The sequence below is a fragment of the Antedon bifida genome, chromosome 10, assembly GCF_963402885.1.
Source record: "Antedon bifida chromosome 10, ecAntBifi1.1, whole genome shotgun sequence".
NCBI lineage: Eukaryota > Metazoa > Echinodermata > Crinoidea > Comatulida > Antedonidae > Antedon > Antedon bifida.
The window spans coordinates 4,226,259-4,432,246 of NC_136235.1; the positions used below are offsets into that span (position 1 = coordinate 4,226,259).

General features: G+C 33.3%; 16 protein-coding genes and 3 non-coding genes across 32 annotated transcripts; 9 read left to right on the plus strand and 10 right to left on the minus strand.

Annotated features, from left to right (window-relative positions):
• Positions 1-541: 541 nt before the first annotated feature.
• LOC144853949 (uncharacterized) lies at positions 542-43,105 on the minus strand. Of its 4 annotated transcripts, none has more exons than XM_078711820.1 (25): positions 42,957-43,105; positions 41,982-42,177; positions 18,854-23,400; positions 18,438-18,650; positions 16,544-16,623; positions 15,295-15,414; positions 13,926-14,031; positions 12,170-12,275; positions 11,424-11,671; positions 10,919-11,027; positions 10,610-10,768; positions 9,442-9,646; positions 8,885-9,092; positions 8,505-8,637; positions 8,166-8,307; positions 7,656-7,759; positions 6,799-6,979; positions 6,227-6,347; positions 5,961-6,045; positions 5,729-5,816; positions 5,096-5,262; positions 4,942-4,985; positions 4,391-4,465; positions 3,955-4,058; positions 542-3,404 (listed from the first exon to the last, which is right to left on the minus strand). In XM_078711820.1, exons 2-25 carry the CDS (start codon positions 42,138-42,140, stop codon positions 3,328-3,330), a joined length of 7,581 nt encoding a protein of 2,526 aa, XP_078567946.1. In that variant the 5' UTR covers positions 42,141-42,177; positions 42,957-43,105; the 3' UTR covers positions 542-3,327. The 4 variants fall into 4 exon arrangements, with proteins under 4 accessions (XP_078567946.1, XP_078567947.1, XP_078567948.1 ...); XM_078711821.1 differs by having other exon boundaries at positions 3,909-4,058; XM_078711822.1 differs by lacking the exons at positions 41,982-42,177; positions 42,957-43,105 and adding an exon at positions 37,165-37,324.
• Positions 43,106-46,796: 3,691 nt separating this feature from the next.
• On the plus strand, positions 46,797-85,265 carry LOC144854586 (uncharacterized). The gene is made up of 10 exons (XM_078712525.1): positions 46,797-46,875; positions 47,769-47,930; positions 48,601-48,683; positions 49,545-49,601; positions 49,840-49,912; positions 50,379-50,423; positions 50,736-50,929; positions 52,625-52,702; positions 83,193-83,286; positions 84,780-85,265. The coding sequence occupies exons 1-10, from the start codon at positions 46,797-46,799 to the stop codon at positions 84,866-84,868; spliced, it is 954 nt and encodes a 317-aa protein (XP_078568651.1). The 3' UTR covers positions 84,869-85,265.
• Positions 53,376-61,201, plus strand: LOC144854482 (tyrosine-protein kinase SRK3-like). The gene is made up of 8 exons (XM_078712439.1): positions 53,376-53,469; positions 56,187-56,369; positions 56,831-57,004; positions 57,291-57,469; positions 58,270-58,353; positions 58,662-58,876; positions 59,170-59,307; positions 59,978-61,201. The coding sequence occupies exons 1-8, from the start codon at positions 53,376-53,378 to the stop codon at positions 60,153-60,155; spliced, it is 1,245 nt and encodes a 414-aa protein (XP_078568565.1). The 3' UTR covers positions 60,156-61,201.
• A 1,215-nt stretch (positions 85,266-86,480) lies between the features above and the next one.
• Positions 86,481-93,750, plus strand: LOC144854587 (fibroblast growth factor receptor 1-like). Its single transcript, XM_078712526.1, has 8 exons — positions 86,481-86,675; positions 87,654-87,827; positions 88,693-88,871; positions 91,615-91,698; positions 91,971-92,185; positions 92,600-92,737; positions 92,891-93,059; positions 93,604-93,750. Exons 1-8 carry the CDS (start codon positions 86,540-86,542, stop codon positions 93,748-93,750), a joined length of 1,242 nt encoding a protein of 413 aa, XP_078568652.1. The 5' UTR covers positions 86,481-86,539.
• Positions 93,751-94,565: 815 nt separating this feature from the next.
• LOC144853952 (follistatin-A-like) lies at positions 94,566-113,674 on the minus strand. Of its 3 annotated transcripts, none has more exons than XM_078711827.1 (7): positions 113,596-113,674; positions 111,559-111,665; positions 99,033-99,230; positions 97,573-97,797; positions 96,707-96,922; positions 96,369-96,593; positions 94,566-96,183 (listed from the first exon to the last, which is right to left on the minus strand). In XM_078711827.1, exons 2-7 carry the CDS (start codon positions 111,650-111,652, stop codon positions 95,906-95,908), a joined length of 1,236 nt encoding a protein of 411 aa, XP_078567953.1. In that variant the 5' UTR covers positions 111,653-111,665; positions 113,596-113,674; the 3' UTR covers positions 94,566-95,905. The 3 variants fall into 3 exon arrangements, with proteins under 3 accessions (XP_078567953.1, XP_078567952.1, XP_078567954.1); XM_078711826.1 differs by having other exon boundaries at positions 99,033-99,236; XM_078711828.1 differs by lacking the exons at positions 111,559-111,665; positions 113,596-113,674 and adding an exon at positions 100,690-101,076 and having other exon boundaries at positions 99,033-99,236.
• A 25-nt stretch (positions 113,675-113,699) lies between these two features.
• LOC144853957 (HAUS augmin-like complex subunit 1) lies at positions 113,700-131,407 on the minus strand. 2 transcript variants are annotated; one of them, XM_078711835.1, is made up of 8 exons: positions 131,300-131,407; positions 129,802-129,976; positions 129,434-129,566; positions 128,851-128,985; positions 127,851-127,974; positions 127,347-127,412; positions 126,761-126,880; positions 113,700-113,826 (listed from the first exon to the last, which is right to left on the minus strand). In XM_078711835.1, exons 1-8 carry the CDS (start codon positions 131,318-131,320, stop codon positions 113,806-113,808), a joined length of 795 nt encoding a protein of 264 aa, XP_078567961.1. In that variant the 5' UTR covers positions 131,321-131,407; the 3' UTR covers positions 113,700-113,805. The 2 variants fall into 2 exon arrangements, with proteins under 2 accessions (XP_078567961.1, XP_078567960.1); XM_078711834.1 differs by lacking the exon at positions 113,700-113,826 and adding an exon at positions 125,698-126,166.
• Positions 125,175-125,247, minus strand: Trnae-uuc (transfer RNA glutamic acid (anticodon UUC)). Its single transcript has one exon. It is a non-coding gene; the product is annotated as a tRNA-Glu (tRNA).
• Positions 131,408-131,481: 74 nt separating the features above from the next.
• LOC144853958 (large ribosomal subunit protein uL24m-like) lies at positions 131,482-134,973 on the plus strand. 3 transcript variants are annotated; one of them, XM_078711836.1, is made up of 6 exons: positions 131,482-131,563; positions 132,716-132,937; positions 133,249-133,344; positions 133,490-133,593; positions 133,861-133,997; positions 134,428-134,973. In XM_078711836.1, the coding sequence occupies exons 2-6, from the start codon at positions 132,746-132,748 to the stop codon at positions 134,562-134,564; spliced, it is 666 nt and encodes a 221-aa protein (XP_078567962.1). In that variant the 5' UTR covers positions 131,482-131,563; positions 132,716-132,745; the 3' UTR covers positions 134,565-134,973. The 3 variants fall into 3 exon arrangements, with proteins under 3 accessions (XP_078567962.1, XP_078567964.1, XP_078567963.1); XM_078711838.1 differs by having other exon boundaries at positions 131,504-131,582; XM_078711837.1 differs by having other exon boundaries at positions 131,520-131,635.
• Positions 134,974-137,276: 2,303 nt separating this feature from the next.
• LOC144854403 (uncharacterized) lies at positions 137,277-140,979 on the minus strand. Its single transcript, XM_078712349.1, has 3 exons — positions 140,798-140,979; positions 140,118-140,215; positions 137,277-139,484 (listed from the first exon to the last, which is right to left on the minus strand). The coding sequence occupies exons 1-3, from the start codon at positions 140,832-140,834 to the stop codon at positions 139,029-139,031; spliced, it is 591 nt and encodes a 196-aa protein (XP_078568475.1). The 5' UTR covers positions 140,835-140,979; the 3' UTR covers positions 137,277-139,028.
• Positions 140,980-147,388: 6,409 nt separating this feature from the next.
• On the plus strand, positions 147,389-148,611 carry LOC144853959 (death domain-containing protein 1-like). The gene is made up of 2 exons (XM_078711839.1): positions 147,389-147,584; positions 147,969-148,611. Exons 1-2 carry the CDS (start codon positions 147,463-147,465, stop codon positions 148,498-148,500), a joined length of 654 nt encoding a protein of 217 aa, XP_078567965.1. The 5' UTR covers positions 147,389-147,462; the 3' UTR covers positions 148,501-148,611.
• Positions 148,612-148,767: 156 nt separating this feature from the next.
• LOC144854588 (uncharacterized) lies at positions 148,768-149,421 on the plus strand. Its single transcript, XM_078712527.1, has 2 exons — positions 148,768-148,816; positions 149,111-149,421. Exons 1-2 carry the CDS (start codon positions 148,768-148,770, stop codon positions 149,419-149,421), a joined length of 360 nt encoding a protein of 119 aa, XP_078568653.1.
• Positions 149,422-149,570: 149 nt separating this feature from the next.
• On the minus strand, positions 149,571-159,014 carry LOC144853956 (aquaporin-9-like). Its single transcript, XM_078711833.1, has 8 exons — positions 158,815-159,014; positions 156,311-156,416; positions 155,417-155,554; positions 155,149-155,243; positions 153,354-153,577; positions 152,674-152,789; positions 151,884-151,937; positions 149,571-151,532 (listed from the first exon to the last, which is right to left on the minus strand). Exons 1-8 carry the CDS (start codon positions 158,920-158,922, stop codon positions 151,444-151,446), a joined length of 930 nt encoding a protein of 309 aa, XP_078567959.1. The 5' UTR covers positions 158,923-159,014; the 3' UTR covers positions 149,571-151,443.
• On the minus strand, positions 154,675-154,746 carry Trnad-auc (transfer RNA aspartic acid (anticodon AUC)). The gene has a single exon. It is a non-coding gene; the product is annotated as a tRNA-Asp (tRNA).
• A 1,439-nt stretch (positions 159,015-160,453) lies between the features above and the next one.
• Positions 160,454-170,462, plus strand: LOC144854697 (ATP-dependent clpX-like chaperone, mitochondrial). The gene is made up of 11 exons (XM_078712641.1): positions 160,454-160,516; positions 161,265-161,451; positions 161,934-162,179; positions 163,593-163,729; positions 164,716-164,890; positions 165,815-166,003; positions 166,351-166,515; positions 166,673-166,926; positions 167,029-167,328; positions 168,081-168,173; positions 168,651-170,462. The coding sequence occupies exons 2-11, from the start codon at positions 161,379-161,381 to the stop codon at positions 168,813-168,815; spliced, it is 1,797 nt and encodes a 598-aa protein (XP_078568767.1). The 5' UTR covers positions 160,454-160,516; positions 161,265-161,378; the 3' UTR covers positions 168,816-170,462.
• Positions 170,463-170,933: 471 nt separating this feature from the next.
• LOC144854698 (perilipin-2-like) lies at positions 170,934-181,548 on the minus strand. 4 transcript variants are annotated; one of them, XM_078712645.1, is made up of 9 exons: positions 181,421-181,548; positions 177,489-177,712; positions 176,759-176,841; positions 176,281-176,488; positions 175,645-175,835; positions 174,998-175,177; positions 174,489-174,653; positions 174,232-174,357; positions 170,934-171,415 (listed from the first exon to the last, which is right to left on the minus strand). In XM_078712645.1, the coding sequence occupies exons 2-9, from the start codon at positions 177,703-177,705 to the stop codon at positions 171,320-171,322; spliced, it is 1,266 nt and encodes a 421-aa protein (XP_078568771.1). In that variant the 5' UTR covers positions 177,706-177,712; positions 181,421-181,548; the 3' UTR covers positions 170,934-171,319. The 4 variants fall into 4 exon arrangements, with proteins under 4 accessions (XP_078568771.1, XP_078568768.1, XP_078568770.1 ...); XM_078712642.1 differs by lacking the exon at positions 170,934-171,415 and adding an exon at positions 172,750-173,699; XM_078712644.1 differs by lacking the exons at positions 170,934-171,415; positions 181,421-181,548 and adding exons at positions 172,750-173,699; positions 178,226-178,358 and having other exon boundaries at positions 177,489-177,709.
• A 1,992-nt stretch (positions 181,549-183,540) lies between these two features.
• Trnav-uac (transfer RNA valine (anticodon UAC)) lies at positions 183,541-183,613 on the plus strand. Its single transcript has one exon. It is a non-coding gene; the product is annotated as a tRNA-Val (tRNA).
• A 2,671-nt stretch (positions 183,614-186,284) lies between these two features.
• Positions 186,285-192,358, minus strand: LOC144854235 (nuclear receptor 2C2-associated protein-like). Its single transcript, XM_078712166.1, has 5 exons — positions 192,102-192,358; positions 191,720-191,810; positions 191,017-191,193; positions 187,830-188,833; positions 186,285-187,040 (listed from the first exon to the last, which is right to left on the minus strand). Exons 1-4 carry the CDS (start codon positions 192,137-192,139, stop codon positions 188,708-188,710), a joined length of 432 nt encoding a protein of 143 aa, XP_078568292.1. The 5' UTR covers positions 192,140-192,358; the 3' UTR covers positions 186,285-187,040; positions 187,830-188,707.
• A 735-nt stretch (positions 192,359-193,093) lies between these two features.
• LOC144854219 (epoxide hydrolase 4-like) lies at positions 193,094-199,590 on the minus strand. The gene is made up of 7 exons (XM_078712138.1): positions 199,124-199,590; positions 197,147-198,677; positions 195,220-195,344; positions 194,975-195,057; positions 194,619-194,817; positions 194,087-194,247; positions 193,094-193,586 (listed from the first exon to the last, which is right to left on the minus strand). Exons 2-7 carry the CDS (start codon positions 197,348-197,350, stop codon positions 193,327-193,329), a joined length of 1,032 nt encoding a protein of 343 aa, XP_078568264.1. The 5' UTR covers positions 197,351-198,677; positions 199,124-199,590; the 3' UTR covers positions 193,094-193,326.
• A 16-nt stretch (positions 199,591-199,606) lies between these two features.
• On the plus strand, positions 199,607-205,028 carry LOC144854203 (enhancer of mRNA-decapping protein 3-like). Of its 3 annotated transcripts, none has more exons than XM_078712118.1 (7): positions 199,607-199,772; positions 201,451-201,636; positions 202,270-202,766; positions 202,989-203,321; positions 203,423-203,576; positions 203,898-204,115; positions 204,259-205,028. In XM_078712118.1, the coding sequence occupies exons 2-7, from the start codon at positions 201,464-201,466 to the stop codon at positions 204,579-204,581; spliced, it is 1,698 nt and encodes a 565-aa protein (XP_078568244.1). In that variant the 5' UTR covers positions 199,607-199,772; positions 201,451-201,463; the 3' UTR covers positions 204,582-205,028. The 3 variants fall into 3 exon arrangements, with proteins under 3 accessions (XP_078568244.1, XP_078568243.1, XP_078568245.1); XM_078712117.1 differs by lacking the exon at positions 199,607-199,772 and adding an exon at positions 200,390-200,492; XM_078712119.1 differs by lacking the exon at positions 199,607-199,772 and adding an exon at positions 200,390-200,492 and having other exon boundaries at positions 201,454-201,636.
• Positions 205,029-205,988: the final 960 nt, after the last annotated feature.

The following is a 205,988-nucleotide window of genomic DNA, read 5'->3' on the forward strand; positions in this document are numbered from 1 at the left end:
ATGACCCGTCCTAGTTTACAAATTACCAAAAACGTCGGCCTCTAGAAATATAACTGTTGCTTACTTTAGCTTCTGAATGAGTAGTCCTCTTGGGACGTAGCTGGCTAAAGCAGCAGCGTGGAAAATGCATGCATGCATGTCAATTATGATATAGTAACCAGTAATTAGGGAAATTTTTGAAAAATTTCCAAATTTCGACGATTTTATTTGTTGACATAACTGGTTACTGTATCATAAATTACACGCGCAGAATCATATGTGTTCTGCGCATTTCAATTATGATATAATAACTAGCTAACTAACTTGAAAAATAGAAATGTCGAAATTTGACCATTTAAAAAAAAAAATCCCTGAACAGGGAAATTTTCGAAAAATGGCAAGATTTCGACCCTTTTATTTTTTTATATAACTGGTTACTATGTGTATGTATGTGTCTTCTGCGCATTATCAAATCAAATATACGTGGTGCATAGTACCGGTAATTGAATTTAGAAAATTTTGTTTAAAATGGAAATCTGAAAAAAAAAAAGAACAATTATGATAAAGCTCACACTTGATTTTATTTAGAATCAAAGAGCACACACTGCACGTATACAATAACCAGAATAAAATGGTATCTGTAATTTAAATTTCACCATGAATCATGTACAATAAAATAGGTTTTGTATTTTATTCTATAATACCAAATTCCCAAACAAGAAAATATATATATACCTTTATCTAAAAAAAAAAAAATAAATTATATTATTAGGCTAATGTAAATTGTTTAAAAATTCCACCAAATTTATCTAATAATTTAATGTACAATGGGCAAGGATTGCCTCTTCTCTTTACATTATTTCTATACAATTTTATTATTACATACAAAATCAAGATTTGGCCATTTCAGGGACATTTAGTACTACTTAAGTAGATAAATTAATTACACCACCCCATAGAAATACAGTAATGATAAAATACTACTACAAACTGTATCCTCTCTTAAAATTATCACTAAAACAAGTATGTCTATATTCATTCATCTGTTGCATTCTAAAGGTATTTTACGAGCCGATTCTCGGTAATGCATCAATCATTTTTCCAGTATCATAAGCAAATTCTGAAATAGGATTAGGGTTACCAGGTCAGATTTACGGGCAGGCTTTCCTTCTGAAAGCTAAAATGAAATCATGAACTACTATTAATTCTGTTGTCTATTTTTGAAAGATAATTAGTATATGTTGGTCTTGACCCGTTTGATGATCCTGGATCTGCTCCTACGTGTGACGGCTGTATCATAGCTAACACACCAAACCCTAACATAACACATGTACCACATGAGATACATTATATTACAGAATTCCATATGTGGAGATTGAGTACAGAGAATCAGGTGATGGAACCCAAAATTCAAATAGAATGCCAACAGCCAAATTTGGAATAGCATACATACATTTACCTAATCACTTTCAAGGGTTGAAATGCAAATATTTGGCAGAAGCAAAACATATAATTAATAAATCAATAAATTAAAATATAAAGTCAGTATTAGCATTATTAAAATTCATACTTTGATAGTTCTATTTATATTGAAAGTTCAAAATTGTAGATTTGCTGCAAGGCAGGTACTGTATTTTATTGATTGCTCAGTGTTCTACCTATAACATTCATTCTAATTTTGATTTGAAATTAAATTTTAACAAGATAAGGAGTTATTTCACCCACTATATTATCGCTTAAGAATATTACACTATGCAATTGGCATTTTCCAACATGGTGGTAATTTTTTTTTTTAATATCATTGAGAAACATCTTTAATGTTTGCTCATAGACTAACAGAAAAGCAATTGTTAATTGTTTTTAAAAGTACTTATACAATATTATGACAATTTAAAACAATTACAAAATATAAGGCTTAGAATATATACCTATTTTGTAGTAGTAAACAAACAGTGAAGAAAATAAAACACCCCTTCAACAAAACCCTGTGTAATAATTGTGCATAGTTACAAAATAACATTATACACCAGGTCATAAATTTGCTTATTTAATATAGCTACAATTTTGTTTATAACCCTGGAATGCTTACAATTTAACATCATTTTGTTTACACGTGTATCACAAAAGCACCTTTTAGATCATGGAGGTATTAACCGTAAAAAAATTATCGGTGGATAAAGTTTGCATCATTTTGAAACAGTTATATATTATTGATTGAAACATTTATAGAATGCATATTGACATTTGGCATATTCAATTGAAAAAAAAATCTATTGTCTGGTAAATGTAAAATAATGCAAGAATATGTTTGAGTACTAACTTGAGGCTCGAATACTCAATGCAAAAAGCAATACTCAAGACCCCAGTAGGATATGCCAATTTACAACACATTATTTTACTGTTGAACAAAGGACATTAGTTAGCGGACACTGTTAATGAACAATCTGAAATCATCATGGCTTTAAGGAGCATTACAAGATTATAAGAATACTATGTTTCATACAAAAAATCCAATGAGCTGGTAAAATCCTCAAAATCGTTTTAAATGTATTTAATAACATTACTGCAAGATAAACAAAGAGTTTTAAGTGGTTTAAGATAAACAAGTCTTTAAGAAATAAAATAACACATATTCTAATTTAGGTATATAGAAATATTTTATGCAAGAAAAAGTTTAATTTCATAAAATTACCATAAAATAATGCTCAGATAGATTAAATGGGTTATTGCCATGAAATAATAAACATTACCTTACGATATTGATCTTAAAATCAAGGCATAAATATTTAGAATAAAAATTTCACAAACATGACATCTGCCCAATTTAAAATTGGTATATCTATTTATTTTAATAAAGTTTATATTCTTTTAAAAAACATTTGATAAAATCTAGAAAAAGTCGTCATCAACACACTTTTTTTCAACCTCTTAAATTTCAACCTCTATTTTGTTGCATTTATTCACAAACGGCAAGATATTTGTTGTATATCTTTTGGAAACATTATCTATTGGTAAGGTTCATAATATGCCCTGTATAAATACAATTACTGTACATTAATTAAAACATTCTGCACCATCAGTAATATTAAACAGCAAATAACTACAAAATTTCCCCACTGGAAAATATCTACATGATATTTTATACTTTAAATTTGAATGAATTTTTACAAATAATTACACGCAAGACAATAGGTCTTGCTGAATTCAATATTAATTTCAGAATATCCTTTATTTATACTAGTATAAAAATAATTACAATCATGGATAATGCTTAAATACAAAGCTGAAGTGTACACATAGGCAAGAAAAAAACAAAGCTTTTCCAAAATTGGTCACACACATTTTCTTCTAAACAAAGCTCTCTGATGGCAATCGTTTACGTTGTCTCTTACCAGTGGCCTCAAGCAAATATGTCAGGTCTACCGCTATAAAAACAATATAAAATTAATTAAAAAAGATTAAAATAATTATACAAAATAAAAACTGCAAACAGTATATTTGTTAGAACTACATATTAAATTGTTTGTGTACTACCATGCATAGTAATTTTCAGACTTGCCAAGTAGTGGAGGCATGGTGCATGGTCACAGAGCCGAAATTTCTTTATTTTAGTTAATGTAAAATTTGTCTCTTAATAGATAGATGCACTATCACCCACTCCTTGTGAAAATTCTGACAAATTTGGATATTTAAAATGAAAAATCAAATAATTTATCGGCAATCATTTCACACAAACTTGGCATGTCTAAATATTAGTAATAACAATCTAGCTATGTCTTGTCATTAGTGGTAAGAGTAGATTGGTGGCATTAGTAATATCATGCACAAAGAGCAGTCTAGGCCAGTATGTACTACAGCCCAGGCTAGCATGGAGAATACTACACCCTGCCAGTACACACACTGTAGCCTGGGTCAGCCAGCCAACCAACCTGTCTAGCCACCATTGACACGCCTGCCTGCACGCCCGCTACCTACGTTGCATTCCAGGTAGCTTGTCAAGTAGGCCTAGTGAGATGGCGTTGACACGTTTCTGCTTCTGTTGCCGATTCTCATTGTTTTTCTTCCCCAACTTTCGCATCCTTTAGTAAAAATAACAAGCATGCATTTAGTTTATCTACTTTTCTTCCAGAATTTCCTTTTTTGTTCAACTTAATGTTTTAATCATGAATCCTCACGTCAACCACAAATCTTAAATCAATGCTAATTCCCCATACATTCAAGAAAGCATAACTGTTTTGTACTGGTTTTTTTTGTGAATCATGTGAATATAAGACGTAATTTTCACCAATATGCAGTGTATGTACGTATTTTGGAATCGCTTTTTGAAAATTCTATTTTGCCATGCCATTTGTTAATCAGTACAATAGATGTATACCATTCTCATTACAACTAAAGCTGTAATTTACTGTACCTTTTCATGGCAATGTCTTGTTTGTTTAGGTCAGGCTGTTCATCTGATTTGTCTTTATTGCATTTCCATGTAGGTCTAAAAGGAACCAAATGCACTGTAATTATAGTTTTCAAATGACTGACTAGAGGTTTACTATGGGCTTAGACCACTATAGTGTGTACTACTGTCAAACCAGGCTATTATTGAGAATACCTGAAGCAAGCCTAGGTCAGATGTACAGCCTAGACAAGCGATTACAAGCATGCACAATTTTGCAGCCTAGCTAGCCAAGCACACACAGCACTGTAGCCTGGCTCAGCCAACCAACCTGTCTAAATGTCACTGACTGACTGTCACTATCAGTGTGCGTAATTCTGGGAATAGTCTTGTTCTAGCTGTCATATTTGTTTGGTAACATAGCAAGGATTGCAATATTAAATCATGATTTTGATCACCACTACAGTAGGTGGTAGGTATAAGATAAAAAAATCTTTCAGATTCAGACAGAAATGGGACAGTCCTTACTGTATACATATTGAGTAACATTTCAATAATTTGTTTTGTAAACTTACCTTCCCCCATAACCTCTTTTGTAATGCTCCGGTACATAATGAGGCTACAAAATGAAATAAAAAGATTTAAAATTAAATCCTTGATCATTTATAAAAACAGACATAACCTATTAAACAGACCTAATCATGAAATAACAATAAAATGTTCACTTACCGAATAATCTCTTTTTGGAATAATTTTCTTTTCAAATTTATTGAATGCATATGACTTTGTGCAAATTGGAAACTTATTTTTACTAATAGGATGGAACAAATGAGCTGTTTTATCCAATCGATATTCACAAATATAAATGTCTTCTTCTTTGAAGTTTTTCGGCCGTCCTAAAGCAAAATAAATTATCGGCCAATCAAATAAAATGTATGTTGAAAACAATGACACAATATAGATTAGAAGTGTATTACCATAATAGTGCTAGTGATGAAGTGATTCAATATCATATGTATATATTAACCATTATTATATAACACCTAAATAAATTCCTGTCATTTGAATGGACGAATGTGGGTCACATGGCGTGCAATAATACGCACTATTAAACGATCGTTTAATAGCACTTTTTGGATTTTTTCGTGTAGGAAAAAAAAATATTTTCGCATTTGGAAAATATTTTGTCTTATACTATTGCTTTTGAAATACAACAGCGCCACCTATTTTGTATTTTCATTGCGATTTGAATGTTATGATGACTGGTTTTTCGCGATGGAGTACATTTCTAGAGAGATATACTGTATGTACTAATTTAGATTAAAAAATGTACAGTGGATGTCAAGAGGAAGAGTTCCTTACCTTTGCAATATGTATAGAGATCCATTACACAGCAGAATCCATTTATAAGATCAATACGAATAATTTCATAGAAGGGACCTCGGAAAAGCTGAAAAGAGATATAACATTTTTACACATATAATGCATAATTTCCTTTATACATTTATAATAGGTTTATTTGTTCAAATAACATATGAGTGTGGCCATGAATCTCTTGGGTGGTAAAATTGGATTGGAGTACAAGTTATCTTACCTCGTTCTTGAAGAATTTTCTTGATGGAGTATGATGGGTTTCATGTGGACGAAGAAAGTGATGTCCAAACGCACACCTTTCACCTCTAAAATATACAATAACCATATATATATTTACCTATTTTTTAAAATTTTTTATGGGATAAAAGAATGTTTTAACATAATATAATAAGGTGCAGATTCAGAAGAGAAACTTATGTTAGCATACTGTACGTAAGAGTTTGTGTGACACAGTGGGCATATAAATAAACATCAAATAATTCTCACTTGTCATTCTTCCACAGCTGCTCAACCCTAAATATGATGTGATTGGAATGGTTATTTGTGTTTGATGATATAATGACTGGGGCATTGTCCTCTTGAGTTCTTGGCAAGTAAACACAGTCACCTGTATGTAAATCACAAATATAATAATATTTACATCTTAATTTAGCATGTTGTCCCAATATACAATATGGCTAAAGTGCAGTAATAGAGTTTTCAACTCTCAACACGCCAATGACAAGCATAGTAATACCGTCTGTCAGTAACACTCACACAGAAAGTGATAACCTACTCTTGTGTGCTTTAGAACACAGTGCTGTCTCAGTCTTAAATGTGGTACAGTATTATGGAAAGGGGAGGAGTGGCACTATGACTTGGTAGTTAACATGTTTGTCAGGCTCCTTGGTTCAAATCATGTTGCACTCAAAGTTCCGGGATCTATTTGACAGCCACTACCAATGCCTCATATGAGACTTGGTTTACAAATCTTAGGTTTCTCATGCTGCAAATGATGCCCGGGTCATGTATTTACTGTTGGATGACAATTGTTTTTAAACCCAATATGTACAACTAACCCATTTTGACTTGAGTACCATCTTCTCTTGTTAGACATAAGTAGTAAGTCTGGCCTGGTTGGGCATACTTAGGCTGTGGCTTCATCTTAATTTCATCTGCTACTTCTCTGGGCTTACACAGTTCACAGACGTAGTTCTCTGGTTCGTAAGACAAACCTATACAGTCATAATGTTGCCATACCTGTAACAAAAAATGCGAGAATACTTGACTTTAACAACTGTAAAAACAATATTTTTTTTTTAAAATAAAAAGAGGGTTTACAAATTGGACTGTATAATAGTGATTTAAAGGCCAGGTGCGGGCAAAAAAATTCTATTGATCATACATTCCAATAATTATCGATTTATAGTTTCCCCTATGTTTCATAATTTTTGGGATTTTATTTGTGTTACACGAGCTTGTTGAAAATAAGCACTTTCTTATCAGTGGGGGGATAGTTCAAATTACACAGTAAAATCTCTATTCTTTTGTACACAAATTTTGTAACTAGAGAGGCATTTTAAAAAGCTATGAAAAATAAACGGTATGGTAAAAATTGGTATCAGATGACTAAATTGATTAAGGAAATTCATGTTTTTTCGTCTTGATTTCAGTTACAAATATTTGATTTATGTACAATTAACCAGATATTATATTTAAAATTCATGCCTGTATCTGAGCTTTAATGTATTTATTTCTTTAGTGTACATTTGTGTTCTTAAATGTATGCTCTTTGCATACAGCAAAACATAGTTCTGTTGTTTTATTGGATTACAGGATTACAATGGCTATACATATTACTTGAACAAAGCTTGTCAGAATAGTGAAGTTTTTGGTAAGTTATTGCAAACACTCGCTGGTGTTTCACTCTACTTACCATACATTTATCACACTGTATCATCAAACCTTCGTCATTAAGTAAACCACACAAACAACGAATTACTTCCTCCTCTTCTTCTTCTTTTGAATTTTTCTTTCCATCTAAAAAAATTAAAATAAACAATGAGCAATTGGTAATAAATGTGTTTATTCAAAATGTAAAATAAACAGAATACTGGGGCAGTGCTTTTTGAAAGTCAACTATCTAATCTTTTCTCCTGGTTTTCATGTGATTATGGTTTAAGTGTTCATTGACTAATTGTAGTGATGGACTAGTGATGTGGTAAGGTAAGGTAAGGAGGTCCATGTTTCTACGTACAGTAATAAGATAGCACAATTCAATATATCATCACTTCTACTACCAGTTCCATGGACGGGTGTGTTCGTAGGGTCAAATATACCAGTAGTGGAGCCCATTACTCTCCAGGCTATGTGGCAGTGGCTTATGAATTATTACACCGAGGTAACCCCTTACTCGTCTCAAAACATGTACTAAGTACAAACTTACCTTCTTTGCTTGTTGATTCAGCGACTGATTTCAATCCTTCAATATTCCTAAATTGTTTACTACTTGTTGTCATGGCGCTTGAGTATACCTTGTATAGGTGTACTGCGTCCCTACCAAGAACAGATTTCTTACCATGGTACTTCTGGTAATAACAAATTCAATTATTAGAAATCGAGTATTACATTTTTAAAAATTGAGGGTCAACTCAAAAAGCAAGATGCTATGGAGATGCTATGGAGATGCAACCACTGCAACCTCATTAGGCTAATCGGATAAACCAGATCACAATCACACCTTCTACTTAGTCATGCACTACTAATATAGTAACTATGAATTTACCTCTGCATTTCTAAAAAGTTTCTTAAAATCCTCATCAAATGAGTTGACAGTCTTGTAATGTCCAGTTACTATTTTACGTTCAATTGTGCTTAAGTCAATTGGATCAGATATTCTGTTGTAGTAATCACGATTACTGTAAATGAAAAGTAGAAACAACACAAAATGAAATGGTTCTTTTAACAAAAAATACCATGGCCTTGAGAAATCCAAACACAAAAAAAATGTAGTCAATGTTACACATTCTTCCTTTCAGCCTAATGTAATTTTAAAGCTTTCTTTCTATAATAACCCCCGCACTAAGAAGAAGTCTAGCATTAAAAATGTTTTATGTACCATTTTTTTGTAGCTACAACTTTCCAAACACAAAATAAAATACTTACCGTTTCTTTGATGGTAGATTCATAAATGGAATGGCAAGACATTGGCCGCTCGTGTCTCTGTACGTACACACGGCCGTGTAAATATCTTTGAACACCTGAGCTAGTTTGGCCGCAGTTGTTACCTCTGTATTCTCCTCTGCTGCTGCAAGATGGCGTGTCTTGACTGACCGCGAAGAGTTTAGAGCTCGGAATTGTGCCATAAATACATCTAAAATATTATGGATATTGTGTTAATAATAATTGAGAACTTGCATCATTATTACTATAAAACAAACATTGGTTTTGTGTTATCTCGACATAAGTAATATGGCACAGTTGAATTGAAAATTGAAAATATGGCAATGTCAAATGCATATTGTTAGGTTAATTAGGATAAGTTTGTTTGGGTACAAAGAAAATTGCCAAATTTAGGATAGACACTGAATTGTAAAAATACCAATTTTGATTCTCTGACCGAAGAACAAGTGTAATTTCAAGAGATATTCTGCATGATTTTAGATGGTAAGAAAAAAAGAAAAAAAATGCATGATACAACATTACAAAGAAAACTGACGTACCTCTGTCATCTTCTTTTGGAGTATGGGCTTCAGACGTGACCATGTGAACTCTACGTAAGGCTTCTCTCACCCTCTTTACTTTCTCTATATTCCTTATTAACAATATTTGTCTCTCTGCTATTATCTTCATTTCCCTCAAAGACATTGGCTTTGGTAGTTGAAGTCTTAACTTGGCTATTGAGTCACTTTCTAATGAATTGTTATGCTGGGAAAATAGATGAAACAAGTAGAGGAGATATCAGAGATATTAGTGTAATATTTATATGATTAAGGGAACACCTTCAGGACCTGAACATATATATTGTCACTTGATTGCTTCACAAAAAAGTGTCCCCTTAAGGTGTCCCAAAGGAGGGTTCTACTGTATCTACTGTAATAATCAATACTCGGTATTGAAAGGTAACGATGATGGTGACAAGAGGAAGGTCAAAGTTTAAATTGTCAAGCACGTTATTAGTGATCTGATGGAAAATTTCCTAAAAAACCTAAAATAACATTTTTATTCAAATGTAGTGGTGTTTTTGTCAATAAACATTTCTTATTTATCTTAAAACTTTGTCACTACTTTACTTTAAAACATTAAAAATAAAATACTGCATACAAATGGACAGGCTAAGCATCAATTGTGTAATAGCAAATTTAAGAATATTAAAATGATTTAGATAAGGTTTCTCTTAATCTTTATTGAAATGTAGTGGTGTTTTTGTCAATAAATATTTTGTATTCTTATATATGCTTATAACGATTGCTTGAAGCTTTGCATGCAAAGATATGCATTAAACAGATGCTAAAGATAATAAAACCACATTAGCTCATCTTTCTTGACAAGAAGAAAGTTGATTAAATAGAAAGAAAAAAGAAGTTAAATAACAAAACATAAAGGTAAGGTTCTATATGTGATTTAGTAGTATTTACAATATTTAAAGTCAATAATATTAAGACTAGAATTTACATAAAATACAAATTATTTGCACAAAGCTGTTGGATTATGTAGGATAAATACTACATCTAAACAACTTCAATTTCCATTAATTTAAATCCGTTTCCTATAATCTTCATTGCTTCAATCATCCATGCTGTCAAACATGACTTTATTGATCACGAAACACTAAAGATTTTCACATTATTTAGTCAAACCACGCAAATGGAAAGCTATCCACATTCTTACCAGTTTTTTCAGAGTCTTTTTGGATTTGCGTTTGTCTTTTGGAGGTCGTCCAACTCGTTTATTGCTTATCAGTTTCTTGAGGGTGGTGTTACTGTTTGGTTTCTGCGTACGTCCGCCGATATATCCACGGCATGACTGGCTTTTACACTTACAAATTTGCTGTAACAAAATAATAATGATAAATAACTTTATTTTTAGTAATTACTTGACATTATTTCCACAATAATATACATTGCCGGTACAATTCTATTACAGCTGGATAATATGTTTTAATACATTTTTGTTTGAAATACTGAAAGATTTTCCTACCTGTCCTTCTGAACTGAATGCGTGGAAGTTATAATCATACGTTAGTTCTTCATCAGCTGGAATACCTCGAAGTGAAAATAATGCGATTCGATAAACGCCTTGTACGCACCTGTGAAAAAATAGTTGTATTATTATCATTATTATTTTGTTTGGAATATAAAGTAAACTAAACTATGACTTAGGACATAGATACTAGTTATGCAATGTTAATTCATTTTGCACATGGACATTGTGCATGGCAACATTAGGATGCTTCCTCCTGTGATTCCTTGATCAAGTTTTGCCATACCCTAAGTCCAGGTGACGGCCAATGACAAAATGTAGGTCTTAGATCATGGCAAATTGATAGCTCCTTATTGTTTGAGTTGAACACAAACTGTTAATCTTTATATCATTATATAACACTACTAAGTAAAATATTGAAGCAATATGATTTAACCTTTGACATAGAACCAAAGGATGAGAGAATGAGTAGTATATTGTAGATAATCCATTTTAAACACACCATTTTTGCATCTCACAGTTTGGTTCACAACTGTGATTAACAAAGCGACCTTCGTTGCCAGCACGGTGACCATCGATGACCTGGTTGCTATCAAGATTCAAACAGTAGTGATGTTTTCTGTGTTGGTAATCTGTTGTTGCTCTCTTCATAAACTCTTTCACCGAGATGACCTCTCCGACATACTCCAGAATAAATTGGTGTGCCTTGATTGGTGTTTTAGTCACAATGCCCCAGCCTCGGTCAATTGTCTACAAATAGAAAATAATTTGTGAAATGTTTTAAATTAAGAACTATGATGAGTTTTTCACTTCTACACATACAGTTGTCAGATTTATCAAATTGAATTTAATAAGTACTTTTAGTACTTAGTATAGAACCCCTGTTAAAGAAACATCTCAGTGTCCCATTAATAGGTGTCCCCATAATAGAGGTGTTCCCTTAATAGAGGTGTCCCAAACAGGTTCTACTGTAAATTATTTTGTCAGTTTTTTTAAATAAACTAAACAAACATTTGTGCATATTTTGTTTCTAAATCTTAGATGAAAAAGTCCTTTCATTTAAGATAAAAAGAACTGGTTTGATAAATAAACCTTCAGTTGTTCACTTAAGCATTCAAAAAATGACTTAAGCAAATACGTTTATAAATGCCAGCCAGCTACAGTAAACTGAAATACATATAAATAGCTGTTCATTTACAATACAATATGTTAATACTATTCTGATGATTACAAATGTCATTTTCATACCATAAACCTTTCTAGGTCTGGTGACCACTGATGCCTTTGAATCTGCTGATTACTACATCTTTCACCACATGGACATGTGTCAATGTTACACTCTGTGAACGTCATTCTGTGAGGAAAACAAAATGGTTAATGAATACTATTTTAAAATAAAAATTAAATATACCATGTTTTCTTTATAATCATTATGGGTTGGTATCATCATTGAAAAGAGAAATATATTTGTTTTCATTTTATTTTATAAACCTATTTAATACTTTTTATAAATTTTCTCGAACTCGACCCAACAACCTGCTGATCACTAGGCTGGAGTTCATACCAAGCTGACCATTTGTTTTCTCAAAATTACAGAGTATTTGGTTCAATTTATGTCAAAATATGTTAACAGATCCTTCTACTTTATTGCAGTAATAACAATTATCATCAAAATCAATACACTTCTATGAAAGTGACTACTGCAATTCTACTCTACCTACATACTTAGGTTACAAATCTGCTGTTACTCAGTGATAAAATCAATTAATACATTTACAATATAGATTGAATCCAACTATTGCAGTCCTAGTTTATCCACATAATTACAAATTTGCAGTCACTCAGTGATAAAATCAATTCAAATTTACATGTAACTAACTGTAGAACAAGATTGATTTTAATTATAATATCCACTTAAGTTACTAATATTTTAAATCAACCAGTGCTAGTATGATAGGTAGCTTTCGTTCTATATTCTATTCTATTCTGTAGAAGAACGTTCTATACTTTTAATGTATGCGCAGATTGATATTTTGTATAACATTACCGTCTTCTTCACCCCTGTGTGGGATGATTAAAGAATTTTGAATTGAATTGAATTGAATTACTTTCCTGAAGCAAAAGCTTGCTACTGTTACCCATTATTAATCGAGTTGATTAAGATATATTGTTAAACATGTATAATTTAAATAACAAAATTATATATTATGAGAATATCACACATGCATCTTATAGGGCCTGTTTCTGCCCTTTTTTTAAACATATAGTTTTTATCTACTAATTTTCAATGTCAGCACAAAATAAAACAAATTAATACACTTTCATCTTAAGCATACCTTTATAAAGATAGATTACTATATAAATTAAATAATTGCATAATTTGAGAATATATAGATCTAAAACTGTACTACTGTTGATAACTTAATGCAATTTACTTTAATTGCTTTAGTTCACAGTATATACTTTAACTAGATACAGTTTAAATTTATCAGGCAATTTAGATAATTCATTTCAACTCAGTCTACTTTTAAAACTACTTAGAGAATATAGGTAAAATGTATTTAATCAATTGCGTTTCTCTATAGTAGACAAATTTATTATTACTGTATTATTATTTAGTTTTATACTAAGTAGAAGTACATTTGTTTAAAACTCGATTAGCTAACACACAGCAAATTAAATTTTAAATTATGAATTATTTTTGTACTCTAAAATATTATGCTATATATTTTGGAATTAATATATTTCTTTTCACATGCTAATTATGGACAGTTTCAGCTTAAATTTTTCCTACACGTTGCTTATTCAATTCAAAATTCTTTAATCATCCCACACGGGGCAATGTCATATTTTAATGAGTATAATTTATAATTGCAAAATAAAAATGTTTTTGTCTGAATGAGATATAATTACATTATTATGATTTCATCTGTGAGAGTGGGCATTAAATTGATGTACTCCTACTTGTGACATATTAAATTTAGTATTGAAAATGAGTACTAACCTATTAATGCACTCTTCACCACACCCAAGCCCATCTGGGATTGGTGGTGCACAACTACAACGGACATGTTCCATGCCAGCCGTTGGTTTAACATCAATGTGCAAGTCTATAAAATTACAAAATAGCAGGCAAAAGTTATGTTTTTATAGTGTGTAGTTTTGGACCAATACAAATACATAACCTACACATACAATGTGCAGTAGTTTTTCACCAATGGGACAACCATCAAGTTAGAGGTTTCTACACAAATCTTAACATTACAATTTTGTGATATAAAGTCTGCAGCAGTGGCGGATCCAGAGAGGAGACGCACTCTCCGCACGCCCCCTTATAAATCTGGAGAACAAAAATTATCCTACCATAAGGAAAAAATTGATTAAAACACATTGTTTCAGCGCCTTGCTAATTTACTTTTCTTTTTATTAGAGGTCACCATTGACGTTGTTGTCTGTAAATTACTAAGAGTAGCGAAATGAATTGCCTATTTTCACCTGAAAAATAAACACATTTTGGTCCCTGGATGTAATATGATATTGACGTGTGTATCGTACCCATACTTTCTACAGTTGTGCTCCCCACCCCCACCCCCCCTTTTCACAAAATCCTGGATCCGCCCTTGCTGCAGTACACCACGTATAGTTCTAAAATGAACTGTTGAGTTTCTCAACGTTTTTATAAATATGTTACGATCCTAGGTATAGAGATCATGTAATGTGTGTATAGTATTAGCTATACAAAATATGTAATGTTATAAGTATAAATCCAAAGGCAAATTACTGAAGAAATAACAGTGCTGTGGGTATCAGTGGCTGGATCTCAATGGAGAAAAAAAAAAGCGAAAAGCTAAATCAAAACGATAAGTAAAACAGCCAGAAAAGTTAGCAGAGCTTTCGGGCAACACTAGCCCTTCATCAGTGCAAGTGAAGGAATTTGGATAACGTCATAGTATAAGAGCTGGCAAGTGCTGCCTAGGTGGACAGGAATAAAAGAAATACAACAAAAGGAGGCAGGGTGGAGTCTGAATAAGAAGGTAGCTTCTAATGTTATAAGTATAGTTATATAGAGACTATGTACTGTAGTATAGTTTAAACGCATCATAAATTTAATTTTTAATCTCTCTTTTCAGTCTCTACCCGAACCATTAAACATCATAACAAATTAATGTAAAGAATCCCAGGAGAATATTTGAAAAGAATAATAATAAGTATAATATATGTATACTATGAAAATCAGTCAAGTATGAAACAGTTATTAACATGTAATGGCTGACAACATTGCAACTGACCAATGAGATTCAAGCATTCTGACTTTACTTGACCTGATTAGTCTACTGATAAAGCCTACATAATTAAATGCCATATCAACTTACTTGTTCGTATCTTCTTAAATGAAATATTATCTTGTCTTGACATCAACTTTTTACGCATGGATAACCACCAGAGATCATAGGGCAATGTAAAATCGCGCCGTTTTTCTCGCAAATACCGTCCTAGATTTTACATAAGGAAGAATAATTGTATTGTTTATGTGATCGATCAAACAAATTGTCTTTGTATAAAAATGATATACAACTGTTAATAGTAGCAGTCTAAATCTGAAATCTGTTTAATAAAGCTCTTATTATCAGTACTAATTCAACAGTCAATATAAGGGGTGATAGAGTCTGGTAAGGGGAAGGTGGATGGTTGGTAATTGGTCAGTGGTAATTGACCATGAACCCAACCTACCAGTACTTTCCAAGTACTGCAAGGTTGTATGCATGGTAAAATTAAAGGATAACGGCCGAATACTTAGCTTCGTTGGCAGATAAGGTTAACGTGAGTAGCGTTGCTTTAACTTCTAGCAGTAGCTGCTCACACAACAAAACAGATATTTCGCGTATAATCCAATCCAACGGCAAAGCTCTAGGCTCAGTATAGCACAATACTATAGGCAGTCCAAACACAATAGGTTCTATTGTTCTTCTCTCTTGTCGGAATGTGTAACGTTTCAACATCTCGAAAAGAAATGGTGAGGTATGCATGGGCGTTGCCGCCCACCTGAGGGCGTGGCGCATGGGCGATACCACTGTCTTGGAGGGGAGTTCATGAATAAAATTTTACTTTTCGGTTATGTTCTCCCCTTGAAGGGGAAAAGGCCTATGTCGGTTCATCCAGGTAAGCTAGTCACGTAATAGACTAAAGGAGCACAAATGGTTTAGATTGAGTAAAAAGATCTAGGCTGTCTATTGATATGGTACATTGACTGACATCACTTAAAAAAGGTTTAGGTTGTGTGGTCATACTTAAAATTATGTAGGGACCTAGGAGCTAGAAATTAGATACTTGTCTTGCTGGATTTCTCAACATTGCTATGGTGGATTCTAGGTGATGACCAACAACACAAGGATAGATCATAGGTCATTGCAAATCTTTAATGAGGCCTGCCATCACAAAAGCGGCGCAGAGTCGCTACCCGAACTTTTGAGATATTTAGCCTTGAAGTTCAGAATGTGAAAAAAAGGCCTAACCTATCCATATTAAAATTTCAATAATAAACGATACTATAAACACTTATCTTTAACGACTACGCCGATTTTGTGATGCCATGCCTCATATATATTGATATTCAATACTTACCAATATGAATGGGTCTTGGGAGGTATCCACAAGGTGGTCTTTCAATTACTTCATCAGTTGATTTCACACTTTTCTTTTGCCTTAAAAGAAAATCAAAATATGGAAATATACAGGACTATATTCCAATCAGACACTCGTCATCTTTTTTTAAATGCAAAATGGGTTTAAAATGCTAATTATTCCAGGTCCAAAGATGTTCATCATCCTTTTTTTTTAAACCGGAGGGAGGGAGTTTTTTTAGGGATTGTACCGATCAAAAACTTTTCTCTTTTCTCCTCTCAGTTATTAAAAGGTGAAACAGAAAAATCCGAAAAATGTATATGTATCAAAACTACTGTATGTTAATTAGTTGCATTCAACTACTCAGTCAGGGGTAAAATGGCAAAAGGCTTGCTACTTTCTAAGAGTTTTATGAGCTTAAGTTATCATATAGTCTATATTGTTTTGACAACTCACTTTGTAACATGACCATCGCCATTTCCGCCTAACTGTACTAGATGTTTACAGGTTCTAAAACTGTGTTTAAATTTCTCTTATTTTATAAATAAATTAAATAATACTTCAAAGGAAATTACTGTATACTGTACACTGTTTTTAATATATTGAGAATGTTGTGACGTTTCGGTTGTTATACCAAGGAAGAGTGAAATTTCGTTTGGAAGCTTACTTACTAATGTTTATTCACCAGGCAAACCTTTAAACAATATTGTACAGAAGGATAGAATTTATAGGTTTATTATAATGAGCGAGAGATAAAAATAGTTGTATGCCTTGTATAACAAAGGAAAGGTGATTACACTGTGACATTTTGTAATGTACTAGGTTAAGAATGCATAGAGTCAGACAGTAACTACTAATGTCAAAGTATTACAAATACTTTACTTATTATATTTAGCCCACCCTGGGGAATTTGCTTACAATATATTAAATATAGTGGAACACTTTCTTTAATGCATCCCTATTCAGGGGACATTCTAATTTAAGACAATTTCATACGAAACTAAAAGAAGTTTAACAATACAGCCAACCCCTATACAGGGACACCCATATTAAGAGTCCCAAAAAATTCTACTATATTCATTATGAAATTTAAAATATGGTCATGGATACTGGCTTACGTTTAAATCTTTGAATATAAGGCCAGTTTCCAAAACTTTACTTTAAAAAGTGTGTTTACGAAAGGCAATTATAAATTAGGAAGAAAACGGGTATTTTGGGGTAAATAATAAACTGTATGACAGAAGTACACAATGCATGTGGTCTCTTTTGAACTAAAAACCATAACATTTACATTTCAATACCTACACATTCTTCTTATTACTCAGTTTGGTCATGACCGCATTATAAATATTTACATATCATTGTGACACCACAACCAAACAGCATATCAAAATAAATGTTTTAGTTGAAGATTATTTTTAATACAGTAGAAATCCTCCTTCGGGACACTTCCATATGAAACTAACAATTTTCAGTGAAATTTAAAGGAGCACATGGATAGAGACAAAAGCTGCCATTGACAATTATCACCAGATGATGTGTTACAACACTACGGCTACAGAGGACATCCTATCAAGAGGGCACTTTGTTTAATGCCACATTTGTCCTCTTAATGTTCTACTGTATTCATTATACATTACTTTTTTGTACCTATTTTTTTACAAAAGAAAACTCAGGCCTTGTCTTTTAAGGCGAGTGAGTGCGATCACTCACCTAACACACTCCTAAACTGCCCTTGAGGAGTGCGATTTACAACACGCCTTAATTTGGTAAACTTCTACACACGAAAACACAAACAGCACACCTACAGCACTCCTGAATGTATTGAGGAGTGCAATTTGTAGCACACCTATAATTTTCAAAAGACAAGGCCTGAAAACTATTATACACTTACACCACTTCCTCTTTGAATGAACTAGAATACATTCCCGCCTTCCAGTACTTTTTCTTTGGTGGTTTGTCTTCTCGTCTTCTTTGTTGCGCTCTTCGTTTTCGACTTTTGCTACCTTCTTCAAATCCTTTAAGAGTTTGTTTTCCAGGTAACGCACTTGTTTCCTTCAGTTCCGCTTCATCCACAGTCACACTTACAATTTTGATACTGGTGTCGCTGAAAAATTATTTGGGATAAAATATGCAAATGAATCTATCATTGCCTATGGCCCCTTTCTTGTAATGAGTGAGATGACAGATATGTTGGCAAAAGATTGGTTTTTAAGTACTGAAAATGATATCCTCATATCATTTATTTTGCAAAACAAAAACATGAGGCAGTATTACCTAAATATAATTCCAGTCTTTAATAACTCTTACCTTGAAGCTGTTCCATCATCTTTGACAGTCAATGTTAGTTTTCTCTTTTTAAGCGGTAATTTACATTCAACACTTTCCTTCCTTTTATCTCCCTTTGCACCTTTTAAAATCTTCTTTTGTTTCAAAACTGAGGATGTTGAAGGATCCTCAGGATCTGATAATGTCTGTGGAAGCTCAGTGTCATCACTGCCACTGATCAACGATGTTGAAACAATTGGAACTGGTTCATTTTCTTCACATTCCTCTTCCACACTTGTTGCATCATCATCATCTTCTTCTTCTTCCAAACTACTGTCATCAGATATTGTTGTCACTTCACTACCCTGTTTACTACTCGGACTTTGTATTGCACTTGTAACTAATTTGTGAAACTTCTTTCTCTTAATTTTAGATAAATGTTTTTTGGTTTGATACTGTGAAAGAAGTTCTGCTTTTAATCTAGGTTTATTCATATTTATTTCATCTGAAGTCAAGGTTGCTTCCATGATATTTGGTTTAAGTTTTGGGCCTAGGAATCCACCCTTTCTCTTAGTACCTGTTTTTACAATATATTTACTTTGTGAACCATCAAGTAATGGCCTGTCATTGCGTTTGGTATTTTTAATCTTATCAACACAAGCTTTAATCGCTGCATCTATTTTTCTTTTCACGCTGTCAAATTCATGATTAGTCGATTCATACATTTTCTCTACTGGAACATGCTCATTAGGAGATATATTTATATTTGGAGATCTTCTTAAAAATAACGTCTCCTGTTCAATAATGACTGGACTTTCAGAGTTTTTATTTATATTGCTTTCTGTAAAAGAATCAACAGCTTGGCATAAAGATTCATTGCTTTTTCCTTCATTCAATTTCTTAACTTTAGATTTATTCTTTTTTTTCTTCAAACGGCTATTGCCGGCCGTGGAAATGCTAACTTCAGGGAGTGGATTTTTTCTTGGCCGTCCCGGTTTCCTTCCTTTTAGCTTTGGTCTTCCACGCTTTCTCTTGATTTGTAATGGCTCATTCACCTGGTTGCACTTTTGAATAATTGCTTCACATTGTTTCTCTAAAGATTGTGTGTTGTCATTGTCAACATTTTCAAGTGATAAACCATTGCTTTCACGGTTAGAAACTTTGTTTATATTTTCAATAGCATCTTCAAAATTAAGTTTATCAGATTCATCATTTTCAGAGCCTCCTTCTTCATCATCGATATCTTCCAATATTGCATCTTCATTGTCTTCACTCATCAAGACCTGAAGCTTCTTACTTTGGTATGTTCCTCTAATTTTCCTTCTTGTAAATCCTCTTCCTTTACCCCTTCTTCTCCTTGTTCTTTGGATTCTATGAAATATACGCTTTGTTTTTGTAGGTTGCGGTGTATCAGATATTGTAGATGCCCGATTAGATTCTTGAAATGGTTGAGCATTGCTTACTTGATCTGTGGCATCTTTTATCTGTTCCTCTTCTGTTATAACTCCTGGTTGTTCTTTAGGAGTATCTTGATCAGATTTGGCTTGTTCAACTTCTGTTACAGAGCTGCCTAAATTTTCAAAACTTGCAGATTCTAATGTTGTTTCTGTTGGTTCTTCTTCAACGATTTTTGGCATACTTTTCTGTGGTTCATTTGTTTTTACAACATCCATTGTTTCCTCTACATTTTTCTGCAAATTTTTATCATATGGTAAGTCAGTTTTGTGATCCTCCACAACCTTTAAGGGAGATGTGTCACCAGCTTCACTTGGTTCGCCAGAATGATGAGATAAAGGTGAAGTCAATTTCCCATCACCATTTTCCCTTAGTTCTCTCCTTCTATGTTTAGATTTTTTCTTTTTCTTTTGCTTTAATTTATCACAGTGAATATTCATTGCAGCTCCCAAATAAGATGGTCTAAGCATCGTACTGAATCCAGGAGTTAATTTTACTAAAGATGACAAATGGTTTTTCTTCCCAGAGGCTGACATAAAATTGTTTTCTAATTCTTCTGGATACTCTAATTTAAGTGCTCTCAATTGTAAAACCAATGCATCCAATTCAAATATAAACTCGGGTGTAACTCTTGTTGCTGGGCGTATTAAACGATGCTTCTTCTTTTTTCGTCTGCCCAATGTTACTGGCCAATTCAGTTGTTTCTTATTTTTCTCTTTTTTGCCATAACCATAAAGTCCATGAGCTGACGTAGCAAGAGGATGTGATGACATCACACCTGGTGCAATTTCAACATCATGGTTTTTTCTAGATTTTTCATTGGCTTGATGATCAGCATTACTGTTATTGTCAGTTCCAATACCACTGTCACTAAATAATGCTTCCTCACTCATACATGTTGTGGCACTTTGGGGTGAAGGAGTCTGCTCTTTATTTTTATTGTCCCTTTCAATACTATCGGATGGTTTCTTTTTAAGAGCTATTGAAGGATCAGAATGATCAGCTTCTTTATTATTTTTTTCAATATCATGCACCTGTTTCTCAGATAGATCTTCCATTACTCCTTGTTTTGCGGTTGTCTGACTTTCATCTACAGGTAATTCTTCAACTTTTTTTGGCTTTGGTGTTACTTTCTTAACAGCTAATATCCTTGATGTTCCATACTTCCTTCTGCCTCTACCACGACCTCTACCAACACCTTTTGTGTATTGGACAGGTCTATCTTCTGGAATATCAATATGTAAAGGTGTTGAAATATTCAGTTTGAGTTCTTCAACTAATTTACCTTTCCTATTATTGCCCTTTAAATTTGTTTTTCGGCTTCCGGCGACATTTGAATTTTTTGTAAAGCTTTGTTTCGGTTTTGTTTTACACACTGCTTTGGGTTTCTTTAAAGTTTGTTTTTGTGGGGTTTTTTTGCAAGTTGATTTCAACTTAGGTGTAAGTGAAGCAACATCAATATCATAAAGCTTTTCCAAAGGTCTCTTCTTTTTCGGACTCTTTTGTGAACTAGAATGTTTTGTTTTTGAGTCAAGCTTTTCTGAATTTATTGATGACTCTAGTTTTGATAATGTATCTGACAACTTTTTGATTTTGTCTTCATTCAATTTACTATTATCAATGGAATCACTTTCAGACTTTTTGCGGTGTTTTCCTTTATCTTTTCGTGTCTTTTTTTTTGGTTTGTGGTGATGATGATGGCGGTGGTGGTGTGTGGTTTCACCCGATTCCAAAGATTCACTTTTATCAGGACTTTCACTTTTGTCTTTCTTTGCTTTCTTCTTTTTCTTTTTACTGCCATTTAAGTCATGTTTTTCTTTGGAACTTTTATGCTTTCTTTTCCTTTTTTTATCTTTTCTTTCTTTATCTTTTGATCGAGATTTTTTCTTTTTCTTTGTTTTATCTTTGGTAGGGGATAGATTGGTTTCTAATAGTTCTGTTGCGTTTTCAATGCTGCTAGTTGGAGAATTGTTCAATGCAGCCATAACTTTGTTTATTCTGTCAATTTTATTTTTCCTGTTCTTTGACACTTTCTTGTTTAATTCCTTTTGAGGCGTTTTAGAGTCTTCCTTAGGACTATTGACTGAATCACATTTTACTTTTTTAGGCGATGTTTTTGAATCAGATTTTGATGTAGATTTTAGTGTAGTACCAGTCTTTTTTTGTACTTTTGTTGATACGACATTCTTTACTTTTGAAGAAACGTTTTTGGCTTTTGTAGAAGTGTTTTTTACACTTTTACCTTGTGCAGAAACCACATTTTTTACTTTTGCCTTAGCTTTAGAAGTGTTGGCCTTGGTTTTGCTCGATGTTAATACGGTTTCCTTTTTTTCTTCTGATGGTTTTTTCGATTTCTTTATGGCTGATTCAGTTGCCTCTGTGTGAGACATTTTTGTGGTGGTATTTTTTGGGATATGAGATTGTGATTTTGGGCTGTACCCTGACTGTACTCTATACTGCGGTTGTAATCCTTCTTTGGACTTATCTTTTTCTTGTTCATCACCTGTTAAATTAGCAATAACATCACTCTCTTTATTGTCTGTTTCCGCATCAACTCCAAAATTATGCGCATAAGACATGTAACCATACCCAGGTCCCTTCTCAGGTGTGTTCACAGGTATTGATGCACTTTCAATACCATCTTCATTTTCAAACACTTCAACAACCATTCCCGTATCAATAGGGATCAACACGTCTTCCTCAACAATTTCCTCATCTTTCTTTTGCTGGCTATTATTAGTAACTTTCTTTTTTATCTTGACACTTTTTGCAGTAATACTAGCATCCGACTGATTACTCTCAACAGACGTTTCCTCAACCGTGTTTGATAACTCAAAAGTTTCACCTTGAATAATTGTGTTCTCTAAAGCTTGTTGTAGAGTTTCCGAAGCGCAATCCACAATTGCTTGCAAGATGATGCTCCCACCATGTGATTCCTCGCCCTGGATTCCAGATGTCTCATTACCAGTGTCGCTAAGAACAGTTTGAATATAAATATCCATTTTCGGGTCTTTCTTCTTGCTTTCCAAAACTTTGCTTTTGCCGCCGCCAGAAGATAATGTCTGGCCTTTCTTCTTACGTTGCTTTGGTAAGCCTGCAAGTTGTTGTTCTTCACATTTTTTCTCTTTTATATCCTGAGGGGAAAGAAAAAACAATATATAATTGATAATATATCCATAATAGTCTGAACTATTTTTACTCTCTTTAACCTAGTTTACTGCAGGTATCTATGTGATATATGACAAACATTGTACAGTACATAAAATTGATGACTTGCTATTAAAAAAAAAATCTATAATTTGTAATTCGAACGAAGCTGAAAATAAAATATGGAAAAATTACTATATTTGGTTAAGAGCATAGTGAGACCATAATCATGATAAAGTGATTTAAATTTTTAAATTTCATTAAACATGAATTAATTGCACTACAGTATCTAAATAAATCTATAAATTATTACAGATAATACTGGGCTGGGAAATTGTCTTTAGTCTCAATAACATTTTATTTTATTCTTTGTGAACTGTTGTAAAACAAGTGATCACACCACTGGTATTTTTCAATAATGATGTTTAAAGCAATAAATTATAGTGTCCCAGTAAACAATGCCAATGACTCATAATCACGAACATTAATTTTACACATAATAGTAATAGTGAACATCAGTATGGTGAAAAGGGATATTTGATACAACCAGCTAAACCGTCAGGTTAATACATTGCATTTTCTATGTTGATAAGACGAAAATGTGTAAAAATATGGCTCAAAGTAATTTTATCCATTATGAACTAGAGTTTAGATGATCATAAAACTACTTCCATTAAACTTATTCCATGTGAATATTACAGACAATATTTCTCTGATTTTATTCTGTTCAGATACTGTATACAATTTGATTACACAGGCTTTCTCAATTATATAGGAAATCTTTTAATATTGTTTAGTTACCAAAAACAATACAATAATTGAGCATGACACCAAAAAAGAAAACCTGATGAGAAACAAAGTAGAACAGGTACTCTAGGTCAGCTCAATTTCACAGCTCCACAATGAACAAATAAATTCCGAATCACCTTAGGGGCCCCTTTGTGTGATGTATCAAGTTCTACTAGTATATCCTGGTACAGTACTCTCAGTAAAGCTAACATCATAGTAAAGCAAATTTGTTGTAAACACAAACTGCTGTATCGGTTTTAAGAAAACGCAACTAATGCAAATTGTTTGCAATGTAAAACTCTTAAGTGAGGGCTGCTCATGCTCTGGGGCCCTTAAGCTCCGGGTCCCCTGAGTTTGGCCAGTAAGAGCTCATAGCCACTCCAAAGGAGGAGCTTACATTAAAACTGTGAAGGTGTCACTATATCTTGCTCAAAACAATTTTTAGATTGTGTTCATCTTAAATTGAATACACATTACATTTCTCAAGTTGTAGACTGATTTAAAGTACACGTCAAAGCAAATTAATAAATTATACTACAATATTTTTAAATAATTTATATTCGCCACTGCAAGCCATATTGCTGTGTAATTACTGTATAATTAGATTTTACAGATATGAAATAGTAATTGAATCATCCAAATGTTGCTATCATATCATGGGTTCTATTCAATTATTCAAGGTATAATAAAATATAACATTAAAAACATGTACATGTACGATTTTACAAATATGAATATCAATGTCAGTAGTAAAATTTAATCATATTTATAATTTTATTCGGTTTTGTACAGTACTACAGACGTGAATGACTCATGATTTTTAACTCACCACATCCCAAACCGGACAATTTCCTTGTTGAATTAATTTTTCGCTGGGAGAATTTCACAACAAACGTTCTTGATGTAGCGCTAAACAGATGTTAATCCCAGCACATTCTCAAAATGTCATCGCAAAGTATTATTCAAAGTCATGCGTCATAATAAAATGTCACCAAATATTTTGAAACAGATCAGAAAAACACTGCATAATCAATAATAATCTTTTATAAAGGTAATTTAATTTATAAATTCAGACAAGTTAATTTGAAATTACATTGTGGTTGGCTTGTAAAGACTGAATTTCCTTTTGGCGATCTTCAGATGTTATGGGCACCAGGCCAAACATTGCTACATAGACTAGTACTGCATGTTAATGTTATAATATTTATATGATATAAACTAAACGATTACCATTCCTCCTTATATGTTTGTGCTAGGTAGTAAATTAAACAGCCTATTTAAAGCCTCTCTCCCATCCATAATGTAGCTTATTAACTTGTAAAATAATACTATTTAGCCATATTGTTTTCTATAAATGTTGATGTTTCAATAACATAGATCTTATTTCAAAAACAATTTAGCATCATAACGATAATTACATGCAGATTATTAAATTATGCATGTGATAGTCTTTGCCACTTACGTATATCTCTAGGGAATTGTTAAAGTGCTTACCTAAAGATAAAAACTGAACAATTTGCGTCTATAATTTCTAATGCTGTCAATAGCTTGAAATTTAGAGGTTTAAATATGTTTTATAGTCAACATCAATTTATTATGTAAACTGTAGTTATCCTACGAAGCTATAATTTATTTAAAATCTTTTTTTACTCGATGATGATGCTATTCCCTTCTTGGTTTTTTCCCCCATTCATTTACTAATCTATAGGTCAATTGTTTGATCCGGATACTGTGGGCATGGTCATGTCTTTTTAAAATATATAGAGAGAATAGAACTTCTGAGAACCAACACTACAGGCAACGTGACAAACTTTACTGTAGGGCTATGTCTGAAAATTATATGTACAATAAATAATAACAAAACATCGACATTAAAGAATTTCAAAGACCGAAAAGTTAAAAGTTTGAAGCAGTGGGCATGTTTACAGTTTTAAATGATTATCACCATGGTTACTAGTTTAGGATAATTTTTTATGTCTGCATGTCTGTCATCGTTCAACAAATGGAAGGCGTAGAGGTCATATGATGGCGCCTTTATAACATTATACTGCCAAATAAACCAACATTTTTTGAAATAAGAGATTCATTCAAAACTCTCATACTGTACCTTGCGACTTTTTACAGTAATTGTCGTAAGATTTAAGTGTCTTAAACATACAGTAATAACCATGTCATACTATATAATTACCTGCTTTAGAGGTATACAATAATCCATAACATTTGATGAGAAGTAGTTTAATTAACAATTTTGATAAACCCTAGGCCACATTCACTCTGGAGGAATGCGGGTGTAATTGATCATGATCGCCAAAGGGCCTGTTTCTATTGAAAAATAAAAAAGAATGGTTTTCTTGGAAACCGGTTTCGGCAGTTGTTTATAAATAAAGATGACGTTGCTGTTCAATTTTTACTCCAATAAAAAATCGATTCCATCCATGTGCATTCTTTATAAATAATAAATGATGTTATTATATACCACAATGCAGTTCGTTAGGCGGAAGTGCGATTGGATTGAGGTTATGTTTTCTACTTCGAGTTGACTCGTCAAAACAGTTTCTTATGCATCTATTATTTATATAAATAAATCATTCATAAGTTATTGAAGAAATGTATGTGTAGCCAATCGTAAATAACATGGTTAATCAGAGTGAGTTACAGTAACAACACAAATTCAAATGGAATGTAACAGTCAGTAATGATAACAAGATATTTTTACACACATGACTGCACATAAATACTACTGTCAATGGAGGGTACTATCCTCTGGCCTTGTATCTTGTATTGTAAAACTGAATCAAATAGGGTTTAATTTTATTTAGAGTGGGAGATCTTTAGATAGGGAAATTATACTGTAGGTGGAGGTGTATGCCATCTAGTTGTTCAGTTTATTGATTTCATATGGTTTTATTCATATCATCAGTACAGGATATTTTGCTATAATGCATGTTGAAGTGTGTTTTTACTCATACCAATATTTATGCTAAATTTAAACTCTGATGGGGAGCAAATCTGTTTCCAGCAAATATGGCTAGAGGAGAACACTGCAGAGAGTATTAATATCAATTTCAATGTATCAATATTGACCTTATTGTCTACACACAATGTAATCCAATAAATTGCCAGTCAGTTTTGATTGAATGGGTGTAACTGTGCCTTAAGCCTGGTTTCCATAAAATCGCTACACCGTGTCGCCGACTGCTGTCGGCGACAGAGCGTAGCGATTCTATGGAAACGCTAGAATTTATCGGGGATCTAGTACACGAGCGCTAAATATTCTTTGGTACACGCGTATACGATTCATCGCCGACAAAATCGGCAAAGTTGAACATGGTTGAACTTTGCCGATCTGTCTGCGACATCTGCGCGTGTAGCGATTTCAATGGAAACGGTGTAGCGATTTTATGGGAACCAGGCTTTAAAGATGTATTGTCCCCCAAAAACATGAAAAATGAAGATTAATTAAATCAGACTTTGAATACCTTATTTTGTAGTTAATATAAAGTTAATCACTTCTGTAGAAAAAAAAAGGAAAAAAAATAATGTTTTCACTTAAATTCAACCAAAAATCCATTGGCTGGCAGCCAATTTGACCATTTTTTGCTTTAAATTACATTTGTTTCAGGTAAATACATTTTTTTTAGATCCAATTTTTGGTGGATAACTATTACGTTACATTAAAATGGAATATTCAACAAAATTTCTTTTAAGAAATATTTTTTCAGGGGGACAATACATCTTTAAGGCACAAGATTCTGGCAAAATACCATCTGTATAAAACACTGAAGTCTTTAATTTAATTACATAATATTTCATAATTAAATTAAACACCTCCAAATTGAATAATATAAAAATAAATCTTTTAAATGTATTGTTATTAATTAAAGGCCTATAAAATGAGGCCTTTAATGAGTACATGCGAGTTTCATGCAACGTACTGTATGTTGAATAGTGGTAACATCCTTGTTGCTTGTATTTGCAAACATATGCTCCATAACTCCAAAATGTATTGTAGATGGAGAAGTTTTATGGTTTATAAGTTTATTAATATGGATGATATTTCCGAAATAAAATGAAATTGAATTGAATTGAAAAATAATTTTTTTTCATCCATGAAAGAACTAACAATGGGTAATCTGCCATACAAATCACAATATTATTAAACAACACAAGTCATGATGGATGTAGTGAAATGAATATCTACAAATAAACCACAATGTAAACAAACCAAAAACAGCAGGGGATTTATAGACAGATGCTTGCCAGTAATTAGCCAATCAATTTGTGGTTGTATAATGTCAATAGTGTGCTTTAATTAATTACTAAGCATGTTGTTGACATACATGCACTTAAATGAATAAATAAAGTTGTCATCATTATATTATTCACTTCCTACATGAATGTTATCTATCTAATTTATTATTAAATATTACTGGTAGGATTCTCATGAACTGTGTTTACACGCACAAAAGTTAAAGGACAAAGTTATACCTCTGTGTTGTTAACTACAATATCATCCATTGAGTTTTGCTTTCGTATCGCAAGCAATGTCATATTATAATTAGTGATTGTAACAGCAAAGTGTTCAGACTTGCTTAACTAATGCTTTCGTTAGAAGTGTTACAGATTTGGGCAAACATCTGGTATGCAATAGTAATTTGATTGGCTGGGGGTAAACAGTCATTGATGCATGACTTTCGTATCGTACAAGCGTCATTCAATAATTTTGTACTTTGAGCTGTCCTAAGAGGTGGTGGCTTACACTAATCTTTTCCTATGGAGTTGTACACTGCGTAGGATACGAAATCATAACTATGCTAGTGTGGACATACCTAAAGAGCAACCTGAATCATCTTTTGTTATTACTGTATTACATAATGAATGCACCTGTAAAAATATATAAATAAATTCACTAAGTGCACAGTTATTAAAGTAAAATACATGAATCAAACTTATAAAATCTCACTGAATTAAACAGATAATCAAAAGGCGTAAACAGTGGCACTGCTGTAGTTGTATAAATAAGATCTCTAGTTCATGTCTTTTCATGCTCAATTTAACAAGCCTATATCACTGAATAAGTAGATATTTACCACCTAGCCTTTATCACACTGGGTGTTTAATTCTCTTACATGACTGACTCATGCGTAATATAAGCCTATGATGTACATTATGAAGAGAAGTCAATGAGTTGCCACATTGAATTGATTAAAATCTTAGCTAACATCTGTTCTCAAGTTCAACAGAAATAATCAATTGATTATCTAATAACAATAACAACAGTGCCTTTTGAAAATCATACCTTGCCAACTTCCACACGATGAGAAGTAATATCAATTTATATAAATTCCATAAAGTGTGATGAGAAAGTTGTTGTAGCGTTGAATGTGATAACATGCAGTATTATAAGAGTTGAGCTTTCTTTAATTTATGTTGCTGCTGCTGTAGGACAGCAGACGTGACAGGTCAAATCAAGAACTGCCTGCTAGCAATGAAACGTGACCTTCATATAGAAAAGGTCACCTACATAACAACAATATCTCTGTGTTTGAGATGAAAATATCCATGTCTTTAGATGAAAACAGACATAGGATTTATAAATAAACACAATTTGGAAAAAAAATTTACTGTGAAAGATGACAAAGTATGCACAGATTACTTGTAAATGCTCATGATCGAAAAAAAACACATTATTTTTTGTTTGTGGGGAAAACCAGTAATGTAATTGTAAATGTACTGTAGTGAAAATGAAAAACTAAAAATTGAAAATGTTTTTTTTTTATGCATTTATATCACGGGCAAACTAAATATAAAAAGGCTGTTAAAATTAGGAACAATAACAAGAGAACAACTACATTTGAAAATAAACTTTTATAAATTTTACTTTTAAAAACAAAACAACAAGTGTAACAAATATACACAAATTATTTTTAAAATAAGGAAAAAAAGGACCAGATCATTAAATATTTTCATGTTCCAACTTCCATTTGATTAAGTTTAAAATTTAGAATAATACGTTAATAACATGTTCAGTAACATATTAAAAATGCCAAGCCATACAATAAGTAGAAATAGTAATTAATTTTAAATTAAAGAACTGCTCGTAGGAATAGGATTAATATGAATTAAATTACGAATCTATAGAAACGACGGCACAACATACTGAATACTAAATGTTTGCTACTATTGATTCTTGAATCAATTTGCACAATTTGTTAACTAAATATGATACCCTGTTGAGAATATACTTCTGCAAAGGATGTTACAAACATTATGTAAACAAAATATTCCAATGATATTTGAAATAGTCTGATATATATATTTATTATGTATTTCTGCCAAAAAAGACCCACAATTACGCTAATGATTTTTGCTACCATTTGGACGAACCTGGAACGGCCCAAATGGGTTGAGTCGGTTGGTCAATTCACAGGGGACTGTAAACAATGTTTTAGGAAATTAATTCAATGAATGATGCACAACTGCCAAACTAAATAAATATAATTGCAATTGAAAATGTTTTAATTTATAAAACCCAAAAGGTTTTCTATAAATTAATTTGATAGGATCTCATATTAGCGCTCCAGCAAGCAGGAAGTATTGTCATTTTATAAATTTAAAAAAAGAAATTTAAAAGGCATTGAGAAATAGGAAAAGAATAAAGAGTAGATGACCTTCACTCTATCTAAAATCAGTTCAAGATCAAATCAAGAACAATTATATTGAGGGTCTTCCTTTTAACTACACTACTGTAGGGAAACTGTCTGCTTTAATATAATTTTCATTTTCAAGTTTCTTTTAAATCATTATTAGCATGTCCAAATTTAGGTATAAAAGATATTTGGCAAATGTTGCAATTAAATATAAATATGATTTAGAAAATATGGATCAAGAAGATATGTAATTTCTATTTTTAAAATCATCATTTTCAATTTATTAAAAAAACTATATTTTGTGAACATCCAAAAAAAAAAATCAGATGAGGGAGGGAATCCATAGAAAATATTGATAAACTTCATATAATTCCTGGAATGCTATCAAATATCATGTTTTTACTTGTAGATGTTTTGATAAGTTAAAGAATTTCAACATAAAATCTAGGGCAGGATTAAAATCATAATTCCAAAGAAAAAAATATTAAATGACACGTTCCAATTGAATGCATACAATAAACTTACTGTCTGTATCTGGTCACAAAAAGGAACACAAAATATTATGTCAACAATTTATTAAAAAAACAAATGAATTTTATTATGTTACACTACAGTACAGGTATTCAAAACAGTAGGTTTAGTATGTTTGAAGGTGAACAAATATCACATATTAACACATAAAGCTCTATCTACACTATCAAACTAGTTTGACAAAAAAAATGTGATGTTCCCAAATATGGTAGTGATATGCCCAAATATGGTAGTGATATAACATCATGTCCATATACAGTATGGGCACATCACATTTTTTGTCACATACAGTTTGATAGTGTAGAGTTTTTAAGGCAGTACCAGTTCCATATTAAATCCACAAATGATTGAGAGTTCACCATAACAAATTATATTTTGATTATGGTGTATTTTTTATGAACACAATTTCTGTTGAAAAAAAAAAATGTTTAAAGTAATACTGTATTACAGTAGTTTTTGTCTTGGCAGTAAAAACAGGCACCCTACTGTATCACAAGAAACTTTATGTAACAGTTAACATATATTTATATTTTATCAAGCTTTTCTTATTTGGAAGGTACAGATGAAGGACGAACGTTAAATCAACCAAATAACGTCCCGGAATGTGTACAGTACACTGGGCTTATACGCATGCGTACTGTACAGTATTGTAGACTACTTTGTTTTATAAAATTGAAGTCTCCTTCTGTCTACCATCCTCGCTAGTGCCAGCCATCAATAAATGTATGTGATCCAATGTTACCATTAGTACTGATAACACAGTACATATATGGACTTCAACCGCTTTATTCAAGCTATATACAACCTTAAATTTTATTGCCAATTGAGATAACAAGCAAACAGAGGCAGTAATAAACAAAGCATGTTGTGTGTGTCGCATCCATAACACGTACATATAATTTGTGTAATTGTCATTCTGGTGAGAAAGCATCATTCAGACCAAACCACATCACACATGCTTAGATAATTGTAGCTCAGCTCTAGACTAGTAGCTTACTCAACTTGAGTTTGACACTGGACGACCTCGCTGAGTGTGTCATTTATTAGATGGACTAATGAGCTTATGGTCTGGGTAGAATTTCTAAACATTGTGATACAATATACAATACAAGGTTGGGAAGTTAATAAATATGTACTGTATTATATAAAGTTGTGATACGAATGTTTTAACATCTCAATTAAAAGTTATTAATTTTGAAAGTGAAAGAAGTCTTTTTAATTTGCAAGGAATAAATAATCAAATGTATTATGATACAAACAACCAAATCACAATATAGTAATTAATAATCAAAAAATTAATTGCTGCTGTTAACCTATCAAAAACTTGAGAAAAAAATTTGAGAGGTCACCCATGATAAGAAAATAAATAAAATTCATATAATTTTTTTCAAGATGTAGCAGCAAAAAGTGGGCTAATAACTCACTAGCCCTGAAAAAAAAACAAATTAACCATCGTCATTCTATATTAATAACTGCACACTTGCATCTGCCAAATATCAAAAATTTATTTATAACAACGTTTCAGAAGGAAAAATAAATGATCTGCTAAATATCATTGCTAAATTCAGTTGATCATCACTGACAGAAAATACAATCTATCTTTAGGTCACCACGCATCATTGAACACTGTTCCAAGCAGACAAACAGTTTTACACTGATGACTACGCTACAAACAGACATTAAGATAACCGAGTGTGTTTTAGTATATCATGTCCTGTATTGAAAGTATTTTCATCTTTGTGGCACAGTGCAAATTAGCTTCTGACGTAGACATTGCCATGACAAATTGTTAATTTTAATGTGAAATTATTAGTAGATGACTGTAACATATCATGTGAACAGCATATTGTATTGAATGCTAATTAATTCAATGCAAAATAACACTAGACAATTGTATTATAAGTTTAGTATTTTGATCAATTTGAAAATTATGAGAAAATGTATTATATATTTTTTAAAAGGATGGAAGAATTACCAATTTACAGTAAATTTACAAGTTTTGTCATGATATTAAAAATAATAAGACCTGTTACTTGTTTTATGAATTAGAATGGTACCTGTATATTTGATTTCAGAATCATGCTTAAAATTTGAAAAGTGTACCATATCTTGTAATCGTAAATAAAATAGTAGTAGTAGTGTACATCACTGATTTTCAATGACAATTGATGAGCAATTTTAAAGAAAATTTGTGCCAATTTTATTTACTTACTAATTGTAAAATGTAATCTGCAATATTATTGTATTTTATATATCTGATCATCGTATGTATGTTTACACAGGATCAAACTGGAGTGGAGTTGTGGCTTGGTGGTTATGATGCTTGGCTACCACTCTAAGGGTCCTGGGTTCAAGTCCCGTCACATGTCAGGATTTTTTCTAAGGACCAAATTACTCCACTCCCAAAGACTTGTAATAAGACTTTGTTTATGTAGAGCATCTTGTGTATATGTTTGTCTTGTGAACCTCTGAGGGTCCCTAATGATCAGCAATAGCTGGATGGATCACCCTCATTAAATATGGTTTAAAAAAAAAAAAAAAAAAAAAAAAAAAACTCTCATAAATGGCCTATTTCAACCTACGCAAATGTTATTCCTTGAGCTGAATGAATACAGTAAAAAAACGAAAAATTAAGATATGAAATTGTGGCGAAAGTCACCACCAAGCCACATTCTCCTCTACTGTAGGTTGGAACAGTAACACTTTATAAACAAAAATGTGTTTGTAAAGCTAACATTCATTGATCAAATTGTGTGAACACTTACGATATTAATTATGATGTGACCTCGATTTAAATACTATACAACACCACATCACCATAGGCATAACAATACCCTAATTTCAGCGCTACTGTAGGTAAATAAAGACGTCGCTAAATGACACAGATTAGTTTAATCGATTCTAACTAAGTAGGACTTAAAAATTTAGGATGCACCGGCAGTAATTGACCAATTACAAGCCATCATTTGTCCAAGCTCATCTGAGATGTCACTTGTCATTGGTCAACACATATAATTGAGCTTACTTGTTGCATTATGTCCTAGTGGGAACAAAGCTTTAATAAAATCTAAATACAGTATACCTATTACTTGCTAATTTGTCACATTTTAAATATCAAAAGTACTTGACCTTTTTATAGTAAATAAAATTCTTACAAGAAGGTTGTGCGAAATATAAGGAAACGCCAAGGTAAAACACAGGAGGTCCCAATTACATAGTTAATCATGGCAAATAAATTACTTAATAAATATCTTAGTTTCACATAACTTGTTAAGGCTGTAGACCTACAGTAAACTTTAAACAAATCATTAATTGCCAATTTTGAAATGATTACTCATATTCCATTCAAGTTATTTTAACAAATCCTTATAAATGAGTAACATAACTCAGGTACAGTTTCTTTAGAAAGAACCAGTGATTTTTGCTCATATTTCATTTCAGATTATTTTATTTTTATAATCTATATATAGCAGAAATGAAGTATATAACCCACATTTGAGAGCCCTCTATTCAGGGGAAACCCCATTAAGGGGCACATTTTTATGTTTTTAAATACTGTCAACTCTATTAATGAATGGCTCTTTAGGTGTCTCCTTAATTTATTTTATTCAATCAAAACCAACAACTTGATACAAACAAAGCCAGGACTGTTTAAAGCACCTTGATTGGTTCTAACATTGATCAAGGGCTTCTCTCGTCCAGTGCCCACCTTGACCAGAGGAAAGGCATTGGCCAATACGTCTGAGGCAGATACTAGATGCAGGGGCTGCCATAAGAGTCAGCAGTGCTGATTTCAAATTCAAACCAGGCCCTACGTTGCTTAACTTCGGTGATCTGACGAGTGTTTCAACGTGGTAAAGTATTAATGGGGGTTCTACTGAATTTATTCGTCATGTTGTTTATAATATTCAATTTGGGTTTTTTCTTTCATTCAGTTTTTTAGTTTCATAAGCTCTGTCTACAATATCAAACTAGTTTGACAAGAAAGTGTGATGATGTTCCCAAATATGGTAGTGATACTGTATATGTTTAAATATGGTAGTGACATGTGGCCACATCACATTTTTTTGTCACATAAAGTTTGATAGTGTAAACAGAACTTTACAGTATAACCTAAAAATAGAATTTTAAAAGATTTTAATAATCTCAGTTACTGCAGTGCTTTCATTTATATTCTATCTATTAATTAAAAGACCAAGTTTACAGTTATATTACCACCATTTCAAAATTTGTCTGTAAGTTATAACACTATAAATCATGAATGTCATAAGAAAGGTCAAAGGGCAAAAGCAAGTTAGAAACTTTAGGCATTCTCTGTAGACATAAATGTTTCCGGATATAACATTTTTATTCCACTGCGCTGCTTCAGTAATTTTAATTTTTTACAATTGTTTGCTTGTGTACAGGAATCTACAGTACTAGTCTATGTTTACAAGAACACATTCCATTTTAGGGGAGCTCCTTAACAAACCATTTAAAAAATAAAATATGACATTTGAACTTTAACCTCCTGGGAGTATCCTCCAATGTTTTTGTGAATCTGTATTTTATATGGAACACCGTTTATGCAACATTTCGATGATATAAATTTGATGACCGATATGTGAATGAAATGTTTTGAATGAAATGTTTTGAATGAAATGTTTTGAATGAAATGTTTTGAATGAAATGTTTTGAATGAAATGCTTTGAATGAAATGTTTTAAATGAAATTTTTTGAATGAAATGTTTTGAATTGAATGCTTTGAAAAGTCAAACTATTATTAGCATAGTCATTCTCACTCACATTTTTTTTTCTCAACCTTAAGCCTCATTGGTACACTCTTCTCCTCTCTCTCCCCGCTTTCATCAATATGGATCCTGTACAATTAAAGATTAATATTAAAATGTCCCATTTTAGTTCTAAATGCATTCTGAACACACACAAAAATGTTTTCATGTTTGTAGATTTACCCATTTAAACCTCAATTACGGCATTTTAATATAAATTTCTTACATCTCAACGGAAATGTAACATGACTCATTAGTACATCCTGAATTGTGTCGAAATAGGAAAAGGTAGGAATGAAAGACACATTTAAACTTTTTACGCACTCACTTTCATTGGTTAATAGAAAACGATCTATTTGATTATATCACCTTTAGGTTTAAGCTGTTAACACAGTTTATACATATCATTTTATTTTCCAACAAACACTCTCACTACTTCCTTCTAAAATAATTTCCCTGTATATTAATGGCGTACTACACATTTTCAATAAGAACCAGAAAAAAATCCATAAAGCTGAAATTATAAACCAGAAGTGTTATTGGTAGCCTATGAATGACAGCTCCAGAATACATTTATTTTTGTTTTTTTCATTTTTAATTTATTTATTAATTTTCGGTATATATAAAAATATTCAAAAGCAGCAAAAGCTGAAATAATTACATTAACAAAGATAATGATAAAACTTAACTATCAAAACAATTGCAAATTGTTCTCAGGTAGGATGCGAACCAACAACCTTCAAATCACTACATTGTTTGGTGCTAATACAGTAGACCATCAGGATTGTGCATGATGGCCGTGTTGATGCAGTATTTATTGGGCTTATTAACTTTAACTTTTAAAACAATTACAGTATTATTTTGATAATTTGTAAAAACATATTTTCTCCATAACAGCAAAATACAATATAGCCCAATTGTTTATATTTTTAAACATCCTAGACTGGCGATCTAAATCCAATCTACTGGATCCATTTAATAAACAAGCACAACAAATCATTAAAGATGTTACCTTAAATCTGAGCCACAATTAATCATGTAACGTGTAGTAATTCCCACTTGTTCTTAATTCCCTTCAGCACTTCAATCATGCATTGCTAACTAAACATCTATTTATTAAGTGTCGCCATAGATAAGCTTTTAAATTCAACTGTAGAGGGTGCACTGACAGTGGTACTTACTAATCATGTGCAATGACATGGTCTGAAGTCGATAATGCAGAAATGACAAATATAATTAACATAATGGCATCATATACAACGAAAGCATTAATAGAGGGTGCACTCCAATTAAATTAAAAAAACAACAAAAATAGGAAGATAACAGGAAAGAAATCTTTTTTTCTTCTCTCTTCATTAATTTCGATTCAGCTTTTTAGTAAAGTAACTAAACTAGTCTGTTTTGCTACAACAGTTATTATGAAAATGTTACAATTTTGAATTATATCATTCTTCAGGTGGGTTTATTGTTTTGTTAACTGCACACAATTTAAGATCAAATTTGACATTGGAAAAAAAACATGAAGCAATGTTATTACTAAAGTTACATCATAGTTTAATAAAAGCATCTTTTTTTCTGCCACTACAGCAAGTTTGTGCAGCTTACGAGGTTATTGGTCCTCCTGTTTTCATTAGAAGTCATCTCTCTGTAGCCTTCCTTCACTTCTTGTTTTCTAAAATTTACCTGGTATTTTCACTGAAAAGTTACGGTTCTTCTATTTGTTTACCTTTCACGTGATCGATCGAAGTGGGTGCATCACATTACAATATGAAAATATAAATCCGCGCGCAATGCATGTTGGGATCTATAGCAGGCTGCTACAAATATTAGAATCGCCTTATTTTTCACATTTTTAACCGTTTAAAGACGGAAAAAATTATCGCAATATGTCCATATGGTATTTATTTTTACATAAAACGTAGTGTGTGACCTTAAATTAGGTCGAAAGGCACATAGGTCTAGTGTCTTTAAATAAACAACCAACTAGATTTAATTTTCGATTTGTGTATGACCCTGTCATTAAACAGAATTGGCCCTCTAGAGGTCAATCTGTTTGATGATAGATTGTCATTACTTCTGAAGAAGAGAAACTGTAAAGGTTAGTTTATACTAATTGTTGGTTTGGAAAAAAGAATGTCTAACAACTAGATTTAAATTTGACTACATGTTTCAGTATGTAATTGTATATGAGATAAAGTATCTAAACTATAAAGATCCATCCAGCCTTTAATTAGTATTCCAGGCCTAGCATAACTCTATTTTTATAGCTTTTATGGCTATTGTAGCTATAGCCATTGGTTACAATTTAATTAATATTATCCCATCAGGTCATACTTACAAGGTAGGATAGCAATCATTGGCTAGCTTTAATTAATTTGATCCTGTCTAGCCAATTAAAGTTGACCTTGTATGACACTACCAGCCACCAGTTTACTACTGAGAAATTATTTACAAAGGATTCATGTTCTCACTCATCCTAGGTTTTTTATGCAATGTCACAAAACAAATGAAATTTATAATTATCAAGATGTTGATGATGAAATTCATTATTATCAAGATGTTGATGATGAAATTCATTATTATCAAGATGTTGATGATGAAATTTATAATTATCAAGATGTTGATGATGAAATTCATTATTAATTATCAAGATGTTGATGATGAAATTCATTATTATCAAGATGTTGATGATGAAATTTATAATTATCAAGATGTTGATGATGAAATTCATTATTATCAAGATGTTGATGATTTAAATGATCCAGATAATGATGAAATTGATAATAACGATGATCAAGTTACAGTATTATATACAGTATGATGATTTCACGATAGTGGTAGAAAGACATTTAAGATGATACTGTAAAAAAAGACAATAAACAAAGGATTTTATAAATAATCTTTTTAACTATTTCATTGAAAAAATGTTAATTGTTATGTACTGTAATGGAGTCCAGTTTTCATATATAGAGAACAGCTGAATAGATTTGAGTTCCAGATACTCAAAACATTTCATAAGAACACCAAAGAATCAATTGAGGCTGGACAAATTATGAAAAAAACATTTTAAAACAATATCATTTTGAAATGGGCAAATACTTTTGGCGGAATGGTGAATCTTTCTGTCATATTCAACCAAAGATTTTATATAGCCGAAGGCTAGATAGCAAACTCAAATGTTATTGCAGTTCAAAAAGTGATTCTACATGGAGAGGGAACCAACAAAATGGCGTCTAAAATCAAACAATCAGATATACGCAGTACGCACTACTATACGCCTGTGTTGAGCCTACTGTATCTGCGTGAGAACGATATGCAATGCAGCGTGTTAAGAATATAAACGCATTCGATATGATCCTCGTATACAAGAAATACTAGATTACCAGGAAAGAAATTATTCATTCCATTGCGAATAAACAATATGTTTAATTTTATAAAAACTTCACTGTGCTTTTAACAAGAATATGTGTTGTAATTTATGTGGTCTTAATGTATTATATTAGAATATTATTTGTTATATTAAATAATGTTTTTTGAACACATTTACGGCCACCATCTTTTTGGTTCTATCTCCTGTTGGAATCACTTTTCAGTCTGGAGTACGCCCTCTGGCCTTAGGCTTATTACACCTCTCTGTGTTTAACAGAGGTAAGTACAGTGTAGTAGTAGTAGTACACAGTAATATCAGAGGCCTGCTCTTTGTGGAAAATAATTTATTTATAACCTCTTTACTGTAGAATTCAAAATAACAATGTGGTGGAATGATTACAAATATTATGACAGCAGTAGTACCCAGTCTGCTAGGTACTGTACCTTTAACGTGGTCAACTTGTAGGTCAATGGTCATTTTATAAACCTAGTTGCAGGATACAAATGATATATTGTCATTATTTGAAGTGGAAGGAGGGGTACGTTTATTCGAGGGGGTGTGTTGGTTTTTTTTTTTAATTATTAAATACAGTATTTGAAAAAATGGTATACAAAAATCAATAGGAACAAATAAATGAAGAAAAGTTGGACTTTTTGTGTAAAAATGTGTACAGAAATTTGACTTAAAAAAACCATAACCAAACTCCAAATACTATACAGTAATACAAGAATATATTATATTATTCAACAGAGCGTTTAGTGTACATGACTAACAAAAACCTTAGATAATTAATATTTAATATAAAGGACCGGAAAAATGTAGAATGAAAAGAACTGAATCTAGAAGGCAAGTTGCCAAGTTATATAGAGGACCTTTTCAATAACGCACATGGGCTAATTGCCAAAACACTTCTACAAACAACATTTTACCTGGAAATACTGTATGCTAATCTAATTAAGAAATGTGTTTCTTTATATACTAATGATAAATTCTTAAGGAATTGATTGATTTTTACTAACAAAGGCTATAAATATTCATGATTGATGTTAATTGTAATGTAGGCTTAGTCTCATCTGAAGACCTTTCTCACTACTGCTGTATTAAGTCTGTATAAAATGATGTACTATAGTACATAATCTCCATTCGACAATATCATTTTTGTGAACTCATGGTGAAGGTATCAATAATTTGATGTCTGCTCTGCATGCTACTGAAGAAATAGCTCAGTATCAGTGACTGTATTAAACATGTTGAGGAGAAAATAGACATGAGGCTACATTTTAACTATTATGTTTTTAATAGTTATTTTAACATTTCATTCAGTTCCAAAAGCAGAATTGTGACACTGACACTTATTTATAATACCACACATGGTAAATGTTTAATTGCATTCAGTAACAAAACACTGCACAATAAGAGGCCTTAAAAAATCATGTTATTAAAATCACACTAAAGAATAAAAAGCCACCTTGCTGTAGTCACTGAAAACAAGGCTAGCATTTAGTTAATATCATTCAACACAATCAAGAAGGTCAGTATTATTAATACAAAATTAGTATTCACTAAAACTTGTGGTTGTACTGTGTGTGAAGTAAGCGGTAATAATTTCCATGCACCACATAGTTCCTTTTTAAAGCTCTTTCCTGGTAGTACCCTGGTGATGGCCTGTTCCTACCAGTGCCACTGCCGGTACTTTTGTAAATTTTAAACCAAGATGGCATTGCAACTTTGTATTATTGAAATAAAAGTTTCTAATCATTTTAGAATGATTTCGTTATTACCCACCAAACAATCACTAGGTATAGTGTAGGCTGTAGGAATATTAATACTGTCAAATTTGTTGAGTTGATATTATCTGGGTCAAAATGATTCCGCTGATGCATTACAGTTAAGAATTACTCTATACAACCTCTCAATTATAATGCGTATCTTGCTAACAGTATTGTATGAACTCACTATGTTTGCCTGAATATGTTAGTTACCAGTGAGAATAGACAGTCGAGTTTCTGAATTAAATTAAATTAAACTATAACTGTAAATTGAGGATAATAAACATTCAGTATACATAAGTAAATACCTATTCAATAACAGTGCGGTTTTAGTTTAACAAACAATCCAGCCTTTTATGCAGACCCGACAGTTGAATAAAGGAAGACAATTCATTGTGTAACGCAGAAGGTAATGCCTTTGTTGTGGGCTTGTAACAATATTTCCCTTTTAAGATCACTGGGGCCTGCAGGATTAAGGCTCAACAACACAAAAGTAAGCCAACCTTATAAGGTGGTGTGACCTTGAGAAAATCCCAGTGCTTATGGAACAACCTATGCAGCTTGGTTCTCACCAGATAAAAATTCAACATTAAACGTAGTGTCTCTCGCAAAATGGTGATTATATATTCTTTGTGAATATTGAATTTAATTAAGGATAACAGTCATTTGAAAAAATGAATTGTGTTTTACCTTTACTTTGTTCTCCTTTGTGGATACCGAGGTAGAGGGTTTATCATCAACATCTGCAACTTCCTGAACAACGGAATCCTCATCTAAAGAACTCTTCTCCAACTCCATACTGCTGCTGCCTGTGCTTGAAGCTAACTCCTTATCCTTTGACTTTGTCATGTTTATACATTTTCATATGGCAAAATTACCTGCAAAACTAAAAATAAGGGAATTCAATTGGTAAAACCATTCTAATATCATTCAGATGATACACTGTAAAAATATTGCTATCACAACAGTGACAAATCACACTGCAGACGGTGGCAGCCTATCAGAGAGTGCACCCTCTAGTTTGTGTAACCTAGTTACTAGCTAGGCCTAAATAAAAGGTTTATCGCAAATAGCATACGCGGATATGCGATGCATGGTGGGAAGGGTTTGGAAGCAAACGACGAATGTCACAATTGCGTATGTACATGATTTGTTGTTTTTACGTACAGGTCGTTTTCTCCCTTCCCATCATGCATTGTGCAATTAGGCTATATTCCTCATGAAATTTATTTATTATTTCAGAAATGTTTTTATGGGATTCCCCACCAGAAAAAAAGCTATTCCTAGCCTACCCAGCCAGAGGCCTACATGATCCAATCTAAGTAAGGGCCTAGCCTACTACAAAGCACTTGATGACTAAATATCACAGTATTGCAAACTTACGGTAAAAAAACACATTCGATCTATCTAGGCCTAGGCCCTAGGTACGCCGTTAGAGCTAGTCTAGGCCTAGCCTAGCTAGGCGTACACAACACACAACAGCAGCGGGCAAAATCAAGACACCACAGCACAGAGAGAGCAGGACGAGTGGGGTCAGCAACTTCACTCCCTCTGTTCTGGTCAAAATTGTATAAACACAATCGTTATTCCTTGTACTCGTGGCAGTATACGTGTAGTTATTTATCAAATGTTGCTGTTAATAATATAACGTCACATATTACTTACTGTGAAATGGTTTTTCATAGCAAAACTAAAGCAATATGCTGTATTAAGCTGGTAATAACACCGTCCAGCCATCCATAATGGCGGGAAGCCTAGGCCTAGCTATTAATCCTATTCCTCCGATCCTATCCTAGATGAATCGTCTCTACGCGAAAAAAGTGAAATGAATGATTGGTGGTGTGGCGATTTGTTTATTGTGAGCCCTCTATCGTTAGGATAATTTGTGTCGAAAGTTAGTAGGAGGAGATAATTCTCATATCTACTAGTTAATATGAGGTGCTACTATAAGTAGGAGGAGGGAGCTAATTTTAGTTATCTAAGTTACTGTAATTAATAGGAGGAGCTAATTAGCATTTTCTATACCCAGGAGGAGCTAATTTTAGTTATCTAAGTTACTGTAAATAGGATGAGCTAATTAGCATTATCTGTACGTAGGAGGAGCTAATTTAGTTAATTAAGGACTTTGTTTATGTAAAGCATGTTTTTGTCTTGTGAACGGGATTGCCATCTTTAGGATAGTGTAGAATTCGCTTATGGTTATTCTTCCTTGGCAATTTCCCTAAATATAAAAGAATAAAACAAAACAATAGGAGGAGCTAATTGGCATCATCATACGTATGAGGAGCTAATTATCGTTAAGAGTAGGAGGAGCTAATTGTCATTATGTATATGTAGGAGGGACTAGGCCAGCGTTCAGCAACCTTTTTTGACCGCGACCCCATGATCCTATTTTGGGAATTTTCGCGACCCAACATTGCGTATTTGAGGTTACAGAAACAGAAGCATGACGTAACGATGAATTACGTATTATCAGTACGTATAAGTAGACTATTGTCAGCTGCTCAGTCATGTACTTTGTGGCGCAACGGGTAAAGCTTGGTTCCCACTAGAACGTAACGCAAGGACGTAAACGCAACGCAAGCGTTTTAACCAATGACAAACGAAGTTATAGACAGTTAGCAATCACAAGTGAATAAGCCATCGCTTGTGATTGGTCAATTCACTTGCGTTGCGTTACGTCCTTGCGTTGCGTCGCTAGTGGGAACCACGCTTTATGCTCTGTTCGAATACTCTAAGCGCTAGCTTGGGTTCGAAACATAGGGACAAACTGTAGATGTAAAATGTAATCAGTGTTGTAGATTCTACAAAACTGAGAACATTTCACATATAGATCAGTGATAAATCCATCCATCCCATCAATTTTTTTTACACAAGTTGTTGACCGACGGAGTTAATCACTAATAGCGCCACCACTGCTTGATCTACTGAAGAATTATACCACGGAAGAGTGTGTGTAATGTCACTCTTCCCTGATTTTTACTAATCAAACTTCGAATAATTGTTAAGCGTGCGCTCGTGACGTTAAATCCAAATCGTTGATTAACGCTTGTGTTGATTGGTCATTTCCTGTTCGAGGATGTTATCAAGTTTGTTCCTGGTGATGAAATGCGGTGGTTGATTGTGTTCGATGGCCAATACGATGACCAAAACCAGAGATAGCAGACTATCAAACAGGTGTCATACTCCCAACGTAGTCTGCGTCACTACTTCTTTCATGTCCACATTACTAGGCCTATAAATCGCAGCTTACCTGACGAATAGATTGTAAGTAGATTTAACATTTCAAATTTTGTTTTAATACATTATTTAGGGGTTTGTTAATTTGATAGATTTTCATTAACAAGAAAATAAGTGATGCTTTAACACCATCATAATGCCCTGTATTTGTTGGCCTATTTCATTTTATAGGCCTACATCATTGCATTTTTCTTTGATTACTAATTTCTAAGAATAATAACTATCTTTAGTGAGTCTATTAATATTCAGACCTTTCCAATAGTATTTTCCAAATTTTTTTTATAAACGTCACTTTTTAATTGTTTTTGGTTTTTACTGCTGGTGGTATGTAAAGATTTTTCGAATATTCTTAGTTATGTCCCACATTTTGTTGTCAAATATGTATAGGCCTGTTGTTAGTACTGGGTAAAGCATGGAATAATATTAATCCATGGGTACATGAAGCTCAGTTTAAATGTATCTCTAGATAAGGCAAGGTGTACATGTAGTTTAGTGTTTCATTCCATGTCTCACGTTCATCTTACTCGACGGTTGTATGTCATGGAAGAATTGTGTGAGAATTTCATATTGCTATACCTAATTTTCAATGGAAATTATTAATCGTAACTATGATACGTATAGGCCTAATGATTCTAGACTAATCAACAGTCTTGTTGGACCTAACAAGTGAAGTTTGGTACATGCAGAAAAGTGTAACGACTTTTGAAGTATCATTTTAGGGGATTAAAGGATTATTTTCGCCACTCCTGTGCCCTTCGCGGATTTAGTATAGCCTGCGTGTGATGTTTCTTTTCCTTCTAATCTGAAATTAAAGAATGAATAAATTAATGAATGAATAATTTACAATACTTACAGTACCGTATTTACATGACATTAACTTTTGCAATCGGTATTTTGCTTTTCGCTAATGAGGTACATCCCTTCTAGTGTTAATTATTCTGTAAAATGCATATGCTAGAATGCCTTCTAATACCGAAATTAAGATGAGTGCATCTTACTTACATTAAGTACCGCGTCTCAAGAGACCAGTTCATTATTATGACTCATTGAAGAAAATTATTATTGGAAGTATAATATTACAAAATCAATGAGTACGATAATATTAATGACGTGTAATAATTGTAATTTTTAAACCAAAGGTAATCATATCATACCATCATCATAAACTTTTATGAGGTTTATGACATATAAAATTCATGTTATAGGCCTAATGATCATGAAAGCCGCTGCAGCATTCCCATGATCATCGCATTACTTAATTTCCACACACCCAGATTCTCCCCCACCCCCTAACATTATCAAAAATATTTAGGTGCAACTGTAATTCATGCATAGAAAAGTGGATACAAACTTATGTGTATACTATGAATTAAACATTATTGTATATATTTAATACATTTAAATTAATTAATTTATATAATTTATTATTGTATTTAGGCCTATGTATTATGTCTGAATTGTGGTTCTATAATATTTGGCTCTACCTTCCTATATCAAAATTATATTACGGAATTGCAACAACAGTAGGTCTATAGTGGCTATATTTACATTATAATACGCAATGAATAATTAAAGAATTAAATCAAAACTAAATATCAAGAGAGAAATGCTAATTAGCTTTCATAATAATGTGGGTAGGCCTACGTGCTGATGTATTTTTAAGTTTTTAAGTGCAGTTACTTTCATTTCTTAGGAGTAACAGGAATTGCATAGCAACGGCAACATTAACATTCTGTTATAATTTAATAATAACGAAGAGGATGGAGAGAAAAAAGGTTCTTACCACAATCACAAAGTGCCAAAAACAGTGATGCCTAGTGACACTTTTATACACATTTATACTTTTACTCAAACAGAATAGAAAAACGAATGCAAGTTGTTTAGAAAACGTTCTTAACTCTATATAAAGTACCAACAAATGTCGTTCACGGCGTTACAGAAATAATATTGCATTCGTTCGTAAGTGATACCGATTTTGAATCTCCAATACATTGACTAGATATGCCTAGTATCAGAGCTAAATAAAAGGGAATTTTACTAAAACTATTTTATAATTCACATTGTTGTATTGCTCTATGACACTAAGGTAAATGCGCCGGTACGTCAATGCCTGTGCGCTGGACATGCGTTGACGTAAATTATTATTTTATTATACGCGCTCGATTTCTCTTTGATGTGTCACCAATTCTAATTATATCACTGTTTTTAATTTTTTTTTTTTTTTAAGCCTAAATACTTTTATATTGTTTATAGCAGTCAAATACGATGGACTCTGCAAGGCCATTTGTGTGGATCATATTAACATGCACCGTAGTGTCTCCTAATTGCGATACTGACTGGTCAGGTAAGCATTTTTTCAATTAATATTACATTTCAACTAGTATTACAGACATATTGTAATGTGGTACATCTCTGCACAGTAAACTTCCCTAAACGTTTCTTTCGCAAACTCCGGAATCTGTGGTGCTACTTGGACATTAGTCCTCTCCTATGCTGCTGTTCCTCTTAGGTACATGACTACAAGCAATGCCATTGACTGTTACAATTTTAGTCAAAGTTTGTCCAAACGATGCACTGCCCAGTGTAGCAAGAACTTTAGTTTGCAAACTAGAGAAAGATTGATTTCCCAACCTTTTGTAAGATGATGAATACTTTTCATAAGTAGGCTAAGCCATGCACCTTCTTGACAAACTGAGGTTTGCAAACTTAGAAATCAAGAAACAGTAGTCATTTATCCTGTACACTGACTAAAGACTGCTATTTAATTTGTTGAGTTAAAAAACCTCAGAAAACTAATTTGTCAAGAACTTGCCAACTAGATTTATTTGTGAACGGCTGGAAAATCTTGACAAATTTGGAACTTGCAAACTAAAGTTTCCTATATAGTTAGTCTTAAGCACTTCTACTAGTTAGTACTAAACTAGCAATTAGTTTGCAAACACGAGCAAATTTGCAGTTTGCAAACAAAAGTTTGATAAAGTTTACTAAGCCATAGTCTACACTAAGAAACTTAATCAAGCTTTCTGTCGCACAACGAATTGAGAAGAATTGAGAACTGCGAGTTTAATTGTGTTTGCAAACTAAAGTTTGATAAAGTTTACTAAGCCATAGTCTATACTAGGAAACTTAATCAAGCTTTCTGTCGCACAACGAATTGAGAAGAATTGAGAACTGCGAGTTTAATTATGTTTGCAAACTAAAGTTTGATAAAGTTTACTAAGCCATAGTCTACACTAGGAAACTTAATCAAGCTTTCTGTCGCAGTATTTGAACTAGGGCCTAACAAAACAACAGTCAACTTGGATTATATTGTTGAAGTTAGAAATGATGGAATCAATGGAAGTATTAGCTATACACTCGGAGCTTTTCTCTCATGGCAAAAACCGGATTTTGACATTGGTAAGTTAAATTTAATTATTTTAGAATGTTCCTTTCGTCCACAGTAAACCTTGTTTAAGAGTTTAAGAGCCTTGGTCAGACACCCTTACTGGATGGCTTCCTTGGAGTTTAACCTTTTTTTTACCCGACAAAAACCATAGACAAGATATCAAAAACGGGGATCGGAAGCAAAGGGATAGTATGACATCGATAAGTGTTCGAATCTATATGGACATCCGTGTATCGACCATGATCGAATTTTTGTCTGAGATACAAAACCCGATTTGGCTGCAATTATTTGGCTTAATGCTGTCCAGTTTTTACACACATGTTTTAGGCCTTATGAAACCTGAAAACATCAAAATACGAATTCAATATATTGACACATATATTATTTGCAGTAACTAAAATTCATTTAATTTTATTGTTTTTATAAAATGATTATTTGATATGATCGGCTGGATGGACCACCCTCGTAAAATATTGTTAAAATAAATAAAAATAAATAGAGTTAATGTCTGTAATTACAGAATTGAAAAAAAAGAGTCAGCGCCGTAACACACTATCGTTAAAGATGTTTTCTTGTTGACACAAATCTCTTGCAAATACACAAAAAAGGTTTCCTTTTGGATAGCAGCATATTATATAATATATAAACATACCACTTTATTTTTATTAATTTTTTTTATAGACTTTGACGGATACGTTGTGGATTACAATATCGAAGCTCCTAAGGAACTCAATTGTGAATTAGCTGAATCTGATCTCTATGTTGTAATTAAACGTTTTAAATTTCTTTCAATGATTACCGTATATGTCCAAGCCTGGTTCATTCATTTAGTCAAGTTAGTTAAGAAACTGAGGCTGTTTATCAAACCAGATTCCAAACGTCTACATTCTTGCTGCTCGTTTTCATTTGTTTTCAAAAGTTTGGTAGCCTAGTTAATGACTTCACTCTGCGTCTGACAATAGTCCAGTTCCCTATGTACCTTAAAGGTACCTTAGTGTGCAGATCATGGGGAAAGTGTAAACATTGTGTTTTATGAATATTTGAAGCATGCTGGTTATAAAAACCCATGTTGTCAAATTTGTAGTGGTATGTAAGGTTACTGTGAACAATCTTTAAACAAAAGTTATAATCAGCTCAGTTTATGAAACAACATAAAAATGTGGTATTTTTTGGAAAAAAAATGAAGATTGGGCGCTTGAGATTCTTTTATATTTTTATAAAATTTTGTTATTATACAACATATAAATATACCGTATATAAACTTTGACTGGAAGTCAAATTATTTTTTGAACCAAAAAACGTCTGTATTTCAGTTAAATTATTTTTTTTCGACTAATAATAACTATTATGATACTTCAAAATGACCCACTTTTTTCAATTTTTTTTTATTTTTTTGGAATTAGTCAAAGGGACAATACATCTTTAATGTGTCGTGATGGTGCGTGATTATATTTCTTCGGGGTAAGACCCTCACAATGACGTGTCATATACACGTATCCATTTCTAGAACATGCACTTAATTTATCATAGTGCCCGTCCATTGGACGGATAACTGCTAGTATATGTAAATTCATATAAATTGATCAAAAGTGTATTCATTCTAACTAGTTCCTTATTCATTTCAGGGGAATGAAAGTATAATATTAACTCCATTAGAATATAATTATCATTACGAATTTCAGGTAAGTTTTTTATGAATTAGAAGTTGTACATTTGTGTAGGCTAATACACTCTACAGATGTATTCTACCAAAACAGTTGTTTTATATTTGTAAATGTCTATATCATCAATCATTGCAAAAAGAAACATATACATAATATCAGTGTTTATACACGCGCGCGACAACTGATAAAAGCGCTTTAATAACTGTTTCTGTTGGATGAATATAATTACATAACATATACAATATTTTATTTTTAGATTAAGCTTGCTAACAAAGAAAAAAATGTTAAGATGTTTAAAGATGGTACTCAATTATACTCTATAGGCGTAGGTAGGTAAACCTCGTGTTGTGTTGTAGCATGGAGGTATAAAACCATCCATGACTACAACACTAAGTCTTTAGCTAAGTTTACTGTTATATATAGTTTAATAAATACTCGAAAGTACGGAAACAGAAATGTTATTTCGCCGGTATTTAGGTAAGTTGGTGATGGGAGTTGACATTACAGTGATTGATCAATTAATATTAGTTACTATGGATCGATTGTTTCCCGATGGTTAAGTATAACATATCACAGTGCGTTTGACAATGTACATGCGTTGAAGTTGGAACCAAACTCATTTTTTGAAGGTGATATACTGCATTCTTTAACGTACATAAATTGCTTGTTACACAAGGACCAACGTAAAAAAGTCTCATCTAAATGGCATACTCTATATTATTGTATGCAGGCAATTCAACTTCGTTTATGTAATAATCAAATGTTAACAAACTTTATTAATTCATTTATTTTTAGATTGCTACCGTGAGACAAATGACTACGAATATTGTTCCACGTTAGGTAAATTAAATGAGTAGTAGTTTGTTTTAGCGATTGGTCTATCACCACTCCATCGAAATGCTGTTTGATCATCTCTAAAACTGTCTTTACATAACGAAAGGGTATTGATATTAGCTGGTTCTACTCTACAATTCGATCAAGAAGTTGCCGGGGTGAAGCATTTCAATTGTTAAAATCAAGATGGCGACAGTCACCTACATTAATTAAACTAATAATAATTTGTACTGTTCTGTAAACGTTTAACATGCAATCTTCAAGCAATTTGCATCAATTATTATTTAAAAAATAAAAAATAAACATCTATATTTCTAGATCCACAATATCCAAGCGCCCCAGCAGATGTCGAAGTTTCTAGCGTGATCACAGATAAGGAAAGCGAGATATTCATATCGTGGTTAAGGCCACTGGGAACAGAAACTATCTCCATACGAACCGCACCACGTGGATATCTGAACGATGATAATGAATCGAAAGTGGATCGGAAACCGATTAATGACACAAAAGAAGTAAAACAACACAGAACAATATTATATTAAATTAGAATGTAGCATTATTGGCTCAAATACTGTGGGTTAGGCCCGGGTTGAGATCATTGGCCGCCTCACGCAATATCCCGTCTGTTTTGTCTTTAATGTCAAAGGCATTGTGTATACTCTGATGATATTGGAACATAAAAATCACCAGCTTTGATATTTTTTTAAGAATTCTAAGATTTAAAGCTCAGGTACAGGCATGAATTTTAAATATAATATTTTGTTAATTGTACATAAACCAAATATTTGTCACAGAAATCAAGACGAAAAAACATGAATTTCCCTTAATATGGTCAAATACAAAATTTGGCAAAATTCTTCCATAAAAACCAGAAAGACTTTTTTTCAGTAGTTAGGTAGTTAACCTAATGTAATAACATGTCTGGTGACTCCCTAGACGGTGAAAAAAGATGGTGGATATACGGTGGATAATTTTTGCTATAGCATGAAAATAAAAATCTGAAGTTGAATAAAAATATCAGAAATGTAATATTCAAGTTATATTACCTATATTTAGTCATCTGATAAAATGTTTTACCACACCGTTTATATTTCTTTTTAAAATGCCTCTCTATTCACAAAATGTGTGTACAAACGAATAGAGATTTTACTGTGTAATTTGAACTATCCCCCCCCCCCCCCCACTGATAAGAAAGTGCTTATTTTCAACAAGCTTGTGTAACACAAATAAAATCCCAAAAATTATGAAACATAGGGGAAACTATAGATCGATAATTATTGGAATGTATGATCAATAGAAATTTTTTGCTCGCACCTGGCCTTTAATGTTTCCCCTCTCTTAGAATTTCAAAGTATCTCTCTTTAATTAAGCATATATTATTATTTTTTAGTAAATATATTATTGTAACTGTTGCTTAAATAATCATGGGCATGGGTCGTTATGGTTAGCTTGGTCGTAACAAACAGACTTAACATGTATAAACAAACGGGAGTTGCTTTCATTTGGTACACAACACGACTCGATATATTTTCCACCATTAAAGGCCAGGTGCGGGCAAAAAATTTCTATTGATCATACATTCCAATAATTATCGATCTATAGTTTCCCCTATGTTTCATAATTTTTGGGATTTTATTTGTGTTACATAAGCTTGTTGAAAATAAGCACTTTCTTATCAGTGGGGGGATAGTTCAAATTACACAGTAAAATCTCTATTCTTTTGTACACAAATTTTGTAAATAGAGAGGCATTTTAAAAAGCTATTAAAAATAAACGGTGTGGTAAAAAATGTTATCAGATGAATAAATATAGGTAATATAACTTGAATATTACATTTCTGGTATTTTTATTCAACTTCAGATTTTTATTTTCATGCTATAGCAAAAATTATCCACCGTATATCCACCATCTTTTTTCACTTTCTAGGGAGTCACCAGATATGTTATTACATTAGGTTAACTACCTAACTACTGAAAAAAATGTCTTCCTGGTTTTTATGGCAGAATTTTGCCAAATTTTGTATTTGACCATTTTAATGGAAATTCATGTTTTTTCGTCTTGATTTCTATTACAAATATTTGATTTATGTACTATTAACCAAATATTATATTTAAAATTCATGCCTGTACCTGAGCTTTAATACTACGAATCGTAAATTTAATTTACGAAAAAACCGTGTTCTTAACAATATCCTGTTCCATTTACAGATTAAAATAGAAAGCGGTGAACGCGTTTCAACCATAATTATACGGCAACTAGAACAAAACACAATGTATGACTTAGAGGTAAAAAGATTAACTTAAAGATTAATTTACGGAAAAGTGTTTAAACCCTGAAGGGAACCCGTTATCTTTATTAAAGATGATGGTGGATATCATTTACTTAATGATTTTTATAATTATTCTGTCAATTACGCCATTATTATACTATTATTGCAACTGTTGTTATGTTTTTGATTTCTGTGTATTATTATTATTATTCTTTAGCATTAACTCATTCTTATTATCATTTATTTGATTACTTTCATTTATTTACCCTAGGAGTTGAAATATTATTTTCATTGGAGCCTGGAATTATTTATTTTAGTTTAAACATCACACTTATGTATTAGGCCTATCATTTCTCTTTCTCTTTTCTTTACGGCATTGTAATAAGACAGCAACACAATTTCCCAAGTTGGGATGAATAAAGTTTCCTTGTATCCTTGTATCCCTTGTAACATTGGATGTTAATGTTTAATGTTTAAGGCAGGTTGTTTTAGAGCATAGGCTCAAAAGTAGTCCATTTCAAAGACAATTATATATTATTTCAGATGTATATTAATATTTAAAATACTGATTTTAAAATCATAGATGCAATACAAGATATACAATTAACGTCCTAAACAAAGAATGCCATCCCATTTCCATTTGTGATTCAGGTTTGTGTTTTATCGGAAATTATGGTGTGTATTTTCAGATGGTTGGAATAAATAGCGAAGGAAGGGCAGGAATAACAACAGTAGTACAATTCTACACTTCAGAACATGAATCACCTACAGAAGAAATACCAGGTAATAAAAAAATGTCCCGAATTTCATTCGCAGGTTTCTCAAAATTCCATATTTTCACAATAATTTCTATAACCCGCTAACCATTGGTCAGATTATCATGAAACAGAAATGGTATTCACAGCAACTGCTTCAATTTAATTTCCTTCTTTTAGCAAAAACATTGCTATGTTTTTGGGCGCTTCAATTTAATTTCCTTCTTTTAGCAAAAACATTGCTATGTTTTTGGATGATCTTTAAATTTAGTTCATGATAGCCTATGTAAATACGTGAACGTGATTGGTTGAAACTGCATCACATGACTACTGTAAATCGTATATTTCCTCGAGTATGATATTGACTGCGTGATTATCGTGTCCCTGTCATTAAACATATAAAATGCATTAAATTCTCGAGGAGTTTCATATTAATTGTGTAATTTGCGTGTGGCAACACTCGCGTTTGGCAATAAATAACAAAAGTCATCTAGTGGGACTTGAACTCGCGAAGATTATCAGGAGACTACGTTTTACACGCCGCGCCACGTAACTTGCTTGAAGAAATAATTCAACTAAACTATTTAAACTATGCATAGCGCCCTTATTTGTTATTCGCCCTCTATAGACGCGACGAAAGAATGTTTTGTGATTGGTCAATGCTCACGGTAGTAACCTGGTACGCACGGCGCGCTGAAAATCCGGAGAAGACGAATTATTATTTAATCGGCCTACCTGATAATAATATTATTATTAATGTAGGCTTATTGATGGAAATTCTTTTGTTAATTTAAACGATTGTTTATTGTTTTCGCAAAAGGTAAGTTGAATGCAACGCCTAAATAGGCAGGCTTATTACATAAAGGAGGCTTAGCTACCCGACCCAGTAGTTATTCTACTTGTTGTTGGCTATATAATATAACAGATATCGCCTTTTACATCGGTAAAATATAAGATGTGATATCACCTCGCGGAATGATATTTTGCTCTCGGGAATATATTTCACTCAGCGCTACGCTTTGGGAAATATATTCCCTCGAGCAAAATATAAAATCTTATATTTCACCTCTAAGCAGGCAATATTTGTATAATAGCATATAATCCAACTACAGCTTGGTAAATGAACATTACTCTTACTGTATAAATTGGAATAATTCGAGTCTCGGGGTGATGCTTTTACAGAAATGAATGATAAAAATGCAACAATTATAAGATTATCAAAATTACATTGACATTAGGGATGTAAGAAAGCATTAATATTTATGAGGGATATTATTCAGCATTAGATAAAGAACGTTCGGTTCTATCATAAAAGGAAAACGTAATTTTAGATTCATAACAAGGACAAAGATGCGATCATTTATATTTGAATACTTGGTTAAAGGGTGACCGTGGTGAAGCAGAACGAGCGTCGTGACATAAGCACCTTTCCCCGTCGTCTAAATAAGGGGTTATCAATGTTATTGCGAATGTTTCTTATACTAGAACAACACTCCGAGAGTGCATACTGTAAAATTCTCCTACATAAGACTTCTTATTATACATATTTTGTGTCTTAATGCTGTGTGTGATTAGGTTAATTTCACTACAAGCATGTGTATGCGCATTTGGTGTAATGGTTATGTAACAAGCCTTTCAAATATAGTTTCAGTGGACTAGCAATAGAGCAGCAACGGCAAAAACAAACGGGTGAATTTGAAAAGAATTTTTTTTTTAAACTACTGCTTTTGGCTGTTTTCGCTCATTTTCTTTATTTTATTTTGTTGTAGAAACCTTTCCTCCAAGCAGCGTAAGAAAGGCATAGAAAGAGGCAAAGGAAAAGAAGAGATGAAAAGAGAAGAAATTAAAGCAAAATTATACAATGCAAAATTCTAAAATTCTCAGAAAACGAAATTATTTCCTTTTTAACAAAATAAATTCTTGACTTCCAAATATTATTTTTTTCTATTAACTAACTTTAAACTAAAAACCTCTGTGCGTTTATTATAATGTTTTTACTAGCAAAGAAAATAATATATTATATTAGGCCTACTTGATTTTTCTTATCTATTTAATCTATTTAACATTTCATTAATAGCAAATCTTATCGTTAAGTTTTATAGTACAACTGTAAAATGATTATAAAACTTCATTAGTGAGTGATATAATATTTATTATAAAGCATACTGGTACATTCCAGAATCCAGTTATAATAGGTATTCACCAATATAGCATGGTAAAAGTCTATAACAACACGCTTTAATATATCCACCCAATTCTGCAGCTGTCCTCAGATAGATTCTAACCGACTATCGACAGTCAGTAGTATATCTAGCTGCCGAATGGGATGTAATTGTTCTATTGCACAGTAAAGTTCAATTTAATAGTTCAATATACGGCAGCTTTTTGTGGTGACTATAGGCCTAAATCTGTGCGTTTGCAAACCAACTTCTAGTGCTAGCCTTCAAGTGGATTAAGTGAATAAAAGTTACTTTAGAACATATAGGTGTGTCAGAAAACAAATATCATGAGTTGAATGTGGAGGGGAATACTCTCTTCTCAACACATAAATATTCATTATTACAGTACAGTACTTATAATTCTTTAATAATAATATACTTGCATGTTATCGTTGTATTCAGAGCACTATTTATTTCTAAACGTATTTTTTATAAATGCGGCAGCTTATTGGCACGTTATGTCTAAATTGATCAGGCCTACTTAAAATGTACTAAACCATCATAATATTTTTTTCTTGTTTTTAAGCTAAGACAACTCAAGGGTCTTCAAGCACCTACATCATAGTGATTGCGATGGTTGTCGCCGTATCAATTGCGTGTACATTCATTTCATGCGGTTATTACGTCCGTCGAAAACGTTTACGTTCAATACCACATTTCAAGCGTGATCCCGACACGGTAAGCGTGTCCAAGGGAATGGACGAGAAGGGTAAGTTTGAAGTTAATACGTCAACAATTTTATTTTTAAAGTAAGTATTGTAGTGGGATGCCCATATTGACAAAACAACATAAACTTATCTGTTTACAATCTATTAACGTCATTGTCGTGATGTTTACGAAAACATTATACTGTACTTGGATAATAATTGATGTCTTGCTAATCACATGCTATACCTCACTTTTGTCTATAACTGCAATTTCTTAATGAATGATTATTTGTCTAATAAAAATAACTTAGTCGACAAAATGTTTGATTAGCTTTGAAAGCTATCATTAGTTAGTTAATCCATTTATTCTGGTTACAGACAGTTTTAAAATAGGATGCCATAATACAGTATGCAACAAACGTCTCCTGTATGTTGGTATTGTTCATTATGGCAGCGGCGAGATAATGATATATGATATTACCTTACACACCATAATGTAAAATGTTTTTTTAAACAAACTCAGATATTGAAGAATGCTTAAAAGAAAGTGAATACGGAGATTTAGAGTTTGGTCGACATCTCCTAAAACTCGAAGAGGTTCTCGGCAGCGGCCAGTTTGGTGTTGTTTACAAAGGTTACGCTCTAGGAATTGATGGAGGAGTTGATTATGTCCAAGTTGCTGTAAAGTGCTTAAAATGTAAGACACATACTATACTGTGTATTGGTCCTAGAACTTGGATCTCACTAGGACGCAAGGACCACCGAGTCGACCAGATAATTCAAAAAATCCATTGCTTGTGGTTGGTTAAATAACTTGCGTCTATGGTTTAAACATGTTAGGCCTACTATTCACATTAACAGAGATATCAAGCTGTGATTACAATCTCTAAATTGATTAAACTTACTGCTTACTGCATTTTAAATACTCGTGCCTCCATATAAGTATAGAAATTAATTTGTTTATTTTGCAATTCATTTCTCAGCAAATGCATCGCAAGCAATGAAAGAGGATTTCCTTGACGAAATAAGATTGATCGATGACATAGGGAATCATGCAAATATACTAAGTGTATTGGGGTGTTGTACACTGAAGGAACCATACTATTTGATTACAGAGTATATGAGATACGGTGACCTGCTTCACTTTTTGCAGAGATGCCAGGTAACAAACAATGTAAAATGAAAGCACTCAGAAACTGAGTACTTGGCAAAACATTGCCACAGAGGGCGCATGTTGATATTTCGGCTAAAGTTAAAAGAATACAAATTTTTCTTTTTTGCTATTGTGAAGTTAATGATGAACCGATTTTCTTAAATTTCAATAAGCATGTTCTGTAAGTATTAAGTAAGTAAATTGAGAATGATAACTTGAAAAGTGTAGGTGCTGTCGTGCTAACAAACAAACATACAAAGCAAAACAAAAACATTTTGCCAAGTAATAAGACTAAATCATTGATGCATTACTTTTGAGGCAACTTTAAAGCGAATCAGCTCGTGATATACTGTAAATTAGGATACATTTCACTCTACATACATACACATCACACTACTCTAACATATTATTCATATAATAAATAATATCCATATATTAAATAGTACTATGTTAAAATGGAAGACTTGCGTGACCATTCTCGACGAAACTGCCTTAGTAGGCTATTTAACTCTATTTTAAGAACATGTTTGCTAATTGAATTCCTTTCATTATCATGCTAATCAAATACCAATGGGACATTTAATGAGATACAATGGTTTCACAGCAACGTTGTTATAATGTTCGATGTGTGGCGCTATTTTAGTGAATTTTAGAGTATTCTAATTTATATGTGAACATGTTCAATATATTCCCATCCCTCAGGTAGATCATGTCAGATTCCGAGGATGATTAAAATGGGAAACTATACAAGTATTATGAAAATACTATAATATAGACATACTTCATATATTTTAACTTGGTTTTCACAGCCAAAATTTGCAATAGAAGATCCAATTTACGATCTTACGGAGGAAAATAGAATACAAATTGCAAGACAAATCGCAAGAGGCATGGTAAATATAAATAATTAACATTTTCATTTCATTTTTTTCATTTCATTTCCATTTATTTGAAATTTGGAGTATTTGTTGTTGGATGACGCCTACAGACATGACCACGGGTTTCCTGTTTTGTAAGAAATGTATTATAAATCGGAAAATCACTGAAAACAATTTGGATTGGTTTGGGTGTGATATATGCCTACTGTATTCCAATCGAGCAATAGAGGATGAGGAGTAAACTTGTTTGAATTATCTAGTAATACTGTAATTACATTCAAAACCGCAATTTACTTTTATATATTATATTAAATTGATTCAAGGATTATTTATCAAAAACGAGATATTACCATGGTGATTTGGCAGCCCGCAATGTTTTAGTAGGAACAGGAATGATAGTAAAGATATCCGACTTTGGATTGGCTGATGATATTTATCAGAGCGGATACAAACGTCTTGCTCCGGAGAAGAAGCGTCCAATCAAATGGGTCAGTTTGGAGACAAACGTAGAGGGTAAATGCACAATTAAGAGCGATGTGTAAGTTTTAAAAAGGTTTTTATAAAAAAGACTTTTCACCGATTAAGAATTTTACGACAAATTTCAGAAATTTATCTCAAACTCTGTTACCGACTCACCAAATCCTTTTTCAAATTTATATCAAAATTGGTGCTTATTAAAATTCAATCAAATTTGGTACTTATTCAAATTCAATAAAATTTGTTACTTATTCAATTAAAATTGGTACTTAGGCTATATTCAATCAATTAAATCGTACTGTTGATTTTGTTTAAATCAGAAAAAGAATATTATGTTGTTTTGTAATCTTTCAGATGGTCGTTTGGAATTGTATTATATGAGATTTACACCAATGGAGGAATGCCTTATCCTGAAATGGACGCATCTTCTGTCATTCAAAAACTTTCAACTGGGTACAGAATGGAGAGGCCTGACGAATGTCCAGTACACATGTAATTTTTTTATTTAAATCACTCGTTATTTATATCTAAAACCAGATTTTAAAAAGTAGATTTAAACATTGTTTCTAGTCTGTCGAGTTTTTTAATACTTGCTTTCCTTTTTCATTGAACTTAAAATAATGATAACATGATAAGTTCAAATGTTGTTATCATGTTTTATTTCTATGAAATATAAGCTACACTTTATCCAAACCTTATTTTATTCGACTTAATTCGGTTAATAATCAGTATCGTTAGTGCTGTATTTTCCTACCCAGGTTTTCTGTCGAAAATACATACTAAGGAAATCTTAATATAACTCAAAATAATAAGTTTACTTACCTAATTGTGTGAAAAAATATTTTAGAAAGGATTAGGCTACCTAATCTATAAAATAACATTTTATTGTTCTTATAATAATATATATAATAAAAATAAAAATAACAAAAATGGCCCAATAGTCCTTGGGAACACCTGATTTTACATGTTTCTCCTCTATAAATAACTCGTTGCTTTCTTCCTGAATATCCATAATCCACTTATTTTACAGACATATTTATACTAATAGTAGTTTTTTTTTTATCCAACGCATATGTGGTACTTTCAAAGTCATTACCAGAATTTAGGATAAAAACTGAATGACACGGGATATATAACAGAATACTGTGTTTTATTCCATCAGATATGAAATTATGCTAGAATGTTGGAAAGCTATTCCTAATCAGCGACCAACATTTAACGACTTATTTTTGACGTTTGATAAACTGCTTGAAATGGATTCAGATTATTTAGAAACTGACATATCTGCAATGACGAGTTTGATCCAGAAAGGTACAATCAGTTCGCTGGATAATGTCTAAGAACTCAGCCACCAAAGTAATGTTCAAGATTATTCTGCTATGCTGCATAAAATGTGCTTTAGTTACTAGTAGAAAAACAAAATCTTTTTCTAGATGTAAAACAAAGACCTCGATAGGCATATCTGACTTTTCTAGATGTAAAACACAGACCTCGATAGGCATATCTGACTTTTCTAGATGTAAAACACAGACCTCGATAGGCATATCTGACTTTTCTAGATGTAAAACACAGACCTCGATATGCATATCTGACTTTTCTAGATGTAAACCACAGATCTTTATTCTGTATATGCCTACCTCTCTGACTTTTTTTTCGATCTAAAGCACATTTTGATTTCACCTTTCTAAAAATTGTTCATGTCAGATCTTTTCTGAGCTAAAACACTGATCTAAATAAAATAAAATATTTCAGATAAGAATTCTAAATACAAACACTTAGTTTTGTATTAGTGTAAGTGACATTGAAAAATCACAATTGCTACTGTACATTATTCGAACATAATATAGTACATGAACCTATAGGTATACAGTGAGACCATACTGCTGTTATAGTTGATGTTAGCATATTGCATGAAGCTCAAGTAGGATGGATATTAAAAGTAGAAAATCCAAGGGACAAAAATATTTCTAGCCGATTTTCGGTATCACCATATAGGATAGGCCTACATTAAGTAATACAGTATTACAGTATTTGCCTGGATATTATAATTTCGGAGATACAGTATACAGAGAATCTTGTGTCATTACTGCAACGTTTTTCGTTTGAGAGTAAACGATTATTTATTAATAATCCTAAATCTAGTACTAATAACTGAGGTCATTGAATCAATATTTGTTACCTTTTAATTGTCATTTTATATTTCTGCTGGCTTCTATTTCCTCTACAAACAGTGAGCTTACCGCTCCTTTGGAACTGCAACACAAGAAATTTAGTTTAATTTAGTTTAGAAACAACAATTTCTTCTTTCCACCTCATTAATACTTTTAATTAAAATGTGCATGCACTCTTATTGTTCAACATTTAGAGATAGGTACAGTTGGTTAATGTTAAGGTAATATTTTGTACATTTAGTATTTATCAATATTAAATATGAATATGATTATATTTTGTCTTTTTGTCCATAATATCACCATTTTCCGACTAAACATTTGTTTTATAGACCGCTATTTTAAGGTACTGGTGTACTATTCAAACATCTAACATTCATAATTGAATAAAATGTGAAGTTGATATAATTGTGATAATATTATAACAAGGCAATCCGAGATAAAAAAAAAATCTAGAAAGATAATAATCCTCCACTGATTTCATGTACGTTGCCTTTATGTTGCGTCCCGGGACGATGTGTCACACTAAATTGTCTGAATGCATTTACGAGTCATGACTAAGGTTTGAACATGGAATTCATGTTTTTATCTCAAACAAAATTGTTCAATTGCACAAGTTGTTGACAGACAAAGTGAATCACTTAATAGCGCCACCACTGCTTGATCTACTGAAGAATTATACCAGGGAAAAGTGTAATGTCACTCTTCCCTGATTTTTACTAATCAAACTTCGAATAATTGTTAAGCGTGCGCTCGTGACGTGGATCAACGTTTGTGTTGATTGGTCCTTTCCTGTTCGATGATGTAATCAAGTTTGTTCCTGGTAAATGTGGTGGTTGATTGTGTTCGATGGCCAATAACGATGACCAAAACCAGAGATAAGCTGACTACTCTCAAACAGGTGTCATACGTCCAAAGTCTGCATCACTACTTCTTTCATGTTCATAGTACTACTAGGCCTATAAATCGAAGTTTACCTGACGAATCATAGATTGTAAGTAGATTTAACATTTCAAATTTTGTTTTAATACATAATTATTTAGGTATTTGTTAATGTTAATTTGATAGATTTTAATTAACAAGAAAGTAAGTGATGCTTTAACAATAACAATATTTATTGGCCTATTTCATTTTATTGGCCTACATCATTGCATTTCTTTCATTTTTGATTACTAATTTCTAAGAATTATAATTATCTTTAGTGAGTCTATTAATATTCTTTTTCAGACATTTCCAATACTGTAGTATTTTCCAAACTTTTTATAAACGTCACATTTTAATTGTTTTTGGTTTTTAGTCGCGTGCGTGCAACGCGACTCTACAGCTCACTATATCGGTCGGTTGGTCGGATGGTCGGTCGGTCGGTAAACACTAACTCAAATTTGAGCACGCGACTCAGCCATATGGCATTGTTACTGCTGGGGTACTCCTAAAGTTGTAACGATTTTTCGCATATTCTTAGTTAAGTAATATGCCCTAATTTTGTTTGTCAAATATGTATAATATATAACACTAACAGGTTTTATTCAACTTACTGCCATTTACGGAATTGCTATCACTTTATATAATTAAAAAGAAAAATTACATTACATTGGGTATATAATATTAACGTAATGGATTTATACCAGGTTTTCATCTAAATTCAGCAATGGCCTAATAATATTGTAGCACCAGTTTCCATCAGCATCGACGTTTGTTTTCATTCACCTGCCAACTGGGCATTTTATTAAGTAATAAATAGTTGACCTCTAGCAATTTAATATTACGACAGAATCGGGATAGAGGGTGTGGATTGAAAATTTTTACCGACGGTTCAACACTTAAGTACGGTAGTAGTAATCTTAAGGATATAATCAAATTAAGCATGGAATAATATTAATCCATGGGTAAATCAAGCTCAGTTTAAATGTATAATAATAATAATTCAACATTTATTAGTTTCTATCAATGGTAAAACAATATAATAAAAAAGAATGATAATTTATAATGAGACAATACAAAAATACCATTAATAGAGGATCTTGCAAGAAGAGATTACTTGTCACGCAAGACCCATAAACAAAAGAAAAAAATACATTTGTATATAATTATTAAGTAAAATAAAAAAGTCATGACAAAAACAGTTTGAAGGTCTAGTTTGAGTACAATGATAATAAATGACTTTTAAGTTTTTTACGAAAAGTTGGAAGAGAGGAAGAGTTAACAATACTAGTATTTAATTGATTCCAAATTAAAGGGCCTAGGTAGGTATCTAGGCCCTTATCTCTAGATAAGGCAAGGTGTATATGTAGTTTAGTGTTTCATTCTATGTCTCACGTTCATCTTATAAGTTGTATGTCATGGAAGAATTGTGTTGAACGGCATATCCCCTCCTCTCCCACCCCCCCCCCCCCTCTCCCCACTCCCCAACATGTCAGTTGCAATTATTGATGAGAATTTCATATTGCTATACTTTCTAATTTTCTATGTAAATTATTAATCGTAACTATGATACGTATAGGCCTAATGATTCTAGACTAATCAACAGTCTTGTTGGACCTAACAAGTGAAGTTTGGTACATGCAGAAAAGTGTAACGACTTTTAAGGTATCATTTTAGGGGATTAAAGGATTATTTCCGCCACTCCTGTGCCCTTCGCGGATTTAGTATAGCCTGCGTGTGATGTTTCTTTTTCTTCTAATATAATCTGAAATTAAAGAATAAAACAATTAATGAATAAATAATTTACAATACTTATTACCGTACAGTATTTACATGACATTAAATTTTGCAATCGGTATTTTGCTTTTCGCTAATGAGGTACATCCCTTCTAGTGTTAATTATTCTGTAAAATGCATATGCTAGAATGCCTTTCTAATACCGAGATTAGAATAGTGCATCTTACTTACATTAATACCGCGGCGTCGCAAGAGACCAATGACCCATTGCAGAAAATTATTATTGGAGTATAATATTGCAAAAGCAATGATTACGATACTATTAATGACGTGGATCTTAGATAATAATTGTAATTTTTAAACCAAAAGTAATCATGTCATACCATCATCATAAACTTTTATGAGTCTTTATGACATGTAAAATTCATGTTATAATGATCACTATAGAATTCCCATGATCATCGCATTACCTAATCTCCACCTCTTCCCTCCTTCCTCACACCCAAATTCTTTCCCACCTCCAACATTATCAAAAATATTTGTTACTCCGGGTAAAACTGTAATTTATGCATAGACAAGTGGATATAAAATTCTGAAGTGTATACTGTGAATTAAACATTATTGTATATATTTATATAATAATTTAATACATTTAAATTAATTAATTTATATTGCATCACTACATTGTCTGAATGTTGGTTCTAAAATATTTGGCTCTACCTTCCTATATCAAAATTATATTACGGAATTGCAACAACAGTAGGTCTATAGTGGCTATATTTACATTATAATACACAATGAATAATTAAAGAATTAAATCAAAACTAATTAGCTATTAAATCAATGCTAATTAGCTTTCACAATAATGTGGGTAGTCTTTATGACATGTAAAATTCATGTTATAATGATCACTATAGAATTCCCATGATCATCGCATTACCTAATCTCCACCTCTTCCCTCCTTCCTCACACCCAAATTCTTTCCCACCTCCAACATTATCAAAAATATTTGTTACTCCGGGTAAAACTGTAATTTATGCATAGACAAGTGGATATAAAATTCTGAAGTGTATACTGTGAATTAAACATTATTGTATATATTTATATAATAATTTAATACATTTAAATTAATTAATTTATATTGCATCACTACATTGTCTGAATGTTGGTTCTAAAATATTTGGCTCTACCTTCCTATATCAAAATTATATTACGGAATTGCAACAACAGTAGGTCTATAGTGGCTATATTTACATTATAATACACAATGAATAATTAAAGAATTAAATCAAAACTAATTAGCTATTAAATCAATGCTAATTAGCTTTCACAATAATGTGGGTAGGCCTACGTGTTGTTTTTAAGTTGCAGTTAGCCTAATTTCTTAGGAGTAACAAGAAATGCATAGCAACGGCCTACATTATAGCTGTGAATGAAAAGGAGGATTGGTGGTTAAAATAGGCTTACTCGCCTACCAAGCCTAGGTCCAGAAAAATCCTGTCAGAAAAATATGTATCCTATTAGAGTAACATTAACATTCTGTAATAATTAAGGTTTATTAACAGTCTGTTATATTTCTTATAACAGTAAATACAATTGGTTATGGATGTGCTCATTTTGTTTATTGAGTCTCTTAATTATTACAAAATGCTAATGTTACTCTTAGGCCTATTTATAGGTAACCTTTTAATAACAACTTACCGCGAGTCCCTTACGATTGTGAAGAGACTGAAAATGAAAGCAAACAAATCTGCTGTATTCCAACGATAATCTGTTTAATAATTTATAATGAAGAGGATGGAGAGAGAAAAGGTTCTTACCACAATCACAAAGTGCCAAAAACAGCGATGCCTAGTGACACTTAAGTGATATTCAATTGATTTATACTTTTACTCAAACAGAATAGAAAAACGAATGCAAGTTGTGTAGAAAACGTTCTTAACTCTATATAAAGTACCAACAAATGTCGTTCATGGCGTTACAGAAATAATAACGCATTCGTGATACGTGAAGTGATACCGATTTTGAATCTCCAATACATTGACTAGATAGGCCTAGTATCAGAGCTAAATAAAAGGGAATTTTACTAAAACTATTTTACAATTCACATTGTTGTATTGCATACTCTATGACACTAAGGTAAATGCGCCCGTACGTCAATGCTTGTGCGCTGGACATGAGTTTTTTTTTTGTCTTGTGTGAGTTCATCTCACGTTTATTTAAATTCTCATTGGTGAATATATTATATACATATAAGTACATTTGTGACAATTAAAAGTAAGTGTTTAAAGTAGTTAAAATACAGGTATATTTACATAATAAGATGCTTGAATTCAGTAATAACCATATTTGTTTTCATTAAAATTTTAGATACGATGTTAATTAAAATGTAAAAATGAAAAATGGCGGTAAAATACATGATTAAAATGTTCTTGTTAAACTATCTTATTTGTGCTCTTATTTGTGTTCGAGTAGAGAGGCTATAAACTCAGGGGAGGAAAATGTAGTATCCTCCCTTTTCACCAAGATAAAAAGGATGAAATGAAAAAAGAGGAATGCAAAAGTTTGAAAGTTAGATATTTAGAATGATAGCATGCAACGATATATTTAATGAAAACCGTAAGGTTAGAGTCCATACACTGTGCAAGTCCAAGATGCGATTTTGGCTCTGTGCGTATGTGAGACGCTTCATACCCGATGTCACCTTGGTACAACTACTACTTACAATTTGTATTTATATATGCAAATATAGAAAAATATATATATTGGACAAATACAAATACATGCAGATGACATTGACATGTATACAATATGAATATTGCAAATACAGAAAAATATATTTATATTGGACAAATACAAATACATGCAGATGACATTGACATGTATACAATATGAATAATGCAAATATAGAAAAATATATATAAATTAAAAAATAAATACCAATAATTACAGATTTCATATAAGTTATTAAAATTGTCTAAAAACATAATCAAGGGTTACATTTAAAATCACTTGAAATAAAAAAGGGCTACACATTTATATTTAAACTTATACAGCATGTCACACTAATATAAAATACAATTGTAAAACGTAGGGATAGAGATCTCCAGCACATATATATTTTAATTATTCAATAGGTCAAATATCTTGTCTTTACTATTTTTCCATTTCTGATCAGCAGTATAAAAGTTATACGAATACTCATTATTTATGAGGTTTATAATTTCATTTTTAAATAGCCTCCAAATATTTGCAGATTCTTTTTTTTCTGTCGTTTCTAGTTCTTTATATATTATGGAGGATTTATATATACAAAAAGGAAAAACTGAAAAAATTCGTTTACAAGTTTGTTTGTTGTTCCCAAAATTACATTAACTCACTTTGGGAAGTCTTGCTGTACTGTAACCTCATTTGGAAGACACTGAACCAGCATATCTTTAAACTTTTTCCAGACTGGTTGAATAGTTTTACATGTAATTAATAAGTGTTTTTCATTTTCTATATGATTCGTACACTTATTACACCATCTTTTTAGTCTTTTTTTACATATAAGAATTCGATGTAACAACTTAAAATTAAATTGAGCTACTTTTACCATGTGTTTCATTCTACATACTTTTCTATTCCATATTTCATTCCAGTCAATAATTGCATCTCTAAATTCTATTTCCCATTTCATTTGAGGATTTGGAATAATACATATATCATTTATAAACTGCTTATAATAGTAAGACGATCTTATCCTATTATGAAATATATTATGTTCTCTAAATTGTATATCTATGCGTGCATTTTCCAACCTTATTTGTTCTTTCCATATATCAGGTATTGCATTTATTGTTGCAAAGTATTCAATTAATCCATTCTGTTTATTCGACAGAGTTGGAATAATTTCTGCTGCAGTCAGTAACCTGTTATTAACGACTATATCATTTACTCTTTTGTATTCAGAGTTTAACCAGGTGTTGAAATATACAGATTTTTCCTCAATTGATGTTATAAATTTGTTTTCCCATAAGTTTAAATGTAAATTTTGAGACTCTAAACAATATACAATATTGTTTAATTCAACAGCTGCTTTCAACATATTCATATAAAATACTGGCATATTTTTAGTCGCGTGGACGCGACTCTATAGTTCACTATGTCGGTCGGTCGGTCTGTCTGTCGGTCCGGTATCACTATGCATTGTAGCACGCGACTTAATGGCTGTTGGCCTTGTTTAATTTAGTATGCGCTTCAGTATTTAATTTACTACAATTCGCAGTATAATCAACTGGATGCATATAGTAGTTTGGAATACATTTCCAAATACCTGGGTTAGGATTTAACAGTCTCTTAACCCAACTCAACTTCAGAGAGTCCACTAAGATATTAAAATTCAGCATATTTACACCACCTTTATCTACTGTGTTTATAAGAGTTTTTCTTTTAATTTTTCCCTTTTTGCTCCCCACAAAAATCTATATAACAATGTATCAACTTTTGGAAAGATATAAGATGGTACATCTATTATACAAGCATTGTATATTAATTTCGAAATGGCAAGAGATTTTATTACTGTTACCTTGCCAAAAAACGTAAGGTTTCGTTTTTCCCATAGTTTTAGTGTATTCTCTAATTTTAAAACTGTATCATCCCAATTTCGTTTAACACAAGTATGTTTATCATACCCTACGTAGATTCCAAGGAATTTCACTGGTTCTTTGGTCCATTTGATATTAAATGGCGATGTTTGTTTGTTTTTATTTGCTCCAACCCAAATTCCTTTCCTAAATGCTATTTTCTCCTTAGGTACTTACTGTCAATTCTTCGAAACACAAATTTGAGATTTTGATCTTGATTTGTATAAAAAATCAAAATTCAAACGTTGGTTTTTTCAAATGTACGTGTACAATGAAACGCCACCAACATCCCTGGACATGAGTTGACGTACATTATTATTTTATTATACGCGCTCGATTTCTCTTTGATGTGTCACCAATTCTTATATAATAAAACACTGTTTTTATTTTTTTTTTTAAAGCCCAAATAGGCCTACTTTTATATTGTTTATAGCAGTCAAATACGATGGACTCTGCAAGGCCATTTGTGTGGATCATATTAACATGCACCGTAGTGTCTCCTAATTGCTATACTGACTGGTTAGGTAAGCATTTTTTCAATTAATATTACATTTCAACTAGTATTACAGAAATATTGAAATGTGGTACATCTCTGCACAGCAAACTTCAGTAGTATCCAAGAGCTTTGGGGCTAACAAAGGAAATCTATTGTATGAGAGGAAAACAAAGGGTTGCTAATTAAGGTATTAAGAAAACAATAGAGGGGTAATTGTTAACAAAGAAGGGACACTAAGAGAACAATAGAATGTGTGAAAGGGTAACAATAGAGGGGTGATTGTTAACAAAGAAGGGACGCTAAGAGAACACTAGAATGTGTGAAAGGGTAACAATAGAGGGGTGATTGTTATGAAGACGCTAAGTAAACAAAGAAGGGACGCTAAGAGAACAATAGAATGTGTGAAATGTAAGAGGGTGAGATTGGTGTGATTGTTAACTAGGAGGACGCTATAAGTAAACAAAGAAGGGACGCTAAGAGAACAATATAAGGTGCGATAATTAACAATAGAGGGGTGATTGTTAACAATGCGGACGCTATAAGTAAACAAAGAAGGGACGCTAAGAGAACAATTGAAGGTGTGAATGTTAATAAAGAGGGACGCATACAAAAACAAAGGTAAGGTGTGAAATTTAAACAACAGAGGATATCGTGGTCTTTATTCAAAGATAAGTAGCGTCATCTCGTTATAAGTCACCATTGGTCAACAGAGAAACAGCAGTGACCATTGTTTTAACTTAGTGTGTTCCTATTGGTCGAAAGATAATGATGACGCTACCATAGCTTGTTCTTATTGGTCAATAGAGTAAGTACCTCTATAGAAATTATTAATGGGTACTTATGTGAACTAGCATATAAGATGGTGCATGGTACCTTGAGGGTATATCAGCAACTGATCTTTACCAAGCTTACTCACAAGAACCAGCAAAACTACGTTTTAAATTTTACTTAAAAGTTAGTTTACTTTACAAGTCAAAATGTGTAGCAACAAGGTAATAGAATTAATTGACTTAACTACTGAAGAAGACGAAGAGGTACCAACCATAGAAGTCATAGATTTGACGAAGGACGAAGATCATGTCTTGGATGTTAACAAACCGTTAACCATATTTGTAACGGACGAAACCGATACACCAATACCCGTAATTAAACTAAATCATGAAGACGAAAACCCAGATGATGTCGAAGAAGACGGAAACACAGATGATGATGATGAAGATATTGGGTCTTTTTTAATTCTGAGGCACAACTAACATCAGAAGTGGATATAACAGAATGGCGGATTTATATAGAAGGCGTGTCAGACATTTTCTGTGAGGAGTTCGCTAATGAAATAGCAAAGGATGGATGTGTGTTTGATAGACCAGGGCAGAATGACCACGACCTTTGTTGTAGATAGATTTTTAGAAGAAATCTTGTACTCTAATAACCTGGATGTTTGGTCCATGTATTGTAAAGCAGCTAGCCGGTATTCTGGTAAACTATCAATTATTATTATGGACATCTATATATGTAACATCTGTGATCGTATTATATCTTGTTAATTATCATTTCATATTTATTAGTTTTAGTATTTCTGCTTTTAGTGAAATTATTATTTTTTTCTGATGTTTTATATAATTCGTTTTGTCGATTGATAAAACATCAGAAAAAATAATAATTTCACTAAAAGCAGAAATACTAAAACTAATAAATATGAAATGATAATTAACAAGATACAATACGATCACAGATATTACATATATCGTACAATTTTGTTTCTGAGATCTCTATCAGAGATAATGATGTTTAAAATTGTATAAAATGAATGTCTATCGAACAGCATCCAGGTTATTAGAGTACAAGATTTCTTCTAAAAATCGATTATCAGCCTTGGTAATATGCCTAATATTTAAAAGGAATGAATATAAGCTATATTTTTGTTTTGTCACAAAGTTCATATGTCAATGCTTGATCCATTAGAGGTAATCTGTGATAGTTTTCATTGCTTGTTATATATATATTTTCAGTAAAATTATCAATGGTTTATTCAAAGTCAACACTGTAACTAACCCCTCACTATTCAATCAAAATGTTATTATTATACTACTATATTGTTGTAAAATGGATTGCGTGATCAAAATGGATTGATGTAAAACGTAACAAAGATCGATCTTGTCTGGTATTCATGCAGTGATGAAGCGGAGGATTGTTTTTGTAGCGTTCCATTTAAAATAATTTTTGTTACAAAGAAATATTTTGATTGTGAAGGTCGCTAAATTCGTTGGCGCTAGCATTACTTCTTTTACCAATTTTAACAATAAGCTAACAACAAAACATTGAACAATGATAAAATGCCGTAAAACTCTGTAACTACTTTACGACTAAGTCTATCAAGAATGGCGCTGTGAACCGATTACTAAGGTGAATGGTTCACAATATCGCTTCTTAAAATTCATAATTTTTACGATTTAAACCGAGAATAAGAGTTATCTAGTAAGTATTACTTAGATAAATAGTATTAAAGAAGACATCTATATAATCTGAGTAAGGATAGAGCCTGAGATAAACGACGTTTTATAGACGAATACTCGAACGATGAACGCATACAATCCGAAGCGTCCCGTCGCTACCGATACAAGGGTTGCCATGGGTGACGAAACAAACAAACCTGATAACAACAGCAGTACGGATAGTCGGCCTAGGCCCAAAGAAAGCTGTTCGGTGAAACCCGTTTTCGTTAAGGCGGATGAAATTCCCTCAGAGAATAACAAATCATACATGAGAGATGAGGAGTTATGTATTGCGTTAACACAACTTGTTGATGCAGAAAGTATAATCGGGGTGCAAAAGATAAGAAATTTGTGGCGCATTTATGTGAATAATCGAAAAGACCGAGTAAATCTAATAACAGGTGGTGTTAATCTAAGGAGTTGTAATGTAACTGTATATGACAGAAATCCCTACATTACATTCAATTCATTAGAAACAACCAGAATACTCGTCAAAGACATACCTTTATCAGTAGCAGACTCTGAAATTGTTAATAAGCTTAAACTGCTGGGATGTAAACCAGTAGGTGAAATTATGAAGCTTAAAATAAGAGTTGGTGGAAAATTAACCAGTTGGCTCAATGGAGATAGATCCATTTTTGTTGAAAAAATGAAAACCTCGATTCCAAGGCAAGTCACGATAAATGGTTTTAAAGCCCGCATATTTCATGAAGGGCAAGAATTAAGATGCACAAAATGTCTCAAAGTAGGTCATCTGTCATACAATTGCAGAGCAGATGCTGTCTGTCTCAAATGCAACCAGGAAGGGCATATGAAAAATAAATGTCCAAATTCAAACAAATCAAATTTAAACTCATCTGTCGGATCGCCAGGATCTTACATCAATCAAATGTGGGAATCATTTGTTGGCAATAAAGCTGACGAGGTATCTAGACCTGAAGAACAGAGAGAAGACAGTGCAAACTTACGCGAGATAGAAGAAGGAAAAATCAATAAAAGTGTATTTAGCGTGAGCGATTCAAGCAGTGTGGAGAAAAGTGACGAGGAAACATTTGATTGTGTGCAGAATGGAAATAAAAGTCTGCCAAATGAAAAGGAAGATAGTACCATTAATGATGGTTTGATCACAAAAAATACCAAAGAAAGTAATGAAGAGCAGGAACAAAAAAAAGTAACCGACTACTTTGATGCTTCTACCAGTAAAAGTGATAAAAATACCAAGGTTAAAAAAAGCGGGAAAGGTACACAAGAACAGCCTTCTTCCTCTACATCTTCTACTTCTACAAGTGCCAAGAATGTTGAACAAGACCAAAATCAAAACATGACATCGGAAGGAAATCAAGCAACACCTAAAAGAAATCTTAGAAAGAAGAAAAAATAGCGGGTTGTTTTATGCAAGAGTTATCTTGTTGGATCCTTTTTTAGTATTGGAAGTTTTTTTTCTTCCGTTTTTTTTATATCATCTATACCAGTATACATAGCGTTATCTTAACAGCAAATAACTTTTAAATAATATGGCAAGCAATACTTTGCATTGTGTTTCGCTAAATGTCAGAGGTCTACGTAACCAAACCAAGCAAAGACAAATCTTCAAATGGTGCAATGATCAAAATACAGATATACTGCTTATCCAAGAAACACATTTTACGCCAGAGTTGTTAACCAAGGTTAATGTTCTCTGGAATGGCACCTGTTTTCATAGCACAGGAAGTTCTAGTAGCGCTGGAGTATCTATTCTTTTTAAAAAAGAGTTTGATTTTAGATTAATTAACACGTGCATTGATAAAAATGGAAGGTATATTATTGTTAAAATAGAAATGTTTAAAAAAAGCTATGTTTTTGTTAATATATATGCGCCAAATAATTGTAAAATAAGAAGTGTGTTTTTTAGAGAGATTCAGAAAGACATAGCCAACATGGTTGATATCGAAAAAGATAAAATTGTGATTGGAGGAGATATAAATTGTGTTTTGAATAGAAAATATGACCAAAAAAATAGCGCTGAGCGAAAAGATAAATCAGTTTTTACTGTTAAAAATTTTATGAGTAAACTAAACCTAGTTGATGTTTGGAGAAAATGCAACCCTGAAAAAACACACTTTACATGGCGTAGAAAATGTGGTCAAATCTATAGACGACTAGATTATTGGCTGGTCTCGAAAGGATTGTTAGATTGTAATGAGGTCATATCATGTGACATAAGACCTGCAATACTTACTGACCATCAAGCAATATCTTTAAAGATTGGGTCTAATGAATCAAAAAGAGGTCGGGGCTATTGGAAATTAAATAATAGCCTTCTAAATAATGTTGAATATCAGAATACTATAAAAAAGATTATCAGAGAGACGCAAACAAATTATAATGAACTTAATATCAGTGTAGTGTGGGAACTTATAAAAATAAAAGTCAAGGAAGTTTCCAGTTATTATGGTAAAAAATTAAACAGAGAAAAGATTAAAGATAAAGAAATATTACAAAATTGTATTAAAACACTAAATGAGAAATTAATTAACAATTCGAGTATTGATAATGAAGAAATTGAGACAGAAATAGATCTAAAAACAAAGGAATTAGAAAATATTTACAGTAAAGAAACGAAAGGTGCATATATACGATCAAGGGTTAAATGGATAGAGGAGGGTGAGCGTAGCACAAAATACTTCTTGGGTTTAGAGAAAAGTAATGGATCAAAAAAACATATAAAATGTATTAAAAAAAATAATGGTAAATTATTGAAAAAACCAAAGGAAATCATATGTGAAGAAATAAGATTCTTTAAGAAATTATATGCTAATAAGGGAATTTCCCAAGCAAAAATATGTGACTATCTAGATCATTCAAATGTAAATAGTTTAACAAATGAAGAAAAAACAAGTTGTGAAGGTTTAATCACAGTACAAGAATGCAGTGAAGCATTAAAACTTATGAAATTGAATAAAGCCCCAGGGTATGATGGTTTAACTGTTGAGTTTTACAAGTATTTTTGGGAAGAGCTCAAGTATTTAATATGTGATGTTTTTAATGAATGCTATTTAAATAGCGAAATGAGCAATACGCAAAGACGTGGTGTTATTAATCTGTTATACAAGAAAGGGGATAAAAATCTACTAGAAAATTGGCGTCCTATTACTTTGCTAACTACAGATTATAAAATATTAACACACATCCTAAGTAATAGGTTACATAAGGTAATTAAATCAGTTGTAAATAGTGACCAGAAAGGTTATATCAAAGGTCGTTTTGCTGGAGAAAACATCAGGCTCATTGATGATCTCCTATACTATACTGTTGAAGAAGATGTTGAAGGTGCTTTTTTGTCACTTGATTTTAGAAAAGCATTTGACTCTGTGAGTAGAGAGTTCATGTTTAAGGTGTTGGAAAAATTTAATTTTGGACAGTCCTTTTGTAAATGGGTAAAAACAATTTATAACAACACAGAATGTGTCATTATTAACAATGGATGGGTATCTGAAAATTTTGAAATGAAATGTGGTATACGACAAGGATGTCCCTTGTCAGCATTACTATTTCTGTTGGTTGTAGAAACAATGGCAAGTAATCTAAGAAATGATCAACATTATAATGGAATTTTGCTACCTGGTCCTACAAAAGAGGAAGTACGTATAGCACAACTTGCAGATGATACAGTATTGTTTGCAAGAAACGAAAAAAGTATAAAAAGAGGTCTATTCATTGTTAATAATTTCTGTGAAGTATCTGGTTTAAGCTTAAACAAAAACAAAACTAGTGCCATGTGGATTGGTAAAAATAGATTTAAAAAAGATAAACCTTTTAATTTAAATTGGGTCACTGATCCTATAAAAATCTTAGGAATATACTTAGGATATGATGCTGAATTGTGTAAAGAATTAAACTGGGCTAAAAAATTAACAAACCTTGAAAAAGTATTAAACTCTTGGAAAGCAAGGAATCTTACAATTTTTGGAAAAGTCACAGTTTTAAAAAGTTTAGCTTTAGCCCCATTAATATACAACGCATCCATAATTAATGTGCCTGAAAGTGTCGTTAAAAGGATAACACAATTGTCTTATGAATTTCTTTGGGATGGAAAAAATGAAAAGATAAAAAGAAAAACATTAATTGGTAATATAATTGAGGGTGGCATTAATATGCCAGATTTTTCTACTCAAGTTAAAACACTTAAAATCACATGGGTAAAGAGAATTCTTTGTAGAAAACATGTAAAATGGAAAGTACTTCCACTGTATTACATAAACAAGATTGGAAGTGAATATATGGTGTTGAATATGTCAAACTTGAATATAAGAAAGGGCAGTTTTTTGTTAGCTAAGATGCCCTTATTTTATTCAAATGTAATAAAAAGTTGTGCAGAATTTAATACAAATATAAACAGTAAGGCAAAATCTTATAATAATGTTATACAAGAAAACCTATGGGGTAATAAGGAAATTGTTTGTAAAAACACTACTTTGTTTTATAAAACATGGAGTAATGTAGGTTTCAATCAGATCAATGATTTAGTAAGAATCAATAGACTAATGAACCCACATGAAATTTTATCAAAATTAAATGTCAAAAGAAACTGGCTTAGTGAATATGCTACACTTATGCAAGCTATTCCTAAAGGTTGGCTGGATTTAATAAAAAATTATAATGGAGATAGTGTTAAATTAAATTCAGATGATTATAAAATAAATAAGATATTTCAGATGAAAACAAAACAGATATATTCAAGTTTTATAGAAGGTATGTTTGTTGCTCCTATTACTATTCCCAAATGGGAAAAAGAAATTGATATTGAAATTACAAACTGGTTTGATATTTGGTCAAGAAAAGTAAAAAATGAGAAAAACAAAAAATATGCACAACTTAATTATAAATTGCTTCTTAAAATTTTACCAACAAATTTACAATTATATAAATGGAATATTAAGAACACAAAAAAATGTGAGTTATGTGATGTAACTGAGGATGAAAAGCACATGTTTTTCAAATGTAAAAGCAATGTCTTATTATGGAAAAAAATCAATGAAATATTTAAAAAGTTAGATAATAGTAACTGATCTTTTGAAGAACTTGTTTTTGGGTCTGAATGCAACATAAAAAATAAGTTATACTCAATTGCTCTATATTCTATATATAAAATAAAAATATTGTCAGAATTAAATAAGTCAGTCTGTAAAAACTCATGGATAATGTTTAAAAATATACTTACACAAGAGTATACCATGAATGTATTTTATTAATTTTTTATTTTGAAGGTTACTGTAAATAAAGTAATTTGTACAAAAATGTAAATAATGCAAATAAAACAGAAAAAAGAGAGAAAAAAAAGGGAAAAACAATAAAAAGAAGTGTAAAAAAAAAAGAGCATGGGAAATGCTATACTCTACAAGCAACTGGTTATTGAGTTGCTTTTGATTTTCCATATTTATTGATACTGTTTTCAGTTTATATGTAATGTAAATGTATAAATGATATCTTGCAGAGTTTTTTTAAGATGTAAGGGGAAACTTTATGTCTATGAATGAAAATAGTATATATTTAAAAAGATAATATACAAACATAATAAAATTGTTTATTTATGTTTTGAAATGAAATAAAGGTGAGTGAACCTCACAAAAGAGAAAAAAAAAAAAAAAGTCTATCAAGTTCCGAGTTTGCTCAGCTACCGACGCGGTATAATTCTCTGTTAATTCTGAAATTCGGCCTAATATTACGGACGTGTACGGAAATGAAGATAAACAAAAAAAAATAAAAAACAAAAATAAAACTATACGCAAAACTATGATTTGGCCTTAAATTATGGGAAAACGCAATAATTATGAACAAATCGACGACCCATATGACGGGTTTTTCCCGAACACAGTGTGTGTTGGCCTCCTTTCGTACCTCTCATGGAGAGAGAGATACATCTCCCTGCTCTCTGACGCGCGCACCACAAGAAACTAGTCAATCAGAAATTTGTTCTGCGTATGCTCAGAAACTTATCTACTCTTATCTGTGCGAGGTATAGTAGGCCTATTGGTGACTGCTGTGCCAATTTACAAATATTCTCTTCCAGACTGGACTTCTATAACGTATAAATATGGATATTGTATACGAAGAAATGGGACTCAATTTTAATTTAGTGGCAGAAACAACATTTAGTATGAAATTAAGGGTGTTGCCCGGGCCACTAAGGCAACACACTTGGGTCCGCCCCTGCGCTAGATGCTTGGAAATTAGTGTTATTGAAAATATCAGGATGTTTGGTAGAAAATATGCCTGATACTGTACACCGCGGCACCATACAAAACTGTTGCTGTCCGACATGACTGTGCCCTACACACAAGCTGGCATGTTTCAGTCCATTACGTCTCCTTGTGTTTTCGGGGAAATAATGACCCCCAACCCCCCACTCGGGGATGGGGGCTGCAGGATACAGTCCAACAGTCGTACAAAACGTACTACAGTCGTACAAAACAAGAAATAAGGCCATGGCCTAACTTGGCTAGAAGTCATTCGACAACTAGGTCTACTTGACCTGGCTGGGCTAGCCTACTATTTTGGGCCTAGGCTTAACCTTACTAGCTAAAGTAGGTAAGGGAAAAAAATCGGACAGAAAATGTGGAGTTATTTACATGTATTTGACTAATACAGTACAAATATAACACAATAGCACAATAGTCAACAAACTATTGATAATAAAATACAATCATTTTAAAGTTAATATTGTGCCTTAAAAAGGGTTATTTGATTGTCAATTGGCTTTGTGTTTATAAAGGGCTGCCACACACGCTATGGCTATACCATATTCTTTGGCTATACTAGAAGAGCAGCAGCTGGAAAGATGACAGCACATGTTTTTCCACTGTATTTTAGTAACCAAAATGGTTGACATTTTTCGGGGAAAAGAATCATCAAAGACAGAAGTGAAGAATCTTTCTCCAATTATTACACATTATTTAGGCCTACTATTAAATATTGTTTTTTTAATAACTATATTTTTTACATAAAAATTGCTTTGTTTAATAAAAGAAACCATTTGGTTGGTACTTGTCTGCTTGCTCTAGAGGTGTTTCTGTGACACCGCATTGGACACACTGGTTGGTACTTGTTCTGCTTGCTCTAGAGGTGTTTCCGTGACACCGCATTGGACACACTGGTTGGTACTTGTTCTGCTTGCTCTAGAGGTGTTTCCGTGACACCGCATTGGACACACTGGTTGGTACTTGTTCTGCTTGCTCTAGAGGTGTTTCCGTGACACCGCATTGGACACACTGGTTGGTACTTGTTCTGCTTGCTCTAGAGGTGTTTCTGTGACACCGCATTGGATACACTGGTTGGTACTTGTTCTGCTTGCTCTAGAGGTGTTTCCGTGACACCGCATTGGACACACTGGTTGGTACTTGTTCTGCTTGCTCTAGAGGTGTTTCCGTGACACCGCATTGGATACACTGTAAGGTAATGAAAGTAAATAGGCACTTGAAAGAGGCCTGCTCTAGAGGTGTTTCTGTGACACCGCATTGGACACACTGTAAGGTAATGAAAGTAAATAGGCACTTGAAAGAGGCCTGCTCTAGAGGTGTTTCCGTGACACCGCATTGGATACACTGTAAAGTAATGGAAGTAAATTGGCACTTGAAAGAGGCGGCAGGGGAATGGGGAATTCCCTTTAGCGACGTTAATTGCTGGTTTGAGGAAGCGCAGGCGCTCCTTAAAAATGATGGACTGATCGCTTTCGGAAATTCCCTTTTATTGTGTAAAAAGAGTGATGGTCACAAAGAGGAGACCTACGCAAGAAGGATCAAGTGATTAAGCAAGGAGTTCTTAATTAGAACTCTCTATGTAAGCAGGCCTAGAATAACCATACCACACACCACAAGTGGCGAACGTCCCCTACGAAAAGCAACACATGCGCAGTGTAACTAAAATGAACTAACTTTTTTTGCGTGGCTATAACCAAAGATACTATAGCGCCACTATCTTTGGCTATAACTAAGTCAGAGATGGCAAATGATGTAAAATCACGAATTTTCTTTGTAAAATAAATTTGAAAATTGAAAATACGCTGGAAACGGCGAGATTACTAGCCTAGCTATTTTATGATACGATCTTGCTATTTATGCCTAGCCTAGTAATAAAAGTAACATTTGCCTGCTGGCTATACTACAGAAAAGGCAAAAAATCATCATATGGGCTAGGCCTATGCCTAGGCTAGTCTGGTTTGAAAGGGCACTTCAGGAAAAAGGGGGTTCGTTCGAACCCTACGAACCCCCTGGCTACGGGCTTGAATTTAATTACTGGAATTGGTGTATCGGTTTCGTCAGTTATAAATATGGTTAACGGTTTGTTAACATCCAAGACATGATCTTCGTCCTTCGTCAAATCTATGACTTCTATATCTCAAGAGTAGAAATTTTGGCCTGAGGTAAGGTAGGTTACAAGTGTGGCAACTTTAAAACCATATTTAAGAAACAAAATATTAATAATCATTTTTATTTGTATCAAATTAGTAATATATTTAATATAATAAAGTACTTTAGAAAGTAAAAAAAAATTATATTTAGTAGGTTAATTTAATGCGTTTAATCAAGGCAAATTCTGACAGCGCTTGCCTAGGGCGATATTGCCTAGCAACTAAGATTTTGGAGAATTGCAAAATTACTTATTGGAATAAGAAGATGGCTATGCCTTTATAATACTGTTAATACATTTATCAGGCGGACTTGGGCCTAACAAAACAACAGTCAACTTGGATTATATTGTTGAAGTTAGAAATGATGGAATCAATGGAAGTATTAGCTATACACTCGGAGCTTTTCTCTCATGGCAAAAAACAGATTTTGACATTGGTAAGTTAAATTTGATTATTTTAGAATGTTCCTTTCGTCCACAGTAAACTTTGTTTAAGAGTTTAAGAGCCGTGGTCAGAAACCCTAACTGGATGGCTTCCCGGGAGTTTGACCTCTTTTTAGAGTTGCCAGCGCTGTAAACATCGTTAAAGAAGTTTTCTTGTTGACACAAATCTGTTTGGTTTCTTTTTTGGTATAATATTTATATATTAGGCCTAATACCAATTTAATCATTTTCTGTTGGTAGATTTTGACGGATACATTGTGGATTACAAAATCCCAGATCCTAACGGAAGTCCATGTGAAATAGCTGAATCTGATATCTATATTGTAAGTAAGCCTTTTGAATTTCTTTCAATTATGGCAAAATTCTTGCATTCTCTCAAGTGTTTAAAGTGTTATGTCGTGATTATATATTATAACTAGTTCCTTATTCATTTCAGGGGAATGAAAGTATAATATTAACTCCATTAGAATATAATTATCATTATGAATTTCGGGTAAGTTTTTTATGGATTAAAAGTTTTTAATTTGTGTAAAGTAATGCACTCTACAGATTCTTCATTGCAAGGACAAAGAAAAGAGATTCGAGATAAATGTACGTTATATCAGTGTTTATACACGTGCGCGAAAATGTTGATAAACGCGCTGTAATAACTTTTTCTGTTGGATGAATATAATTACATGATATAAACATGATATATACAGTATTTTTTTTAATTTTTATTTTTAGATTAAGCTTGCTAACAAAGAACAAAATGTTAAGATGCTTGGTGATGGTACTAAATTATACTCTATAGGCGTAGGTAGGTAAAACTCGTTTGATTTATAGTTAGGCCCTACAAGAAATACTCGAAAGTAAGGAAACAAAAAATGTAATGGTATAGCCCAAGGGGTAACAGATAATTAGGCATGGTTTTATATGATTAAGAGCTTAAAGAATGGAGAGTATTTCGCTGGTATTTAGGTAAGTTGATGATGGGAGTTGACATTACAGTGATTGATCAATTAATATTAGTTACTATGGATCGATTGTTTCCCGATGGTTAAGTATAACATATCACAATGCGTTTGACAATGTACATGCGTTGAAGTTGGAACCAAACTCATTTTTTGAAGGTGATATACTGCATTCTTTAACGTACATAAATTGCTTGTTACACACGGACCAACGCAAAAAAGTCTCATCCAAATGGCATGCTCTATATTATTGTATGCAGGCAATTCAACTTCGTTTATATAATAATTACATTTTAACCAGCTTTATTAATTCATTTATTTGTAGATTGCTATCGAGAGACAAACGATTACGAATATTGTTCCACGTTAGGTAAATTAAATGAGTAGTTTGTTTTAGTGATTGGTCTCTATCCAAATGATGGTAATTTCTAAAATTGTCTTACACACCAAAAAGGTATTGATATTAGTTGTTTCTACTCTACAATTCGAGCAAAACAATGCTGTGGTGACGCATTTCAACTGTTACTACATGTAGGCCTAATCAATTAAACTAATAATAATGCATCTTGTACTGTTCTGTAAACGTTTGACATGTATCCTTCAGACAATCCTTTTCAGTAGTAATACAATCTAAAGGTTTTCATATCAAATTATTACAAATATACAAATTCAATATATTTCTAGATCCACAGTATCCAAGCGCCCCAGCAGATGTCCAAGTTTCTAGCGTGATCACAGATAAGGAAAGCGAGATATTCATATCGTGGTTAAGGCCACTTGGAACAGAAACTATCTCCATACGAACCGCACCACGTGGATATCTGAACGATGCTAATGAATCGAAAGTGGATTTGAAAAAGATAAATGAAGTAAAAAAACACAGACAAATATTATACTAAATTAGAATGTAGCATTATTGTGGGTTAGGCCACAGTAGAAAAAATGAAAAAAATAATAATTCGAAAAAAAGTAGGTCATTTTGAAGTATCATAATAGTTATTAACTTTCACTAAAAATTAGTCGAAAAAAAAATCATTTAACAGAAATACAGACATTTTGTTGTTCAAAAAATAACTTTGACTTCCAGTCAAAGTTTTCGATCAAAACATATCTCATAATGCAACGCGCTTGTTTGGCTACTACTCTGTATGCATAATCATAAAACTTCCTCGCGATCTGTGTGAAAATACCTTCTCAACTGTGACGAGTTGTAAACAATCCTAATTAGCATCATGCATAATGCCTACTCATGGTTTGAAATATTTGTTTACTTTCGCTCGCGACGATTTTCCAGCAAAATGTAATCAAATTATTTACCTGTTAATTACGTAAACTTGTTGTTTTTGGCTCGAATTTTCGACTTAAAGTGAATAACTTTAATACTACTTTGATATGGCCAATTTAAATTTAGAATATTTTGACCTTAATTTTTTGTGTTTCAAGGGACAATACATCTTTAAATAAATAAAAGTTATAGTTAGCTTGGTCGTAACAAACAGACTTAACATGTATGAACAAACGGGAGTTGCTTTCATTTGTCACACAATTTTTTACTCGATATATTTTCCACCATTGATACTACCGTTAAAAAAACCTTGTTCTTAACAATATCCTGTTCTATTTACATTTTCAGATTAAAACAGAAAGCGATGAACGGGTTTCAACCAAAATTATACGACAACTAGAACAAAACACAACGTATGACTTAGAGGTAAAAAGATTAACTTAAAGATTAATTTACGGAAAAGTGTACTAAGTGTTTAAACCCTGAAGGGAACCCGTTATCTTTATTAAAGATGAGGGTGGATATCATTTACATAAATGATTTTTATAATTATTCTGTCAATGACGCCATTATTGTACTATTATTTCAACTGTTGTGGATTTCTGTGTATTATTATCATTCTTAGCATTAACTCATTCTTAATATCATTTATTTGATTACTTTCATTTATTTACCCAGTTTACCCAGAGTTGAAATATTATTTTTATTGGAGCCTGGAATTATTTGATTTTTTTTAAACATTAAACGCTATATACAGCTCGAAACTTGACATTCAATAATGACGTACGAGTGTAATGATTGTTACAGAGCCTAGGCTCAACAGTACTCCATTTCAAAGACAATTATGTATTATTTTGGTGTGAATTTTCAGATGGTTGGGTTAACTAGCGAAGGAAAGGCAGGAATAACAACAGTAGTACAATTCAACACGTCAGAACTTGAATCGCCTACAGAAGAAACACCAGGTAGGCTAAAACAATGTCCCATTGACAATGTTTGCAGTTTTCTCAAAATTCCATATTTACACGATATAATTTCTATAACCTACTAACAGAAATGGTCTTCACAGCAACTGCTTCGATTAAATTATTTAAAACTGCTGTGTGGTGTACTTTTCTTTTTATCAGAAAAACCATTGTAGTATAGTATAATATTGTTATAATCCGGCTATTGCTTGGTAAGTGACCATTACTCGTACTGCATAAATTGAACTTCTGTTCAATGCAAAAGCACGTACAACATATTTGTATTCTAACTTGTGCTTGTACAGAAATGAATTACAAGATATAATGCAAAAAATAGAACAATTGTAGGATGTAGAATGCATTAATATTTATGAGGGATATTATTAAGCATTAGATAAAGATAGTTCTGTTCTATCATAAAAGGTGAATGTTATATTAGACTTATAACAAGGACGAAAGATGCGGTCATTTGTTATTAGGCTAATATAACTGCACAAACAAGTTTCTTGCAAATGCGGAATTTAATTGTTCTCCGACTTGATCCGATTTACTATAACAAATAAATAATGATTACAAAATAATATATACGGTATCTATCATACAGTACAACATAAATAATTCTATACAATAACAATAATAGACCTTACATAAGTATCTAAATAAGTCATAGATAAAACAATACAATATAAATAATTCTTGGTTTAAAATAATTACAACTACAATAATAATAAGATAAGTCTCAATTGCCTACCAAAGATATGCCTGGATAATGTGCAGCTATAGCTATACACTATATCAATTACTACTGTACTAAAGCTTTAGGCTTCTAAGTAAGCCTTGGTACATCTACCACTTCTATATGCTAGGCCAGCTTAGGCTTCTAAATAAGCCTTTTGTGCTTGCTAACTATCCAACTGCCAGCCACAGCCCAAGCAAGCTATGCCCTCATTAGCATAACCCATATGGTTGGTCACCTGTCCACTTGACACCCTTCAGTGAACACAAGCACAGTATACCTAGCTTGGATTTGGCACTTACAGCTAATGTTATTGAAAATGTTTATATAAACAATATAAATGGTTAAACCCGCCGAGCTATTACACTATCAAACTTTATGTAACAAAAAATGTGATGTGCCCATACCACTAACATATTTGGGTACATCACTGCCATATATGGGCACATCACACTTTTTTTGTCAAACTAGTTTGATAGTGTAGACAGAGCTTAACGGTACTGACTTCAAATTCCATGAGTGATAATAGTCTACAGTGATATACATTATGTTAATATTCTTTAGGACTGAAAAGTCATTTTGAAACTTCGGTTTTCTCTTAAAATCAAAATACTGAAAGTTAAATCAAAATGAACGTGATTAAATCTAAAATGTTAGTACTGTAGTTGTATAAATATTAAAAACAAATATTCCAAATAATTTCAGTTCTTTGCTTTTGTCCGTTTCCTTGCTTATTTATTTATTTTATTTTTTGTAGAAACCTTTCCTCCAAGCAGCGTAAAACCTACACGACAAAGGCGTAGAAAGGGGCAAAGGAAAAGAAGAGATGAAAAGAGAAGAAATTAAAGCAAAATTATACAATGCAAAATACTAAAATTCTCAGAAAAAAACAAATTATTTCATTTTTAACAAAATAAATTCTTGAATTCCGAATATTATTTTTGCTATTGACTAACTTTAAACTAAAAACTTATGTGCGTTTATTATAATGTTTACTAGCAAAGAACTTCTTATCTTTTACATTTATTTAACATTTCATTAATAGCAAATCTTATCGTTTTAGTTTGATAAGCCTACTGTAAAATTATAACACTTCATTAGTGAGAGATATAATATTTATTATAAAGCATACTGGTACATTCCAGACTAATCCACTTTGGAAGTTATAAAAGGTAAAGAACCATGTTGATATCGTTCTTCCAGAATATAGCATGGTAAAAGTCGCCTTGTATCAACCCCATTCTGCAGCTGTCATCAGATAGATTCTAACCGACTATCGACAGTAAGTAGGAATCTATCATGACAAGCTGTCGAATCGGGTGTATTCTATTGCACAGTAATGTTCAATTTAATAGTTTTATACGGCAGCTTTTTTGGAGAAAAAAAAAACATAATTCTGTGGTGATATATCTGTGCGTTTGCAAACCAACTTGTGCGTCGTCATTACTATAGCCTTTTACTTTTTTACTTACTTTTAAGCAGTGGATTAATTGAAAGTTACTTTAGAACATATAGGTGTGTCAGAAAACAAATATCATGAGTTGAATGTGGAGGGGAATACTCTCGTCTTAACACATAAATATTCATTATTACAGTACAGTACTTATACTTCTTTAATAATAATAATATACTTGCATGTTATCGTTGTATTCATGGCACTATTTATTTCTAAACGTATTTTTTAATAAATGCCACAATGCTTTTGCACTAAACTGTTATTAATGTACGTTTATGACAGTCACATTTTCATTTTGGTAGCCTAAAGTAGTCGAGAACGAAACAAACTGTCTCCTCTGCTTCCAAATTCACATTTAGATTTAAAACAATATGCTTTCGCTTATAGTAACTTGAAACTGATTTTCTATTAATAGGCCTATTAAGCACTTCATGTTTTGCAAATTTCTGCTGGAATCGCACTAATGTGGTCACAAAAATGAGGAATATGACAGGAGATTAATAAAATAAAAATGATTTCAGAAAATAATTGTGCAAACAACATGAAAGAATGCCTACGAATACTGATATTAAATGAGATGATTAGGGGGTGGTTGTATGCCTACGAATACTGATAATGAGATGATTAGGGGGTGGTTGTATGCCTACGAATGCTGATAATGAGATGATTAGGGGGTGGTTGTATGCCTACGAATGCTGATAATGAGATGATTAGGGGTGGTTGTACCGCAGTTGTATATGGTAATTATTGTGGTGGTGGTGGTTGTATCATCGCGGCCGTTGTGGTGATGAATATGGTGGTGGCGATAATAGTGATGACGATGGTGATATGATAATGATGACGGTATAATAAAAGATAATCAATGTTGACTATATTTTTTATAATAATAAACTTGTAAATCAATCAATTTTGTAAGCGCCTGTGCGCATATTCGCACGTTAAAGTATGTCTAAATTAATCTAGGCCTACTTAAAATGTACTAAACCATCATAATATTTTTTTCTTGTTTTTAAGCTAAGACAACTCAATGGTCTTCAAGCACCTATATCATAGTGATTGTGATGGTTGTCGCCGTATCAATTGCGTGTACATTCATTTCATGCGGTTATTACGTCCGTCGAAAACGTTTACGTTCAATGCCACATTTCAAGCGTGATCCCGACACGGTAAGCGTGTCCAAGGGAATTGACGAGAAGGGTAAGTTTGAAGTTAATACGTCAACAATTCTATGTTTTAAGTAAAAAGTGTAGTGGGGTGTTCATATTGCCAACTTGCGTCCGGTTCAACATACTATCACCACTTAGGCCTATCTGTTTACGATCTATTTACGTCATTATACTCGGATAATGATTTGCTAATCACACTCTATACTCCACTCTCGTGTATAACTGCTATTTCTTAATGAATGATTATTTGTCTAATAAATAATCTTAATCGACAAAATGTTTGTTTAGCTTTGTAAGCTATCATTAGTCTCATATGCCATTTGTGAGCATACTTTATTGATTAATAAATGCAAATTGAATCTTGTTGTTGAGTAATCCATTTATTCTGGTTACAGACAGTTTTAAAATAGAATGTTATAATAAAGTATGCAACAAACGTCTCCTGTATGTTTGTATTGTTCAGTATGGCAGCGGCAAGATAATGATATATGATATTACCTAACACACCATAATGTAACATGTTTTTTTAAACAAACTCATTCGAACATTAAACTGTCTTTTTTTCTACAGCTGATATAAAATTACGACTGAACTTACTGCAGTACAGTATTATTTTCAACTATCAATGGATAATTTTAGTGCGTAAAATATAGTAAATACGTTTTGTAAACTTTACCACATTGACATGTAAACGCATTGAAAGGTAAACGTGTTGACTGTAAACGCATTGACATGTAAACGCATTGAAAGGTAAACGTGTTGACTGTAAACGCATTGACATGTAAACGCATTGAAAGGTAAACGTGTTGACTGTAAACGCATTGACATGTAAACGCATTGAAAGGTAAACGTGTTGACTGTAAACGCATTGAAAGGTAGAGAATTTGAAAAAAAAAATCTTTAAAAGATGAAATAATACTGTACGGTACCACTTTGATATTTAATAACACAAAATAATTATATTTATACAAAAAAAACACACAAATAAATTTTTTTTTTTTTTACTCAGATATTGAAGAATGCTTAAAAGAAAGTGAATACGGAGATTTAGAGTTTGGTCGACATCTCCTAAAACTCGAAGAGGTTCTCGGCAGCGGCCAGTTTGGTATTGTTTACAAAGGTTACGCTCTAGGAATTGATGGAGGAGTTGATTATGTCCAAGTTGCGGTAAAGTGCTTAAAATGTAAGACACATACTAATTAATAAAAAATGTAAATTTGATAAACCACTTCAGATATAATAAGGAATGACAAACGTTGGCTGATCGTGGTCAATATAATGAGCTGATAAACCACACGTATTTCAGCTTGATTCCAATTTTAAAACAAGAAATATTTCTATGACGTAACAGTTTTAATTATTGTTCTTTCTTCAGAAATAATGATTTATTATATTATCAATTCAGAGTTTACAAATTCTCATTTCTCAGACGTGCTTTGGGTCCTCGAGCATGGACCTATAAATAAGTCGAGTTTACAAATTCTCATTTCTGTCAGCCGTAGCAAGTAAAAGCTTCGCGTGTGATAACTGTTTCTGAATGCTTATGCCCTCTTGGAATATAGCTGGCTTTACTATTATACTATTTAGTGATTTTCATTCATTCTCTAATAATAGAATTAATTCAATACTATTTTATGTATTATTTAATAACTTGGGATGAAGTAAGTAAGACTGCCTATCATTAATATTGTGTGTATTTGTCCTAGTTCCCAGTAGTACGTATCGCAAGGACGTAAACGCAATGCAAGCGAGTTGGTCAGTGACAATCGGTATTCGAATAGTCGCTTGTTATTGGTACATGACTTGCGTTGTACTTACGTCCATGCGTCCTGTGAAAACCAAGTGTTAAGCATACAGCAATAATTAAACACCGTTTCGTTCGTTGCTCTATGATTTAAACATGTTAGGCCTACTATTCTATATGCTCTATGATTAAAATCTTTAAATTGATTACACTGCTAGGCAACTTAACATAGTACACACTTGTGTCTCCCTATAAGTATAGACATTAAATGTTTAATTTGTTTATTTTGCAATTAATTTCTCAGCAAATGCATCGCAAGCAATGAAAGAGGATTTCCTTGACGAAATAAGATTGATCGATGACATAGGGAATCATGCAAATATACTAAGTGTATTGGGGTGTTGTACACTGAAGGAACCATACTATTTGATTACAGAGTATATGAGATACGGAGACCTGCTTCACTTTTTGGAGAGATGCCAGGTAACAAACAATGTAAAATGAAAGCACTCAGAAACTGAGTGAAGTACTTGACACAATATTGCCACAGAGGGCGCATGTTGACATTTCGGTCCATGTTAAAAGAATACAATTCAACTTCAACTTCAACTTTATTTTCCAAATAATATTTTGTTTTACAATGATAAATAATATTAAATTTTAAAACATAAGGAAGGAGCTAGAAAATAGTGTAAACACTAATCAAGTCCAGCCCCTTTTACATAATTATACTTAACTAAATTTTACAACTATGGGCAATAATTTCTTTAACACAGGCCTAAAAATAAAAACTTAATAAGTTAAAACAATCCCATTTATATATTTTAAAATTTAAATATTACTACACTTTTTCATAAATAAGATATATAAAATAAATAATTATACAACTAAAGTAAGAATTGCTTTAATTTCCGTTTAAATATAATTTTAGAGTCATGTTTAATATTTTCTGGTATCTCGTTCCATGAATTAGCACCAGAATATCGGACAGAAAATTTGTTTTTGTTATTTGTGAAGTTAATAATGAACCGATTTTCTTGAATTTTAATAAGCATAAGCAAGTATTAAGTAAGTAAATAAATTCACCAAAACTAGAAACACCCAAATTAACAAACATTACAGAAGCACTACAGAATTTACTCAAATTCAGTAGCATACGCAAATAAGTATTGTAACAAACAAAACAACAAAAGAAGCCTTATAAAAGTCCAATGTGAGTTAAGTGAATTTTAGAGCAACCTTTTTTGGCCACGACCCCGTGATCCTATTTTGGCATCATCTTTACAATGTTCTACATTTGTCCCTAATTTGATGACATGTATTTGTGTTCTTAAAATTGATGGCGCTAAGCATAACATTTACGAGATCGAATCCACAGAAAAAAAACACTGACTGAACAAAAACTTAAGTGACCCAGTAGGCTACTATTGCCATAGTATCCTCTCCCTACATCTGGTAATGTCGTGGAAAGGGGGACGTATGATTCTGATTCCGCCGGTAAACACATTTGGGTTCAATGCTAACGAAATATTTTTTTCATGTTTTATAGGCCTATAAATAATATACCTCTAAATACAGTAAAACATTTGCGATTTAATACTTTGTTAAAACTGTCACTGTCATAGTCGATTGAAATAGTAAAGTACATGTAACGATACACCACTACGACGTTTATATTATTGGTAATTATTAATTAATACAAACGTTGAGAAGGAACTGTCAGTATAAAGTTTATTTGTATATAATAATGTGTTTATATATCTAACAGTAGAGCCTATCCACAATCTCAGTAATAAAGTTTATTTGTATATATTCTTATATTACATCTAACAGTACGAACATTCACAGTAAGAAATGTTCGATTAGTCAAATGAGGACCAAAAATAGTTAATAGGTATTTACAGTATTGTCAAAGTATTGCAAGTTTATTCTCAAAGGGCCCATATATTTGCCTACCGTATGTGTTAAACCAAGGGCTCGTAAATTTACTTACTTGTGTTAAACCAAACTCTGGCAGACTGAGAGATTGGGATGTTCCATTCATCGCAAATCAATACATTTGTACAATCGTATATTAAATCTATCAAAATAGTATTTTTTTAAGAAAATCGGCCTGTCTTCAACATTATGATGGTGTACTCTAGCTGTTCAACCGGTTTTCAGCTATTAAAAACAATTATCGTAGGAGGAGATAGGAAAATGCGAAGCCTCCTCGCATTTTTGTGGCGGGTATTTTTCAAGATGGACATCCATTAGACAGTGTATACCACGATCGGAAAACACCCTATTTGAGGCAAATCGTTGAACCTAAATTTGTTTTAATCGTCAATAACTAATTATCTAACTTAATTTAATTAGTAAACAGGGTTACATCAGGTGGTTAAAATCAGTACCGAAAGTACGAACCAACTTTATATACCATCGAGTAAAAATTCTAGAAGTAAGGCGCGATTTACCGAATTTTGCCCTTACGTAAATTTATATATAGATACTGTATGTGTCATGTGAATGTTATTCCCATCCCCCAGGTAGATCATGTTCAAATTGACGGGGTAAAGTGGTTGAAGGGGTAAACTAATGTATTATGAAAATACTATAATACTGTATAGGCCTTATAACTGCACAAACAATTTTCTTGCAAATGCGGAATTTAATTGTTTTTCGACTTGATCCGATTTACTATAACAAATAAATAATGATTACAAAATAATATATACGGTATTTATCATACAGTACAACATAAATGATTCTATACAATAATAATAATAGACCTTACATAAGTATCTAAATAAGTCATAGATAAAACAATACAATATAAATAATTCTTGGTTTAAAATAATTACAACTATAATAATAATAAGATAAGTCTCAATTGCTTACCAAAGATATGCCTGGATAACATGTGCAGCTATAGCTATACACTATATCAATTACTACTGTACTAAAGCTTTAGGCTTCTAAGTAAGCCTTGGTACATCTACCACTTCTATATGCTAGGCCAGCTTAGGCTTCTAAATAAGCCTTTTGTGCTTGCTAGGTCCTTACCCAACAAGCCTAACTATCCAACTGCCCAAGCAAGCTATGCCCTCATTAGCATAACCCATATGGTTGGTCACCTGTCCACTTGACACCCTTCAGTGAACACAAGCACAGTATACCTAGCTTGGATTTGGCACTTACAGGCCTACTTCATATAATTTTAACTTTTTCACTAACGTTTTCACAGCCAAAATTTGCAATAGAAGATCCAATTTACGACCTGAAGGAGGAAAATAGAATACAAATTGCAAGACAAATCGCAAGAGGCATGGTAAATATAAATCATTAACATTTTCATTTCATTCACATTTTTTGGAAAATTGAATAGAGGATTTGAGAATTGGATGGCGCCTACAGACAAGACCAAGGGTTTATATTATAAATCGGAAAAACACTGAAAACCATTTGGACTGGTTTGGGTGTGATATATTTAGGCCTAATGTATTCCTATCGAGCAATAGAGGCTGAGGGTAAACTTGTTTGAATACCTAAATACTGTAAATACATTCAAAATCACTTTTAAATATATAAAATTGATTCTAGGATTACTTATCAAAAACGAGATATTACCATGGTGATTTGGCAGCCCGCAATGTTTTAGTAGGAACAGGAATGATAGTAAAGATATCCGACTTTGGATTGGCTGATGATATTTATCAGAGCGGATACAAACGTCTTGCTCCGGAGAAGAAGCGTCCAATCAAATGGGTCAGTTTGGAGACAAACGTAGAGGGTAAATGCACAATAAAGAGCGATGTGTAAGTTTTAAAATGTATACATGTAATTTTGTTTTAATGTATTACGTACACGTTTCAGAATTGTATAAATCATAACCCCGGGAACCAACGAAACATGCCGTCTAAGTTTGTTTCCCACTAGGACGCAAGCAACGGTGCAGAACATAACCTTGCGCGTCATAAGTACGAACATCGTTTATGCTTTTTATTTTCGTATGTCATAACCAGGGAAGAGTTAAATTACTCTTCCCTGGTCAGAACAGTGATTATTTTACTTGCCGTAGGAGGAAGATGCGAAATTGATAGAAAAATATTTTTTACGTTACGTTACGTTGCGGCATATTTTTAGAAGCGTATCAAAATACAATTATACACTTTAAAGCTTATACGAACAAGAGCGTTATAGTAGACTAACAGTGTTTTGTAATCTTTCAGATGGTCGTTTGGAATTGTATTATATGAGATTTACACCAATGGAGGAATGCCTTATCCTGAAATGGACGCATCTTCTGTCATTCAAAAACTTTCAACTGGGTACAGAATGGGGAGGCCTGACGAATGTCCAGTACACATGTAATATTTCTATTATAATATACCAAATCACCCCTTTATATCTTAAAACAAATTGTTAATTGCTCATATACGAAAATACCATATTATCTAGCAGGTGATGACCAACGAAATGCATATAATGTTCTTACTCACATTCTTTTTTTATTTCTTCAGATATGAAATTATGATGGAATGTTGGAAAGCTATTCCTAATCAGCGACCAACATTTAACGACTTATTTTTGACGTTTGATAAACTGCTTGAAATGGATTCAGATTATTTAGAAACTGACACATGCGCAATAACGAATGTGATCCAGGAAAGTATAGTTTGCTTGATAAATGTAAACAACCTAAGTAAGCATAAAATACTGCCCTCACTGAATAATGTGCAGTTGTTCGAGTTTGCGAGATGAGGAGCTTCTCGGTTCTTTAGATTGTGATAGACCTACTACTGTGCCTTCCTAGATACAACTTCGAAAAGAAGCCCATCTTAAAAAGAAGCCCACCCAAGTCTTTAAAAAGAAGCATGGACTTCTTTTCGAGGTTTTACGGTATCTGAATGTGTTTAGATCTAAAACACAGATTTCGATAAGTCTATCTTTTCTAGAATCCTATAAAATAAACACACGTTTTTAATATCTGACTTGTTTATCTAACACGAATATGTTAGCTAAAGAGATTTTTATGCAAGATCTTGGTTTCTGACTTTTCGAGTCATTTTTATAAATAATTCTTCTGTTAAAACTTAGGTTAAAATCCTAATATGAATGAAGTATGAATTCTCTTCAAACACTTCCTTTTGATTAAGTAAAATCGACACTGTAAATTGGCACAGGTAACGAGGAATTAATGTACATGATTTAAATAAAATATGTTTTGTTTTAGGATGTGGATGGAAACTCAACCGATAGATACGACCATTCACATGAAGAGAAATACATAGCATTTGTCTTAGCCAACGACTGCACAGCTTCAGATGAAGTGGTTGAATTTATACCAAAAATGGACGATTCCGCAGAAGATGAAGTATGAAAAACGATTTCATTGAAGTATTAATATACATAAAATTACTTTAATCGGAACAGAAAATGTTTAGTATTAATTTGAACTTGGGTATAGAACTCGTGTAGCATGGAGGGAAAGACTAACCAATTTGTTTATTGGCCTCAGACATATTATATACTGTACAGGTGAGAGAGACTGTTGTTAACTCAGGTAATACTCAGGTATGGATATCAAAAAGGAGAAACAACCCGACGTCCTTACAAAATGTGATGTGACAGCCCCAACTGTTAAATGTAAATGGTCTTATAGATAATTAGTAATTTTAAAATACATTTAGACTCTTTAGTACTAATACTCAACACGGATACAGATTATATAGATTTAAAGGGTAGTTTTTTGTTTAGGCCTATGTAAAGATAAAACATAAACATTTTTACTTTCCGATAGCGGTGAAGCATAAGTCAAATAAGCGGTGCTACAGGATTGTTTAAGATAGGAAATTCACCAAAATTGACTCATTCATTTGTTTCAAAGAACAATCAGTCTTCTACAGAAATATGTTTTATACAAATAGTCACACCTGTAAGATATTGAAAATGATTAATTCCTATTTTCATAACAATAAAAAGTAGAAATCCGGAGCTACACTAATAGTACCGCTTCTAGGCAGATTTCGCCTATTCTCATTTCTGGTTAATCTGCTATAACTGATATTAAAACAGGAAATGTTCTACCTTCGGGAAAAAAATAGTATTCGGTAAAAAATGAAACAATTTCCATCATTATAACCTTGTAAAATCATTTTATTTATTGATAACTGTACATTGATTTTTAAAGGAATAACACATATTTTATATTCTATTTCTACCTCATAAATATTATAAATATAAATAAAAATGGGCATTCGAATCATTCTTATATTTTGTTGTTAAAGTAATTGACATAAGTGAATCATTTAAAAAAAGATCATATACTCTTTGTCATTATCGCTATGATAAAGATTATGATTATTAAGGCCAAAATATTGTTTTAAAAATTAGAGCGACATTCTAACACAGATAAATAAGATATGTAATTTGATAAATAATACCGTATTTTATGTCATTTTGATTTGGAGGAATTTGATTTATATTTATATTGATGCATATTTTGAATAACATTATTTTGTTCAATGAATCGTGAAAGGTAATGACAAAAGTATTAAGTTGTATACTTGGATTGTGTGGTAGTATACTTTCATACTTTAATTTGATGTCCAGTTTTTATTATGTGGCTTGCGATATATTGGTGGCACCACAAAAGCTTGTTAAAAAACTCGAGTTACTTCTTCAATATGAACCGAAATATTAAATAGCACGCCCTCTGTCGCTCTATGCATTTTGTCAAGTTTTTCGTTCAGGTTGTGAGCCCTTAAATTACCACTTTTTTGTTACCGGTATTAGACGTCATTACCTTTTTAGCATTTCAATTTAAGAAATGGGCTGCTAATAATTACTCACAAAATAGATATGAACTCTATAATTTACCTGCAATATACAAAACCTAAATACACTTAATTTAAGCAAAATCTTAATCAAAAATAATCTTTACAAACTATTTCAAAATTCGGAACTGAATATTTAACGCTCTCCTTTGTTCCTCGATGTTTCTTGCGTAGACCATTTTGATTACTTTCAGCAAACTGCAGAAAGCAAAATAAAAGTCTACACTGGGAAACTTTTGTTAGCAAACTCCAAGTTGCTAGTTATTGTTGACTATGCTTTAAAAGCATCGTGCGACTTGAATCGGGATGCTAAATCCTAATGGAATGGTATCGAGTCACATTACGCTGGTACACGAGGGCTATCACAACACTGACTGGTTTGTAGGCATGCGCGCATGTACGCTCATACTAATATTTGGCACTATGAGGAGGTAAGTGCACCCATTCTCGGAAAAAGATACAATTCGAGATTATAATATATACTGTACAAATAAAATAATGCTGTGGATAGCTCAAGATAGAAAGGGGAGGAGGAATCTCTCGAGTAAACCGTGAGAATGCATCGTATCTAAAAACAACGTCTTGATAACTAACAATTTATCAGTGACGTAAATGTGGGATAAATGGAACTTGTTCCAAATATGTACCTTTGTGTTTATAGCCTTACTTGATATAAGTTTAATATATAGTGTTTTTTTCCTACTGAAAAAACGGATGACGATTACCGTTAGCGGATTTTGCTGATTGGTTGTGTTTTTTAGTTTGGTTTATCCGCCTCCTGTTACCATTGCGATTGCTTCGAGATAAAGCTTGCCGTATAAACTGGTTAAACGTATTGTCTTCGTAACTTGTGGTAATTTGTTGTTCTCTCTCGTCTTCTTCTTCGACTTCGTATTCAACATTACTTTGGTAAGTGGTTGCTTCATTGCTGCTGAACGGCAACAGGAACGGTGGGATAGAGTCGCCACGTCCACCATCTACAATAAATAATAATTATAAATAAATTATTGATAGATTTATAACAATTGTGTTTAAATAATAATACGAACAACGCAGAGTTTATGAAAACAACGTTATATGGATAGTTACCCGGATAGTAACATTCGGTAACATTAGTAACATTTTGAAAGAAGGATGCCAACCTTAAATAACATGGACTTACCGCAAGAGGTATTTAATGCCAGCTCTAAATCTGGGTTGTAACGGCAGCTTTCTGTCATTAACGCACACCTATCGACGTATGTTACGTTGTCTGACCCGCACACTTTGCCTTTATAGTCGGAATTATTACAACTGAAACCACACGTGACGCATTCAGCCCCGTCAGGCGTGTCTACGCATTTCTTTCCGTCCATACAGCTGGTGAACTCACAAGTATTAAGAGTATCTAAAATAAAATACGTATGCATAATGTTTGATATTTAATCTCAGGAACATGCCAAAAATAAACATAAAAAAACGATGTACACAGATGATAAAAAAAAAATATTTTGCACCTACCATTGCACCTATCGTCTGCTGTTTTAGTAACTTGTTTAAAGCGACAACTATGTAGCTGTAGATGGCATTTAGATTCATACGAGATGTTGTCGCTGCCGCATACAAAACCATCAGCCGCATTCTTACAAGTTGCACGGCATTCTACGCAGTGGGGTCGACGGTTACGGTCCTGGATGCAGTATCGTCCATTTGGACAGGTTACGTGTTCGCATGAATCTGAAAATGAACAATTTCTTGTTTCATGTTCTGTATTGTATATAAATACTGTTCCTTCAAATAGAAGGCTTTTTTTAGCCGTGTACTATAACAACATCCCTCGTATTCACACTTCCATTTATTTAAGTTGGGCTATCGCCATCTCATTCTAACTAGAGAAGAGTGACTCTTTCCTGTGTGACTCTGGTATAGGAAGTAGGGTAAGTATCCTAAGTTAGCAATGACTAAACTGTGTGATTGCTTATGTCTTTGAAGGAAGACAAACAACAATAAATTAAAACATCATTAGGATACAAGTAAAGTAGACATGGAAGACAGGTTGAAAGTAATAACAGTTAATCGATGACGTCTATGTGTACAGGTGGCAGACTTCCGTAATAATACTAATTATTATTACGATATTACATAATTAAGTCTAGCGTGGCATTAACGTGACATATTAACCCCACGTCGTTAAATCAATGCATTATAACATAAAATAAACATGGCATTGGCATTTGGAAGGAAATCTTTGGTGTTTGGATAATCATGGTTGTGACATTTAATTAAAATTTTAATTTTAATTGGATAGATGAAATTAATTTTCATTAATACATTTGTGAATATTTAGCACTTTGACACCGCAGGAATACAAGTTCGTTGACACTTACTTGTACTACAGACGCCATAGTATGCAATTTCAATGGACTGCCTGAGACGACAACGGCTGCGATACAAATTGCACGGGCGTTCGTATGTGTTATCGTCGGTACCACACACTGGACCATCATATTCGGCATCAAATTTACTGCAGTTTAAGTTACAGACGCATCGAGGACGGCCGTTCTTCATCTTACACTTCTTGTCAGGACCACAATCAACATCGTCACAATTCACTACAAATTAGAAACAAAAATGTTATTATCGGCATTAACAACAATCGTCCTCTCCAACAACAACTAAATCCCGTTTCGATATAGTAAACAGAGAGGTTTATACCCATAATGCAAAGCAAACTTCAGAACAGACGATCATAGTTATACAAAATAACCTGCGCATCCGTAAAGGGCCTTTCACACCTGCTCCGGAACGGTTCCGGTCCGGCGACGGCAAATCCAATCGAACGTTAATGTTTCGTTTTTACGCGGCTACGTACGTGCATATCGATTGGCGCATACCCGCGTGTAGCGTCGTGAAAACGAAACATTGGCGTTCCATTCGCCGTATCGGAACCGTGCCGGAACAGGTGTGAAAGACCCTTTAGCCCAGTATACACTGGTCGATTTTACTTTCTTTGTTTACCGTCCGAAAATGAGAGGTCGCTATTGCTTTTTCGCTAAGAAGGAAATTGAACGAGTGGTTTGAGGGAAATAATGCTAAATGGCAATTGCAGTTCGTGATCAGAATGTCTTCTAATTAAATCTAAAAGTTTTTCTGTAGTTTTTATCAATCCACATATAGGCCTTCGGGCCTATAAACATAATACCTACAAAATCACTTTAGTATGACCATAATAAATTCTTGGAATGAAATTCATAATTAAATAATCCATAAGTTCTCTAAGGTTTGCTTCAAAATGTATGTTCTACTAAAAACTAGTTGACTTTAGTTACAGTTTGGTAATAAAAGAAATAAAATTCGGACACTTTCATTGTAGAAATGTTAGTAATTCCGTTGAGATGTAGAACTTATATAACTAAGATTATTACTATAAAAAAAATAATGTTCCAAATGTTTTGAGAGTCCCTCGTTGGTAATACATCAATCGAATATGTAATAACGAGGGTAGTTGGCCTAGGATGACCTATAGACCTTTTTATGAAAATGTCATGAACTGTACATACTTTTCGGCGGGTTTTTAAGTATAATATAATAGACCTATCTCAAATAGATTCAGCAACCAATTATAGGGAACATTCTATTATTAGCTTCGAATAAAAAAAATTACATCGCATATTCCAAGAAGCGTTGATTCTTTAGGGAAAGCACAACGATCCCTCCCAACTTTCGGGAAAGTTCTAACGAAAATGATAGCATACTAAATGTAGTTAAGGGCAATTAAGAGTTCATTTGTTAAATTGTCATAATGTGAACCATTTTGAAGAGCTCCTACCGACTGAGATTAACTTACCTTTACATGGCTTACAGTCCGGAGTTCCACTGACATCAAACCAAAGTCGAAATATATGAGCAGTAGTTGCGTCTGTCTCTGTCCACCCAAAACTAGTTCCGCCTTCCCCTTCTAATGCACAGCAATCTTTCTTGGTGATGTTAGTTAAAATTCGATCATAACATCCTTTAGTGTCTGGTTTGTATAATTCATAACAATCTCCCCCTGTTGGAGACCAAACAAATTAAACAAAATTTATTTTTACTGCTAAGGCCTACTAAAAAAATGACCAACAAGAATATTTAAAATGATTTTGTAAAATCGCGTATAAAAAGTAAGAAAATCTGCGTGAGTGGTAACCGAGATTCGAACTCTGGTCGATGCTTTTATAAATACAGGCGCTATGCGGTTAGACCAGCAGGCCAAATCCATGACAACGGTTGTTGGGTTAATGCATTTTGGAGACGAGAACCGGCTGTTTGCAGAGATATTTATATAACGGTAGAAACGGAGAAATATGAATAAGACGTAAGTACGTTTCAGATTTATAGGCATTGTACACCGTAATTAAATCACCTAACGTACCCTTTACAGATTAATCCTTAATCCAATTCTAATTCATCGTGTGGCGCAGTGTGTTGGACGTTGGACTACTGATCGTGAGCTCCAGGTTCGAATCCAACTCCCGCCCCATTGCTTTTATCCGTAGGCAAGATACTTTACTAAAGCGTGGTTTCCACTACAGACGCAACACAATGACGTAACGGAACGTAAAGCGTGATTCCCACTAGAACGCAGCGACGTGTCGACGCAAAGTGCTGTATTGCGTAATCACAAGTAGGAACCGACGACCCAACAATGCTGCAAACATAGCAGGTTTGATTTCACGCAGGCGGGGGCAAACACAATTATAGGAAGGGCATTTCCTTACGTTGCGTTACGTTGCGTCGCTAGTGGGAACCACGCTTTACCTTGCGTCTACGTCTTTGCGTTGCGTCTTACGTTCTAGTGGGAACCAAGCTTGTAAGACGCAACGCAAAGACGTAGACGCAAGGTAAAGCGTGGTTCCCACTAGAACGTAACGCAAGGACGTAAACGCAACGCAAGTGAATTGACCAATCACAAGCGATGGCTTATTCGATTGTGATTGCTAACTGTCTATAACTTCGCTTGTCATTGGTTAAAACGCTTGCGTTGCGTTTACGTCCTTGCGTTACGTTCTAGTGAGAACCAAGCTTTACGTCGCGTCTACGTCTTTGCGTTGCGTCTTTAGTGGGAACCAAGCTTTACGTTTGCCTCTCTCCACCCAGCCCAGGTGTATAAATGGGAACCCGGTTAGATCAAGACACAACTTTGCGCTGATTACTAGCTGCATTATGTGAGTATGTTTCCATACGTGTTTGATCCAAAAAAACATTAGGTGCTATATAAATTCAGGATATTATTATTATTATTATTTAATCACTTTCGTTGAGCTTACGTCCTTGAGTTTCGTCCTAGTGTGGGAACTAAATGGTACTGTTTGTACGCCGTATTAACACTATTCAGAAATGGCGCCCTCGTTAAATTGTGAATACTAAGCCCTAATGGAAATACATACAATTTAATTGTAATGTTGTATAGCAAACAAAACCATGCAAGAGGAATGGAAAAAATGGCATTAATGTTGAAACCTTACCTGATGAAGTCGTGATCATGTTGTATAAAAACATTGCTAATATAATCGAATGCTTCGGCAAATTCATCTTTGAAAATAGCTAATAAGTATTTAACTCGACTAGAATGTACAACTGAGTATGAAAATAGATGAAAATCCTCTAAACGTGAAAAAAATATAAATATCTGGCGGGTATCACACCAAGCTTGTCTAGGTTTGGTTCAGTTGTGTTTCTACTGTTTACAATTTCGAGGCTGTAGTACAAACGTGTATTTATTGTGAATAGATAGTTACTGTTCAACCAATCAGGTGTTAAAGGGCGGAGTATCTGTAACATTGGTCTTTACTCATTGGTTAGAACCACAAACACCACGAAATTGTTTCATTCATAATTATTGTTACTCGTTCCCCTTTTATTGATTTTTTACGATTTATGAATTAAACGCCGGAGATCACCGACGAAAATTCTCAGTAAACATTAGTTATAATCTTATATCGATTTTTTCTTAGAATTTCTAACTTTTTACAACAAAAAAACGACCCACGCTCTTAATTAAAACAATTTACTACGAAATAAAAAGTGTATATTGACATGATTTTTCAATTTTTACCAGAAAGTGTTATTTTCCTTTTTTTCTCGCTTATTAGTCTTAAATGCGTATAGGTTTGATTTGGTTCATGCAATGCAGTTACTGTGCATGCACGCTTTATAGATTGGTCATTTTTGTTCGCGACTTTTTTTTTTTTATATTTATTTCTTCATTAGTTCTTACAAAGAACTTTGGAGGGCCATGGTGGTTCGAGGACTCCACTCGCCATAAGTAAGTAAGTAAGTTCTTACAATTTTAGTTTGAATTTTTTAAATAAAGAATATAAATCTATATACAGTAGAAACGCTATTCAGATGAAACTTTTAAAACCCAGCGAAAGATCCCCATGTCGAAAGTAAAGCTTCTCTAACGGCCGTAGTGCCCATCTCCATTTACTTGGCGTTTGGGCTAGACTCGATCCACTGCATGGTACGACCACTTCTCCCACACAAACGAGTCTGAATACCAGTACCCATTTCTGTCCCCTGGGTGGGGAGGATTTTTTGAGAATCGTTCTCTCAAGGTCAGTGCAGTGACATAAAACATAACATTGTCTCTCGATCGCTTCACGGGAAATGATCTCCTTTGGTTACCCCCTGAATAGGGGTATCTCATGTATAGGGGTGTCCCAAAGGAGGGGTTCTATATTTTCATTTCAAGCCATTTTACTTTGTCATGATGAGTATGTACCGATGCATGATTGTGCGTAACCCTACGATTTGAACTATGTTGAAAGATCGGCTACACTTACAACGGTAAGTCACCAACAAAAAAGTTTCTATATCTTTGAAATAGAAATAAACAATAATGACAGACTGTTTAATTGGGCGGGATAATTTAGTAGCCGACTCATCCACACCGATTCAGTCAATAAAGGTCATTGAACTATCTGTGTACAATGTTTAACCCCCCATGATCCGGTAAATAAATACTATAGGCCTAGTAGTAGACTATTATATAATTAATGGTATATAATAGAAGATTATTTTAATCATGGATTGTTGTCTAGACTGCATTTACCGCAACGTCGTTCTGTTTTTATTCTATTTAAATAATTTAGTCTTTTTAAATAACATGATAAATTTTGAACATAGGAACCATGATCACATTGTGTATTTTTTACAGTGTGAATAAAATAACATTTTAAATCACGGTCCGTACGCAATAGCCTTTCAAACTCATTGTAATGAAACCACACAGTTTGCTACAAATGAAAACGAAATTATTATTAAAGAGAAACGAATTAATAGTTTGGACATATCTTTTTCTAGGACGTGCGCGACTAACATTAAAGTTTGGTTCTCACTAGCGACGCAACGTAACGCAATCTACGCAACGTAAGAAAATGCCCTTTCAATCATTGTGTTTGCCCCCGCCTGCGTGAAATCAAACCTGCGATTTTTACAGCAATGTTGCGTCGTCGGTTCCCACTTGCGATTACGTAATACATCACTTTGCGTCGATACGTCGCTGCGTTACGTTGCGTTGCGTTCTAGTGGGAACCACGCTTTAGATTTCAAATATACAATGTTTACGATATTCACGGTCATATTTGAAGTTGTATTGAATTCAAACAAATAATACAGTACATTTGTGACAAAATATCTGTTGCCATTGTATGTTAAAACCATAATAATTACCTTTTGGTCAGTGTTGTAGTTGATCTCTGACGGTCCGAGACAACTTCAACTGGTCAATGAACGGACATTTTGGCTCGTCGCCAGAGATGCTACACAGCGAGATGCGCTGATTAAACTGGGATTTTTGCCAATTCTGGATTCCCGATAAGAGGGTTTCAAGAGGGCCCACCTGACCTTGAACTCCATCCTCAATGGATAGTGAAACATTCCAAAGATATAGACAAGAGTAAAAGAAAATATACCGTAAAATTGGCCAAAGTCCCTTGGTACTAAAATATATCAACTTCTATTAAGAGAATTAAGCCCAAAGACACCACCGGGTCATTGGAATGGTCACACACTTAAAACATCGCCGGAAACGAACAGACCACCAAAACATTATAAATTGTTGATAAGAAATCACAATTCAATCTGTGGGTTGCGTTAATTGTACTAGGGACGACCACGTAAATATAAATTATTACTTATAATATAGCGAAGTCTCATGAAAGGAAAACTAAATTAGTCAATAAATCAACACATACCTACATTTTTACACAATCAATACAATTTAACAGATAATCTCTCCTAAGAGACAGCATATTCAAGTGATTTCCAACGAGGGAAAAGTTTTCCAGGACTCGGGCAATTTCAGATCATTTATAACGCCAATAGTCGAAAATCTATAACACACCTTGGATAAGTTGAACTAATTATTTTACAAACATTATTATAGCCGATTATTACATGCTTATATAAATTGAGTTATAATGCGGTATATTTTAGAATCTCCTTTCAAGTTCTGAGATTACCGAAGTTATAGTTCTGTTTTGACTATAAAACTTGAATCAAAATATTGTAAACGGACCAAAAAATGAAGATATTAATGATTTATCTATTTACAATTTGATTTGACAACCATCGCCATTGCTATAAATTATAACAGCGAAACAACTTTTTTTTAAGATCATCATTTGAACAAGTAACCCTAGTACTATATGGTTTTCATTTCGTTATGATTATTCAGAACTTTCTTTTTTTATGACAAAGTATAGTTACAGTTTTTTTTAAAAGAAGATTACTTCTGGAACCATTTCGTCTTTTGTTTACCATGATTACATATACATTTAAAAACAAGTGATTGTACAACAACAATTCCAGATACCTGCAGACGATCCATCGAATAGAACACCATTGTAACTCCAAATAAAGAGACAGAACCGAGAGAAATCTATTTCATCATTTTCAGAATTTGATTAGAAGACATTTGATTAGCAGACTCATCAGTTGTATATAGGCCTACAATTCTAGAATATCGAGACAAAATTCATTAATATTTTCCATTTTTACTGTCTCAAGAGTTTGCATTACTTTCAGTCATTAACCACGATCGCCCGCTTGTTTGTCTTGTATCAATATGTTTTATTATTCAACGCCGCTACCAGACAGGTAAATACATGTTTAGATTTAGATAACCGAAAACAAACACAAAAATTAAGATAATTTTACAACAACACTTTCTAGCAAGGACCAGCAAACTGTAGACTCAACTTAATTTGTGTTTACTTATTTTTAAATTTTTCTAAAATTATTTTTCGAAAAATAAATAATGATATATAATAATTTTTATTTATATGGGTTTTTATTTAGTGAACGTCCTCAGAAAAATTTCGATAGTAATGGTTATGTAAATTCTGGTGATTTTTAGCTAAGATCATATTGTACTGTATAATGTCGAATGAACCTACTACTACTACTATCAACTTTTATCATTTCATCTCATGTCAAGAGGTTACTATCAGGCCCAGTATTCTAGTGCAATAATAAATGATAGGTTTAAAATATTGAATAGTTGGAAGGATGACAAAAATCTCAATCACAGTTCCTATGTATAAAGTCTATATACTATTATTAATGGGGAACGTTGAAGGAATTCACACTAAAATAAGCAATTTCCAAAATAGTTACTTCTATAATTGGTTGGTATCATAGGGGTCGAAAACTACAGTATTGGTCAAATTGACCACTTTCCACACCAATGGTCAATAACCACGGGTCAACAGACGCCTATTTTCAAAGAATGTTTCTTGGAAATATAACAGCCTCAGGGGAACATTATTGGTAAACTTCAAAAAGAAAGAATGTTGTCATTTATTCGTGATATGATTTATTTAAATAGTGACAATTGATTTTGCCAAAGGGGAATTTTTCATTAATGGGGTTATAAAGCATTACCGTCAAATACTCATAGGTCTGTGTATTCAGTATAGTAGTACAGTATTTTCTTGATACTTTGTAAAAATATAAGTTGCAGAAACAGACTTTTAGTAACACACGTATTTCTGGAATTGAGGAATAGAAACAAACTGAGTAAAGTTGCTAAATTCTTAATTCCAAAACCTACAGCAGCAACTGCGTCCACTCTAACAACAAGTTGAAAATGATGACTGAAATCTGGTTGGCATAATTTGGCAACATTTAGCATAGTTTTATCCCAATTTTCAAAACAATTTCTTCTTCAAATTCTCAAACCAGATGTAAAAATCAATAATTAACCAACTATTAAGCGAAGTATCATCTTTTGATAAAATTCTTAAACACATATGAATTCATATTAATACAACCTGTGATTATGAACCACGGTTATAACACGGTATTACGATTTAAATGTATAACTGCACGATAATATTTTCTTTATAAATCTTATTTATTTTAATAACTTATTTAATTTAATAACTGCTACTTATTTTCTTTGTACTAAACACCAATCTTTCTACTGAAGTCTGGGAGCGTTAAAACATTTCAATTAAAGGCTGACGTTTATCTAAATCCAACTTATGTCTGATACCGTAGCCTACTTTGGGCAAAACCAACAAACTTGTTTCTACTTACTGACGATGGCATAGTCAGGAAGTGATTAGGCATCGAGAAACAACATTGAATTTTGCCCTGTAATCAAAGACCCGAGGCTAACAAATTAAAATAAAATTTAATAAAAGTTGATTTTAAATAGTTTATGGTTTAATATGGTATAGGCAATTTGAGATCAAATCTTTGTTCGTTTTTCTTTCTAATTCTGCCAAACGCCTAATTTGTTTTTAGTTAAATGGTCATGACATTTTAAATGCTTTTTAAATGGCGTGTGACCTTTTCTCATTTTCGAGCTTATAATCCACCATTATTTTATTCTGTAAAGTTCCACATAGGCTTAATATACATTATGCGTTTTTATGGCGTAGTTCTATCTTGATTTATTTTTAGCTGATCACAAAGATTTAATAAATGAATGTTCCCTTAGCCACTTATATATCATTGTGAAGACAAGCACCGATTCGTTATCTAATGATGAACAGAGTGGTCATGGTGGCACTATCCAATATCTATTTTTTTTTAAATTATTTTTTAGGGGTTTTTTTTGCTGTCCTACTGAACGGAAATGATGTATTAAGGGTTAGAAATTCAGAGTGTCCACATTCCACTCTCTAATTCGCAGACAGACATAGTCTGGGTAAATATTTTGACACAACCGGGGGTGTAGATAACGCCGTGTTTCGTCAGCACACGTTGCCGAACACATTAACTTACAACTAATACTATAATATGTTGTACTGTATAATTAACTATGTTACAATAATATTTATGTTTTACTGTTAGCCAAGGAAATCGTTGATAATAGATTAAGTTTTGTAATTAAAATCACAGTTGGATGGTGACAAAATATGACAACTATATAAATATTACAGAACAGTGCGTTTAGGCCTATAGGTGTTATAATTATTGCCGCAGCTTTGGCCTATTAGTATTTGTCCCCTGGATAGCTTGTAAATCTACAAGGGAGATAACCTTGCTACTGACGTACTAAGTACAGCTACTCCCGAGCTTTGATCCTACTACAAAATGATGTATACATCAGCTTTACCTCCCGTTATTATGAGGATGCCTCGCTTGTATACAACCACACCGATAGCTTAACGACGATCTATGAGGATGATGCGTTAAACACGTAATCCCCTTCCCAACGCAGATGGATCATCAGCGCTTGTGATTGGTCAAATTACTTCTTAGCGAGAACTTGGCCTTGTTACGGTTTAGATACGTTCGTAAAAACGTTTGTAATGGTAAAACTTAAATAAAAAAATGCGACAACGTTAAGGTTATTATAAAATAGTGCGACTATAATTACTTACAAAGTGCGGCGCGTAGCAGGCGACGACAAGAGCTATCGCTTGTAACGAGTCATGTTGACTAGCAGAAGTTTGCCGATAGTATGTTAAACATTGTTACCGTCCGTTAAGCTACGTTCACACATAAAACTCCTGGCTCCATTTAGAAGAAAACGTGTTAATAAAAGTTCCCGTGGGTTAACATTATTCCAGAATAATATTACATTTATCTCAATAAATCGTTTAAAAGCACCGATTCGTTATCTAATGATGAACAGAGTGGTCATGGTGGCACTATCCAATATCTAGTTTTTATTAAATTATTTTTTAGGGGTGTTTTTTGCTGTCCTACTGAACGGAAATGATGTATTAAGGGTTAGAAATTCAGAGTGTCCACATTCCTCTCTCTAATTCGCAGACAGACATAGTCTGGGTAAATATTTTGACACAACCGGGGGTGTAGATAACGCCGTGTTTCGTCAGCACACGTTAATAAAAGTTCCCGTGGTTAACATTATTCCAGAATAATATTACATTTATCTCAATAAATCGTTTAAAAATGTTTAATTGGTTCTCATTAAAAAATATAAACGCAACGTAACCGACGCAACGTAAGACATCTTTCTTTTCGCATTGAATCATTATTTCTGCGACGGTGTTTGTTTTCCAATTGTATGACACGCAAGGTTATGTTCATACGGCACTTTGCGTCTTTTCGTTGTGTCCTATATAGTGGGAACCACGCTTTAAAGGACAACTTGACCGAGGACCATATTTACAACGTATTAGGGATGCACATATGATTTCAAAACCATCGCGAGATTAAAGCGTGGTTCCCACTAGCGACGCAACGCAAGGACGTAACGCAACGCAAGTGAATTGACCAATCACAAGCGATTGCTTATTCGCTTGTGATTGCTAACTGTCTATAACTTCGCTTGTCATTGGTTAAAACGCTTGCGTTGCGTTGCGTTTACGTCCTTGCGTTACGTTCTAGTGGGAACCACGCTTTAGGATATCGCCGTACAGCCGTCGCCGTAAATTGCTGTGACGTCACAGGTGCATCGCAAAATTTACGTCATGAGTTTCTGGCAAAGTCTGGCAAATCGCGACAATTTCTATTAAACACACTTTGTAAATAAATCGTAAAAAATATAAATGTTGATTTTTTTTTTTTTTTTTTGCTTATAGTAGATTTTGCGATGTACATCCCTAAAATATATGGTCCTCGGTGAAGTTGTCCTTTAAAACTATTACTCATTTTAAGACGTATAACCAGACATTGCCTTTTTAGTTAATGTGTTATAATATCCCAAAGTAGGGAAGTGTCCCTGTTTTTCCCTCTTGACAAAATTCTAATTGTCTGATTGAGTTAGCCCATTTATCAAGTTAAGCTGTTTAAGCTGTCGTCATGATGGAAATGTTATATAACTATGGCGTCATTACTATATTTAATGGGGCTGGAGTGTGATAGTATTATTAGTCCCCTGAACAATAATACAAATTGTATTCACATTACACAACATCACATTGTGCTTTTTGAATCTTTAAATCCAAGTCAATACAAGATTTGATAACAAATTCATAGATTGAGGTTTCTTTTTTTTTTATTCCGAAGGCGCCCTCATTAGAAAGTGTGGTTATGACTTGCTCAATCCTAACACTTCAAAAACTTACCCAATCGCATCACGTCAACCAATCACGTTAATAATCGATACTAACGATGGGCCTGACAAACGAATAACTTTTAGACTATCATTCTCACAGTGTTATGTTATGTATTTATATTATTATGTGTAACCAGATGAAACTCTAAAGTTGAAAATGCTGTCTTCAAATGTTTTCGATATTACGAGATCGTGGAACATTTAATTCACGAGTGTGGGGGCGTAAACGCACTTTAGCGTCTCCAGTGCCTATTTCCATAATATCCCAAATAAATAATAATGTCATTACCTAAGCGTCAGTATTATATCATTTACGGAGGCAGTGAGTTGAAGGAGACCAATCCAGTCGACGTGGGCCTAATCGATCTACATGTATTTTGTTTAGTTCATTTTTAATTTAATTGTTTTAGGAGTGGAGCCTTATATCACGGAGGAATTAGTTTGCGTACATCAATAACATTCTTCTCAAGGCTTATGGTGGCTAGGCATATGGTGGCATACAATATTGTAATTGATAAGGCGATTTAAATATTGTGGCCTAACATGTCCTACACAAGATATCATGTGATGTTGATGGTCGTAATAACCTTTTAAATTATATATTATAATTTTAGGCCCATATCAACATTTTTTTGCCCTATTGATGTTATCAATATTCAGTTATCGGAGGCCGACGACCCCTCTGTATTCGATTAAGCGAATCACCAAGACCCTTGATTTGTTCAACGCATCCCGTCAGCACCGCATTCTGTCGGTACCGGTGCGGTTTAAGACACTGCAATTTAGGAATTATTCTTATTCAGGCCTACTATTTTATCCATGAAAGGACAACTAAGAATGAGATTGGAGAAAACGAAATTGGTGGTGAGTGGAGGGCTGAACTGATTTCTGCGCATTGTACAGAATATGCACGCTCGAGGGAAGATAGGCCAAAGTGTCAATAAAAATTGATTACTCATGCTTTAAATTAAAATCAATCGTTGCCGATTGATGTATCGTTAATACATTACCTTTTATATTCGGAAATAGATGATTTCAATCGGAATTAGCCTTATAGCATGCAATGAAAGACAGGGTCATCGTTTGTTACAGGCATAGCCTACAAAGGCTAAATATTATAAAAGTAATATTGTAGGGTTTTTATAAATCACAACTCCAATAAAACACTTTTTGTTTTAATTGATAATAATAATTGAATGAATATAAATTATAAAAGTTATCAACCAAAATTGCATTCAGAGGGTGCTATCCATTAATTTGTCTAACGTCATAGGCCAGGTAATAACATTCCGGCACGTCACATGTTTTCCCCAAGTCTATTAGATTGTGTATTTTTATGTTGCGAGTGAGTCCACCAGTTGTCGATTTGTGTCTGAAAACTAAAGTATTATACGTATTAAACGCATTGTGTAATAAATATTACCGCAGTCTAGAACTTAGACTAATCAGAAGTAGCCTGTTGTAGCCGTATTAGAGTCGGTGTGTAACTAGCTGGGTCTTGATGCGACTAATAATCGCACTATCCACGCATGAAACATCAGGGTACAATATCTACAAATGTATGATCACAACAAATGTTCACAACTCAGAAGAAAACATGTGCACTTGGGGCTGGGCGTCTTCTGTGGCTAAACGAGATACCAACAGACTTGGTACGTGTTCATAAATATTCTAAAACTAAACATATCTCTCGGTTGGGACGGTTTTTTGTCATTCTTACAGTATTCATCCTCACCGTTTAATAATTAATTAGAGGGTAATAGTTTGGCACCAGGCGGTTGAGAGAGCGTCTCATGCCTGTAAATGTATATACAATAGTGTTTCAAAATGTTGTCCGGCGCACGCTGGCAAATAAACCAAATACAACCATAAAGAAAGGGCATGTGACTTGTTTGACATATATTATATAAATTATTTTCTATCCAGGGTTACATAATGATATTCGTATCGTAAAACAAACCTCTCTCACCTGAAATGACCTTTTCTCGACCGGACTGACGTAAATGCCATACTTCATTTTATATGTCAACTCAAACTTTGAAAACGAATTTTATAGAATTCTAAACAGTGTGTTATAACCTATCGATCGCTCTGTGTGGCAATCATGAACTGAGTTATAGTTTTTGGACCGTTGGATAAACAAAACATTCATATTTTATTACATTGTGTTAATAGTTTATATTGGTTTCATGTGTACTTTTGTTTTTTTGGCGCCCCCTTAAAAAAAGTTAGAAACATCAACGCGAACAATGAAAAGTCTACTACAAATAAAAACATGTTATAATACAGTATTTTGTGTAATGGACTGTATAATATTATGAATATGGCGGGGCCACTTATTCTATGGGAAATTGGCAGGGCGTTTATTCGACGGAGGCGGTTATTCAAACGGCATCTGTCTTTTCTAGATCTGGGACAGTCAGATATACGACATTTCTAGATCTGAAAAAACTCACTTTTAGATGCGGAACTCAGATATTTGAATTTCAGATCGGGAAAACTCGGATATCTGACTTCTAGATCAGGAAAACTTGCAGATATCCGAATTTTCTGGATCTGGTCAAGTGAGATATCGGACCCTGCTGGAAAACTTAAATATGAGTTTCTAATTCTTCGATTAGAAAAATTTGTAAAAAATGAATACAGTATATACGATTCAAAAATTAATCAGACGAAGGCGTTTTTTAATTATATTTATGTGAATCATAACACTATTAGTATTAGTTAGTGCATACATTTTGTAATCACGGATAGTTCAATGGTCAAATTAATGTGTTTTGTCACGAGTACGTATTACGTCAATGTAGACAGATTTGATATAGTGATGAATAGTAGTAAATGCAGGCCTTACCTTTTCTTTGCTGCAAATGCAATGTGGTGTTGCCTCGAGTTGTGGTAAGCTGTACTGCAGACAAAACCAATATAACATATGCTAAGCACATCATACTCTCAATATACCTTTATAAAAAGAGAAAAATACGTTTACGAATATCCTAGATTTATAGACCATTCTATTTATCCTTTCGATTACAGTTGCTAGGGAAATATGTGAGATTATGAGTTCTTTTATGTTATTATTTAATTTACCGGTCCATCTTTTGTATGTCCCAGTTTGACTACTTAAGTTGTTGTTGCAGGCGCGACTATGATGGAATGCACACTGTTTAACAGCAAACGAGTAAAATTATCAGTGAGTGTTTAATAATTGGTTCCAAAGTTCTGTCCCTACAAATGGACGGCTGATTGTCGGTAAAATCAAAGGCAATCACTCCGATGTGTAGACCTACCGCATGTACCATGGCCTACCGCATGTACCATGGCCTACCGCATGTACCATGGCCTACCGCATGTACCATGGCCTATCGCATGTACCATGGCCTATCGCATGTACCATGGCCTATCGCATGTACCATGGCCTATCGCATGTACCATGGCCTATCGCATGTACCATGGCCTATCGCATGTACCATGGCCTATCGCATGTACCATGGCCTATCGCATGTACCATGGCCTATCGCATGTACCATGGCCTACAATCACGCAGATTGGACTGTCGTTAACTTAAAAGCTTTCGTAGAAAGAATAAGAACAGAAAATAATTAAATTATAGATGCGCTGCTTATTTATCTTCTGGGTCGTTACGACGGACTCGAACACCTTTAAACACAATTAGCTTTGGTGCTAAGGGACTATTATATTCGGCTTTCGTTTGTCGATGTCGATCGTCAAGATATATTCATTCCAGAACCATCCTCAGCACTCGCCTCCCAGTTGCCTCATACACGCCCCTGGGAAGGAGCTCATGAGGAAAGTGTTTAAATTCGTTGAACCTGAACTTTACTTCCCTATGGCGGTGCTCAAGCGTTTGATTGAATACCCTTGTCTTTAAACATGAATCATGTAATGTAAGAAAACTTTTCATTAATATTGGGTTCTGTGATGAAGAGTAAATGTCTACCCTTAATGAGAAATTCTAACCCACCAAGAGCACAAGCTTATATCATGTATGAACATATGTAAGCTAATTTATGACAGGCTCGGTGACGAATTTATTACCAAATATCTTTGTATGCGAGTATCATAGAAATACATTTTTAACTAAAATAAATGTTAGAAGAGATAGCTTGTGTATTGATTGGTCCATCTTCGATTACAATTTCCCACCCACCCCTCCTCTTACAGATAGGATATACTGCATAACTTCTGCTACAGATGTATAAAGGAATCAACTTTTCCAAAAGAAGGGCGTGACCTCAGACAATCGTGGGTGGTGTAGTGGGTGAGGTAGGCGTGAACGTGCGCTTCGGAACGAAATAGGCGCAACGCAATCACAAGCGATAGTTCGCACTATCCAATCATTCCCGATTGGTCATGTGTTCCAATGACAAGCGGAGTTATAGACAGTTAGCAATCACAAGCGAATAAGCCATCGCTTGTGATTGGTCAATTCACTTGCGTTGCGTTACGTCCTTGCGTTGCGTCGCTAGTGGGAACCAAGCTTAAGTGGGAACCAAGACTTAACAACGCCATAATGCCAGCTGTTTACAAGTTGTACGCTACGTTATGTGTGAAAATACTCGCAATTGACAATGCTACGCCATAACTAATATAATTTGTCTGAACTGTGAGAAACACTGTTTTTGACTCACAAGAGCATGAACAAACTTGATTAATTATCAAAATACATATCGGTTGAAAAACAATTAAAACATGTTTTGGTCTGTCACGGATTGTAGAAAAAATGGTATACATAAAGTCGTGCATGTATCTAAGGTATCCATAAAACATCCTAAGAAAAATAGTACATACAATTTGATAGACTTCAAACACGAAGTTAAGTGTGCGTTAAGACGCAAACAAATATCTTTCAAAGCTTAACTTAACTTACCTGTAAATACTCGTGTAGGTTTTATGTTCTTCAGTCTAAGCTGAAATGTCAATTCTGGGTTGCAACATGCATGTCTTCATTTTATATAGGCAAGAAGTTGGCCGGTCCCCGTCTGGGTCATTGCAGTCGTACATAAACGACGTATGTTGACACTACGGGGAGTTGAATTTCATCAGCATAAATCGGACGATTTGGCTATGTATAAGTATGTCAATTGTGTTGTGTACTTTCCTGAAAAGAAAAAAATATCAAGCTATTTTAAACACAGTAATGAAATATGTATATATATTTAGAATGCTAACATTTTATTTAGGACTACGAAATAGAGTGTTTACTGCACACATTTTCCACTTTAGGCTGTAACTAACAAAACACGTTGTTTATATTAAGTTTCATATACCACATACGCAAGTAAACTTTCAAATTGAATTGGTTCGTTGTCAGGGCGGTTTGGATTAATTTGAACACGCCTGAAATTGGTGTTTAGCCAATTTAAAAAGTTATTTCCATTAAGATTTGCTCTTATTATTACTCAATACTTTACTTTAGTTTCAATACGTTCGTTATTTAAATTATGAACAAAACCATTGAGATTTTATTAATTTAGGTAATTCTTTCCTTTTTTTGAGCATGTTAAATAATGGTAAATGGCCTACTTACTAGCCACTACTTTAATTAAAATTATGTGATGTATTTACAAAGTTAATCAGAAAGAAAATGAGAAAGAATTGTATATCACTTATTAAGTAAACATTTCAGCTAATATTGATATAACCTTTATCTTTGTTAAATTTATGTCTACTCATTGACATTTGAAGAGAAATTAAACGCCATGATAATAATCATTTTTCAGCAAGTTACTTCTCGTCGTTCCTTTAAATTAGTCTCTAATTCATAGAACATTGTACCACGAGACGTTACCTAATCTTAGAATCTCTCGCACTGATCATTTTAGCTATATAGTTTTAGCTATACCAACAGACTGCATATCAAATTCCATATTATTGGTCACAAAACTTTTTAAAATCTCGAGCTATCTGTATCTGTCGCATGGGACGAAATATTAAATAACGCGCCCTCTGTCGCTTTTTGCAATTTTCAATATTATTTCAATCAGTTTCTGAGATATTGATTTATTATTTTGATTTCACCAAGCAGTAATATACACATAAAACCAATTTAAAAATGGAACAATAGACCAAAAATGAATGTATGTTGTTGGTTCACCTGATCTTCCTACAAATATTGAAGTTGCATTCGATAGATTTTTTAAAGGTTTCACCAAACGGGCATGGTAAGGAGAGAGAGAAGGGAAATCAATGAAAAATAGTTCTTTGCTTTATAAATCCTGTATTACTTTTAATCTTGTACATAATTTATCTCAAGTTTCCTTGTACTGTAAATAGGCCTATTGTTAAATCATTTTTTCTCTAACTTTTATTTTACTTACTCTGGACGCACCTTCATTCAAGAAGTGTGCCACTGTTTCAAGTGTAGCTTCCAAATAAATTATTATTATAAAAACATTTCACAAATTAGCTTTCGCATTCTCAGACATTTTATAGGATTAAGGAAAACGTTCTTCCACGAAACGCAGACATTTTAATGACGGTTAATTTGTTTAATAGCACATCTAAAGAAATTAACAGACATAAATTGTGTCTAACACAATAAACGTGTATAAATTTGTAAAAAGAAGATTAATATATAAACTATGCAAAGCAGGTCAGGTGACCTGTTGGTATAATTTAAGTATTGCGACAGTGATGAAGAGTCCGACGGTCCTAGTTGATCTATACTAGTACTAGGTTGGAGAAAAGGTTAGGCGTATTTAGTCTAGGCAAACTTATTTATCGTTCGTACCCTGTAAGTCCACAGACAAAATGAAAACATTAGTTTAGTCTTTATTGTATGTAATATACTAAGAAAATGTTATTTCAATGTGAAGTCATTGAAATTGAACTCTAAACCTTACAATAACCGTGCCTTCTTCATAAAGATGATATAAAATGATGAAAATCTTACTAATTGACGTCGTCCGATTTGTAATATTTAAATACATCATTCAATCAATAAATCTTTGATTTCGGATGTTTTATTCTATCCATAATTGATAAAAAAGAAACAGAAAAAACAGCAGCCCTGTACAATACTGTACAAACACATTTTCACTATAGAAATACTCTATGCATAGCTTTTGCATATAACATATTATTTCTCCATCTATTCTTTACCTAGGAACAAATAACATTACTGTATACTACTGAACGTAGAAACCGGTCCGGGTTACATGCAGTAGTAGGGTCACACACTCGACCGTCCTAGATTTAAAGATAAAAATATTTACAATTCAGGTGGCAATATGGAAATTGATTGTTTATAAGTCACGTTACAGGGGTCAGGTAATTGACAAAAAGATGTTGTGACGGGGCAATACTGTTTGATCTGCGATTTATGGAAATTCTTCAAAAACTCGGTTTATGGGTCCTGAAAACGTCCCAGATTCTTTTCACTTTTCTCGGCTACGAGAATATTATTACAGAAAAGGTATGTTGAGAAAAAGTGGGAAAAGCACACAGATCGTGCTTTAATGTGTATCTGGGCAATACACCGCATGGTATTTTAAACATAACAGTACAACATTCCGATTTCGAAATTAACGTGTTGCCAGAAAAATGCCATGGAAATGCCAGATTTGCATTCATGTTATCTCACTATCAATATGCGTTTTTTAAATAGTACCGGTATATGTAGCCTACAGTAATGCTGAATAAATGAATATAATGTTGAATGCAGTATTATTAACACGTCTATATTGAAAGCAATCGCCACCAAAATAACATTACTGAGTCAGAAACTCTCACCGCATACCATACACAAGCATTGATATTATTAGCATTATTATTATAACTTTTTATCTAATTATTTATTATTTTTTGTTTTATTTTCATATTTTTACTGAAAAACTACAGTAGCTTTCGACATAAAATGACAAAAATGATGATTAGCTATACAATGTACATTTTATTTCTGTAAACAAAATGAGGGTCTTTTATTTGATTTTAAAAACTGGTGATGGCAGAACCGTGGCATTACCTAGAGCAAGGTCAGCAATAATATAGGTTAGTTAAAAAGGTCGACAGACAAAAACAGTAAATCTAAAGCATTTATGAGCTGTTTGTACACACGAGGTAAATTTGTCGACAACTCTGTATACACACTTGTCTATCATTAGTTTTAATTGGTCGTTTTTCAATAAAATAGAAACAAGGTCTCTACGGACAGTCGTCGACGGGTTACTGATGTCCATCCGACGAGGAGCCGAGACGGTTCACCTTTGGAGGTATGCTTCAGGTCACGGTCTGTCTGTCTGTCTGAAAAGCTAGTCTTTACTTGACATATTTTTGTCTGGGACCCTGTGCGTCTTCTCGTGCGGTTTGACCAGTGCATTCATGACTGCGCAATAATCGTTTAGTAATCGATAAAATACATCTTACTCAAGATATTTTTGTATTGGATGGATTAACAGCATCTATTTTTAACAGAAAGGGTGTTTAAAAAAGATCAATGTCTTCACCCGGCTTACCATGCTCACATAAAACCAGAAGAGAAAAGTATGTCAGATAAAAAGTTCAAAGCCCATATAATAAATACACTTTTTTTTAAATCAATTATTTCCGATTTCAGAAATCTTTAAACATCTTGGGTATGTATGCATCAAAACTAAATAGAAGAAAAACTATACCTCTCCCGGAAACCCAAATATGTATTTTTATTTACAATACGCAACATACGGTAACTTTCAGAAGGTAGATAAAGAACATGATAGGTGGCTTTACGTTATCAGGGGTGCTCCCTGCAGGTTATTACCAATGTTTAAATATATTTGTTCGTTTGACAGTTTGACCAAATTTAAAAGTATATGAACCATATGCTGGTAAAAGAGTTGGGGTCTAATCTTTATTGCCATAAATATTATTTGATTACGACTATACAGTGATTTTAAACCATTGATGAATACGGTAACTGAACTGAATAAAAAATGAACATTGAATAAGGCCTAGTTTCTTGTAACTTCACGGAATGTAAAGGCTTTGTAGAAAATAATGATCCACATAAAAAAAACATTTAACGACCTAATAAGACCTATGCAGACACACTGGGTAAAACAAAGAAGATACGCTTAAAATGATTTATAGAGGTTTAGGTCTTAGATTAAATATGGAAAAAAGAAGAAAAAATATTTCGTTGAAACATCAATTAAGGATTAAAGAATTAACTTTTAATGTTTACCGCCTTCGAACACATACTTCAAACATTTCAGTGTACTGGTTTTCTGCATCTGCATCTTGGTACGGTTGCAATCCGAGATAGAGCGCCTCATTTTAGGGAGAACTTTATTAGGGAACACATAGCTAGTCTATATTTAGGAAATATCAGCTATTTACAATCTCTCGGATTTCCAGAGAAAGTGGGGTGGTTATTTCGTCACATGTATTAAACGGCCGTTTGAATTGTAGTTTATCCAGGGAGCAAAGGCATCTGAATTTTTTCTCTTGCTCATTTTACCCTTTTTCACTCTGACCCAACTCCTCAGTTTTATTATTGTACACATTGATATGCTTTTATCGAATTTATTTATATAGGCCTTACGTGAAATAAATTTAATTGAAATTGACAAAGCGTCTCATACTTGTTTTATAGCAGTTACTCATTCGAAAGTTTGCTTTATATCCCATTACAAACATATTCTGAGAATGTCATTTTCCAATACGGAGAATTCATTTGTATTTGTAGGCCTAAATGGTTGACTTTCTTTCAACGAATATAACTGAACCGATATGAAAAAAAAAAACACAAAACACTTACATCAATTTCAGAACTGTAAAAGAGTACTTACATAACTGAGCAAATGTGTTTTCTGTCGCACCATTGTTAAAAACACTTGCTTTTCTAGGAATATACAGGCAGTTATTAATGTGGGTCATTTGGGAATGAGGAAAGTTCACAAATTAATTCTAGTTGTTAAAAACAAAGCTATAATCAAACAATTTGTTTATTCTCGGTAGTGGATTGTACTTGGCAGTGACACCGTACTTGTTCGTGGAAACAACGGCATATCTCCAAGGGTGAGATGAAGTGAATTATATAACAAGGCATGCATCAGTCAAAAGTCACATATACAATCAACTAGAGAACATAAATCAAAATAATAGTTCCATTAGACATTGTTGTCCATATATTATATTGTAAACACAATCTTCTTCTATTTTCTCACTATTATCATCATTATCAAACGTAAAATCATATTCTGTATCGTCATAATCAGTATAGTTGTTCTTATCACGTCGTCACCAGATGATCAATGTAAAACTTGACAGCAAACCTTTTTCTAGGTAGCAACAGACCCCAAAACGATCAACTTCATCTTCGCCATTTTCATCGTCAACCTCATCGTCATATTTATATTTACCTCATCCTCACCGTCGTCACAGTCAACCTCATCTTCGTCGTCACATTCATCGTCAACCTCATCCTCTTCAAGTCAACCTCATCCTTGTCGTCACCTTCATCCTCACCTTCTTCACAGTGAACCTCATCCTCGTCGTCACCTTCATCCTCACCTTCTTCACAGTGAACCTCATCCTCGTCGTCACCTTCATTATCAACTTCATCCTCACCGTCGTCACAGTCAACCTCATCGTCACCTTCATTGCCAACTTCATCCTCACCGTCGTCAGTCAACCTCATACTCGTCGCCCACCTCATCCTCGTCGTCACTTTCATCGTCAACCTCATCCTCACCCTCTTCAAGTCAACCTCATCCTCGTCGTCACCTTCATCCTCACCGTCGTCACAGTCATCCTCATCGTCACCTTCATTGTCAATTTTATCCTCACCGTCGATCGTCAGTCAACCTCATACTCGTCGCCAACTTCATCCTCGTCGTCACCTTCATCGTCAACCTCATCCTCACCGTCGTCACAGTCAACCTCATCCTCGTTGTCATGTTCATTGTCAACTTCATCCTCACCGTCGTCAAGTCAAACTCATCCTCACAACATTGGCAACCTCATCCTCGCTGTCACCTTCATTGTCAACTTCATCCTCGCCGTCGTCACAGTCAACCTCATCCTCGTCGTCAACCTTTCCCTCACCCTTTTCACAGTAAACTTCATCCTCCTCACCGTCGTCACAATCAACATCATCCTCATCGTCAACAATCCTATCATAGCATTTCACCAATAATGATATCTGAGATGCTTTATTTTGTATTCGAAGAGATAGATTGTCGTTTGTCAAAAGATTAGCACAGTGTTAATTTTCTCGTAAACGTATAAATAACATTTCGATGGAAACTCGGTCATTGCAGTGATAGTCGATTCTGGAAACAATACACATGGAGGAAAGCTCTCACGTACACGTCTCTTTAGTAGAAATATTACACGCGGAAGCAAAAAGGCAGAGTACAACAACTAATACATACGCACTAACCATTTTATTACAAAAACCGCACTACTTTTTCTTATAACGCGCACGCAATTCAATAAGTTTACGATACGATATTATTTATTTCCATTTCAACGAGGTACAAATGAAATTTGGTTGGTTGGTTTACATTTGATTTACATACAATATACAGTTAGGCGAAAACTGTTTGGTTTCAGTCGATATATATTTGGGTTAGTAGTTTTAATATTATTAATCTAGAAGAGCACAAGAAACATGTCACACTGATCTGTGTGGTTATTCTTCCATTTCCGTTCGCACACAGTTTAGTGACTTTCATATTTTAAGAAAGCCATTAAATAGGCCTATCATGTTTTGAAAGATAGGGGAATTAAAGAATGTTAGATCCCATGTTAATTCATGGCCGCTACACGAACCAGAAAGCAGTTAGCCTACCTATAAATAGTTTTTTAAAAGAAATATACTCGGAAGTGAGACCACGAAGAAAAGAAACTTAACGCACGGGAATTCAATAAACACGGATGTTCATGCTTATGGGCGCGTAACATTTTAGTACGTGATGTCACGAATTATAGAGACATTGTGAGACCATTAGTCTATTAGTAGACTAGGGCTAGGAGATTCGTAGGCCTACAGAGGTAAAGAAATAACTCTTGATCTAAGAGGCCAATAACTAGAGGAGGGAGGGGACCACACTAATATACATTTAGCATTTATAACCATAGATCTAAACATGTTAGGTCCATGCTCTAACCATAACAAACTACTTAAATAATAATAACTAGACATGTAACTCGTCACTTTGACGAGTTTGGTTTTCCGCCGCGCAAGTGGTGCAACATTAACATTAAGGGGATAGGTTGAGGACAAAAGGAAGTGTTCACGTTGGCATTATGACCTGAACTGAAGAATATGATATGTTGTTATTGCTGAATTTTATTATTTAAATTCATATATAGTATACACAGTATAATCTGTATCCATATCACATACAGTGTAGAATAGGTGAAATTACGGGACCCGATATTTATTGCAATTTTTAACATGTTGACGGTTTTAAAATGAAACGCGAAGGTAGCATTTCCGAAAGGAAATTATCTCAGCAACAACGTATTAGCGTGTAGAAGAAATTTGAATACGTGAAATATTGATGCGCGCTCTTTTAAATGTAATGAATTATGACGCAAAAGATGAAAATACGACCTTTTTTATTTAACTGGCCATATGATGACGTCACAACATCCGATTGGCAACATTTTTACATAGTTTCGTATCTACAATCCAATAGCTTCCAGAAAAAGTTTTAATCGTGATTATCACATTTTATTCTTACGAGCTATAACAGATTAAAATTTACTGTAAAGATGAAATTAATGCCACACGTGATTTAAATTTTTATGCATGATGACGTCAAAAAAATTAAAATATTTTTAACTCCTGCGAAAGATAGTTGATTGACCTAGACAATATCAAAATCGGGGTGAAAATGGAAAACGGATAAGTGGAGATGCGCTCTATTCAATGTGGTAAGCTATGACGAAAGATACAAAAATCCTAAATTTTATATTCGCGTGGCCATACGATGTCGTCACAATGTCCGGTTAGCCATATTAATACCTGATACGATATCTACAACTCATCTACTTCCAGAATATGCCATCCACAAAAAGTTGACCGTCTAGTTTAGAAATTACGACTGTTTAAAAAAAGGCATATTTTAAACGAATTTTTTAACCTTTTCATAAAAAACGCGCGCAAATTGTCCAATTCGACGTGCTCGTATGACGTATCTTTAAGTCGAAATTGTTTAAAATTTGGTAAAATTACTAGAAAAGGCTGGAAAAACATAAATCACGCGAAAAAAATACGTTTTCAATGCTACGTGCGCACCGCACACGTAAAAATGTGCGCACGCGTGGGAATTTTTGACATGCTTAAAACGACATGAAACGCGTAGAAAGTTGATTATAAATTAATTTTGCGCATTTTGAAATTTTAAATGCGCGTGCGCGCGTAACTTTGTGTAAAACACGCAATTTTTTTCCCACAGAAAGTTAGCGCATAATATAAATTAAACTTTTGCAAAGTTTCAAGTTGAAATGTTATTTGGTTGTCGAGCTATGTTAAATACGAGAAAATCGTTAAATCGCGCGTACGTCACGTTGCGCAATTGTAAGCATCATGAAAAGCTTCGCTTGACGACGTTACATAAATGTCAAAATGTCAACATAGTTAAAAAAATGTTATGTTTGCAAGTTTTAGAGAAAAGCGTTACACAAAAATCATACAGAAAGAAAGAAGATGAAAAAAAAAAAGATGATGATGATGATGATGATGATTTCGTACAATCACAAGAGGTTTTCCTGCAACTTCGTTGCGGAAAACCAATAATACTAATACTGTACTTCGAACATACACCGGTATAGTATAACATGGAGGATCGTCCATTCCGTAAATTGATTAAGTAATGCACATTGGGGAGATATTTTAAACATAAATCTGTAAATGATTCTACTGGGAAAGATATTTATGTATTTGTCGTTTTAGTTCAGCCATTTTCAGCATTAAATTTCGTTCGGAGATAACATTCCCGGATTTTAGATGGTGAATAAAGAATCTTACAGAATTGTGATTTTCAAATTAGATTGATGCTAATAGTGTGTTTGTTATTATTATTAATTTAATCATTATAATGGCAATGTAGAAACATTTATAAAATTGAGAAAAATTAATTAAAACTCCCAAAGGTGTGAAAAACGCGAGTGCAAATTGGTAATTTTGTAGAAAAAAAATTGATATGAAGAATTGGGCAGCTTCGACAAGATGACAAATAAAATGGAAAAATGTTTTTGAAATCACAAATTATTAATTTTACAGCCATTGAAACAACCCAGTGATTTATACAAGAAATGAGAAAAAAGGCCGACCATTCGAACAAAATCATACGCACAAAATATTGCTTTTGTTAGTTAGTGCTCAAGATCGATGCAGATATTCTTAGATTTTTCTGCGTAGGCAATGTAAAGTGTGAACTTAGATTTTGTTGGATAGAAACTGATAAATCTCATACGTCAGCACCATTATATTTTTTTTAACGAGAAACAAATAACACACAAACACCTGAAGACGGTTCATCAAAGGAATGATGACGCCGACTACAACGATTAAGCAAAAAGTAATATAAGTGTAATAATAGGCCTACTAATAGTTCAGATGAACTTAATAACACACACCATTATCGATCACAAATTGCAAATGTATATTTGTATATTCCATCCATTACGAAACTTAAAAATAACAAGAAAACATTGATTTGACGTTAATATACCTGGAGGACTTAATGCGATTAATAATCAGTAATTGGGCTGGAACAGTTTTAAGGTAAAAAGTAAAAGAGCATCGGTGTTTTGTTAAGATCGGCACACCAACGCCATCCCTCAAAGGGAACAAACAATGTATAACGATGAAAAATACAATACTAGTTACTTGTAGTACTTTTGTAAAATAAGAAACAAATTAAGAAACATTTCAAATGATTTTGAATTGTTTCAACGGAAGTAGAAAAAAAAATCAAATTAAATATTTCTTATTATTAAATTGTTAATGAATAGGTTGTATCAGATAATACTCTTAGAATTCATTACAAATCCCCATTTCACTCTGGTACTTAAGAGGGGTTTTGTTTTTTGGGGGGGTTTTTTCATCATCCGTCACGATGAATGAAGATTAATTATCAGTGAAGCATATATATCGGCGCAACGCCTCCGTTTCCACCGATCTGCCTCATTAGTGATGTAAACAGTCTGTGTTGGCCTAACGTCTCGATACATCATAACTCAATTTAAAGTAAGGTAAAATATCATAACCTATAATCATCGAAACCGGATGTCGGATACCAAAGATTATTAAAGGTATAACGATGAAAGTTGAATATTAATGTGACTTTTTTGACAGTCTGTCTTTCCGTTTGACTCCCACCTGTGCACATGTAGGCCTATAAAATGACACATTACATCAGATTATTATAGCATATACGGAGTAATTCGTATTAAGTACTAATTCGTATTAAGAAGTTCAAACCCGTAGACACACTAATACTATGCATCTGTTAACTGTACTGTAGACGATTAATCGTTATAAAGCGTATTCAAGATTTTGTCGTCTGGATATTAAGTGACGTCACCTGATTGGAAATAGGGCATGGTATTCTGTGCTAGATGTAAAGACTAAAGTAAACGATGTTTTATTTAACCTGCAGATGTATTTAATTTAGTGTTTCAGAAAATAATAGGGACTGTTCATAAACGATTATTTGTGGTCTACGGTATTGTGTTCCCTATCAGATACGCGGGTGTACGTGTGTGTGGGTAGGTGAGGGAGGGGTCGCGCATATATACATTATCGGAACTTTCGCCGATGAGCTATGCTCGACGCGATTATGAGATCATGTTCCGAATATGAGCACTGTTTCAATAATTTGACAGTATGATTTATATATTATATCAATCAATCAATTCGTATTTATAATGCGCCGAATTTTTTCTAAAAAGATAAGTTCTAAGGCGCAACGCCAGAACCGCTAGCACTTGTAAATTTGTTGGAATAAATATGATTTCACATGCCTTTTAAATAAGTCTGTAGATTTTGATTTTCTGATATTAACCGGAAGAGTGTTCCATATAGATGGAGCGCAGACACTAAACGCACGATCACCGTACGTTATTAGGCGTGATCTAGGCACGCGTAATCTTAGGTTATCATTAGATGATTGCTGTGTTGGTAGCTTAGCAATTCGCTCAGGTACTCCGGTGCCAGGCCATTAAGGCATTTATATGTCAGTAACAGAATATTTGTAACCAGTGCAGTTTGATGAAAAGTGGAGTAACATGGTCATACTTCCTGCGCATATATATATGATACGTGATGCTAAATTTTGAACCAGTAGTAACTTTCGGATCGTAGTCTCAGGGAGGCCATAAAGAAGCCCATTACAGTAATCTAGCCTCGATAACACTCGATAACATAACTTTTCTGGCTGTTTTACTTTATCGTTTTTATTTAGCTTTTCGCTTTTTTTTTTATGAGGAAATCTGTGAGAATGAGAAAGTCGCCCCAACCGAGATTCGAACCCGGAACCTTCTGCTTGAAATGCAGATGTCCTAACCATTAGACCACTGGGGCTTTTATGGTATTGTTCAAACTCGATTGGATAGCGACTTTTTTTTAACATTCTCGGCGTGGTACGGCGGAACAGCACTAGTCCTCAATTGTACACATGCGAATCAGAGATCAAATTGATACGCCCTCATCTTTCAGTATTTTATTCACGAAGCGGGAAGCGAAAAGATACAGTATTATATATATATAAACACATCAGGCACAGTATAGAGGGTGGGGGGGGGGAGAGGAAACGTTGATAAAGATTTATTTCTGGATTTGAATCTGTGTAAATATCTGTAATAATAAACCTAGACTATTTAGAAGGATTGAGGGCAGTACACTAAGCAGAAAGACTACTGAAAAAACAGATTTACATTACAAACAATTTAGAATATTTGCTGAGGGCAGCAGAAAAGAAAAAATAACAAACAATGTAAGAACAAGAGGACCAGACAACATTCAATTGTTTTTTTTTAATGTAATACTTTTAATATTACGGTTAAATACTTATGATTTATAGTTAACTGTTTTCATGGATGTCAAATAAAAATAAAAAGCACAATAAATAAACCCTAAACACCATTTCCATCATGAAAATGAAATGGTTGCAAAGTTGTGAATCAGAACTTTTGGTAAATTCTAGATAGCCTGGTTATCTGCCATAATAGTTATTAGAATAGAAAATATCATTTTCATTGTATATATGCATTTCATGTGCCATCATTGATTCCGCTGATTGTTTTGTTGAAAAATTACCCTATGTCACAGAAAAGTTCACTCGATTAACATTGTCAATATTGAGTGAGAAATTTTTATACAGATTTATGAAAAAAAAATGTTTATACTGAACTAAGATATTTACAGTGAGATCTAAAAAATTGTACACTCATCATGTTCGCATTGCATCAATATTCCTTGCCAATTCTGACTCTAATGACTCCTGAAACAGATAATCATTTCATATTTGATAATCTATGATAACCAGTTCAATTTTAATCACTTTAACAATAGCCAGTTTAATGATAACCAGCTTAATGTTAACCAGTATAAATATTAACCAGTTTAATGATAACCAGTTTAATGATAACCAGTTTAATGATAACCAGTTTAATGATAACCAGTTTAGTTGTAAAACATGTTTCTTTCAAATACTGTACTGTATTATGTTTGTTATATAAACGAAAACACATGGCATATTAAGCAAAATCACAAGCAATAGTATAGGCCTGAACAGATTTAACTGTTCTTGCTCCAATACCCATTGAATGCCTAATATACATGTATTGCTTGGATAGGAAAACAAAATAAAATTCATTTAGTATTAAAAATATATAAAAAAAATATATATTTCAATCAATCATATCCAGCTGCAAATTACAACATGCCTTGCCCCATGTTTTTTTTTTACATGGATAACAAAGCTATGATTTGAGTACAGGGTTTATGGATTGGTAATCAAGTTCGATAACCAAATAAGCTACAGCACCACTACAAGACCAGGCAATACAGAATTAATTACAGGTAGTAAACTTACCAATTCTTGTCTGGCTTCTTCAATCTTCACTTTAGTTAGTGTTATGTTAGGAGGCAAACAATGGTAGCTGTCCAATTTAGACTTCAAAGGTACAAGTTTTGCTTTTAAATTACCGAGGTACTAAAAAAAACAAAGACTTTATGAATTTAAAATCAAAATCCTGGAATTTGACCATTGGTCGCACTTGGATAATTTCATGCGTTTACCATGGTTTTACAAAACCTTAACCGGTGACATTAAAAACTATGATTGAAGTGCATGGTGAAGATCATGAACTCTTGATGTTTACCAAAGTGCCATGTCTGGATTGGACTTTTTTAGTCAGCATGGTTAGTTTAATATATATAATATTTCCTTATGGTTTTACCAAGACTATGGTAAGTTCGACTGGGCAGGTAAAATTAATCGTTGGTATAAATCATAACCACTATTCAGATTGGACTTAATTTGGTCAATTTATCCGGTGACTCAGTTATTAAGTCCAATGCAATCACGACTTAACATAATATGATTGCATTTCCCACAACTATAGTACTTAAATTTGAAGGCTTTTATTATATTTAATTCATATTAGCTATAAACCTACTTGAGCTTCTTTCACAAGACTTTGGTGACTATATGATTCACTAAAACCATTCTCATTCAACTGATCCTAAAAAAAAAACATTTAAGTATTTTATAAAATCATTATTTCTATGATGAAATATATATAACTAATTAAAATTAGTTAACACACAGTATGGGACACCTACATTAGGAGGATTGTAATTTTTAAAATCAGACTTCTAAGAATTTCCAATTTATGTTTAAAAGTCAAAGCAGTCAGAAGTTATTTTTACATCATAAAGTCAAAGCAGTCAGAAGTTAAAATGAGATTTTAAACTAAAATATTGTAGTTACAAGTAGAACATTGAGTAGTGGTATTGAGATTTACACGCCTGCTTACCAAACACATCATTCTAGGTACAAATACTGGCTCTATTGCAGTACCATGATTTGTTTATGGAACAAAAAGTCCCAAGTTTACAATGCATGGGCTTGTTAAATGTTGGAAATAACAAAGATGACAACATTCTATTGAAATACCTACCTTTAGCTGTTGGCGTTTAGCAGCATATTCTCTGATTTTGTTATGCAGGAATCCAGTTGTTCTGATCTTCTTTTCCAACTCTGGTCCTGCATTTTTTGACTGATCTTCCAATGTTTCAAGAACTCTAACATAAATTTAAATGAAGAAAATACTTCAGAAATGATTAAAGATTTTAATATTTAATTTTTAAGCCTGCTATCATGTCGGCGTTAGTCAACGCTATCATCTTTGATCGTTAAAAGTTCAACAATGATCGTTTGTAAACGACCTAGTTGAAATGATAACGATAACGTGATCATTTGATTTCTAGAGTTGAAAATGCCTGTCTTTTCTCTCGACGTCGTCGTCGTAACACGAAAAAATGAATAGAGGACTCCTCTCCTAGGCACACTATCTCTATACTGATGGTTCTTCGTGCTCAGTAGGCCTATTATAGTCCAAATAGCATTTTGGACTAGGCTGAAGTTTTAGACCTATCCAGACCCTATACCACGCCTACTTTCCGGAACATCATTTTATAGTCACTTTGGATGATGCAACAAAAATAAATGTAGTCAGGAGGATTTTCCATCAATTATGTGACGTCATGTACTGTATCGCCAAGATGATTGGTCAGTTCTTGTGTTTTAACATTGCAATATCGCTAGAGTTTAACTGGATTCAACTCTTGCGATTGTCATTAATCGCGACTTGTAGCGTCGATTAACATTTATTTTTTTTATTATTATTACACATTTTCCTGTAAATCGCAGAAGTTCTGTGTCGCCGTTGTTTGTTAAAAATGTACCTTTTGCTGTAAATTGTTACAATTTCAATGTTTACGTAGAAGATCGCCGATTATTGTTAACGAGAGCGCCGAATAACGTCAACAAGAAAACAGGCTTTACATGCACATATCGCTTTTTAAAGATTTACTTTCTATTGTCAACAACTGCTTGCAAGCTTTACAACAACAATTCCCAGTGAAATTAATTTGTGATCAGTGATTCTAGTTGCATACCTTTTTAAGTTGGCAGCTTTGATAAGGGCAGCTTTAGTTTTAGTAAACAACTGTTCATTTTGTTTTGCTTCGACGTGATGTGCTTTCTTTGTTTCCATCATGGATTCTGTTAAATTGTTCATCTGCAGTATATAACTGAAATTTAAAAATAGTAAACTTAACTTAAGGTGTAGTTCATCCTCATCAGTTACTGCTCTTGTTGTGACATGATGTTTTCTAGCATTTTCTGCCATTTGCCTCTGTCATGGGCAGAATGGTTATGTGAATGTGTCTATGAATTTTGGTCTTTACTTTTCTGTTTCATCAGTGCAAAGCGTCTTTGGTGTAGTTAATGGGTTAAAAATAAATAGTGGGTTGTAAACACATTTTCCTGCATATCAAAGAGAAAGATGAGGGGTTTTGCTATTCTTTAACACATTTTTAACAGCCTTTTTCATTAATACCTTACTTACAGATAGTTCAGATAAAAACTGACAGACAGACATTAACCTGTTACCTTGCAATAATATGTTCATTTATTGAACTGATTGAAATGTAAGGATGTGATTAAACCCTGTTACAATAACTAAAAGATATGTTTTACCTTGATGTTGTGACATCTTTAATTTCTAGGATTGTTGCAATCTCAGCCAATGTTCTCAAACTCACTGTTCCTGACTGTGATAAGGATGGTGTTGATAAGCCAACAGATTCTAATATACGACTAAGACGTTTGGCTAAAAATGAAACATCAGTAAATAGAAATAACTTTATAAAATTGTTGTTTGGCTAAAATTTAATTATAGCCAAACAACAATTTTATAAAATAGTAATTTTAAAGAAGTTAATTAATTGTGTGTGTGTGTGCTTGAGTAAATGCATTGGTATTGTGATCCGAGAATTTCACAAAAATGTTGTTCCCTTTTGGGACTACTGTATAACTAGGTAATTTTACAATATTTAAATACCAACCTTCTGCTTCATATTCTGAAGTTTTTTGGTTCAAATCTGCAACAATAATTTCTGCATCATGGTCACGTTCTCTGTTCTTCTGCATTAGTTTGGTTAGTGTTTCAAGGTTGCGTTCGTTAATTTCATACTGAGGTATGTCATCTTCCACAAACACCTCTTCAAGCCACATTTGTACCTATCATCAAATTGTAAAATTTTATTTTAAATTCCTGCATTATTTAATTTCTTGTAGGAAAAATCTGTAAAAATGGAAAATTACTGAATCATCCTTTTGTAAATGATGTAATATTTGTTTCTATGTTGTAAAAATGCTTACCTTAGTGATGCTTACCTTAGTGAAATAAGGAGGCAAAGAGTATTTACTCGTAGAGGCTGCCTCCTCTTATAGTGTTTATGTGTGTGTCATAATTTTGCTTGAAAGTGTTAAAGATGTTTTAAACTTTTGGACTAAATTAAAAAATGTATAGGTATAAAGAATGCTGTATCATTCAAGGAAAATAGTTACGCAGTATTGTTAATTTTCTCATAGTTGTTGGAAATTTATTTTACGAGAGTACAGTAGATGTAGGCTCAATTTATTCAAGATGTTTTGTAATTAGATTTACTGGCGTGTTCCTTTGATTGAAACGAAAATATAACTGATATTAAAGTTTTTTCAATTAAAAAAAAAATATTATGTTTTTGGATAAGTTCAGGTTTTAAACGAATTCATTTTTATGAATAAGATTATAATAACAAAAATTGTAATTTATGGACAAAACACTGTAGCCTAGGCTTAGGTATATTATTTAATATTATTATTAGTGGGCTGTGGTAGGACTTTAAAGTCAATCATGAAGTCTCAAATTAACTTAATTAATGAATGAATTGTGGTCTAGGCTACTAGGCTAGGCCTACTAGTAGTAGTAGTTAGTAGGCCTACTACTAACTAGGGGATTCCCCTACTTTATTAGGCTAGTCTAGCTTTTTAAAATTGTCTAAATTAATATTAGGTAAGGTAAGACTACCTCTAACTAGGCCTAGGATAGTACTAGTACTAGGCCTATTGCTATGGCCGGCCGTATGGATGACCGGCCCTACCTACCCGGCCTATACTCTAGTCTAGGACTAGGCCTGGCCCTAGCTAGGCCCTACCTAGTCTAGCTTGGCCTACCTACCACCTACTGTACTACTAGTAGCCTACTACCAAGAGGTCCTAGCCTAGCTAGGCCTAGTGCCAGAGTAGTAGCCTACTAGTAGTAGTAGGCCTAGGGCCGAATCGTCCCACTACCCTACTGTCTGTACCCCAGCCAGGCCCCCATTTAATTAGGCTAGGCCTAGGCCGCTAGAGGCCTCTAGTACAGTAGTAGGTTAGCCTAGCTAGCCTAGGCTAGGCCTACTAGCCTAGACTATAGAGGTTAGGCTAGGCCTTCATATCCAATCAAAGTTAAATATATTTATAAATAAATAAATAAATCCATTGATCTATATAATTTTTCCTTTCGTTAATAATACCTACTTTTCTATGTTTTTCATTCATCGCGATCTCTCTAGTAGAAAGAGGCCAAACACCAAATTCAATTGTGCCGCCTTTTTTCAAATGTGATATTTACACGGCAACATGTGTATTATAAACCGCAGTGTCAATTATTGCACATATGTACGTATTAATAGAAAGGCGGCTGATCGTCGTGACAATAGAAACAGTAAAAAGTATTTCATGAGACGCATGAGGGCGGGTAATCGTCAAGTTTTTGGTGGAAAACATGCTGTTGTTATTGTGGTACGTGTGTTAATCCATGGTGTGTGGTACAGTAGTTTAAATTTGCAATTATTAATTGGTGAAATGAATTAGGTAACTCATACGGCCAATGTATTGTATTGTATCTTTTACAAATTATGTAGGCCTAGGGCCTAGGCCTATAAATAGGTATACCTAGGCTCCTAGGCTAGGCCTACTACTACAGTACTAGTCTAGTACTACTAGCTAGGCTAGGCCCTAGCCCTAGTAGTAGGCCTAGCTAGCTAGCTGCTAGGCCTCTAGGCCTATACTAACTAGCCTAGGCCTACTAGAGGCCTAGGACTTAGGCCTAGGCCTAATAAATACAGCATATCAAAAATAAACTAATAAGCCAAGGCCTAACTAACTAGGCCCCTATCTTTTATTTAGGCTATCTAATAAAAGCCATTTTTGACTCGGCCCTAGGATTTAGTTAGGCTACACTCTACAGCATGCCCTCTAGCTTGGCCTACTAACTACTTAGCTATCTAGAGTTTTAAGTAAACTAACTGCAGCAAGGTACTAAGGTCTACAAATGATATTTTGGACACGTTTGATTGAAACCATCACGTCACATTTTTTTTGGTGATTGCCATTGGTATTTTTTTGTATAAAATTGTGAAAAGTATACCAGGGAGTTAACAACTCCCTGATATTGGAGAAACGAGATGGTCTCTAAAAACAAGGTGAAAACAAAAAGGACGTCATTACACACAACCAAATGGTGAGAACAAGGGCGAATAGAAATTCATCTTCCCAAGTATTACACAAATCAGCTATCACGGATCACGCAATAAGAAAAATTGACCATGTACCAAATTGGAGAGTAAAGGTTATCGAAAAAGAATCACAGATAGAAAGATTAAAGAAGCCATATGGAAATGAAGACACAATATCAATAGAGACATCAAAGGATATGATCTTCCACATGTGTATGATAGTCTACTGAAGAAAATTGAAGCAGGAGGGGGGCAAGCGGAAATGCTCAATCGTCAACAACAGGACGACTGGTGGCGCTACACAGCATCTCCAAGACTGTACAGACCATTCCAAAGACTCCTTTTAGGTTGTTAGGTAGACCTGTGCTTTTTAAGCACAATACAATACTCATGTATGAAATTACTTACTTTTATAAAGATGATTTTCATTTTACAGGTTATGCATTTGTGGTATTGAACACTAAAGATGCCCCGTTTAACACAACTATGTTTGGCAACAGCCAGACACATCAGAGAGATAAGAGTGAACAGACATTTCCGTTATGGCATGGCCCGTCCCGGGACCTTGCAGTCTCAGATGGCAAATCTTCCTGGTAGAGAGAGGCCACCAGTTATAGTTAGACCAATTAAGGAGTGGCAAATTCACCTTGGTGATTTGGTAAGTGAAGACTAAACTAAAGAAAAAAACATGGATATGTCCTGAGTGGGAACTCCAATTCTATGAAACAACCACACCTTCAAAGTATTTAACCAATACTAAAGCTTATTGTAAGGTTTTCTACCCAACCAATACAGTACCAAACAAAGAAACCTACAATAAATAGATAGGCAGAATATGCAAATACTATAAAACTACTATAACTAAACACATGGTGTCATAATCTATTTTTCTAATTACTAAATTAAAATTAGCTTGGACTACCATTGAAGCTCTCCAGTTAATAATAATAATCTTATCTTTTTTATTAGGTTCATATCCTAAAAGGAAAAGATAAAGGTAAACAAGGTCTGATTTGTGATATTATCAAGGAGAGAAACTGGGTTGTTGTAGAAGGTCTTAATTGTGTAAGTTTTAAACAGTTTTGATACGGTATTTATGTGAAAGCAGACAAGCTTAATTTTCTTTATACAATTTCATTGTGTTATTGTGCAGAACCTGTTTTACATTTTTACCTACTTACAGTACAATACATTATTTCATTGTTTATAGTGTTATAAAATGGTAGGCAAAATGGAAGGATTAAGAGGAACTATGGTTGTAAGTGAGATGCCTTTAGATTACTTTGAAGTTGCTCTTATTGACCCATCAGACAAGTGAGTATTATTTCATTGAGTTACAAATTAAGGTCAACAAATGTGAGTGTGATTGATACTTTAACTCTCACTCTTTGACAGGTCTAGTATTTCATTGAGTTAAAAGCTTAGACAGCAAAAACATGCCCCTCCCCTCACAAAAAAAGCCACTAGGAGAAACACCACAGATTCAATTACTTTGTTGTAATGCTATCAGTATTTAAATTAAATGACTGCTTATAAACTACTTTTTTAAACCATAACACACGATGCAATTTGTTGTTACAGTCAACCAACAGATGTTCAGTTGCGTTACACAGAAGCAGGTGATCGTGTAAGAGTATCAAAAAGAACGGGCAGAGTCATACCAATACCAGCCAAAGCGTTACTAAATCCAGATGAACCAGATCCTGCTAAATACACAGGTAAATGAATAGTGTCGGACATTAGTTAATCCTCCCTTTATATGGAAGAGCACCCTATATTCGTACATACAGTATATGCATATATTTATATACCTTTCCAAAGTTTTCATTTATTTGTTATGTTGATTCATATTTATATTGAAAGTTATCAGTAATTGAAAGAACACCTACTTCAATGAAAACTCCAATATGCACCTTGCTCCTATGAGCACCATCTCTAATAAGCACCTGCTGTAATATGTTCCTGCTCCAATATGCACCTCCTCCAATACGCTCCTTGCTCCTATATGCACCTTTCTCCAATGTGTACCTGCTCCAATAGGCACCAGGCTCTAATGTTATATGTACACCTGCTCCAATAGTTGCCCAAACACACCTTGCAGCTGTATCTGGCTATATTTCTATATTACAATAAACTTTTTTTTCATAGATCAACCCAAGGACACAGCCGCTGATATGGCAGGCAAGAAAACATATAAAATAGAGAATATATCAGTTGAGGATGACTTGATGGATAAGTGTAATATTATTGAAACAAGAAAAAGAGCAAAGACCTACTGGTACTAGACAAGAATTAATTAATAACTTGCATTGCAGTAGGATATATTACCTATTTGTGCTGTTGAAGCCACAACAAATTGTCTGCATTAATTTTTACCAAATATGGTATTAACTGTAACTTATTTAACTACCTGTATAGTCATGAATCATCCATTTTTACAATGACACATGTATGTGGAGACAAACTATATAGCAGCAGCATGACAAAGTAATAATTATTGAGGAATATGCTTTAGGATCTGTAACTAAATATAAAAAGAAAATGTTGTCGGGAGAATATTAAACATATTTAAAAAAATATTGTATGATCTGACCAGCCCCAACTTGTACAGCAATGTCCGAGTTGAGCTTTAGACGTTGAAGAAAGTATTTGAGGTAAAAAAAATATTACAAAGTAAAAACTGGAAGAACTATTGTTTTATTTTGCTGTTATGACCTCATGTATTATAATTGTTAACATCATTGCGCACAGATTAATATTTTAGTTTTTCTTCTGTAATTCACCCACTTTTGACCAATCGTGAAGGCCAAAAACAAATGGATTTCAGTGAAAATACTGGGTTTCCCCCAATTTGTATTAACGGATACTGGCAAAACAGAAGGACAATGCAGCAACTAGACAACGTCAGACTAGGCCTATAACTAGCGTACGCTGTTCGTACGTCGCTGTCATCTAGGCCTACCTGGCTAGGCCTAAAGACCATCCACGAGAGGACATTCACCGTGAGCTACTTAGTGCATTGTTTCTCTATTTTTATCATAATTGACCATAAAGGGTACATTTAAGACAAGGAATGACCTGGTTTAATGTTTTTAAAGTAATACATTATATGCATTATTTTTACAAAACGTCAATCAAAAATTGTAGGGAATGGGTCTTTAAAGGCCAGGTGCGGGCAAAAAATTTCTATTGATTATACATTCCAATAATTATCGATCTATAGTTTCCCCTATGTTTCATAATTTTTGGGATTTTATTTGTGTTACACAAGCTTGTTGAAAATAAGCACTTTCTTATCAGTGGGGGGATAGTTCAAATTACACAGTAAAATCTCTATTCGTTTGTACACACATTTTGTAAATAGAGAGGCATTTTAAAAAGCTATGAAATATAAACGGTGTGGTAAAACATTTTATCAAATGACTAAATATAGGTAATATAACTTGAATATTACATTTCTGATATTTTTATTCAACTTCAGATTTTTATTTTCATGCTATAGCAAAAATTATCCACCGTATATCCACCATCTTTTTTCACCGTCTAGGGAGTCACCAGACATGTTATTACATTAGGTTAACTACCTAACTACTGAAAAAAAGTCTTTCTGGTTTTTATGGAAGAATTTTGCCAAATTTTGTATTTGACCATATTAAGGGAAATTCATGTTTTTTCGTCTTGATTTCTGTGACAAATATTTGGTTTATGTACAATTAACAAAATATTATATTTAAAATTCATGCCTGTACCTGAGCTTTAAGCTAAGGGAATTACTGTACAGTATATACTGTATGTAGTTCTAGTCAGCATCAGCATAGGGAATGGGTCTTTAAGCTAAGGGAATTACTGTACAGTATATACTGTATGTAGTTCTAGTCAGCATCAGCATAGGGAATGGGTCTTTAAGCTAAGGGAATTACTGTACAGTATATACTGTATGTAGTTCTAGTCAGCATCAGCATAGGGAATGGGTCTTTAAGCTAAGGGAATTACTGTACAGTATATACTGTATGTAGTTCTAGTCAGCATAGGGAATGGGTCTTTAAGCTAAGGGAATTACTGTACAGTATATACTGTATGTAGTTCTAGTCAGCATCAGCATAGGGAATGGGTCTTTAAGCTAAGGGAATTACTGTAAAGTATATACTGTATGTAGTTCTAGTCAGCATCAGCATAGGGAATGGGTCTTTAAGCTAAGGGAATTACTGTAAAGTATATACTGTATGTAGTTCTAGTCAGCATCAGCATAGGGAATGGGTCTTTAAGCTAAGGGAATTACTGTAAAGTATATACTGTATGTAGTTCTAGTCAGCATCAGCATAGGGAATGGGTCTTTAAGCTAAGGGAATTATTGTAAAGTATATACTGTATGTAGTTCTAGTCAGCATCAGCATAGGGAATGGGTCTTTAAGCTAAGGGAATTACTGTAAAGTATATACTGTATGTAGTTCTAGTCAGCATCAGCATAGGGAATGGGTCTTTAAGCTAAGGGAATTACTGTACAGTATATACTGTATGTAGTTCTAGTCAGCATCAGCATAGGGAATGGGTCTTTAAGCTAAGGGAATTACTGTACAGTATATACTGTAGTTCTAGTCAGCATCACATTTAATTGTTTACATGTAATCTATTTCCTATGGCCTTTTGTGAACAATTCAAACATGACCAAAACTATATTGTCAATATCTTTCATGACGAGATTGACCTATGACCTCGATTGACTATATGTGCAAATCCAGGATGTTAGGAAAAAGGAGTGGTGAAAAAAGATTGGATTCTTTTCACAATTACGTTAAAGATTTATTGTCCCCCTTAAAAATATTTTACATTTTTTGTTGAATTTTCCATTTTTGTGTCCAAAAATTGGATTTGGTTTTTTTTTTCTACAAAAGTAAACTTTATTAAACTGCTAAGGCATATTTAAAGTCAGATCTATTTGAATACAATAGGTGTATGTTGTATGTTTTACTATTTTAAAAAACACAGAAACATTTTTTACTGATATACTTCAATATTTTATTTGCAAACCTTTTCTCCTAGTACTTAGTACTTCATATCATAATGCGAAGTGTTTCTGTTTATTGCTAGGGCACAGCAAAGATATACCTGTCCTTTTATAAAACTCTAAATTGCAAAATATATAAACATAAAACATTAAATTATAATAACAATTGCAACCAAATATACATTTCATAATTATGACATATTTATTAAAAATGTTCATAAAGCCTAAAACCATTGAGTTAATTAAAATATACAAAGGGTAGGCACTATAGTGCGTTCTGTGTCCCATTGAAAATATTTTTTATCATTATATTCTTGGCATGCAATTTCAAAATGCTATGTCTAAATACTTTAATACCTTTACCACTGCCGAGACATAATGTACAAAATGCTAAATTGGCCCTATGTCAAGAAAAATGTTATTGCTACTCCATAATCCCCAAAATAAAAATACCAATATGTACGTAACCTTCAATTATTTGTCATTAGATACATAATATAAAACTACTTTGTTTACAAGTAAATTGATACCTTTTAAAACCTCATAAAATATAACTCGAAATACAGTACTTCAGATTTCCCAATTATAAATAATATATATATTTCCAATTCATCACTTACACCATTATACTAACTATACAATCATCGATTTGATATAATTTGATCAGTCATATTCATAGTACATATATAAAAATGTACTACCTCAAAAATTATGTTAAATGTCAATACCAGCCTGCCTCTGTAGAGCATGAGCTACATAGGCACGAATAGACTTAAATGCTATTTTCTAGCATGTCATGTAAATTGAGGGAAACGGAATCAGTGTACTGTAACATGGCATTATATTTTCAGAACTTTTGGCAGCGTGGAAGCCCAAATTTGATATTCAACCTTGAGTAGATGATATGTTTTTATGACGCACTAAATTTTGAATTATAGCCAACTTTTTTACATAATTTTTTTAAAGGATGATTTCAAAATGTACAGTATTATGCTGAAAGTAGGAATTTCTTTAAATTCAATCAATTTTGTATCTATTATGATTATTCCTGAGTGAGATTATAGAATTTAATTTAAAAATAAACAAAACCACGTGTTTTGGACAAACTAGTTTAAAAAATGTTAAAATTTCAGATTTCAAATTTCCTTTTTGATTATTTAGAGTACATCTATCATGGAGGAAATATCTGTATATTTCCTCCATGCATCTATTAAACTACTGTACTGTATATACCATTATTGCCCAATTAGCAAAAATAAATCTATTTTTTTCTAAGTATCTAAATTCTAAACTGGTACATTTCTTAATAACTTTGTTTATCAAGGGCTCTTTTTGAGAGGTTGTTTCCAACATTTAACAACAGATACATCTGCAGCTATTTACATTAATATAAAATAACATTAAGTTGGGATGTGGTGGTTATCTTGGGTGGGGACAGGGGCAATGATACAATTTGAAACTTTTAACTACAATGTCACATACTTCTTCTATCACTATACATAAATTTATCAACAATATAACATGCTTGTTGTCAAACACCTATTGTTAACAGCCTTATATTTTTTTAATTTAATTGTGAAAAGAATATAAGGCACGGTCCAATTAATAAAAATTAATTGTATAATATTTATACTGATTTAAGCCATGTGTCATGTTTACAATCTATAAATTGGAAATAACATTACAGTAATGGTGTACTTATGGATAACAAATTGTATGTGATAAAATATATTTTAATATAAATTTATGAGACAGGCTGGGGCTTTAGCATTACCATTGGAATTTTTTTCTGACGGATACAATTATCACAACACCATACAGCAAGTTCCTCCTTGCGTAAGAGATTGTATGCAAACTCTGTTAAACCTGTACACCGTTTGTGATACCAGATGTCACAGCCGCCCTCACACATGATTGCCGTGTCCGTGTCCTGGACTTCCTGTTGACACATTCCGCAGGGGTAAGATGATTGACGATTCATATTAGGATGAAACATGAGGGATTGCAATGAGCCGTTATCAACACCAGTGTAGTTTGGTTGTGTTGGTTGCTGGAACGAATTAATATTGGTGTATGGGCCCAGTCTCTGCGGATTCATCTTCGGAAAGACGGAGAAGTTGGAGGCTGGGCTGTCATCAAACGGATTACAAATGGTGATGTTCTCTTCTTTTGGCTTTGGCGGTATTACAGATGAAAGTGCCTTTAAATAACAAAAAAAGAGTAAACTTTCATAGGTAAAATATTAATAATAATATGATACTATGTATACTTTATTTGTGATGGGGAATTTGTTTATGTTAGTAATGCATTTAAATAACAAAAAAAGAGTAAACTTTCATAGGTAAAATATTAATAATATGATACTATGTATACTTTATTTGTGATGGGGAATTTGTTTATGTTAGTAATGCATTTAAATAACAAAAAAAGAGTAAACTTTCATAGGTAAAATATTAATAATAATATGATACTATGTATACTTTATTTGTGATGGGAAATTTGTTTATGTTAGTAATGCATTTAAATAACAAAAAAAGAGTAAACTTTCATAGGTAAAATATTAATAATAATATGATACTATGTATACTTTATTTGTGATGGGAAATTTGTTTATGTTAGTAATGCATTTAAATAACAAAAAAAGAGTAAACTTTCATAGGTAAAATATTAATAATAATATGATACTATGTATACTTTATTTGTGATGGGGAATTTGTTTATGTTAGTAATGCATTTTAGTAATGCATAGCAATTCACCCTACCCATAGTCAAGAATTATGCTTAATTAGTGAATTTTACTTATGCAAGATGCTTGTATTTGGGTATACTCTACCTGAGAAGGTGTACGTTTTTGTCGTTTGGTAGTTGGGCTCAATGGCTGGCTTAATCCTCTTCCACTGTCTTGGCTCTCTCGATCGCTGTCAGTGGAAGCTGTAAAAAAAAACAAGAAAGTACCACAATCAAAAATGTTTGATACAAACAAATGCATAAAAAATAGTGGACAGTTTACACAGAGAGGTATAAAAATATTACAGCACCTCCCTGGAACAGTTTAGTCTCAATTTTCATCTGATCTGTCGACCGATGACTAAACATGTAATACTCCTGGGACTAGCTACCTCTATCTAGGTCTAATTTAATTAGTTTTTTTAATTAATGAAATAATACAAAACAATAAATTATTATTGATATATCAATTTTTAGATTAATTGAAACAGGCCCTTCTAGGCTAGGCCTACCTACATAATTCTTAGTTGCATTAATCTTAGACTTAACTCTTAAGCTTATTCTTAAGAAAGTAAAAACCTAGGCCTAGCCTACTCTACGACCAGCTAGTACAGAATCCACTTATGCTCCCCTTATGCCTAGGCCTCTTAAGTCTTATGATCTTTTTATAGGCCTGCACTACGTCCAGGGCCGCCCGAGGTCAAATACGACGTCCCCCAACAACAAGCAAGTTTCTGTAGTTTTTGGGAGAGGTTGTATTGCATATAATACATTATTAAAACTTACTTCTAAACCGTTTAGGAGGTCGCCTCTCTCTTGGCATTAAGACTATTTCGGCTACTATATTTAAATCACTACCTCATCTATGAAGTGGTAGTAGTTATTTAGAGCCTTATATCCATAGGCTAGGCCTAGCCTTACTATTTACGCCCCTTTCCAGGACCTTTTTATGGTCTGCAGAACATCGCATGCCGTGTGTCAATGTGTTGGCAAAAACGTTACGTTACATAGATAAATGGAACTGGCAACTAACTATCGCTATATTGTCTACCTACGTTAAATTCAATTTGCAGTTGTTAAATAACAACAGCTAGCAATAACAAATTGTATGAATCTACTGATTGATTCTGTATTTTTTAAACGAGATTAGTAATTAAAGACTACACTGAGATGAAAAGTGATTTCCGACTCATTTCTAATTATGAACCCATTGAATAAATGGACGAGTCCATGGCTGTCTTAATTTTTAAGGGAGATTGGGGGTGGGGGACAAACATCTTTGATCGGCACAGCATACCACATTTTGAAATGTGAGAAAGTATCTGTTCATAATTTTTTCCATATCATAAATGTTTGGTACAGTGCACTTTCCATTGAAAAAGAAGAAAATAAGGGTGTAGGTACTCCTACTTTTTTTATGAAGCAAATTACATTAAGTGATTATAGACCTAATAATATCAAAACCAATTAATATAATAATAGTAAACAATAATATAATGTTTCATTAAGATTGAGAACGAATTATTATCATCTCAGTGACAGGTCCATGTTCCATGGAAGCACGAACTCAAGACATAAACAAATCTGACTCGGCAATTGAAAGCCATCTTTATGGAACTTGGGCATCATTTATCAGGTGTATCAAACCATAAACAAATATATATGTAGGGCTTTATATAAATCCAAAGGCAAATTACTGAAAAAAATGACAATGCTGTGGGTATGCTGTAGGGCTTTATATATATATATATTTCTGATTGCAGTCCAGTAGGCCTATAAAAACATCACTTACCTCATATTCCTCTGCTTAGGGATTGGTGTCCTATGTTTGTGTTGCTTAAACAAGGTGATTATTGCAATGTATACTGCTGCAGATGCAATGCATTCTACAAAGCCGTTATTGTACTTTTTTAATTTAAGGAGTAGGAAGCAATTGGCATTGTGACGTCACAATTATAATTATACGGTGTATAGATCTTGAAAGAAACTATCAATGAGTTATTTTACGCTTGAATTTAGTTAATTTTTTGCAAAGGTATTGGTCAGTATGACGCGCGCGAGTGTATTTGAAACTAGACAACGTTTAGATGAACGAGTGAGTCGTGTTGATTCAAGCACTAACACACATCCTGCGTTATTTAGTGCCTAATAAGAAACCTATACATCTACCCTAAGCAAGAAATAATATTTTTCATATTTTCATCATTTTTCTCCCGCTACCTCAGTACGCTACCTCAGTCCGCTACCTCAGTCCGCTACAACACATTTCCAATGTCATTTTCTTTTGGACACTAAATCTGTGGTGGATTGGAAGCAACGCATTCAACCAACAAGCCACCTTTCTCTGGTCCAAGATTTACTAACGTTAGACAGGATGTTCCAAACAGTATACTGTTTTTTTTATATAACAGTATATTGCAGAAATGTAGCCTATCCTAATTAAAAAACACGATAGTTGTAATAATGTTATAATTTTCTTCGTATAGGACTAGTTTTTTGTCAAAATATTGATTACGATTGAAAGGTTATACAGTATCTAATCTCATTTTAATTATTGCATATTATTTTATCCTTGCATTGCATATGGATGGAGATTATCGGTTCTGAAAATTAATCAACGTAAAAGCTCATCACTTTGCGACCAACTATGAATTATGCGTGAATCTGATGTCTTATATCATAATTGTCTCGTTTTTGTTTTTCCGAGCTATTTAATCAAGAAAGTGAAACTCACTGATTGGTTGACTTGTAAAAATCAGATTAAATCATACCGTAAACATACTACAGTATCAGATTGTTAGTTGATAGTGACTTGATTAAGGTGCGGTCAATGCAAGTTGGTAAGTTGTTTTTCCAATGTTTAGATTATACATAACACTTTTGTTGAAAATGAAATAATTTCAGCCCTGGTATAAGTACAATGGCTTCATTTTTTTTTTATCAGCTTATGAGCGGACACCGAATTCGTCCGGGCGGAGGAAGAGTTAAGGGAGAAACCACGTATTTTCTGGGTGTTGTTTCTTAACCAATGTGCCACATCTCATTGACAACAGAATAAGATACCCTGTTGTTTCCGTCTTTTGAATTCAGCTTTTTGAACACAAAAACAAAAGAAGTAAAAAGCATGGACCCAACATCAAGGCATAGTCGATTTAAAACTACCGGTTATGTTTTGATGACATACGATTACTCTGATGAGAAGTAAGTTTATCTTATTACTTATTTTCTTTCGATATATTTCCATTTCTTTTATACATCAACTCAACTTGTGAATTCAAAGCAAAACGCTTTACTGATTTGTCATATTTTCAAACTTATACATTTATAAATTATGTACATTGATGATGACATAACCTTTGTTAGTGATACACTGAATATTGTTTCTTTTGCCGATGATACAACTTTATTTTATTCAAACAAAAATATTGATTTATTAGTAAATACCTTTAATTTAGAATTAAATAAGATTGAAAATTGGTTCTCTTCTAATAAATTATTGATTAATACTTCAAAAACAAATTTCATTATATTTCACTCCCATCGTAACAGGCATAAATTAAGTAACAAAAACATTCAAGTTGTTCTAAATGGTAAAAATCTGGACCGGAAAAACGAAACTTTATTTCTTGGAATTTTAATTAATGAAAACTTAAATTGGACCGGTCATCAGAAAAATATTTCAATCAAAATGTCTAAATGCATTGGTGTTATAAACCAGATAAAATATTTTTTTCCTCAACACATTTTACTTTCTTTGTATAATTCGCTTATATTACCACATTTACTTTATTGCAATATTATATGGGCAGCTGATTATCCTTCAAATTTACATAGAATTTTCATTTTACAAAAACGTGTTGTTCGATTATTAAACTTTGAACAATCTACATCTGCATCAGAACCTTTGTTTAAAAAACTTAAAATTTTAAAAATATATGACCTTCATAAACTTCAAGTTACTTCTTTTAGGCCTATGTTTGAATATGTTACTGATTTATTACCAAAGTCTGTTTCAATGTTATTTTCAAATCGTTTATTAGATCATACCTATAACATAAGAAATCCGCATAAATTGTATGTTCCATTTGTTAAACTTAGAAAAAGCCAGTTTTTTATTACTTACTTAGGACCAACGTATTGGAATAATCTAGATTCAACTGCCATAAATCATTTATATACTGTAAATTTATTTAGAAAGCATATAAAAACCCTTTATTTATCTTGTTACCAAACCTACTAAATATGTTGCGCATTGTATAATTTATTTAATTGTATGCGATGTATTTGTATATTTATACGGTACCGTTCTTATTTTTGTTTGAATTTTTATTATTATTTTAGGGGTCAATGTGAGACAAGTTTTACTTCTAATTTTGATCCCTGAGATGGTCTTATATTAATTGTTTATTATTGTTTATTGTAATATTGTTTGTTATATATTGTGACCATCTTAAATAAATGTTATTGAACTTGATGTTACTAATGTAATCCTTTTGGTTATAATAACATTAACATACATAATCAAATGAGTCGTATGCTGTACTACAGAAGCATAGTTGAAGGTTGATATAGATTGTATAGTGTGCGTGTTCTAACGAGTATTTGGACTGAAAAAATAGACTAAGAAATTCGAATTTTTTAGTCTATTTTTTTTTTTTGATTTTTCAGGAATGTTAAAAAAATATGGAATCATTTGTTGGAACATGGAATTGCGGTCCGAGCTGACATCGACGTATCTGAAGATCTTATATTAGATAGTTTGTCAGATAGCGTTAAACACGCTGTAGCTATTATCGTGTATCTATCCGAGATAAATATGGAAAATAATGTTTGCAAAACAAGTAAGAAATAGTTAATAGCATTGTATTACATAACACACTCAATTTGTGTTGTTATTTATGCTAAGTACAGCTGCATTATCTATAATTGTGGATACGTAAGTACTCCGAGGGTCGTCTCATACAGTGCTTAAGTGGGTATACGTCGCGTTATTAGATCAACATTGTTAAATCACTTAAGAAAGGCCAAAGAGCACAAATTAATGTTCTTTCTATCAACTGTATACAGTATGTTGTTTAACACAATATGACCAATTGCTTTCTAGATTTTTTTCTTAAATGTAACCATATTTCCTATTTTGTTGCATTTTTTAAAGAAAGATAATTTAATTGTCGATACTGCAATTTATTCAAGTATGTAGGTATAGTTGTCTGTACAATAAACCAATCATCGTTGTTAACATGGAAACAGAGTTTCAGCAGATTTACGGATGGGTTGCTGAACTTCAAAGATGTTACCAAAACTTACAACTTTTACAAATCTCTCAATTTGGAACGTCAATTTCTAGTATACTGGAAGAAATAGTTAAAATCGTGAAAAGTCATGGCGGTATATCTAGTACTAAGAAGGTAACGTAACAAGTTTAAATTAAGCTATTCTGGCCAAGATATTTACAACATTGATGCAATTGTTTTAGCTATAAATGACATGATATAATGTTAAGATTAACTAAAACAGAAACACTAAATACTTTTACATGAAAAATGATCAAGTCGCATTTAAGAAATGAGCAATTACGTCCGAAGAAACGAATAATTATTTCTAGTCAATTCCCTCTCAATTATAAATATTGCATTTATACTACAATTATTGGTTGCTTTTAATTAGAAGGTAAATCAACCAATACAACTTTCTGTTAGCTTTCACCAGTAAACCAACTTCCAACACCAACAGAAGTTACGATTAGCAAGCAAGTGTCAGTTACAAGGAACCAAGTCGAAACGTCATCATCTCGAAGAATTAGAAAATTAGGGCGTGTACATAATAAACCTCTAGTAGATATCTTAACGCAACACCCAGTCTTAAGAGAAGAACTTCATACGTTAAAAGAAAGACAACGAAAAGAAAATTTGCAACGGTAAGTAAATAACTAAAATATTGAATTATGAACTGTATCTAAATGTTTTCCAATATCATAGGCAGATTGTGCGATACAGCAACACACATGTTTCACATGCGAGCCTGTAAAATAGACCCTACTCAACACATAACCTAACTTTCCATTCGAATACAGTATAATATAGTACCGCATGATACACATGTGATGCTGATTGCGGAATTTGTCTATGATACTGGAAAATTTCGTCATATGGAGCACGATACATCACTGAAAATCGGGTGGATTTGTGTCTGGTTTTAAAGCTATTTAGACAGTGCATCTTTAGCAAAAGTCCTTAACTATATCTTATATTTGTCAGATTCATGGATGACAAAACCGACGAACTGTTGTGCCTTGTTTCCACCTCTCTGGATGATGCTGTTACCAACGTGTCAAATGTGTCCAATACCGTTCATCTACCACTACAAGATGGCGAGGAACTTATAAGTGATATTATAAAGATAGACATGACTGAAAACGTCTATAAGGATTCATTAATTACAATTCAAATACCTATTCGTCATCACCAAAGCGTGACGTCAGAACGACTTATCGTCAAGTCTTCTATTGATGATGGTACAAGCTGGAATACAGTCACCACCTCATCAATCGTAAACCATCAGGTAAGCCTATGTGTACATTATTTCATTTAAAATGTCTATAATAAATATTTTTTTTAAATAAAATACGATATCAATTACAAACCAACAGTGTGTTTGAAAAGAAGCAATTGGATAAGTGAGACGTCAAAAGAAGTCTTCCGATTTTGTGTAATTCCAAGTCTGGTGTAATAATAATAAAACAATAATTATTATTATTACTTTTCTAAACCTTCAGGAAAAACCTGTTTGCAAAATAGAAGACACACCGTTTGGAATATATTGTATTGTCATTGGGTTGGAGAGAGATAGAGTAACGATTGACAAAAACGGTGGTAGTATCAGTTCGCATACTGAACCTCAAGTGCGTTTAACGTTTGATCCGAATAATCTATGTACGTCAGAAAAGGTGCAAATTATGGTAAGTGATTCGGAATAGACATAACGCATAACGCATGTCACAGTTTTCTAACAAATGGCAATAGCAGTAATCTTGTTATGTTGGCGAGTATGATGTATTAATCTGAAGTTGTGCAACCAACTACCAACATATTCAACACTATATACACATAATAGGACAACCTACATCCAATTTCTGTTTCACATATTCTAACGTAATGTAATAGATGTTCCGTTTTCGCGAACCACCCAACCCGACGTGGTGACGATTTCAAATCTAAATTCTTATTTTCTAGGTCCAACCGATAACTAACCATTCTTCGAACTTGAATCAACACAAGGTGGTATCTTACAGTCCTTTCTTAATTGTTGAACTAACAATGAGTAACGCAACAAGTGTTGTCCTACCAGTTAAAATTACACTTCCAATTCGAAACCACGACAATACTAATGCAGAAGACAAGCATCATCGACCTCGTACGGCTCCAACTGGCAAAAAACATGAAAAGTCAGAAATGTCATCAATCCATGTTCTTTCCAAATTACACACAGGATCATGGAGAACATGTGATGTTTTTGATATTCAAAAACCTAATGATGGCACTATCTCTTTTCATACGAATAAACTAAACAAAAGGTTGGTAGGTTTTGTTACGTAATTTACATATTTATAACAGGTCATCAGAATAATTATTGATACAGAAAAACAGAAAAAACTAAACTATGAAACACCTGTTATTAGCCTAAACATTATCGCTTCCAAAAACAACCAGAAAACATACGTTTCAGCAACCTACGTATGTAAGAAATCCCACGCTAAATTTTACCTTACTTATTGATGAGTTAAAAACATTTTACGTGATATTAAACACCCTTATGTATACTCATTTGACAATTGTACGATTTCAAAGTGTCACAATCTATGAGTTTCAAATATCACACATTATTCCGAGTAAATGACACTCATGAAAAGACTTAAATAAGTTGACAAACGAATAATATAAGCCTATTGCCTTTTCAGAAACAAAATGGTTGTCATCGAAACAAATTCGACCGATCTTCTGCCTGACGTAGCTAACATTCTGGAAAACACATTTGCACAACAAACTGCAAACGTTATTCTCCACCACCATAAAGACAATGAAGACAATTTTATAACAAGAATTGTTGTAAGTGCACAATGCAAAGACGCAGTGGTAGAACTTAAGGAAGACAACTACTGCGGACCTCCAGCACCAAGTAAAGACGTCATGATCCAAGAAGGCCAACTGGTCAAGATCGCCCTAGAAGGCAATATAAGAATCGTTGGTAGAAACGAAATTACTTTTCGGTTTTATAAAAATGTGCGAGTGAAGGAAGAGTTTTTGGTAGAGTCTGTTGACCCACAAAAGGATGTTAATCGTCGGTGTTATCTGGGCAAATGTATGTATTACGTAAACAAATTGGAAAGGTATGAGAACCATTTAAGCAAACGTAGGAATGCTGAAAGCACATGGGAAGCTCTGGTGGGGTTTGATATTAGTCTTAAGGTATGTGAAATAATTCAGTTTTAAATAGTCCTTCCTAATGAATAATAGATGCCATGATTTGTTTCGTCAATGGACAAACACATTCACTCATATTGTAAGAGTATAACAGATTTATTACCTCGTCTTTTCCCCATATTCTTCCGTTCTTGTTTAAAATTAATATTTAAAAAGTTAATATTTCAATTTTATGTAGTATACACTTAGTCTTGTTTTCCTTAGTGTTTTTGGTTCTACAATTGTTTATATTGCAAAATTTATTACTTAAACACGTTTACATCTCAGAAATATGGAATGACGTTACAACGAGAAAGAATTCGTTCAGAAGAGCCACATAGTAACGGTTAGTTTTGTAAACCTCTAAACTCAAGTTAGAGTTAGCAGTGTGTTGGTGGTTTGAATATAAGAGTGGATTTGGAAGTGACATTCTTAGTTTAAAATGAAAGTGGTTGTAATGAAGATGAATACAAGTATGTGATTACGATGATGATTGTTGAAAGATAATAATTACCATAATGGTAATGACGATGTTGTAACGATTACTAGTAGGACGACACTATCAAAGACATCGATAATTCAAATAACGTCTGATCAGTAATAAAATGTACTAACAGTAATCAAAATTGTATATTTACAGATTTAGGCCTAAGCCTATTGTCCGAAAACTTAATTCTGGAGCTAACTGACAAATTAGGAGTTGAGTGGACTCGACTCGGTATTCATCTTGGATTGTCTAACGCACAAATTCAACGATTGAAACTCGATTACAGCCATACAAGAGAACGTAGTTTTGAGATGTTGATGCGATGGTGTCATTCAACACACGGAGACTTGAAAAAGATTCAACAATTATCATGCGCACTGATTAAAGAAGGTAGATGCGATTTATCGCAATGGTTGTTAAAAGAGACCGGAATAAACTACAGACCACGAGCTACATCAAAATGAACATAGAATCTGGATATTAAGAATACATAGAACAGGGAGTTGAACTCCCTGATGTATCTTCCAAAATAAAGACAGAAATTAGCCATTCCTGTACAAATTTTATTAGTATGAATGTGCAAGGTTTTGACTCGATTAATAATTCATGATATTTGCTTTACTTAAGAGAAAAAACAAGCCAATGGCAACTGCTTACATTTGACAGTGTCTGTTCTACCATTGCCTGGTATTAAACAAATCACATTTAAAAGCATCAAATGCTTAAACTACAAAATCACAATGTACAATTAGACACCAACATTTAAAATGTTGTAAACATATATAGGCCTACATTTTACATAATGGGCATAATAAATGTAAATAAATGTTTGGAATACAGTAATATTAATTTGTTGTTATATAAATTAAACACTAACATTAAAATTGCCAGGATTTAACTGATTAAACATATGCAAATTAAATGAATTTTACCCCAATGAAAGAGGTGAACCAATTTGATTTGTCTGTTGTACTTTTTCTATGATCTGCATTTTACTACTTAAAAGTACTATTATTAAAAATACAATAATAATTTATAAAAAAAGCACACACAATTGGACACTAAACATTGATAAATCAGGTGGTTTTGCATTTTACATCCATAATAAATATTAATTTACAACTTTTCACTACAGTTGAAATGATTAATATTTAAAATTACCTATTACACACTACAAATCTACAGGTGGATCTAGGTGTTAGGGGAGCTATTTTCAGTCTAGTAGTCCAATTGTAAAGGTTTGTCATATTTACAACTCGTATATTATTATGGGTTACAATACGTTCTTTCTACAGTATCTACATATATGAAAACATCAACACTTTCAAAACACGACTAAAAACCCATTTTTACACAGAGGCATTTCCTGCTTAAATTTGTCAAGCGCCTTTGAACATTATTATGGATACTGGCGCTATATAAATCTGATTGATTGATTGATTGATTAAAACAGTAAGAGTTAGAAGTAATAAAGAAAGTAAAATCGATCGAATATCTATAAAACAGTTTGCGCATACAGGTACTTTTTTTTAAAAATAATGTATTTAATCATAAACAAACTTTCCTTATGATATAAAAATGTTTGGAAATTCTTTGTCAATTGCATATTTCAATTTTAGTTTTTTAGATATAAAAGGAAAGTTAAATGAATTCCTAATTTGGAATGTAAAAACAATAAAATACAAATCAAAAGTAAAAAAATATATATATCGGTAGTAATTCAAATTTCCAGTAGTAGTATCGGCAGTCATTACCCTATTAGCACTCTTTAGTCAAATTGTTACAAAATAATCATACTGATTCAATTCTTTTAACCTCTAATATGGAGCTTCTCCGATGATCTATGACCTACACATATTGTGTTTGTTAGTTGTCACCTGGACCATAGAGATCTGTATGCCTGGACCCATATCATTTGGTAAAACTGTGGCAACAAAAAATCAGTGAGGAAATTTATCATCCCTGCATGCACACAATGAATTAGTTGGTACTGATGGTCATCTTTCTTGACCGTACAAGATTAAAGATGTATTGTCCTATTGCCATGTTATTCCAAAAAAATAAAAAATAAAAGATTTCGAAAAAAAGTGGGTCATTTTGAAGTATCATAAAAAAAAATCATTTAACTGAAATACAGACGTTTTTTGGTTCAAAAAATAACTTTGACTTCCAGTCAAAGTTTTCGATCAAAATATATCTGATAATGCAACGTGCTTGTTTGGCTACACTATATGCATAATCATAAAACTTCCTCGTGATCTGTGTGAAAACACCTTCTCAACCGTGACGAGTTGTAAACAATACTAATTAGCATCATACATAATGCATCTCGTGGTTTGAAATCTTTGTTTACTTTCGCTAGTGACAATTTCCCCGACGAAATGTAATCAAATTAATTTACCTGTTAATTACGTAAACTTGTTGTTTTTAGCTTTTCGACTTAAAGTGAATAACTTTAATATTACTTTGATATTGCTAATTTAAATTTAGAATACTTTGACCTTCATTTTCTGTGTTTCAAGGGACAATACATCTTTAACAGTTTGTTTCACTTCTTCACCACGAGAGGTGGAGTCTGAAATATAAAAATTGCCATGTTATTCAAAACAAATTCTTATACTCCAAAACAAATTATGAGATTATGAGTTGTATCAGACAACCTTTTCAATAGAAAACAAGTAAGTAAAACAAAGCTCAGCCAACCAAGCATATTTATAATTTATTGAAATTAAACCTTTTCATCAACGGATGCATGAAACGGGGCATTCTTAAGAGCATACAAATACAAAAAAGTTTACAATCAAGCAAACGGTTGACTGTGCTGATTAGATATGCAGTAGTCTATTCATAAAACCACTTGGATTAGGCTTTTTAAAAACAAAGCCAGGAGGAGGGGTGATGTTTATACACTTTATTATACACTCACCATCAATAATTTCACCACCATCAGGAACATCAGAATCCTCTGGTTTAGCATAATCTGAATGAAAGTAACACAAAATTAAACCAGGAACTGAAAATTAATTTCATAGGCTGTACTGTAGTTAGAAGTAGATATTAGAGAGGTTTCGCAATCTTAAACGGATACGTCACGCACACGTATTCGTTTTTCGTAAGCCAGTAAAAATCTGTTTCGCATGGCAACGAAATATTGAGGGCGCCGTCCAAACGTGACTGCGGTAAATTTGAGCGAAGCGCAGGTATGTGTTGATTGGCTGCCTAGGCCTAGCGTAACATCAAAGCGAGTGAGGACTTTAAAAACTGTTATTTATCAAATTTACCTGGCATTTTAGTAAATTACTTCAGTAAATTACTTTCAATAAATCTATAATTATATTATAATCATGAATCATTCCTGATTCAAATGCAATTCAAAATGTGAAAAATAGATCAAAAACTATACTCGTTTTGTAATTACGAATATGACTGGTATATTCGTCAACACGAATACGCTTTACGAATATGAAATGGGGATCAGCTCAAAAGTTTCACAAATGTGTGACGTATCCGTTTTCGTTATCATTTTCGTAAGGTTGCGAAACCTCCCTACTATTACAGGAACCAGAACACTGTTATGCTAATTACATTAAAGTAGGGCCTACAGTACTTATGTCGGTAGTATTATTGAATTACTTTTTTACATTATAGGCCCTGCTTGTTTAAAAACAATTGTAAAACAAAACTATTAACGATTAAAGGCAACAGTAATAGCTTACCATATGGTTTATGGTGTAATTCAATGAATACTACGTAAATAAATGCACCAATGATTGTTCCTATTACAGGTCCAAATATTTCTATTTTCCATCCACCAGCTGTTTGGTTATAAGGCCTACAAAACAAAACGTAATTTTAGTATATGATAAATCAATTTCAGTTTTTAAAGAAAAATAAATAATAATAATAATAGTTCATTCTTATATAGCGCATATAAGCAAGCTCTCAATGCGCTGAACATTATTACCCCAGTCATTTCCAGATCAAACACCTATGGAAACATACTCTCATATATGCAGCTAGTAATCAGCGCAAAGTTGTGTCTTGATCTAACCGGGTTCCCAATTATACACCTGGGTGGAGAGAGGCAAACGTAAGTAAAGTATCTTGCCTAAGGACACAAGCAATGCGGCGAGAGTTGGATTCGAACCTCGGTCTAACGATCAGTAGTGGAACGTCCAACACACAGCGCCACACGCTCTTACTAAATAAATACATGACATAACTAACTATAATAGGGAGCTTTTGATTTGCAATGACGGACAACTTAATTAGGTCAATGTGTGCATGTAGGAAAGTGTTGGTGGTTTCTAGGTCCAGACTGACAACAATCACTTGACATGACCTAGATTGTTCCTAAGTCGTTATCGTAAATCAAAGGCTTTCTTATAATACTCACGCCCAGGGAGTCTTGCAGCTATTGCAAAACAAACTCAAGATAATTCGTGGAGATATATCTTGTGCAAGGTTTAAAAAACAGTAAGTTTTGCGATTGGTTGTCAGCCCAACGGAGAAAAGGATTGTACCAATCATGAATGGTTGCAAATACTTTGGGGCATTAATACCACGTTCATCGATGATTGACATCACTCCTATCATTAGCAAGGCAGACTTTGTAAAAAACTAGAAAATATGAAGAACAAGATTTGTGTTTACACTGAACTGTATATCTAGGTTATGTAAATTGGTTGGTCATTCAAGATTAAGATTTGGTTTATAACACAAATACTAACATTATTATTAGCATTATTTAAAAAAACTAAACATTTAATTTAGTTCTGTTTTGCAATGCATGGCAATAAATACATGAGATATAATGATGTATGTATGTATTTCCATGCATACAGTACATAATTATACAAATAATGAATGTTTATGAGTGTAATGGTACAAATAATGGCATGATGTGAATGATGAAAGGTTATATTTCAACAAGGCGAATTCACCAAATGCCATTACTGTATTTGTACCATTACACGAATATAAAACATTCATTATTTGTTTTATATAACATCTAAATATATTCCTGTCATTTGAATCAAATAAAAGGTAGCCCTAGCCAAAGGCCTACATTTGATTCACATTGAATAAAACAGTAACATTTGGTTTTTAATATTATATTAAATATTATATTTATATGGATTTTATAAACACAGTGTTAATTATATCAACAAATGACCTAACAGGCCTACTAGCTAGGCTGAAAGGCAGCAAATACCAAATACGAAACTTCCGACAGGCAACTGGAACTCATCTAGGATAATTATATTTTTTCCAACGATTCCACGTCTTGTAGAGATGTTCTCATTAATTAATCAAAATCCTAAAAATGATCTAAAGCAAATTTAAATGTATTTTTGATCTAAATTAGTACATATATATCTCTCCAAGAATGTACAGTACTTCCATCGTGAAACCAGTCATAACTTTTAAAATAGGTGGCGCTGTTGTATTTCAAAAGAAAGAGATTTTTTTCCGTACACCAAATAAGTACTATTAAACGATCGTTTAATAGTGCATACTATTGCACACCATGTGACCCACAATCGTCTTGTCAAATGACAGGAATTTATTTAGGCGTTATATAATAACATATACATATTATATATACACTCATCAGGCAAAGAACATTAATTCTAAACCGCCCGGTGATATACTGAAATTTAATTAATTAATTTGAAAGGATAAATATGAGGAAATCTGTGAGAATGAGAAAAAGTCGCCCCAACCGAGACTCGAACTCGGACCGCCTGCTTGATATGCAGATGTCCTAACCATTAGACCACTGGGGCTTTCATGGTATTGTTCGAACTCGATTGGATAGCGACTCATATTATATATACAGTTACAAATAGTTCACACACCTTTCACAACACTATGTCATGAATCGTTAAGTATGCTAGTATGCCTTTCATTCAGAAAACCATGGGGGTAAGTATGTAAATTATGAGTTGCTATATTGTGAAATAGTAGTAAACCGCATGTCATTACTACAATGACATGCACCAGCATGACACAATGTAGCACACAGTTTACAAATTGGTAATGCATAACATATGTACAATATTTTTCACACATATTTGATCCTCGCATTGCTGCATATTGAAAGCAGGGCCAGGACCAAAACGTGTACAAATGTGAATATGGCTACTACTGCAAGAATGCAAAAAGCAAGATAGCAAAAAAAATCATACTGCTAATATGCTAGGAACTTCATTCTCTGACTTGCCGACAATCCTTTCATAAATTGATGCAAAAAAGCCTGTTTCGTTCGTAACTGGTACATTATCTAAAGTATAAAATCATAAAAATCAATTAATGTATAATATTTATCCAAGAATTCACTTACTTACATAAAAAGATCAACATTTTATACACAGCAGATGCTTGGAACCTTAATAATGAACTTGTTGTTGCTATAACTCTTTTTTTTTTTATTGTTACAGAGATAAAATACATTACCATAATTGATGGCATTCATCAGTATTGCACCACAAATTGCACCAAAGAACTGAGCTAATACAGCCGCAGTTAGCTCCTTTGTGTCTATTTTACCAAGTATCCAGCCCACCAATGCTATAGAAGGATTTAAGAAGCCACCTGTGAAGTAAAATATACATCCTTATTTTAATATTAGGGACAGGATGGTTAGGAGACGACGAATATGCTGTGTTCGCTAGAGCGTATAATCATAAACAGTCGACATAGCCTGTTATTAGTTATGCACCCTTTTTGCGCGAAAACGGCGACGTATCCCTCTCCCTCCTCTATCTCGGGGCGCGCCCTTCTGAATTGCTTGACTCTGGTGATACAGCATAAGCCTTCCTAGCTAGAGGAATACCCAGCTAGAGACCTCGCATTCAAACGCCGCGCAAATTGTATTGCTTTTAAGACAGCCATTTTAACCGAATAAAAATTTTCTTTCGTCAAACAATAGAAGTTCAAATATTATTTAGAGTTTTGAAAATTCCACTTTTAAGTGTAATTTGAACTGTATATTTAAGGTTATATGTACATTTCTTCTAGTCGTTCTCAGTAAGCGGGAAAATGGTAATTGTATCGTCCTCAAAAAATTAAGACGACGGAATTTCATGCTAAGCTCTGCCCACTTTGTTAAAACTCATGCATAAATTATCTATGAGCACTATCCTGTGGCCTCCCGTCCTGTTTCGTAAAGTCCCTAATGTTTACCATCACCTTTTATCATCCCAATTTAACTAAATACTGTATGTGTACTAGCCGACACAACCAGTAGTACATGAAGTCACATGAAAGTATCCGTTTAATAGGAGTTCCCAGAATAGGGGTTGACAGCAGCATTAATAATAATACCCATTAAAAAAAAACAAAGCTTACCATTTTCAAAACACAGACATAAACCAAGTGTGTAGCCCAGAGCTATTTGGAGGTTAATGGTTGTATAACTGCTTTCTGAATAGTTAATTTGATTGCATCCAATTAGCTGAAATAAATGTAAGTTTTCAAAATACATTAATAAAATATATACTCGTAATCATAACAAATTAAGGTTGAAAATAAAAGGAAACAATGTGTTTATGGAAATATAGTGGCCTTGCTATTTACTGTAGCTGAATTGAAAACTAAAATCCTTAGATTTAATATAAATGTTGTAGCCTATTTCCAAAACAGAAATATATGGCACCAACAAATATTTTGTTGGTAATGACTTAAAAATACAGTATATTGAAAAGCATTGTTGAAAGAAAAGATTGAAGCCATGAATTAATCCAACGAAATAACAAAAGATGCAACCTAGGCTGAGGAACCGGCCATCACCGCTCTGTTAGCCTGCAATTTAAGGTGCTTAGACCAGCCTGCCAGACCACCCTTTTTGGAAGTTAAAAGTTAATACAATAAAAAGCATAAAAAAAACGCTTAAAAAGTTGTAGTTTAGCAAATAGATACAATTTGGAAGTTAAAGTTAAAATCTACAACCATCTCCTTTGTTTTACCAACATTTAACTTTAAATTATTTGATTTTACAAAATCTGATATCAATTTACAATAGTCAAACTCATCATCATGCTTATCGCCTAAGATGTATCATCATTTGGTGATCTAAAATTAGAGGTGAAAAGGGAATACAACACAGGTGATATTACACAGCCTTGGGGTACTCCTACATTTGTTGTCCTGGTGTTAGACAAATGACCATTGGCTATAACAACCTGGGGTCAGACAGCCATCTGATGGTACTATGGCTTATCCCCACGTCTATTAGCCGACGAGCAAGAAGCACAGGGATAATGGTATTAAAGGCACTTGAAAAGTCTACATACAGAGATCTAACATATGATCTTGACTTATCTAAGTGATTACTGATCTTACTTAGGTGTGTTAAAATTGCATCATGTACACTTCTATTTGACTGATAAGCAAATTGATATTTGTCTTGAAAGTCTCTTATCTAGATTGATTGAATAACATCTTAAAAGTCATTGATATCACTAATTTCAACTTCCCTATTTTATTTTATTAATTAAAGAGACTAGGCTAGGCTAGTATTAGTAGCCTAGCAACTCGTACCCATGCCAACTCATACCCATCAACTCGTACCCAAATTTTGGCTTAATCATACCCAAAATGTTGGCTCACTCATACCAATCATGGGCTGGCTCGTACCCATCATGGGCTGGCCTGTACCCATAGTTTAATGCTATTTAAAGTATATTTATATTACATTTAAACCCAGTTTTATTACATTTTAGATACCAATCATAATGATCGATACTATAATAATAATAACTACTGACCTAAAAAGTATAGGCTTATGTACAGAATCGTACTAAAAAAGCACAGTTTGCACCCTATTTGGGTACAGTATATTAGCAAAGTTAATAATTGAGCCAAATAATCCATTCTTACTACTTGGTAAGAATGGGTACGGGTTGGTTTGGGTACGGCGGGTTAGTCAAAGTGGGTACGAGTTGGCATGGGTACGGGTTGACCAGCAGGGGAACAGACGATCGGGACCACGGACGATCGGGCCCAGAAAACGTGGTCCCGATCGTCTTTAGCGTTGGGCCCGATCGTCATACCAGTTGGGCCCGATCGTCCAGTGTTTTCAGAACCACGTTGGGCCCGATCGTCTTACCAGTTGGTCCTGATCGTCTTAGCGTTGGGCCCGATAGTCTTTCATTTTTAATTCCTAGTGCTATTGTCAACGTGCTTTTCTTGCGTAATAAAGATTTTAATTAAAATGGATAATTAGATTTTTTTTTATTTTATCATAATTTTCCCCTAATTAACACTAGGCTAGGCCTACTGGTTTTAAGAATTTCTTACCAATACTCGATTTATGAATAAATGTGATAGATTTTGATCAGTTGTTATTATTGTGTTTGTATTCGCGTATTTATTTTTTAAAATTTTCCAAGAATGTTTTGGGCCCGATCGTCTGGGCCCGATCGTCTTTCACCCTTGATGGGCCCGATCGTCTCACGATTTGGGCCCGATCGTCTGGGCCCGATCGTCTGTGGTCCCGATCGTCTGATAACCGACCAGCACCCAGCTACGTACGGACTAGGCTAGCCTAGAAGCAGGCCTAGGCCTAGGCCTGCCTACTACTAGGCCTACCCTAGGCCTAGGCTATGCCTAGAGACTAGGCACTGCATAAATGTAAATGTAGGGGGTTACCCCGGTGAACTGGTTCACACAATAGCCTCTGTATCAGGGGGATTACCACCTATCTGATAGGACAGTGATTAATTCACTATTGGTAATCCTTGGCCACAGTGCCTAAAGACATAAAATAAAATAAATAAATAAATAATGAATTCATAATAATTATGGTTTTGTTTGTTGAATAATCAGTCATCCGATGGTCAGATCATACTTACAACAAACATCAACATTCCAACAGACTCTGACAGAAATATTTTAGCCCACAGATTTCGCGAAAAACTTAAATGTTTTGGATTCAAGTAATTTTCATACCAAAGCCCCATAGTTGACACAAACGTACGTTCTCTATAAAAAATTAATTAAATGTAATATAATATATTACATTTAAATGAATGTTAGCAAATAAATATGCCTAATTAAACGATGTTTACAATCAATGGTCATCTTTTCAACGGGTTCCGTTGTCTTCAACAAGGCCTACAAATAGGCCTAGGAGGTATATTCAGAGCGTCATTTCGACGATCGAGCATTCTCTACTTCTACGGAGCGCCATTTATGCCTTTATTTACTTCCGAATTAGAAATAGTACTACGGTAACTGCTCCAGTGGACCAAATTTAGCACCGGTAGAGCACAGTGATATAAAATAGAAATAAGTCACTAATTTTAATATCTTTTCGTATGTTAATACACTGTGCTCAAATGGACACAATTTGGCGCCAGTGAGGAGCACAGTGATATAAAATAGAAATAAGTCACTGAATTTTAATATTATATATTAATTTAACATTTTTATCTACAAAGAAAAGATGCTCCTCTTTAATAATATGGATAAAATTTGTTAATAGATATCTTAAAGAACTAGTAGAAACAACTATATTTTTTAAAGATATATTGTCCCCCATTAACAAAATGATTTCAAATTGTTGTTGTAATTTAAAGCAAAATATACCTGTCTGTCAGACTGGCAATGGTTTTTGGTTAAAATTAACCGTTTCTTTTGTCTTTTTATAAGTGAAATAATTATTTTTGTTGATTTTTTCTACAGAAGTGAATAACTTAATTAAAACTGCAAAATGGCCTATTCAAAGTATGATTCTATTCATCTTTGTTTTTCATGTTTTTGGGGGACACTTTAAATAAAACAATTACAATAATCCCTGCCCTGAGCACTAAGGTCCTTAGGGTCGTTTCCATCATATCAGATGCATTGATATTTCCGCCTCATGATGTGGTGGAAAGGGGGACGTATAATTATGTGAACGCTAACACAGTAGCTCGCATAACTTTACCTCTATTCCACCACAGAACGTAATTATATATATATATCATATTTATGACGTAAATTGATGAATTACGTAATATAAAGCACGTATATAAAAATATAAACTATTAATCAGCTATTCAGACATTTGGTACTCTCAGCTAGCTCTACACTCGATTCATAAAAGTAGTCGAAGTTTGCAGTATTAGGATAGGCCTAGGCAGCCTTGCTAGGCCTAGGATTGTTTGGTCGTTTGTTGAAATACAGTATGTGTGTTTATAAAATATATTTAATATACCGTAATATTATTAAAAACCAAATGTTACTGTTTTAATAAATATGAATCATTGAGGCCTTTGGTTAGGCCTAGGCCCTACCTTTTATTTGATTCTAATGACAGGAATATTGGGTGTAGGCCTATATATATATAATTACTGTATATTGTCATGTGACATGTATTGTCCTCTCTAGATAAATTACATCAAAGAGTGATATATATTCTTTGATTACATCATCAAAAGAATTTTGATATCACAAATACAGTCAAAATAGAGGGCGCTGTGAATGATGTTGTGTTTTTCTGTGTTGTGATTGTGGTGATGATATTCCAATAAAACAAGAAAACAAGGATAGCCAGCCTACGTTTGCTGTTTAGTAAGTAATTATACAAATGTCTCTGCAGTATTGGACATTTTAGAATAGCTCTAAATTCAGATATTTTAAAAGAATATAAATATGTATAAGTACAGAAAATGTATGATTAGCCTGGACTGTAGTGTTGCCGCTCTAACTATAGGCTAGCTAGCCTCCTAATCTGAAGCTAAATCCGCTAAAACTACGCCTAGGCTAGTAGTAGGTACGTTTATAGAGGGCTAGAGAGATTCCCAGTTACCAGCTAGGCCTAGTTTAGGGCTAATGTTCTGAGCTGAGCTTAGCCTATAAGTACACTAATTTAGTTTTAGCACTGAATACCTGGGTAGCACTACATTTGTGGGTCAAGAATGACACATTTGCCATTGGTTGCGATGAAATCAACTCCCAGTATTTTTTGTGTTAGACGAAATAAAACACAAAATTTATTAGGCCTCCTATAATATTATTATTATCAATTAAATATTTATTATTTATTTTTATTAATTTTATTTCAAACATGACTGGTGTGATCAAAAGCATAGCTAGCGGTGCTCCATACAAAATATAGTTGATTTTATAATCACTAGGCCTAGGCCTAGGCCTATATCAAAATAAAACGTGACCAATTTCAAATATTACTGATTTAATCGTAAACTGCGGTTTAACTTAAGTCATATGTACTGTATGATACTACAATTTATTTTTGGGTTTTTTAATTCATTTTGTAAAGAAGTAAACTAGTATAATACAAAAATATTCTTTATTTTAGTGTTTTGTGCTGGTATATTGAACAACTTACTGAATCTTCAGTGTAAAGAAACACTTAGCGAAATTATTGAAATCAGAAACTTTGTGTGCCTATTTGTACCTCAAATAGTCCACTATGTCACTCACCTGTAGCAAGGTCAGACTGACGAGGTCAATTCTTATGCGTGTACGCCATACGCAATCCATTAGTGAGTATTATTCATTTATCGCTTCTTTCAGAAATAAAGTTGAATACAATAATATGTTTACGGTAATAGTATTAACTTGCATTGAACTAAGGCAAATGGCAAGTAGTCTACATTCTTGCATTATATTATAGCTACTGTTTTTACATAATGTTTATTATTATTTTATCAGATTATTTTATTTTCAAGTAGTTTTTGTTGCAACTGGACTGGGGACAATCTTCTATAATACATACCTACAAACTTGTGTTCAATGATCACTAAATCAACTAATAAAAATAAAAGCACTTTAAAAGACACTTCAAATGCAAACAAATAAATTGGAGTAAAGTTGAAACTGTCTTGACATTTCAGTTGGTGTACTAGGCAAGGAAAGTTGAGGCGATATAAAGTGAACCAGGCATATTTACACTGGACAAAGAAAGAACAGGCACTGAAAGTTTCAAAGTACTGTAGATGATAGCCCTATTGTTCTTATATTTCAGGTTCGAATTGTGTTCTATCAAATCATCTAATAAAATCTAAAACCAACAGTAGATCTTTAGTTACATCAGCAAGATATTTATGTAGTAAAGATGATGGAACCAAAGGGGAGAATCCCACAACGACCACTGGTGGTGGCAGCAAGCGGGTTCGTGGAAGTGGCAGCAGTAACAATGATGGTGGCAAGTCTGGTCAACTGTGCTGTCCAAAATGTGGTGATCCCTGCACTCATGTGGAGACTTTTGTTTGTAAGTTCCACAACTTTTAATTCTTCGTCTGATTATTATACTGTATATTATTTGTATTAATTTAAATCTCTGTTCAATTTGTGTAATCAGATTTTGCCTTTATTGGTGGAAAGGAAGAGTTTGACGGTTTATATTGTATATAAATGTATATGATTGAAATCAAATTACATATCAAAATCCATACGTCATCCAAACAAAGCCAGTAAAATTGAGTGGGACCAAGTTTACTGAGACCTTGATAAGGCATATATATCATTGCAGAAAAATAATACACTGTATATATTTGTTTTTATAATTTTGAGGTCACTGTGTTAACTCTAGGCTGTTGTATTGCTTTATGTAAATATTATGCAGCCTATGAAATATTAATCTGAACAATCCTTGGAACCTTGTTGTTGTAAACATTGTCATATCAGATCATACTAATACTATAATATAATACTAAACTCATAGCTTGACCTAGACACACATATATTGTATGAAGGATACTACTAGGTCATTCACTTCTATTGTGTTTACATTATTGAAGTTAAATTGTGGCCCGTTTCCAAAAAGGAAGGAAAAGTAAAGGATGTGATTACTCCCAAAAGACAGTTGTAAAAGTACTTCCTTCTTGGAAGCGTATAACCACAAACCTAACTTACCACAGTAGTAGTATAGTGTTTATTTTTCAGCATGAATGGAAATCTTTACATTGTATTGTATTTTAAATAGAATTTAACAGTTGTATAGCCATCTTTTTAAAAATAGGTGAGACTAGCCTTGTTGGTTATTTTACAGTACTAACTGTATGCTTTTAGTTGATTTACCATCCTTTGTTAGTTACATAATAGTTATCACTAGCCTAATCCAAGTACTTTGATCAATACTAGTAAGCAGGAAGTTAACATCCAAAATAAGGTCAATAGTATTCCATGATAGTGGCCTTATACCATGCTTGGTAGCATTACAATACTGACTTTTACAACTATTTGTATGTTAGTTATAGAAAATAATAATTAATAGTCCCTTTTTGCTTAATATTGTAGAGTAAATTAAATCATATAATTCAGGTATAAACTCACTTTGGCACTTAGCCAGTTTCAACATTTTCAGTTACCAATTATGAAAATAAATAAACAAGTAAATTGCTAGTTTTTTGGGCCCTGGTTCAAAGTAAATTGACTGTCTATTTGCTTTGTCAATTGTTTGGTTTTCATAATTCTTGTGATAAGATTAACATACTTGACTTACTGCTACATTTCTCTAGTTTGACAGACCTTGTATCTGATTTTATACGCTCTAGCCTACTGAGTACTGTATGTGTTCGGTTTAATCATGAAGTAAATGGTTTGGGTTTAATATCAGTTTAATTTTTTAGTGTGAATTTTCTTACTGAAACAATGCTTCACCAGTTTGTGTTTTATTTCGCAGCGTCTACACGGTTTGTGAAGTGTGAAAAGTGTCATCACTTCTTTGTCGTATTGTCAGAGACTGATACAAAGAAGACGTTAAAAGAAAACGCTACACAAGTAAAACCAGAAAGGTCTCCACCGCCACCACCAAAAAAGGTGCGTAACTTTTTATACATATTTGCCTGGGAAGGTCAAACTCTCAATGAACTTTCTTATATTCATAATTGTAAAACAAAATCAAGTCACATTTCAAATATCTAATGTCCCTTCTATTTCTAATCAATGGGACATCAATTACAGTATCTCAAAGTTGAAATTCTATATATAGGCAAAATATAGAAAAAGCAGTAATATGCCATGTATGCCATAACAAGTAGGATCCAATCTTGTTAATCTTCTGATATGAGAACGCTTGTTCAAGACATTTTTCTCATCCATAATTTATTGAGAATAACTAAACTAACTAATTTGAGAACTAGAAAGCCACTCCGAGAGATCATACCTCCGCCTACTGTAAAATTCTTCTACATCAGATTTAGTCACCTGAAAGTGTGTGTCTTAATGCTGTGTGTGATTTAGGCTAATTTCACTACAAGCATGTGTATGCGAGTTTGGTGTAAAGATTATGTAACCCGCCTTTCAACTAACAATAGCTTCAGCCGACAAACAATAGAACAGCAATGCGAAAAACAAACAAGTGAATTTGAAAAGAAATAGGGTTTTTAAACTGCTCGCATCAAAAAACTTGTACATTAGATCTATGTTTTAAAATTACAAATCACAAAATATAATTCTTGCCTCTTGTACAAAAATGTTTTTTGGACAAGTAGTTCTCGAGAAAATACAATTTTAGTTTACTTGTTACTTTAAGACTGCTCACTGGCTTTCTGTCCTATCTTTTAACACTAGCAAGTCTGAAAATAATTTTTAAAAGTGGTCCAGAATTGGGACCGTGGTCCGGATTGCCTCCACATATCTATCTGTTTTTTTCATTTTGGGAAAGATCTTATTACTTTTTGAGTAATCCTGCTAACAAACAAACAAACAAACACATGCGATCGATTACATATACCTCCTTGGCTGAGGTATATTTCTAAACTAACTAAATTGAGAATAACTATTCATGTTGTTTTATTCTATAGATATATTCATTTCTTGATCAACATGTCATTGGACAAGAGCATGCCAAAAAAGTGTTATCTGTGGCAGTGTACAATCATTATAAGCGAATCCATAATAACATCCCTGTAGCGCCCTCAAAGCCAGCACAGGAACAGGTTGAAAACAAGGCTCCTTCTACTGCATATTCACCAAGAGGTAAAGTTTTAAACTTATAAAAAAAAGTTTTTTTAATGCATAAAAATCACAGTGTAATTCAAACTGAATGTTTGTTATGGTTGTACAGTCAAGTTAATAGGGAGGTTTCGCAACCTTACGAATACGATAATGAAAACGGATACGTCACACATTTGTAAAACTTTTGAGCTGATCCCCATTTCATATTCGTAAAGCGTATTCGTGTTGACGAATATCACCAGTCATATTCGTAACTACAAAACGAGTATAGTTTTTGATCTATTTTGCACATTTTGCATTTGAATCAGGAATGATTCATGATTATAATATAATTATAGATTTATTGAAAGTAATTTACTAAAATGCCAGGTCAATTTTGATAAATAGCAGTTTTTAAAGTCCTCACTCGCTTTGATGTTACGCTAGACTAGGCAGCCAAACAACACGTACCTGCGCTTCGCTCAAATTTACCGCAGTCATATTTTGGATGGCGCCCTCAATATTTCGTTGCCATGCGAAACAGACTTTTACTGGCTTACGAAAACGAATCCGTTTTCATTATCGTATTCGTAAGATTGCGAAACCTCTCTACTAACAGTTGCAAACAAATATTGTAAGTTGTTTTCGGGTGCAAGAAATGATATTAAAGGCATAAAAATATTTATGAATATAAACAAAAAATATATGACCAGAGTCAAAATAACATATAACTATATTGTAATATTTTGTTTTCAATGGTTGTCTTGCTATTGTTTTGTGTAACTTAAATTGCTTCTAGATAGGGACCCCATTGAAAATAAGCTTGTTTAGCTTTATAGGGCATCCTGGTACTGTATGTTTTCTTAATATTGAGTACCGAATAAAACAAAACAGACTTAAACCTTCTCTGAGTATTCAACATATTTCACAAGGTAAATTGAATAAAACTTCTTTTTTTGTTGGTAGAATTACTTCAGATAGCAGGAATCACAAACCATGGTAGTGCTCTTGGAGCATCATCATCAGTAGGCCAACAAGCTAACCAGTCAGGTGAAGATGATAAGAAAACAAGAGGAAGTAATGTACTAGATGACAAAAGTCATGACTTAAAATTAGAAAAGAGTAACATACTGATGCTCGGACCAACTGGTTGTGGTGGGTACATCTTTTTTTTTTTCTAAAATCTTAGGAAAGCTGTAGTTTTGTTTTAAAAAACAGTACAAAGCATATGTCGTGTACTTTGATTGTGTTTATTCAATACTCAAATTATTTATTCTGTCTAATAAACTGTAGTTCAATAAAACTATTAATCAAAATAAGAGCCCCTATTAAGGAGACACCCAGCAAGGTGTCTCCTTAATAGAAGTGTCCCCTGAATAGGGTGTTGACCAATGTGTTTTCATAATATATTTCCCCTTGTATGTTCTTTGCAAGAAAGTGGTCTCTTAATAGGAGTGTCCCATAGGACAGCTGTACAGTATGTCATTTATTTTATATTTCAGGTAAAACTCTTCTGGCGCAGACAATAGCACAGTGTCTTGATGTTCCATTTGCTATTTGTGACTGTACAACTCTAACTCAGGCTGGATATGTTGGTGAAGACATTGAATCTGTTATTGGCAAGCTTCTGATAGATGCCAACTTTAATGTTGAAAAAGCCCAGCAAGGTAATTTACTAAGTATAATAATATCCATGAGTGTTTCCGTAACATAATCCAATGCACAGGTGCCACCTTATTAGTGAATTTGTGGTATCAACCAACATGGTAGTATTATTTGAATTTTTTTTTCATTCTGTATTTTGTGAATGTTTGCTTTCCATAGGAATCATATTTTTAGATGAAGTTGACAAGATCGGTAGCGTACCAGGCATCCACCAGTTACGAGATGTCGGAGGCGAGGGTGTTCAACAAGGGCTGCTAAAGATGCTGGAAGGCACCATCGTCAACGTGCCTGAGCGAAGTTCACGTAAATTAAGGGGGGAGAGTGTACCAGTAGACACAACTAATATTCTGTTTGTGGCTTCTGGTGCTTTTAACGGTCTGGATAGGCTAGTCAGCAGAAGGAAGAGTGAGAAGGTAAACACTGTTGTTTATATATAATGCAACCAAATTTAGTATATAAGAAGGTTTGCAACAATTTCATTAAGTTATATGTCACATCATCTTTCTCTTCAACAGTACCTGGGATTTGGAGCACCAGTAAGCGGTGGTCAAGGTCGACGGGCTGCTACAAACGCTGACCTTACTCACTTTGGTGAGGGCGAAAGCACGAGAGAAGATGATGCCGAGAAAGATGCTATACTGAAGTTAGTGGAAGCACGTGATCTTATCGAGTTTGGCATGATTCCCGAATTTGTAGGAAGGTTCCCTATCAACGTGAGCTTAACGTCACTTAATGAAGATATGCTTGTACGCATTTTGACGGAGCCTCGTAACGCAATTGTACCGCAGTTTAAATATCTTTTTGAAATGGATAATGTAAGTCTGTAAACTGTAATTTGTTTTATAGATGGGGTTGGCAATGCATGAAAAATAAATAAGTTATTTTAAACAATTGGTGACTGATTGAATGAAGGTTATCACAATAGGTTTGTAAGCATGTTCAATAATAGGGAGGTTTCGCAACCTTACGAACATGATAACGAAAACGGATACGTCACACATTTGTGAAACTTTTGAGCTGATCCCCATTTCATATTCGTAAAGCGTATTCGTGTTGACGAATATCACCAGTCATATTCGTAACTACAAAACGAGTATAGTTTTTGATCTATTTTGCACACTTTGCATTTGAATCAGGAATGATTCATAATTATAATATAATTATAGATTTATTGAAAGTAATTTACTAAAGTAATTTACTAAAATGCCAGGTAAATTTTGATAAATAGCAGTTTTTAAAGTCCTCACTCGCTTTGATGTTACGCTAGGCCTAGGCAGCCAAGCACAAAGCAACACGTACCTGCGCTTCGCTCAAATTTACCGCAGTCTTTTTTGGATGGCGCCCTCAATATTTTGTTGCCATGCGAAACAGATTTTTACTGGCTTACGAAAAACGAATATGTGTGCGTGACGTTTTCCATAGATTGCGAAACCTCCCTATTGCTTTCTCTATTCTTTTAGTGGCAATTGTAATGAAACTGTCACTGTTAAACATTATCTGGCAAGGTTGTGAAATCGATACATTTAAGTCTGTAATATATTTTACTGTTTGTTTGGTTTGTTTTTAGAGTACACTTGAAATTATACCAGAAGCAATGAAAGCTATAGCTCAGCAAGCCCTTGATCGAAAGACAGGAGCAAGAGGACTTAGGTCAATCATTGTAAGTTAGAATATAGTCCAAAACCCTTGACCTGCAGTATTTCTTGTGTAAATTGCCTCCTTTTTTATATATAATTATCATTGGTTTTATACTTTTATACAAATTTTAATATTGAGAAAATGTAAATATCTTTGTAATTCAGCTAAGGCTGCGATGATGATAGTGAAATAAATGAAATGAAAAAAAGTAACGCAAAATTCAATTCTTGTTTTCATAGTAGGAAACCATAGACCATTTGAATTTCTAGAAAATTCTTTTTTTTTTACGGTCACAATGCATGTGAACCATTTAGAGCATCGCAAATTTCAGTAAAAGGGTAATTATTTATTAAAGCAGGAATGTGTTATATCTGTTGCTCAGATTCAGTTAATTTTCATTTTATATTGTAATTATAAACTAAATTCTGTATGTGGCAGATTGTGTTTATGTAAGAAATAAAAAATCATTCCATCAATGTATCATCCTTTTATTTCATAGGAGAAAATTCTACTAAATGCAATGTATGAAGTGCCCGGTTCAAACATCAACAAAGTGACTGTGGACGCTGATGTAGTTGAAGGCCGCAAAGATCCTATATATACAAGAGAAGAAAGTTCCACCACAGAGGATGACAACAGCAATGTAGAAGCGCAAAGGAACTAAATTACTTTTTTAATATGTAAAGCTTGTATCTTTTTGTACAGTTTATTTGGACTGTGTAGACAGACACTGTTGTTGTAATATACATTTTATCAATAAACAAAATATAAAGTGCGTGACAACAAAGATATAGTTCAAAATATAAAAAAATGAATCACAAAAAAAATATTTTTTCTTTTTTCAGACATACATTTTAGGTATCATTTATATAATTATTATCTGCAAAATATGCATAGGATGATAATAGGGAGCTTTAGATTTGGTGATGTAGAAACATTTGTCATTGTGACTTGCTATTCATTGACACAGTTTTGGTTGTTTCCAGGCCCAGGCATCAACCGATAACACAGCAATGCACAAGTCATTGCTCATCACACAAATCGAAGGCTCCCTATAATTGTGGTGCAGTCAGCATTTTCTAGGATAAAGCATTAATTAATTATTTTGATATTATAAGGCATTTGGTATGCTGCATTTATTTCACAACCTTAAGCACCATGTGCTGTATTTAAACCTTTCTGTTAAGCGTACTCTTTCTATTGAAAAAAAGTGCCAAAAATAAACTTGTTTTTTAATTAGTGTCAGAGTGAGTAAAAATATTTTAAAACAGAAGCATTATTGATAGTTGTAAACTTAATTTCTGGAATAAATAAAAAATCATAAACTCAATTTTAATTTGAACATTATAAGTTGCCAAAGGTGTAAACCTTATGTTATAAGAGCCATGGTACTTATTTCATTGACATATGAAATACAGAATACAGTATTTTGGTCAAAAATGTTATTCAGTCCAAAATTATAGGGGAAAAAGTACAGTACAAATAATGCTCTATGTTTTACCTTAGATACTGTGCTAAATTAGAGGCATATATAAATGGTGTTTTTTTTTTCAAATATTTGTTTGTATAAATTGTGAATAAGAATAACCAAGAGTAATTTGTGATTGTGTTATAGATTATGAAAGAAGGTATATAAGTTACTATTACCTTGTTTTGGTATGCAACAAATTTACAGGTTGAAGACCCCTTCCAACAGTTTGGACTTTAATTAGAGTTATTTTAATTAAGAAACACATACAGTAGAACCCCTATTAAGGAGACAATTGTTAGTAACCAAAAACCTCTTTGCTTATCTCCCCTGAATAGGTGTTGGTTACTAAAAATATATTTCCTCTAATTGATTTTACATGAAAGTGGTCCTTTCATAGGTGTCTCTGAATAGGGATGTACCATGAATAGGGGTTTCCCAAAGGAGGGGATTCTACTGTATGTTGAGTTTATGCGGATCACAGAACAGACATTTTGTTTTATATGGTTGTCATTTAAGTCACTGAAAACAAGGTGTTTTAAAGTGTATTGAATTCCTTTGTTACAGCAGTTTGTTATTATTATTATTGATATGTGATCATTTGAGATATCTGTTTTAATTATTGTTTTATTTATTCTAGGCCTACACAATTATTCACTATAATTCAGAACATTTATGTCAATTTGTGCTTCCATGAAGAGTTTAAGAAAGTACTAGATATTGATCTAGGCATCATTTAATTATCAAGTTCAAGACTTATAAATTATTTAAATGTTTAATTATTTACATTATTGTTTTGTCTCTATGGTAAAGTATTTTATTAAATATATTTAATAAAATTTATTTTTTTGTCTTTGGTCATTTGTACAACAAAACATTAGCACTGTATACACCTATTTAAATCGCAGCTCACAATTGACTCATGAAGATCACACAAAACTGTGTAATCCATCTGTTATTATACAAGTAAACAAATACAAAATGATAATAAAATCAGTGATGTAGACACAAGAAATAAAGTGGTCTGGTTTTCGCAAGCTCAAGCCTTTGGGTTGTCAAAGGCCTCTCTGAAAAATTGGTCAACCTGACCAATCGTACTGATGGCTACGACCCTAAAAATAACAGAAACAAGAACGTTCCTTTTTCTTATTTTATTATAATTAATAAAATAAAACCAAGAACATTTCAAACTGTATGTGATGCAAACTGATCATCCTACCACTAACTGGTTTGTGAGCGTGTGCAGATGTTTTCTATGCTGTGCTGCTTATGGTAAATGAAACCAAAACTGAAACAAAATCTATGTGACAGATATATTTTTTTGTTATTATTTAATACTTCAACAACAATAAATAAAACTACAGTTACAAATAATATATTTTAGGATAGCTATATTTAAAAAAAAAACGTTTCCAGCTAATGTTCTAAAAGCCCACCTTTTTTGTTCTTTGTAATTCAATCTGTTTTTCTCTCATCTTTATTTTATTTAAAGAAATTTGGGACAATAATGTATTGTTAAAAGCGCTATGTGAATTTGACAAAAATAACATTATGGAACAGATTATTATAACAGTTAGTTTCAGTAACAGCATAAAAATGAGAATATAAAACCTTAAAAAGCAGGTACTAATTTTGGCCAGTATGGTCATTTAAGTTTTACTATTTTATATAATTAAAAGTATGATTTAAAGTAAAATGTCCTAATCACTGTTTTCACTACTGAAGAGATCCAAGTCATTTTGGTCAGAGCCCATAGTAAAATCAAACTCTATGCCATCCATTTCAACTTCAGGAACCTGTAAAATAATACACAAAATGTCACAGAAAAAGATATAAAAGATGTTCTTGTTAAATGTGAAGTGTAGACGTTATGACATGATTATTAAACCATGTTCTGAATATTTAGTACTTCTTTATTTTATTGTTATGTACAGTGCTTCAACAGAAATAACAAAATGTTTTTAAAACATAAAATGTACAGCAAATAATAGTTTCATATATTCATTATTTACTAAATATGATGAATTTGTGCACACAAGTGATGATAGTGCATGGTAATGAAATTTAGCAATGTAACACCCTGTCAAAATGTATGGTAGCCTGTAAGTGTCATGTTTGAACAATTCTACCATGACACAGGCCATCATACATTTGAACCATGGCACCAGCAGATATACATCTTGTTGCAACAATGCCATGTCATACTTTATTATGCAAATGAGTATTATATAACTACGTTGATGTCTTTAGTTTCAAGGTAAAATGATTATTTAATAATATAAAGAATTGCATTATGTTCATTCAGATTACTGTAATGATAACTGTGGCGCTTACAAAACAGTTTTTAACGGTTCTTGTGAAGCTTATGGCAAGCACAATAAAGAATTGTTAAACCAGCTGTTGGACTTACTTGCTACAAAGGACTCATTAGCAGCATTTACAGAAAAAAAAACATAACCCAGCAGATTCTAGGTCAAATTTGTATATTTCATCATTTGTATGGTTATATTTAATCTAGTTTCACTTCTAAATTTTGCCAAAATGTTATCATTTCCCCAAGATTAAAGATAAAGTATAATCCCACTACCTAATTTAGGCTATCTAATATATAATATTATGGTAAATCCATTGTCGTAAATCAAAAATCCCCAATTGTTGTCAAATTTCATGCCCTAGCCCCCTGAGACTATTATTCAGACATAAACAGTAGTTGACTAGTAATTACTTTTCATTTAAAAATCATTTTGAATCTGAGCATGCCCAGAATTTTACTCTCACTGAATTTCAGATGAATGCAAGGTCATTCTGATGCAGATCTTTAATGTAGCATACTGGGTGATTATTTATTGTTTAGATACAGAAAGTACAAAATGAAAAAAAATATGTTGCTCATATTGATCTCATTTGGTTCAAATCTTCAAAATCATTTTTTTTATTTAAAGAATAAAACCATTTTTAGAATTCATACTTTACTGTACAAAATTGTAGAATAGCATTTACAAATGTTTTATAATTTATATTCTCAATAAACAATGAGCAAATTTAAAGTGATTTTCAGGTGATACACCAATGTTAATAAATAAAATGTTAGTAAAAACAACTATCAAAAATAGGAACCAACACAAAAACATGGAAATCTCAAATTATGAATTTATTCAACAATGAAAACAATAAGGCAAGAGTACTGAGGATAACAACAGCAATATTAATAGCTTGTTAATTATAAATTTCTGATAAATCAAGTGTTATCAAACTTACTAGTGTTACAAAATAGATGAAAGGGAAGTTGTGAATATTTATCACATTTAGTAAAGTGTATAACCGAATATATATCACATGTAGCATTCACACCATATACTAATCAGTAGCTTTTGATTTGCGACAACCAATGAAATGTCAATTCATTGTGTGCAAGCAGGGAAGTTGGGATGTGCTTCCGTGTTCCCCACCTTGACACAGTTTTGATGGTTTCTAGGTCTAGGCAACGACTGACAACACACTAATTGAAATGACTTTTTCCTAGGTGGTTACAAATCAAAGCTCTCTATTATGGCAACACACACACAAAGCTTATTCATGTCCAACAAATTTTATTCCATTGTTAAATGCCGATATTATCTCAGGGATGTGGATACCCCCAGACAGCTTGTACTCTAAGGTGACTATGGAACCAGTATGGTAATCCCTCACCTTTAATACAAGTTTTGCATTTAATTTCATGCAACTTTGTACACCCCAATTAACTGGTGCTGATCTATTTAAGCTAAAAACACTTAACTGCAAACAAAAATTTATAACATTTTCAGCGTCTAAATGCGCTTTCATGATTAGGGAATTTGAAGTATTATTTTGTGATAGTCAAATCTCTGTGTCACTAGCATCACTTTCTGTAAGATCCTCATAAAATTCATAATCATCATCATCATTTTTTTGTTTATCCTCTTTCTTATCGCCCTCTTCTTCATCCTCTTTCTCTTCACCCTCATCATCAACTTTTTCACTACTCTCATCCCCCCTTTCTGGTATGTCATCCATGGTGATTTCTGTTTTCGGTTCACTTCCTCTCACCTGTTGGGATACCTAAACGGATAAAAAGAGAAGGGAAAAGAAAGAGGCATGGGTGTAAATGACTATTTACTACTAAAAGCATTTATGAAAAAAGCCAAAGATAATTAATGCAGCCTTCACCAATAGCAAATTACAAATTAAAACATTCCACTTAGCAGGTACATTTTTAAAAACATAATAAACTGCGTTGTGTCACACTTTATTAATTAAAAAGTGAATTAAATGTAAAACATGCAAATTAATGATGATTTAAAGTAATAACTATATAAACAAAAAATACAAAACATCTGTATAGCATGCAATGAGAAATGTAATATTTGATCAAAATAGTAGATGGCTGTTCTTGTTCTTATCTGATGATTGGTTAATTGACAATCTGTGACATTTGCAAATATATTAATGGCTTGTTAATTTATTTAAACACAGCCTGGGAATACCAAGGTCTGGCACATCACATGTTTTTTACCATTGCTGCTAACACAGAAACATATATTGAAGAAACATTACATGAAGCAAAATAGCAATAGTAAGAGTTTGCACCTACCAGCCACTGTAGAGGTCTCATGGTTAAGATGTAGTCGCCAACATCCATTGTCAGTTCTTGAAGGGAGTTGAGGTGATGTCTTGCACTGGTTACTACATTGCTTGGAAGGTCTCGGAAATATTTAGCCTATAAGAAAAAATAAATTTATTTATTATTATTTATTTAGGCATGTATATGATAACACCAGTTAGGTTGCACCACAACACGCCTAGTTACTAAACTAAACCAGCATCAGTACAATGTTGCATTATACAAACCTCTTGAAGTGTATGATACAGGGAATCCGCAACAACAAGACCATCATTGACCTTGGTACGAATGTTCTGGGGCATCATGGAGACAGTTGTTGCTAGGTTAACACTGAGGACTCTTAAACGTTTTGTAAGTACACGAGCAATTGCCAAAGTCTTCTTTTCTGCTGCCTGTAAATTAAACAACAATATTTTGTTAACCTTAGTATACATTTTCCAGAAATGAGATCAGGTCTAAATTAATTATCCTACTGATTTTCCTAATCGGAAGTTGAAATACAAAACCCTAGGCCTATAAAACTTTAATGTATTGATTAAACCAGTTTACTATATACATTCTGGACACTTCATTTCTTTGTTGATCCAATTTAGATTACGCTAGACTGTGATATCGACCTGTACTTGTCCACACAGAACAAGTCAGACGTAATGGACTACATGAAATACGATCCACTGGAATTGTACAGTGATTTGGTCTCTTTCAAAAAGTGTTTATTATCATAGTTTCTGCTTACCTCGGCATGGTTTCCCTCGTTATCTAAGGTTTCTTCGTCTTCATCAACATCCTCATTTTTTTCCTCCTCTTCAGTTGTTGTCCAATCACTCCATGTTTTCCACAACGTTTCTTGAGTGTTCCTCACATTGGCACGTACGTTCTCGTTGGCTGAGTCAATGTTCTTTTTAGCATAATCAATCTATAGAGATATTTAACAAACCTTAATAAAGTTCCATCATCGTAGGAGTAATATTTCATCTTTTTTAAATTGAAATCACCCTAATTAGTTTAATTATTAAATAAAAGTATTTACTGAATTTTAGGTAGTTTTTTAACTCTTGAATGTTCAACATATTATGCAAACTAAGGTCATTTCTATGTTCAATCCCCTGTGCTTTCTGTTATATCACATTTGTATAAACTATATAGAGACAGCCAAAATACCGTATTTATTCGACTAAACACCACCCCCCCCCCCCTCCCCCATAGAACATTATTTTGAATAAACAGCACCCCCCTTGAATAAACGTCCAGGGGCCTTTATTCATTTACTCAAATAAACACCAGGCCACATGCATTATCTACACAATATTGTAGTACAACTCATCTACTCTATGCCAGTTGAATTAATTAATTCATAATATAAAAATGGGAAATATTTCCTACCAAGTCCACAGTAAAGTGAAGCCTGTCAATGGTTTCCTGACTTCTCTTCTGAATATAATGAACTTTCTTGATGGCTCGCTGGTAGAGACGACGACGGACCTTACTTGACAAGGTAGTTACACGCTTGATCGAACCAGGCTCTTCATCAACCACAAGAGAATGTTGTGGACCCTGAACTACTTCATCAGCAACTGAAAAAGGAAATCACTCAATTAATATCTTTCAAATTAAAAACAATCGAGGAAACTATCACATGATGAAGCAAACTTTGTAAGTAGTAATGACTTTCAATTTTATCAGAAAAATCAATTTAATCTTTAAATATGAAAGATTGTTAATAGTAATTTGCTATTGAATTTTATTTAAATTCTAAGGCAAATCTACTATCCAACTTCAAATCTTCAATTTTTTTAAAAATTCACACTGTGTTGTTTATAGTTGTTTTAGTGTTCATATAGAACATACATTATAAAACCTCAAAAGTGGAATTTCATTATAACTAGGTTTAAAAAATCTTGATTTTAATTTTTTACTTTGACGAATTACAGGTTATAAAATGTGATTAAAGATCTTTACTTTAATACAATTATATCAATGTCTTCGAAATAATATCTTATTGATGCTTTAAAAACATACTTTGTTCTTGTTCATCATCAGACAGTTTCTCATCATCTGATGGCAAGTAGTAATCTACAGCATTTTCAGTGACAGTGAAGGCAGTTGTAACACCACTGAACACCAGATTACCGACACGAGTATCAACTAATCCATTCATGTAGGCAGTGCTGCTTTTCTTACTGTTGTCAATGACCTTCCAGGTCTCATCTTTAACCTTTGACACAACCTACAATTGATGATAAATCAGTGAACTTTTAAAATCCAATAATCATTTATGTTCTAAACATACCTGCAGTTGAAATTCAAGTTGGAGATTGGGTTTCACAAGATAATGAAAAATATGGAAGTGGCTGTTTAAATAAATATGTTAGTGTGGTTTATTCAGGACACTATTTCTTATTTATTATTATAAGTGCTTTGAACAGTTGCAAAAGGGCCAGCAATTATATTGCTTAAGACAAATGTTAGGAGACCTATTAAGAACAATAACACTTACCTTTTCAGTTGGTTCAGTAATGATTGGAACTTTCTCCTCCAATTTATCAAGCTGCTTGCAAGCATAACCGTTCACCATGGCAACTGTAAATATAAACACAGTTTAGTAGTTGAACTACATTCCTATTCATGTTAAAATAGATTAAACATGAAGCTGAAATGGCTAAAAATTTACACCACTATTGATTGACTGAATTGATTGATTGTTGAATTACAGATCAATTGATTATAGAATGACATTGTATTGATTAATGTATTGATTAATTGCTTGATGATTGATTTATTTGACTGAAATGGATTCAACAATATAGAGTATCACGGTGCTGACGTCACGACGATAGGTGGCGCTGCGTGGTTGCTAGCCAACCAAAAAATGCGTTCAACCTGCCTGAGTGATTCTCAGGTCACCAATGGTTTTGAATAGGCTTATTGAAGTAGTCATTTTAAAACTTAATAATTTTCAATAAAAACAAACTAAAATTTCAAAAGATCACTAAATATTTGTTTTTAATAATCTATTTATTCTTCAACTACAGTTTAAGTTAAAAAAAATCAAGCTATATAGTTTATCAACATAGTAGCATTGAACCCATTTTTGGTTGCGCCAGCAACCATGCAGCTTCCTCTATCGTTGTGACGTCACACCATGATACTCTATAAATAAGGGAATTGATAGATTTGATAAAAAAATTTAAATTTTGCCCCAAAAAAGTTGTGTCCAATAAACTTACTGGGCTTTTCACATCGATCCACAACCGGCTTAGCAGTGGCAGCAGCCAAGGCTACAGACTTCTCAGCAACTTCAAAGGTACAGCGAATAAGGCCACTCTTCTCCTTTGACATGTTGTAGACATTGGCTACCTGATCGATGGCAGTGCTCACCATTGGGTAGCTAAGAACACGAGAGTACATCGTACTGGGTACTTGCGGCATTACTTCAGTAGACATGGTGGTTCTGTAAATAAAAAATATGAACTAATACATTATTTTATAAACATTATAGCAGAATCCACTCCTCCTTTTGGCATTGCTATTTCAGGGACACTCATATTAAGGGGACAATTTCCTGTCAAACGAACGAGGAGCGAATATATTCTATAGATTAACATGTAAAATGTGTTGTTTCCAATACTTTGTGCAATAGTCAAGAACCATTAATAAGTATAATTTATCCAACAATTCTTTTGACAATAAGAGTTTAAATTTTTGTCAATATAAAATTACAGAATGGAATACAATTTTACAAAACGGTAATGATACAATACATAGTATATAGTGCATTTAACATTAGTAATAATAAAATGTATGATAATTTATGCAATGCTGCAAAATAAACTAAATGAATAATTAATTAACACTAATGATTAAGAAATTAATTCCAACACTAAATTTCTACAGTACTATCCTATAATAACTCTAGTGTAAAAACAGCTACATAGGCCTAAGCAATACAGCAAATACTTACCAGTTTTACAGTTAGTTAAGACTAGTTATTATGTAGGAACGAAACAGACTGTTCTTCTTGAATCTCAATTGTAATTGAGCAATTCAAAGGGAAGTCAGCTGTATTAATACTATTGTCTGATTGGACCTTGTTCTCACATGATTGCATCATGCCTGCTTGCATGCACAATGAGTCACAGCTTGACTTTCATGAGAAGGTCAAACGAAATAGGTATTATTGAAAGTACTACGTGTATGAATAGCTGGAAAATAGCTAGCCAGTTCTGGTAAATACTGTACATACATTTGACTTTCTCCTTCTGAAAGTCAATGTATGTATGGTAGGTATATAAGAATATGGTTTTAAAATGAGTATACCATCATATGTCTAAATAATTACTATAAAATTGATGAATATTAATTATTATTTCTCAGAAATGTTTTTTTCAGTCATTCAATCAAGCACGAAGCACCTCCCCAATTCAACTCTATGTTATTGTAACAGGCTATTTATAATCAGAGAGGTGAACATTTTTTTTATTTTTCACCTCCCTGTTGTGTATCTAGTTATTTAAATCTTAGCCTGTTCATATGCTTTTATTTTGTTTCATAATTTTCAATTTCAAAACAAGTTTAATGTCTCCTATACCCCAGTGTTGTGCTTGTAAAATAAAGTTTTAGAGTGAAACAAAGTCCAAATTTCACAACACTTAGCACAACGTACCGGCAGGGCATATCTCTACTATATTTGGGTACATCACACTTTTTTGTCAAACTAGTTTGTTAACCTAGTTCTGATCGTCCTTGTCTGTACCAATGACATGAGATTTCATGCAAACTTAAACGAGTTATTTATCAGATCTTAGAGACAGATAACATGAAGGAGGAGATACTTGAACCCATACAAACTGTGTGTCAACAATTCCTTCTACATCTAAAAATAGCCTTGGGATTTTTCAAAAAAGTGATGTAAATGTCACTTTGAGATTTTCACCTTGGACTTTTAAACCACATTCTTACAGTAAGCAATACTAGAAAGTAGTTATGTAGGTAGGCTATCTATCTATGCCAGTACAGTAGTAGGTAAACAGACAATCTTGTCCATGGATGATCGGGCCCCCATCATATAGAGACAAACAGGCCCATCATATAGAGACAAACAGGCCCATCATAGAGATGATCGGGCCCCATCATATAGAGACAAATGGGCCCATCATATAGAGACAAACGGGCCCATCATATAGAGACAAACGGGCCCATCATATAGAGACAAACGGGCCCATCATAGAGATGATCGGGCCCCATCATATAGAGAAAAACGGGCCCCATCATATAGGGACAAATGGGCCCATCATATAGAGACAAACGGACCCATCATATAGAGACAAACGGGCCCATCATATAGAGACAAACGGGCCCATCATATAGAGACAAACGGGCCCATCATATAGAGACAAACGGGCCCATCATATAGAGACAAACGGGCCCATCATAGAGATGATCGGGCCCCATCATATAGAGACAAACAGGCCCATCATATAGAGACAAACGGGCCCATCATATAGAGACAAACGGACCCATCATATAGAGACAAACGGGCCCATCATATAGAGACAAACGGACCCATCATAGAGATGATCGGGCCCCATCATATAGACAAACAGGCCCATCATAGAGATGATCGGGCCCATCATATAGAGACAAACGGACCCATCATAGAGATGATCGGGCCCATCATATAGAGACAAACGGACCCATCATAGAGATGATCGGGCCCATCATATAGAGACAAACAGGCCCATCATAGAGATGATCGGGCCCATCATATAGAGACAAACAGGCTCATCATATAGACACAACAAACACATCATGTACGTATGTTAGAAAATGTGCACAGAAAAAGATTAATCATTTTGTGCCTGTTGTCATATACTAATTTAATAATGTTAAAATTTTATATATTATCTTAACTTAAACATTTTATAATTCTTAATGATTCTATATTTATATTTGATGTTGAAATTGGTACTTTATATTGTATGCTCAATGTAAATTGTAACCCATCTTCTCTTTTTATTTGCCCCATAGATATAACTGATAGTAATACTGACAAAACCTTTTAGACATAATTAATATTATAGGAACTTACTCCCAGAAATTACTCCATTTGACATCCTAAATTTAAGTCTCAATATTGACCACCAAGTTATTATTTATATTTTACTTCTCCGTAATTTATTTTATGGCGTCCACATGCGTTGGTATTTTCATTTACCCTTACACAAATATAAAACATTCTAGGCCTAGTACTACTCTACTAAGGTTATTAGACAATCGGGACCACGGACGATCGGGCCCAGACGATCGGGCCCACTTCAAGACGATCGGGTCCAAATCGTGAGACAATCAGGCCCATCAAGGATGAAAGAGGATCGGGCCCAGAGACGATCGGGCCCAGACGATCGGGCCCAACAAACAAGACGATCGGGCCCAAAACATTCTCGGAAAATTAAAAAAAATAAATACGCGAATACAAACAAACACAACAATAACAATCAAAATCAATCACATTTATTCATAAATCGAGAGTATTGGTAAGAAATTCTTAAAACCAGTAGTGTTAATAGGGGAAAATTATGATAAAATCAGAAAAAAATCTAATTAACCTTTTTAATTAAAATCTTAATTACGCAAGAAAAGCACGTTGACACTAGCACTAGGAATTAAAAATGATGAAATATGGCACATTATTTTATATAACACAAACGACTATCGAGCCCAACGCTAAGACGATCGGGACCAACTGGTAAGACGATCGGGCCCAACGTGGTTCTGAAAACACTAGACGATCGGGCCCAACGCTGAAGACGATCGGGACCACGTTTTCTGGGCCCGATCGTCCGTGGTCCCGATCGTCTGTCCCCCCTCTACTAATACTAATATATAATATATAGGCAATAAAGGCCTAGTCTAGAGGCTACTACTGTTACTACTATAGGTTAGTACTACCAGGGTAGGGGGCTACTATACTGTGTACTACTCTAGGCCTAGGCTAGGCCTACCTGTACTAACTAGTAGACTAGGCCCTAGGGCCTAGACTACTACCTAGGCCTAGTAGGCTAGTACTATAACTAGGCTAGGCTTGAACTCTATTATACAGTATAAAATAACTAGCTAGGCCTAGGCGGCGCTACTCTCACATAACTATAGGCCTACTTACAAGTTTTTTTTTAGATTTGTTGAACAACAATCCAGATTTTAGGCCTCTAATGTTGTACGGTAGAATAAGTGATAGCAGCAAAAAAAGAATGACTAATCCGCAATTTTTCAATTTTTGCATTAGAAATTTGTAACAGAGTATGATGCCCGCCCTCATAAGGGCGGAATGTATACAACAGACGTACTAAATTAGAAGACTTAACTTGATTTAATAGATAATTATTATACATATAGAATTATAATTCATGTATGATTCCACCAAACTTTCGAGTTAAAATCACGATTTTGAGGCATTTGATAAATAGGCAAACTGCCTTAAAATGTCTTGACATGTTTAAGGCAGTTTGGTTAGAGTTAGTATATTTAGGAAGTAGATCAGCTATCTGCAATTCTTTATAATAGAAAATGATTAAGGTAATGAATTATTGTGATTTCTGCCTTAATTTCATAGGAAAAAAATAATGCGATTTAAGTTTGACCGTCACAAAAAGTTGTATACATCCTGACTTATGGCGGCGCCCTATCGCATGGACAATATTACTATTACAGGTAAAACCGCGGATTACTTTGGGGTCGCATTCTTGCGATATAATATTCTTTGGTAGTTAGCAGTCAGTCTCAATATCGTTTCCAGCACATCACCAGATGCATTGATGTTGTCGCATTATGATGTGTGGTTGAAAGTGGGACGTTTATTTCTGTGAGCCCCAAACACAGTTGGTCGCATACCTTTAACTCTATTCCACCGACCAGCGTGGGAATCGAACCCACGACATATACGTGTTGTTAACACGATGCTCAGGCTACTGAGCTAACTGGTCTTTTGGTTTTAACAAGGTTAATATGATATTTATGATGTAATGATGAATTACGTAATACACGTATAAATAGACTATTATCAGCTGTTCAGTCCTGTACTACTTTGTGGCGTAGCGGGTAATGCTCAGGTTTGGGTGCTCTCAGCTTTAGTAGATTGGGTTCGAACCTCTACGGATATTTTTTTTTTATGGAAAATAATGAATATTGTTTTTCTGTTAATTTGAAGGAGAGATATTTTGTTGTAAATGTCAGGCCTAAACAAGTGGACTTTTTTAAAATCAGAAACAAAGTTGCATGGCATTATTTTCCATTAAATAGACTGCCATAAAACCTCAAAAGAAGCCCATGTGCTCCTTCATTTTTAGTACTCTTGGGTGGGCTTCTTTTCCACATGGAGTTCTTTTCGAGATTACTTTTGCAAACTAAAAGAGGTTCCATTACATGATTTGAACAATCTGCTAATGTAAAGATTAACAACATCAAAGTTTAACAGTGTGGCGTGTTGACCACGAATGACTAACATACCATCTTCCCAAAAGACACCTGCACAATCTAATTTGCATAACAACGCACGGCATACCAAACTGTTTAAAATAGAGCTGCAAGGTCCCCGGAAATGACATCTATTATTTTTACTCGGGGTACCCGAGTCTAGGACTCTCTCATCATCTTCTCCTCCATCCGACACTATTGAGTAAAAAGTGCGATTTATAAAATACTACTCCTCCCTTATTCGTTGTAGTATTGAGCTGGGATTTGGCATGAATATACTACAGGGTCATGTCCTCAAAGCTATAGAGCCGGATTTTTTAATTTCAATGCAGCCATATGACATCTCGAAGATGGTACCTTGGTGCCAAACGATTTTGGTCTTAATATAGCCGTGTTTGGTGTCATTTCAAAGGTCTTGACTTGGGGAATAAGAATATATAAAATAAAATCTTTTATGTTATTGTGACGTCACTTCTGCTCCCGGAGAAATAGCAAAAAATCACTTTGAGATTTCATAATTTACCGTAATTATTCCATTTCCGGTTATGTGACGTTACTTTTCGGACTATAGCCGTATTTTGGTAGCGAGGTTATTGATGTGTATGTGACGTTACATCCCGTCTTATGACGTCATTACAGCTTCTTTTGCTGTATCCCGAGTATCGCACATTCATGCTTGTTTTAAATAGGCCTACTTATTTTGTGGAATCGGTCATTATCACTTTTACACATGTTTATTTGGCTTTGTGCTTATTACCATATTTATTTTTCATTTAAATGGATTAAAAAACCCACATTGTTGCTGTAAATGGTTTCGTGGTGTAGTGGTTATCACGTCTGCTTTACACGCAGAAGGTCCCCGGTTCGAGCCCGGGCGGAACCTGGTTTTTGTTTAATTGTTTATTTTTATTTTTAAGCTTGTGTAGGCCTATACCATGTATTACTTTAGAATTTAAAATTATTATGTAGGCCTTACAGTCGGAAATCCTGTGCAAAGTGTACGTGTATGTTTTTATACTTTTTAAAATAATATTATTAAATTCATATTTATATTGTATGTTGATGACATTTTACGTTCAAGATATATTATCCCCCAAAAATTATAAAAAATAAACATTTCAGACTTTTAATAGGCCATTTTAGAGTTTTAATGAAGTTACTCAATTCCATAGAAAAGATGATTTTATTTAACAAAAAACTCATTGCTTGACAGACGATTTGACTATTTGTTGCTTTAATTTTTTACAGGTAAATAATTTTTTTTGCCGATCCAATTTTTTCTCAAAGTGAATAACTATTATCTGACATTAAAATAACATATTCAACAATAACATGTTTACAAAAATTGTTTTTTCAGGGGGACAATATATCTTTAAAATTAAAACTTATATTATTGAAGAGTCCAGATTCAAGAAATTGATTGGTCCACTTAAAATGGAAATTTATTATAATTATTACTTTCAGAATAAAAAAAATACATACAAAATAATATAGCCTAAATCCTATTATTATTACATTATATCAAATTATTAAATCAAATTATGAATATCATTAAAATAAATTAGGTCAATTAAATATCCTAAAAATACTGTACAAAAATAACTGATACAGTGCTAACATCAATAATTTTATTTGAATCCAATTTCTTGTATGAGTAAACATTTCTTTCAATTAAAAGTACTTTTCTACATTGAAAAAAAATAACAGAGAGTTTATTATATAGAGAATATTTTATTTGGACTTAGGGCCTATTTATTTTCTTATAGATCATGGAGTCCATGTATAGATCAACAAATTATACATTTATACTGTACCACAAACTAGTATTATTGTCTATTATGTACGTGTATATGTAATTTTTTTTGGAAAATCATAAAAAATACATACAAAGTAAAAACATTCAATTAATGACTCGACTACAAATACATTTTAAATAATAAAAGATTTTCCAGAAAGCTTATATAATATACTATTATCAGGGAAGAGTCCCTACTATCATTTTATCGACTAGATCGATTTTCCATATTCTTGATTGACCGTAGGCCTAGGCCTACGTTATCTGAGTTATTTGCTCGGTCCAGGGAATTACTTCCTGCTCAGTCATAAACTGCTACCATCTACAGGTAATATCAATTGTAATCACAAAACCCCATAAGAAGTATAAACAAAAATGTGCAATTCAACTCTTTTTTATCACGATTTAAAACTTAATACTTTTTCAAAAGTGTAAAAACATGCTTTCTCGGGTCCAACTATAGTAGTTTACGTCACTTGTCATGATCCACAAGTTGTTGAAATAATGTTGCTGGTATTTCTTTAAAACAAGAATTTAAATACAAAATATGTAAAGGCTACACAGGAACTGAAGACAAACAAGAAAGCAAACACTTTAAGTAACACTAGAAATATATCACTTAGGCCTCCTCCTATGGAAGAATTCTCAGAACTTTTTTCGACAAGAAGTATCGTTTTTTTGTTTGTAACCATTGTCTTGGGGTTTAACCTCATTTGTAATCAACCAAACTCAATCGTTGCACTCTGCCAATCCTTCCCTTTTCCCGGAACCAGTTCAGTGTTGTTTCAAGCAAGGTTTCTTCTTTTATCAGTCAGTTTATTATAGGGCCAGACTGTGTAAAAACAATTGAAAATTATCAAATTATTTCAGCAACCGACTACAAACTGTCGGAAATCAATCGAACACTAATAGTCAAGGGTTATCTCTTTCAATTAATTAATTTGTTTATAATTACGTGCGTCCATTTCAATTAGGCCTATATAATAATTCATTTTAATATTTAATCAATGTTATCAATCTGACAAGTGTCAGTCAATCCAAGAAGGAGTGAAATTCAAAAAGTCCGTTCATTAGTCTAATCTAAAAACCAACCTATTCTAATTAAACAACCTGTTTTAATTTCTGTTTACAATAACACTCAATCACTATGTACAGTATAGACCAATACATCTTTAAATGGTACTCTCCATAAATCTTTATAGGCCTAATCGAGGGTAAAATCGCCAAGTCATGTCATCCGTTTGAAATACGGAAACTTTAATATAGGCCTACAGTAGGCTACCAAGGATTAATCAAGGTGTATAAACTTTATAAGCACATTTGGGCTCACCTTACTAATATCTCCATCATGGAACACAATATAGGCTCAGTTAGAAGGCCTATACGATTATTTTATACCAGACGACCATGCTCAGCGGACCAAAGTTAACTGCATGAAAAGTTTGTATTCATGTTTCACAAATGTAAGCCAAGTCATGTCACCTGTTTCAAAAGCTAAATTTCTCATGAGCGCTTTACTTCCTACCTGATTTATAGGATCAATTCTTTATGAACTTTATATCGAGGGCAGTAGACTTATTCAAAGAATACAAATCCAGTTGTCATGGTGAATGATATTGATGAATATTACCGGGAAATACTAAATTAAACAATTATATTAATGGTAAAAATGCATTTACAGCCATATTTATTACCGATGCGCCTATAACCACTGTTACAAATGTAGACAATGTAATAGACACCAAACTAAACACACCGGTGCTAAACAAAGCATTTTATTTTTCATTTTAATAAGAATAAATATTTAAAACCCCTTTTGTTTTAATACAAAGTGATTCCGACTGAATGATGATTAGGCCTACTGTGACGATTAGGCCTACTAAAACCAAACTTCTTAATGCACAAAGATTTTTTTTTTAAATAGTCTAGCGAAAAAAAGATAAAGAACAAAGCTAAGAATGTAATACATTTTAAAATACAGAAACACGTAAATAAAAAGATTGAAGATTTGAAAAAAATCCCCGTTAGAGAAATTGGCAAGGCCTACATAACAAGTAATCTGCCTATTCGTTGTTATAAGACATTGATAAGTAGGCCTATATCCTAGGTGGTAATGATGTATTGTCAATTCATTGAAGTATATGTAACACAATCAGGTGTAATGTTTTCTTCTTTTGTAACTTTAGTTTTTTGGTCAAATACAAAAGCAACTAAACGCATGCAACATCAATCTGGTAATTCCTCTTTTGTATCGCAGATTTGATGATGTTACCTCTGATACATTATCATCTTGAATATAATAGTAATTAGTCCTAAACAGAATATAAATGTCATTAGAAACACGGACAGTTTGCAAATGATTTCAATACAATTTAGTCCGCCAGTAGGCCTACATGCGGTTTGTTTTTCACAATCATCATTCCGTTGCTCCTGCCTGTCTTCGTCTACTATGTAATGTTTGAGCTTCGAGGCTTCGACGCCAGTTAACTTCATCCTGGTTTAATTAAGCTACAGTCTGTAAAATCAAAACAAAAGATTCCTTAGTTAAATTATTTGTAGTGAAGTAGTACGAATGAGCCTTGTAGTGTTATTCCTCGGTTCTCGTTTAAATTTGCACGATTTTGCACATTTTAGCTCTGACGATTTACCTGCACACAATCCCAGTAGAGTTTCGTTATGAGCTGCCAGGGGATCATTGCACTAAGACCAACCAGGAGGGCTCTTTAGCTCCTCTCTATAAGGGTGTTCCGTAGGCTGAGTTGGGCATGGGCAAAATGAAGGTGAAGTCCCTGCACGATTCAGATTTATCGAGAAAAAAAAAGTGATCTCCGGGGGAAATCCAAGCAGATTTGTTAACAACTGGAATTGAATTCGTCAGGTAGTGTGTGAACGGAGGCCTACTTGTGCCACCATAGGTACCACCGTACGGTATATAGGCTGCAAATACAAGCCCATTAAACCGGCTTAGTGTTTTACGATCCTTCTCCCAAATATACCACGCGGCATTGTCACTGCGCCTTGTCTTACCTAGCACAGGAACAATAATTTAATAGCCTACCTCGGTTATCTTTTGTTCATTTCTAGGTTCTTTATAGAGAAAGTTAGGTATGAACCAGCTCACTGTCCAGTTACAATATAAACGTATAACGCATATGCATAATTTATTGAATCGGATCCTGTTAATATGTTTTGCACATAGACAAGATATACATTGTCTGGTAATGTACTTGAATATCACCATCCATAGATATTATATTATTAAACATTAAAGTTCACTATAAAGTGTATAGCAAATAGAACGGACCTGGATTGAATACATTCATAAATCAGCAATGTCAGACATATACAGACAAACCTGTCTACCTCAATAGGTACAGTCAATGAATAAACAACTTGATAACTTTCAATATATTTATTTAATTTCCTTGATTAAACTGACATATTTTATCGTCACATTTCACTCATTTCTATCAAGTATGTCGGACCTCTAATAATCGCCTCAACACGAATAATCATTATTATATTGTTAGGCCTATATTATTACAAGAACATGATCTATAATATTTATCTTCCTCATGAAAAGTATAAAAGTGTATTTATATTAAAATGGAAAATATGATGCAATTTTGACTCAGTCAGAAGCGGCCTTTAATGTGTCTAGATACCCTTAAATTTCCCGCCTTTAAGCGTGGTTCCCACTAGCGACGCAACGCAAGGACGTAACGCAACGCAAGTGAATTGACCAATCACAAGCGATGGCTTATTCGCTTGTGATTGCTAAAGCGTGGTTCCCACTAGCGACGCAACGCAAGGACGTAACGCAACGCAAGTGAATTGACCAATCACAAGCGATGGCTTATTCGCTTGTGATTACTAACTGTCTATAACTTCGCTTGTCATTGGTTAAAACGCTTGCGTTGCGTTTACGTCCTTGCGTTACGTTCTAGTGGGAACACGCTTTAGAGCTACAAACATCTTGCATACTATTATACATTATATAATGTGTCGCTGTGTGTCGCGTTCCAATAACAGTGATTACTTCTGTATCAACCGATAGAAATAACACTTCTAAAAGAAGTATACCTCGTGAGGATATTCAACTTTACATTCTTGCGATTTTTTATTTAAGATATTCGATTAATTTGACCTCACTCTTCTCTGAATAATTCCCTCCATTATTGTTTAGCAGGATGACCAATCGCCAAGAATGTCCAACTTGTAAATGGTCACTCGACCAAAGAAGTCTGTGCTTTCTTTAAACGTAATCTTGACACGCTGAACGGTTTTAACGGCGTCAACAGCAAACGTCTTGTTATTAACATCAAGGAATAATCATTTGTGACTAAAAGTTGGTTGCGCTTATGTATTTACGCTGCGTCCTGTGGGAACCAAGCTTAAGGGTATTTCACACCTGTTCCGGCACGGTTCCGGTACGGCGAATCGAACGGCAATGTTTCGTATTCACGACGCTCCACGCGGCTATGCGCCAATCGATATGCGCGTAGCCACGTAAAAACGAATCATTGGCGTTCGATTGAATTTGCCGGCGCCGGATCGGAACCGTACCGGAACAGGTGTGAAAGACCCTTTAAACAGTAAACAGTATTTGCATGTACAGTAAATAATCACCCCGGCACACTTTACACGAACTTTTGAACAAAATCACTCTCCAACAGCGGTCATATTTTTTTAACAAACCCTGTTTTAATCGGATTCGATCGGCGACTGGAGTTTACGAACAATTACGAGAAAACACACCTGAGTATTTTAGACAACGTTGTGAAAACAATCATATCACTCATTGAATCCCGCATCATCGGAAAGTTCAGAAGAAAAAAGGAGAAATTAGTGACGGTGCGTTAAACGTGCGTTCGAGTGTAATGTAGGCCTAACTGTTTGTACTGTCGTATAATGTACATAAAAGCGATGGTTTTATTTTAAATATGAAGAATCCGAGTGCAATTACATACTTTATCAGCCCCAAAAAACAAATTTAATTTAAATTATTCGATATCGTGGCTATACGTTAATGTCAGAAATAGTTCAGGCTGACAAAACGAAAGTGCAATTGTAAACAGACACACACATTTTACAGTATTCAACATAATCGTTAGACCACGAAATCATCAAATGGCAACAAAATAAAATAAGCAAGCAAAATATAAAAAACGTTTTCTAAATTAAATCTTTCTTACCTCAGATCGAAATAACATTCAAGTTTTTGCAAAATATGTTGAAACGAAGCAGTACCCCTTAGGCCTAAAAATGTAACTATTATTTACTGCCCTTGTTGTATAAAGGATCGTACCGGTTCCGATCAAAATCGATAATGTCGTTTAGTTTCGACGCGTCAAAAACAAAATTATGTAACACTGATGTGACGTCGACTAAGAACGCACTCAGCCGTGCTCATTCACTATTGTGTGATTAAATCTGTAAAATATGTGATATTCACTCAGGTTTACAGAATTGCAGTAGTACTGTACAACGATTTCCATACCTGAACACGTAAGCTGGATTAATAGCAAGTTCTTCACAACGGCATAAGAACTACATTACAATTCTATTACGAGAGAACACATCCAGGACACCTTAATAGTGGTGTATCCTGAATAGGGGTTGGCTGTAGTACATAATAACTTATTGATCCTCGATCGTTTCACAGGAAAGTATCTTAAAAGTGTCCCTGCGTATGTATGTATGTATGGAAATATCGTAATATTTAGCCGTTTATGCACAGGTAGGTATCTAAACCGAAAGTAATTTGAACTATTGATAAAATAGCTATATTTTTTAACCGACATGCTTCATGAAATTATATTTAACACCGTGAAAATGAAAGAGAAATGAAAACAAAATGAAGAATTTAAAGAATTTTTGACAGTATTACAATTAAGACAGTTTCAATTAGTCAACTTAACCCATTTTCAACAATCATACGCCCACAATTAAATCCTAATCACGAATTTGTATAGCATTGACCGCAATACAATCAAAACCTGATCCAGCTTATGGTCATTCATTTATTTATTTGAAGACAAAATTAACAGTTTGTTTGTTTGTCAATCAAGCCGACTATTACGACCGAATATAAGCGGAGCTTAGCGTTACTTTAGGAGTGGAGATGACTATTGTGTTAGCAAGTAAGGTGTTTGGTCTTTTGTATGCAATAAACACTTTAGGATTTGGATAAAGAATCGCGCAATACGTCGTGTCGTGCGTGTGTAACTTATTTTTTCTGTCGCGAAAAAATGTACGTGGAAGATATGCCCTACCATTTAGTCGAATATGCCGAAAGTGGAAACTACCGTACTGTAAGTAACCCTTACATAGAGTTACACGGGGGGGGGGGGGGGGGGGAGCAATAACCCATAATCATCTCGTGAATACTGCATTGAACACATCTCTTTAAATTCTATTATTAGTCTTATAGGCCTAATTTATTTTTTTTAATGGTTTTAATTAAAACACGGACATTAAGAAAAGGATACTTGTAATGCATTTGAATCTTCTGGATAACATTCGGTCAATAGTTGGAACTCCTCTGTACCAGTCACCTGACCTTCAAGTGTACAAACTTTACCCACGAATCCGCCTTGAAACTGTAGACAAATACTGGCAATGCAAACTGCACTAGGGAACTCGAACTTCACCCATTGGGGAGATCCCTAGAAAAGTAAATAGTGTACTACAAAGATGTCACGAAATTGTAATCCATTTCATGTTAATTGTTACTTTGTAAATATCGAAAATACGATGATTAATATTGTCGAAAATACGATATATTAATATTATGTCGAAAATACGATATATTAATATTATGTCGAAAATACGATATTTTTTATGTCGAAAATGCGATATATTAAACAACAATAAATTGCTCAAAACTTGTAATGGCAATCTGACCGAAGAAATAAAATCAAATAAGTGAGTTCAATCTTCTGCTTTGACTATATATAGCCAGATATGTTGGCTAGACTAGAGTACAGTAGTATTAAAACTTTAATTATTTTAATAGAAAAACATGATCAGTTTTCTGTTTGGCTTAACTTTTTTAATTAATTGTTAGGTTGTAAAATATAATTAATCAATCGACGCCTGTGTTGATGCACCAGTTTAGAATATCAGGTAGGTATAGTATTAGTAACGTATCAATCGGACAATTTTTGTTTACTTTGAGTATGTCACGTGTACCTCATCCGAATTCCAGCATGTCTCATCGTTTCCATCAAACATAAATTTCTTTCCAAACTGTTTTGTATCTCGGTTCAAAACAGAACTAACTCTGCAAAATAATACAGGTTAGTTGAAGTATTTGTATAGGCTTAATGACAATGAAAAACACACTTTCTGGGCTAGGCCCTAACTAGGTATCGAGTGGTGGCTGGTCGAAGTGGATAGACTCAATGAAAGCCTGCAGCTCACACACTACTAAATACCCTAGTGTATAACTAGGCCTAGCTAGGGCCGGCATATATAGGCCTACGAGAGGTAAAGCCAAGCTAGACCTACAGTAGCCTATATATTATAGGCCTAGCATCCCTTACTGTAGTATGATACAATTCAAAGAAATTACCTGGCTTTTAAGTCGTGTGTTATGAGAGTTTTCGACATTTGAATTTTTGAAAGAAATTACAAAACTTTCTGATTATCTTCCATCCATATTATACTGGGATGGCGCGCCAACTATGCATTATGAATGACATTATTTTCGGTACTGTAGACTTATTCATGCTATTAATGTACAGTAGGACTAGAAATATAAAAATAGAAACCTATGTGGATGCATTTTATATTTTGGATTGGGTGTTCTAGCCTATACGTATACTTTTTATTACTCGGGGTACCCGAGTCAGTCTGGTACCAATCGAAAAAGTGCGATTTATACAGTACTAAGTACTACTCCTCCCTAATTCGTTGTAGTATTGAGCTGGGATTTGGCATGGGTATACTACAGGGACATGTCCTCAAAGCTATAGAGCCGGATTTTTAAATTTCAAACCGGATGCACGTCTCGAAGATGGTACCTTGGTGCCAAACGATTTTCGTCGTAATATAGCCGTGTTTGGTGTCATTTCAAATGTCTTGACTTGGAGAATAAGAATATATACAGTAAAACCTATTATGATATTATATGTAACTTTTCGGAATATAGCCGTATTTGGTAGCGAGGTTATTGATGTGTATGTGACGTTACATTCCGTTTTATGACGTCATTACAGTTTCTTTTGCTGTACCCCGAGTATCGCACATTCGTGCTTGTTGTATACGCGACAATACGTATACGATATTGTAGGCAAATCAACATTAGTGACTCGTCTTCAACTATTGCTATCATTCACTGTGACTCATACAGCAGCAGTGTTGCTTTAGAATGATATTGGACCAAATTTTCAGTTACCACCAATCTATAGTTCTGTCTGTCATAGAACAAGCATACGTCAGCCTAGCCTACAGAGGCATCATGGAATAAAAACATTGTTCCGTATTCAATTAGTGCCAAAGTACAGTAAAACGCTCTCCTTTGGGACACCATTCAGTGGAAAAAATATCAACACTAAGTCCAACTCTATTTCAAGGCATATCTCATTTAAGGATAACTACAATTTTAGTACCGAATGTGTTTCTTAAGGATTCTACTACCTGTATAACATTAATTACGGTCTCCTAATATTAAACAATAGCTAGTTCAAATGTTTCACTCGGCAAATCGATCAATCTAAGAATCAATAACTATTCAATAAATCCCTTCCTGTACTTTTAGGAAAGGGAGCAAAGTTTTAAAATTAATAATGTCAAATTTATTGTTGTCCTTTGAGAAACTCGTTTATCAATCTATTGACTTCAACTGGGTTATCTTGAGTAACAAAATGGCCAGCATCTTCAATAACTTCTAGCCTGATGTTTTCGACGTACTTCTCAGTTCCTCTGGCCATTTCAACTTCAAGAACGTCATCCTTTTCGCCCCAAATAAGCAATGTTGGGCATGATACATTCTTCGATTTCATTGGCTTTGTTTTAGAAGATGCCCGATAGTAATTGAGGGTTGCAGTTACATTACCTGTAAAAATATCAACAACATTTTCTTATAAATATGGCGAAATTAACTAAAATGGAACGGTGCGTACTCTATAGAAGGCATAAGAAATATTATATTTTTCTAGATCTTTAACACAAATTCTTAGTTTTACATATCCGATGGCATGGACCAGGTTTACAATCTAAGTTCCAGAAAACCGCATACGATCCGGTTGAGTTGGCCCGGGTTGTACCATAATATCATGGGTACTATTTTAAATGATTCATGAGTCATGAAAAACATTCTGCAAAATATGAGCACACGAGAAACAGCTTGCGATTACCATCCTCTTTACACAACTAAACCCAGACAATGTGGACATACGTGGTGAAATCAAACTTACAAACATATTCTAAAGATGATGAACAATAATTCTGAATCACGTCAATTGGTCTCATGGAGTTATCGAAGTCACTTATTTTAATATCTTTATTCAAATCAACGACTTGCTCCCTAGGAAAATGATGATGATTATGATTTACCTTTTTGTGAGAAAGCGTATTTCATTGCCTCCATATCATCTGACGTGCACATGTCTGCCGGGTTTCTAGATTTACCATAAAAACAATCTTCCAGAAAACCATAGTCATTTGCTTGGATCATCATTTCAGATAAATACGGAATTTGAAAGAAGAACATGAACCTGAAAAATTGAGAAACAATTAAGTATGTCTTACTACTGTATCTGTAAAGAGCAAATGAAAATACTCATACTGTGTGGCTACGATACGGCATGGGTCGCAAAAATAGTTTCTATTCGTAAAATGTACAAGCATCATATTAAATTAACGTTTCCTGTTGGGCCTATGTATATCAGTTTTGTTGTATTAGTCAACAGTATATGGAAATTACAAAGTGACTCTTTTTGACGGGACACAATCATGGTTTATTACTGTCTTTTTCATCATTCCCCTGCAATAACATTTAAAGTACGTCTAAAGATGCTAATAATAAGTAAATATTTTGTTGAGGGGGAGGGTGAGGGTCAGTTGGGATACAAACAAAAATACGAACCAGGATTTTCTAAACTGGCTTAAGTGTGACATAAGGTGTTGCTTCATACGTTCGGGGTAAGCAGCATTTGCTACGACCAATTTATCAACGAGTTCGGGATACTCCATTGCAACACGCCATGCAATCACACCTCCCCAGTCATGGGCAACTAACACACAAGAAGTATACCCAAGTTCAAATACTACTTCCTTGATATCATCTGTAAAAATATAAATTTACACTTAATTGGAGAACATACTTAATAACCGAATGTGTTAGATTTCCCTGGTATTCCGAACCAAAGCTTTAAAAGTCACAATAAAATCCGCGTTATAAAACTAATAACTAATAGGTTCTGAAAGATTTACTGTACTCACCAATTATAATTTTAGAAGTGTAGTTTAGTACACCATTTGGAGTTTCGGATTCGCCGTAACCACGAAGATCAATCGCAACAACTCTGAAATAAAACAGAAATATTCGGTTATGATCATTATTAACAAAATATTATTATAAAGTGTCGGGCGGTGTGTGTAGAGGATATGCAACATCTACCAACACTACCCCGCCTCACCCCACCCTTCCCCTGGATCCGCGCCTACTAAACATACTGTAGGCCTACCTGTAATCATTCTTAAATGCCCTTATCTGATGTCTCCAAATATACCAGCATTCAGGGAACCCATGCACCAACAGCATCAAAGGCTTGTCTTCGTCTCCAGCTGCAACATAATGAATACGAATGCCCTGATGAGAAAAAAATCATCTTATAAAAGCCATCAGGATATTGTAATATGTACAACAACTACCATAAACATCATTCAACATATCATCATCAGTTTTTTGTCGTCAGTACATTTTTATTTATACGGAGGGTTGTGTGTGTAAATATTGATTGCAAGTTTTCGGACCATGAGTTGATTAAAAGGATGCTAACCCAAAATGTTTGACCCCAAATGTTTCAAATGTAGAACTAACTAATTATAGTCTTTATTTACAGTAACATAAACAAACGAATATGCAAATGAAATTTACAATGAAAAATATAGGATGTCGGTTTCAGTTCATTGGGTGTTAAATAAGCCGATTTCATGCACTACAGTAGTAATACTCAAAAGTCGCCACGAAAGAACAAAACCGTACTTCATATAGCTCATGGATTAGAACTTAATAATAATAGGTCTATTGATTAAAAGATTTCTTCACGCTCTGAATTGATTAAAAAGAAGACCACGAACTATTATTTTGTATGGAAAAGTGTCAGCTTTAGACTTGGACATTAATCAGTATGTCACACTGACGGGAAATGCACTCTTCCAGGATGTCATTATCTATGTTGCGTAATACATCCATTGTAGGCCTTTGTATTATGACTGGACAGTTCAAGTTAAGTTCAAAGATAGGCCTTAATGGAATTTGCGTTCACAATTAAATAACATAAAATACTGAGAATACTTATTAACACCGTGAAAAAATACGATAATATGGATAAATAAAATATTATACTTCGAAATAATAAATAGTCCTACGATTAAGGGCATGTCATAGTTGAATATGTTATGCGCGATTTGAACGATTTGCGCAATTTGAAATTGCGCAAAAAATTCCTTGCGCAATTTGAAATTGCGCAAAGAATTCTTGCGCAATTTGAAATTGCGCAAGGATTTTCTTGCGCAGTATTAAATTGCGCAATCAACTTGCGCAATTTGAAATTGCGCAAGAAAATCCTAGCGCAATTTCAAATTGCGCTGCACAATTTGTAACATTTTCAAAATGCGCAACAGAATGCGTGTTAACGTCGACGATTGGTTAACAATAATAATTTATTGGAAACTAATAACTCAAAATGAAACATAATATATGCGAAGATAACATGTGTATAATACACAACATAAATGGCATACACAATTAAATAATATTATCACTCATTGTAACTTGAAATAAATCAAAATGAATGTAAAAATAACAAAAATTAAGGCAGTAATACACAACATAGTCTACCGCCACCACCATTTAGACTTGCTATCAAAACATAGCCAGTAGTAGGCTAGAGTAGTATAGCCGCCCGCCGGGGGAACACCACCGCTTCGTTTTCCTTTGTCGGGTCTTAGTTGGTATGCTAACAATAACAACATTTTCACTATTAAAATAAGGAAATGCGATATTATCTTTAATTTTTAATCATTCTTAGAAATTACTATAAAAATATGTGTGCATGATTTCACAATCTGTCCAAAAACCTTGCGCAATTTGCAGATTACTTGCGCAATTTAATACGTTGCTTGCGCAATTTGAAAGGGATGTTTCAATTCAAATTGCGCAAGGAATTATTTGCGCAATTTTAAATTGCGCAAATCGTTCAAATCGCGCATAACAAATACATTGTGAAGGTTGACATTCGATACAGTTCCAGATTTTAGTTGGGTATTATGGGGAATGAATATAATGATACAGTATAAATGACGTAAAGTCAAGTAAGCCTATAATTAATTACAATCTCAAAATGTACTGAATATACAGTCTCAAAACTCAGATATTAACCAACTTACAGCTTTCTTTAGACTCAGGAATCCGTGCTCTCCTAAGGCGGGATCATTCATGCATTCTGGTCGAGAATGTCGCTGTTTACGATGAAAGAATTTTCTCGGACCGTGTGTAATTAGTTCTAATAACATGCCAAAACATCCAATAACGCCATAAAATATGACAAAGAGGCACTTAAATAGCGTTACTAATATCAATTTTGAAGACATCTTGTACTCTTAACGCCTTCACCAACAATAAGCCCTATTTGAAGTGTGGTAGCTATACCGATCTACACGTATACACAGTGGGAAAGCCAGTCGACAAATCGTGTCAAATTTCGACTCGGAGAGGGCGCCCTACTTTTCTAATTTAGTTCAAAATTGCTAAATTTTAGGGTGTTGGAAAAACACAATATTTGTAAATTTAGCTGATTATCGGAAAAATATTGTTAGTGAAATAAATTCATAAATGGTTTTAATATATTGTCATGTAAAATTAAATGTATTTGAAGAAAACGATAATCTGTAATTTAACGGCAAAATCAACCAATGTCTATTTTCCGAAATTGTACCCTAGAAAATCGTTAAAATAAAATATTTAGAAAAATTGAACAGTCCTGAATTTAAAATCCCTGTTAGAAAAATTAATAATCTACAGAATACGATATTAAGATACAAAATTCGGTGGTTGGGATGCAGCTCCGACTATTCAAACTAAAGGTACCTCTATTTGTTCCATCGAAAACTAGCGAAACCGCCATTTTGTAAACACATCGTCATCGTATTTATGAATTTATTTATAGCGAACGATATACGCGATGTTTATAATTGTCCGCGTATAAGAATTCATATAAATAAATACATTCCAATACAACGTATATTATTACTTGTTTATTTATCACAATATACATTTTATTTGAGGAATATTTATCATAACTATTATAATAGCTTTTATACGAGTCCGAGGCCTAGCCCTATTTAGCGAGCGATTGTTCCAGGGGCGGAAAGTCACTTAGTGACGTTGTGATCGGGCGCGTCGAGCCTAGCTAATATTAATAATATGACCTGAAATAAGCGGCTAACAAGAACTGTTATATACTTGCTTACAATTGTTTTGTTATTGATGAACAAACAAGCAATTAGATTGAATAACAAATTATTTATTCATTTTTTTTGGTAAAAACATGTACAAACTAGCCTAGTACTAGACTGTATAATACAAACTAATATAGTAATACAGTATTAATAAAATATAATATAGGCCTAACATACAATAAATATTTAATTTTTAAGGTCTACCACATGACAATAATAACATAATTTACAGAGTATAGTGTAGTAGGTTTGCATTCAACATAAAACATTTGTATTGTAATTCATCTAAATCCTCTGCAACATACATATATTTGTAATTCAACATTTTGTTTTAAATTATTAAATTATAGTTTGGGTAACTATGAGTGACAATGTCGGTAGGTACCGGTGTCATCTTTTTATCCACTTCACTCTCAATTTGAAGTCACAAAGACGAAGAACTCTGCATCATCAACGATTCCTGAAAGTGTCAGAAAAAATAATAAATATTATTAAATAAAAATGTTAATGTCTGGTTGTATATATAATTATTATATGATGGCCTAAAAAGTAAAATGGGGGCTGTATTTTATTATATTATTTAAATTACAGTATTTACTATTATTATTTATATAAATCTAGGCCTAGGCCTACTAGTAGCCTAGCTAGGCATCTATTGAGCCTAATAAATCAAATAATAAATGAAAAATAAAATAATAATATTAATACTGATTGAAAAAAAGTATTTTTGGTGGGGATCAGATCACCAGGCTAGGCCGGCCAGGACCAATGATACTCGTAATCAGTACAACTTAACGACTATAGAATCAGTATCAACACAGTACAACACACATCTCGCTATCGCCTATACTGACACACGTGTCTCGCGTTGCCGGAACCACGCTCACAGCTAGAAAATGTACCTACCTTTCGAGGCCTGAGAATACACCAACAAATTTTGAACAGGATAGAAATATATCATACTCGATTAAACTAATATTATTCTTGATAAAACAATTGATTATAATTTTTTTAATTTGTTGGGACGCACCTCCGACTATTCAGAAAATGAACAACAAAACAGTAGTCAAATCGTACCACATTTATAAATTTCACGAGTCCCGACTTCAGTCGCCGAATGTATTGTATTAGCTTCGGTTTTTTTAAAGGAAACCGATTGGTTATCCAATTATACTTATTAGGAAATGCTTTTACCATAATAGGTAATGTTGGGCGGTTCTTAAATATTCATGAGAGCTTAAAATAAAACAGCACTTATTTGCTAGGCGACGAAAAATCGTGGTTTCAGTTTTCAACGATAGGTGGCGCTTCAAAATCGTCAATGCGGAAGTAAGTCGATTTTACACGATTTAACGGTCAAAACGCGAAGTGGCTTTCCCACTGTACAGCAGCCACTGCCACACATTATGCAGCAAACAAAACAAGGACAAATAGATCGGATGAACTTCCATAACTGTTGACCTTGTGTTCCCTATTGTTGTAGTGTTAAGTTCCATCCTACATTTACAATTGTTACTGTATGTTTATCTATACTGGTACTATAACTACACTGCCTGTGAGGAAACGAAAAATTGTTCTTATCTCAGTTATGATTTTTAATGAATTGAGTTAGTTAACTAGATCAATTAAATAGGGATTGTGGTAAAAATGGTCTGACCATGCCATGGAGTAATTTACTCGAATGGTCAGACCAAGGAGCTATTCCCTAGTCAAACCATGGAGTAAAGAAAACTCCATGGTCAAACAGGTCACTTGACCTTTCTGAATTTTTTATGTTTTTTTCAGTTTAGTTCCCTAGTTTATACAGTACAAATAGTCCAAAAACAAACAAATATAGTGTATCTATCTGAATGGCATACGTCTAGACTATAGTGTGATCGACGTGTTTTAATTTATGTCTGTTTTATATCAAATCATTATACCATGGAGGTATACCTCCATGATTATACATTCAATATGCAACAGTATAATTTCGACCTCATATCATCATCATACCTCAAGTCATATGGTGGTGGTGATTTTTAATCTTTTTAATCAAATCAAAGAATTTTATTTAAAATCTATTCTTGAAAAATATTGTTCTATTTTTTTTAATTTAGTGGTCTCTAAAATAAATATCAAGCCCGCCCTCAGGATTCAACATGTTTTTATAATCACGGAATCCATGTTTTGATTACGAAGTGCAGTGTAATTAGAATTTTGTTTCAAATTTTTGACAATTTACTCAATTTTCTAGAAAGTATTAATCGGTTGATAAAGTGATTTGTTTTAATAGGTAATATTAGCCTTATTTTTAAGAAGAAATATTTTTAATTTGATGTTGTAATCTATCAATACGTCGATTTTAATTAGGCCATGTTTTCACTAGGCCTAACCAAAATGATAGTCATCTACACAGTGACTGTAGTTTGTGGAGGTGGTATGATGAGGTCATACACTACAGTGTGTGTTGTATTGAGTGTGATGACCGTACAGGCCTAAAGGTCATCAGGGCCCCACTATTATTGTCATTTTATTTTTCAGTGATTTTCTTATTTAGGTAATAAATTAATCATTATCTGTAACATTCTAATTTTTCAATTTATTTTTAATGTAGGGTAGATTCGAATACTAGCCTAGGCCTAGGCCCTATTTGAGTTAGGCTATTTTATCTATAAATTTTATTTTATAATATTGCAGCGGAAAAATGGTGGTGAAAAACGGGTGCTACTGCACTTTGGCACCTTGAACTTACCCAATTTTAAAAAATTCTGGTGACAGTGAGTAACCTTGAAGTCAAATGCCCAGTTTCAGGTGCGAAAGTGCAGCAGTAGTGCCGATAAATGCCTATGCTTATAAGTTATACATTGTTTTTTTTTTCAATGGATCTTAAGTAATGAAAACAAATGTTCAATTATACAGTGATGTAGGCCAATCTTTTAAGAACATTTTACAGTAATTTTTTTTCTTACGATTTTTAAATTGTCTCGAAATCCCATGAAAATGTTATTTTTGTTTTTTACGCTCGACTGGTCACAACTGTTTGTCATCTCTTCAAGATGGCGTCCGTATCACGAAAATTGTCTATTAAATTCATATAGAGCATCCTAGATGACCAAACAATATTTTTTCTTTAGCATGCAGGTAGTATATAAATAATCACAATGGGACCCTTCCTTAAGAAAATTCTGAGAATATAATCTGTTTAAATTGTTAATGTATAAAAATACAGGTATTTTGTATTACTCTTTCAGAAGTGTGCTTAAAATGAGTGCAAACATCTCAGAATTCATTGGCAGTTATCTGTCATTGGAGTGTGGAGATCCTCTTGGTACGTACCAAGGAGAGGTGGAGGATGTCAACAAGATGGAACAGACTATTTCTCTTAAAACACCCTTCCACAATGGCGTCAAGACAGCAATACCATTAGTCACAATTAGGTATGCATTTTTGGGTGTAATATCTGTAACTACTGCAATAATGACGTTATATTTGAGTTAGTGTCCAGAGTGGTGATCTTATCAGTAGATTTGCAGTTTTAACAGTACCAAGTATTACCTTACCTTACCTATCCTCTTCAAGCCGAATAAGGTTGCAGTGACAATTCTCCAGTCGGTTCTATCGGCAGCGATTTGATTTGCTTTGTTCCAAGTCCTCCATCCTAGGTATTCTCTCTTTTTCTACTGTCCTCCACCATTTTTGGCCGTCCAACTCTTCTCCTGCCTTATGGTTCTCCTCCTACTAGGTTTTTATTGCAGATGAGACACCTGACAATTTACTGTGCAATTTCTATGGCACATTACTTGTTCATGGTGTACCAATTACAAAGTAACAGTCATTTACTAAAATTAAATCATCATAAATTAAATTAATTTAAAATAACATTCTATAACAGCCAAATTACAAGCAATTGCTTTTGAATAGTTTGCGCTACAACAGTTATTAAATACATCTGCAATTCACAGATTATATTGTTACTGTCATTAATCATATTAATTATTATTTATGTCTTTCTCTGGAAATGTGTTGATTGTTGTTAAACACAACCTATATTACATTTTCTATACTTTCAGTGCTAAAGACATTAAGGACTTGAAACTTCTTAAAACTCCGGAACAGGTTTCTAAAGAGAATGAATCAAAAGCTTCAAAGCTTCCGCAGAAAAGTAAACCAGCCAAAATCACTGTAGTCAATGGTAAGAATGAGGATGAAAAAAATCTTCCAAGGGGTCAAAGAACTCCCAGAAAAAAACAAACATTTTTTAACCAATCATCAAATGGAAAACACGAAGAAAATGGCAATCGAAACAAGTATAATGGTATAGGACAGGTTGAAGGATCACCTTTAAAAAATGGTGATACAAACACTGCATCCGGACGATCAAGTACCGTTGACGTACTCGGAATCTGTCAGCACTCGCATGGCGTAAATGATAAGAGTCCCGATAGATTAAAAAGAAAAAATAGTAAACAAAACAAAAAATATGCTGCAGATGACAATGGAACACAGATGAGGAATGGAAAATCAAGTGACGAAGATGACAATTTAAGAAAACGACATTCATTGTCAGGTAATTTTGTAGTAATAATTTTGATGGATTATATTCAGAGCAAGTATACTATAGTTTCAACTGTGGTGTCTACATTTTTCACACATTAATTTAAAATTCATAATATTTCTTAATCATTTGAGTCTTTCATTCATATTTCACTTGTCTTTCACACTGTCAATACAAAAGATAATAAAATAATTTGCTTTGTTTACTTATGTTGGTCAACAAATATTTTTTCAGGAGGATCATTTGAAGCAAGGGTAAAATCTAGCCCAAGAAAAATAGAAGGGCGCAGCAAGAGCCTTCGTGCTAGAAAGGACAAGGAGTGTTTCAGTGCTCCAACAAGGAGCATTTTAGGAGAATTTGACTTTGAAAGGAACCTTGCACTGTTTGATAAAGCAGCAATATTTCAGGAGATTGACGCTGAATGCAGTACCACTCCAGAAGCTGTCAACTCACCAAAACAGGAACCAAAGTTTCGCCATGATGAAATGATTGTCGATACCGGAAAACCAAAAGCCAAACGACAGATTTTAGTAAATGGATCAAATAACGTAGTGGAGTATACTACAGGTTAGTATCTTGGAATTCACGTTTTTAACAATACCTTTTTAAAATTATATTTAAAAAGCTGTAGTGTTATTTTTTGTTGATATTTTTCTTACTTAATGAAGATGAAGGATTTGTTGTGCCAAGTATATCGCAAGATCTACATGAGAAATTATTAACTAATGCTGAGAAGTGTGGTATAACATGTGAAAGAAGAATAGAGGCTGTGGGTAGGACTGCAGCATCCATGGCTTTACAAGTGCTTGGTGGAGTAAATAGGTTAATAACTTATATTCTTATAATAATCTTCTAAGTATTATTAGAAAATCTGTCATCCCTAAGGAAGATGGGTTGGCTGTTAACCCATAGCTTATATTTATACTATACATTGTATGTCAGGCTAATACATAAGTACGGTAGAACCCCACCTTTGAGACATCCCTTTTCAGAGGGCACCCCTATAATGGGAACAATTTGGTTGATACTGAATGTGTCCCCTTAATAGGGGTTCTACTGTAAGCCAACCAACATCTCCTATTTAATGCATAAACATCAATACTGTCTTGTACCATGTGTAAAGAAACACATTTTATTTTGTAGAATCAACTTTGACAATAGCCATCAACTTCCCAGTATCGTTGTACTTTGTGGACCACATATACAGGGAGCTCAAGGGGCATGCTGTGCTCGTCACCTTGCCAACCATAACCTACCAGTTACCGTAGTTACCCCTAATATGGTCAAGATGCATGACTTGTTAGATAAAGAGGTTAAATTGTTTCAGGAAACAGACGGTGTCGTAGTTACAAATTGCAAAGGTACACTGTTACTTTACTTCTTTTTTTATAGACTGGTAATGAAATGACAGTAGACCAACTGATCAGTAGTGTTGAAATATGTATCACTAGGTATCTGCTTAAGATTTAGAACTTAGAACTTTGTTTTTCATCACACATTTTAGATTTACCTGTTGAACCAGTGGATCTTGTGATATGTGCCCTGGACTCACACCACACACACCCCTGTTCTCAGTTATGGTACCAATCCATCATCCAGTGGGCATCGATGTCTAAAGCACCGCTTCTAACCTTAGACCCACCCAGCAACCAAACAATCCCCTCGAAATGGGCGCTTGCTGTCGGATTGCCTTTTGCATACAATGATGTGGTCGGTAAGCTTTACCTTGGCGATATTGGCATCCCATCAAAGGTATTCTGTAGTACAGGGGTGAAATACATCTCGCCATTTGGTCATAAATTTGTTATTCCGTTACACAACACCTGATAAAAGTATCGATCAGGAATTACAAATTCTAACAAAAACAATCGTTTATAGTGAAACAGACTGTTATAAATTCAAAAATAGATATAATTTGCACAGAAATGACATCATTCAGATAAACAGAATAACATAATCGACAATGTTTAAGCTTGTAATAATCCATAGAAAACAACATATCCATGCACACCAATCAAATGATCAACCTTAAATTATCCTGTAATCCTTACTTAATCCATCGATCAGCCAGAGATTAAAACCAGATAATATTCACAGACGAATGTCCACATTATGTATACTGAAATTTTTATAATTTTTACTAGATGTGCAAAATATATTTTTTATGTATTTTATTTTCAAGATAAATAATTTATCTATTATGATTTTGTGCAATTTACAGTTACCATAATTTTTTAAATTGTATCAAATACATTTTGTTAAATGATAATAAATAAAAATATGTAGGAAATGTTTTCATTAGTTATCCGCTTGGTATACCAAGCGGATAACTCCTTGTAATTGTATGAGATCAATATTTTTGGTTATCCGCAACTTAGTTGCGGATAACCCATGTGATTGTAAATATCTTTTTTTTCATCTTCTTCTTTGTTATTCTTCTTTCTTTCCCGGATTTTTGTGCGTCGCATATCCCCTATTGCTTGTGAATATATCTTTTGTATAACTTTGTCATTATATGGACATTTACCTGAAGTTGTGCACCTCCATATTTTTAATGACGTTAGAGTCGCGCAGCGTAAGTTACGCGCAATTTTATGAATTTCAATGATTGGTCATAGATTATAAACCAAAAGTCATTTTGTATTGACACTTGGTAAAAATTTAAGTCATATCAAGGGCAAACTTTCTATGGATTAAAAATGGCATGTTTTACAAGAAGTTACGCGCGCACGCGCATTTAAAGTTTCAAAATGCGCAAAATTAATTTCTAATCAACTTTCTACGCTGATCATAACATTTTGAGCATGTCAAAAATTCCCGCACGCGCGAAAAAAATTACGCGTAAGGTGCGCACGGAGTACGAAAATCATGTTTTTTTCTCTTGAATTATGATTTTACAGCCTTTCCTAGTCATTTTAAAAAAGATTGACATAATTTCAAATTAAAATGATGTCATACGAACACGTTGATTTAGACCATTTGCGCGCGTTTTAGTTGCAAAAGTGACAAAATTTTGTCAAAATTATGCCTATTTTGAATCTATTATAGCTCCTCAGGATCAACCGTTACCCCCAATTTTTTTAATTTAATATAGAAGCAGATATGTTGTAGATATGAATTCATGCAGAATCTTTACCCCTCGGATGTTATGACGTCATCGTATGGCCACACGAATGTAAAATATTGGATTTTTTACTGTTTCGTTATTGCTCATTACATTAAATAGAGCGCATC

Coding starts and splice junctions, on each gene's coding strand:
- LOC144853949 (XM_078711820.1), bottom strand. CDS start 42,140: ATGACAAAGTCAAAGGATAAGGAGTTAGCTTCAAGCACAGGCAGCAGC. Junction 7,760..8,165: donor TGAATCAACAAGCAAAGAAG/GTAAGTTTGTAC, acceptor TAATTTTTTTAG/ATGGAAAGAAAAATTCAAAA. Junction 4,059..4,390: donor CAAGACATTGCCATGAAAAG/GTACAGTAAATT, acceptor TTTTTACTAAAG/GATGCGAAAGTTGGGGAAGA.
- LOC144854403 (XM_078712349.1), bottom strand. CDS start 140,834: ATGCCAAGAGAGAGGCGACCTCCTAAACGGTTTAGAA. Junction 140,216..140,797: donor ACCTCCTAAACGGTTTAGAA/GTAAGTTTTAAT, acceptor TTTTTTTTACAG/CTTCCACTGACAGCGATCGA. Junction 139,485..140,117: donor AAAAACGTACACCTTCTCAG/GTAGAGTATACC, acceptor TGTTATTTAAAG/GCACTTTCATCTGTAATACC.
- LOC144853958 (XM_078711836.1), top strand. CDS start 132,746: ATGCCCCGTTTAACACAACTATGTTTGGCAACAGCCAGACACATCAGA. Junction 132,938..133,248: donor AAATTCACCTTGGTGATTTG/GTAAGTGAAGAC, acceptor CTTTTTTATTAG/GTTCATATCCTAAAAGGAAA. Junction 133,345..133,489: donor TTGTAGAAGGTCTTAATTGT/GTAAGTTTTAAA, acceptor CATTGTTTATAG/TGTTATAAAATGGTAGGCAA.
- LOC144853957 (XM_078711834.1), bottom strand. CDS start 131,320: ATGAATGAAAAACATAGAAAA. Junction 127,975..128,850: donor AAAGCTGCCAACTTAAAAAG/GTATGCAACTAG, acceptor AATTTATGTTAG/AGTTCTTGAAACATTGGAAG. Junction 127,413..127,850: donor CTAAACGCCAACAGCTAAAG/GTAGGTATTTCA, acceptor TTTTTTTTTTAG/GATCAGTTGAATGAGAATGG.
- LOC144854697 (XM_078712641.1), top strand. CDS start 161,379: ATGTCACTCACCTGTAGCAAGGTCAGACTGACGAGGTCAATTCTTATG. Junction 162,180..163,592: donor TCATGTGGAGACTTTTGTTT/GTAAGTTCCACA, acceptor TTTATTTCGCAG/CGTCTACACGGTTTGTGAAG. Junction 168,174..168,650: donor GAGGACTTAGGTCAATCATT/GTAAGTTAGAAT, acceptor TTTATTTCATAG/GAGAAAATTCTACTAAATGC.
- LOC144853959 (XM_078711839.1), top strand. CDS start 147,463: ATGTCATCAATCCATGTTCTTTCCAAATTACACACAGGATCATGGAGA. Junction 147,585..147,968: donor ACGAATAAACTAAACAAAAG/GTTGGTAGGTTT, acceptor TTGCCTTTTCAG/AAACAAAATGGTTGTCATCG.
- LOC144854482 (XM_078712439.1), top strand. CDS start 53,376: ATGGTTGGAATAAATAGCGAAGGAAGGGCAGGAATAACAACAGTAGTA. Junction 56,370..56,830: donor CAAGGGAATGGACGAGAAGG/GTAAGTTTGAAG, acceptor AAACAAACTCAG/ATATTGAAGAATGCTTAAAA. Junction 57,470..58,269: donor ACTTTTTGCAGAGATGCCAG/GTAACAAACAAT, acceptor TGGTTTTCACAG/CCAAAATTTGCAATAGAAGA.
- LOC144854588 (XM_078712527.1), top strand. CDS start 148,768: ATGACGTTACAACGAGAAAGAATTCGTTCAGAAGAGCCACATAGTAAC. Junction 148,817..149,110: donor AGAAGAGCCACATAGTAACG/GTTAGTTTTGTA, acceptor GTATATTTACAG/ATTTAGGCCTAAGCCTATTG.
- LOC144854586 (XM_078712525.1), top strand. CDS start 46,797: ATGGACTCTGCAAGGCCATTTGTGTGGATCATATTAACATGCACCGTA. Junction 47,931..48,600: donor AAAACCGGATTTTGACATTG/GTAAGTTAAATT, acceptor TTTTTTTTATAG/ACTTTGACGGATACGTTGTG. Junction 50,930..52,624: donor CGATTAATGACACAAAAGAA/GTAAAACAACAC, acceptor TTCCATTTACAG/ATTAAAATAGAAAGCGGTGA.
- LOC144854219 (XM_078712138.1), bottom strand. CDS start 197,350: ATGTCTTCAAAATTGATATTAGTAACGCTATTTAAGTGCCTCTTTGTC. Junction 195,345..197,146: donor TCCTGAGTCTAAAGAAAGCT/GTAAGTTGGTTA, acceptor TTTTCTCATCAG/GGCATTCGTATTCATTATGT. Junction 195,058..195,219: donor GCATTTAAGAATGATTACAG/GTAGGCCTACAG, acceptor GTTTTATTTCAG/AGTTGTTGCGATTGATCTTC.
- LOC144854587 (XM_078712526.1), top strand. CDS start 86,540: ATGGTTGTCGCCGTATCAATTGCGTGTACATTCATTTCATGCGGTTAT. Junction 87,828..88,692: donor TGCGGTAAAGTGCTTAAAAT/GTAAGACACATA, acceptor TTAATTTCTCAG/CAAATGCATCGCAAGCAATG. Junction 91,699..91,970: donor GACAAATCGCAAGAGGCATG/GTAAATATAAAT, acceptor AATTGATTCTAG/GATTACTTATCAAAAACGAG.
- LOC144854203 (XM_078712118.1), top strand. CDS start 201,464: ATGAGTGCAAACATCTCAGAATTCATTGGCAGTTATCTGTCATTGGAG. Junction 201,637..202,269: donor ATACCATTAGTCACAATTAG/GTATGCATTTTT, acceptor CTATACTTTCAG/TGCTAAAGACATTAAGGACT. Junction 204,116..204,258: donor CGTAGTTACAAATTGCAAAG/GTACACTGTTAC, acceptor CACACATTTTAG/ATTTACCTGTTGAACCAGTG.
- LOC144853956 (XM_078711833.1), bottom strand. CDS start 158,922: ATGGGGCTTTGGTATGAAAATTACTTGAATCCAAAACATTTAAGTTTT. Junction 152,790..153,353: donor AGCTGCAAGACTCCCTGGGC/GTGAGTATTATA, acceptor TTTGTTTTGTAG/GCCTTATAACCAAACAGCTG. Junction 151,533..151,883: donor TGGTGGTGAAATTATTGATG/GTGAGTGTATAA, acceptor TTTATATTTCAG/ACTCCACCTCTCGTGGTGAA.
- LOC144853952 (XM_078711826.1), bottom strand. CDS start 111,652: ATGATGTGCTTAGCATATGTTATATTGGTTTTGTCTGCAGTACAGCTT. Junction 96,594..96,706: donor AGCAGACGATAGGTGCAATG/GTAGGTGCAAAA, acceptor ATTTTATTTTAG/ATACTCTTAATACTTGTGAG. Junction 96,184..96,368: donor GGCATTAAATACCTCTTGCG/GTAAGTCCATGT, acceptor TATTTATTGTAG/ATGGTGGACGTGGCGACTCT.
- LOC144854235 (XM_078712166.1), bottom strand. CDS start 192,139: ATGTCGAAAACTCTCATAACACACGACTTAAAAGCCAG. Junction 191,811..192,101: donor ACACACGACTTAAAAGCCAG/GTAATTTCTTTG, acceptor ATTATTTTGCAG/AGTTAGTTCTGTTTTGAACC. Junction 188,834..191,016: donor AAGATTCAAATGCATTACAA/GTATCCTTTTCT, acceptor GTTAATAACAAG/ACGTTTGCTGTTGACGCCGT.
- LOC144854698 (XM_078712642.1), bottom strand. CDS start 177,705: ATGTCTACTGAAGTAATGCCGCAAGTACCCAGTACGATGTACTCTCGT. Junction 176,842..177,488: donor GGATCGATGTGAAAAGCCCA/GTAAGTTTATTG, acceptor TTATATTTACAG/TTGCCATGGTGAACGGTTAT. Junction 176,489..176,758: donor TTACTGAACCAACTGAAAAG/GTAAGTGTTATT, acceptor CATCAATTGTAG/GTTGTGTCAAAGGTTAAAGA.